The sequence below is a fragment of the Lepus europaeus genome, chromosome 15 (genome assembly GCF_033115175.1).
Source record: "Lepus europaeus isolate LE1 chromosome 15, mLepTim1.pri, whole genome shotgun sequence".
Taxonomy (NCBI): domain Eukaryota; kingdom Metazoa; phylum Chordata; class Mammalia; order Lagomorpha; family Leporidae; genus Lepus; species Lepus europaeus.
In genome coordinates, this window is record NC_084841.1 from 47865619 (window position 1) to 48118059 (window position 252441).

Below are 252441 nucleotides of genomic sequence, written 5' to 3' on the forward strand. Positions count from 1 at the left end.
ATTCCAAGCACATTTGTCAGCCTACATTTTCAAGCCTACTTTTCCCTATAAAGCAACTGTGTCCTCTAAAACTTTGTCATTAGCAGTTCTAAACACAGGCCAGGAAAGGAATGCTTATCTAACTATTGGCTTAATGCTGTATCTAAGTGGAAGGAAAGTTACGGCAGAAACTGAACCAAGAAAATCCGTCCTGTTTGAGGGAAGCAACCATGGCTTAGAACGTTAATCAGACTAACCAATAAAAATGCATCTGATACTTTCCATGTTAGAAATTGATAATTCATAAATCCTTTTTATTGATTTGCTGGCAAGGGTTGCATAAGTAATCTTTGCAATTAGTAAACCTTAGAAGTTTAATAAACACATTTTAACATAGTTCTACATTTACCTGTAGTAAACCTATAGGCATTTTAATAGTCAAGTAAAAGACAAAGGACTGAGACTCCAAAAGCTGCCATAACTTTTCAAGATCAAACACTGAAGGCTTTCTTTGCTTTTTTTTTTTTTTAAAGATTTATTTATTTGTTTGAAAGGCAGAGTTAGAGAGAAGGAGAGTCAGACAGATCTTCCATCCACTGGTTCACTCGCCACAATGGCCAAAGCTAGGCCAGTCCAAACCCAGGAGCCAGGAAATTCCTCAGGGTCTCCCACATAGGTGCAGGGGCCCAGGTACTTGGGTCATTCTCCACTGCTTTCCCAGGTTCATTAGTGGGGAGATGAATCAGAAGTGGAGCAGCCAGGACTCAAACCAGTGCCCATATGAGATGCCGGGATCACAGGCGGCAGCCTTACCTGCTGTGCCATGACACCAGTCCCCTTTCTTTGCCTTAATAGTATTATCCATTACTAGGAATATGCCTTTAGAAATAAAGGATGCTACCCCTGCTGCAGTGAGCTGCTGTAATAATACGGTTGTAAGGTCCACGACAAATTCTTCATTAAAATATTCTCTCACAAGCCCTTCCTCAAAGTGATATTGATATTTGCCAATCTCATAAAGTATTAGAATGCATATCATTATTTTCATTTTCCAGACATGGATTGAAACAAAAAAATTTCAAGAACTGAGCAGGATGCCACTGATGCCAAAATTGGCTAAGACATTCTGCTCCTTGAAATCAGAAATGAATAGAGGAACACAGTTTCAGCTGATAATCAATATGGGGGAAATTTTATCACCTGCTGACACTGTATAATGAACATGGAATAATTTATTTTCTTGGAATTCAATGAAAGTCCCTCCTCCAACTGTGGGTAGTATTTTGCTGCACAAAAGGGGGAAATGATACTCTAAAGCATTTAACTCCTTTGTAGTCTGCTTTTTCTTTGAGAAAGGGGGATATTTGTTTTTGCTCTGCTTTCTTTAAAACATGCCCAAGGTGGGACAACAACTCCTTTGAAAACGTCAGCTAGCCTGGGTCACAGTTCTACAAAAGAATGTACAGATTCCATCCTGTAACACACAGCATCTCAGTGACCACCTGCATGTATGACAGTTGTCACCTAAGATGGAGGTGAAATACTTCTGTCCTCTAGTGATGCTATAGTTGTCATATCATATCATATAATATGTGTCACTCATATGTTTATGGTAATTTTGGTGTACACAGACCTGCACTGCCAGTCATATAAAAGTATATATATAATCATGTAGAGTACAGAATACTTGGTAATGTTAATAAATGCCTATGTCACTGGTTTATGTATTTATTACATTTTTATCATTATTTTAGAGTGCATTCCTATTTTAAAAACCTTTGCTGTAAAAAAGTGTGCCATGTTGTGCTGCCAGCAGCCTCATGTATCTTGTGTTTGCATCAAGAGGACACACCGAGGGGAGAGCGTTTGGTACAGTGGCTAAGATGCCATTTGGGAAGCCACATCCCATCTCAGAGGGCCTGGATTGAGTCCTGGCTCTGCCTCTGATTCCAGCTTCCTGGGAGGCACTGAATGATGGCTCAAGTACTTGAGAGACCTAAACTGAGTTCCAGACTCTTGGCTTTGGCCTTGTCTAGCCCTGGAGTTTGCAGGTATTTGGGGAATGAACCAGTAGATGGAATATCTGTGTGTCTATCTGTCTCTCTGACTTTGAAATAAAATCTAAATAAATTTTTAAAAAAGAAAACATCAGCTAGGAATAATTAAATTCTTGGGCAAGATTAAGCAATCAGATTAGTCCTATATATAACACAAGAAAAATGTCTTGGGGAAGATCAAGTTTTTCCAAAAACAAAATTCTTTTTTATAAAAACTGGAATATGTAATCCAATCACAAAATGATTTTTTTTTTAATTTGGATTTATGTCATTGCTTTAGTAGGTAGTGTTAATAGTTTCCAAATGCCAGTGTGTATTCAAGAACACTTAGCAAGTTCATGATGTAATACATTCCTTTTTGGATACATCTTGTGTCAAACCCATCTGTCTATGGCAGACATGCACAGTGTTACCAAAGCTTATCTGTAAAAGAATTTCCACAGTCTGACAAAAATTGTTTCAGAAAATAGAGAGTAGAGAGAAGATCACTGCCTGCCATTTCAGAGAGATTGTCCTCTGTCCACAGTGGCTCGCTCACAATACACTGCCCACAGAGCACCTGCTGGCCCTGGACTCTGCTTCCTCACGGCCTGTCCTTGCCCAAGAAAGATGCGGCCCTGGCATCTCCAGGAGATCTGAGGAACTGAAAGTCCTGAGGAAGCACCAATACAAAAGTAAACAGTCTATGCATACACCCACCCAGGCACCGCAGCCCTGATTTTAATTTCTCTCTACACTGCATAAGCAGCCCATCACTGATGGCTAACAAGCAGTAGTCACTTTCCTTCAAATACAGTAAATAAAAGCCTAAGCATGGTAATGTGAAGAATGGAGCCAGGACACGATAGGAGGGAGGGAGGGAGTGCTACACCAAGAAGGCTACACCAAGGCTTGAAAACTGGGAGCTGAGTTACAAGTCAAAAGCAAGTTACAATAAGTCAGCTTTCCCCCACTACCATCGCTCCTTACTAGTAGATGGCCCCAAACCACCTTGAGGGTAAGATTATAGTCCTTTTATAGATGTGCTTTCTCCACCACAGTTAGGAATGCATACCAAGAATGAGTCAGCTGTTACTACTAGTGTCTATGGCCATAGAAACTCAATAAATGAACTCGCCATTCTGTCTCAATAAAAGAACCATTGTACCATTTCATCTAAGGTAGGTTTCTAAAAGAATATATTATACTTGCATTTCTTTAGAACTGTTTGACACAGATCTGGTGGGTACAGAAAAGGATTTGATGTTGATTAATTTCCTTTTTTCTTATAGACTTCATCCACTATTATAATCTAAAAGAGACTGTAGTTCAGAAAGTGAAATATTGTTAAGAACAAAACTTTGCATTTCCAGTGCAATCTAAACATAAAACTTTGCCAACCCATAATAAGATCTGTTTCCTGCTGGCTAAATCATGTCAGTCATTTAAATAGGTACAAACAAAAATAAACTGTCTTGAGTCTTTAAATGTTAGTTTTATAGAAATTGGCAACTGATTATTATGGCCATTAGAAGTTTATAATTGCTACAGGAGCTCATCATGACAAAAACTGCTCCACTGATTTATTCTTGAGATATGAACACAGATATTTGTACCTTCCAGTCTGAGAAGGAAAAATTAGACCAAAAGCAACATAAAAAACAATCCCAGATTGTAAGAATGCCCTAGCTTTGTGCCGTACTGAGAAAAAGTACAAGCAGTACTCGGGAGAGAGAAGAAATATTCCTAAGCACTAATTTCATAAGCAAAAGTCTTTTTTATCACAAGCTAGGAGAAATCAATACAGATTTAAAAGTAAAATGTGAACTGGTGACATTTACCCGTCTGTACCCGGCACTCCTTCTGTCCTGCTGTGCATGCTATAGAAGGTAATAAAACAGTCATGTGCTTTACTTTCTCATTTCAATCCACTCCAGCTTTATCTTAAACCTTGTTAGCAACTAATGTCACCCCCAGCGAATACACAAACCTAACCGCGGCTTCCTGGGATAATTTGATCTGCTCCAACCACAAATTCCAACCCACATACTTTCTTCTGTTACGGCTGCGTCTGTGAGTATTTAATGTACTTCTTATAAGGATTTTCAAAACAAGCCTATGGTTTCTCATTCATTGCTGGACCACATAAACAGAACACCAAAGCACATTTTTGTACACACATTCTCTTTTAGCTGTTCATCGTCTACGTCTTAAATCAGCTTCAGGTTACAATAAAATGTTCCTGCCGTCATTTTCTTTTTCTTTTCCTTTCCCAAACACTAACTGCTGTGCACCTGTGTCCCAAAAGGATTAACGTTCATTTGCTGCCCATGCTCGTTTTGCTGGGTGGGGGTGGGAAACCTGGCAACCCACCGAACTCCACGAACTCCACGGCTCTCTGAGCCGTTGCTCTGACACCAGCATCCTGTTTTAAGCTAATCATGTTGGATTTTTATCACTTTACTGACCCCATAAAACAAGCAGGACTAGCAAATGCATCTAACAGCCTCCTCCAATGCAGTGTGACTGTGATTCATAGCACAAAGCTGGGGGGCGGGGGGCAGGAGGACAGAAAACCTGCCAGGTCTCAGAAGCCTTAAGATTCATCGCATTGAACTTGATAACAGACAGCACAGCACCTTGAAAACGAATCATCTGCTAGTTCAGTCTTTTCTCCGAACGATCTCACTCCCTCCCAGGGCGTGTAATTAATTTACTGAGTTAAAAAAAAAAAAAAAAAGTCAGGATTACTCACACAGTCTTGAAGATGCAATGTCAGCTATTTAGGACAGAAACATCCAAGGCCGTGCTAGCACTCAGTTATGACTGCACGTGCATTACGGCAGGAACTGGCAGGCCCCAGACCACGCAACCATAGGCTCGTGCTTCCCGAGCGCGGGGCTATAATCTCTGAAACCGAGCCCCAGACCCAGCCAATCACTTAGCTCCTCATAACAAGTCTAACTGGCTCTGGGAAGCTGGAAGGGCTGCGCTGGAACACATAGATGAGATATTCCACACAATAATCTGCTTATCTGGAATCGCTTTGCCTGAAGAGGCCAGAGGAAAAAGCACGGCTTCATTGTCTCGGGGCAAGAGGTGCAGGTGATCTGGGATAAATGCGGCCGCACCTGGAGCAGGATCTTTTCCTGGCTTGGCAATTCCGACCGTGCCGACAATTAAAGGACCAGAGCCAGCCCAGCCGCCAAAGGGCAACTCCGGCAGCCAAGGCTGAGGTAACGTTCTCCTTTCCCTTTTATTTTTAGTAGGAATAACGCCGAGTGAAAACGAGATGCATTCAAGCGCTTGGGCCAAGAGACAGCCTTCGATTTCATTTACCTCTCTCTATTCTATCCTTTTCAAGGATGGCCCTGTATTAAGTCGGAGCAGACAGAGGCTTGAATGGATCTGAAATAAACTTGGAACTAAAGTGAGAGAATTTTCCAGAACAGTTTGAGAGCGACCTTTCCAGATAGGCAGCCTTTTCATCCACCCCCAGAAACCCAAGTGCTCGGGGCTGCCGCGGGGAGGGGACGGAAGGGGTCCCGGGAGCACAGTTAGACGCCTTTCATGTCTGAAAAGGCAATAACAAGTCCCGAAGAGAAGTTGCTTGCCCAGCTCCCTCGGACCTTGGCACTGGGGCCACGAAAGAATGTTCCATGGAGAAAGGGTTCAGGCAAAGAAGCCTCAGAATCCTAAGAGAGTGGGCAGTGCCTCCATGGCCCAAGTTTTACCTATTTTTTTTAACAAGATTTTCCTAATTTCTCATTACATTTTAAATACTATCAGCTGCTTGGGATAGCACACTGCTAAATTTGCAGTTATTAAAGGATTTGTGGGTAACATTTTTAAGTCGAAATTATCATACAAGTGACTAAAATCAGAAAGCAAAAAAATAAAACCGACATTAGCATAGACAGACCCCACCATCACACCCCTTTGATATTTCCCCTTCAACTAATGACAAGTCCTCCCAAGCCCTCAGCAAAGTGTTTCTTTAACAAGTTTTGTAGCTAGTCTACCATAAAGAACAACAACAAACTCTCTGGAGTAAACGTCTCAAGAACCATATCAATCATGGTGCTGGCAAAGTGACAAGAGAACCTACAGAAAGTTGCGTTTGTGCTGTTGGACTTGGGAGCTCCCAAAGGAAGAAGTGAGGAAGGAAAACTTGCTTTGTTTAGTGCTGAGATACAAACAGCAGCGATAGAGGAGACATTTACCGACTTCTTGCAGGCTGTAGGTAATTGACCAAATTCAACTTGAGATTTGACACCAAGAACAATAGAGCTGTGCACAGATTATAGAAAAAGTAATCCATTGGCAATTTCCTTCCAGCGTTTACTCTTCGGGTTGTCCAATTTGTGGCTAGCCAGGGAAGACTATTTCTGCTCTCTTTCGCTTTTTATTCAATTAACCTTTGTTTATTTGACAGCACTGCTGCCTATGGTGACTATGTGAGAATGGAAACTTCTCAGGGAGCCACTCGTTAGAATCGCTGTCCTCTTTACTCACATTAACATGGATTATTTAGTCTGAAATGGAAAACAATCTCTTAAGGTAATGTTGTCGTTGAATTCTCAACACAGAACTCCTTGCTACTCAGCTTCTTAATCAAATTCCATTAGAATGCCCTTGAATGCCCATGTCCAAATCTCTGTCAACAGCCAAGACCATGAATACTCTGGCACAGAAGTCATTTCACATGTATTCATGCCCAGAAATTTCCCACAGGAGGACCTCACCTCCTACAACTCAAAGAAAACCATTTCACTACCACCCAAGACAATGGCCAATAACCATCTACCAAGTCTTTGAGTTGAAGCTTCCATGGCATTTCTACATTCTCTGTCAGCTACTCACTTAGTTACCACCTGGCCCCCTGGCTCCCTGAGCCTTACAAACACTAAACGGTTGTTTTTGACTGGACTTTAAGCTGTTCATCTGTTGGTAAGTTTCACCCCAGAACACATCCATGAAGAGACCACTCTGAAATACCAGAACTGCTTTCCCCTCTTAATCATAATAGTCATGATACCTTGAGACATTTTATTGTGCCTTGGCATTTGCCAGAGACTTTAATATGTAGTACCTGGAGTCCTCCCATAGCAGGGGAAAGCCCACACTGAAACTAAATAAGCAATGTCTCTTAACCATCCAACATGAGTCCACTATACTGTTTACATTCAGTCTTTAGCCTATTAAAAACAAAGCAATAGAGGAGGAACCTGAAAATGTATACATACCAATACTATCATCCTCTCCTGCCTACAGTTGTGAATGGAATTTGTAGTCTGTTCATAGCAGGCAGGCACCCTTCTCAATTCCCCAGGACTTGTATTAGCAGGTTCTGGCTGGAGAGGCTCCCTCCTGTCAACACCATCAATTACTATTTGTTGGCTGTGTCATCCGGCTCTATCTAAGAAGCTTATGGTATCCAAGGGTCACCCAAACAGCTGAGTTCAGTTCCCGCTCATACTTCCTTGATCTCAGCCCCACAGACAAGAATTAAAATGATCCTGATAAAAGTAGCTGAAGAATACAAATGCTGTGCTGAACCAAGAACTGAATCTCAAGTCTCACAGCAGCTATGGTTGACTAAAAGGTGTCCTAAAACCTGAGCCAAGGATGATTTCTGGGCCCATAAGCTAATTAGCCTGGCCCTGCAGTTTATGGAGCCAACCCTATGAGAAACCATAGGAAGCATCCAAACCCACCACATTAGCGTGTCAAACCAATTAGGACTGGCAGGACCTGAGCTCCATTCCAGGCCACATGGATAAATAGGCCCCTTATTTTCACAATGCAAGACTCTGCCTAAAGAAACCCTAGACCCTGGGACCCGTTCCCTAGTAGGGAACAAATGACGGTTCCAATGGCTATACTTGGAGCCAGCACCTTCTGCTGTAAACTCAAATAAAAATAGTTGCTTGGAAAAATGACAGCAAGAAGGCCTGCCTCGCCTTAACAAAAATGTTTTAATTGAAAATAAAAGGCATGGGACCAGACCTGTGGGTCTGTGGTAGCTGTAAGGATTAAGCTTCTTTCTTGGTTCAGATAAAACATGCTTTATTTGGGCACATGAGCTCAAACTCAGATTTGCTCTTGGTGCATGGGGGGAATTTGGAGTTGATGGGGTTTTGTTATTGTGTAAATTCAGTCTCTTCTAAGAGCACAAACATTTGGAATCACGCTATAATGCATGTGAGAAGATTCTAACACCCATCACAACTTGTTGTACGCAGTATGTAGACAACACTCTTTCTAAGGCATGAGACCTGAACAGACAAATCTAATTTCCTGTGGTCTTGCTTTTGGTCTAAGTTTCTCAAAAGACATTATGACCTGCCATACAGAAAGCTGACAATTACTTATATTTTACATTTAGGAAGAGGAAAAATTGGGTGTGGGGTGAGTTCCTAATATTTGATGCTAAAACTACATCTTTGTTTCAAGCAGTGTGGTAAATAAGGTAACACAGAGGTTGGAAGCATAAATCCTGAATTTAGATCCCAGCTTTGACCCTCAACTGTGGAATCTTGGGCAAGTTACTTAACAGCACTATGCCTGTGTTTCCTCATTTGTAAAATGCTACACACAGTTCACTGCCTCCTAGGACTGGTGTGAACATTATGTGGGCAAATCTATGCCTAGAACTAAGCCTGTTACATACAGAGTATTCCTTAAAAGAAAACTTGGATTTTTTTTATTAAGTTCCTTACAATAAATGCACATGCCATCCAAAATGGAAGTAAATTGCTGAAAAGCCAAATATGGTGAAATTTATCTACCAACATAACATATTGTATTTCAAGTCATTTTTATAAGATTTTGTTAAGACCTCAAAGAAACCAGTGCAGTGAAGTGTGTCAGTTCCTATTTGCTAATTGTCATTGTTTTGCCAGATTATCACTTGATACATAAATCCTGCCCTGTATTTAGTATGTCAGGCAAAGATGCTAACCCGGGATGCAACATGGATGAGTCATTGCAGTAGACATGATACATATGCTGGTTGGAACAAAGTTCAGGCTAGTTTAAAGATTCCTGCATGAAGGAGGAAATATAATGGAAGATGTTCATCTTCAGTCCTGCTATCCTACCCACAGAAGACTTGAAGGAGGGGAAAAGTGGAGGATTACCTGTCATGAACAGCTGTGCTGATTATCCAGCATCAGGAGCCATGTCTGGAATTCAGGCTGAATTCCAAGCTTAAGGATGAGAGCACACTGAAGCTAATGACTTCCTTTCCTTCCACTGAGGAGGGATTTCTCAAAACCAGAGATGATTAGCTGAGACTTAGACATACTGGGAGGGGGCAGAGTAGAAGTCTGCTTGGAGAGGGAAGCAGGCTAGACTTCCACTCTCAGTTGTTCATTCATTCATTCATTCATCCACTTGTGAATGGTCTTCACCCTTATCTCCCTCCACTCCCACAGAAACCACCACCAGGCACATCTAAATGTTTCCAGCTTCTGAGAGTCCATGCTCTCACACAGAGCTGGGCTTCTGCACATGCAGCCCCTCTCTCTGCACAGCCTGCCCAGCACCCCAGTAAGGTCCAAGGAGAATGTTCTCCTTCCCTGGACTCCCCTTATCCTCCTCTCCGTGGAGTAAATGAACGAAGCAGCATAAAGTAGCACTAAAGGACTAACAATCCCTGGGAAAACTGTAGGTTGGGGAGGGGACATTTTCAGTTTAGAAAAAGTAAAAGAAGCCTTTAAAATGAAATATAGGGCACTTTTGCAAGATCAAACTTCTAGTAACATCAAATGTGAAACTTCATCCGCCCACAGACAAGCTCCTGGCTAGAGTGAGAGCGCCGCCTTCTGTCTCAGTCAGCAAGTGTTACAGAAATGCAAGGACCTCATGGTCGGAGCTCGGGGTGGGGGCCCAGCACGGAGATGACTGAGCTGAGCTCCGCGCTTCATGCCCATGATCCTGCCCTGGCAGAAGAAGCATTAGGGGTAGAGAGTGTCCCAGGCTCAGGGGTGGGAGGTTTTCTGCCCCTGCCCCTCTGCCAGTTCACCCACAGAAGGGGTCTTCCTCCCAGAGCCCACTTGTGCCGCTGAGGTCCAGCACCTGCAGTGCGGCTGCAGTCCTGTTCTGTCACCAATGGCACAGTGACTCTGCACTATGTGTCCACTGCAAAGGGGGACGTGGGAGTGGGGGAGAATTTTATGAAACAGGGCGTTCTGGAGAGTGACCCTCATGACTGAGATGTGGGGCCAGTTTATCTTTTTTTTTTTTTTTTTTTTTTTTTTTTGACAGGCAGAGTTAGTGAGAAAGAGACAGAGAGAAAGATCTTCCTTCCGTTGGTTCACCCCTCAAATGGCCACTACGGCCGGCACGCTGTGCTGATCTGAAGCCAGGAGCCAGGTGCTTCCTCCTGGTTTCCCGTGCGGGTGCAGGGCCCAAGCACTTGGGCCATATTCCACTGCCTTCCCGGGCCACAGCAGAGAGCTGGACTGGAAGAGGAATAACCGGGACAGAACCGGCGCCCCAACCGGGACTAGAACCCGGGGTGCCAGCACCGCTGGCAGAGGATTAGCCTAGTGAGCCGCGGCGCCGGCCTGGCCAGTTTATCTTTAACCCTTCTCCCATTTACTTCTGTCCCCCTCCCCAGAAAGACAGCCACCCTGTGTCCCCTGGCTTCCTCCACCAAAGTGGCTACAAAGGGCCTCTCCCCGCCGCCCCTCCCTGCGAAAGAATCGTTTTGTGTGCCTTCCCCAGAGCAGCAGAGTAAAGCAGCAGTCTGTGAATGCAGGATTAAATGTTCCCGCCATCTTTTCAATGGCATTTCATTTTCATAGGGGCTTGCTAGAAAGAAAGCCAAGAACTAAGAAATAACCCACCAGTGAACGTCTCAGGCCCCATGGAGTATGACAGCAACGACATACAGAAGGCAAGCAGGGCTGGGTGCACAGTTCTGTGCCACGTTCTCTGCAGGGGCTGCCACGCATGGCTACACAACCTTTACAACCACCCATGAGACCCAGCACCATGGCTCTGTAAGGCTGCCTGCCCCCATCGAAAGCATAGGCCACCATCGAGCAAGGAAAGATTTCTCACTCCCTCACCCACCCACAAGAGTGGTAAATGCCACACACTGTCCCTCAAAAGCAGTTTAGCCATGGATGCATTTGTAATCGGCAGCAACTACAGCCAGTCGGGTGTCTCTGTGTCGCACGATCCGTAGGACTTTGTTCTTTTTGTTTATTTAGTTTTTGCCATGAGAATGAAAGCACAGAAATCAGAGGAGTGGAAGGAAAGCAGATTACGCGTGAGTCACATGTGCGCCATAAAACACTGTGGCTCTTGAACTTCATGAGCGGAAGGATTTCCCAAGGTGCTTGTTTATGTGGTAGCTCCCAGGCTCTCATTACAGGATACTGATGCCATAGACCCAGCATGAAGACCAGGAATCTGCATTTATATGCCCACCCCCATCCCACCCCCATGCTTGTGAAGTCAGTCACCCTCAGAATACTTCTTGAGAAATATCAAAACAGGGCGTGCAAACTGCTTAACACAAAGTCTGGAAAGTTTCAATTTCTCCACATTTTCTAACTATAATTATAAAGAATCAGAAATGGCCCCACACCCATACATTCTACTCTGACTTGTCTTATTGCTAAGTGAAGCCTGCACACAAGTTTGGTAGTGTGGTCGCAAGCCACATGTTGTAGTGCAGGGAAGAGAAATACAAAGATAGATACAGGTGAGGACAGGGACAGCCTTGCAAGAATTTTCAACCTCTGATGAAAACCACTGAGCTCCAGGTACTCCCTATCCCATAGCATCGGTAGCTCCAAAGAGATGGACTATTTGAGGTAATTACCTACAGACTAGAAAGTCCAAAAGAACAAAAACACTCAAGATGACTGTATTTTTCATTCTTCGCTTCAGACACGGAAAGCAAAGCCAAAGGTTCCTTGTTTATTTTGTAGAGCACAGCAGATCCACGTGAACAAGAAGTTTCACAATGGCAGAGTCTAGCCGTGTTAGCTCCCTCTAGGAGAACCCAACTCCAAACCTGATTGGCTGTTGGGCTCCTCTGAGTCCTGGCTCTTCCCCTTTGCTGAGGATGTGGGTGGGCCCAGCAGGTCTACTCACCTCTTGGAATCACTCCTCCCGCAGATGGGATGCCCTTCAGGAAATCTTCTGTTTGGTTTGCGTGCTCCTGAGGAGAGGACAAAGCTCTGTTGTTTAAGAGCATAAATAACAAAAGCTTTGTTCTTCCAAACCCAGAGGGAAGCCGGAGATCTATCCAAAGTCACTGGGACTTCAACTGCTGAGGGATGACAAGAAGGAGATATTATTTTAGGCTGCCCATCAGCAGCAGTCACTCAATCGCCTCTCTTGGCTTCAGAAAACAATGACTCAATATGGCCTTTTTCTGACAGACTGCAGCCTTAGGAAAACACTGTTCCACATATTTGGAACGATGGCCCTTCCTGCATTAAAATAAATGAAAGCTATTCAAAGCCTACTTAGCTTTGAATCTTGGGCAAAGCAACACAGCTGTTTGTACTCATATAAGAAGAGAAAAATGAAAACTGAATGAAAAAGAGAAAAAAAAAGCTTTGTTTTTTGTTTTTTTTTTTTTTTGGTACTCCTTTCCAGGTGCTTGACATGTGTTTGATTGCTTTATTTTCATAGTAACTTCCAAGAGGTCTGTGTTATTATCCCCATTTTCACCAAAAGCAAGAAAGGTCATGTAAATTACCCTGAGAATACAGAGTTGACAAATGGCAGAGCTGGGAGTTAAGTAAGAAAGGAAATTAAAACAGCCTCAAATTCTTCCTGTTCTGAGTTAAGTGAACAACCCCATATTTTTATTAATACAACTTTATATAAATGGGAATATTCTGTTTCATACCCTGTTGTGTATCACTGAATAATTTCTCATGTCAACATATGAAGCTGTATACCACCATTTTTATTGACTATTCAGGATCTCACAGTAGGTATTTATCATATTTTACTATGCCATTCCCCTAGTGATAAACACCGAAGTTATTCCTAGTTTTCCCCATGAATAGGCTTTTGTGAACAGTTATCTCCTAGGAGAAATCCTACACTGACAATTCTTGAGCAAACAGGGTATATCTGCTATGTTTCAGTAAATATCAGCCACCTGCCCTCCAAAAGGTTGTAACCCGTAGCCGCATAAGTGTTAAACAGACACCCCAGGTTTAACCGTTAGCATTTCTGCCAAATTGACAGGGAGGGAATGAGAGCCGTGTTATTTGTATTTGCATTTATTTTATCATCAACAAGTCTAGACATCTTTTCCTACATATTTGTCACTTGCAATTCTTCCAGAAATAATTACCCTTATCCTCTCTATTTTCTATTAGAGTCCACCTCCAAGAGTCACTGCAAGTATTTTCTTCCACCCCTTGCTGTTTTCTCATTGTCTGGGCTCTGCAGAGCTGCTGGGCTGGGTATGGGAGACTTTGATCCACAGCCAAGAAGTCTTTGATAACATATTGCCAGGATGATTAGTCGAGTTCCATAAAACATGTTCCAAGAAGGAAAACTGGTTAAGTCTAAAGAATAGAAAGCCGTAAACCTCTCCTTGGCTGTCTACTTCAGAAATAGGTCATCCCTAATGTTATCTCAGCAGTTTATCTTATAAGAAACAATGATCTATTTTAACTTAATCTTGTTCTTCTGCACAGAGAAATCTGGAAAACAGTAAAGGAGCCAAGAAGAGTTGGGAGGAATACCCCCGGAAGCAGGGCACACACACTCACCATGTACACATTTCTGGGCCTCTAGCAGAGGTAGATCACAAGGCCTCATAGACTGTGCTGAGACCCAGCTTGGAAATGCCTTCATCTGAAGGCCAACAAGATGATAGATGAAAATTAACATGTCTAAAATCCACTGGCAAATGTTAGTGCCCTGACTCCCTGAGCAGAGTGCATTCCACCGGAGGACAAAGGACAGAGGTAAAACAGAGCCCGAGTTGAGTCTTCAGAGCTATGACATGGGTTCTGCCTCCCAAGGAACCAAGATTATATTGAAAGGCATTGAGACAAGAGTAGTGGCCTCACCCCAGGCCCAGGAACTTGTGCAAAAGGGGTCCTGAGTCACATGATGGTCAACATTTCAGTTTCCAAGGCTGGTGTGGTTCTGGCTGGGGACAGAGGGCTTCAGAGATAATGTCAGGCTGCTCTCCTGCTCATCGACTCAAGAAAGAACCGGGGGACTTTAAAAATTCATGCAAAACTGGAATTAAAAGATAAGTCTTGGGCCAGTGTTGTGGCAAAGCAGGTGAAGCTGCTGCCTGTGACACTGGCATCCCATACGGTTACCAGTTCATGTCCTGCTTGCTCCACTTTTTTTTAAAAAAGATTTATTTATTTACTTGAAAGTCAGAGATACACAGACAGAGAAGGAGAATCAGAGAGAGAGAGAGAGGGTGTCCATCCACTGGTTCACTCCTCAATTGGCTGCAATGACCAGAGCTGTGTCAATCCTAAGCCAGGAGCCAGGAACTTCGAGGTCTCCCACGTGGGTGCAGGGGCCCAAGGACTTAGGCCATCTTCTACTGCTTCCCCACACCATAGCGGAGAGCTGGATTGGAACAGGGCCAGCCAGGACTCGAACCAGCGCCTATATGGGATGTCAGCACTGCAGGTGGCAGCTTTACCAGCTATGGCACAGCGCTGGCCTCACTCCAGTTTCAATCCAGCTCCCTGCTCATGGACTGGAAAAAGCAGCAATGGAAGATGGCCCAGGTGTTTGGGTCCCTGCCACCCACGAGGAAGACCTCCAGACAAAACTCCTGGCTTCTGACTTCAGCTTGGCCCAGCCCTAGCCATTGCAGCCATCTAGGGAGTGAACCATAGATGCAAGATCTCTCTGTCCCTCCCTCTCTCTTTGTCTCTCCCTTTCTCTCTGTAACTCTTTCAAATAAGGGGGAAAAATTGAAATCTGCACATAGTATTTCCATAATACGCATTTTCCATGACGTTTTTGAAGAACCGTCATCTGACCAAATCCAAGAAGAAAAGCAGGGCTGATAGCCAGCTCTGGTGATCTCCAGAGTCTTTGCTCCAAACACCACTTGTAAAATTAGCTTCATTTATTCAATCCTGTCTGTTCGGATTCAGCAATTTCAGACTGTGGCTGAAGAAAACCAAACCTGGCCATGTGGTAGTCCTGGGCTCCCAGATGGGCTTCTACTTCAGCCCAGCAGAACTCCAAATGGAACCAGAATCTCTGACAGGAGACCTTGACAAGCGCTGCCCAATCTCACTTCATTTAGACAAAAGCACAGGAATGAGTGGGCCCATATGACCAAAGATAAGCAGCCAATTAGCCATGCAATGGCATGAATGCCCACTCCATTATATTCATGCAGGTCACATCATGAAGCTCTTGCCAAACCCCAGCAAAGGCAATATTTCACCTAACACCCAAAGGCTGATTGCAATATTAGTGCACCTAGAAAAGCAGCCTTCTCCACCTTTGAAGTTTGAAAGTAGTTTTCTGAACTCTTTAGGTAATCACTTGGGCCAAACAATAAATAGCTCACATTGGACTTGAACACTTGGATAAGCATATTTAGGAAAATGGCCTAGGAGTCATTAGTGGTGGTGGCTTTGTGTCAGGAGGTACACATGCCTTGTGCCATTTGATGCTCAAGATGACTTCTAGAGAGAGTGCTCATTTGTGGGCTCAGTGGATTCCGCTGCAGAATTCTGTCAATTTTCCATTGTGACTTTAGTAGTTCTTTCTTTACATAAAGATTTATTTTATGTATTATTTGAAAGGCAGAGTAACAAAGACAGGAGGAGAGACAGAGAGAAACAGAGATCTTCTATCTACATGTTCACTCCCCATAGGGCTGCAACTGCTAAACCTGGGGCAGAGTGACAGAGAGAGAGGAAGAGACGAAAATCTTCCATCCACTAGTTCACTCCCCAAGTGGCCACAACAGCCAGGTCTGGGCTAAGCTGCAACCAGGAGCCAGGAATTCCATCTGGGTCTTCCACACAGATGGCAGAGACCCAGACACATGTGCCATTATCTGCTACCTTCCCAGGCACATTAGCAGGGAGCTGTCTCTGAAGCAGGGCAGCCGAGACTCTAACTGGCACTCAGATATGAAATGCTAGCGTCGGAGGGGGCGCCCTAACCCACTGCACCACAATACCAACCTCTAGCAGGTCTTGAACATCTGCCTGTCATGGGGGTTAATTCCTAGTTAGTTGAACAACTGACCCCCAATCCCCATCAGCTTCCTCCCTAGGGAAAAAAAAAAAAAAAGCAATCTCATGCTAATACCTGTCTTCGGCAATAAGATGTGTTTCCCAGAAGAGAAAATTCTTTCAACAACTTGGTGAATTATTTTACAAGAGTTTTGTGGATTCCCAGCCATCTTTACAAAGAAAGCCTGTTACCTCTGATTCAAGGATAAGATCTTAAAGTACTCAGAAATTTCAATAACCCTATTACCATTTAAAACTATAAATATAAGTAACCAAGAACCAGGCAGAGATGGTAAACTGTTGACTGTTGGTCCCCAGCACTTGTGACGGATGGCGTGAATTTTCAGCAGAGACATGCTCACGGCATATTTTCTCCCATCGCCTGGTGAGCTTCCTAACAACTTCTTTTTTTATCTCGGTGGTTGACATTTGCTGATTCTGAAGGCTGGATGCCTGCAATTGGGCTTTGTTCCTTGAAATTCATCTTAATCAGCAAATTTGCTTTTTTTTCCTCTAAAAATGACCTAACATTAATTAACACCTGAACCCAAGGGAGGATGAGATTTCCACCTATAAATATTTAAGATTTATTATAACATACTATTTAATACTACATTAGGAAACATACTTCCATAGATTGTCCAAAATAAAATCTGACTCAGTATTAAGTGTCTACATGGAACTCAATAAATATATGTTCACTAATATCTATTCATCAGGATGACAACAATAACATGCTATTTTCAAAATGTTTTCATGCATGTCACTTTAAATGACCTATAAAAATCCCATCGAGGACTGAACAGGGCCTTTGGGAACACACATATGAAGGTTTACATCTAGGCTTTGCCGTTTTGCTGTGTGACCTGGGGCAGCTTACTGAAATAGTCTTGAGCCTCAACTTTCTCTGCTATAAAACATGAAGGACAATCATCACTTCCTGGCCCGAGTGGACAAAAGACTGAAGATAACATATGCGAAAACACCTCAAGTCACTGGTAGGCTTTTAGGAATGGTAATTATTACAGTTCTTGTAATGCAGAACTGATAAAATTATTCTTGTACACTTGAGGCAACGGAGGCAGAAAGAGATTAAGTGATTTGTCCAGTCACTGCAGCCACTAAAATGCCAGACTTGGGACTGGAACAGGTCTGCAGTCTGCCAAAGAGTTCTCCGCACAATTTCAAAACTCCAAGTGTGAAAATTCCACTTACTGCCAAAACAGGATTGTCGATCACTGGATCTCAAAAATAGTTGATCCATGCTTTCAGCAGCAAAAGGCAATTAAATTGAAACTCTGCATTATTATTGTCCACAAGTCAGGATTTAATGCAGAAGAATCTCTCTTCTCATTTGGATACAGCCCCTACTTTTAAGAATTTGGTAAGTTCTATCTTAACTTTCATTCATATGGTTTTTTTTAGATGTATTTTTAAAAATCTATTAATCTTTTGGCAGTGGGTTACCTGTCCCTCACCAAAAAAATTAATATCATTTCTGAGCCAAAAAGATCCAAAAGTCAGAGCACATTCAAATGCTGTTGGAATTCACCAGTTCAAATATGATTCAAAATATGCAGGTCATCCCTCCATGGTAATAATAAAGATTATTATAGGACTTTTGTAGCCTCTGCCATGTGATAGGCATAAATTTCTGTATTTTCTAAGTTCTAGATTTAATAAGTACCAGTTCTAGAACGAAGCTAAGATGCTTCTTCTTGGAACTTCTTTAAGATGTTATATCCAGCATTATTAATAAATTTAGAACTGCCTCTCTTAAAATTAGGAAATGTTCAGAACATGACAACAAGAACAAAATTCAACAGTGCTCCCTATAGCAAGATTCATCAGGCTTTTCTGAAATCACTAAAATAAGCTACTGGGGTGGAGTGGCACTCACACTTTTGTGTCTTTTTGATGACATGGTTAGAATATCTGGAGTAAAGACAGCCATACTAGTATCAATAGTAACCCTAGTAGGTGAAAACTAGACAAGAAAGTCAATGAGAGGACTCAAGACGCTCTCTCCCCTACTTACTTGGTATAAAACAAGTCAAAACACATCATGATCTGGGGATAGGGTATTCTATCTGCTACAGGAACATAAATGTTGTAAATATTTATTTGATATTCTGCCTGGTGTACTATCTAGCCAACACCTGTTCCAACTTGTTATTAAGTTCTCCCTCTATTTCTCATTCTTGGCTATTAAGTTGCCTTTCTTTGGACCTTTTGCTTTTAAAAAAAAGTATTATATTTATTTGAAAGTTAGAGTTACAGAGAGAAGTAGAGACAGAGAGAGAGGTCTTCCATCCACTCCCCAGATGGCTACAATGGCTGGAGCTAAGCCAATCCAAAGCTAGGAGCCCAGAGCTTCTTCCAGGTCTCCCACGTGGGTACAGGGGCCCAAGGACTTGAGCCACCTTCCACTGCTTTTCCCAGGCCATAGCAGAGAGCTGGATGGGAAGAGGAGCAGTGGGGACTAGAACTGGCGCCTACATGGGATGCCAGTGCTTCAGGCCAGGGCTTTAACCCACTGCGCCACGACGCCAGTGGACCTTTTGCTTTTTAATATCTACATTTCTTTGATATTCCTTGCATTTATATCAGTATTTCTGCTTCTTCCCTTATCTCTTATTCTTTATTATATGAGAGTATTTTTAGAAGATTCAAGGATCTTTAGAAATATGAGGTTGTGATATCATTGTTGCTCTTATCTTTATTATTCCGCCAAGGTGTTATTAAATGCCTTTTCTTTTTTTTTTAAACTTTTATTTAATGAATATAAATTTCCAAAGTAATTAAATGCCTTTTCCATCCTTACTATTGTATCTGGAACTTGTTGCTCCTGTCATATCTGGTGCCCTACAGGTTTTAGAGTCTAGCATGCAAATGTCTTTTAAATGTTAATTAATTTTTAACAGATTCAATATGATTTTTAGATGTAAGTCTGAGAACATAATGATATTTCCTTTCTTCCTCCCACCCTTCTTCCTTCTACCTATTTTCTTTTTTTAGTTCTTGAGATAGCATATTTTAAATTAACGTTGCAGTAAAAAGGCTAAATTACTTCACTGAATAGCAAGTTTAACAAGTAAAAAACAAAAATACTCTAGTTTAGCTATAACACATAAATAACAATAGAAGCATGATAGAATATCTTTCTGTTAACTTTTTAAATCTGGAAATATCCAATGAACTAGTCAACATTCAGACATCATCTGCAAATACCATTTTTGTACCAGAACCACAGAGGAAACTCTGAAGATATGAAAGACAGGTTTCCTGGCCTTAATAAGCTTCAAGTCTTGTTATAGTAAAAAGCCACCTACTGAGCAACTGAAGGGGACACCTGTAAGATGTGCACGTAACTAGAGTGCAAAAAGAGAACCAAATTTGAGTCAGCCAGGTAGAGCTGATTGTGTAACGTTTTCTGAAAGTGAAGTTTCAAAGGGAAAAGAGAGATAAGGAATAAGGACATTCTAACTGACCTATCAATGTTATTAAATCATTTTTCACAGCCTTCTGTAGTCTCCTAGGGACTATTCAGCTTTCTGATACCTTTCTCATTTCTGTTTCAGATATATTATCAAAAGCTCCCTTGGCGCTTAAGAAAGTTCTAATCTGTGTTACTTTGTGCATTTTTTTTTTACTCCCATGATATTCTACACTGCTTTTGTATAACTGTAGCCTGCTCCTTCAGTTCTTTCAGGTATTTTTAAGTCCTTTTAGGTATGTATTTTTAGCATGACACGTGAAAGGCAATGTTTTTGAAAGCAGTTTTGCGACATCTGCTGTTTGAAGCAGCCCTTGAGACTTTATTTAATCTCTCACCAATGCTCTTTATTGTCCCTCAGACAGGTTCATTCTCCCTGGGAAAAAAAAATCAGGTTATAAAACAGTGTCCTCCACACTGAAGTGGGGAAGCTAAAGCAAAATGATCCAAATACAACCTGAATCTATTGGCCAGTTGATCGACTTCAGTAAGTTCCAAGCCTGGCATGGAACCATTTACAGCATCTTTTCCAATAGTCTGCGTCTCCTTTATCAAATTTATTTGACATTAAAGTTGATACAATGACTCTTATTTGAAAGTTAAAATTCAAACACCTTTAGAAAGAAGAAGAAAAAAAGAGTCCCATGCTTTCAGACAAAAAGCCAGAATCTCAATACCAGAGGTGTGTCTGTCTCTTTAATTGTTTTCATAATGCAAGAGAGGGCCAAGGGGAGAACTCCCTTAAGCCTGCCCTCCCCACACAAAAGGGCAGAACACCTCACCTGTCTGATTGCAGGAAGCAAGCGTTTTGTTAAAATAAAGGACAAAATGCCAAATTCAAATATCTACACAGAATTAATAGAAATCTTACATTTGCACAATTATGTGCTTGATCATTCCTGAAAACTAGCATTTCTTATGAAAGGACACCTGGGAAAGAACAGGGGAGACTGCAGCAGGAAGAAAGATCACCTTTGTCACCGTGTGTCCAAAGGTAGACCATGGCCAGGGCTGCCATGAGGGCATTCACATTCCTCCTCACTCTCAGTGCACCTGAGGCTCTTTGCCTGCATTTGGTCACATCTAGCAATCTCGTACAATTTGCATGCTCGTTTCCAATCGAATGAATTTAATAAAGTTCCGTTTTCTCCACGTGACTGAGTTTGAAGACAATAACACTGGGATAAAGCATTCATGTCTCTGGTTGTCCTATTCTCTGCTCGCTCTGTCCGCTGTGTGGTGAATGAAGGGCTCTCAGTCCCAGGAACACACAATGCCCATCACTTCTCCATTGCCAGGCAGGGAGCTGAGCACCCTGTAACACAGCATGGGTGTTTGCACAATGCAAGCCACTATCAGATTTGCCTGGTTCTTCTCATCACACATTTGAATTAGTAGGCAAGTTTTCAAGGCTCAATGCTGATGGATATATCCTGGAGCCAACTTCAAAGCCAGATCTTAGAATGATGGGAATAAAATAAGCGTATTACTTCAACTACAAATATCTACATTGAATTCCAAGTTACACATTAAAAAAAAAGCTCATTCTGTGTAAACCCAAGCCTTGAGTTTAGACTCAGAGTCTCTTGATTTGCTATTTATATCTTCTGCAAAATATTATTTTAATTCAGTCTTTATTCATATGGATATATATTGAGTTCCACCATCATATCAAATATAGGTATCTCCTTGTTAATTGGTAGGGTTTTTGGAGAAAATAAAAGTCACTCTGCCTGTCTCTGCTCCAGCAGTCAGCAACTGGAAAACCTACAAAGCCAATCCAATTTGCAATCTGCACCAAAGCTAACTAAGTGTGAGCACCAGCTTGCTGGTTCCAGAGCGGGCTACAGAACCCTCTCCTGTATGTGCAGCCAGGAGCTCAGAGCAAGCTCTGAGAGCTAAACATGCAATTGGGCAGTTGGCACTGCTGGAATGCCTGCTTCTACCGAGCAGGTAGGAAACAGTGCAGGGTCTGATCTGGAAGAACTTAAGCATGTGCTCACACACCTATACACACACACGCACACAAACAGGAGCTCAGACGTACAGGTGAATGCACTCACACTCATGCACACAAGTGGACATACATACACACGTATGTTCCTGGTATAGTGGGGAAATAGTTATGAACTCACCAAAGGAAAAAAAATTTAACATAAATCATCTGACTCTCAAATCAACAATTTTTTTAAAAATACTCAATACAAATATACTCCTAAGGTTCTGAGGCTTAGAAGAGACAGTTCTATAAGTACTTCCTCTACCTTACAAAATTAACAACCCAGATAAAGACACAAGGTAAAAAGGCGTGACTATGTGAAAACTGAATAGGACAAATCACATCCCCAGCAGAGAGAAGAAAAAGGCTAATGGTGTTAAAGAAAGTGAATTTAAATTTTAAAAGAGAAAGAACAAAAAAGAAGTCAGAAAGGAAGAGAAACCACAGCTGCAAAGAATGCACAGGTTTACACCAAAATGACCTTGCAGGAAGAAAACTGAGATTCCATTTCCACCTTCAGCCAAAACAAGTGATGGGACATTTTGAAATATAGAAACTAGAATACAGGGGCCAGCATTGTGGCGCAATGGGTTAAGCCACTGCCTGCAGCACCCACATCCTGTATCAGAAAGCCAGTTCAAATCCCAGCTGCTCTACTTCCTGTCCAGCTCCCTGCTAATGCTCCTGGGAATGCAGGAAAAGGTGACCCAAGCAGCTAGGCCCCGGTCACCCATGTGGGAGGCCCAAATGGGGTTCTAGGCTCCTGGCTTTAGCCTGGCCCAGGCGTGGCTGTTGCATGCATTTGGAAGATTGTGTGTGTGTGTGTATTTCCATATCTTTCTCTCTATCACTGCCTTTCAAATAACTAAACCTCAGGAAGGAGGGAAGGAGGGAAAGAAGGAAAGAAGGGAGGGAGGGAAGAAAGGAGGGAGGGGACAATATACTCTACATAGTCACCAGTAAATGTCTGCAATTTTCAAATTTACACAATTTGACAAATATCGAAAAAAAAAAAAGAAAAAGAAAAACGATCTCTTGTCCCATCACCAAAAGATAACCCCTAGTAATCTATGTTCTCTGACCACACATATGCAGTGATTATGCTGTATCACTGTGATTTTCTTCACATCACATCTTAACATAGAAGCTTTTCATGATAGTAAATGATCTTCTGAAACTATAATTTTTACATTGACTCCTAGTTTTCATATTATGAACAAAAGTTCTGTGGATGCTCATCTTCAAACATAATTTCTAATCACTTCCTTTTTCTAATTACTTATTTAGAATATATTTTAAAAGGAACGTCTGGGTGGTGGGTGGTTAAGTCACTGCCCACAGCACGGCGGCACCCACGTTCTATACCAGAGCTCACAGCACTCCACTTCCAGTCCAGCTTCCTCCTGATGCAAGCCTGGGAGGCAGTGGATGATGATGGTTAGAGTGCTTGGGTCGCTGCTACCCACGTGAGAGACCCAGATTGAACTCTGAGCACCTGGCTTCAGTGTGGCCCAGCCCTGCCTTTTGCAGGCATTTTAAAAGTGAACCAGAAGATGGAAAATCAATCAATCAATCAATCTCTCTTTCAAATTATAGGAAAATAAGTCCATACAACTTTGAAAAAAAGATTTATTTACTTATTTATTTGAAAGGCAGAGTTATAGGAAAAGAGAGAGAGATACAGAGAGAGAGAGAGATCTTCTATCCACTGATTTACTGCTGCAACGACGAGGGCTGGACCAGGCAAAACCAGGAGCCTAGGACTCCATCCAGGTCTACCATGTGGGTGGCAGGGGGTCAAGTACTTGGACCATCCACCACTGCTTTCCCAAGCACCTAAGCAGGGAACTGGATCAGAAGTGGAGCAGCCAGGACTCGAACTGGTGCTCTGATACAGGATGCCAGAGTCACAGGCAGCAGCTTAACCTGCTGCTCCACAATGCTGGGAGTTTTGATGCCTGGTTCAAAGAGTGAAAACGTCTTTTCAGAAACTTTGTACCAATTTATACTGCCACTGACACAATAGGAAGTCTTGTTTCACCACTAGCCAAAAATGAGAATTTTCTTTTTTAAATATCCCCTGTTAGATAGCCAATGGTACAAAAATACAATGTCAAAGTCATCATTAACTTGAATCCAATTCACTGCTTATAATATCTAGTGAACTTCTGAATACACGCAGAAGGTCTACACTTTTTGGAACTGTGAACTCCTTTGAAAATCACTTTAAATCTATGAAAATGCTCACATTCAGCCACATGGACCCCTTGGAAGACATCCTGAAACAACCTCATGTTGACTTCTGAATGTCTGACCTAAGTGAAATTTCTGGAACATCAGCTCATTGGTAAAGCTGGGAGTCTAATAACTAGCACATAATTGGAGCATCTATATGGCTTAGTAGGAAAGGCTTCTGCTTGGGCCAGGAGGCTTGGTATCCACTTATAGCTCTATGACTAAACCTGCTTAGGTCCTTGTTGCATGCTGAGCCTCTAGGGTCTTTACCATCTAAAAATCCCTGGAGCTCTAAAATAAATGTCAACCTTCACTGGCATGCTGTAGATTTCTGCTCTGTGCATAGTCCATGGCTGTTTTCTGTCCCCAAGCTGGGTTCCCTGATGTTCAGGAACAGCTGGAATTTCTCCAAGTCTTTTTGATATTTGCTTCAAGAGTGGAAATTGATGTCAGTATTATTTATTGCACACATCTCCTATGCTCCATGATGAAACAGGAGCTCTTTGGGGACCCAAACTGTGTCTAACTTACTCCACATAGTCACCAGTAAATGCTTGCAAAAATGAACCAGAAGAATCCTAAATGAAAGAGAACTTGGTTTAGGGTTTTCTTGCAGACAAAAGAGAATAGTGCCTTGCAAAGTCAAATAAAGGGCGTTCCATCTTGCTTGGAATTCTACACAATTTAAACATCTATATGCACTGACCATATTTTTCAGCTGAAACAAAAGTGTTACATAGCTGATTATCATTGTTTTTTGGGAGTTATACTCTAGTGAGGCACTGAGAAACCTGAATTTCCACGTATTGAACCAATGTTCATAAGAGAAATACAAGGTCAGATTTCTACAAGTCTCTGGTCACAACTTTTCATCAACAAATCCATATATCACCTCATTATGCAAGACAGCTTATTTATATTGTTAGTTAATGATGTCAACACATCTATACTGCAGGCCTCACTGAAGCTTATTGCTGTTTGGTTATGGTTGGAGTATGTCACCTAAAGCCTCATGTGCTGGAAGCTTCATCCCCAGTGTGACAATTAGAAACGTGGTGGAACCTTTAAGAAGCGGAGTCTCATGGGAGGTAGTCAGGGCAATGGAAATCCAACTCTTGGAAGGGATTAGGTTGATCTTGCAGAGTGAGTGAGTTTTCACAAGGATGGGTTGTTATAAAAGAGCAGCTCTCTGGCTTCCTGTCTTACATGCAGTATCTTCCACCCACAGTCTCCACCATAGCGAGGCCCTTATCAGAGAATGAAGAAATGGAAGTGAATGATCTTGCACTTTGCAGCCTCTAAAACTGCTTTTCTTTATGAGGTTGCCAGCCCCAGCTATTTTATTATAGAAATGAAAAGACCATACACTCACCTAACACATATATTTCTTCCTCAAGGCACATTGTTGCCGTCTGGGGCTGAGAAACACCAGTGCTTCGGCACTATGCTTGGGAGACATTTCACACTGTGAAATCAGCAACAAAAAGCACAAAAATCCAATCAAAAACACAGCAGTAAATGTGCTTGTGGAAAGGACATTTGTTTACGAGGTGAAAACAAGAAAGCAGGGCCTCTCTTTGCACAATCCCAGAGAACAACAGAATTGGCGGCCAATTCAACTTTTCCACTGCTTCGTGGTTCGCCTCGAATGACTGCAATAAAAAAGGGAGAGAAAGATCCAACATGGGAAGCGGGATACACAGCAAACTCATAGAATGGCAGATGTCCTAAACAGCACTCTGGCCTCAGAATCAGCCCTTAAGGCATTCAGATCTGGCTGAAGAGCCCATGAGAGAATTTTAGGCATGGAAAGCCAAGACACTCTGAAAAAAAAAAAAAAAAAAAAAAAAAGAAGAAGAAGACCTAAATGAAAGATCTCTGCGAGTGAGATCCCAGTAGAAAGAACAGGCCATCAAAGAAGGAGGTACCTTTCTCTGAAGGGAAGAGAGAACTTCCACTTTGACTATGACCTTGTCTAAATAAGATTGAAGTCAGCGAACTCAAAAGGCTTCCATAGCCTTGGCAACTCATGACAAGAACCTAGGGAGATTACTGACGCCATAAACAAGAGTGTCAAATTGTTAAGTCAACAACAGGAGTCACTGTGCACTTACTCCTCATGTAGGATCTCTGTCCTTAATGTGTTGTTCAATGTGAATTAATGCTATAACTTGTACTGAAACAGTATTTTACACTTTATGTTCTGTGTGTGTGCAAACTGATGAAATCTTTACTTAATGTATACTAAATCGACCTTCTATATATAAAGATAATTGAAAATGAATCTTGATGTGAATGGAATGGGAGAGGGAGCAGGAGATGGGAGAGGTGTGGGTGGGGGGGAAGTTATGGGGGGGAAAAGCCATTGTATTCCATAAACTGTACTTTGGAAATTTATATTTACTAACTAAAAGTTTAAAAAAAAGAATTAAAAAAATAAGCACCTTTGCAAATACAGCACCTGAGAAAATGCAGAACTGACTCTGCAGGACATCAACTTCCTTTCCTTTATTTGTGGTAGCTTTTTTGTCACCTAGGATTCTCTTCCAAATGCTACAACTCCTAGACATCTCTCTCTCTCTCTTTCTCTCTCTCTCTCTGTCTCTCTGTCTCTCTCTCTCCTAATAAATAAGCCACTTCTTAACCTCTGGGTTTTTTTTTTTTCCCATTAGTTCATCTCCTTTCCCTTAACCTGACTTACATTTTGCTTCTTAGCTACACTCCTGGCCTTAGTCGGCCCATGCCTTTTCCCCTTTCCCCTCCAAACCATTCCTGCCCTACTCCTATGCTCCCCCTTCCACTCTGTACTGCTCTGGCTCCTCATCACTGCTCTATGCTTGTGCAAGTTCTCAGACCCCTAGAGGGCCATATTCTTTGGGGATATTTCTTTTTAAATAGAGCTTAATTTATTCACATTTTTCATGAATATTTGGTCCAGTGAGCTTCACTGGCACAGGACAGGACCTTTGGGTGCAGATGATGACAGGAGCAAGTGCACAGGGCTAAGGCAGGTGTCCGCAGGGCCAGCACGAGGGCTGGAAAACCAATTCCAAGCTGGGGAAGGGAGAAGAGGAACTCAGTCCTAGCTCAATTCAGCACCACAGATCCCATCGTGAACCAACTCAAGAAAGACAAGAAGAGGCCCGGCCTGGCACTGAGAGGACAAAATACAGGAAAAATCCAGGCATTAAATTGCTCTACAGGAGCCCAGGGAATCAAAAGAGAGTCAAGGAGGAGAACCTAAGCTGCAGCTACTCAAAGAACAGGGAGGCATTCTCTGGCCTCCCAGGTGCAATAATTCCTAGTAGCCAGTGAGAGGGAGAGAACAGAAAGGAAGGCCCACTTGCCTCCTGCCAAAGGTTAGGACAGGAAGCCAGCACTGGCAGCATCCTGCAACAGTTTTTCTGTCCTTGGTTTCCATTTCAATGCCTTGCCTCAAGTTGTCATTTTTCCACTTGAATATTGTTTATAGCCCTTGCCTACATTTCCACTAAACTAGGGTCTCTTGCTTTTTACTTATTGAACTCTATTTCCTGGAGCATAGAGCCCTTGACTGCATTGAAAATTAAAGATATGTTATCTCAAAAGTGAAGGGGAGAAAAGGGTAAATGGAGAGGGAAGAAGGGACAAGAGCAGGAGAGAGGAAAGGACGAAGGGAATATCATTATATTCTCAGACTGTATCCCAGCTGGCGCTGTGGTGTAGCGGGTTAAGCCTCCACCTGCAGTGCCAGCATCCCGTATGGGCACCAGTTCAAGTCCTGGCTGTTCCCACTTCCAATCCAGCTCTCCGCTATGGCCTGGGAAAGCAGTAAGAGATGGCCCGAGTCTTTGGGCCCCTGCCCCCATGTGGGAGACCGGAAGAAGTTCCTGGCTCCTGGCTTCAGATGGGCCCAGCTCCAGCCTTTGCAGCCAATTGGGGAGTGAACCAGCAGATGGAAGACCTCTCTGCCTCTCCTTTTCTCTCTGTATAACTCTGACTTTCAAATAAATAAATAAATCTTTAAAAAAAAAAAAAAAGAGTTACAGAGAGAGAGGGAGAGGCCTAGAGAGATAAAGATCTTCTATCTGCAGTTTCACTTCCCAGATGGCCACAACAGCTGGGGCCAAGTCAGGTGGATGCCAGAAGCCAGGAGCTTCATCCAGAGTCCTACATGAGTAAAGGGGCCCATATATTTGCACCATCTTCTACTGCTTTTCCCAGGCCATTAGCAGGAAGCTGGATCAGAGTGGAGCAGCTGGGACAAGAGCCAGTGCCTTATGGAAGCAGGTGTCACAGGCAGTGGCTTAATCTACTGCACCACAATGCGGGCCCCAATTTCATTAATTTTTAGACAACACAGTAAGGTAGCAATTGAACCCCATTTCATAGCTAAGGAAACTGAGGCTCAGAGAACTGGAGTTATTTTCTCAAGGATATCAACTAATAAGTAACAGAGCTATTATTTGAACCCAGGTTTATTTTAATCTAAAACTTGTACTCTTAACTGCTAAAAAGAAAACAAGAATTATATGGTAGTGATTTTAGTATAGTAAAAATATTTTTAAAGTAAAAGCATTTAGTTTATATTTAAAGCACTATTTTAATGCTAAAATAAGTTAATGTTGCAACTAAAATGCTGCTTTTTATGTAAAAAAGTCATCAGTTAAATACACAATTTTAGACCCAATATGCTTAATAGAAAAATATAACATTTAGTCATTTTTCTGACTACTTCAAAGATGAGACTATTCAAAGAAACACAACGAGCAACATCCATGTCAAAGAAAAGTGTAAATTATGTGGGACACTAATATAAGGCAGAATCTTTTGAACTGGCTTAACAAATGGAAAGGATGTGGAATAATATTACTGAGATTCTTAGAGAATCTAGTCTGTAGAAATCAAGTCTGAGTGAGATCTATGCACAAGTACTTTCTGCATTATTTTTTAAAACTTCTAAACATTTATTTTAGCCTATGTTTACATGCATTTTATGCTCTTTCTTTTCAAGAGTTGGAAAAATAAGGAGATGCTTCAAAAAGTTCACTGAAAAGGAAATTTTTAAATAAAGAAAATGAAATTAAAATGTAAGTTATTTGTGCTGCAAAATGTTATGAAACCCATGCATAGCTTTCTGATAATACACATTTTCTATGAACTTTTTAATGTTTTTAATTGACAAAGTACTTTTAAATTTTTTATTAATTATTTTTACTAATTTGAAAGGGGAAGAGAAAGAGACAGAGAGATCTTCCATCTGTGGTTCACTTCTCAAATGCCAGCAAGAGTCAGTGCTAGGCCAGGCCAAAACCAGGAACCTGGAACTGGAAGCAGATCTCCCAAGTGGGTAGCAAGATCACAACCACTTGACCCATCCATCCTTGCTGCTTCCCAGGGTCTGCTTTGGCAGGAAGCAAGCAGGAAGCAGGAGCAGATCTGGGACTCAAACCCGGGCACTCCAGTTTGGAAAGTAAGGGTTCAGAGTGGCATCTTAACCACTGTGCCAAACACTCAGCCCTTCTGTGAACTCTGTGATGAGCTTCACGCTTCCTGGACAACATTTCAATAATCCTGGACTGAATATTAAGCAAAGATATCCATACTGAGTAATCAAATATATGATTCTTTTGATCATCTGTATCAAGGTGAAGATAAGAAAAATAATGTATTTATACTAAATATCCATAAACTTTAAATGTCATAAAAATAGAACTATGTGTCTGTCAATGTATTTTCAGTCATTCTTTGAGTTAAATTAATTTATGCCTAAATATTTTCACCTATCTAAGAAAGACTTACAAGACATGGATGGCAGGGGAAGCAGGGAACAATGGAATGCCTGCAAATGCTGAAAGGGTTTCCAACATGAAATTCCACGCCCAATGAAAATATACTTCAGAAAAGGCAAAAATAGGGGCTGGTGCTGTGGTGCAGCAGATTAACACCCTGGCCTGAAGCGCCAGCATCCCATATGGGCGCCGGTTCGAGACCCGGCTGCTCCACTACCGATCCATCTCTCTGCTGTGGCCTGGGATAGCAGTGGAAGATGGCCCAAGTCCTTGGGCCCCTGAACTCACATGGGAGACCTGGAAGAAGCTCCTGGCTTGGGATAGGTGCAGCTCGGCCATTGCAGTCATCTGGGGAGTGAACCACCAGATGGAAGACCTCTCTCTCTCTCTCTGCCTTTCCTCTCTCTGTGTAACTCTAACTTTCAAATAAACAAATCTTTAAACAATTAAAAAAGAAAAAGCAAAAATAAAGTCACTTTCAGCAAAACAATACCTGAGAGCCTCCTCGGCAACAGACATGTACTCAAGGAAGGTGCACCTCAGACAGAAATAAAATAGTCCCTACTGAAAGACTGGAATACAGAAAAAAATGAAGAGGTAGAAAAGAAGTTAAATATGTGGGGAGTCTAAATGAGAAGTTAGTGTATTCAATCATCCATCTAGCATCCTGATGGATATATAGTTATGAAATCATATTTTTTAACACTGAATTGTCTACTTCATTTATTTTTATTTATAAGGCAGAGAGAGATGTAGAGGTCTCCCATCCATTGGTTCACTCCCAAGATGCCTGCCACAGCCAAGGCCATTCCAGGTCAAAGCCAGGAATTTGGACTCAATCTGAGTCATTCACAAGTGTGGCAGGAACAAAATACTCAAGCCATCACCTGCTTCTTCCCACCATGTACATTAGCAGGAACCAGGGGCTAATGTTATGGCATAGCAGGTTAGGCTGTTGCCAGCAACACCAGCATCCATATGGGCACTGGTTCAAGTACTGACTGTTGCACTTCCAATCCAGCTCCCTGCTAATGTACCTGGGGAAGCAGCAGAGGCCAGCCCAGGTACTTGGGCCCTTGCCACCCATGTGGGAGACCCAGATGAAACTCCCACCTCCTGGCTTCAGTCTGGCCCTGCCCTGTCCATTGTGGCCATTTAGGAAGTGAACCAGCAGATGGGAGATTTCTGTGTGTCTCTCCCTCTCCATAACTCTTCCTTTCAAATAAACAAAATTAATCTTTAAAACAAAAAAAGTGGAGCCAGAGATCAGACCCAAGCATTCTAATATGGGAGGTGAGCATTCCAACCAGCAACTTAACTGCTGTGCTAAACACCTACACCTAGTTGTGAAATTAAAATGCATAAATAAGAGAGAGAAAGTTATTTGTCCTAGCAGTTAGATGCAAGCTAGGATGCCTACTTCCTGTATTGGAGTGCCTGGGTTCAATTCTTAGCTCCAGCTCCTGATTCCAGTTCCCTGCTAATGCAGATCCTGGGAGGCAGGGGTGATGCCTGAAATAATTGGGTTCCTGCCACTCATATGTTCCTATCACCATTAAGTTTCAAGCTCCAGGTTTCAGTCCCCAGCCTGGGGCTGCTGCAGGCTTTTAGGGAATGAACCAGCAGATAGGACTCGCGCCCCCCCCCACACACACACACACATACACATACATGGTCTTTCTCTTTCCATCTCTCTCTCTCTAATACATGAATAAAAAATTTTAAAAATAAACAACAGAGCTGATTTGGAAGTGGTAGAAGCAACAGAGTGAATAAACTGCATGATAATAATATTTTTTTAATCTCAAGCCAAAAAAAGTTAAACAAATAGATAAAAAGGGGAAAAGAAAAGATGGGACAAATGGATAGCAAATAATAAGACATAGACTTAAGTCCTACCCATAACTGCATGAACTGTGAACATTCCAATCAAAACACTAAATTTGCTAGACTGTATAAAAAATTATCTGCTTCTTATATGAAATTGATCCATGTACCTACAACTAACAAATCTTTGACCAAAAAAAAAAAAAAAAAAACTAAAACCAATCCTTGGGGGAAAAAAAAAATCAATCCTTGGAGCAAGGACAGTCTCTTAACAAATGGTGCTGGGAAAACTGGATCTCCACATGCAGAACTATGAAACAAGACCCCTACCTTATGTTTTACAAAAAATCAATTCAAAATGGATCAAGGATCTACATCTATGGCCTGATATCACCAAAGTACTAGAGGAGAACTTTGAGGAGACTCTACAAGACATTGGCATAGGCAAAGAGTTCTTGGAAAAGATACCAGATGCAAAAGCATTCAAAGCCAAAATAGACAAATAGGATTACATTAAGCTGAGAAGCTTCTGCACTGCAAAGGAAACATTCAGCAAAGAAAAGAGGCAACCAATATAAGGGAGAAAATATTTGCAAACTATGCAACTGATAAAGGATTATGTCCAGAATCTATAAAGAGCTCAAGAAATTCAACAACAAAGCAAACAATTCAGTTAAGAAATGGGCAAAGGACTTGACTAGGCATTTTTCAAAAGAGGAAATTCAAATGACCAACAGACACATGAAAAAAATGCTCAGGATCACTAACCATCACAGAAATGCAAATCAAATTCACAATGAGGGAGATTCCAAGATGGCAGATTAGGGAATGACATACTGCACTAGGCTAGGGATAAACAGTAAACAACAACAACAACAAAAAAGTGTAGGACATGCACTGTCAGGGAGAACTGGAGAGAAACCACACTGACCACAATGGAAATCTTACAGGAGGATGAGGAACACACCATGGACCTATGTGGAGGGTGCGGACACACAGCAGCAGCTCAGAGCCAAAGTTGGCAGCAGCTTGGAGGTGGAGTTAAGACCAGACTGCCGCAACCCATGGTGATATAGCCAGAGGGAGAGTGTGGCACGAGTCTGTACTAGAGCCCTGGGGGCTAGCAGTTGTTAGCGGTTGCTCATGGACACAGGGGAAGCAGAGGGGCACATTTATCTAACCCCAGCTTCCCTATAACAGCACCCACTGCCCGACTGAGAAAGTGCAGGTACCAATTTGGGTTTGGGCAGAAACTGCAGAAGACTGTGTGTACACACACAGCAACTGGCTAAGATAGAACATCAGTAAACAATAGGAATATTTATGGAAAAATGGCAGGGCCAAGTCATTACTTATCAATAGTCACCTTGAATATAAATGGCCTCAACTCTCCCGTTAAAAGAAATAAACTGGCTAAACAATTAAGAAACAAGACCCATCTATTTGCTGACTACAAGAAACACATCTCATCAACAAAGATACACACAGACTGAAAGAGATAGGATGAGAAAAGCTATTTCATACTAGCAGAAAGCAAAATAGGGCAGGTGTTGTCATCCTAATATCAGACAAAATAGACTGTAACATAAAAACCATCAAAAGAAACAAAGAAGGGCACTGCATAATGATTAAGGGATCAATTCAACAGGAAGATGCAACTATGGTAAATGTTAGACACCCAATTACAGGACTCCTGGCTATTTAAAAGAAATGTTAAAGAATCTAAAGGGAGGGTCCAGTGCTGTGGCATAGCGGGTAAAGCCACCACCTATAGTGCTGACATCCCATATGGGTGCCAGTTCTAGACCTGGCTGCTCTACTTCCTATCCAGCTCTCTGCTATAGCCTTGGAGAGCAGTAGAAGATGGCCCAAGCCCTTGGGCTCCTGCACCCATGTGGGAGACCCAGAGGAAGCTCCTGGCTCCTGGCTTCGGATTGGTGCAGCTCTGGCCATTGAGGCCAACTGGGGAGCAAACCAGCGGATGGAAGACCTCTCTCTCTCTCTCTCTGCCTCTCCTTCTCTCTCTGTGTAACTCTCTCAAGTGAAATAAATAAATCTTAAAAAAAAAAAAAGAATCTAAAGGGAGACATAGAATCCAATATAATAGTTATAGGGGACTACAACATCCCACTATCATCAATGGACAGATCAACAAGACAGAAAATCAGTAAAGAAACAGAGCTAATTGACACTATGGACCAAATGGACCTAACGGATATCTACAAAACTTTTCACCCCACAGAATACACACTCTTCTCACCAGTGCATGAAACCTTCTCTAAAATATACCACATGCTAGGCCATAAAGCAAATCTCAGCAAATTCAAAAAAATCAAAATCATACCATGTATCTTCTCTGACCACAATGGAATGAAGCTGGAAACCAACAACTCAAGAATCTCTAGATCATATGCAAACACGTGGAGACTGAACAACATGTTCCTGAATGAACAGTGAGTCATAGAAGCAATCAAGAGAGAAATCAAAAACCTCTGGAAACAAATGAAGGTGACATTACATCATATCAAAACTTATGAGATACAGTAAAAGCAGTGTTAAGAGGGAAGTTTATAGCAATGGGTGCCTACATAAAAAAATTGGAAAGGTACCAAATAAATGAGCTAACAATGCATCTCAAGGACTTAGAAAAACAATAGTAAACCAAACCCAAAATTAATAGGAGGAAAGAAATAATTAAAATTAGAGAATAAACAAAATTGAAACTAAAAAAATACAAAATATCAGTGAAATGAAGAGCTGTATTTTTGAAAAAATAAACAAAATTGATATTCCATTGGCCCAACCCCCCCCCCCCAAAAAAAAGGGAGAAGACCCAAGTCAATAAAATCAGCCGTGGAAATGTAACAGATACCACAGAAATAAAAAGAAACATCAGAAATTACAGGAGCTGTATGCCAACAAATTGGGAAACCTAGAAGAAATGGATAGATTCCTGGACACATACAACCTACCTAAATTGAGCCATGAAGACATAGAAAACCTAAGCAGACTAATAACCAAGACGGAAATTGAATTAGTAATAAAGACCCTCCCAGCAAGAGGGAATTTATTTGGGGAGTGAACCAGCAGATGGAAAATATTCCCATTCCCATTCCCTCTCCCTTCCTCTCCCCCTCTTTCTCCCCCTCCCCCCTCTCCACCTTTGCCTTTGCCTATCTTGTAACTATGTCTTTCAAATAAATAAATCTTTTTAAAAAATACAGCATTCTTCATAGATCTAGAAAAATGATGCTAAAATTCATTATGGAAATAGAGGAGACCTTGAACAGCTAAAGGAATCCTATAGAACAACAACAAAAAAAAAACCCAAGGCATCACAATACCTAATTTCAAGACATACTACCAGTTATAATCAAAATAGCCTGGTACTGGCACAAAAACAGACACATAGGCCAATTGAACAGAATAGAAACTCTAGAAATCAATCCATGCATCTACAACTAATTTATCTTTGACAAAGAAGCTAAAATCAATGCCTGAAACAAGGAGTCTCTTCAACAAATGGTGCTAGAAAACTGGATCTCCACATGCAGAAGTATGAAACTAGACACAAACCTTACACCTATTTTTTAAGATATTTTAAAGATTTATTTATTTATTTATTTGAAAATCAGAGTTACACAGAGGCAGGAGAGGCAGAGAGAGAGAGAGGTGTTCCATCTGCTGGCTCACTCCCCAATTTGTCGCAAACAGCCGGAGCTGCACTGATCCAAATCCAGGAGCCAGGAGCTTCTTCTGGTCTCCCACGTGGGAGAAGGGGCCCAAGGACTTGGGCCATCTTCCAGGCCATAGCTGAGAGCTGGATCAGAAGTGGAGCAGTCGAGACTCGAACTGGAACCCATATGGGATGCTGGCACTGCAGGCAGTGGCTTTACCCACTACACCACAGCACTAGTCCCATACCTTACACTTAGTATATACTTAGTATATAGATCTACTCAGTATATACTAAGTAAAGATTTCAACAGTTTGCACCCACACAGACACACAACGTATAGAGTACTGTTTGAAGACTAGTTTTACTGTTAATTCGCATAGTACAACACATTAAGGACAGAGATCCTACGTGGGGAGTAAGTGCACAGTGACTCCCGTTGTTGATTGACACTCTTTATTTATGATGTCAGTGATCATCTGAGGCTCTTGTCATGAGCTGCCAAGGCTATGGAAGCCTCTTGAGTTCACCAACTCCGATCTTATTTAGACAAGGCCATAATCAAAGTGGAAGTTCTCTCCTCCATTCAGAGAAAGGTACCTCCTTCTTTGATGGCCCGTTCAGAGTATAAGGAGGGGTGAAATGATGGGTTTCACAGATAACATGCTAATTCTTGACCTGATTTGTTTTGCTGTTATAGTTGCTGCTGCTGTAGTCAGGACAAGAAGAGAACCCCAGCCCTCAAAATGTAATGGAGATGGCTACAGTCCCTCATGAGTGACGGGAACGGTGTGTGGACAGTGGGTAAGAGCTCCACAGGCAACCACTGCACAGTCCTCGAGATCCATGTTTTTTCCAACTACAGGTGATCTGTTTAAAGTGGTTATGGCCAGCCTTATTTTCAACAAAATAGAATAGAATGGAAAGTATCAAAGTGCATCATGTGCAGTACAAGTGTTACTTCATGACACTTTAGCCTCAGGTGTGCACACACACACAAACACAAATAGATGTATGGATGCAGAGACTGGCACTCGAAATATGTTTCTCATTATTGATTGCAGTCAAAAGTATTTCAGGAGTGGGTGTTGGGCCCATAAGATGTCACTTGGGATGCCCACATCCTGTATCAGAGTGCCTGGGTTTGAGTGCTGGCTCCACTTCTGATTCCAATTTCCTGCTCTTGCACACCCTGGGAGGCTGCCAGTGATGGCTCAACTGGTTGGACCCCTTTTACCCATGTGAAACACCTGGATTGAGTTCTGGGCCCCTGGCTTTGGCCTGACCCAGGCCCAGCTGTTGTGGACATTTGGGGAATAAACTAGCAAATGAAATTAATTCCCCCTCTCCCTCTGTGTGTCTCCCTGACTCTCTGCCTTTCAAATAAATGAGAAAAAATTAAAACTATGCTATCTCAATTTACAAACAGAATCCTAAGTATCATCTTACGTCATAACATGCACAATTTAGCATAAACATGTATTTTGTTAGTTACACCCTTTTGCTGTATTTCAGATGAATGTTGAGTTTGTGAAGAAACAGAGTTGAATAAAAGTTAACAGTGAAAGATTCATAATTAATGAATCAATTTAAAAGAACTGCAGGCTATGAGTCAGTTGAGTAGAGAAGTATATGAGAACAAGGTAATAATGTAATCTGAGTTCAGTGTCTTTAAAAGAGGACACGGAGAACACAGAGCTTCTCTTCAGGAAAGGTACTGGAGGCAGCCCCCTTTCCCTTTAAGGAGGAGCTCCAGAGGTACAGAGAGATGATAGCATTTCCAGGTCTCCTCCTGGCTGCCACCTACTGGTCACTTTCCATAATCCACCCAAGATGCACTCTGCACTGTACAAGCTCTGGTCTTCAGGTTCTCCCTCTCGGGGCTGAACAGCGCCCCCTGCCAGCAGTCCAGGTCTGGCTCTTCATCTCCACCCCTCCAAACCACCTTGGCTTTCCTAGCACTACATGTTTCTGAATCAGACCTACCTTGTTTTTCCCAGCCATCCTCAGCTGGGATTCAAGCAAAAAAGATGAAGACATGGCGAGGTGAGAAGAAGTGCAGCTTTAACCAGGACTCCCGAGTTTGTACAACCTCACCCAGAGGAGAGCCTGTAGTCAAATGTCTCCATTTGGAAAGCAATGAGAGGAACGAGAATTAGAGGGAAAGTGATGATGGAGGTAATGGGAATTGAGATTCAGTGAGCATCTGCTTCGTGCCAGACATCATTCCAGGCACTTAACATGGATTAATTCACAATAACACTGAAGAAGGCAATGCTTTTAAGTGAACAAGGTAAAGGAGGATTTTCAATCAACTAGCACATAGTCTCATAGCATAAAACATTGGGAAATATGGAAAGAAAACAATGATGATTAACTATGCAGTAAGGAAGTAAAGAATCTGGATTCATCACCTTGACAAAGTGAGACTCTGTAGGCTTTTACTTTGCTTTTTCGTTAGAACTACAGGGGTTCGCGTACAAGGGAAGTGGATGCTTAGACCTCTACTGCCTTTACTTGTCAATTTGTGGAAACACCCAATGTCAACCAACGAAAGGTTTTTCCTAAAGAAACATGGGACCTTTGTAGTTTCCAAACTGGTCCCCATAATATGAAAATGCTGAAAAGCATCTAGGGACAACACCAGACACCAATCCAAAACGCAAGAAATTTTACCATCAGACACTACAATTCCCTGTGCTGGTTTGAGCCAGGTCAGTCCCCTACTAACTTAGAGAAACTCTGATGAAAGATGATAGAAAGTATTTTAAAGATTAACAAAACAAACCATTGAACCCAGGCATCCAAACTCATGGCAGGTGGGAGGGAATGTCATCAAAATCCTAAATCCTGATGAAAAATTCACTTCTGGAAACAGAGCAGACACCAAAAAGTTGGGGTGATTATTAACAATTGGATGCTGGTTTCCCTCTCACCATGTCCAAGGAACTGAAAAAGTTGCTCAAAGATCAGAAAGGAAGAGAAGACGCGTCATGACCGACAAAGAGAAGGACTGACGGAAAAGAGAGGACGTTCAGCTCAACACTGAGCCGCTGCTGATGTGCTGTGCAGTCACGTGAGGGCCCTGACCTAAAATCCGAGTGGCTTGAAAAGAACGCAGTCTCCACTCCCTCCCTTTTCCAGATGCCCGCTGAGAACTCACTTCTCAGACCTTTTCATCCCCAGGAAAGCCTGAGAGCTTTACCCAAAAAATTAGGGGTAGAAAGGTCAGAAAGCTAAAGCACAGTATACAGTCTCTCCTCCTTCCAAAAATGGCCATTTGTTTCAAACCCACGCTTCTGAAAGAGTTAAAATTCTGCACAGTTTAAGAACAGCCAGTTGACCTTTAAATGTGCTGGTTTGAATCCAATCACCTTTCAACAAGCATGAAATCTGGCACAAGGCGTACTAACGCACACCAATTATTTTCATAGTGTACATGACTGAGTTCACAGCGTCCTGTTTAGAAAAAAAAAAAGAATAATGTTCATTTTCCACAAGCCAGCCTGAGAGGTGGAGTGTGTCTCTGTGGGTAGGATTGTCCTTTAATAACTGTCTCCAAGAGTACTGGTGCAGGAACCTCTGCCTTGGAAATACACACACCTTAAAGAAAATAACTTTTTAATTTTGTTCAAATTCTGTTATATGAAAAGTTTGCCCTTGACTTTTAGTATGTCAGAAGCAAAAATAGCTGGGAGATAATTGGAATTCATTGGTTAAGAACTTTGCATGCCATATATGTAAGGCGGAGGGGGGACTATACTCCCAGGGGAGGGTAAAATGTTGAAAATGTTGACTCCTACTTTGAACAAACACATGAAAATACAGAAATTTAATATCAATCATTCATAGATTTTTCTACTCTCTAAAATGGTTCTTCGCTTCTCAAAAATAATCTCTGTGAGATTCTTTTAAGTGGTGAGTCTCTCAGATTTTTAAAATATACTTCAGTTTACAAGCATTCCATCACAGGTTTTCTAAGAACACAATGCATGGCTGTTTGGGTGCAACATACAAAGACGGATGGAGAACCAGACCCTGCGACCTTCTAGCCGTTGGCCAATTGCAAGACTCCTACCTCAACTGCCCATGACCTCCATGGTCCATCATATTGCTTGTTGCCACACTGGCCAGGTACATGGAATATTAGACTCACACCTGGACCATGTTTCAGCCTGAGTCTGATTTTTCTTTGTTCAGTCCTTTCCTTTAGAGGTGAGACTTCTGAGACTGCCTCTAATAACCCAGATTCCTTCTCTCTCGGGTGCCTGTTCCAGTGGGAAACTTCTGCTGGCCATGCCCATGTTTGCCAGCTCCTCCTTGCCCCAATATTTAATTTTCCCCCTCATCTACCCTGCCGTCATGCAATTCCAAAAAAGAGAAAGGTCAGGCTCCCATAGCAATGCAGGTGGTGGCCCATGTGTTGTGGCCCTGGGCCAGCACCCAGCTCATCACCACTTCTGCTTTGGGCTGAGGTGGGAGGGGCTTGATGGAGGAAGAACACCTCCTGGGTTGGGAACAGCTCACAGGTTTCTGGGAAATGTCTGCTGTCCCTGCAGCCCAGACACGGAAGGTGCCAGCCTGGAAGGCTTGGAGTTTACCATCTGTCAGGACAACCTGGTGGAGGGTCTTATCCCAAAGAGTCCCCCCTTCCCCAGAGTCAAAGGGTCCTCCCCTGAGCCCTTGGGCAGAGCAGGGCCATTCCACTGACGTGTCGGGCCAGCTGGGCAGTCATGAGTCTCCCTCACTGTGCCTGACCCAATTCTCACTCATTCTCAAAAAGCAGAGCTCTGTCAGCACTTCTTTTTAAACAACTACTAATGCCAATCCCTTTTCCCTTCCTCTGGACTGATTAGATGTTAAGATCCAGGCAATCATTATTAATATCAACTCACAGTGGGTCCTCCACTCCATCTACCTTGCCAAGATTTGGGGAACAGGGGAAATGAAAGTGTGCCTTCGCCAGCATCCTCAGCTCAACCTCCAACAGAAAAACCCACATCACCTGCAGGCAAGGTGTGAAATATGCTTAGGCCAGCACTTGGCTTTTTAGTTACTCTCTTTACAAGCAGTAAATAATTCCCTTAAGTCTCAAGTCTGACACGAAAAGAGAGCCCTGGTCCTATGTGCTTGAAGAATTGCAGAACCATATCTTTAGTTATCATTTGCTGTTTTATTCGACTGCAGATGAGATCTGTTCAGGCTTCCCAGCACAGCCACTACACCGCCTGTTTTCCACCGGTATTCTATACACCACAACTTCCACTGGAACATCAACGTGATACTGAAAAAAGCAAACCCAAGAGACCTGAAGACAGAAGACTAGGGGTTCATGCTCAGCATGGATGGGAACTTAGTGACTTTGGCCAAGTCACTAAAATTCATTGAAACTACAGTTTCATCTTCTTTAAAATGGGGTTGATAATCTCCACCTCACAGGGTGCCATGCAGGAAGCAAAGGCGATAATGAACGTGGACATCCTTTTAAACTTCAAACAGAGAGACAGAGCAAGGAGGGGATGCAGAGGAGTCAAAAACAGGAAAGATCTACCCTGCCTCTCTCCTTTACACTTGCAGGCAAAAAAAAATAGTCAGACAGGAAAACTAAAGGAGATCATCTACATATCACTTTCTTAGGAGCTGTCAAAGGCAGAAGGCACTGAAGTCTCCGAAACATGACCAAGAGCTCAGTCTGGGCAGCACGTTTTGAACCCCAGAGTTCAGGGAAACCTGCACAGAATCTTTGAAACTTAGACCTGCAGGAAACCAAAATGTCTCCCTCAGTTCATTCCCTGTAGGATAAAAACAAGGACAACTAAAGGGCGGACTCTGGGAACCAGAGGGGATGAACCCCCAGACCATGAACTTACTTGATCCCCGTGGCAAATCAGCTCCAGGAGAACCCTCCCGTTTTGTGTGTTCCTCTTGGTCTTTCTCAAATGGGAAGTGCTAGTCAGGGGCTTGAAATAGAAAACAAGAAGTCAACCCAGCTGGTTTTCCCAACTCCTCAAATGCAAGTCGCTCACCACACTGAGGTATGGATGAGAATCCCAGTCAGGTGAAATTTTTCCTTTTATTTAGAGGGGAACCCACACTGATTGCGCTAAAGAAACCTACTCCAGGGAAGAAGGGAAAGAGCCGTCCACTTCCTTCTGAAATAAAGGAAGTTGGACACAGTTGGACTGACAGTGAAGTAAAGGCAGCCAAGGACGCTCCCATCAGAAACAAACTGTCACTAAAAACAATGAAGTGCCCGCTTGAGCCACCGACCCCCCACCTCTGAAGGGAGCAGGCTCTTAAGAGACTCCCCTCACAGTTCTTCACTGTTCCTAGTATCAGCACTTTCTTACAGTCCCACGTCTGAGTGTTCAAATCAACACTCCAAGATGCACCCCCATGCACATCCCGCTAGTCCACTTCTATCGTGTACATCATTTCCACCTTATCTGCACCAGTCAGCCAACTCTCCTCTCCTGGCTCTGCTCCACTTCGCCACACCTTGCCATTTTCTCAGCCATTTTTTGTCTGGCTGCCTAACACCCTACTCCTCCTGCCTGCTCTCACATACTGTTGTTAATTTGTTTTACTTGACAGACAGAGAGCTCTAATCCACTGGCTCACTCCCCAGATGCCCACACCTGCTGCTTGAGCCATTGCCCGTCTGCACCAGCAGGAAGCCTGAGGCAAGCGGAGAACCAGGACTCACACCCAAGCACTCCCATTTGAGATGCAGGTGTCCCAACCACCAGGTCAGACTCCCACCCCTCCTTAACAAAGCTACCAGATGAATCTTCCCATCCTGCTGTGTCCTCATTGTATTCCCTTGCTGTCAGCTCTGCCACAGCTCCCTGGTACCTAGTGAGTGAACCCATGATGCTCAGCAAATGGTCTCATTCTATCCAACCACTTGGGCCATGTGTTAAAGTAGGAAGTGCACGAGCCAGGGGCCCAGGATCACAGAGGACTCTGTCTTGGGGAAGCTTCATCACTTTGTGGCTGAGTGAATCTTGACAGCTTATGAAATGTCTCTATGCTCCAGTCTCCTCTTTTGTGGAATGAAGACAGTAGCACCCACCTACACAACTAGTAAGGATGAAATACGTTTGCACATGCAAGGGAGCCCTAACAGGTTTCAAGAAGAAGAGGAAGAATAAATGCTTGCCATGTTCCAGGCTGATCTGAACACTGTACACACATAATGGGTATGACCATGCATTCATGTTTGCAGAAAAGGGAATTGAGGCGAGAGCTAAAGCATGGAATGAATCAGTTGAAGAGCCAGCCTTTGGACTCCAGTAGTCTGAAGGCTTCACCTTCCCTTCAGCTCTCACCACCTCAGCCCCATCTACCTCAGTCCTTCCAGTTCTCCCAGGCCTTGCTCCACATTCCAGTTGTCCCTGAAGGGTACCAGTTGGTATTTTCTCTCCAATCTCACCTGACCTCCCAAAGGGAGCAGTGACTGCATGCAATTTCTCAACTTTTTCTGTTGCCCTCCTTTATGAATCAGGTTGTAATTGTTTTCCACTTTCTACAATCCATTTCTAGAACATAATTCCCTACAATGTAGACCACATCCCCGAATTCCAGCATGTCCAAAAAGAGACACAATACTTCCACCAAGTGTTCCAGCTGTCACCACCAAGCCAACTCACCTAACTTCCATTCACTTATCCAACAAATATTTACCAGTCATCTACCATGTTCATACTATAGCTGAAGGCTGGATGGGCCCTGTCCTCCAGGAGCTCACAGTCTGACTAGGAGATTAACATCTACATAGAGAGCTTAAGTGGTAAATGGCATTACCATCTAGCTCTTCTCGATCTTGAATCTTCCTTGTTGTATCTCTCAGCAAAGCTGTTACACTGCCTCTTTCTTTTCATCTCTGCTGATACCCTATGATTGATTTGTTCCCTTCCTTGTTCTTGAACTATTACAATCACTTCCCTTCTTATCTCACTATCTCATTCGTCTGCCCCTCAAAAACAGCTCAGCTCCCACTTTCAAATAACTTAATGTTGTCATTCCTGGATTTCAAAGCCATTAAAGATTGGTGAACCAAGTGCAAAGCCCTGAGCTTGAACAGGCAAAGCTGCCGGAGAACTTGACTTTATATCCTTACTTTATTCCATCCCCTTCCACATACACATACTTCATTTCATATACTTCAGCTAAGACTTTTTACAGTTTTCCAAAAATGACTCACACTCCAATTCCCTATTGTTCTCTATGTCCACACTGTCTGCTCTGCAGACAGTGTCTGCAATATTGGTCTTCTAATATTCAAGTCAAAGTCATCTCATCAGCAAAGCTTTCTCTCACTCTCTCACTACAATATGTGACAGCTCCATTCTCTGATCTGCTGTATTCATGCACCTGTATCTCCTTTATGGCACTTAAATTCTACATTGCTCTACAGACATTTGTATATTTAAATTACAATCTCTGAATTCATAGGAGAGGTGCTTTGTCTTAGTCAATACAGGGCCTAGCAGAGTGCTTCAAGCATAATATGTGCTCAGTAGGTAATATGTTTTTCCTTTTGTCACATGTAATATAGTGAAGGCAGTCTCATGAGGTCCCAAAAAGGTAAAAAAATGCAAGGTTTTTTGTTTTTGTTTTGTTACTACCATCTTTGATGGTGAATTTTAATGCAGCAACATGACAGGGCTAAGGGATGCTCAGATAGCTGGCAGAGCATTATTTGTGGGCGTGTCTGTGAGGGTGTTTCCAGAAGAGATTAGCATTTCAATCAATGGACTGAGTAAAGAAGAGCTGCCCCTCCAAGGTGGGCAAGTATCATTCAATCCATTGAGGGCTCAGCACACAAAGGCAAAGGAAGGTGAACTCTCTCTCCCTGACCTGCAGTGTCCGTCTTCTGCCCTCAGACATTGGCTCTCCTTGTTCTTGAGCCTTTGGACTCAAAGACATACACCTAGGGCCTCCCAGTTTCTCAGGCCCCGGACTGGGGCTGGTGCTAGCAACTCCCCTGGTTCTCAGGCTTTTGGATTCAGGCCGAGTGACACCACCAGTTTCCCGCTGGTTCTCTAGGTTTGCAGACAATTTTGTGGGACTTCTCAGCCTCCATCATCACATAGGCTAACTCCCATAATAAATCTCCTCTTATACTCATACATCTATATATTTTCTATTGGCTCTTTTTCTCTGGAGAACCCTAATACATCATCTAATAGTTTGTTGAATATACAATTAGATGATATATCAGGGTTTGTAAATGATATATTGTGTACCTCCAGCACACAACATATCTCCTGGGCATGAAAATATATATTCAACAATCTTTTTCACGTCCAAGAGATACATTGGGTGCTGGGGGTACACAAGGGAAGATATAAATACTCAATAACCCTACATTGCGTGCCAGAGAGCTCAGCCTAGAACACAAATAAAATAAAAAGATGCATGCAAAATAATATGAATTGTAAAATTATGACAACTCAAACTCCAGCTATGGATGTGACTTTGGGCAAATCACTTACACTGTGAGCTAAGTGGTAATAAGCATATGATACAGACTTTTAGACAGTCTTTGAATTTATGGTTCTAATCATTGTGTGGCCTCCTTTGCTCATGGCTGACACTTCCAGGTTAGTAAGTGCCAATACATCTGCAAAACCTATGATTGATGCTAATTGATGCTAGGGAAATCAAGTAAGCAGTCACTAAAGAAAGGTAAAATAGCAGCTGAAATGAATAACAAAACAATATCAGCAATGAATTGTAAGTGCTACAGCAGCACCACTGGATAGATAAATCAGTACCTTCAAGGTCATGAAATACAAAGTTAGCCAGATAGCAGCAATGAGAGATGCTCTCCTCCGTTTGCCCAAGGATGTGGGCAAAGACTTCTTTTTGCTTGTCTCTGTATCTCCCTCACCCAGTACGTGGCCTATAACAAATATTCAATAAGTGCATGCTGTGACTAAAGCAATCTGTCACTCTCACCAAGAATTTAGTGCAGATTTATACGTAATAAATCCAGAACAGCAAACGGCTCCTATCTAATAAAATCAATGCAAAACTGAAAACCTAACTATGAAGAAAGATGACTTGATCTTAGATAGGAGTTGTTATCAAACAACTCAGTCACCAAGAAGTCTTTTCAAAACAACAAATCCTCTTTTTGTGGTTCTCACTATGAAAGGGAACCTTAGTCCACAGCAACAATTCATAAAGCCGCCTTCCCTTCATGTGATTCCGTCACATCACACAAGCCCTTTCATGCGTCTCCCTCCTTCCAACCCTCCCACCAAACCCTCTCTTCCAGGCAGAGTCCTAAACCTTAGTCCTTCTATCCCTCCTCCTTTCCCCTTGATACCGCATCATAAGAGCCCAAAAGAACTTGTCTAGCAAAACCAAACCTTGCTTGAAATGTGGGGAAGAAAAAGAAAATGATTAGGCGAACCCAGAGCCATTCCTCATGGGCAGTGAAGGAAGGACGCCTGAGACTGCCATATGTTACACCTGATTGCACGTAGGTGCAACTCAAAGGTGCCAAATAAAGAGGAGACAGCACAAACAGAAGGAGTGTTCATATTTTCACAGCATATGCAACGTTTGGGAGACTTATGATGTTCTATCTCAAAATACTCTTTGAATACTTACTCTAAGATTGTTTTGGGAAAGATACTTTTAAATTTCAGCGTTACTAGAAAGACTGGCAGGACACATACACAATAGTCCTTACAGCGAAGATTTACTACAGTGATATGGTAAGGATACACTGCCCCAAGCAATGTCTGAAGGACTCCAGGAGCAGATTTCCTTATGCCTCTCCTCGTCACAGAGTACGCTCCCCACAGTAACCTGCAAGTGATGTTTCAGCTCTGGAGATTCGGTACCCAAGGTTTTTGATGACAACTAATCACATAGGGCACCCTCTGCCTAGCATATAAAAAAAAAATTCCAAACTCTCAGAAAGGAAGCAGAAGTTCAAGAATAAACTGATTTCTGCATACAAGTCTAGGCACAGTGATGCGCTGTGATAAAGCACTCCACAGTCCAAGTTCCCAGTCACAGCCCAAGGCTAGCCTTGCAGGCACACCTTTCTAGGAGTAGCAAATCTCAGGCTTGCTGTGTGAACCTTTTTCTGCCTAATTCTTACCTGAAGGCAGTTAACAGCTAGAGAAATTATTTATACATAAAGAGATGCAATGCATACAGTAGATGGAGCATACTCAATAACACAAAGCAAAGTTTTCAAAAGTGTCTTTCAGAATCACCACGTTGGGGGCTTGTCAGTATAGGGGCCACAACCCAAGGGGTCCCTAGAAGTGGAAGAATGGGGCACCAGTCAGAGCTACAAGCTGAAGCAGATAATGGAAGACCTTAAATAACACAATAAAAATTTGAATTTGATTTAATAGTCTTGGGCAGCCATTTAAGGTTTTGTTCTTCTTTCCTAGCTAATAACAAGAAGAAAATAGCATTGTTGGAAGATGAATCTGACCACATTATGTAGAATATATTGGAAAAGGCACAGACCAGAAGCCAAGAAATCAAAAAAGCACAAAAGAAAATAAAATGATCATCACTAATATTTAGGAGTTAGGAATTGATCCTGGTGCTTAATGTTAATCCTTCTGTCAACCCTCCAAGGGAGATGCAATTGTCCCAATTTAGCTAAGCCTTCCCAGTGTCATCCAAGGCAGGACAATGGAAGAAAAAGGGCAGGCATTTGGCCTAGTGGTTAACATGCTGGTTAAGATGCCTACATTTCATATCAGAGTATCTGGGTTTGAGTTTCAGCTCTTGCTCCTGACTCCAAGTGTCTGCTAACACAGAGCCTGGGAGGCAGCAGGTGATAGCAGCAAGTGATTACATTCCTGCCACCCATGTGGGAGACCTGGACTGAGTTCCCAGCTCCCAACTTTGGCCTGGGCCAATCACAGCCACTGCAGGTGTTTGGGGAGTAAAGCAGCAAATGGGGATCTCTCTTTCCCTCCTTCCCACCCACCCAAATAAATAAAAATTTAACAGAGCAGTGGAGAGGTGAGCCAGTGCCTGTAACAAGGGAAAGGAAGTAGCCTTAGATAGCTCCTTCACATATCTTGCCCTTCCCCACCTTGGGATACCTTCATTCAATCATGAGAGGGAATCTGGGGAGTGAACCAGCAGGTACAAGACCTCTCTCTCTCTCTCTCTCTCTCTCTCTCTCTCTCCTCTCTCTCTCTCTCTGTAGCTCTGCCTTTCAAATAAATAAATAAATCTTTAAAAAATAAAGAAATAAAAACAAAAAAGAGAGTGGAAAGTTACCTTCCCAAACACTGGAAGGGGGAAAGAGAGAACTAAAAGCAGAAATTGTAAAAATTCTCTACAGAAGAGAGGAGAGGTGAAGAATAAATAAAATGTCACAGCTTCTTTCTGACCCAGCTAGATTAGTAAGAAACAGCACAACACAGTATCTCCACCTGAAGAAGGGAGAATCTGTTGGCATTCTCTTATCTGTAATATCTCAGAGACATGTACAGTATTAAAAAACAATCTCCCTTCCTGGTTATTTCTCTGACATGCTGCAGCCCAAAAGTCACTCAACAACTTAGTTACTCTGAAGACTATGATTCTTAAGCTGTCTGAAATTGACTCATATTCCAGAAGCTGCCCAGGTGCATCGCCAGTCCACATGCATCGATCACTTGATTGCATGAAAAGTGTCAGTGATGCTAGAGGAATCACTGACCCCAAGGGCTTAAGAGACACAGCACAGTAATTTGCTGGAGTGGTAAATATCTATCTTTGTTCTTTTTTCATAAAACCCAGAATAAAGCAACAAGACATGGCAGGCCACTATTTATGCCAATTCATCTGTTGCCTCCATTGGCATTAAGCAGAAGGCCAAAGGACATTAGAACAAATTGAAATTAGTTAATGTCCCCAGTAACTCATTTCTGGGATGCTGATCTGATCATGTTGGAAATCACTCTAAAATCTCTAATAGCCTTAACGTATGTGCTAAATGAGTTTCCTGTGCCTCTCTCATTCAGAATCCCTGTTAGCCAATTGAAGTACACAAAAATATGTCCAGGAAATAACAGAGAAACAACTTGAACAAAACCTCTAAACCCTCAGCCATTGTCACCCTAGTGGCTGTGGACCATACCCCAGGAGTGGGGTGAATCCCTCCTGATTCTGGAAGCCAGCTCAGTTCCAGCAGTTTGAGAATTCCTTTCCCCCTGGAAGAGGCAGCACCAACAGGAAGTTATTTGAAAGGCTACACTCCTCCTTGGGGGTAATTTGAATATTCCTTTACAAATTCAGCCATGTAGTTCTTACACATTGAACAGAATCATTTTCTGAGCATTGATTGTCACACTGTTATACCCTCTGAGATGGTATAAAGGAATAACCTGTTTTCCAGGGTTCTCATAAGAAGGGAAAGACACAACACAGACAAAAGCAGTACCCACACAGGTATTTATCAACAGTGGTTAAAAGCATGGAGATGGGGGGTCAAAAAGCCTAGGTTTTCGTCTTGGCCTCACTAAGGACTTCTCTGAGTAGCTTACAACTTCTCTAAGCCTGTTTCCCTTTCTGAAAAGCTGCATTAATAATAATACCCACTCACAAGGTCGTTATGCCTAGTAAGAACATACTGGACATAAACAGGAAATGGATATAAAATTTATGTGTGGGTGCAAACTGATGAAATCTTTACTTAGTATATATTGAATCGATCTTCTGTATATAAAGATAATTGAAAATGAAAAAAAAGGTGTTAAATTGGAAATTACATAGAAAATTAATCAATTTTTTTAAAAAATATTATGTAGGATCTGTCATTAATGTACTGTGCACTGTTATTTAATGCTATAACTAGTACTCCAACAGTATTTTTTCACTTTGTGTTGCTATGTGAGGGCAAACTGTTGAAATCTTTATATATACTAAACTGATTTTCTGTATAAAAAGAGAATTGAAAATGAATCTTGATGTGAATGGAAGGGGAGAGCGAAAAATGAATGGAAGGGGAGAGCGAGCGGGAAAGGGGAAGGTTGCGGGTAGGAGGGAAGTTATGGGGGGGGGGGGGAGCCATTGTAATCCATAAGCTGTACTTTGGAAATTTATATTCATTAAATAAAAGATTAAAGAAAATGGTTAGCACATAGAAGTAGCTCAACAAATGTCAGCTACTATTAATATCATGCATGAACAGTATTAGTTTTATGACTATTACTATTACTCCTACCACAGTACTACTCTCATTTGTATTTTGCCCCATACCTTAAAGACAAGGAGGCTCCCAGGCAGCACCCAGGGGTCCAGTCCAGATGGAATAATTCACCTCGGGCAGGGAGGCTGGCAGGTTCAACGTCTGTCAATCGGCAGAGGAGAGGCGTGCAGATAGGAGATGGCTACAGAGGGAAGTAAGCTTAGCCTGGATGGAGCAGATAAGTAAGTGTGCCCTAAATGGCTTCCTGCGCTGAGGAAGGGCACATGCTCAAGGGTCATATGATTTTCAGAGCTGGAAAGTGCCTGAGAGTCCTTAGCTACTTAAAAAAAAAAGAAAAAGAAAAAGAAAAAAGAAAAAAACAGCTTTTGATAGCCACAAAAATCTTACGCCTTCTTCAAACATTATTTAAAATGTTGCAATCAATGCCACCTCAAGGAGAAAAAAAAATGGGTGCAAGGACAACTTTGAGAAAAAGTTATGTTTAGGTCTTGAAAGATGCCGATTTCTTCTTTTGACCATGTGGCTACAATGGGAGCTGTGAATCAGCTGGGCCCCCACTGGCTTTTGCTGGCTAAACAGTGGCGAGGCCAGAGCCCCCTGCAGGTTCCTGTCAATGTCGGGCTTTTCTGCTGCTTTGTTTCCAACTGGCAGAAGACCCTTGCTCCCTGATTCTGCCATTCCCCCATACAGGGCCAGCACCCTGCTCACCCCTAATTTTACCAACAAGGGGACCATGACACCCAAGTGACCTTCTCAGCCATTCAGCTAATTGGCCAAAGAAGAAAATGGGGATCTCGCTGGTGGAGAGAAAGATTCAGAAGCAGCTGGGAAACAGAGAGGACAGCAAAGGCTTGGAATAATCTGCTCTGGGGAATCGAAGTGGGCAGCTACTGAAATTTTAGCAAGAAAGGGTCTTGAGCAAAAAGATTTTGTAGGGAAAGCATTCTGGCTGCTCTATCCAGAACCCAATAAATTAGCCATGTCAGACTCCTTAGCTCTGCACCTTTTGCTCCCAGAATCTAAAATGAACTATCAACAAGATATATTTAAAGGTAAAAATTCAATCGCAATTGTTTTCACTTGAGGAATTTTCTGCTAATGATTGGTGCTTAACCCATTTTAGGAGTGAAGTTGAATGAGGTTTTTCCCAGTTTCATCTATTAAAGGCTCTGTGGGGGGAAAAAAAGAAAAATAAAAGAAAAATCTTTTTTTTTCTGTTTTGACGACAAAAAAGTAGAAAGTGACAAATTGAGCACTTATATGCTTGGGACCTTTTGGATGCTCCCAAGTCAAAGGGCAAGTTTGAGTCCTGCTTCCATGAGGGATGTCTTGTTGCTCTGTAAACTTAAAGGCACCCTGACCTCTCCCCAGCTTAGATTTTTCAATTCGAGGAGCTGACAACCAGGCATTTTACAGGTAGAGCCCCATATTTTAACCCCAGTTCCTTCTCAGTACACCTGTGTGCACAGACCTGTGTCCTTGGTAGATTCTCAGCAAATCTTGGATGATGGCTTTTTTTTTTTTTTTTTTGACAGGCAGAGTGGACAGTTAGAGAGAGAGAGACAGAGAGAAAGGTCTTCCTTTTTTCCGTTGGTTCACCCTCCAGTGGCCGCTGCGGCCGGTGCACCGCGGCTGGCGCACCACGCTGATCCAAAGCCTGGAGCCAGGTGCTTCCTCCTGGTCTCCCATGTGGATGCAGGGCCCAAGGACTTGGGCCATCCTCCACTGCACTCCCGGGCCACAGCAGAGACCTGGCCTGGAAGAGGGGCAACCAGGACAGAATCCGGCGCCCTGACCGGGACTAGAACCCGGTGTGCCGGTGCCGCAAGGCGGAGGATTAGCCTGTTGAGCCACGGCGCCGGCCGACCCTGGTTTTTAAGACCCAGCCATTACTCTTAGCTTTCATAGCCTTTTCCCAAAGCAGACCAGATGAAGAAGAAACTTGATGGGATTTTACTCTGTTTAGCTCCTTCCCCTGTTACTTATCAAAGACTTCGCCAAGGACACTATCAGTAAATGACAACAAAAACAGGTCCATGAAGTCGTTCCTGGAAGCTGACCAGCCCAATACAACCCACAGGGTGACCAGTAAACCACAATGTTTTCTCAGAACACAAAGGACAGCACTCCTTTTGTCGTAAAGACGCAAGAAAAAGCCTGGGTGCCCAGTGTGGGGAAGCTCAGAATTTCTATAGAGGGAGGGGTAGTAGCTGGAATCTACCTAGAAAAGAAGCCTGGGGGACTTTATATTTGTATATAACATGATCTCTTGATATACACACAGCCAGTGTACAATCAGTAACTTTGCCTATCCATCATCTCACATTTCTCTGTGTGTGCGGGGGTGTGTGTGTGTGTGGGGGGGTCAATCCCTGAAGCCTACTCTCTTCCCAAATATCCAGTATACATGTCAGTATTATTGAGGCCTCCATGTTGTACAGAAAATACCCAGAGTCACCCCCAAGTAATGGAAAGTGTATGCCCTTTGACCTCCATCTTCTCGTTTCCCCGGGTCCCTACACCTCTTTCTCCTCTCTGTTGCTATGTATGCAAGTTTTGTTTTGTGCTTTGGGATTTTGGGGGGCATTTGGGGAGGCAGGAGAGTTTTCCTCTGCTGTGTTTTGTTTTTAGGTTTCACATGTAAGTAAGATCGTGTAGTGTTTAAATTCTGTGTCTTGGTTTATTTCTCTTGCATAATGTTTTCTGAGTCCATCCTTGCAGCAGGATCTCTTTTTTTTTTTTAAGCCTAATATTCCATTTTATATATTGAATGAACTTTTTCTTCTGTCCCAATGATGGAGCTATCTATGCAACAGTACCATGGTGCTCTAAAAACTTCACTTTATGTATTTATCATTATGATTTAAATTATAATTTCTTTATCCATTGATGAGCATGTGGGATTTTTGGTTGTTGTAAATAAAGCTACAAAGGACACGTAGGCACAGATATCTTTATGAAGTGGTGATTTCTTCTCCTTGAGGTATATATCCAGAAGAGGGATTGCTCATATGGTAGTTTTATCTTTAATTTGTTTAGGAATCTCCACACGGCTTTTCACAATGGCTGCATCCCACCAACAATACACTCAGGTAGCCCCTACTTCACACCCTCATTGACAAATGTGATCGCTTGTCTTTTTGACAACAGCATTTCTAAGGAGCATAAATGATAGCACATGGTTGATTTGTATTTCCCCGATGACTATAATGGGGAATACTTTTCTTATAACTATTATTAGGGACTTTTCCTGCAGCTGTGAGTACAAAAATCTTGTCTTGATGTGGATTGCATATGCATTGGGCAGCTTCTTGGATTTTATCAGAAAAACAACATCACCTTCAACTGTGTAGAGATGAAGATGATGGAGGTGGTTAGGCCTCTGTACCCAGCCACCCCTTGCCCTCCCCACTGGAGACTAGAAGGACAGATAAAAGATAGAGCAGGAAAAGTCATGGGAAACAATTAAATGCACGTGTCTTTGAGATTACTATGGGTGAATGTCTAGAGTTCACAGGAGCTTCCTAACTGGCATTTAGATAGTTCAGATTCCTTATTTGAGTGATCCAAGTAAATTTTTCCCTTCCAATCCCCAATACTTTTCACTTCATTCATAGTTGATGTTGGGATTGAAGAGAATAATGAGTTGCTTTTTTGAAGATGCAGGAAATAGTGCCAAATTCAAAAAGTTATGTAAGAAAATACAGTGAAATATAACACTGCCTTCAACCTGTCCATCTTCTAGCCACACAACAACTGTCACAATTTCTTGGGCTTGCTTCCAAAGCTATTTTTGCAAATTTAAGAGTATATGTACATGCATTTGATGTAAAACTTACATATGGCATATGCAGGAGAATGGCTTCCAAGATGTTTTTTCATTGTGATCCACACAAAAGCAATACACTTTCTCTTCTGCTCCACAGGTAGTACTGTGCATCAGTACCAGAGTGTTCTGATAATCACTTTAGGGTGTGTGTATCAGAGAACTCAGGCTTTGTGTTACTAATCTGATTCAAGATTTCTCCTGGCTGTTCCTGCTCTATTTTTCCACATGAATTTAGAATCAGCTTCTCAGAGCATGTGGTCCTTTCTTGAACGATATCTTGGCACCAATTGTTGGTTGTATGAATAAAGGCTATTGATTTTTGTATCCAGCCACATTACTCAATTCTCTTATTGTTTATTATTGTTGGCAGTGATTTTCCAATTCAGTTTCTTGAGTTTTCTAGGCACAGAGTCCTATTATTTGCCAATACAATCATCTTATTCCTCCTTTCCCATTTATACATTTCTTCTTTCTTATCTAAAAAGTTACCAATAACTCAAGACCAATGTTTAATAAAGTGATGTCAGTGGCAGACTTCCTAATTTATTTATTTAACAGGTGGAGTGGACAGTGAGAGAAAGAGACAGAGAGAAGGGTCTTCCTTTTCCATTGGTTCAACCCCCAATGGCTGCTGTGGCCGGCGCACCGTGCTGATCTGAAGCCAGGAGCCAGGTGCTTCTCCTGGTCTCCCATGCGGGTGCAGGGCCCAAGCACCTGGGATATCCTCCACTGCACTCCCAGGCCACAGTAGAGAGCTGGACTGGAAGAGGAGCAACTGGGACAGAATCCAGCGCCCCGACCGGGACTAGAACCCGGTGTGCCAGCGCCACAGGTGGAGGATTAGCCTACTGAGCTGCGGCGCCAGCCCAGGCTTCCTAATTTAATGTGAATGTTTTTATTGTTTGTCTATTAAGCATGAGCTGACTTCTGAAATAAAGCAAATATGTTCTGTATTTTATGAGGTGTTTTCCATAATCAATACTTTAGGACATCTTTAGCAACCATGGATATGAGCACACAGTTTTACTTGTTTTGATATATTAGTGAGGGGAACTATATTAGATTTCCTATCACAGAACTATCCTTCCTTTCCTAAAATAAACACTGAGGTCCTGTTTTATTGTCCTTTACTGTCCCATGGACTATTAACTGATATTTTATTGAGGGTTTTTGCACTGTCACGAGACACTGTTCAATCATTTTATTCTAACTTTTTAAAACATTTATTTATTTGAATATCAAAGTTATGCAGAGAGAGGGAGTGAAGGGGAGAGAGAGAGAGAGAGAGAGAGGCCTTCCATCCACTGGTTCACTCTCCAAACAGGCCATCCTCTGCTACTTTCCCAGATGTATTACCAGGAAGCGGGGTTGGGAGTGGAGGAGTCAGGACTGAAACTGGCACCATATGGGATGCCCAGGAAGCAGGCAGTGACAACATGCTGTGCCAAAATTCTAGTCCCGTGCTTAAGATTTCTTGATCAAATAAATAAATAAATAAAATAAAATTTAAAAAAAAGATTTCTTGATCGTCGCTGTTGCTGTTGGCTTGTTTCCTTTCAGAATCAAGATGGATACTTTGCATTCAAACTGTATTTTTAATTCCTTCTCTGGCACTTCTTTGTTTTGCCTAATTATACCTACAGTGGAACCAGCATTCTAAAGTCACCAAGATAAATCCTACTCCAACATCACATGATCTTTCAATTCTATGACTCAACAACAACAAAAAATGGCCAAGGCCAACCATAACGGATCCTAATGAACCGTATAATATTGCATCTCATGCACAAGGAATGTTTTCAACATTTAAAATTCCTAGGAGTTTAAGAGGTCTCCCCTTCCCAGGCTCACTGGCCTCCATCACAGTGCCTATAGGGATGCCTGGGCACCCACAGCACTGCCCTGCTCAGAATCTGCATTTTCAACAAGATCCCCAGATGATCCCCATGTCCACAGGACGGGGAAATACCACTTGCCTTCAGTGGTCCACTCATATCAGTTTCCTCTGTTTCAAAATATCCCCTTCCTTCTGTGCTCTCATTCTGTAATTAGGTGTTTATTATGACTTTTTCTCTGTTCATTAGTATCTCCCCCACTAAAGTAGTGCAGAGCCTCCATGGTTTCCTTACATTCCCACAGCTAACCAATCAATATTTGCTCAATGTTTGCTGAAACAATACTGTGCCTCAGAGCAATTTATTTTCTTCACTCTTGTTTTTTTTTCCCTTGTTGTCATTTGTCACTGCCCACTCTCCCACCAGCAGACTCTTTGCATAAACTCCCCTAGGCCTCCATCAACCTCAACCCATCTCTCTGCCCTAACCTGATCAGCCCTAGGCATGGAGTAGGCCCTGCCAGAAGTGAGCAAGTCAATGACAGACAATGGCATCACCAAAAATCCCAAGAAACAACATTGTTCACACCACAGTTACAGTTCCCCAGCATCTTACATACCTGTAAATAGTACAAAGAGATTGCTTCCTGTTATTTTTGGAAAATGAGATCTCAATTTCTGTATGGGAAGGGACACACTTGGTGTCTCAGGAGGGAAGTTCATGAGAGAAGGAGGGGCCAGAAGCTGCGTGGGAGGAGCTGAAGGTGAACCTCATCTGCCCCTTTGCACTTGCGCTGAATGTAAGCAGTGGGGATTTTGTCAGTTGCCCTCCCCAGGTGTAGCTGGAAGTGCCATTCTCAGCGGCGGGGGGTCTGTGCTGCTGAGCCAGAAACGAGAAAGGTGATGCTTTGCAGCTAGTTTCCCAACTCGGGTAATTAAACCTTCACCAAATATAGATTTTAAATGAGTGTTCACAACATTGAAACAGAATATGCTAATTCTAAAAATGTGACTCCCTTGCTGTGAAAGTCCTCTCTGGAAAAGAAGACGCTGAAGCAAAACTATGATTGCATCCCTCCTACCTGCCACCTCCTACCCTGTGAGCCAATTTGTTCCAAGACCTGAGGTTCACCAGGCACAGAGGGGAAACAGGAGCTGTTACCAGACACTCTAGGGAACTAATCATAGACAATCAAGGGAAGAGAAGTGGAAAGCCGAATTGTTCTCTTTGTGGGATCCTGTCCCACACCAAATCAACCCAAACAGCATGTTTTGTGTTTACTCAACATATGTAAACATCAAGTTAGTGGGGGAATGAATTTTCATAAGGACACTGTGCATTGTAGACAGGATACATTTTATTAGAAACAAGAGACACTCAAATGAGAGAAAGAAACAGAATTCCTTCGAAGAAGCGTTAACTTTCTCAAAAGGAAGACACTTTCCTGAGTGATTGCATTGCCAATTAACCTGCTCTCTGCAGGCTGGGTGTCCCTAACACCAAAACCCAAAATCTGAAATGTGTTATGTGATAATATGATGTCACAAGTGGAAAAGTCCACACGTGAGCTCATGTGAGAGGCTGTATTCAGAACACGGGTACAATAAAGCTACTTTATAAAATTACCTTCATACTATGTGTGTAAGGTATATATGATACGTCAATAAATTTTGTGTTTAGACTTAGGTCCCATTCCCATGATATCTCATTATGTATATGCAAATATTCTCCAAAAAACTCCAATATCAAATTCTTCTAGTTTCAAGCATTTTGAATAAGGGATATGCAAACTGTATAACTTCAAAAGCAGTTACGACCAGTTCTCAAACAAAGTTTTTCCTTGGTCATAGAAGTCCCCTTGCTATTCACTTGATCCAGAAACGAATGGTCAACAGACCTCCTTCAAAGAGTTACCTTCACTTTCCATGGTCTCCCCATTCTCTGTCAAACTCACTCCAATCACAGAAAAAGTTTGCAATGAAGCCTCAATGTCCATGTTGCTCATTAGGGGTCAACAACTCCCATCTTCAAAATCTTCACTTTTCATTCATTTGACTTTCAACCCATCATTCCCTCTTGATTATCCTCTGTCCTCGGTAAAAACAATGTTGCTGGAAAAGAAATTCAGAATTTGCTTATGTATGACTTCATCTCCAGTGCCCACATATGCTCTTTTTGGAAGACTTGAATTTTCAATTATCTTCATAAGAAAACTGCATATACGAATGCGACGGACTAACAGCACCCTCTCTCCAAAGACAATATGAGCATCTTCAATCCTTTCTGCGGGCAAGTTTGCTTTCCCCATGTTTTCTAAACAGAATAATTAGTTGTGAAACATGTGTTGTTAGAAAATATTCTGTGAGGGGCCGCACTGTGGAGTAGTAGGCTAAGCCTCTGCCTGCGGTGCCAGCATCCCATAAGGGTGCTGGTTTGTGTCCTTACTGTTTCTCTTTCAACCCAGCTCTCTGCTATGGCCTGGGAAAGCAGTGGAGGATGGCCCAAGTCCTTGGGCCTCTGCACCCACATGGGAGACCCAGAAGAAGCTCCTGGCTCTTGCTTTGGATGGCCCAGCTCCAGCCATTACATTACTCCATTGGGGAGTGAACCAGCAGATGGAAGACCTTTCTCTCTGTTTCTCCCTCTCTCTGTCTGTAATTCTGCCTCTCAGATAAAAAAATAAAAACTTTAAAATATTTTAAAAATTCTGTGAAGTGTTTTCACTTATTTTCTTTTATTTCACAGAAAGTAATATGGCCCAATTCAAGGCTTTTGAACAACTAGAGGAAGATCATGGCCTCGTGAAGGAAGGGACCATCTTCATGTTTCCAAGGCCGTTGGTTGGTTCAGAAAGTCTAGGAACCACCTTACCTGGTCACCTGGAACAGCCTCTTCTCTCCACCCCTTAGAAGGCCAACACACACTTGGTGGCAGAGTTCTTAGATGAGTTTCCCCATCTTCTGGTTAAGAGTGACCACAGGGCCAGTGCCACAGTTCAATAGGCTAATCCTCCACCTGCGGCGCCGGCACACCAGGTTCTAGTCCCGGTCGGGGCGCCAGATTCTGTCCCGGTTGCCCCTCTTCCAGGCCAGCTCTCTGCTGTGGCCCAGGAAGGCAGTGGAGGATGGCCCAAGTCCTTGGGCCCTGCACCTGCATGGGAGACCAGGAGAAGCACCTGGCTCCTGGCTTCAGATCAGCGTGGTGCACTGGCCGCAGCGCGCCAGGCGCGGTGGCCATTGGAGGGTGAACCAACGGCAAAGGAAGACCTTTCTCTCTGTCTCTCTCTCTCTCTCTCTCTCTCTCACTGTGCACTCTGCCTGTCCAAAAAAAAAAAAAAAAAGTCTACCGACTCTTTAAAAAAGAAAAAAAAAAGAGTGACCACAGGACCAAGAATAGATTCCACAGCTCTGAATCCCTCAAAGCCCCCTTTTTGCCCTTTAACTGACTCTCCCTTAGTGAAGATCAAATCTCTAGGTAGTAGGGAAATATGTATGAAATATACCTACAATCCATGATAGGACAAAGGCTATCTGATACCATATAAATATGTGCTTGCTTTTGTGTGTTAAAAAATAAATCACAGGACTAGAAGAAGAGCCGAACCCAATATCCTCAGTTCTAGATGAATGAAGGCCCAGGACAGCAAGCAATGAGTCTCACAGTGGCCAAGGCAGCAACAGGACTTAGATGATGCACTCATGGCAGTGGTCAGGACCCTTCCAAGTGGCCGTCCTCTCTGGCGTGCTGCTTGCCCTAAGCGTCACGGGTGTCTGCCTTCGGCCGGGGGTGCACTGCACAGAGCTCCTCTGTTCTGCTCTTGGCCTCTTGGTGTCAGAATGACAACTGCAGCTGAGTCCTGTCAACTTTGGCTCCTGTATCACATCTGGTCCATCAGGTGACTGCTGATTCATGGTCTTGCCTGGACTTCTATCAAAAGGAATCCACTCATTAAGAAATCTTGCAGAAAAATGCCTCTGGCGTTTTCAGAAGTTTGTCATTTATATCTAGGAAAGAGTAGAATGTTTGACATAACGGCTTGGAGGAGCAGTCCTTTTTCCCAGCTGAAGATAATCAGAGGGTGATTTCCTACCCTCCTCTTGGGAAAGGCTGACGTTCATTTGTTTCTCTAGCACACAGCATATTAACATTCTCAAACAAGATCGACTGACACCAACCTGGAACTACAGCTCTGATTTTCTTTAAGAGTTTTTTTTTTCCTAAGTAATGATCCTCAAGTTTTTCCTTAAGGAATATTAGCAGGTTTTGTGAGCTTAGGAACATGAATTTCATCATATCTTCACAATGCTAATTTCTTGGCTACTGAATTGCCTCTGTATGAGCTTGATTTATAATGGGTAAACTGACATCACAGATGAAGGGAAATACGATTTCTCCCCATTTCCTTCCAGTTACGTGGGCCTAACCATGCCTCTTTCATCTCCTGAAACATGACTGAAGACCAGTTCCTTACAGTAGACTTCCCAGCCCTCAACCTTGCTCACATCTGTCCTATAGACCTTTAATCGATGTCATTAAATACTTACTTAATTTATAAGTCCTTTAGATTGTTTATGCTTCCTCAAGAGCAGATACCACCTTTCCCCCTAGATATTCACAGCCTAGCATAGTCAATACATATGCTTGTGTTAAATTATTCTTTTCAACATTTTATAAACTAAATTTTCTGGCCCAAGAAACAATGTGGAATGCTCTTACATTGGTCTTAGCATACTATGCAATGCTGTATGTGTACTGTAGACAAACAGAGAAGGCAAGATCTATCCACTGTTTCCAAAATCAATATAATTGATATGGATTTTATCTAGAACGCATGACATTCCAAGTTTCTCCACTTTTCTAAATCTAATTCCAACTGGATGAGCCCTCTCCCACTAGAAATCCAATCTTAGTCATTTTTAGGCCACCATATACCTTGCCCACCAACATATGAACACTGAAGCTTGTGAATCCATTTGGGAAAGAGTCATCTATCTTAGTCGCAGAACCTTGAAATATATTGTCCAACCCAAGTGGTTTACTCCATGGTGGATGACTCAGTTGTTCAATGACCAACAAACTCCACAGGGGTCTTTCCCTCCCAATACACAGTATTTTACATCCAGTCCATAGCACAGGTCCATCAGTGGACTCAGTGCACCAACATCCTCCATGATTCCACTTCTCCCCTCTACTTTACAGTCCTCCTTCAATGTCAATCCTTGCAGTAGCTCCCATAGAAGAGACCTCTGTAACAAAAGCCCCTTCATTCTCTCCTGGGGCAAGGGAAACTCAGATTTCTACACAAAACCCTATGGATATACTCAGCTAGTGGGGATGGGGGGTGAAAACAGGAAAAAATGGAAGAGAGCTGTATTTTCTTTCATGTCATCCTTCCATACAGCAAAGCTAATTTGACTGTTGACCACATACATGCATCCTTAAGGATATGCTAAACACAACTATGATATTATTCCAGAAGAAAATGTAGGAAGGATTTTTTTTTCTTTTGTAAAGAATTGGAGGGAAGTAACAAGGAGATCTAAGGCCAGGAAAACTCTATTGCAGCAGTATGAAAGGCTTATGAGCCTTCCCGCTCCATAATCCTTCAAATAACACAAGAAATCATCTTTTTATAAATGGGGACAAGCCATATTCACAGTAAACCCACTGTATTCCTTCCTGTTTCTGCATGTTACTTTCTTGGCCTGTCCTCCAATTCAATATACTCAAACCAGGTGGACTGAGGGATATTAGAATAATATTGTACCTTCACAAAGTCTTCCTGGGTGACCTTTCAAAATCTTTCGAGTAAATAACTCAGGAAGTTAGACTTGAAATGAAACTAGTTGTTCAACACACTTTCACCTTTGTGTACAAATTCTTTAACCCATCAGTTCCTTTCCTGTTATTTCCAAATGTCCCATAACTCATTTGTAATCTATAAGCTTATATAACTCAAGAATCCTTTTAGCATAAATTACATAAAGCACATTGTTAATCTCTTAAATGTAATGGGTGTTTTATACTGTGTTTACTTTTTCCATGGGAGCCAAAAAAGAAATCTCACATGTCTGACACATTTAAGAGATGTGATTGTTCTGTATTCTGAATCCACTTCAGATGTTCACAGTTCAAGAGAAAATGCTTGAAGGAAGTAGTTACAATGCATATTTATACACAGATAACAAAGTTATGCTATATAATAAATACATAACCTATAATTGCTAGAATTTAATTACATGATAAGCTTTTAAAATAGGCAGCTAATATCACTATTTATTAAAAAGCAGATGGAATTGTGAGATATTGTGTTTTGTTCACTTTTTTTAAATTCAATTCCCTTTGTATAAGCAGAATGTTAGCTCTTGGTTCATTGTCTTAAGGGGGGGAGGTAAATTGAGGCAGAAGCTAGAGCAAGCCTGCGGGATTTCCCAGCATTCATTTCCAAGGGAGGGAGTAGTGAGAACTAAACCCTTAGGCTAAGAAAATCTACCGAGGTCTTTCAAAGTATCTGAGACCAACATGAAAGGAGAGTCATTTTCCAACTCACCCTTCCAGCACTCCAGAAGAGATAAGGCTTCTGTTGAGGTACAGGAGCAGAGAGAGGAGGGGACAAAGTGGCTGCTTCTAGCATGCAGGCAGAGGAGTCCATGTTGGACTCTGGGGACCCCCCCCCCCCCAGCCCTTTGGAGAGGCAGGAAACCATGATACAGCTCCTCTGTAAGTGTGACATGCACACACGGGAAACAGCCACCTTGGCAGCTAGGCTAAGGCCGAGGACTCGCAAACTCTGTGTGACCAGATGGGCCATCTGCAGTGATCACTAGCCCCCGGACCCTGTTCTGCAGGAGTGAATCAAGAGAAAGGCGGGGTCAGGCTTGACTGACATTGTTTCCACTACTCTAGTAGAGTGAGAGTTGCTAATGGAAACTGAGAAGGATCATAGGGCAACACCAGTATCTGTGCACTGTGATTCCTACCCACTAGGAAGGAGACGTTTGATCATCATAGCATGCTTTCCCAGCCAGGCAGTGAGATAGCTGGGGACTTCATTCACTGAGCTTGTCTATTTTTATTGCATCAGGACACCAGTGCATTGTGAGTATGCTTAAAAACTATCAATGTTTATGCAATCACACTACCCACTAGGTCAGAAGGGAAAGTTTGTTATTTTGCAGATGAAAATAAAGACATAAAAATCAAAACATAAGTCTACATAGTACAGCAGGTTGGCAGTAATAGTTTTGTTTCATTTTCTAATGAAACAGTCAGCGTTCTAAATACTCCTGACATATGAGACATCATCAAAGCCAAAATAAGTGTTATTTACCCAAATGGCATTGGAAAGTCCTGAGACCTTTGCTTCCAGACTTAGCCTCATTGCTTCTTAAAGTGTTTCATTTGGGTCCAAGGACTGCTTTCCTAGCAGGAAGAAGTAACATGGCCCGCAGAATCAAGCCAAACACACAGAAGCCATCCTAGAGTGGGTGTAATTGAGAAAACACATTCTCTCATCTGACTTGACCCTCTGCTCTGTAGATCCACCTGCATAGTATGGAAGAGGGCTTTGCTGGCTGATGTGCTTACTAACGTGCTTTCCTTCCGGCTCCTGAGGTGTGGCCACAGGGATGGGTGGGACACCCAGACTTTCCAACACAGCAACAATAGACATCACCCCTTCAGTGGACATCACCCCTCCAGCAGGTGGATTCCTTACCCCCTGTGTGCGCCTATACCTACTGGCCTATCCCTTCAGGTTTTACCAGCACCCTAGTGAGCACTTCTGTAGCCCTGGTCTGCAAAGGTCTGTAAATATCTCTGCCATCCAGTGGCTGAAGTCCAGCTCTTGGCAGAGTTCCATCGGCTTTGGACAGAGAGACCTCTTCCAGGTTAGTTCTGAATCAGTAACTACTGCCTATAAATGCCATTCCTGTACTCTTCAGAGGAGTTCTCCCTTACCCCTTTCTTTTTGTAGTTAATCATTTTTTCTTAGTCAAAATCACTTTGTATGACACTTTCTCTGGTTATATTACAGTTGTGATTTCTAATTCCTAACTGATGAAGAATTAATATCCCTGATACATGGGATTACTCAATTATCTTGGTTGTGTTCTTGGACTTGAGTGGAGTGTTGAGTCCCTTGCCAGAGGAAATGAGATGTGTATCAGTGACTGTTCTCCAGACAGAGGGCATCAATAGGATATATATTTGTGTATGTATGTGTATGCACATATACACATACTCACAGGCATTTCAGTGTTCATGCAAAAATGGAATTGAAAGACAACAACCATTTCTATGAATCTTTTGAAATGGAACTAACATATAATGCACATTTTTCCATGAACTTATATATAGAGAGATTTTTCGAATGTCTTCATTAACAATAATTGTACATATTTCTGGGCTACACTATGGTATTTCAATACATGTATAGAAATTGGCTCACACAATTTTGGGAGCTGATAAGTTTGGAATCTGTAGAGCAGGCCAGGAGGCTGGAAACTTGAACCAAAGTCAAAGTTGCAGCCTTGAGAAGTCCACAGAGCAAGCCAGAAACCAGGCAAGATTTCTGTGAGAGGTTTGAGAAGAACATCTTCTCAGGAAAGCCTCCGGTTGTTCTCTTAAGTGCTTCAAGTTGAAGTATTCCTCCCCACATTGTGGGGGATAATCTCACTTACTCAAGGTCAACTGATTGTAGATGTTAAGCACATCTAAGAAATACCCTTCCATCACAGCAACACCTATATCAGGGTCTGATTGAATCACTAGACACTATAGCCTGACCAGTTAACCCAGGAAACTAATCATCTTGGGATGCTAGTAACCTATGGCATCCATTGGCACCACAGTTAACTATCCTACCACGTGTGGTTGATGAGGACGCATTTCCTGTACAGCTAGTGTCTTGGGAGGCCGAGTGGCTTCTGCATCTGACCATTACAAAAGTAATGAGAACTACAAGGACTCTCAGGAGATGCGTGTGCATGACTTCCTTAGAGCACACACAGGAAAAAAAAAAAGGACAAGTTCATATTTTCTATCGTGGATCTAGTTGTAGTCTGAGAACCAGACCTTTTCCCTGGAAGTCCTCAAGGGATCCCATTTATTGGAGCCACAGGGCTCATATTGCTCAAATCAAACACAACATTTAATAATGTGGGTTGCTACATTTGAAGATCAATTTGATTCAGAATCTCATGATTCTGACTATCCTTACATGAAAGTAAAGGCATTGACTTGAAAGTAGGCGCCATATTGTATGGAATTTTGACATCTGGTTGGTTGTATGAAAATGAGTTGACAATCTTGAAAACCCCAAGCCACTCTGAGGCTTTCTTGCCCCCTCTGAGGACACCAGCCTTTCTTCGCTTGGAAGCCCTGTGAAAACACCACCCAAGGAAGTTGACCTGAGGGGATGCTCACCCTCCTCAGGACCCACCACAACCACAACCATCCCTTGCAGCTGCTTGACCTATAATAGGATTAATTCTTATTATGCTCTGGGGAGTCAAGCATACCCAATCAATATACAAAACATACTCAATATATTTTGCTAAGTATATTGGCAGAAATCTGGCGAACATATATAGAAGTAGATTCTAAGGTTGTTAGATGAGAAGAACAAATACAACATTAGATTGGGTCAAATTCATTGTTCTGGGCATATTTACTACAGATTCTGAATTTAATTGCTAGTTTATGAGTCTAGAAGCAACTCTAATAGTTCATGTGGTCGGCTGACTAAAACTTGGTCTCAATAGTGGCCTAAGCTTAATGAGGTTGACATGCCAAGAAAAACAAATGCTTAGGAAGATGGGAATGCTGGAGAAGATTTATTATGTATGACAAGCACACCTGCTTCATACTCATATCCCCCAAGAAGACCCTTCATTAAGGCATTGATAAGTTCAGTAGTTGGGGGAGCATCGTATCCTTGGTGTCACTCCCTTTGTAGACCAGGCATGACTATGGAAGGTGCTGCCATTGAGATGAGGCCCTTGATTTCAATGGGGCAACAGAATTTCAGAGAGAAAGAAACATGAGGCAACAATCAACCACCATGGGCAAGATGGACACGTTTACCTAAAGGCCTCCAGGGATGTTACAGTAATCCAAAAATTCTATTTCATGGAAAATAATTCTAGATGACCAAATACCTGGCTCCGGTTGCTGCAAAGAATGAGAAAAGGTATGTGGAGGTTTCTCGGCATGAACTTAGGGTAACATATTTCTGTTGCATGTGAATGCTTCCCAAAGGGCAAGCACTACAGAAGAGACTCTTAAAAATCTTTAAAATCAGACTCTTAGCCACTCTGCCCCAGTGATTCCTCATTGGGCCCATGAGCCAAGTAGCTAGGATGTCAGGGATAGAGGTTAACATAAAGGCTGATCTGGCTACCACTACTGCTGATTTCTAATAAGGTAACATCAAAGACCAACACTGAGCATTTACCAGGGAAGCAGCCAGGTCCCTGGTAGCAGTTTGATTACATTGGACTTCTTCCTTTATGGAGGGGAGCAGAGATTTGTCCCTACTGCTCTAGACAAATTCTCTGGAAATACATTAGCCTTTGTGCCAATAATGCTTTCTCAGAACTGCTATCTCTGAACTCAAAGAAGAGCTTATCAATCATCATGATTTCTTAGTCCATTCAAGCTGCTATAACACAATACTATCAACTGAGTGGCTTATAAACAACAAACATTTCTCACAGCTCTGCAGGCTAGAAGTCCAAGAGCAAGACCTGGTTGATTCAGTGCCTGCTGAGGGCTCATGCCCTCTGGTTATATCCTCATGTAGTGGAAGGGGCCAATGAGTTGCATTGGGAAGCCCTCATGACCTAATCTATTCCAGAGGTACTATATCTTACCATCATCACATTAAGAGTGTCAACATATAAATCTGGTGTATTCACAAGCCTTTAGCCCATAGCAATGGTATTACCATACCTAATTGTTTCTGATCAAGGACTTGATTTTCCAGCAAAAAAAGAATTGCAGAGGGCTTATGCCCAACTACTTAACTGCTTTCACCATATTTCCCCTCATCTGAAGTAACTGGACTGAGTGAAGTATTGAAGAGCTTACTGAGGACTCAGCAATGGAGAGACTAAATTCTGAAAGGGCTTGGGATTTTTTAATTTTTTAAATGCTTATACATTGTCTCCATCAACTTGGAAGGCAGATGACAAAGAGAGGGAGTAAGAGAGTAAAAGAGAGAAAGAGAGTCAGAGAGTAAAAGAAAGAGAAAGAAAGAGTTGTCCATCCACTGGTTCACTCCCTAAATGCCTGCAACTGCCAAGTCTCAATCAGCTCAGAACTCAATCTGAGTCTCCCATGTAAGTGGCAGGAACTCAAGTACTTGAGCCATCATCTGCTGCCTTCCAAGGTACATATTATCAGGAGGCTGGATCAGAAGTAAGATAGTCAGGACTCAAACCAGGAACTCCAACACAGGATGTAGGAATCCCGAGCAGCAACTAAACTGATGTGCTAAATGCCTACCCCAAAGGTTATGTTTTAGATGAAGCATAAGCCTTAAATCATAGACTATTGTATTGGTACTATCTTTCCAATAGTCAGAATATATGGGCCTATTGCTATTCGATATAGTTTTGGAAGTTTCAGCCAGAACCATTAGGCAAGAAAAAGAAATCAAAAGGAGACCAATTGGAAAGGAGGAAGTCAAATTATCCCTGCTTGCAAATGACATGATTCTATATGTAGGGAATCCAAAAAACTCCACTAAGAGACTATTGGAACTCATAAGAGAGTTTGGAAAAGTTGCAGGATATTAAATCAGCACACAAAAATCAATAACCTTCATAACACAGACAATGCCATGGCTAAGAAAGAACTTACAAGATAAGTCCCATTCACAACAGTTACAAAAAATTTAAATACCTCGGAATAAATCTAACCAAGGAGGTGAAAGATCTCTAATGAAAATTACAAAGCATTAAGGAAAAAAAAAAATAGAAGAATACAAAAAACGGGAAAATCTTCCATGCTCATGGATCGGAACAATTAATATTATCAAAATGTCCATTCTACAGAAAGTAATTTACAGATTCAATGTTATACCAATCAAAATGCCAATGACATTCATCTAAGATCTAGAAAAAAATGATGTTAAAATTCATTTGGAGGGGCCAGTGCCGCGGCACAGTAGGTTAATCCTCCACTGGCGGTGCCGACATCCCATATGGGCACCGGTTAGAGTCCCGGCTGCTCCTCTTCCAATCCAGCTCTCTGCTGTGGCCTGGGAAAGCAGTAGAAGATTGCCCAAGTCTTTGGGCCCCTGCACCCGGTGGGATACCAGAAGAGGCACCTGGCTCCTGGCTTCAGATTGGCGCAGCTCCGGCCGTTGCGGCCATTTGGGGAATGAACCAACAGATGAAGACCTCTCTCTCTGTCTCTCCCTCTCACTGTCTGTAACTCTACCTTTCAAATAAATAAATAAAAATCTTTTTAAAAATTCATTTGGAAACGCAAGATACTCTTAATAACTAAAGCTAACCTAAACAACAAAAACAAAGCCAGAGACATCACAATACCAGATTTCAAGACATACTTCAGGGCAACTATCATCAAAACAGCCTGGTACTGGCACAAAAATAGACATGCAGAACAATGGAACAGAATTAATACAGAAATCAATCCACACATCTACAACTAACTAACATTTGACAAAGGAACTAAAATCAATTCCTGGAGAAGGGACAGTCTCTTCAACAAATGGTGCTGTAAAATCAGGTCCCCACATGCAGAAGTATGAAACAAGACCCTTACATCTTATACAAAAAAACAACTCAAAATGGGTCAAAGATCTAAATCTATGACCTGATACCATCAAATTGCTAGATGAGAACTTTGGAGATACTCTGCAAGACATTGGCATAAACAAAGACTTCTTGGAGAAGGCCCCAGAAGCAAAATAAATAAAAGCCAAAATAGATAAATGGGATTACATTAAGCTAAAAAGCTTCTGCACTGCAGAGGAAACACAGCATGTGAAGAGATAACTGACAGAATGGGAGAAAGCATTTGCGAACTATGCAACTGATAAAGGATTAATATCCAGAATCTATAAGAACTTAAAAACATCAACAACAAAACAAACAATCCAGTTAAGAAATGGGCAAAGGACTTGAACAGGCATTTTTTAAAAGAGGAAATTCCAATGGCCAACAGACACATGAAAAAATGCTCAGGATCACTAACCATAAGGGAAATGCAAATCAAAACCACAATGATGTTTCACCTACCCCAGTTAGAATGGCTATCATACATAAATCATAAAGCAATAAATGCTGGGGAGGCAGTGGGGGGAAAGGTACCTTAATTCACTGTTGGAGGGAATGCAAACTAATACAGCCATTGTGGAAGATAGTATGGAGCTATCTCAGAAATCTGAAAATAGATATACCCTATGAACCCAGCAATCCCACTCCTGGAAATTTACCCAAACAAAATTAAATTAGTATATGAAAATGTTATCTGTACCCCCACCCATATTGCAGCTCAATTTACAAAAGCTAAGATATGGAATCAACCCAGATGTCCATCAACTGATGACTAAAGAAAATGTTGTATATATACGCTATGGAATACTACTCAGCTGTAAAAAAAAAAAAATGAAATCCTGTCCAGCTAACAATGAAAACATGGAATAGACAGCAGAAGAAAAAGCCCACAGCTATCAACTCTGGCCCCTTGATCAATTAGAGAAATGAGACCTTTAGTTATTTTTCATACTTATACTTTATCATTATATGTTATATGCATGAGCATATTTTTGTATATTAACCATTTTTTCCTCTCCTTCCCATCATTATTTTATATATAAGTTGCTGAATGTAAACTCTACAATTTAGCCTCTAGGTAAAAGAATAATTGGTGTGACTGTAGTTGAATTTAAGGAATAACTAAGATAACTAGCTGAGGGTATACTGATTGTTGAAAATATGCCTTCTCACTTGGGATGTGAGAACTCTGCACTTCTATAAGGATACTTCAAAAAGTTCATGGAAAATGGAAATACAAGATAAGTGTATTCACCATAGGACAGACAGCAAGAGAAGAATACCCATAAGCAACTCTACATCCATATGTCAGCTCTGCAGAACATACAGAAGATGGAACTTCATCTATGTTACCCTTGTAAGATTATAGAGGTTGCATCTCTTGAAGGGGGAATGTTAAGGTAGCTAGGCAGAATGAGCCTGTGTGTGTACAAGGGGCCAAAGAAAATGGAAGTTTTTGTGTAATGGGATGAAGAAGCAAATCAGCATTTGCTTATCAAAAGTCTTGCCACTGTTCAATAACCTGGTTGTGTGGGTCCCAGTTCTCTCTCTGGGGATGGCTTAGGAGAATCTCATCTGCCCTTCACCAAGGAGGATATTGTGAAATTCTGGGATGAATTCTACCACCAGAAAGCCCTTCACCCAGCAACATTCCAGAAAGAAAATGGAGGAGAAATGGAGGACCCACACTCAAATCCATAAAAACTCCTGTCTGAATACAAACTGGGCTCTTATTTCTTTACAGAGATGTCCACCTGGTCTGTCAGGGGTACTCTTTTTACTACTTCTCACTAAACTTGGCTAGCATACTTACTGCTAAACAAACCAAAAAAAAATTATTTTGGTGGAAAAAAATTGAAATCTAAGCATAGCATTTTCATAATATGAATTGTCCATTAATTTTTTGAAGTACCTTCATATGAAGAATAGTTGGCTTCATGCTTTACAGAAGTTCAAAAGTATGTAAAAGGACACATACAGACGCACAGGAGTTGACTGCCAGTTACCAATGTATTGCCTCCCACCTCCAAATCTACCCTTCTCTGCCCTGCTTTGTGATAGTGATCTGCCTCTGTCACCAGCTGGTGCCAGGGATAGCTGAGGAAGAAGCATTCCTTCTCTACTGTTCCAGACTCTTACTCCAGGGTGCATGGCATGGCACGAGGGCACACAGGAGAGCCAGGACATCCGCTCCCCAGTGAACTTCACCAGCACTAGAGGGGCTCCCTGGTGAGTTTCACCACCATCCCGGCAGACAGCACCCTTGCCTGCAATCTGCATGAGACCCAGCGATACATACCTCCACCTGGGTGTTGCCAGAACCCCGGCAAGTACTTTCCTGCTCACAGCCATGGCTCACTGGCACCCTGGCTATTGCCACCCTCCAAGCCTGGCCTGTGTCACCTCAAGTAACTTCTCTAACATTCACTGGATTACAGCTCTTCCTTCTCCAACCAGTTCCGAATTTCAGTGTTGTGAGGACAGTGCCCTTTCCATATTTGTTCCTCTCTTGAGTATTCTCCATAGGCCCAAGATGCAATGGTTCCCTCATATATATGAAATCCCTGTATTCTCTAACATTTAAGTCATATAGTTCATCATGTTTTGCTAATTAATAATTCTTTCTACTAAGTTTCCCCTGTCCAAATTCCTGGTGTGATTTCTGTCTCCTTGCTGGACACTGATTTGCATAGCCTCCTTTTAAAAAAGTTCTCATTTTTTCCACAAATTGACAGTATTAACAAATTACAGCATCTCAAACAAGACCTTCTGCAAGCTAGAGACTCAATGAGCAGTAGTTCCTTGAACTTTTGCCAAATAATTCTGAACATAAAAATTGCCTTTTACAAAGGTCTGGAGAACCTGGTCAAACTGCAGAACGGAGCAGTCAATTTGGAGAACGGACTGGGTGTTCCTCAAAGTATTAGAGAGTCACCCTGTGACCCAGCCATTCTATTTCTAGATATATACTCAAGAGAAATGAAAACATAAACCACACAAAAATTTCACAAAAATATTCAAAGCAGTATTATTCATAATAGCAGAAAAGGGGAAGCCACCCACATCTCCACTGTGTTGAATGGGTAAACAAAATATAACGTGCGTCTACAGTGAAATGTCACTCGGCCATAAAAGGAAGGGATGGATTTACAAGTACATATGCTTCCTCATGGACGAAAGCTGAAAGCATTATGTTGAGTGAAAGAAACCAGAGCCGCTCAAAGGACCACATATTGCCTGATTCCATTTCTAGGAAATGTCTAGTACAGACACATGTCAGTATAGACAGAAGGTGCTTCCTGGTTGCCCAGATCTGAGGGGTGGGGACTGCAGGGAGGGAGAGAAGGAGGAACAAGTGCTAATGGATCCAGGGTTTCTTTGAGGGTGCTGCTCTAGAATTAGATTGTGACGGTGTTTGCACAACTCTAGAAATACATTAAGTCGCGTGAACTGTGTACTTTAAACAAACGTACATGTTTTGTGAATTATATTTCCATAAAGCTGTTTTTTTTAAGTGCCTTTTAAAAGTAGGCCTTGTTCTGCCTCTGTGGTTTATGAAATGTATCAAAGCAATGCTGAAAGAAAGCCAAGATCTCAATCCAAGGAATCACAAAGTCTTTATTTCCAAAAGCTTTTGTAACTATTTCTTTCTGTTCCATTGTATTTGCTTTGAATAAAAACTGTTTTGAGAAATATCTGAGAGGACAGTGGACAGTTGTCCTCAGATGTCTTGGAATAGGCTATTATATCAGGCTGCCTGCAAGGCATGCTTTGTTGAGGTTGACTTGACATGCAAAGGTTCTAAATCCATGTTAGAAACCATCAGCAGGGAAGCGCGGAGCTGCCAAGGGGGTCCTTCCAGTTCTATGCCCACAAACAGGAGCCAGACCTCCAGGAGGTGCCTTCACCCTAATGGGCCCCACTCCTCACTTGTCTCGGGGGCTCTCTGTTCCTCCAACATTTTTGGGAGTCTGAGATTCTGTTACGTAGGCGATAGCAGTGTTTTATCAGCAAAGGGGAGCAAAGGTAAACATGGGAGACAGCTAAGCAAAGTTTGAAAACGATAATGAATTTTCTGACACTGAGTGCTGAAATATCATAGCCTCAATGGCCATCAGATATGGCCAGGAATGCAGGCCCATGGCACTACCAGAGGGACCCTTCAGAGCAAGTCAGAGGCTACCTAGGAATCCAACGAATCTAACTTCAGAGTGAGAACCTCTGATGGATGTTACGAAATTATTTATTACAGATATTAACTATATGTATTATCATTTTTCCCAAGAATAGTAACCATTGCATTTTTAAAAAATAATGACTTTTGTGATTATTCCTGGTTGGGGGAAAAAGAGAAAAACATGCATTTTTGAAATAATTAAATTCGTTATATAGTTTTCTTTCATATTACTCATCTTCTTCCCCCTACGGACCTGGCAAGGCATGGCAACTCAGAAAAATACAGAAAAAGGCAACATTCTTTTCTTTCTTGTATTTCTTTTGGTGTGCAATAAAAGAGTTCCCATAAGAATTTTCCATCATAACTCCAAACATGCAGGATAAATCTAATTCTAATTGCTACTTACATTAGCTAATCTCACATTTAAATCATGTTGATGACATTTTATCCAGGCTTTGAAAGCTCCTTAAACAATTTCTTCTTACTTGAATGAATTGTAAGCTAAATGTTGCTTAAAGATTTTTAAAACTTAATTTTATTCCCTCAACTTTCACCTCATTCATTTTAGTAGGTCTGTACAATGGCATGATATTCAGAGGAAATGGCCTGCAAAATGTAAAGGAAACTAGAGATTTAGCCTTTATCTAGTATAAAATGTAAATTAACATAAAATGAATAAAATTATAAATATAAATATGCTTATGTAAGTATAAAATCAATAAAAATGTCTACATAAGATACGTGATACAGATATAGAATACCAGACACTATTAGATAAATATAGAATATTAGATACAAAGTAAATATGTATTAAAAAATGAAAAATTGCAACAAAACAATCATTTTATTTATTTTTATTTTTTTATTTTGACAGTCAGAGTTAGACAAAGAAAGATCTTCCTTTCCATTGGTTCACCCTCCAAAATGGCTGCTACGCTGGCATGCCGCACCAATCTGAAGCCAGGAGCCAGGTGCTTCCTCTTAGTCTCCCATGTGGGTGCAGGGCCCAAGCACTTGGGCCATCCTCCACTGCCTTCCCTGGCCACATCAGAGAGCTGGACTGGAAGAGGAGCAACCGGGACAGAATCCGGCGCACCAACAGGGACTAGAACCGAGGGTGCCAGCGCCGCAGGTGGAGGATTAGCCTAGTGAGCCGAGGTGCCGGCCCAAAACAATCATTTTAAAAAGTGATAAAGGCCAGGGGCCGGCACTGTGGTGCAGCGGGTTAATGCCCTGGCCTGAGGTGCTGGCATCCCAAGGGGACGCTGGTTCGAGACCCAGCTGCTCCATTTCCAATCTAGCTCTCTGCTATTGCCTGGGAAAGCAGTGGAAGATGGCCCTAGTCCTTGGGCCCCTACACCTGCGTGGGGGACCCGGAGGAAGCTCCTGTCTTCTGGCTCCTGGCTTCAGATCTGAGTAGCTCCAGCCGTTGCAGCCAACTGGGGAGTGAACCAGCAGATGGAAGACCTCTCTCTCTCTCTGCCTCTCCTCTCTCCGTGTAACTCTGACTTTCAAATAAATAAATAAATCTTTTAAAAAAGTGATAAAGGCCACAGATGATATAAAATGCTGAGAAAAAAATTTGTTAATTAGCTGTTGGACATGTTTCTGGACTACTGTATTCTTGCAGATCTAGCTGAATGTCCTTTGGTTGCCTTGTCATATGACAATGATTTTTTTTCTTAAGCAGTTCATAAAGAATCTTCTCGGTGGTCCACTGTATATTTTGTTTGATTCTTGGTAAACATTACTGGGTCATAATTCTTAAAAAGCCACTGAACATTTTGAACAAAATCAAGCTGATCATAATAAGCCATTAAGAAGAAGAGTATAAATCAAAATAAAGGACCCAGCAGAGGTGCAGCCGCTGTTGACTCACGCTCCTGTTGACTGGACAGATGCAGTTTTTCCTGACTCATTTTCATCCTCCTTCTGCTCGCTCACTTCCCACCTGACAGGGTATTGGTTCTCCTGAAAATCTCTGCCTCCTGTCTTCATTTTTATTAACTGTACTTCTTGGTCATCTTGAACTTTTTCTCAATTTTTAGCTTCTGTTTGAGCACAGAAAGAGTTTTGGTATTTTGAAGCTCCTGCTAGCTTCTTTCTCTCCATTTTTACTTTGGATTTTCCCTGGGATACTTCTTTCATATGTATATTTTTGCCTAGTGAATGACTCATTAATAATTTATATAATATGTCAGTAATGTATGTCTTGTACGGTTTATATTCCATAATGAATCAGAAGTCAAGGTTCACACAGGGTCAGCCAGTAAACACTTTGGTATTGGGAAATCCATCCTCTCTTAACTACTCAAGTCATCTTTTATAGCACCAAAACACACCACAGACAACATGGAAGCAAATGAATATGACTGTGATCCATACAACTTATTCATAAAGGAGGCAGAGGGCCGGCATCATGACACAGCAGGTTAAGCTGCCCAATGCCAGCACCCCATATTGGAGTATGGGTTCAAATCCCAGCTGCTCTATTTCCTATCCAGCTTCCTGCTGGTATGCCTGGGAAGGCAGTGGATGATGGTTGAAATACGTGTGTCTGTGGATCCATGTGGGAAGCCAGGATGGAGTTCCTGGCTCCTGGCTTCAGCCTGGCCCAGCTAGCTGTTGTGCGCCTTTGGGGAATGAACTAGCAAACGAAGGATTTCTCTCTCTCTCTCTCTCTGTCTCTCTGTCTCTCTGTCTCTCCTATTCAAATAAATAAATCCTTTTTTTTTTTTTTGATAGGCAGAGTGGATAGTGAGAGAGAGACAGAGAGAAAGGTCTTCCTTTTTGCTGTTGGTTCACCCTCCAATGGCCGTCGCGGCCAGCCGTTGCACCGTGCTGATCTGAAGGCAGGAGCCAGGTGCTTCTCCTGGTCTCCCATGGGGTGCAGGGCCCAAGGACTTGGGCCATCCTCCTCTGCACTCCTGGGCTATAGCAGAGAGCTGGCCTGGAAGAGGGGCAACTGGGATAGAATCCAGCGCCCCGACCGGGACTAGAACCCGGTGTGCCGGCGCTACTAGGCGGAGGATTAGCCTGTTGAGCCACGGCGCCAGCCTCAAATAAATAAATCTTTTTAAAAAATTAAGATAGATCAGATTTGGTCTCCAGGCTGTAGAGTGGTAACCCCTGCCCAAGAACAATTCCAATGCATTTTCAAATGCTGCTATATTGCATTGAGCTGCACCATTCCTCATATTACTCTTAATGATATTGTAGCGACTCCTCCTGTGAGTCCTGTGAGCACTTCCTTCTTCTGACTGTTTCACTGCACTGCTGGCAACAATGCCTGCCATTTCATCTGGACCCGCAGGATTATAGCAGGACAATGTACCTCTGAGATGCTAACAAAATGCACTACACAGGGAAGTGGAAAACGCATAGCCTCACTCCCAACAACACTGTAGTATAGCAACAGGTTTACATCCTACCTGGAAATTCTGATAAATCCCATGTTACAATGTTCCCATTAAACAATGGCATTTTTAATTGCTATTGCTATGAGGCATAACTGAATCGATTGCTGATAGGTGAGAATTTCTAATTTTACTGGAACTCAATACAATGATTTTCTAAGTTTAGAATCCTTTTCCACAGACTGACTGCTAGTTGTCTATGTGTCAAAACTTGTTACACGGCCGGCGCCACGGCTCACTAGGCTAATCCTCCGCCTTGCGGCGCCGGCACACCGGGTTCTAGTCCCGGTCGGGGCACCGATCCTGTCCCGGTTGCCCCTCTTCCAGGCCAGCTCTCTGCTGTGGCCAGGGAGTGCAGAGGAGGATGGCCCAAGTGCTTGGGCCCTGCACCCCATGGGAGACCAGGATAGGCACCTGGCTCCTGCCATTGGATCAGCGCGGTGCACCGGCCGCAGCGCGCCAGCCGCGGCGGCCATTGGAGGGTGAATCAACAGCAAAGGAAGACCTTTCTCTCTGTCTCTCTCTCACTGTCCACTCTGCCTGTCAAAAAAAATAAATAAATAAAAAACTTGTCACACTACCTGCATGCTTCTGAGGCTTGACTGCATGTGCCGCATTCACACCATACAGACGCTCTCTCTCACTTCCCTTATTCTGCTGCTGGACTGACGGAGTGGGCCGTTGAAATATTTCTGGAAGTCATTCCAACACCATTATAGCTCCAAAGAACTTAGCTATCTTGTACTAGTCTCCTACAGTTGCTGTAACGAATGACTCATACTTAAGTGGATTAAAATAATACATATTTGTCTTCTTACAGTTTCGGAGCTCAGAGGTGTGAAATCAGTTTCGCTAGACCAAAATCAAGGTGTCAACAGGTCTGCTTTCCCTTTGGAGGCTTCAGGGAAGCTTCTATTTGCTTGTCTTTCCCAGCATTCCGTGGCCTATAGACCCTTCTTCTATCCTCAAAGCCAGCAGTGTAGCATGTAGCTTTAATGGTCACTTCCCGTTGTGTGTTCTGCCTCCTTTATTTATTATTTATTTACATGCATTTCATAAATACAACTTTAGGAACATGGTAATTCTTCCAATCGTACCAGCTCTCCCACCCACATTCCTATCCCTCTTCCTTCTCCTGTCCCCAGCCTTGTTTTTTACTAAGATCTATTTTCATTTAACTTTATACACAGAAGATTAACTCTATTCTAGATAAACAGTTCAACACTTCATATGAGAAAGAGAAAGAAAAAAACTGTTCCTCCAGACAAGAGCTGTGCAGTCACTGCATCTTGAAAGTAATTTCGCTTTTTTTGTTTTTTTTTTTAGAAATTTAACTATCTTTAAAGAAGAAACCAAGAATGATACATATTTCATGAGCACTCATAACTATACCTTATGAGATATAAGAATATCCTCCACTTAATACACTAAAACAAAGTAATTCTTTGAGATCAAGTTTTACTATTAAGTCTCATAATACAACTTATTGAGGACAGAGGTCTTGCATGTGAAGTTAGTGCAGAATGACTCCTGTTGTTTATTTAACAGTTAACGCTCTTATGTATGACATCAGTGATCACCTAAGGCTCTTGACATGAGCTGCCTAGGCTATGGAAGCCTTTTGGATCCACAAAGTCCTTCAGTATTTCTATAAGGCAATAAGCAAAGAGGAGCTCTCTCCTCCTTTCAGAAGAAAGTACATCCTTCTTTGGTCTGCCTCCTTTTTTCTTTTTTAAAAAGATTTATTTTATTTATTTGAAAGACAGAGTTACAGAGAGAGAGGTAGAGACAGAGAGAGAGGTCTTCCATCTGCTGGTTCACTCCCCAGCTGGCTGCAATGGCCGGAGCTGTGCTAATCTGAAGCCAGGAACTTCTTCCAGTCTCCACACGGGTGCAGGAGCCCAAGGACTTGGGCCATCTTCTACTGCTACCCCAGGCCAGAGCAGAGAGCTGGACCAGAAGAGGAGTAGGCTGGCACTGCAGCTCACTTGGCTAATCCTCCACCTGCAGCGCTGGCACTCTGGGTTCTGGTCCCGGCTGGGGCACCAGATTCTATCCCGGTTGCCCCTATTCCAGTCCAGCTCTCTGCTGTGGCCCGGGAGTGCAGTGAAGGATGGCCCAAGTGCTTGAGTCCTGCACCTGCATGGGAGACCAGGAGGAGTCACCTGGCTCCTGGCTTTGGATCAGCGCAGCATGCCGGCCACAGCACACTGGCCATGGTGGCCATTTGGGGGTGAACCAACAGAAAAAGGAAGACCTTTCTCTCTCTCTCTCTCTAACTCTGCCTGTCCAAAAAAAAAAAAAAAAAAAAGCAGCAGCCAGGACTAGAACCGGCACCTACTGTGCCACAGCGCTGGCCCCTGGTCTGCCTTCTTCTTTTAAGAATATTTGTGGGGCTGGTGCTGTGGCATAGTGTGTTAAGCCTCCATCTGCTGTACCAGCATCCCATATGGGCACCAGTTCACATCCTGGCTGCTCCACTTCTGATCCAGCTCTCTGCTAATGCACCTGGGAAAGCAGCGGAGGATGTCCCAAGTCCTTGGGCCCCTGCACCCATGTGGGAGACCCAGAAGAAGCTCCTGGCTTCTAGTTTTGGCTCAGCTCAGCTCTGGCCATTGCGGCCATTTGGGGAGTGAACCAGTGGATTGAAGATTTCTCTCTCTCTCTGTCTCTCTCTCTCTCTTTCTGTCTCTCTGTAACTCTGCCTTTCAAATAAATAAATCTGAAAGAAAGAAAGAGAGAGAGAGAGAAAGAAAGAGAGAAAGAAAGAAAGAGAGAGAAAGAGAGAGAGAGAAAGAGAAAGAGAGAGAGAGAAAAAGAGAGAAAGAGAGAGAGAGAGAGAGAGAGAGAGAAAAGAGAGAAAGAGAGAAAAGAATACTTGTAACGGCCTTCAGGGCACAGCCAGATAACTGAGGATAACTTTCCCAGCTCAAGATGTCTAACGTAATCACAGGTGCAGTCTCCTTTGTTCTGTCTGATGGCATTCACAAGCTCAGGGGTTAGGATCTGGGTGTCTTCAGAGACCATCATACATATAGTCAATCACACTAAGTTATTGTCACATGAATGTCTCACACACAACCCAGACTAAATGTATGTCCAATCCAACCTCCTAGCAGCTAGATTCCAAAAATACCTGTGATGACTTCATCACCATAACCCACAGAAGTGCAAGGATACTTCAAAAGTTTATGGAAGAAACAGAATCAAGAGAAGCTTAAGAGGTCACATTGTGGTATAGCAGGTTAGGCTGCCACCTATCATGCCAACATCCTATGAGGACTTGTTCAAGGCCCAGCTGCTCCACTTCTAATCCAGCTCCCTGCTATTGCACCTGGGAAAGCAGTGGAAGTTGGCCCTTGTGCCCCTGCACCCACATGGGAGAACTGGACAGAGTTCCAGGCTCCTGGCTTTGGCTGGGCCCAGCCCTGGCCATTGTGGCCATTTGGGGAGTGAACTAGTAGATGGAAAATCAATCTCTCTTCTCTTTCTCTCTCTCTCAACTCTGCTTTACAAATAAATAAAATAAACCTTTTTTAAAAAAGAGAAAAGGGGTATAGGTTAAGCCAATTGCAGCGCCAGCATTCCATGTGGGCACCAGTTCAAGTCCTGGCTGCTCCAGTTCCAATCCAGCTCCCTGCTAATGTGCCTGGGAAAGCAATGGAAGATGGACCAAGTATATGGAACCCTGCACTCACTTGGGAGACCCAGATGAAGTTCCTGGCTCCTATCTTTGGTCTGGCCCAGATCCGGCCATTGTGGATATTTGAGGAGTGAACCAGCAGATGGAAGATCGCTCATTCTCTCTCTCTGTCTGTATGTGTGTTTTGTGTGTGTGTGTGTGTGTTTGTAACTCTTCAAGTAAACAATAAATAAATATTTAAAAGATAGAGAAGCTTACTGGGGTGCAGAAAATTGAAATTATGTATGTGAGGGATCTTCAAAATGTTTATGGGAAAATGTGTATTATGGAAAATCTGCTTGAATTTTAAACTATACCAGAATAAACACAGCTTTTAATTTCATTTTCCATCAATCATCTGAAGTCTCTTCATATGACCTAGGAGTCAGAATAGAGAGGCCGGTGTTGTGGTACAGGAGGTTAAGCCACCATCTACAGTGCCAGCATCTCATATGGGCACCAGTTCATATCCTGGCTACTCCTCTTCTGATCCAGCTCTCTGCTAGTGTACCTGGGAAAGCAGCAGAAGATGGCCCAAGTGCTTGGGCCCTTGCACCTATGTGGGAGACCGGGAAGAAGCTCCTAGCCCCTGGCTTCGGTCTGGCCCAGCTCTGGCCATTGTGGCCGTTTGGGGAGTGAACCAGTGGATAGAAGACTTCTCTTTCTGCCTCTGCCTCTGTCTAACTCTGCCTTTCAAATAAAGAAAGAAAGAAGAAGGGGGGGGGGGGCGGTCAGAAAAGGAGAGAGAAATCTTAACTCATCGCAATTAGAATAAGTTTTACAAAATCTAGGACTTTTATGACATTAACTCTCAGTCTTCACTACTCTAGTAGATGTGTGTAGACCAAGGATTTTAATTCCAAAGGCATCACAAGGGCACCATGCAAGAACCTAAAATAAAGCCCCGCAAATGAACGACGCTGTTACAAAACCTTCAGTAATTTCAGGTAAATATTTCTATAGCCCACAGCTTGTGTCCCCTGGGCTTTGTTGGATTTTGGTTTGGGGAATAAATAAAACAGTTGGTATGTGGTCAAAGGCTTCTTTATGCACATTTCCCATTACATGTATGATGTTATGCAAACATCTCTATCTACTTCCAAAATATTTTCATCACCCCAAAAGAAAACTCCCACTTTCCATGCCCCTAACCTTCATCAGCCACTAATCCACATGCAGCCTCCATGGATTGACCTATTCCGGATATTTCATATAAGTGAAATCACACAATGCATGACTTTTGGGGCCCGGTCTCCTTCACTTAGTGTTTTTTGAGGCACAACCGTGTTGTAGCATATGTCAGTACCATTCCTTTCCCTAGCTGAGAACATCCCCTCATACAGAGAGGCCGCATTATGTTTAGCCATACATTCACTGATGGGCATCTGAGTTGCTTCTACCTTTTGACTATTGTGAATATTGCTGCTATGAGCATTTTGTGTACAAGTTTTTATTTGAACACCTGCTTTCAATGTCTTTGGGTATATAAATAGAATTGCCAGTTTATAGGGTAATTCTGGCTAACGCTTTGAGGAACTCCCAAGGGTTTTGCAATTCAAGCCTTAACTCTACATGGGGAATAAAAAGCAATTTCTGTTACCACGATCATGTTGGGTAGAGTCATTCTGGGAAGAAGAGGATAAAGGAAAAATAAAATATCCTAGATCAACTCTCTGGTGGTCCTTCTCCTTGGCTACACAAAACAATCACTTAGGTAAATTTTTTCCACATAGCAATTAAACATTTATGTAAAACTGATGTAAAAATCAACTTTGGAAAACAGGTTACTCTCCTAAACATCTTCCCCAAAATGTTTGAGTGAAATTATACCAACCAAAGCCCATACAGACATCTGTCCTGGGAAAGATGGAAGTCATACTGTGAGTGACATCTCCTCTGGCTTTGGGAAGACTGTACATGAGAAACATTCAGAAGAAATTGGTTTGAAACTACTCAGAACCACTTGAATTGTTCACCCATGTGAACATGCCATTAAGCTTTTGGATTAAAGCAATGCTATTTCTTCAACAATCTCCTGTTATGGCATTAATGGGACACAACAATGTTAAGATTCAACATTCAACGGGGCAGGCATTATGGTACAGCAGGTTAAACCACTTCCTGTGATGCCTGCATCCCATATGAACACCAGTTTAAGTTCCTGCTGCTCTGCTTCCAACCCAGCTCCCTGCTAATGTAACTGGGAAGGCAGCATAAGATGGCATGGACCCCACCACTCACGTAGGAGACCCAGATAGAGTTCCAGGCTCCTGGCGTTGGTCTGGCCCAGCCCCAGCTGCTGTGGCCATTTGGGGAGTAACCCAGTAGATTGAAGATCAAGCTCTCTGTCCTCTCTCTCTCTAACTCTGCCTTTCAAATAAATTACATCTTAGGCTTTAGGATATAAGGTCACTTAAATGAAAACTAGAATCAGACTTTCACATGGCCTTTGCTATACATCAGGATAGTGAGCCCTAAAAAGGATAGCTAAAACCAAAAGCCAGAAAATTTCCTCAGGTGTAAGATATAAACATCGTGTCTCATATATGTTGTAGAGAGAAACTCAGGTCTTTTTCAACCCAAACTATTATACAGGAAGGTAAACTACATCTTCTGCCATGGATCCTTGGAACAAAGGAAAACAGAACACCGACTTTGCTAGACATCGTGCCAAGCATTCTGGTTGTATTAGTTCACTCAGTCTTCCAGCCAACTCTTAGATTTTAAAGATAAAGAATCCAGGGTGCAAAGAAAGTAAATAACTCCTCTGTTTACAAATAAACATTCTTTTTCTATAACCCATAGGCCCAAGAAATCACAGAATTACAATACATTTCAAACAGAATTATAATTTTAAATGCAAATCAAAACACATCAGAGGCTACCGAAGTTGTGCTAAGAAGAAAATTTATGACTTCATATGCATATATTTAAAAAGACAAAATTCTGATGATTAATGATTTATCTCACAAAGTTCAAAGAAAAACAGCAAATTAAAGTCAAAGAAAACAGAAAGAAGGAAATCAAGAACAGAAATCACTAAATAGAAAACAGGGGTGGGTGTTTGGCCAAGTAGTTAAGACACGGTTATACCATTCTGGAGCGCCTGGGTTTGATATCCAATTCTGGCTCCTGACTACAGCATCCTGCTAATGCAGACTCTGGGACACAGCTGTGCTGGCCCAAGTACTTGGGTCTCTGCAACCCCAGTAGGAGACCTGGATTGAGCACCAGGTTCCTGGCTGCTGGCTTTGGCACAGCAGGCATTTGGGGAGCAACCTAGCATAGAGGAGTTCATTTTGTCTGCCTCTCAAATATTTTTTTAAAAGAAAAAAAAAAATGGAAGAGGAAGAAGAAAGAAATATAAAACAATTATGCAATAGAGATCAACTAAGCCTAAGACTTTCTTCACAGGGGATAAATAATTTGCCTAAATGACAGAGCTGAAATACAAGCCCAGAGCTATCTGGCTCCCTGAAGTTCTTGTCTAAGGGGCGGCTCATAGCCTTCATTTGGTGCTGAGGCCCCCGGAAGTGTATGATCTTAATAAAAACAACTCTGGCCGTTTACTGCAGATAGCACCCAAATGTGAGCCAAGACTGCTTTTACAAATGGATTCACAGTGAAGCCGCCCTTGTTATTGCAATGTTTTGTGAAACCCATGCCCTTTATATTTTAAAAATAACTCTGAAAACCTGAAAAAAAAAGGCACTTGCTGCTTATGTGAAATATTTCATTTTATGTTGAACAAGAAGCTACTAGATTGATATTTTATACATAAGGGAGAAGAATGTTAAGTAACATTCTCTATTGAGATTAAAATTACTCAGAAAACAAAAATGCTGTGATCAATGATTATTAAGATCCTAGGTGGCAAGAGCAGAAATCATTTACCTGAAATATTCTCCAAACCCCTCACTCAATACGGTGCACCCTGTGACGGCTACCAAATAGGATTTCCGTAATTCCCTGCTTTGGTGTCTCCATTTTCCTTCGGGTGTTTATGTACTCTCCTGAGCTATAAATCCCAGGAAAGCTCTCCAAGGCAGAGGACTGTGCATTGTGGCCCCAGGACCAGCAGCCCCTGCGAACTTGTTAGACATGCAAATCCTCTGCTCCACCCCAGAGGGACCAAGCCACAGCCTTGAGGTGCAGCTGGGCGCTGGGCGCTGGAGGAGCGCTCCAGGTGATTCTAATGCATGCTCAAGTTTGAGAAGGGGCAGGAATTTGGCCCAGCTGTTAAGACCTTATTGAATGACTGGGTTCCTCCATATCCAGCTCCAGCTGCCTGCTAATGCAGACCCTGGGAGGCAGCAGGGATGGCCTAAGTGATTGGAGTCCTACCATCCATGTGGGATCACTGGATTGACTCGTGGCTCCAGGTTTCAGCCCCTGACTCCGTGCGCGGGTGTTGCAGGAATTCAGGGATCCACCCAGTGGATGGGAGCATTGTCTCTGTCTCTCTCTCTCTGGCTCCCTAGTAAACAATTGTAAAAGATTTCAGAAGCATCTCAAAACGTCATGTGCAGCAATAACTCTAGGAAGCTCATAGGGCCCTACACACCCATGAGAGCAGAGCTGATGCAGAGTTCTTAATGGTTCCAATGAAAGCGAGGGACTAATTATCCAAGACGCTTCCAAGACTCTCACAGGAGAGAGGTTCCACAGTGCAAAAGCGGGCCATGATCAGCATTTCCTGGCGCAGGGCAAGAAATGACAAGGAATTTAAGGCGCTCCTAACACCGAGAGACACTTGCCTGAACATCTGATTGTTCACCAGCGTCAAGATGTCCGCCCTCTCCCCCCCCACACACAAAGGGTCTGAACGGGAAAAACGGGCAGCCCTGAACTAGCAGGCGCTGGGCCACTGCTTCAAGGACACCCAATTAGGAAACGGCCTGACAGAAGGCAGCTGAGGCGCAGCGGCACTTGATCACCAACTGCCCCCAGGTGACCGTGACTGTATTTACCGCCCAGAGCTTCCCCTGCCTTCCTCCTGCCTCGGTTCTGAAAAGAAAATGAAGAAAAATGTTTCCTCGGGGCGTCCCTTGGCTCAGGATCTCAGCTGTGGAAGCGCGGCCAGCGCAGGTTAGAACATCAGTCTGTTCACAAAGCAGAGCGAACGCTTGCCTGCCAACTTGGCTCTGCTCTTGCTTTTCAGGTGGTTGTTTTTTTAAGGTCCTTTTTCTTCTCCAAATATGAGAAGATGAACTGAGTAACTGAGGGAAAGTGTGCTGGAGGGAGCTGCGTGGATGACCAGAGAGGGAGAGGAGATGTTTGTACGTTTTACTCCTATTTCCCTTTCTTGTTTGATTTCTCCCAACTTATCTGGGTACCCATTGTCGCACCACTCACACTTTCTAAGGGTCACGGCTCTATCCTTCCTGCTGAGAGTCCACAGGACACGGCAGCCCTCTCAGCGGGCAGGCACTGTATGCCTGACACTTGAACGAACATCTTTCCTTTTTGTAATTATTCTGTATTTTACTTTTTTCTTTAAGGTTTGTTTATTTGAAAGGCAGAGCAACAGAGAGAGAGAGAGTCTTCCATCCCCTGGTTCACTCCCCAAATGCCTCTAAAAGCCAGGACTGAGCCAGGCTGAAACCAGGAGCCAGGAATTCCACCTGGGTCCCTCATGTGAGTGGCAGAGGCTCAAATACTTGGCCAACTTCCACTGCCTTCCCAGATGCGTTAGTAAGAAGCTAGATTGGAAGCAGAGGCGCCTGGACTCACACTGGCACTGTGATATGGGAAGTAGCAGGTGATGGCTCAAATGCTTGGATCCCTGGCACCCACATGGGAGACACGGCTCCCGGCTTGGGCCCATCTGCCCTGGAAGATGCAGGCATTTCAGGAGTGAACCAGTGAGTGGGAGAGCTCTCTCAGTCACTCTGCCTTTCAATAAATAAATCTCTTTTAAAAATCAAATAAAAAATGTTTAACTTAAAAATAGAGAATTAACCTGAATGTTCATTCATGTATTTATAAATTCAGCCTCATTACTGCCCATCTCCTGGGTGGTTTATGTGAGCCCAAGAATAACAGGACCTATAGATAAGAAAAAATTTTGTCTTCTACCTCCATAGCTTAATTACTTTAAACCTGAAAACTACAACTCTGATTTGTTCTGCCTAAAATTATATTCTCTACACTTTAATAAAAATAACAAAATGGTTTTGTCTTGGTGGCACACCTGTACAAAAAGATATCTTGAAAAACATGGTCTGAAACATTTTCATAATCTTTAAAAGAAGCCAATGTTTGAATTATTCTAGGTAGCTGTGCACTTTTTAATTACTCATATCTACCCGTTTTTATGTTTCTGGCACACGGTAGGCAATGAACATACACTTTTCTTTTTAGTTCTATACCACGACTGGGCACTAATTTTCTTTTTCCTCCTATTATTTTTTTTATCAGCTTTATTGAGATATATTTCTTGTACCATACAATTCATCCAATTAAATGAACAAATCAGTGGGTTTTAGTATATTCTGAGTTGTTCAACTATGCAGTGGTCTATGATTTGGCCCCCAGATCCACACAGGATCTAAGTTCATGGTATTAAGAGGGTGGATATCTAACCCAGTTACAGTGCTTAGGCCATGGGCCTACGGGGAGGCTGCTGAGTCACTGGGAGCATGCCTGCCCTCAGGACGTAGTGCTTGAGAAAGGGTTGTTGTTGCAAAAGCCCCAGTGTGGGCCTGGCTCACCACTGGCTGTCCCCACATACTCGGCCATTGCCACCTGCCACCCTCACCAGGTACCAAAGCCTGCGTCATGCAATTTGGACACTACCCCCCAAAAACTGGGAGCTAAAGAAACTTGTCTCTCCTTCATGAGTAGATCACCTCAGGTATTGTTGTAGGAAGGAATAGCCAACTAATACAAATGATGGCAACTGGGACTTCAGGGGCATTCTGAACTCCCCAGATGGCTGCAACAGCTGAGGCTGGGCCAGACTGAAGCCAGGAGCCAGGAGCTTCTTTTGGGCCTCCTATGTGAGTGCAGGGGCCTTGGGCCATCTTCTGCTGCTTTCCCAGACCCATTAGCAGGGAGCTGGATCGGAAGTGGAGCAGCTGGGACTCCAACCAGTGCCCATATGGGATGCCAGCGCTGCAGGCAGAGGATTAACCTGCTATGCCACAGTGCAGGCACCCATGTTTTCCTCTTTCCCAAACTAAGATCAGTCAGAGTATACACGATGTTTGCATTCTTCATCATTTTCCTATAAATTGTCAAATTAAATATTCTATTTTTATGTCTTCATATAAATCATTAATTGGTACCTTCAAATGTTCAAGATTCATAAACTCTGTTCATGATTCATGATTCATTTTAAAAGTCATGATTTCAGGCTGGCGCTGTAGCATAGCAGGTAAAGGCACTGCTTGGGACACTGACATCCCATATGGGCAACTGGCGCAAGTCCAGGCTGCTCCACTTCTGATCCAGCTTTCTGCTAACAGCTTGGGAAAAACAGTAGAGAATGGCCCAAGTGCTTGGGCCGCTGCCACCCACATGGGAGGCCCAGAAGAAGCTCGTGGCTTCTGGCTTTGGCCTGGTCCAGCCATGGCCATTGTGGCCATCTGGAGAATGAGACCAGTGAATGAAAGATTTCTTTCTCTCTCTCTCTGAGTGTCTCTCCCTCTCTCTCTGTAACTCTGACTTTCAAATAAATAAGTAAATCTTTAGCAAAAAAAGTCACAATGTCATATAGCAAAATTCAGCAACATTTTTCTGTAACGGTCCAGTCACTAAATATTTTAGGTCTTGTGGGCCATATGACCATAGTCACAACTATTGAATTCTGCTACTGTAGTGCAAAAGCAGCTGCAGACAAGCCATAATCGATGAGCATTTCTGTGTTCTAATAAATTAAAAGTGGATTTGGCCCATGGGCCATAGTTTGCCAACTCTTATTTTATAGTATTATCAGCCCCAAGCCATCATTTTCTTCAAATGTTAGCTCACGGTCACTTAGAACATTAATTTGTCATGGTATAATTTTAAAAAGTTAAAATGCTCTCATAAAAAATATAAAGTAAGCAAGTGTTGAAGATTTATTTAACTCATTAAGGTGGGAACCAGTAAGGTGGTAAAAAGGTGAGACAAAGAAATAGAGGAGAAGGCCGGTGCCATGGCTCACTAGGCTAATCCTCCGCCTGCAGCGCTGGCACACCAAGTTCTAGTCCCGGTCGGGGTGCCGGATTCTGTCCCAGTTGCCCCTCTTCCAGGCCAGCTCTCTGCTGTGGCCCAGGAGTGCAGTGGAGGATGGCCCAAGTTCTTGGGCCCTGCACCCACATGGGAGACCAGGAGGAAGCACCTGGCTCCTGCCTTCGGATCAGCGCAGTGCGCCGGCCGCAGCACACCGGCCACGGCAGCCATTGGGGAGTGAACCAATGGCAAAGGAAGACCTTTCTCTCTGTCTCTCTCTCACTGTCCACTCTGCCTATCAAAAAAAGAAAAGAAAAGAAATAGAGGAGAGGCAGATGTATTTACAGTCATTGAAAAAAAAGGTTGCTGGATAGGCTGCTAAAACATACATAATGCAGCTTACAGGCCTATAGTGACTGTAAGCACGGGCGTTTTCTTTTCTGCTGCACAGAATTTACTTGCATTACTGTCAGTTTTCTCTAAGTCACCATCCACTTGTTACACAGTTTTGCAGATCCTTAATCAGGACGGGGTTAGCCTAGTGGTTAGGATGCCCATGTCCCACCTCAGAGTGCCTGGTTTGATACCCAGCTCCAGCACCTGACTTCAGCTTTCTGCTGGTGCAGACCCCAGGAGGCAATGGTAGTAGCTCAAGGAGTTGGATTCCTGCCACCCACATGGGAGACATGGACAGAGTTCCTGGTTCCCAGATTCAGCTGGCCCTACTATCCTCCCCATTGCTAGTGAACCAAAAGATAGAGGAGTATTTTTTTTCTCTTTCTCTGTACCTCCACCTGTCAAATATTTTTAAAAACCAAAACACCAATCAGTAGTATCTAATGAGTTAAACAATAGTAATCGTCCTAAAGAATGAAATAATTCATAGGTGTATCTTTTACACCTTTCTGCAATATGGCTATTTCCAAGTATGGGAATCTCTTAATACATTTCCCTTCAGTGCTGCACTGTAACAGTGCCATTTTTACTGGGAAATTTCATCAGTTCTGTAAGATATATATTCTTATATCCCATCTTTCCAACATGGAAATCAGATGTTTCTCATTATCCTCTGTGGTAAAACTCTGCCCTTCACAGGTCTCCATACTTAAGAGTCCCGAGTGTGGAAGTAGGACTGTTCTGCGTGTGTGTGTCTGGGCCGAGCGCATTTTCCAGGGTGACCACAGTATGCCTTCCCATCCTGCATGGCTTTCTTACAATGTGACTCGGATACCCCTCCCATGAAGAGGTGGGGCATGTGATTCCCCCCACTGAAATCCCAGCAAGCCTGTGCCTAAGAGGAAGTAAAGCTGTGTCACTTCTGAAGCTTTGCTCCTCACCAGCAATGCAGACTCTCCCCGACTTACAATGGAGTTACAGCCCATGAATCCATCAAGATTTTTACAAAATTTTAGGTTCTTCTAATACAACAGATTTTTCACATTCATTCTTAGCAAGTTTTTTCAAAGCATGAACTTAGCTTTCAAATAAAAGAGATTTTTCCATTCCCATTTCATTGATCTTTTAACAATATTTAATTTGATTTTCTTATAAAAACATGTATAATTAGTGTGCTGGCCTCCAGTGACTCTGTCCTCATGTTATTAACACCATCATAAGGTCCTTTTCCACACTGAATAAGGTTGACTTGTAGAACCAACAGAATATTGTGAAAATGACAGTGTGTGACTTCTGAGACTACTATAAAGACATTGTAGCTTCTGTCTTGCTCTAAGATCACTCACTTTGGGGTAAGCCAACTGTTATGAGGCCCCTCAGCCAGTTTATGGGCATGTCTCCATGCTGCTGGCCGACAGCCGCCATCAGCTTTATCAACTGCGTGAGTGAGCCACTTCTTCAGCCCCCAAGACAAGGCTTCAGCCCCAGCCAGGGACTTCACTGCACTCTCTGAGAGACCTCAAGTCAGAACTACCCAGACCAAGCTGACAAGCATTCCTGATGCCCCCAAACCTGATGGTAATCCATGCTCAGTGTTATCTCATTGGTGCTCAAAATGTTTTCAACTTTGTATGAAATAGAAAATTAATACAAAGGGTATAATAGGTTTAGGATTAGACACCTAATGCAATTAGCATAAACAGATTCAGGGATAAGTAAACTCCCAAATGGCAGGATGCACAAGTACACTTGGACACTAGAGCACAGCCAAGTAGGCACCAATAGCAGGCATGGCCATGGATCTGTGTACGGTTTTGTGGAAGATGCAGAATGCGTTGGATCATCCCACAGCTTTGTTAATTGGAGGTCCACTGCAAGAGGGTCAACTTCAGGGTCTTTTAGACAGTCTAGTCTCTTTAGTAAAGACTTGTACCTGTCATCAACTCCCCACCTCTCAGCTCCAAATCCATCCTTCGGTGCACGCTGTGAGATTACAGATGGAATTCCCTGGCGCATTTCTCCCTTGTGGTGTGTGTGTTAAACTCTCCCAACAGAAAGTGCTGGAAGGGCCCTGCAGGAGAATAGCACTCTCCTGCTGTCTGTGGTTGCTGCGTGGTGGGTCAGCAGTGAGGGTGGGAACCCTGGTGGTGTCCTGCCTGTCACTGGTCCGGAAAGTTCAATCGCTTGGCCACCGGACAGCCTAGGCGGGGCCTGCTGACCACCTTCCCACACTCTCACAATTTGGACACTGGCATTCCAGCTCTCTTGCCTGCACTAGCACCCCCATTCCCTCTGCTCACTCCACTTGTGCAGTCACTACCTGGGGTTCCCCTGCCAAGTTTCACTCCCCAGGGGAAGCCACCAGCATCCCCACTCTGCAGGACTGATCACCCAGGCACATGCTGCAGCTCACCTGAACCCTCACCTGCACCCCAGCATCGCTTCCTGCTTGCCCAGCAACTGCAGACTAGCCCCAGCGTCGCCAGACCATGGAACTCCTCTAAGACATACATTCTCCAGTGAGTGAGCAACACCAACCCAAGAAGGGGCGCTCCTTCCAAGTTTCTCTCCTGGGGAACCCTCCCTCAGTCTTCATATATCCTATCTTTATTCTAGTCCTCATTTAATAATTCTGCATCTCAAGTTTTAGCTGTTTAAACAGCTGTGTGGTTTCTTTGTCCTGAATGGACCCAAATGGATATAATCATGTTTCCATCCCTAACCCCTTCTCCTCCCAAAGGTGACATTTAGTATATGAAGCTTACTTTGAACTCTATGGAAGGGGAGGGAGGGAGGGAGGGAGACCCTCTGGAGCTCCACTGCCTTCTATTCAAGTGGGGAGTGTGGTCAGCCCTAACTGGTCACACTTGGTCTGGGTGGAAAATACTAGCAGACTAGTAAAGCTGAGATCCTGGCCTCTGCTCTTAAAGGTTCCTCGCAATCCAATCTCTTTGCTCTAATCAGGCCTTTTTGGATTCATTGGACCTCACAGCATCTCTCAGGCTGTGGGGAAACTCCAGGCCTGCAAACACGAGGAGCACAACCAGAGTCTCAGCCCCTCTCATTTCCTCCAGGGTCACCTCCATGCCATCGCTCTCTCCCTATTCTGGTCACAGCTCAGAGCTAAGGGCTGAAGTTGACTGAGAACTAGGGATGTTGGCCTCCCTTTAGCTCAGGTGTTCTCAGACTCCTCCATGCCTTTCCTGAGGTTTCCATGTTTGAGGGACACAGCTTTAAGGAGGAGGAAGGCAAGGACCTTAAGAAAAAAGCAGGACGGCCAAAACTGTAGCATCGCAGGTAAAGCCACTGCCTGCAGTGCCAGTATCCCATATGGGCAACAGTTCAAGCCCCGGCTGCTCCACTTCTGATCCAGCTCTCTGCTATGGCCTGGGAAAGCAGTAGAAGATGGCCCAAGTCCTTGGGCCCCTGCAACCACGTGGGAGACCCGGAAGAAGCTCCTGGCTCCTGGCTTTGGATTTACGCAGCTCTGGCCGTTGCAGCCAACTGGGGAGTGAACCAGCAGATGGAAGACCTTTCTCTCTGCCTCGCTGTAACTCTGCCTTAGACAGAAAGAAAAAACGAAGGACGGACGGAAGGAAGGAAGGAAGGGAAAAAAGCAGGGGCCCTTATACCTTGGCACCCACAGGGTGGGGCTTCCACTTGTTCTAATCCAGATCTTTCTTCCTAGAGAGACCTAACCCTTGACTTTGAAAAATTCTATGTATTTTTCTTTTACTACATTTCTGAGCTTTAAAGAAATTTAGGAACACCTTCTTCCTCTTGACAAAATCGAGCTTTCCACACTGCTGGCACTGTTGAAAACAGCCCTTGGTAACTACACACCGAACACTGAGCCTTTCTTTGCATTCTTGCGCTCCTATTCCCCTATCCCTTGCGACAGAAATACGCCTTGGCCTGACCAGGTATAAAGTCACATACACAGAAGTCCCAGAGAGGAGAGCGCCTATATAAAACCCTTTACTCAAAGTGAAAAAATACTGTTGAACTCTTTACTTAATATACACTAAACTGATCTTCTGTATATAAAGAGAATTGAAAATGAATCTTGATGTGAATGGAAGGGGAGAGAGAGCGGGAAAGGGGAGGGTTGCGGGTGGGAGGGAAGTTATAGGGGGGGAAGCCATTGTAATCCATAAGCTGTACTTTGGAAATTTATATTCATTAAATAAAAGGTTTTTTTTAAAAAAAACCTTTACTCTTCATTAAATATTTGATTTACACTCACTGAAGACAATGAATAAATAAATGAACAAGTTAAAAGATAAATTTGCACACAAAAGATTGGGCAGAAACAAAAGAAATTTAGGGAACACACAGGAATGAATACTAAGGCATAAACCAAGTCTCTGCCGCCATGAATCACCTTCCAATGTCTGTCCTTAGAAAACAAAACGAACTGCTGCATTTTATAAAGTCCAGGACATTGTTCATTTTTGTACCATTAAAAGAAGGAATGCTGCCAATTAAATGGTGATACATCCTAAATCAAAAAATGAATCCTCATTTTATAGATGTTCAAATATGGAGGGAACAAAGGGATGGCCTAGAAATAATGAAATACAGTAGTGGAAATGCTTAAATCCAAATTAATTGGCTCCTCTAAATTATATGGGAGATACCAAAAAACAGAGTTACAAAAGTAAAAGATCAAAACAGGAGTTTCTGGGATAATGAAAAAGAAATACTTTCAGCATTTCAAAAATCTAGAAGTTATTATAGAAAACTGTCATGAAGATTTTGAGTTTTGAAGCAAATATTCAAGTGCTCCCAAAATGTCACAACAGTCAAGTGGCACTGTTAAGCAATGAAAAAAATATTACAATTGGACTCCCGGAAGAATCACTAATATCCACAAAGGCTGCTGAGCCATCAAAATGGCCAGTAATTGGAAAGCAGAAGATTCTGCCTTGCAACAGAACGACTGGTTCTGGGGCTTCTGAGAAACACCCAAAGCTACTTCCGAAAGTTGCTTTCAGAGAATCCTCTCACAGCCCATAGTTTGATGATCTCTAGACCTAGTTTGCTTTTTCCTAAAGCACAGCAACACAAGTCCTGCCAATCCCACCATTAACTACTACTGCAAACCAACAAGATGCAGAGAGATAAAAATTAACATATTAAAATATAAATGAAGCATAAAGATATGAACTGAAATCGACAGCATTGTAAACTGAGTTAAAATAAACTGTGCCATCTTTTCTCTTTTTATTTTTAAAATTTATTTATTTGAGCCGGCGCCATGGCTCAATAGGCTAATCCTCTGCCTTGCAGCGCCGGCACTCCGGGTTCTAGTCCTGGTCGGGGTGCCGGATTCTGTCCCAGTTGCCCCTTTTCCAGGCCAGCTCTCTGCTGTGGCCCAGGAGTGCAGTGGAGGATGGCCCAAGTGCTTGGGTCCTGCACCCCATGGGAGACCAGGAGAAGCACCTGGCTCCTGGCTTCGGATCAGCACAATGCGCCGGCCGCAGTGCGCCAGCTGCTGCGGCCATTGGAGGGTGAACCAACAGCAAAAAGGAAGACCTTTCTTTCTGCCTGTCAAAAAAAAAAAATTTATTTATTTGAAAGTCAGAGAGAGGGAGAGCGAGAACGAGAGAACGAGAGTGAAAGAATCTTCCAACCACTGGTTCACTTCGCAGACAGGTTGAAGCCAGGAGCCAGGAGCTTCTTCCAGGTCTCTCAGGTGGGCTGCAGGGGCCTAAGATTTAACCTATCTTACACTGCTTTTCCAGGCCATTAGCAGGGAGCGGGATTGGAAGCAGAGCGGCCAGAATATGACCCAGTGCCCTTCTGGCATGCTGGCATCGCAGGTGGCAGCTTTACCCACTATGCTGTAACACCAGGCCCCCAGATTGAGCTATCAGAATGCAACAGCATCTAATTATGACCAACATCAACTGTTAATAACTCAGTCTCCTATCTACTAGGGGTCATACAAGCTTATAACATTAGACTTCTCATTATGAAAGTATTCAACATTTGTAATGGGAATATTTTACATCTTTCATTGCATAAAAGGGCTACCAAATCAAGAACATTTTAAAGAAATGGAGAATAATTTAGAGATGCTTATGGAAGATTCTCACTTCATATCAAGTCAGTTAAAGGGGGAAGAAACATAACCTTGGTCTTGACTTAATGAGAAAACATGAAACCAGACATCAAGACAACCTTAAGCTCAGTGCTAGGTCTCATTCCCAGCTTCCCAAGCTACTGAAAATCACCATGAAGACTCAGAATGATATAAAAAGGGAGTCTGCTTTACATAAATGCAAGTCAATACGAACCGGGAAAGGACCATTTATTGTGATGGATGTATTCACTGAACACAAAAAAGCAAGTTATTGAAAAGAAAGGATGCAAGGGGAAAATCTATAAATACCCGGGCTCCCTACAGTAGTAGGGGATTAACCACACAGAAATCAAAGAAAAGCTAAAGGAAAACACTGAGTTCACATATGGAGACAATATTAAGAGCATCTCACTGCAGGCAACAAGATTAAGGCAATGCATTTGCAAAGCCAATTCTAACATTCATTAAATGTTATAAAATGGAACAGTTTGGACCCAGAGGCATGGAATATCAGGCTGGTGATGGAAAAAATAGAAGCCGGCAATAAAAGGACCACCCTTTCAAATAAAACACAAGGAAGGTTCATCGACACCAACAATGTATTGCAGCCATTGTAAAAGCGTCCGTAGGAAAGAATGCAGCGTGCCCTGTGACAACTCAGAAAGCAAAACCATGATGTAGCAGCGAGCTGAACAAGACCCGGAAGTTAATTCCAATGAGCACTGGGATCAGGATGGTCTGGGATGGAATATGTAGAAGAGGAAGCCACCCTGGAGATGTTGAGAAATGCAGAAAGACGCCCTGCTACCGCTAGGGAAATATCCTTACCGTCTCTTAAATGAGACAGGTAGGACGTGCAAGCACTGGTGCTGCCTGGATGAAGTGGAACGGTAAATCACCTCCAGCTGTCACCAGAGGCTTATTTTATGCTGTTCCCTCGGAGAAAGCACCTTTGCCTTTCTCACTGGTAGACACATTCTGCAGGGCTCTGCTGCAATGTTTTCAACTCCCGGGTGACAACCTCTGTTATCTTCCAACTGGCCCAGGAAAATAGGAAAATCGCTTTTCTTCTCCCCCACCCCACCCCCCAACACTACTGAGGCCCGAGGCACTGGGGCCATCATTTACAGCCAGGTGTTTGCCTACTTCAGGGCGCTGAGGCCCCCCTGGAGTTAAAGCCAGTTCTCTTCCTCCACCATGCGTCAGCCTAGGGCCTGACACACTATGGCTCTACAACAAACTAAATGGAGTGAAAGGGCTCTATTTGGACAGTTAACCCAGCCTCCTGCAGAAATGTGGCATTGGCTAAGTTCTGCTGAGGATCAAGGTCAGCATCACAGCGGTGAAGGTGCAGCGAGAGGCTATACCAGGTGGGGTCTGACTGTTTCGCCAGCTCCTAAAATGCGGCTTAGAAGTGATGTTCAGAAACACATGGACCCGCCTGAGAAGGCAGGGGGTGGAAAGGAAAAGAGCACGAACACGCAGAACACAGGCCTCCTCCTTCACTCGCCCGCACCCACTGGTGACTGCTGGGCTTAGTGTGGGGACTGGGGCAAGGCTTAGGTCACCAGAGGGAAGACAGGAGCTGAAGCTCCGTATCTGTCACTGGAAGCTCTCTGAAGCTGTTTGCTCATCTCCCTGAGTGTGCCCAACTCTGCGTCTAGGCTAAGTCTGCCCAGCACAGGACAGTCAACGTTGTCTGTTAGCAAACAATGGGCTGGAAGGCAGCCCCACATACCCATGTCTGCACCGGTCTCTCCACTCTCAACTCTCAGCAGCTTCTATCTTCCTGGCGCTGAGAAACACTGGAGTCTGTGACCTCGACCTCTAATCCCTCCCCTCAGCTGAGGAAAGAACCAGAGCCCAGAGGCCACACTCGCTGCCGCCGGCTGTTTCCGGGCAGTGCCACAGGGTAAGACCCAAATATTCAGTTCTGGCCAATGACTGGGGCTACAGATTCTCCCAGGAAGGACTCTTGGGTAGCGATTTAGTTGGAAGAGAGAACAAGGAGTTTTACCTTGAGACTGCATTTGCCTAGCAAACATACTGTTTACTTCCATTTAGCTAAGGTGTGGCAGGCTGAGGCCTCCTCCAGCACTCCTAGGTGGCATAGCCGCTGTTGCTAACACACTGCTCCTTCTACTACCCGGGCCACCTCCAGCGAAGCCATCTCAGGAACCTTGAAGGTGTTTTCTGGGTTATGCTACTTACACTGCTTATCAAATTCACTGGCATCAATTCCCAAGGCATTATTTGTACACACACATTATTCCAGATCACCCCCTCTGCATTTATTATAAAATGCTTGGTGTAGAGGCCAAAACAGCAGTTTGGTCTGAGGAACGAAGCAAGACTTGTCTTAAGGAAAGACAGCAGGCCTAGTTATTCTAAGGTGCAGAGAGAACAGCTAAGGCAAGGGGCTCACTACAAAATGATTATACTTGTGGGTTTTTCTTCTCAAACTGAATTCTGCAATGCTTTTTCACATTAAAATCCAATAATCTGACATCTACCCCAAATTATCTGCTGCTGCATTTAGATAATTGCTCATTTCAATCATTTATAGCCCAGTTTTAGAGAGATTTAATAAGCAATAGAGCTTCTTGGGTTTCCAAGGGGAAAATACAGTCACAGAGGCAAGCACACATTACCCACAAGTACTTTTATTACAATAAAGATGACTGATTTTGAAGTCTTTCCTTTCCGAAACTCATGGTTTACTAAATGTAGAAAATATACTGGCCTTTTAAAGAAAATCCCTAGTTTTTCCTTTCTGGTACAACTACCAACACAAGACTGACCTCTGCTGGAATGTTTGTCCTAGTTAGGTGGAAGAGTCAAAGATACTAAAGCACATACCACATAGGGCCTTCACAGATCATCAGACTGTTCTCTCTGAAAGCACTAAAGAAGAAATTTTCTGAAATCAAAACCTTCATCTCTTTAAGTAGTAATTGTGTCTAATTCTACCTGGCATTTTGGCTAAGTGGAAACTTTAAAGAAATCTAGATATGACATCAGTGTGTGTTTTAAATGTTAACTATGCTTTAGATGACTATTGAGTTAGAACACTGGAGCAATATTATCCAACCAGATTTGACCATCCTATAAATTCAATTTAGGAAAGCCTTGAAATGTTTCTAAGTATCACAGAGCTTTCAAAAGATTGGAATCATTAGGACAGTTTTGCATACAGACAAAAGCCCAGATTAAATTTCTCAAAAGCTATGCACAATCAGCAGGCTGATTTCATTTGCTGTATTTCCTCTGTGTCTCCCATCACTGTTTAAGAGCTCACATAAAGTCACTCTCAGTCACATAATACTAATTTTCAAGACATCTCTCCCATGGCTTGCTTTTGATTTTTTAATAACTCTGAGTCTAAAACACACCTGATTAAGAAGTATAGATACAGATATAAACATCAGTAGCTGGAGCAAAACTGGAATCATGAGCACTCAGAAAATCAGAGGTTGTATTTCATCCTGCATAACTATTTCTGGCAGCAAACAGTTCTGTTATCGTGGTAAATGATCACTGCAATGTTTGCTGCCAGGACTCTGCAAAGGTCAGGAGTTCTTAGTGGAAACAGTGAGCAAAAGGCCTCCCTGTTCCCATGTTGGGTTGGTCTGCAATGATCGGGAGAAAAGCACTTTAATGTTAAATATCAATTACAGTTTGCTTACTTCTCATGAAAGTCAAATAGTCTTTAGACATTTTTTAAAATAAGGTTTTATTTATTTTACCAGAGAGAGCAATCTACTACATACCAAAGAAGACTCTCTCGTGTTCACTTTAAAGAACTGCTGGCCACAATATGTACAATTTGTGGCAGCTGAGAGAGTACAGAAAAGCTTCTGTTAAAGTCTCCAGAAAAGGCTCTGGACACTGTGTTCTGAGTTACGACAGAACCCAACAGAGGGATTACAAAGTGAGTAGACCTAGCCAGACACAGCTATTATTGTTCATTTTGAAATAGGCATAAAGTTGGTGACATTTCATGGAAAACCTAAGATATTCTGTAGCTTCAAATGAAACAAGCAATTTACTCAACAATTTGTAAGAAACTGTTAGTAGATTTTAAATCAAATTTTAGATTTACTAGGAAATTATGGAACATTATTGTAGCAACACAAATACCCACTAAGTTGAAAGAGGCATTTTTTTCCTGGGTTAGCACTCTCTTGGTCCATTACGGCTCCCATTTTGCTTCTTTAAATTGAATATTTGAATGTTAAAGTTAATAAGGCTCTCAAAAACACATACAACTCATCAGAAGGTACTAATTATACTGTTAAGTTAGTGGATATTTCCTCTACCTATCACGGGCAGCAATTTGTTCTAAAAAATTAACAAATGCATTTCCAAGTTGATATAATATTAGCAAATTCTGTTTATTCAAATGGTCCTAGATCCCAAACTTCGAATCAAATGGGTACTTGAGTACTTATGAGCAAATAATTCAAGACCAAATAATCACATTTTATGTTTCATAGTAATACATTTGCCTGGAAGACTCAACATCGAATGGAGCCAAGGCATTATACTTTTCCAGGTTAAGCTGTCTTAGGCAAAGAAAGGCAAAAATGATAGCAAACGCCAAAATTAGAATGTTCTGTGTCTCATTCTTAAGTGCTTCAAAATTTTACGATGATGGATATAAACAGAACTCTCACTCTTACTGGTTTTAGTAGGCAATGACATTCCCACTGCACTGCAGGTCTTTAACATCTGTACGATCTGTTCTTCGGGGTAAAAGAAAACATGATTTACTACGAGCCCCACCCATATAAAAAAGAACCACTTTAGTTGATTCCTCTTTAAATCATGGCAAAAGACTTTTGTGACATTCCTCTTCTGGAATACAAGCAGCTCACATGGACAGGGTCCTTCTAAGTTACACTTCCTACAAAAACATGCAGAAACTCTCTTTTAGATGTGGGAATCGGAAATAAGCTCTGGATAGCTTTAGTGTTAAGTCGTGATCCACATATCTATTAAGTTTGCTAACTCCCTGGTCAGACTTCCCTGAAGGCAGATACAGGGACACAAAGATGTGTGAGAAAGCAACAACAAATGGTTGTGTTCTATCACTTTGCTCATACACAGAGCGCCAACCTGGAAAACTTACTAGAACCATCTTTTAAACTTTTCAATATGGAACATTCTTTTGATAAATTCCTGATCAGAATCTCTCAGAGCAATAATCCTTATGATGTTGTCTATTACTCATACCTAGAAGGAAAAAAAAATTATATATAAAAATTAAAAATATTTTTAAACCATACCTCTAAATAAAGCAAATCCACGTCTATGCCAGTAGAACTGCAAAGTCCATTTTCATCACCACTGCAGTGGTTTTGGTGGAAGTTTGTAGAAAACTCAATGGCAACTCTTCAGCACACATTTGTGGAAAGTGACTAGAAGATGGCCGGTGCTGTGGCTCACTAGGCTAATCCTCCACCTGCGGCACCGGCACACGGGGTTCTGGTCCCAGTTGGGGCGCCGGATTCTGTCCCAGTTGCCCCTCTTCCAGGCCAGCTCTCTGCTGTGGCCTGGGAAGGCAGTGGAGGATGGCCCAAGTCCTTGGGCCCTGCACCCACATGGGAGACCAGGAGGAAGCACCTGGCTCCAGGCTTCGGATCAGCGCTATGTGCCGGCTGCAGCGGCCATTGGAGGGTGAACCAACGGCAAAAAGGAAGACCTTTCTCTCTGCCTCTCTCTCTCTCACTGTCCACTCTGCCTGTCAAAAAAAAAAAAAAAAGTGACTAGAAGAAACTGCAAATGAAGTTGGCAATGCTAGTCAGACCAATGAAAACACTGCAAAAGAAATTTAAGAACTTAAGTTTTAAGAAGCGTAGGCTGATTGGAAAACAACATGGTAGTTCCTCAAAAAATAGAAATAAAATTACCATATATCATATATAATCCAGACACCCACCTACAGGGGTTATATATCCAAAGGAAAGGAAATCAACATGTCAAAGAGATACCATGCTCACAATAAGCCAAGATCTGGAATCAACTTGCTTATCCATCAATAGATGAAAGGACAAAGAAAATGTGGTGTAAGTCAATCATGGGACACAACAAAGGAAATCCTGTCTTTTGCAACATCATCAATCAACCTAGAGGACACTGTATTAACTGAAATAAGCCAGGCACAGAAAGACAAAAACCACATCTTCTCGCTTATATGTGGATGCTAAAACAGTTGATCTTGAAATAGAGTTGCCTGAGGATGGGAAAGGTAGAAGGAAAGGAAGATAGAGGTTAGATAATGGACACCAAAATACACTTCGAAAGGAGGAGTAAGTTCTAGTGTTGCATATAGCACAGCAGGTGAATGTAGTTTACAACAATGTATAATTCAAAACACTTAGAATTTTCAATGTTCCCAATCCTCAAAAAAGATACATGTTTGAGATGATGTCAATACTAATTATCCTGATTTGATCATTACATGTTGTATAGATGTATTGAAATACTTACCACACACTTTACCTATTGTGTATCAATTAAAAAATTGTAGGCCAGCATCCCCTATAGAAACTGGTTTGAATCCCAGCTGCTCCACTTCCAATCCAGCTCCCTCTTCATGGGCTGGGAAAACAGAAGATGGCCCAAGTACTTGGTTGCCTGCCACCTACATGGGAGACCTGGAAGAAGCTCCTGACTCCTCGATTCTGCCTGGCCCAGCTATGGCCGTTGCTGCCATCTGGGGAGTGAACCAGCAGATGGAAGATCTCTCTCATTCTCTGTCTCTCCCTCTCTCTGTAACTCTGCCTTTCAAGTAAATAAATAAATCTTAAAAAACAAATCTGTATAAAAGTCCAAATACATAGGGGGAAAGTGTTCAGCCATATTAATAATCATGGAAATGGAAAGTAAACTGTAAACAGGTACTATAACATCACACACTGAAAACAATGTAAGCTAAGAATTGCCAGTTTGGGTGAGGATGTTGAGCCAAGGGGACTCTGAGAACTGTTACCAGAAGTGTACACTGGTGTACTTTGGAAAACTGTGATCAGTCATCAAGTCCACACTTACGTGGTCCCTAGTGTTAGGACCTCTCCATAAGAATGTAAGTGCCCAAATCTCAACTGTCATCTTCTTATAGAAATAAATGACCGATAAAGAACACTGGCACAGAATGCTAGCTGTTCTAAATGAACCCCAAAAAGCAACTACTAAGTATGGTACAAAACAAAAAACGCAACAAACACGAAAACCCCTGCATTTATTTACATTCCATTTCATTTACTTTCAAAGGGATAAGGAAGTTGGAAAAACTATATTTATAAAGAAATAGTTTCATTTTACTTAGCTCCTTTGTATCTCTTTTTTCCTTTTTTCTTTTTTTTTACAAAAACAACCCAAATTTGACTTATAAAATCACAAGACTATGAGGATCAAAAAATTTTTACAAATCAGTCTTCCATCTTTAGTGAAGAGTGAAATTATACCATCCTGGGTAGATAAAAATCTACTTCACTTACAGGTAAACAGTAACTCATGGATATATCCTAAAAGAACCAGCTTTTAGTAAAATCTGTAATAGCATCCAACAGAACCATCACAATGTAAGACACAGAAATTTTCTGTATAACAATGAAAACCATACGGTACACAGGAGAAATCACAGTTGGCTATTAAGTCGATAGCATCACAATAACAGTACCCAGTGTCTTTCCTCTTCAAGAATATACACTATGTCTAAGACTTGTTGACAACAGACATAAGTAACCAGGATATACACACAATCCTTTTAAAAACACCATGGAAAACAACAAATAAAAAGATGAAAATACCCAGATTTTGTAACAATTACAAACATGTTCATTATACACCTACATATTGACTCGCATTTTTTAATTGATTTGTACATTTTAAAAACAGCATTGACTTTTACAAAAATACTGATAACGGCTCAATTTTTCAAAAGTCAGATAATCTTTCTGCTTCAGTAGTCTGTATTTTCCTTTCGTGCTCCACCACAGTCCTCCCCCTAAAGCACCCATTCGCTCCAAACAGCAGTGGTCAGGGGCCTCTGCTGCCACAGAAGCATCACATCCGGAAGCTTCTCGTTCTTTGAAACGGCTGGAAAGGCTTTTTCAGCGCCCACATTAGCAGCTGCGGTTTGGGTCTGGATTTTTCAGGAAACAGAAGTGCTTCACTTTCTGGTGTAGGAAATCGTTCTTGGTAGACTTCAGGATAGGATTTCTGAAACTAACAAAAAAAGGCCCAGGAAGTGTCAAAGACACAAGAAATAAGATTGGGCAGCCAGTTTTGACCTCATGCTTTCTGGTTTTGTTTTATTTTTATTCAATCATTTGTCTCCAGTTTCTATATATTTAATTCATCTGTGCCTTGATCCAACCTTCAAATAAAATTCTTTTAGTCATATTTCTGAAAATTTTCCCCACTGCCCAAGTATAAATAGACTGCTTTAAAAATATTCACAAGTAACTCTGACTTGAAAATATCTTATGTTCTAAGGAGAATTTTGGCCCAGTTACATCTCAGCATCTTCTGCTTCTCCAACTTGGCCCCACCAGCTTCTGCCCAAGTAGAAGAGAAAAGAGAACATTCTGGTATATATTACTTTATGAAAAGCTTAAAGAGAGGCAATATATTTTTGCTTTGATACTCACCATTGAAATCTCCAACACGACTGTGAGAAAAATATGAGTAAGAGCCCAGAATTCTAGTGCTTTATATAAACGGTTTGACCTGAAATCCAGCGACATAGGATTTAGTCTTTAAAACAAACCACAGGAGCGGGTATTTCACCCAGCAGTGAAGACACCCACGTCACACGGCACAGCATTGCAGCTGGAGGCTTGCTCTGGCTCCTGACTCCAGCTTCCTGCGAATGAAAACCCTGGGAGGTGGCAGTGATGACTCAAGTAATTGGGTCCCTGCCACCCTCTTGGGAGAGCTGGATTGAGCTCTCAGCTCCCAGGTCTGGTTGGCCCAGCCCTAGCTGTTCCAGGCATCTAGGGCGTGAACCAGCAGTTAGGAGCTCCAGTTACCTCTCAAATTAAAATGTATCTGACTGTGGGTCAACCTTTAAGAATGGGCAAAGTAAGACTGTTTTGAGCTGAAGACTATTCTTTGAACCCCTAAGTGGTATTGCCTAACACAACTGGAACTGAACACTTTTAGTGATGACTGAGGAAGAGGCTGACTCGACACTGGTGATCTACAACCCTGGGCTTTTAAACTCCGCACCCCTACACTTGTGAATGGGCTCTGAGCTGCCTTTCAAAATAATCACAAGAAATCTGGCCTCACTGATAGCCTCACTGCATTAAAAGTAATTGCTCCACAAATTCACATCAAGCCACGTAGCAAACCAGAGGACAAATACCAGAGAACAGCCTGACAAACCAAGAATTCAACAATGGCAAAAGATCCCTATTGGAGAATACAAATCTGGGAAACTGACAACAAGCATGTCAGTAATGAGCCTCCCGGAACCATGGAACCTATTAAAATACAGAATGAAAAAACCATCAAAACAGGAGGAGGGGAAAAATGACATCTACAGAACATCCGGCCTACCTGCTTCAGCTTTTTCTTCTTCTCTTTGGTGGAGAGTTTGGCATCCATTATGACTTCCTCCAGCAAGGCTGCCAGTGGTTCCTGAGAGCCGTATGCCCTTTGGTATTCAAATTCCTCTGGACTAATTTGACGGCAAAATGATGGCGCAGATAAAGTGATATCCATATCAGCTCCTGGGTATTTTATCTGAAGCAGAAGGATTCAAAGTAACAGAAAAAGGTGTGTTGTAAGGTAAAGTATGAAAATCAATTCAGATCAAATTAATTCAGACCATTCGCCAACTTGGGGAAAAGTCTATATTGAAAATAAAAGTATTTCTTCAATTTCAAACTAATATCATCTAAAGTCACAGTTTCTAATATAAGATTTTTGCCTTTTTAAACCCAAAGATCCATCTTAATCAACACTCTTGTTCCCCTTTTAACAAGATCTGAAATTTAAACATTAAAATCAAACAATTCAAAGCAGTTACAAGGATGGGCATTTAGCCTAACAGTCAAGAAGCTCCTGAGTGCACTCATCTGAGCGCCTAATTTCAAGTTCCAGCTGAAACTTCTGACCCCATTGATAGCCTCACTGAATTTAAAAGAGACTATCACTTAAAGTGAGTGTGCATCAGCAGGATGATGAAAAAGGAGGAAACAGGTGATGGGAACAGGTGATGATGGCTCTGGTGGTTGAGTCCCTGCTATCACATGCAAGACGTGGAATGAGTTCCTGGCTCCCAACTACAGTCTGGTCCAGCCTGACTATTTAGGCATTTGGGGAATAAACAAGCAGTTGGGAGATCGATCTCTCTCAATCTCATTCTCATTCTCAATCTCAATCTCCCTCCATGTCTCTCTCCCTCCCTTTCTCTCGCACTCTGCATCTCCTCACCCCATCTTTCAAGAAAATAAGTAAAAACTTAAATAATTTTTTTTTTAAATTCAAAGCAGTTTCGATGCTGAACACACAGGAGTGAACTCTCCAGGCCCCTCCCCACTTGTGCAGCACCTGCTTCTGCCAGCTCTGGGGTTAGGCAGAGACTCGCACTTAGCTAAGATGTTTTGTAGACAGAGGAACCACGATCACCTCCATCTTTCACTTGAGAACCAAGTGAGAACAGCAGCCGTGCAGCCACTGCATGAGCAAACGGGATAAGGGAGAAATAAGCGGCAAAAGGAAAACAAGGCCTAGGAAGAAACAAGCATCCACTAGAAATATTTCATTTCAGAGACCAGAGCCTTTTCACAAATATGGCACCCTACTATTCTCCAGCAGTGAAAAAAATCCACTATTACATTTATTTCTTTCGTCCGCGAATTTTTTTTTTTTTTCAGAAGCAACACCTGAAAATAAATATGTTGCCAAGAGGGGTTACTACATTAAGCACATTCCATGCCTCAATGTCAGTTTATCAGATCAGCTAGAGATAATCTCAGACAGACCACAGCCACAAGGGAAAGGGGCCTACGTAGGATCCTTTTTTATCTGAAGTAAGAAAGCTAGAAACTAATAGACAGGGCCAGACCAAAAGGCGAGGGCCAGGGAGAGTGTGACAGGGAGGTCCTACACCAGCAGGAAAACACGAGGTACCCAGGACTGACGGATGCAATGAGAGGGCGCAGACAGGCCCGTGGAAGGCTCATATCCAAAACACTGCCTACACCTCACAATAAATCCCAGGGTCGGCCCTGGCCTGCCACAAGCTGATTCACTGGAACAGTACAAGCAACACTGCATTGTCCAAGAAGCACAATTCTAAGTGGCACGAGAGCTGGTGCTGTGGCATAGTGGATAAAACTGCTGCCTGTGATGCTGAAATCCAATATGAGTCCTGGCTGCTCCTCTTCTGATCCAGCTCTCTGCTAAGGCCTGGGAAAGCAGCAGAAGATGGCCCACGTCCTTGAGTCCGAGTACCTGCATGGGAGATCTAGAAGAAGCTCCTGGCTCCTGACTCCTGATAGGCTCAGCTCCAACTATTGTGACCTTTGGGGGAGTGAACCAGCAGATGGAAGACCTTTCTCTCTGTCTCCCCCTCTCTCTATAGCTCTGCCTCTCAAATGAATAAATAAAATCTTCAAAAATAATAAAATAAAAAATACAAGTTGCATGAGGCAGGGGCTTGGTAGCCTAGCCAATAAAATAGATCTATAGGCCATGAATGCTAAAATGGACAATTTCTCAGCAATTCTGCAGAGTACTTTCAAGACAGAAAAAGTAATTGGACAACTGAGTGGAAACTGACATTTTTCAGTGCATATCACAATGCCTCTTCACAAGATCATGTTCAACTGCAGTTACATTAATCATAGCGATCATGGCTCGGCCTTGACCCTCGGCTGTCAAGGGTTCCCAGGCTCAGCTGCTGCAACTCATACCTGCACTATGCTTCTGAATACATAAAACTGCAAGTATCCAGAGCAGCACAATTACAGCCTTAACATCTCCTCCCACAAACTCAATCCAAGTTGGTTTTTTTTTTCATTTTTACTTTAAGTGTAGATCATAAAAATACTGAGAAAAAAGATTAAACTGAATCATCACCAAGACCACAATTTTCACCCATAAAAGTTACGACAGCAAAGGTATGTATGTGTGTTAATAATAATATGCAGAGTAGGCAACAATGCAAAGAAATGGAATGCTTACTTTCTTAAACCACTGACACCAATGTAAATCAAACCAATCAACCTAAAAGGAAACTTGGCAACATGCTATCAATAGGTAAAATAGGTTCATGGCCTCTGACCAAGCAATGCTGCTCTTAGGAATTTATTCTCAGAAAATAATCATGGATCAGCCAAAAAGTATTGAGCTATAAAAGTATTTACTGCCATACTGCTTGCAAAGTGGTTTCAAAAAATGAAGACAATCTAAACATCAGCCAGAAAGGATCATCTAATAAAACTAACTACCCAACAGTGGTAGCCACTAGTTGAAGATTTACTATGTGATAAACATTATTGCATTTATGTGTATTAAACCACTCAGTCCCCAAAACAATTCTATGAGGTAGGTATTAACTATTGTTATTCCTGTTTTACAGAAGAGAAAAGTGAAAGAATGGAAAGATGTGGAGATCAGAGTTGTTACATAATCTGCCTGGGTCACACAGCTAAAACAGGGCATGCCATGAATTCATACATTGTTTAGCTCAAGAGGCTGTGTTCTTGGACATTCCTTTGTCACTTCAGAATATTTCCTGATGTGAAAAATTTTTGTCTTTGTATTAGTAAGAGAAAGAAAGTTACAAAAAAGAAAAAGATGAAAAAATTTAATGCTATGAACACATTAGTGCAACTCTGATATTTCTTAGTGAGTATTTTCTACATTTCCAGAATGTCTTGGATGTATTAGGTTCAAAATTATATAGAACTGACGGACATAACAAAACCAAGTATGAAATCCACACATTTTTCAGTAAGAGCAATACATGCAGCACTTACTATGTTCCAAGACCTGTTGTAAGCACTTTGTACATATTAATTCCCTTAAAGTCTTAACAAGATGTCCCCCAGGGGTCTGACATGCATACATGATTTTCCACTGCTAACTTTACAGGACTGGTAATATCATCTTCTTTACCTGCACTCTTCGTAGATGAGCCACACGCTCCTCTATAGAGGTCTGCAAAGCCAAGGGGACTTTCAGAATCTCCTGGTAATTGTCCATTAGAAAAGTTACCAACCTAGCGGCTAGTAACTCATCCAGGTCCACTTCGTCCTTGGAACACAAGATGCAACGGGAAAATGTCTGGACCATCTGAAAAAAGGGAGGCAGATTGGTGAAGACACACAAGGGAGTCTTTCCCCTACCCTGAACTGGGCAACATCTAATTCTAATTTGCAAAGGGCAAACATGAATAGTCAATGAGAAATGACTCAAGGCACAGGGTGCACACTCTGAAAGCACCTGGCCACACATGTTCATCTGATATGTTGATTTTCTCATCAACTGGAATGAACACAACATGATTCTTCTCGTTAAGAAACTTAGTAGACGATGGTAAGCGATTTTTAAAGACACCCATCCCCCCCCCCCCGAACACTTTTATTTAAGGTATACAAACTTTATGAATTTCATAAATACAACTTTAGGAACACAGTGATTCTTCTCACTGTATTTGCCCTCCTACCCTTCTTCCTCCTTCCTCTCCTATTCCCATTGTTATTTTTTACTAAGATCTATTTTCAATTAACTTTATACACATAAAATTAACTCTATACTAAGTAAAAAGTTCAACAAATAGTATGAAACAAAAACTGTTCCTCAACAGTTGAGACAAGGGCTGTTCCAAGTCAGCGCATCTCAAAGGGTCAATTTCACTTCTACCTTTTAGGTATTCTGTTAATTACCATAGATCAGAGAGAACATATGCTATTTATCTTTTGGGACTGGCTTATTTCACTAAGTATAATATTTTCTAGGTACATCCATTCTGTTGCAAATGACAGGAGAAAGTCCTTCGCCCACTTCTTTACTGGATTGTTTTGTTGTTGTTGAGTTTCTTGAGCTCTTTATATATTCTGGATATTAATCCTTTATCAGTTGCATAGTTTCTCCCATTCTGTCAGTGTCTCTTCACTTTGCTGAGTGTTTCTTTTGCAGTGCAGAAGCTTTTTAATTGTATGTAATCCCATTTGTCAATTTTGACTTTGACTACCTGAATCTCTCTGGGGCTTTTGTGAAAAACTCTTTGCCTATGCCAATGTCTTGCAGAGTTTCTACAATGTTCTCTAAAAACATGATGATATCGGGTTGTGGATTTAGGTTTTTGATCCATTTTGAGTGGATTTTTGTGTAAGGTACAAGTCTTGCTTGATATTTCTGCATGTAGAGATCCAATTTTCCTAGCGTCTTTGTTAAAGAGGCTGATCTTGTTTTAGGAATTGATTTTACCTCCTTTGTCAAATTAAGTTGGTATAGATGCGTGGTTGATTTCTGGAGTTCCTAATCTGTACAACTGGTCTATCCATCTGATCCATCTGTTTTTGTACCAGTACCAGGCTGTTTTGATTATAACTTCCCTGTAGTATATCTTCAAATCTGGTATTGTAATCCTCTGGCTTTGCTTGTGTTATATAGGATTCCTTTAGCTATTCCAGGTATCCTTTATTTCCATATGAATTTCAGCATCACTTTTTTCTATATCTGAGAAGAATGTCCTGGGTAATTTGACTGGTATCACACTGAAAATGTAAATTGCTTTTGGTAGTATGGACATTTGGATGATACTGATTCTTCCAATCCATGAACATGGAAAATTTTTCCATTCTTTTTTGTATCTTCTTCTATTTCTTTCTTTAATGTTTTATAATTATCATAGAGATCTTTGACATCCTTGGTTAAATTTGTTCCAAGGTTTTTAATTTTTTTTGTAGCTTCTGTGAATGGACTAATCTTAGAAGTTCTTTCTCAGCCATGACATTGTGTATACAAAGGCTGTTGATTTTTGTGTGTTGATTTTATAACCTGCTACTTCACCAAACTCTTCTATGAGTTCCAATGGTCTTTTACTGGAGTCTTTTGGATCCCCTATATATAGAATTATGTCATCTGCAAATAGGGATAGGTTGACTTCCTGCTTCCCAATTTGTATCCCTTTGATTTCTTTTTCTTGCCTAATGGCTCTGGCTAAAACTTCTAGGACTATATTGAATAGAGATGGTGATAGCAGGCATTCTTGTCTGGTTCCAGATCTCAGTGGGAATGCTTCCAACTTTTCCCCATCCAATAGGACGCTGGTCGTGGGTTTGTCATAAATTGCTTGATTGTGTTGAGAAATGTTCCTTTTATACCCAATTTGCTTAAGGTTTTTATCATGAAAGGATGCTGTATTTTATCAAATGCTTTCTCTGCATCTGTTGAAATCATATGGCTTTTGTTCTTCAATGTGTTAATGTGATGTACCACTTTGATTTGTGAATGTTGAACCATCCCTGCATACCAGGGAAAAATCCCACTTGGTCCAGATGAATGATCTTTCTGATGTATTGTCGACTGGCTAGTATTTTATTGAGAATTTTTGCGTCTATGTTCATCAGGGAAACTGATCTTTAGTTCCCTTTCTCTACTTTATCTTTTTCAGGTTTAGGAATTAAGGCGATGCTGGCTTCAAAGCAGGAGTTTGGGAAGATTCCTTCCAATTGTTTTCAATAGCTTGAGAAGAATTGTAGTTCTTTAAGTGTCCAGTAGAATTCAGCAGTGAAGCCATCTGGTCCTCGACTTTTCTTTCCTGAGACAGTTCTTATTACTGATTCAATTTCTGTCCTGGTTATTGGTCTGGTTACATTTTCTGTGCCTTCATGGCTCAACTTAGGTAGGTTGTATGTGTCCAGGAATCTATCTATTTCTTCTAGGTTTCCAGATTTGTTGGCATATAGCTTTTTGTAATAATTTCTGATGATTCTTTTTATTTCTGGGGTATCTTCTGTTATATTTCCCTTTTTATCTCTAACATTATTGATTTGGTTCTTCTCCCTCTATTTTTTGGCATTTGGGTCAATGTTGTATCAATTTTATTTTTTTAAAAAAACTGCTCTTCAATTCACTGATCTTTTGTAATTTTTTGTTTCAATTTTATTTTTTCTCTAATTTTAATTATTTCTTTTCTCCTACTAGTTTTGGGTTTCATTTGCTATTCTTTTCTTAGGTTGTTGAGATGCATTGATATCTCATCTATTTGGTGCCTTTCCAATTTCTTTTTGTTGTTGTTTTTTTTTGACAGGCAGAGTGGACAGTGAGAGAGAGAGGCAGAGAGAAAGGTCTTCCTTTGCCGTTGGTTCACCCTCCAATGGCTGCTGCAGCCAGCGTGCTATGGCTGGCACACTGCACTGATCCAAAGCTAGGAGCCAGGTGCTTCTCCTGTTCTCCCGTGTGGGTGCAGGGCCCAAGCACCTGGGCCATCCTCCACTGAACTCCCGGGCCACAGCAGAGGGCTGGACTGGAAGGGGAGCAACCGGGACAGAATCTGGTGCCCCAACCAGGACTGGAACCCAGTGTGCTGGCACCGCAGGCAGAGGATTAGCCTATTGAGCTACGGCGGCACCAGCTCCAATTTCTTGATGTAGGCACCAATCACTATAAACTTACTTCTTAACAATGCTTTTGCTATATCCCATAAGTTTTGATATACTGTATTGTCATTTTCATTCATTGCCAGAAATTTTTTGACTTCTCTTGATTTCTTCTATGAACCATGGTTCATTCACAAGCATATTGTTTAGTCTCCATGTGTTTAAAAAGGATTCAGAGACTCCTGATTTCTGGATATCCAACTTCATTCCATTGTGGTCAGTAAAAGTGCACAATATGATTTTGATTTTGTTTTTAATTATGAGACATGTTTTATGCCTTACCATGTAGTCTATCCTAGAGAAAGTTCTATGCACTGGTGAGAACAATGTGTATTCTGCAACTGTAGGATAAAAAGTTCTGTAAATATTTGCAAGGTCCATTTGGGTTATAGTGTTGATTTACTCTGTTGTTTCATTGCTGATTTTCTGTCTGGTTGATCTTTCCTTTCCTGAGAGTGCAGTATTGAAGTCCCCCTTACTGTTGTAATACTGTTTTATTACTGCATTAATTTAGATCCATTAACATTTTTTTCAAATAGCCAGGTGCCCTGTAATTTGGTGCATATGTTTATTATAGTCACATCTTCCTGTGGAATTGATCCTTTAATCATTACATAGTGCCCTTCTTTGTCTCTTTTAACTGTGTCTGTGTTAAAGTCTATTTTGTCTGATATTAGAATGGCTACACCAGCTCTTTTTGGTTTCTGTTAGCATGGATTATCTTTTTCCATCCTTTCACTTTCAGTCTATGTGTATCTTTGTTGTTGCAATGTGTTTCTTGTAGGCAGTAAATAGATGAGTTTTGTTTTTTTAATCCATTCAGCCAGTCTGTATCTTTTAACTGGAGAGTTGAGGCCATTTACATTCAAGGTAACTATTGCTAAGTAAGGACTTGTTCTTGCCATTTTTCCACAAATATTCCTATTGTTTACATTGGATTTCTTTTGTACTTTTACTGGGAGAGTTTCTTCTTTAACCTTCTTTCATAGTGATGACCATGTTTCTGTGTTTCTGTGTGCAGCACACCCTTAAGCATCTTTTGTAAGGCTGGGTGAGTGGTGACAAATTCTTTCAATATGTTTGTTATGGAAGATCTTCATTCACAAATGAGAGCTTTGCAGAGTACAGTATTCTGGGTTGACAGTTTTTGTCTCTTAATACTTGGAATATATCTCACCATTATCTTCTAGCCTGTAGAGCTTCTGATGAGACAAGTCAGCTATGCGTCAATTTGGAGAGACTCTGAAAGTAATCTCTCGTGCACATTTTATCATCTTTTATGTTTTAGTGTACAGAGTTGACTACAATGTGTCATGGTAAAGTTCTTTTCTGGTCATGTCTATTAGTTCTATGTGCTTCCTTTACTTGGACGTCCCCTTCTTCAGATTAGGGAAGTTTTCTGAAATTATTTCACTAAAAAAGCCTTCTGACTCATTCTCTTTCCATGCCTTCAGGAACTCCTAAGACCTGTATGTTGAGTCGTTTAACAGAATCCCATAAATCTCCAACACTTTATCAGACTGTAAAATTTCCAGAAATTTGTCTTCTAACTCTGATATTATTTCTTCGGCCTCACAGATTCTGTTGTTAAGGCTTTCCATTGCATTTTTTTATTTGATCTACTGAATTCTTCATTTCTAATATTTCATTTTGATTTCTCTTTAAAATCTCAATTTCATGGGGAAAATGTTCATTCATGTCATGTATGGATTTCTTTAATTCATGGATTTGTTTCTGATTACTTTTAAGTAACCCTGATCAACTTTTTGAATTCCATTTCTGGCATTTCTTTAATCCCTTCATTTTCTCATTCTAGTATTGAAGTGCTGTTGTATTCTTTTGGGGGTGTCACGTTGTTGTCCTTATTCTTGTTTCTTGAATTTCTGCATTTATTTTTAGGCATTTGTGGGGATACTTTTTTTTCCTTCTGATGATCTTTATCTTTTAAGTATGCTTCTGTGGCTTAGTGGAGGGTCTACTCTTTTAGTGAATACCCAGAGGCATGTACTGGGTATGGCCAGGAAGCACTATTCAGTGTTCCAGGGTGAGGGCAGTTTTCCAAGATAGCACCCAAATTAGGCGTGGTACATCTCTCTCTCTCTCTTTTTATCAGAGGGGAAGGTTTGATCAGCTCTGTTGGCATAGTCTCATGCTCACCTCCTCTCCTCTAAGGAGACCAATGCCCTAATGCATGCAATATTCATCTGTGCTGCCCCAAGAACCACACAAAAGATCCACACAGTCCTCATTGTGAGCATGGATCCTGCAGCAATGACTCTCACCATTCAGTTAGGGAACCCTGAGCATGTGGAGCTGCTCACAGTGACTGCCCAGAGTTCTAGCCAAACCCTGTGCCCTGCCACACAGCCACAGTGTTTTCACAGTCCCAGCACACAAGGCTCAATGTCACAAACACCCAGCCCTCTGTCAATTCTCCTAGCCAGATTCAGGCATGTCCTTTCAGCTGGTTGCTGGGTACATGGACACAATCTGGTGCAGCTGTTACATGGGTACATGGACACAAGCTGGTGCAGCTGTTACATATGTACAAATGGCAGTCGCCTCTCAGCTGGCTATCGGACACCAGTGCCGGGTGGTAAGGGAGAGGGAAAACAACCCTTTTGTTTCCTCTAGGTTGGTATGTATACTGTCCCTCACAGGGCTCCAAGCAAGACTTACACCAGGCTCTTCCTGCAGCTTTATCACAAGTGGCTCCAGCTGCTGCAGTCTGGTCTCACCCTACTCTCTAAAGCTGGTGCTGAGGCTCTCGGCTGCTGGGGTCCTGAGTTGCGTGCATCCACACCCTCCACATAGATTCATAGTGTCCCTCTAATTTGCATAGAGTTCCTCTGCAGTTTTCTCCCTAACTGTTCTCTGAGATTGTACTCTCTCCACTTCTCCACTATCTTCTCCAAGGCTAGAACAGTAAGCTCCCTCCCTATTCTGCCATCTTGGATTCTGGTACCCTTTTTTATATATGGTAAAACACACACACACACACACACACACTGAAGATAATCATCACCATGACTTGGACCATGTAGCATTCTTAAGTTCAAAGTTCTTCAAAACCACTTAGTGAAATAACATCTTTATTTCGTCATTGATTTAAAAAGAAATACCTGCTAACATTTGTGGTACCTCAATCATTACATCTTTTCCTAGTTAACTTGTTTTCTCTGGACTTACAAATTTATATTTGACAAACATATTTGAACAAAGCCAGGGAACTTTGGGAAAAAGTCGAGCGATGAGACTCTATTTATAGTAACCAGAAATACAAAATATACTATGTAACATGATTTCCAAGGATGCATCTTAAGTACTCCAATACTGTACATTTCAAAACTGCTTGAAGAGTACATTTTAACTATTTCACCACCAAAAGTAATCATATCAGGTGAGATGACGGGCACATTAACTTGATTTAATCTTCCTACAAAATATTCATGTCAAAATACCACATTACAGACAATAAATATAATTATTTTTCAATCAAAAAATAAGTGTTAAAAAACAAACATGCTGGTGTTACAAGGTACAATTCAAAAACAGCATGTGTTTATAAAGTGAAACTGAGAACATCTGAAGAAACCTCCTCTCCCATGGAGCTTTAGCCCTTACCAGGGGATACACGTTCTCTCACCTCCCAGCCTGTGTCATCCACCTATGGATGTCACTTCTGCTCTTTAATCCATTACGTAAGCTGCCATCTCTCTTAACTGGTATAATAACAAAGGCTTTGCAATGCTTTCTTTCCTGGCATTGGAGAGACTGGTGCTTTCATAATAAACCACTTAACCTTGCTATCCATCATCTGTTCTTGTTGTGTTGACAGTGGGTTATCAAGTTAAAAAGTAGTAAAACCAGAGGCAGCACAGATGACTACACTTTTTCGGTCTATACTTTTCCTTGTGCTCCATAAGAAAACAGCAGTCTGGTGGATACACAGCCACGGCTCTTGAAGCAAGCCTGCCTTGCACCTCCCTCTGGCCTCCCAAACTAGTGAACTTCATGCAGCTGCAATCTCATTGCAAAAACTCAAGCCACATTAGATGTGGAGATTCAACCTACCAGCGTTCTTGTGCCAAAGCCGTCACACAGGGGTGGCATCTCTTTGTTGAGACAGATCCTGGCCATCATCCTCATCAACAGCTGTAACTTCCTCCTGTTCTCAGGAGGCAGAAGGAGGCAGCAAATCTGAAACGCTTCAACTGCCAGCTGCTCTCTCTGCAGCAAGCCTGATGAAGACAAAAAGTTTGATCTTTTAAGACCTATAGACATTTTAACTCTGTTCACATTTTTATGAAATTACTAAAATCACATAAAATATTTTCACATCTGACTACAGATGCACTGTCGCTCACAAATCAGCACAGGAAACAAAACCATCCCACCCACAAGGCAGACACAACCACATTTTCACTGTCCTCTTTCCCACTGAGCCAGAGGCAGCAGGCGAACACTGACCTCACCCTCAGCACTCACATTGCTGACTGGTTCAGGACAGTCTGAGCAAGAACTTCCCACAGTCCCTGCCCTGAATCCTTGCCATGTCTTATCCCCTATCCCACCCTCACCCCACCCGCAGACCAGCAGGGCCACCCTCTTGAGTGACTCACAAATCAAGTAATAGGACCAACACTCCCATAGTCAGCCCTCTGCCAAACGGCTCCACTTATTTCTAAATAACGCCTGTCAAATAACCCTTCATTCCACCTGGGCTTTTTCTGGCAGTTAAGTGTGCTGATCTAACCAGGCGACATGGCAACACCCGTACCTCAGGTATGGTTTTGCTCCAGTTAGTGTATTCTAATATTTTGCTCTTTGCAACCATTTTTGTCCCTGGACACACTCACGTGGTGAAACTGCTTCCACCATTCATTTGTTCTATACCCAACCTTTTCAAGTTCCCACTAGTCTTGGAGTTGGAGGCAAACTATCCTCAACATTGAGAAACGAGACAGGTGCTGCAAGACACATCTACAAAAGGCAGCTCAGAGGAACTCCACGTCACTCGGTGACTGCAGCCTAGGCTGTGAGGGTGAGGGCTTGGTAAAAGTGACACCCAGCAGGCCAGCACAGAAGTAGCCTGAGATGGCCTTGAAAGCCGGCCTCAGGAGCTTCGGTTTGATTGCAAAGGGAATGAATCTATGTGGGAGGGAAAGGGAGAGTTTATACACAAGTCCCCTACTCAGGAAATGCTGCTAATGATCCCCATCACCACCACCATCATCATCGATGTAGACAGCTTTCAATTTTCCATAGTCAAGTCCATGGAAAGAAAAGCAGCTCATGGCCATATTTTAATTCATTATTTTATTTACTCAACAAGTAAGTATTAAGGCCTGCCTACTGCAAGAACTATTTTAGGAAGGAACTAAAGTGGGGAATAAAACAAAATCCCTGGGGGGCCAGTGTCCTGGTGTAGCAGGTAAAGCTATCACCTGTAATTCAAGTTTCCCATAGGGGTGCTGGTCTGTGTCGTGGTGTTCCACTTCCAATCCAGCTCCCTGATAATTGTCTGGGAAAAGCAGCAGAGGATGGCCCAAGTACTTGAGCTCTTGTACTCATGTGGGAGACCCAGATGAAGCTCCTCACTCCTGGCTTCTGCCATCTGGGAAGTGAACCAGTGGATGGAAGATATTCCTATCTCTCTGTCACTCCCCCTCACTGTAATTCTGCTTTTCAAATAAATAAATGAATACGTCTTTAAAAAAATTTGATCTCATCTGCCTTCCAGTAGATAATATTCATAAAAAATACAGAAATGAGATATCAGAAAGAAAGATGCTTCTGAGAAAAATAAGGCAGAAAGGAGCTGAGAAATGAGTGGGTGTACTCAGAACATGCTTCTAACATTTCAGGAAAGACTTCTCTCAAAGGAGGTGACATCGAGCTGAAATCTGAAGGAAGGGTAAGGCAAGGAAACACGGGAGAGACCAACTTTCAAGATAAAGGGAACATCAGGAACAAAGATGTGGAAGACATGGGAGCACACCTGGAGTGTTTAAGAAACAGTGGTGAGAAGAGAGAAGAGCGAGCATGCAAAAGACAGGAATGAGGAGAAGGAGCAGAGAATATTTTGTATTTCAGATTTAGCATGCAAAATCGGAAAAATCTATTTTGTTTTGTTTTATTTGAAGAAAGAGAGAAAGAGAACCAGAGAAAGAGATCTTCTACCTGCTAGGTTCAATCCCCCAATACCTGTAACAGTGGAAGCTGGCCTGGAGCCAGCCTCTCCCACATGCGTGGCAGAGACCCAGGAAGTTGAGCCATCCTCTGTTACCTCCCAGGGTGCACAAGAGCAGACGGCTGGATAGGAGGCAGAGCAGCCAGCACTCAAAGCAGGCTTGCGGATATGGGATGCAGACATCCCGAGCAGCAACTCTGCTAAAACTGTACCACTCCACAACTGGTAAAACATATGTAAAAATCCCCAAATCTAAAACATACCAAGTCTGAATCCTTCGGATCCCAAGTATTTCAGATAAGAGATATTCAACCTATGCTATGTTAAAACTATCATCAAAGAAGAAACAATATAAATTAGAGACAAATTTGGCTAGATTGTCCTTAAAATCTTGTTAAGGAAACTATTCACTGATACACAGAAGCAAATTTGGCTCTGGGCCTCCATAAAGAGAGAACAAGTAAAATCTCACAATGCTCCAACATAGCTGAATTATTGGGTAATAAATTATTTGTCTTCCCTCTTACGTGCTAATTGTCTATAAACAGTTACATAACCACATTAGAGCATGAAAGAAAAGACCAACACATGTAAATATCCACATAATACTTTAGTAACTTCACTAAACATAATGTAGAAAGCTTCTATCGTGATTATTACCCCGTGGGTCACTGGAAGATTTTCATGCCTGCAATATTATTATGTGGAAAAAGGTGGTCTGGCGTCCAGGCACCAGGAAGTTCTGTAACAAGTCACACATGTCAGGACTTTTCAGCTGAAAGAATGGGGATGACTTTGTCAGCATCAATGAGAGAAGTATCACAGCAGTTGTCAGCCATTCAATAGTCTGCCCTTGTAGGCCTAAAGATTACAGACATCAGCACAATTCCCTAAAATACATACATGTGTCATGTATCTACATACAAAGGGTCATTGTTTTGTTTCACTTGTTTCACTCTTTATTAAGTATAGCATTAAGCCCTTGACTATAATGTAAATTAAAAATGTTATCTCAAGAACTGAAAAAAAAAAGTTTCTTTGCCTTGTTCATCAATCATGTCACTCATTGAGAATCCACTGTGGCAAAAATGTTGCCAAGTTCAGTTAGGATTCAGAATCTGAGACATCTGCTCTGGTCTGTGAGTATGTGGAAGACTCTTGGGCAGGCTGGCACAGCAGCTAAGATTCTCTGCAGCCAGAAACCTCTGGGTTCCTATACAAACTCTATAACTTAACCAACCTTCTGACCTTTAAGCTCTAACCTCAGCTTCTGTATAAGGAGAAAATTAGAATCATAAGAATTAAATGAGATGGGCTGGCACCAAGGCTTACTAGGCTAAACCTCTGCCTGCAGCGCCAGCACCCCAGGTTCTAGTCCCGGTTGCTCCTCTTCCAGTCCAACTCTCCGCTGTGGCCTGGGAGGGCAGCGGAGGATGGCCCAAGTGCTTGGGTCCTGCACCTGCATGAGAGACCAGGAAGAAGCACCCGGCTGCTGGCTTTGGATCGGTGCAGCGCCGGCTGTAGCAGCCATTAGAGGAGTGAACCAATGGAAGGAAGACCTTTCTCTCTGCCTCTCTCTCACTGTCTATAACTCTACCAGTCAAATAAAAATAATAATAATTTAAAATTTTTTTAAAAAGAATTAAATGAGATGGCACACCATAACGCTTACAACAGAGTAAAGTACTAAATAACAGATATCAGTGCTTTTAGAGTTATACTAATAAAAAGCATTACTCAGGCAGTTTTCATTTTAGGCAAAAGCACTACACCTAATAAGCTTTCACCTACTAACTCATAAGGTAACTGCTTGGCTGAACACAAGATTTCAAGTACAACACATAATTGCTGGCTTATTTTTACTTCTTAAATACAATGAATCCAAACAGATTAGAAGTCCACTAGGGAAAATAGAAAAGAAGTTATGCAATGTCCATAAACTGCAAACTAAGAAACAGGAACTTATTCTATTTGATATCAAGATTTGTTATAAAGCTATAGTAATTAAACAGTACAATGCTACCACAGGCATAAACAAAGTCAATGGGACAAAGCACACAGACTAGAAACAGGCCGAAGCCTGAATGTCACCAAAATTCAGTAAGAAATTTTTTTTAATTTCCGGAATAATTTGGTAACATGTCAGAAAAATTAAATGAAAATTTATTACCTTATTAAAAATTCTGTTTTTAATCAAATGGAATAATATGGACCAGATTAAATCTCCCTTCAAAAGCAACTAGAAAACTGGAAAAATTTTATCCAACAGATATGGGACAACAGCATAGGACTATAACCCATGAGAAAGACCACAAAACAATGAGCACGGAGATCAAATTTTGACTGGAGACACATTCCAACGGACAGAACAGAGTGAGGGCCTCCAGTAGAGCATGGACGTCTGTCTGAGTGGGAGACAAAGACCAGAGTTCAGGGAGGCTGACGAGGCTAAACATTGCAAAGCAGAGTTCTAGGAGGAGGGAACCACGCAAAATCTCAGTTCCACAAATAAACCTGCACAGGATGCCTCTTTGACTCTGAGAAATACTGAAATATGTAAACCCATGGATAAGGCAAAAATGACTTACACAGACAACCACCAGTGAGTTCCTCGCTGAGTAGATCCCGAGCTCACGTACAGACAGGAGAATCCTGCTGATGGCTGAGTGCCTTCAGGAGAAAGCCCAGAGGGGCTATGCTTCAGTACAGAACTAACCTATCCCCTCAATAAAAGCTAATCTAGGGGCCAACGCTGGCGAGTAGAGGCTGAGGCCACCACCATGTAGTGCCAGCATCCTATATGGGCGCCAGTTCGAGCCTCAGCTACTCCACTTCCAATCCAGCTCCCTGCTATGGCCTGGAAAAGCAGTAGAAGATGGCCAAAGTCCTTGGGCCCCTGCACCCACATGGGAGACTTGGAAGAAGCTCCAGGTTTCTGGCTTCAGATTGGCACAGCTCCAGCCATTGCAGCCATTTGGGAAGTGAGCCAGTAGATGGAAGACCTCTCTCTTTCTCTCTGCCTCTGCCCCTGATAACTCTGCCTTTCAAATAAATAAATGAATTTTTAAGAAAAAATATAAATCTAATCCTCCCCAAGAAATGCTTTAAAAATAAGACAAACAGGCAAACAGAAACTCAAATAAATTAATTGCCACTCAGAACACAGTTCAATTCTTTAAAGGAAGAAAATAAAATCCAGGCACTTGACAATGGAAAATTCAGTATTCAATATACAAGCCAAAAAGCTGTAAAATGTGACCAATATACCCCAGAAAATTCAATACAACATCAATAGAAACATTCCAGAAATCACAAAGATAAAGAAATCAGCACAATGGGATATACTGCAAAAATATATTCTAAGTATGTTCACATCTTCAAAAGAAACACGAACAGAGTGAGGAGAGAAATGGAAGCCATAAGAGAACCAAAATTCTAATGTTAAATCTGGATGAAGCATTCATCATGTAAGAACCACAGTAGACTAAACATCATAACAAAAAAAGGTCAGAAAACTTGACCACACAGTAAAAAGAGAAAAAATGAACACAGCTGCAACCAACAGAGGGAAATCTTCCAGAGATCTAACATACATGTAATTATAAATGGGTAAAAAGGAACAGAACAAAAAAATCTGAAAAAAGGGGGAGCCAAAAAGTTCCTGGACTTGATCAACCTATAAAGCAACAGATCTTAAAAAGCCAATGAATCTAAGCACAACACAAAGAAAACTACATAAGAACACATTAGAATCAAATTCCTAAAAATCAGTGATAGAGAAAGTCTCAAATGTAATAAAACATTAAATGACATGTATATAGGGGTGGTGTAGTGGCACATCAGTTAAGATGTGACTTGGGATGTCCACGTTCCATATTTGAGTGCCTACTCACAGCCCTGGCTCGATTCTAATTCCAGCTCCTCCTAATGGACAGCATGGGTGGCAGCAGGTGATGGCTCAAGTCCCTGGGTTCCTGCCACCCATGTGGAAGACACTGGCTCAGTTCCATGCTCCTGGCTTTGGGCTGGCCCAGTTTCAGTTGTTGCAAGCATTTGAAAAATAAACCAGTAGATGGAAGATATCTCTCTGTATCTTTCTGCCTCTCTTCTCTCTCACTGCCTTTCAAATATACAAAAATAAACACTTTTAAAAGACACTGAGGAACAAAAATTAAAATTAATACAGACTTCATCAGAAATTATTCAAGCCAAGAGAATGACATCTTTAAAACACTGATAGAAGAAAAGCTACTGTCAATTTGGAATTCTATACAAAGAGTTGTATGCCAAGAAACTGGAAAATCGAGCAGAAATGGATAGATTCCTGAACACATACAACCTACCTAAATTGAACCATGAAGATATAGAAAACCTAAACAGACCCATAATGAAGAAAGAAATTGAATCAGTAAAAAAGATCCTCTCATCAAAGAAAAAGCCAGGACCAGATAGCTTCACTGCTGAATTTCACCAGACATTTAAAGAAGAATTCCAATTCTTCTCAAATTATTCAAAGCAATTGAAAGGGAAGGAATCCTCCCAAATTCTTTCTATGAAACCAGCATCAACTTAATTCCTAAACCCGGAAAATATGCAACTGAGAAAGAGGCTACACATAATTGTATGTCAATTATAACTTAAAAGTTAGTTTTTAAAATAAATGAATTAAATTAGAAACTTAAGAGTGAGTGCTGTGGTACCTCCTATGACTAACATCCCATATGGTGCTCAACCTTCAGTCCAGCTCACCGTTAATGTGCCTAGGAAGACAATTGAAGATGGCCCAAGTGCTTGGGCACCTGCCAACCACATGGGAGGCCAGGTGGAGTTCCAGACTCCTGGCTTCAGCCTGGCACAGCCATAGCCATTGTGGCCATTTGGGGAGTGAAACAATGGATGAACAATCTCTTTCTGTCTCTTTTTTACTCTGCCACTCAAATAAAAATTTTAAAAAATATATTAGAAACCTAAACATGAAAAAGTTTTTAAAATTTGAAAGTATATTTTCTTTGTGACAGAAAGATATAAAAAATTTTAATGTTAATTTTACTAAAATAAAACATAAGTCCTTATCTTCTGATGAAAATCAAAACAAAAGCTACGGACTAGGAAATGATATTTTCAAGATATAAGGTACAAAGGATTAATAGCCAGAATGTATAATTTTTAAAGATGTATTCATTTACTTGAAAGAATTACAGAGAAGGACAGACAGAGAGAGTGAGATATATTCCACCTGCTGGTTCGCTCCCAAAATGGCTGCAATGGCCAGGGCTGGGCCAGGCCAAAATCAGGAGCCAGGAGTTCCATCTGGGTCTCCCACGTGGATGGCAAGGGTCTAAACTCTTGGGTCTTCTTCTGTTACTCTCCCAGGCCATTGGCAGGGAGCTGGCTCAGAAGTGGAGCAGCCAGGTCCCAAACCAGCACCTATAAGGGATGCTGGTGTCCACTGCACCACAACACCAGCCCCCTTGAATCCTATTTTTAAAATGACAAAAAGGAGCAAAAAAAAAAAAAAAAAGAAAAAAAAAAGAAAAAGAAGAAGGGGGTAAATCATAGAAAAAAAGGATTTCATCCAAGAGGTAACCCACATGACCAATAAACAGCAGTAACATGTCCTTTTCACACCTATTCAATTAGAAAAATGTAAAAGCCTGCTGAAACCAAGTGTTGGTAAAGAAATGGTCATTACAGGAATATATTCCTAATGGCTGTAGAAATTGCTGCAACTGTTCTGGAAGGCAATTTGCTGGAACTAGTAAAGATGTGAAAAGTCAACAACCTAACAGTTCTGCTTCTAGATAAAGAGAAACACGTGGCTGTCCCTGCAACAGGGTAGAAAATGTGCTATACCAGGACAGTAGGCACAAGGAGGTCTCACACATGACTCCCTGTTCTGCCAGTTTAATCACAATTCAAATAGTTCTTAGGGTGGAAGTCTGGAAATCCAATTGCAGGGTTACTTTTTTACAGTATTGTTTGAGAATTTCATTTTCTTTCCATGAGCAACACCCCAATGATGAGCACATCAAGCACCATGATCATGGCTTGTAAATATCACACTCTGCTAAAGGAATTTTTTAAAAAAACCTTCAAGAAATGCGCAGTTCCAGGGATGGGGAGAGAAAGTACAAGATGACCCTAAAGTCCCTGAAAGCAAGAAAATGCTCCAAGGACGATGATGTGGTGGCAAAAGGATAGAGGGGCCAGGTTCTGGGCCTCTGAATGGGTGAATCTGGGACAATTTGAGCATCAGATAAAGAATTAAAATGCAATATATGAAATATGAAAGCATGAGCCCATCCTGATAAAAACAAATAAATTCAAAGTTTGATGTGAGAAAGGTGACATACAAATTTTTCAATCTTTTTTTTTTTTTTTTCTGGACAGGCAGAGTGGATAGTGAGAGAGAGAGAGAGAAAAAAAAGTCTTCCTTTTTGCCGTTGGTTCACCCTCAAATGACCACTGCGGCCAGCGCATCGTGCTGATCCGAAGCCAGGAGCCAGGTGCTTCTCCTGGTCTCCCATGCGGGTGCAGGGCCCAAGCACTTGGGCCATCCTCCACTGCCTTCCCGGGCCATAGCAGAGAGCTGGTCTGGAAGAGGGACAACCGGGATAGAATCCGGTGCCCCAACCGGGACTAGAACCCGGTGTGCCGGCGCCACAAGGCTGGAGGATTAGCCTGTTAAGCCACGGCGCCGGCCGAAATTTTTCAATCTTATCACTCCACAAAAATATTGCTAGTTACAAAAAGAAAGAGTAGCAGTAAGTGGAGAAGCCTGAGCGAGCAAGCAGGTGATCGAAAAGTGCATCAGCAGTAATAATGGGGTAAACTCAGCTCAGGCACCACTGAGGGATAAGACGAGAAGCTGCCAAAGATGCTTCTCCTGAATCTAACCCTGAAGACACATCAGACAAACCAAGTCCAAAGAATTCTGAGATGACTGCCAAGCTTGGAGGGGATTTAATACTAACCAATCAGTATGATTTCTCTGATTTTTATGCATGTGTTTTTGTACTGTAAGAGGCTGACCTATATTATAAGAAAAACACAAAAGTATTTAGGGCAAAAAGGACATCACCTCAGTGACTTACTCTCAATATACCAAAAAAAAAAAAAAAAAAAAAAAAAAGTTCTTTAGACTGCACCTCTAAGTGTTCTGTAAATCTGAGTTTGTTAGAAAAGTCTAGGGGCCAGCATTGTGGTGCAGTGAGTTAAACCTATGAGGCCGGCATCCGACATGGGAGCCAGTTGGAGTCCTGGCTGCTCCACTTCCAATCCAGCTCCCTGCTAATGTGCCTGGGAAAGCAGTGGAGGATGGCCCAAGTCCTTCAGCCCCTGGACCCATATGGGAGACATGAAATAAGCTCCTAGCTCCTGGCTTCGGATTGGCCCAGCTCTGCCCATTGCAGGACTGCTGATCTGCGGAGTGAACCAATGGATGGAAGATCTCTGCCTTTCAAATAATAAAAAAACTTTTTAAAAAATTCAAAACTTTGCTTAAAAAGAGAATTGGTGAAACGTATAAAGGAACAAAAGGCCATGAGGGCTAAGAATGGTGTTATGAATAATCTATGATATCACTTATAAAATTATGATTTCTGTTATTGCCAAAAATAACTCACAGATAAAAAACTGTGACATAGCCACACCCTGCTAGGCCTCTAGTTCCCCAGCAAGCCACCTCTTACACTATATACTCTGTGTGCTAGCTTTCCAACGCATTTCTGTTTCTCTTCTCTTGAGACACTGTTTAATTTCAATTTCCTTAAATTAGTGTGAAACTATGATCTGGCCCTTATAAAATCTGCTAATAAAAACACATTTTAAAACAGGATGCCAAGACTGTGTAATTACAAACAAAGATGCTTGTGAAACTTCAACATTAAGGGGCATTTTCAAAAACACCAGAGCCTCTAGGGACTGCTGATTTAACATGGGAGGTAAGCAGTTTGGGTTTTCAAAAGAGAGAAGATACTTACAGAAATTCCTCATGGGCAGCTACAGATAACAGAACTGGAATTTAGGGGGAGCATCAACATTGAAAATGCATACTTGGAAATCAATGCGTTCATTCAACCAACATTTACAAACAGCACACAATGTGCTAGGAGTCAAGAATTCAAAACTTAATATGACAAAGAGGTTGCTCTCAAGAAGGTCACAGGTTTGGGGGACAGACCTAAGCTATCACAAGCCAACATGGAAAACGACAGAGATCTGACCTGGAAATAGTACAGAGGCACCACAGAGAGCCACAAAGAGTGACTGACAGTGATCTGTTCCAGGAAGATCAATGTTAAGATCCCTAAGAGGAAGTCATTTTTCTCTGAAAGTCCAAATATGAATATTTAATACAATATCACAAAAATAGGAAGGCATTTACCAACTATTTTCTCAAAACAAGATGAACTAAGTCTGCATAAAAGAACTGGTATGGATGGACGGATGTTACAGATGTTAAAGATGTTTTGGCATAGAGCAGCAAGATGGCGGAATAGGAAGGGAGCACACTGATAGTCCAGGAAGAGACAGTTTAATAAAAGTGGAGATACTGCAGGTTCAAGGAAGAGTAGGGGAAAAAACAGCAGAGGAAACTCTTCCGGAACTAGTGATTCACGGTGGACCTAAGTGGAGAGTGTGGGAGCCCAAGTTCGGGACACCAGCGGCGGAATCAACACACCAGCGCTGGAACGCGAGGTGAGCCGAACCTCAATAGCCCAAGACACCAGCAAGAAAGCGGAGAGAGGAGACTAGAGGGAACGAGGCTTGAAACTCCATGGGGGAGAGTTCACCAGGCTAACTAGAAGAGAGAGGGGAAAAAAAAAAGTGACCATACGGACACGAGTTTCTCTCTCTCCGCTCACCCCTCAAAGGTGAGCAAGACAAAGAGCAGGCACCATTTTGGACATACGTCAAAAGCAGGGCGACCTCAGGTCTGCACCGGCCCTGAGCCTAGCAGAAAAACCTGACTCTGGGGGGAGGGCTGAAATAACAGAAGATTAGGATCTAACTTGGCAACCCAGTGGGAGACAGCAGGAGAATTGGAGCCCACACTGAGGGCAGCACAGATTCCCTGTGTGGTCCTTGGGAAAGAGCCAATCTCTGGCTCCTGTGGGTATATCATTCGCCTGCTAACTACCTCCAATTATGTTCAGCTGTGCGTTCAGCTGTGCGGAATTACTTCCCTTTTGAATCAAAAAAAAAAAAAAAAAAGAATGAAAGAAAGAGAGATTTACCATGCCTAACCTGGGAGTGTCACCTTTGACACACCCTCAACCCTGAGGAACCAAACAGAGCTCTCAGGCCACACTCATCTCAAGCCTCTAAGGCTCCACCGAAAGCAGACAGTACACTTAATACAGAGCCATAGTATAACAAGAAAAAACACCACAGTGAAGAAACCAAATATCTCCAACATGCCAAACAACAAATGCAAAAACCGAGGTAACAAGAGCAAGGAAGACACTATGATGCCCCCAAATGAAAAAGACACCCCAATTCAAGATTATGAAGATGATGAGATCGAAGAAATGCAAGAAGCGGATCTCAAAAAATTGATAAGAACATTAAGAAGTTCTCAAAAACAAATTCTTGAACTACAGAAATCCTTAATGGACAAGATAGAAAATCTCGTGAAAATGAATTAAGGAGGAATCAAAATGAAATGAAACAACTAGTAGAACAAGAAACTGTGATAGTGACGAGAAATCATAATGAAATGAAGAACTCAATAGATCAAATGACAAACACATTAGAGAGCCTTAAAAACAGAATGGGTGAAGCAGAAGAGAGAATATCAGACTTAGAAGACAGAGAACAGGAAAGGAAACAGGCAAACCAAAGAAAAGAAGAGGAAATTAGAAATCTAAAAAATATTGTCAGGAATCTACAGGATACTATTAAAAAACCTAACATTCGGGTTCTAGGAGTTCCTGAAGGCATGGAGAGGGAGAAAGGATTAGAAAGCATTTTCAGTGAGATACTAGCAGAAAATTTCCCAGGTTTGGAGAAGGACAGAGGCATCTTAGTACAGGAAGCTTATAGAACCCCTAATAAACATGACCAAAAGAGATCCTCACCACGACATGTTGTAATTAAACTCACCACAGTGAAACAGAAAGAAAAGACGCTAAAATGTGCAAGAGAGAAACGTCAGATTACTCTCAGAGGATCTCCAATTAGACTCACAGCAGACTTCTCATCAGAAACCCTACAAGCTAGAAGGGAATGGCGAGACATAGCCCAGGTACTAAGAGAGAAAAACTGCCAGCCCAGAATATTCTATCCTGCAAAGCTCTCATTTGTGAATGAAGGTGAAATTAAGACTTTTCATAGCAAACAGAAACTGAAAGAATTTGTTGCCACTCATCCTGCCCTGCAAAAGATGCTTAAAGATGTGTTACACACAGAAACACAGAAACATGGTCATCAATATGAAAGAAGGTAAAGGAAGGAAACCTCACAGCAAAAGATCACAGGAAGCTCAATTTCTCTTTGACATAGAATTAAACTCTGATGCTTTGTTAAAGCAATGTGTTAAAGTAATCTATTATGTTCTCTTGATGTCTGTTAAATTCTAATTGTTCAAAAACAGCTGAATTTTTATTAAGAGCTATGGGTTATTTAAATATGTGCTTTTTTCAAAGATTGGAATAATCACCTTGTAACAATGATCAGATTTGGTCTATATTATGTCATGATTTTAAGGAATCTTATTTCAACCAGATATTTTGGATTCTGAGCCTTCTTGGCATTCTTACAGGCATTCAAAAAATCAAAGTTTCAAACAATCTGGACTCTAAAATTTCCAGTAAATCTTGGACTTTGGTTTTTCCAGCTTGGGCCCAACTGAAAAAATCGAAGGACCAATGTCTCTCATCTTATAGAGACACCAACTAATCAGGCTATTTGGATTATATTAGAAGTACTGTCAAGATGTGACGTGGTACCAAATTTTAAGTTTCTATAATGGAAAATGCTATTAATACAAATGTTTGAGAATTAAAAAGTCTAATGATCTTGTGTTACTAGACATGATAGTTATCTTAATGAGAAAGCCCCAGAGGCCTAAAGGGTTAAATACATGTAAAAGCCTACAGGTGCTTTCAAAAATACTGTGAAGTAAGCAAGTGCCTCTTGTTGGCTAATGAGTTTATAATTTTAAACATGGCAACTTAAAGTCTTTTGTCATCCACAGTTATATATGATTTGCTGCTCATAAAACTAAAGCGTTGTTGGTTCTGTGTTTAGCTGTCCTCCTATAGGTTCCTATGGACTTTTTCTAGCCACTTCTATTGTATTCAATACTTTGGGATGGCTCTGTAAACAAATGAAGCCAATAATGTATTAACAGTACCAACTGAGAGAAAGTATGGTTAACTGAGGTTACTAAAAACAAAAAGCAATTCAAATCAATTGGCAATCTACAAAAAGAGTTAAAGATTTTAAAAGCTATTATTAAAATTGCTATATTGGTCTATTATGTTATGTTATATGTGTGTACATATGGTATGTCCACATGGGAAAATTTTATTAAGAATTTTATTTTAATTGGCTTATAGATAAGATTGTCCATAAATTTAAGCTGCTAAAATTAATCAAAGATACATTTTAATTCGTGTGACCTGAATTTCTGCATCATATGTTTTATACTTGTTGGTAGAAAGAAACTAAAAACATTTTATATGGTTGTGCTTAAGTTTACTGGTTAAACAAACTACACCATGTTAGATATTTAAGAGGTGTTTTCAAATACATGATTCTTAAAATTTAGAGAAGGCATTGGACCTTCTGGTAAATGTTTTCTTAAGTTGTTATCTAATGGTTGAAACTGTTTGCTAAGTATTCATGTAATATTGCTATTGTCAGCAAGCGATCTAGGACTTGCTCCCTCATTTCTCTATTCTAAGCCCAACTTGTTCTTTCATTTCTCTATTCTCCTCAAGGTAGGAAACTAATTCTATTATGAAGGAATCTGTAGGACGCACAATTTAATCTTTAGACCTTATAAAAGAGATGGCTAACATTTTTCTGTAATAGCATAGCCAAAATAAGAGTTTAAATAATAATCTCATAGCTAGATTTACTTCGCCATCAGCAAAGTATACAGTAAGTAGAAAAAACCTCCCTTTCAGACCAAAGGGAAAGAAAGTTTTAAAGTGAGAATATAATTTTCTTCATGGGCATTGTCTACCTTAGAAAAACTACTACAGAACATGCCTGTGACTATAGACTTGTAGTTCAGGCCACAGAAGATTAGAGATGGGGCTTGGGCACTCCCTTGACTTGCATCCTCTGGTCTGCTTTAACACAAACCAGGAGGAAAAGAAAGCTCGGCATCAGAAGCAATGGGTGGCAGGCCTATTAAAGGCTGATCTGTACAGTGATCTGCCCTCAAGGAGACCCAACAGGCCAGTCCACTGCAGTGGCTTTCAATGTGGTAAGCCTGGGCTTCAGCAGAAGTCAACTTGTGAAGAGCCCTAGCAGCTCTGCCAAGAGTTGGATCACTGGAAATAGACCTGCCCTGGAGTCGAAGGATGCCCAGGTCAGAGCCACAGATCTTATTGGCTCTAAGCTAAAAAGCCCTTCACTCAGCCCAACTTCCAAAGTGACCACTGCAGCTGAGGGGATGGCCAAGTAGGGTCAGCAACATTGCAGGCAGAACTGTAAATTTCTTGTTAGAGATGCCACCTGCCTTGACCTGGCCAGCTCTCCTCCCAGGCCAGCTAAGTAATGAAAGTCAACAGAGTGTCTTCCCCTAGGAGGTTCACACCTCCCTTAGGATGTACCCCATGTGAAGAGATAGATACGTCTGGGCCTCTTAACTTACAAGGCCTAAAGCCCACCAGATTATTATCAAGCCCCTTCTGTCAGGTTCTATTTGCCTCTCAATCAGAAAACTTAATTGTAGCTTAGCACCTTTCTTAGCTCCTCTAATAATGACTCTGTCCTTTGTTCTAGACCCTGTCTAGCGCACTTGGGCCTCATTCCCTTGTAAGCATAACCTCTACTCTACCACCAATGGCCCTACTCCCAACCTGTGTGTACTGATGGCCCTGTTCCCCACTTAATGCTGTATAACTGTTCAGACCTGATTAATGCCACTCTTATTGGTTACTATCCTCACCCTGTCTTTTATGACCTTGTGTAAATATGATCAGAGTCGGCGATCTTGGAAGGCTTCCATAGCCTTGGCAACTCATGACGACAGCCTAGGGTGGTTACTGGCGCCATAAACTAGAGTGTCAATTTGTTGGGTCAACAACAGGAGTCACTGTGCACTTGCCCCTCATGTGGGATCTCTGTCCTTAATGTGCTGTACATTTTGATTTAATGCTATAACTAGTACTCAAACAGTATGTTTCACTTTGTGTTTCTATGTGGGTGCAAACTGTTGAAATCTTTACTTAATGTATACTAAATTGATCTTCTTTATATAAAGAGAATTGAAAATGAATCTTGATGTGAATGGAAGGAGAGAGGGAGCGGGAGAGGGGAGGGTTGTGGGTGGGAGAGAAGTTACGGGAGGGGGAAGCCATTGTAATCCTTAAGCTGTACATTGGAAATTTATATTCATTAAATAAATGTTTTTTTTAAAAGAAGATGTTTTGCCATTTGAGTGGCTCCATGAGGTCTAAAGGATCCCTACATAACCACTAGAGAGATCACTTCTTGACAGATTTTAATCAGTTAAGTAAGTCCTTTGATCAGTAATACTTAATCAAAAATTGCAGCTATTCTGCATTTTCATTTTTTAAGTCTTACAGGAATGGTTCTCTGCTATACTTCTGTGGTCCAGAGAAGTAAGGGGTTTAAAACCTTTATAAATTTTGCCTTTCTTTCTCTTTTACTCTTATAAAAGTGTGCAATAGAAATATGAGCTCTGTGTTCGTTTTTTTTTTAGGATTTATTTATTTATTTTTAAAGTCAGTGTTACAGAGAGGGAGAAACAGATAGAGGGAGAGACGAAGGGAGGGGAGAGAGCAAAAGAGAGAGAGAGATAGAGAAGTATCTTCCATCTGATCCAAATATCTAGATCACTCTCCAGATGGCTGCAACAATGTTGGGTCAGGTTGAAACAGGGAGCTAGGAACTTTACCTAGGTCTTCCACATGGGTGACAAGGGCCCAAACACTTGGGCCATCTTCCACTGCTTTCCCAGGTGCATTAGCAGGGAGCAGGATCAGAAGCGGAACAGCTATGTATTTGTAAACCACAGCAGCCTCTTCTGTTTTTTAACTAGCCATGTAAAATGGGAATTCATTTAGACTTATTACATATATTAAGCAATGTTGTACTCCCTTTCAATTGCATAGAAGTATTGCTCTTTATTTGTCCAAGTCTGAAAGATTGAACTCTTCAAACTATTAGTTTTATTAGCAAATTAGCAATGCTACAATGAACAAAGTACCCTTGCAGCTAATTCTTCATGCATACTAATGATTTTTTTTCAAAGATTTATTTATTTGACAGGCAGTTACAAAGAGGCAGTGTCAGAGAGACACAGGTATTCCATCCTCTAGTTCACTCCCCAAGTGGTTGCAATGGCCAGAGTTGAGCCAATCCAAAGCCAGGAGCCAGGAGTTTCTTCTGGGTCTCCCAAGCAGGTACAGGGACCCAAGAACTTGAGCCATTCTACTGCTTTCCCAGGCCACAGCAGAGAGCTGGATCAGAAGTGGAGCAGCCAGCCCATATGGGATGCCGGCACTACTGGCAGATACTTCATCCACTATGCTACAGCGCCGGCTCCTATTCATGACTATTAATTTGAGTACAATGTCCCAGCCAAAGGTATTCCAGGTTGAAATCTCAAAAGTGGATAAACAGTTTTTCGTTCAATGTGATTTATATCCAGCATACTACAAAAAAGCACCCATTGTCTTAATAAGTTTCAAATTCAGTGGGTTTTGACAAATATATACTCACCTGTACTCAACATAAAGACCAAAATAGAAAAATACTTCCATCACCCCGAAGACTCCACTGAAAACATTTTTGCAGTTAATCCTCTCAACTCCCTAGACCTAGCCAGCCTCTGACCTGCTTTCCATCCCCATAAAGTAGGTGTTCCTTTGTTAAAATGTCACAAATTGCACATATCCTTGAGTTTAGCTTTTGTCACTCTCTATATCTTTGAGAATCATTTATATTGTTTTGTATGCCAGTATTTTGTTGTTTTTATTACTAAGTAATATTTCATTGTATGACATACTACAATTAACTATTTTGTCAGATCTATAATAAAAATGTATCTTCCACTTTGTCTTTTCACTCTTTTGATGATGAATTTGTTGTTGTTATTTCTTGTTTCCTTGTGTCTATTTAAGCAGTAGAGAGAGACAGAGTTCCCTTCTGCTGGTTCATTCCCCAAATAACTGCAATGCCTAGGACTTAGCTTGGATCAAAGCCATAAACCTGAAACTCAAACCACATCTGACAGACCCAACCATTTGAGCCACCACCCAGCTGCCTTCCAGGCAGTCCAGAACTGGAATCAAACCCAGGAACTCTGAAATGGGCTACAGGCATCTCAACCACTAACTCAAACACCCAACACAATGGCTTATCTTAAAGAGCTGGAATTTCTAATTTTGGTGGTCTGTTTGCTTGAACTTTTATTTTATGGTTTATGCTTTCTGTATACTAAAATATCTTTGCCTCCCCAGAATTATAAAAAATTTTCTCCTATATTTTCTTCTAGAAGGTTTTTGGTTTTATCTACTATCTTTGGGTTTATGATCCATTCCAAAACAAAGTACGTGGATGGAATAAAAGTCTAAAGGTTCATTTTTTTTCCAAATGGAAATCCAGTTGTTTCAATATCACTTTTTGCAAAGATTATCATTTCTCTTGGCTTCTTTGTTGAAAATCCCTTGACTATAGATCGATATATGAATCTATTCCTGGAATTTATTCCATTCCAAGATCTAAATATATATCCCGACACCAAAATCACACTAACTTCTAATATACTTTACATCAAATCTTTACAGTAAAGCACTAGCAGAACACCTGATGGTAAGGTTATGTAAGTATTGACAACAAACAATGTAAGTTCTCTAAATTTTCCTGCTTTTCCAAAATTGCTTTGGAAATTTCATTTTCTAAGTAAATTTTATAACATTGAAAATTTGACCAGAGGTCCTAAATTTTTATCAAGATTGCAATAAACCTACAGATCAATTCTTAGAGACCTGGTATCTTATCAGTATTGCATCTCTCAGTCCACACATGTATGGAACTCTCCACTTAATTAAGCCATTTTTAGTTTCAGCACTATGTAATAGTTTTCATTGTCAGGTCACAACCAAAAGAATTTCTAAAAGTCACAGTTTCATTTTCACCAAAAATTTGTCTGAAAAGGAAAAGGTTTATAATAAGCCAAAAAGATTCAGACTATACATTAAATGTCAAGGACAGAGGTATAACAAGAGGGGCCATTTCTCTGGAGACTTTGGGGGTAAGGCCAACAGGTCACCTTTGGGCATGGTTTAAAGGAAGGTATAGATTCACACGGGCATACACGATGCCCTTTCCTGCAAGGAGAATTTTAAATTGCTTGTAGCATTTTTATGACTTTTGTTGCTTTTATGTCTACAAAGTCCTTTGTCCACCTAAGCATCAGATAAATTTCAACTGTAACCTATATTCATATTTTTTACATTTAATTCTCTTGTCCTGCTGAAATGGCATGGGAAAGGTTTTAAACTGTTTTTCCAAAAGTTTAGTAATCACTGTTTTATGTATAGCTTTTAGGTATACCTAGGCATCTCCCTCAGTTTCCACACTTAAGTTCTCTTTATTCCAACAGTCTTGGTAGAACAGTAATCATTATATTTGGGGATAAATCAATCTCCTTACCTTGGCCCATCTGTATCTTCAAAAATGTTTAGAATGAAAAAAAAAGAAATCTTTACTTAGTATAGAGTTGATCTTCTGTATATAAAGATAATTAAAAATGAATCTTAATGAAGAATGGGATGGGAGAGGGAGTAGGAGGTGGGATGGTTTGGGGTTGGGAGGGTGGGTAAGGGGGGAAGAACCACTATAATCTGAAAGTTGTACCTATGAAATTTATATTTATTAAATAAAAGCTTTCTATTAAAACAAAAACAGAAAACAAATAAACAAAAAAAAAGCTTTGGCAGTAAGTCTGGGCCCTGAGAGCAGATAGCATCACCAGCAAGCATTTTTGGACTAACATGGGCAAGAGCCCTCTGTCTGGTCAAACATACCAACTAGGCACCCTCTGAAAAGAACTGTTTTCCCTGAAGAATTACCAGAGGATAAGGACCCTGAGGTAACCTGAACATAAGGGCCAGGGAGGTAACAAGCCAAAGAAGGCACACAGGTCCAGGGAGCCTCCTAAAAGTCACTAGGCAAAAGAACCAATGAAGGGAAAACCCAACCACCTGTGCATTTCTAGGTTAAAAAACACAGGAAAAGATCTCAACCTACTGAGTGAGTTAGAAGACACAGTGCACAACCTGTCTTGTAAATGCCAATGGCATTTTCTAGATTTAACATTAAGGAGGGGAACAACAAAGAGCTCAATGTTCCAGCCTACTAGCAAACAAACCAACAGTTCCAAGTTCAACTGCCAAGAGAAGAATGGAATTTTAAGTGAAGGAGGCCAGGTAAAATTGCCTAAGAAACAATGAGAAATCTCGAAGACTTAGTATATCGGAGCTGAAGTGTCTGGAACACCTGCTCCTGCAGCAGTCTGTGCTACCAAAAATTTCCTGCCCAGAGATGCTAGATCTTCCAATTTTCTAAACAAGACATTAATATTCTTTTAAAAAATTTTTTATTCATTTATCTTACTTGAAAGGGAAAGAACTTCTACCTGTTGGTTCACTCCCCAAATGTCCACAACAGCCAGGGCCAGGCCAAACTCAGGAGACTGAAACTCAATCGGTCTCCCACACAGGTGGCAGGAACCCAAGACCTTGAACCATCACCTGCTGCCACCCAGGCTGCGCATCAGCAGAAAGCTAGAATCAGAAGAGCCAGGACTCAAGCCAGGCACTCTGATAGGGAATGCAGGCATCTCAAATGGCATCTTAACTATTGCTTCCAACACTTGCCATATAAATATGAATTCTCACATGAGTTTCCTGTTCCTTAAAATTTGGAAATTAATTAAATTTCCCTTTTAAAACACACAAGTTGAAGACGATGTATTTATTGTTTATTTACTTGAGTCATGTTTGGCCCCACAGATCAACCATGGCTGGTCCTCAATTCCCAAAACACCCTTTTCCACTCCCATGCCCTTCTGTGCTTCCTTTCTTCTTCTTTCCCTCAAAATGCAAATTTATTACACACTACCCAGCTCACTGAGCTCTGGGGCAGATGTGGAGCGAGAGTAAAGGATGCTCCTCTATTTCATTCACCCCACTGGAGAGAAAGCCAAGCTCTGATCTTACCACAGGGAACTGCCATTCTGGAAATTAACATCAAGTACATTTATGGACAGCCATGCTATTAGGTCATGCAGCTGAGTCAAACCAAATTTTAAGTAAAAGAACAAATCTCAGGGCCGGCGCTGTAGCACAGCGGGTTAACGCCCTGGCCTGAAGCTTCGGCATCCCGCATGGGCACCTGTTCTAGTCCCGCTGCTCCACTTTCGATCCAGCTCTCTGCTATGGCCTGGGAAAGCAGAAGATGGCCCAAGTCCTTGGGCCCCTGCACCTGTGTGGGGAGACCTGGAAGAAGCTCCTGGCTCCTGGCTTCAGATCGGCACAGCTCCGGCCATTGTGGCCAACTGGGGAGTGAACCAGCGGATGGAAGACCTCTCTCTCTGCCTGCCTTTCCTTCTCTCTCTGTGTAACTCTTTCAAATAAATAAACCTTAAAAAAAAAAAAAAAAAAAAAAAAACACAAGTCTCACATCTTCAAAAATGTCGATTTTCTTTCCTAGGAATTTCCAGATGTTCTATTTCATGTATCAATAATGATTAGCTGCTCCTGGGGTCACAGATTTGGTATCATGCCCAAGCACATTAAAAGCAAAGGAATAGACTTCTCAACAAGTTCATAAACTAAACCAAAAATTACTTCAAAGAAAATGCTGTAGAACTTTTAGCTTCTATAAAAATATATTCATTACTTTAAAATGCTTTATCTAATGACATCCTAATTCTAATCAAAGTCAAAAGGTTAAAGGGTTAAGTCAACCTTGCTGGGATTCAATTTATGTATCTAGACATTTACCTTTTCCTAGACACTAAGAAGACTGCTACATGACACAACCTTTGTTAATCATATAAACAAAGTATGGTCTTTTATAATCTAGAAGGCTTTCTTCATTCAGTACCCAAAGGTCTTAAAAAATGGTTTCAATGGAGTGTATGTCACACATATTCTCTCGAGACGGACTGGGCTGGCACAATTAACATAGGTTGAATATCCCTTATTCAAAATGCTTGGGACCAGAAGTGTTGCCAACTTCAGACTTCAGATTTTGGGATATTTACAAATACATAATGAAATCTCTTAGGGAGAGGGCCTAAGGCTAAACATGAAATTCATTTATGTTTCCTATATACCTTATACCCACAGCCTAAACTATATACAATATTTTTAATAATGGTGTGCATAAAACCAAAGTTTATGTACCCTGCACCATCAGAAAGCAAAGGTGGCGCTATGTCAGGCACCCACACGGATGATCCGGGGTTGTCTGGCATCACCACCATTCCTGACTCTGAAGTTCCATACTGCCAACAATCACTTCCTTACACACATTCACTCACACATAAGTATTTCACAGTATGAACTATGATACACCACTGACCCAGGAGGAAAAACAACATGTTGAGGGCCACTAAGCAGCCCAGTAGCATCACCAACAGAACACCTCTATCCAGTGTTAAAACAACAGCAACAATCAACAACAGCAGGCCTATCACACTGCGTTTTGAGTAAAAGGTAATGTTTAATACATTATACATGCATTGTATTTTCAGTTGAGAAGGAACATCAGAAGTAACTGAGGGGCCAGCAATGGGTTCTCCGGTGGTAAGGAGGCATTCTGTGGAGAGTGCTTTAAAATATTTCCTCCATAATCAGTGGTGAAGCTGCCACTTGGGAAGCCTGCATCCCACCTCAGGGTGCCTGGAGCTCCAGACCTGGCTTCTTTTTTTTTTTTTTTTTTTTTTTTTTTTTTTTTTTTTTTTTTTTTTTAAGATTTATTTATTTATTTGAAAGTCAGAGTTACACAGAAAGAGAGAGGAGAGGCAGAAACAGAGAGGTCTTCCATCCAGTGGTTCACTCCCAAGATGGCCGCAACAGCCAGAGCTGAGCCGATCCAAAGCCAGGAGCCAGGAGCTTCCTCTGGGTCTCCCACACAGGTACAGGGGCCCAAGGACTTGGGCCGTCTTCTGCTGCTTTCCCAGGCCATAGCAGAGAGCTGGATTGGAAAAGCAGCAGCCAGGACTCGAACCGGCGCCCATATGGGACGCCGGTGCTTCAGGCAAGGGCGTTAATCCGCTGTGCCACAGCGCCGGCCCCCTGGCTTCTTTCAATGCAGCTTCCTGCTAAAGCCCACCCTGGAAGGCAGCAGGTAATGACTCAAGTACTTGAGTCGTTGCCACTGACTTGAGGGACTCAGATTGAGTTTGGGGCTGCTGGCTTTGACTTGACCCAGCCCTGGCTGTTGACGGCATTTAGGGTGTGAAACACAGGACAGAAGATCTCTTTCTGCCTTTTAAATAAAATTAAATTTAAAAAATTTAAATGGATATTTTTAAGGATAAATAACATCTCCTCCAGTGTCATTCGCCACATTAACAACAGTTTTGTCTTACAAGTCTTTGACTTATAAACCAATGCAAGCGGCCAGTGCCGCAGCTCACTAGTCTAATCCTCCACCCGCGGCGCCAACACACTGGGTTCTAGTCCCAGTTGGGGCGCCGGATTCCATCCCAGTTGCTCCTCTTCCAGCCCAGCTCTCTGCTGTGGCCCGGAAAGGCAGTGGAGAATGGCCCAAGTCCTTGGGCCCTGCACCTGCATGGGAGACCAGGAGGAAGCACCTGGCTCCTGGCTTCGGATCAGCGCAGTACCGGCCATAGCAGCCATTAGGGGAGTGAACCAACGGAAGGAAGACCTTTCTCTCTGTCTCTCTCTTACTGCTATAACTCTCTCTCTCTCACTGTGTAACTCTGCCTGGCAAAAATAAAGAAATAAACCAATGCAACTGCTTGCTCTGTTACAAATGCATGTGGCTCTAGTCCTTCAACAAGGCCGTCACACATTTTCACCACATTGTCTACAGGCATGTTTTCTGCAGTGCTAACAACATCATCTTTACCATCAATAGCACCACAGTCAGCTTGATTCAGAACATTTTCAACTATTTCCTACTTGTGATAGAACAGACCAGTGACATCACAATTAATATTAAAAGTGTTTTCAACATCCACTTCTTCAATGAAATTCTCTGCTGCATTGCAACTGACAGACGCTTTAGACCTTGCCTTTTGTTAAGTTTCTCAACCAGTCTGTCGAATATTCACAGTTCCCTTCAATTTCCAGTTTGTGACAGATCTTCATTTCATCATCAGCCTACCATTAAGTGGCATGTGCTCCCTGCAACACTGATGGATCCACTCTTTCAAAACACAATTGGGATCTTCATTTTTGGTTGTATGCCGAGACACACTTTTTCAATATACAATCAACATATTCATTTTAAGCCTTATGCAGTGTTTTTCTATTTTTTACTAATTTCTGTTCCATCACTTTTAACATAGCACTTAACTATTTATCCTTCTGTTTCTTCAGGTCCTAGATAGTGGTCGTTCCAATATCAAACTCTTCAGCTGTTTCACACTTTAACCAATGTCCAGTTTCTCTAAGACCTTGACTTTCTGTGCTAAAAACATAAAGGCTGCTTCTTTTTCTTTTCACTGTTACCCATGAGGGTATCTATAGGCTTTTTCATTTTATAAAAATATTTTCAGTCATAACTTTATACCAATAAGCGTTTTTAAAAAATCACTCAGTAATGTATGTAGGTCTTAGCTCCATGGACCATCACAGGGAACCTGCACCATGCAGTCTGCGCATGTGACATTTTACTGCCCTTCACTGACGTACTTCTGTAGGGGAATCCAGGTGTACACTAAAAGATCGCTCACATCTGAGAGAGCAGGGAAGGATGTTTATGCTTTGGGGATGCTGCATAAACTGCATTGTGCACCTGCACTTTTAACTGGGATCCATCACATGAAGTCAGGTGCACAATTTTCTCCTTGGGGAATCACGGCAGCACTCAAAAATCATCAGATTTGGGAACATTTCAAATTTTGGGTTTTTAGATCAGGAATGCCCAACTGTGTGTCATTACCATCCGCATGCATTAATTTATTCTTGCTAAAACTAAGGCAATAAATTCCCCACTCTGCCCATCCTTCTCCACTCCAAACCCTCTATGGATATTTATAGGGCAACTAACTCTGATATCCATTGTGCAATAGGCAGCTTTAATTCCTACTTGTGATAGAACAGACCAGTGACATCACAAATATAACTGACTCAAACTGGAATTTGCTTTGTAAAAAACGTCCCAAACCAAGTAATTTTACTCCAGAAAATATGAAAATGGAAAATGAGGGGAAAAAAAACAAATTATTTTTCATCAGTCCTTAAAAGTCTTCTTTAACTAATGGCATTAATGGTAGTAAGTGGCTATAATGGGATCATACTCAGTCTACAAATCGACTAAATAAGAGCAAAGATTCACCATAGGCATATGTTCAGAAGTGCACACACCCCAAGTCCTCCTTGGTTGGAAACAAAATAACCAGTGTCCCAAAACCCAGTAATAGGCCTAATCTTTTCCCTGATTCCCCACACTGGTCTGTCTGAAAACACTCTTATGTTCAAAACTGACAACTGCTGCATCTTCCTTATTATCATCAGAGAACCTACAAAACCTTAAAATCCAAAGAACTTGGCTATGAGATCACGTAACTTATCCACATATTGCTTAATTTTTGTTACCAAACTATGGCAGCATACATACTTTGCAAAACAAACACAGAAAGGAGGAAAATGAGAGGATTAAGAAGACAAGGAGGAACACTTGTTAAACCCCACAATACTCAAAAAACAACAGTATGCTAATTCCCACAGATTCATATAACAGAGTATGAAACCCACATAGTAACTTGGCCTTCAAAGCAAACCATTTGCTAAGAAAACAATAATACTTAATAAACACCAAATGAAAATTTGATTTCCAAGAAGAAAGGAACAGTATCAGAAACATCTATAACAATAACTATTTTTTTTCCTTTCTCCCAGGTTTCTTTCACAGTGTAAATTCTAAAGCACAAACTCATTTGAGAAATAGCAACAGGTTTTAGGGAATGGCAAAGTTATTATATTTATTTTAAATGTCTCAACTAACAAATAATCCTCCATAAACCTCTTTGTTTAAAAAGAAATTAGATTTCTAAATGAAAATACATCTCCTACACTTGACTATTCATAAAGTCATACCCAGAGTAACAGCTTCAGTCAAGAACAGCAAATATCACATTTATATTCTTCCTTACCTATAATGTTATATTCTTTTATATAAATTTGGCATGCTATGTATTATTGTTTCTTAAGAAAAAGCCTACAATCCTTACTTTGAGCTTCCTAATAGAGCTTAACCATTTTCTTTTACTCTACAGAGCAGAGCTCCGGCTATGTCAAGCACCCTATCCATTTTTATTCTTAAAATGCTATGAGCTTCAGCTAAGAAGAGCCTCAAGATAATGAAAAATGCAATTATTCAACATCAATAACATAGATCCTTGTTCACTACGTCTCAACTTACCTAATACGCTGACAAACGCATCAAACAGATGAAATGTGAGCAAAGGCTCTTTCAAGTGACCGTAGTAATCCGCTATAGTTTTAAATACATCCTTTTCAAAACCCAAGTACATGGGCTGCTTCAAATCGGAACAGTTGGGCCCTATTTTAAAAAGAGAAAGAGAAGAGAAACATTAGTGGAAGAACCACCTCGAAATATCAGTCTCTGTGCATATGTGTGGTATGTACAGGTATTCAAGATATTCTGACATTCAAGATACACAGAAAAATTGTCATGGGAAAATTGTCAGTCTACATTTTGCGTACACAAATATGTTGTATATCTGAATTGAGATTGCTTATAAAACAGTGATGAAAATAACTGGCTTCCATTTTAAAAGCAACCCATTTTTTGTCCTTTCAACAGATATTGTTATTAAAGTTAATAGTTTTCTTAGAAATAATCAATGTTTTCCTAGTCTTGATAAAGGTGGCCAAGAGGTGAGCCTTTGGCCTGATGGTTAAGATAATGGTTAGGACAGTTATTGTCACGTATGAAAGTGCCTGGGTTAAATACCTAGCTCCAGGTTCTGACTCCAGCCTCCTGCTAATGCAGACCCTGGGAGGGAGCAGGGATGACTCAAGTAGTTGGGTGCCTCCCACCTAACTCAATCACAGAGACCCGGGTTGAATTCTGGGAAGCTACAGCCCAGTTCAGTTGCAGCCATTGCAGGCATTGCTTTCTCCTCTCTCCTTCTCTGTCTTCTCCCTCTCCCTCACTCTGTGTCTCAAATAAAATCTTTGAAAGAACTTTTTAAAGTTGAATAAGTTAACAACATATTTAATAGATAAGTTATAAAGTTATAATGCTTTCCTTTATGTCTTCATTGCTATGTTACAAAATCCCAGTCATAGAGTTAAAGGAAATAATCAGTTCCTATCTCCAAATGAACTATTTCAGATCTATAAAAATTCAAACATTTTTTAAAGATATTCTGAGAGTATTTTTACATTTTGTCTTGTTAATTCATTCTGACGTGGACTTCCTATTTGATCCCCAATAAAACATCAAAAGCTTATCAAACATAACCATACTGGAAAGTTGGAGAAAACTTGGAAGCTCTGAAACAGACTAGTCTCAGGTCTAAACTATGCCTGCAGCAAGGCAAAGATCCACTCATATCTGGGAACAAAGAGGAACAAGAAATGCTTGATGGCACTAGCGCTGTGGTGCAGTGGCTTAAGCTGCCACCTGTATTGCAGGCATCTGAGTACCAGTTTGAGTCCCAACTACTCTGATTCCCATCCATTTCCCTGCTAATGCACTTGGGAAGATAGCAAAAGATGGCCCAAGTGCTTGAGACACTGCCACCAAGTGGGAGACTTGGGTGGAGTTCCAGGCTCCTGGCTATAGCCTGTCCCAGACCTGGCTGTGACAGCCATTTGAGGAGTGAACCAGTGGATGGTTCACTATCTCTCTCCTTCTCTCTTTCTCTCTCTCTCTCTGTCTCTGTAACTCTGCCTTTCAAATAAATAAATCTTAAAAAGAAAAAATAGAGCATGAAAGAAATGCTTGGTACAGATCTGACAACAAATGCCTCCAACAATCCATACACAGACCCCATATTTACACTGCCAAGTTCATAGACTGAGCTACCCCATGCAAACAGTGCAGCCACACTGGCAGTTCTGACCAGCAGTAGACTAAACAATGGGTACCCAAATAGACCTCTACTCACGGGAGACCAAAAGAAGCAGCCTAGACACACTGCAAGAAAATTCTTCCTACACAATCACTGTAACTGAAGAAAGAGAATAAAGACTGAGTGACTGACTGGCTGATTTTAAAGACAGAGGGACAGAGAGACAGAGATAGAGGGAAAAAGACTTCCCATCCAGGCTCACTCGCCAAATGGCTGTGACAGTCAGGTCTGGGCCAGTGAGAAGCCAGGAGTTAGGAACTCTGAGTCTCCCACATAAGTGATAAGACCCCAAGCACTTGAGGGATTTTCCACTGTGCCCCCAGGTACATTAGCAGGAAGGTAGATTGGAACCAGAACAGCTGGGACTCAAATGGATGCTCCAATATGGGATGCTGGTGTCATGAGTGGCAGCTAAATCTACTGTGACACAAAACTGACCACAATAATAAAATATAAAAGGACAATATAGCACTCTGGGCCTTTACATTTCAATCCATTGAACATCATGAAATGGCTTTTTTCCCCTCTTGTCTTTCAATATTATATCCTTGTCTCATAAAATAATTAGATCAGCTAAAATAATGAAATGCCCATTTGTGTAATTAATAGCTATACCTAAGCTATCATGTAAACCTAGCAGCAAGCAACCATTTTAACTTGCTTCTTCCTTAGAAATCCCAAATTTAGTCAACTGAAATAATTAGTTTGCTATGTCTCAGCAAGCAATGTACATTCCCTAAAATTACTCCCTGCAATAAGCATGTGGTTCATTCCAAGCAATTGTATTCCTTTGTGAATAGTTTATCATTCTTGTTAAAAATATGCAAAATCAAAATTTTCCCTTTAAAAAAAAGTATGTGTTTAGACCTATAAGAAGAGACCATATTTTTAAGATCTTTTCTTTTTTTGTTTGTTTGTTTGTTTAAGATTTCTTTATTTAAAAGTTAGAGTTATAAAGAGAGAGAAGGAGAGAGGTCTTCTATTTTCTGGTTCACTCTTCAATTGGCCGCAACAGCTAGAGCTGTGCCAATCCAAAGTCAGGAGATTCTTCTCGGTCTCCCACATGGGTACAGGGGCCCAAGGACTTGGGCCATCTTGTACTGCTTTTTCAGGCTATGGCAGAGAGCTGGATCGGAAGTGGAGCAGACGGGACTCAAACTGGCACCCATATGGGGTGCTGGCACTGCAAGCAACAGTTTTACCTACTACACCACAGTGCCAGCCCCCAAGATCTTTTCTTTATTGATCACCTTAAATTTTAAGAGTATTTTTCTTTATTCTAATATTTTTTAAATATTTATTTACTTTTTGAAAGGCAAAATTAGAGAAAAAGAGGAGAAACAGAAAGAGATCTTCCACCTGCTGGTTCACTTCCCAAATGGTTGCAATGGCCAGGGCTTGGCCAGGATGAAGCCAGGAACTTCTTCCAGGTCTCCCATGCAGATGCAGGGGCCTAAGGACTTGGGCCATCTTCCACTGCTTTCCCAGCCTATTAGCAGAGACCTAAATGGGAGGTGAAGCAGCTGGGACGCCAACCAGCACCCATAAGGGATGGCAGAACTGCAAACAGCACCTTAACCCACTGCGCCACATTCCACAGTGCCAGCATTTGTTCTAATTTTTTTTTTTTTTTTTTTTTTTTTTTTTTTTTTTTTTTTTTTTTTTTACAGGCAGAGTGGACAGTGAGAGAGAGAGAGAAAGAGAGAAAGGTCTTCCTTTACCATTGGTTCACTCCCCAAATGGCTGCTGCAGCCAGCGCACTGCACTGATCCGAAGCCAGGAGCCAGGTGCTTCCTCCTGGTCTCCCATGCGGGGTGCAGGGCCCAAGCACTTGGGCCATCCTCCACTGCACTCCCAGGCCACAGCAGAGAGCTGGCCTGGAAGAGGGGCAACTGGGACAGAATCCGGCACCCCAACCGGGACTAGAACCTGGTGTGCCGGCGCCACAGGCGGAGGATTAGCCTATTGAGCCGCAGCACTGGCCTCTAATTTTTTATACATGTTATTCTTGACAGACTCTGAAAAAGAAATGCTTTGACTTCTTTGTACCCATTTTTGATGGAATCCTGTGACCTATATGCTGGGAGAAAATCCCAGCTCATTTGATTTTGTTATTATTTAGCATCAATCCCTCCCTGTGTGACCAGCCCTGAGCCTGGTCTGCAATGAAAGCATCAGGGCCCAAATGCAGATGGGCCTAAAGAGAAAATCTTGGGGAAAACTTGGCAGAAAAGGAACAGACAAGCCTCTAAAAGATCATCTCATCAGTCTATCCTTTCTTTCCCTGGTAGGCTACCTTAACGGGAATCTGGTCAGATTAAGGGTAAGGGCAAGAAAAGGTCATGACCATGATGGACTACAAGTAAATTCCAAGAGTCAACAAGAATTTTGGAAAAATTAGTGATTTTATAAAACTATCCAGGAGCCAGCGCCATGGCGCAGGTTAATCCTCCACCTGTGGCGCCAGCATCCCATATGGGCGCCAGTTCTAGTCCCAGTTGCTCCACTTCCAATTCAGCTCTCTGCTGTGGCCTGGGAAACCAGTGGAAGGTGGCCCAGGTCCTTGGGGCCCTGCACCTGTGTGGGAGACCCAGAGAAAGCTCCAGGCTCCTAGCTCCTGGCTCCTGGCTCCTGGCTTTGGATCAGTGCAGCTCTGGCCGTTGCGGCCATTTGGAGAGTGAGCCAATGGACAGAAGATCTTTCTGTTTCTCCCCCTCACTGTCTGTAACTCTACCTCTCAAATAAATAAATAAAATTTTTTAAAAATTAATAAATAAATAAAACTATCTGAAAAATGTGCTTGGCCTTTGCCTACCTTTCTTCCTTTGGACCATAAACACCTTTAAGGCTATGCCAGTCATTCATAAAGCATTTCATTTGGTCCATGTGAGACGCATTCCCAATTCCAATAACACAACACCATCTCCCACATGTGACAATCACTAAGTCACACTTCACATCTTGCTCTATATTAATAAATAAATAAATCAGAAGATGTGTGGCTTTACATCTAGCTTGAGGGAAGATCATACTCTTCATTTCTGTCATCAAAGTTCCATATCATAAACACATCATAGTATACATTTTGCAACATATTGTACCCTAGATTTACTATTCCACTTTCCTATGTTCATTCATTTCCAGCCAATTATCTTCCAAATCCTTGGTTTGCTAGGAGTTCAGAAATGGGTAATTTAAATTCCTATTTATACCTTCTATCTCATCAATGCCAGCTCTGGCCAAAGATATCATTTAGATTTAATTTACTTCAAATGGGTGAGCATGAGAATAAAAAGCTATTCCCCAAGCTGCACCACAGGATCTACATCTCAAGCATTCCAGAATTTCTGCCAAAAACTAATGAAAATTTTAATAGTTTAAATCCAGAGATCTTTGGGCTTCACAGAAGTTAATGCTGCTATTCATATTCAGAATGAATTTACAACCATTTTCCTTCTGTGACTACTAAGATGACAAGATGACTCACATTAAGCTGAATAGTTATTTCAGTTTCATTCTATAATCTAAAAAACTAACTCCAATGAAGTCATTAATTCAGGGTCTATGCATTCAAGAATTTATACCCCTCCCTGCGTACATGCTAACTCTACTCAAAAGCAAAGAAACCACTCACTGAGGTATCTCTGGGACTCAAAATCCTCTCCAGACCAAAAATGGTCATCAGCCAGAGTACCTGGAAGTCTTTCTTAGGAAAATACATATTTTTTTTTGTTTTGTTTTTGTTTTTTGACAGGCAGAGTGGACAGTGAGAGAGACAAAGAGAAAGGTCTTCCTTTGCCGTTGGTTCACCCTCCAATGGCCGCTGAGGCCGGCGCACCGTGCTGATCCGAAGCCAGGAGCCAGGTGCTTCTCCTGGTTTCCCATGGGGTGCAGGGCCCAAGCACTTGGGCCATCCTCCACTGCACTCCCTGGCCACAGCAGAGAGCTGGCCTGGAAGAGGGGCAACTGGGACAGAATCCGGCACCCCGACCAGGACTAGAACCCAATGTGCCAGTGACGCAAGGCGGAGGATTAGCCTATTGAGCCACAGCGCCAGCCGGAAAATACTTATTAACCACTAGAATCCTTTCTTTGAGTTACACCTTCTGAAAATCCCCAGAAAATGATAGTATTAGTGAATCATTGTAGCAACTCATTCCTTTATTGTGTTCATGAATGAAATGGATATTATGTGCCCAGGATGGATGTCACAGGCCCATGAAAATCCTCACAGGGACTGTGCTGATCTAGTCCCCTCCTCTTAGCTCCAAATTACTAAAACAGCCTTTCTTGTTTCCATGCATATAGTTTCTTCTCATTCCAAACTATCCTGCATTATCAGTCAGATCAGTCTCCTAAAACAATTCTCTTCCATTTAAAACACTGACTTTGGGGGATTAAGGCATCCACGTTCCATGTTGAGAGTACCCAGCTCCAGCTGCTGACTCCAGCTTCCTGCCAATGCATACCCTGGAAGGCAGCAGTGATGTTTCAAGTAGTTGGGTTCCTAAACCAACACGGGAGACCAGGGTTGAATTCCTGACTCACAGCTTCAGTTCAGTCCAGTCTCAGTCACTGTGGACACTTGGGGAATGAACCAATAGGTTAGAGCTCATTTTCTCTGTCTATAAGGAAACTTATACACACACACACACACACACATATATATGTATATGTATATATATGTGTGTGTATATATATATATATAAAACAATTATATCTATGTATGGAAAGCCATTTATAAATAAGATTTGCTCAATAAACTGATTATGTAAATACCCTGGATTCTTTTTTTTTTTTTTTTTTTTTTGGACAGGCAGAGTGGATAGTGAGAGAGAGAGAGAGAGAGACAGAGAGAAAGGTCTTCCTTTTTGCCGTTGGTTCACCCTCCAACGGCCGCTGCGGCCAGCGCATCTCGCTGATCCGAAGCCAGGAGCCAGGTGCTTCTCCTGGTCTCCCATGAGGGTGCAGGGCCCAAGGACTTGGGCCATCCTCCGCTGCCTTCCCGGGCCATAGCAGAGAGCTGGCCTGGAAGAGGGGCAACCGGGATAGAACCCGGTGTGCCGGAGCCGCAAGGCAGAGGATTAGCCTGTTAAGCCACGGCGCCGGCCAATACCCTGGATTTTTAATAATGCAACAAACAGTACTTCAAAACATTTGTGAAAAGTAGAAATTATGGAATTAAAAGATGAGTTTATTTTCATATAAAAAATTGAAATACATGCATAAAAAAGATGTTCAAATTGTTCATGGAAGTGTTTATTATGAAAAAAATCTATGGGGTCAGCGCCATGGCTCATTTGGTTAATCCTCCGCCTGCGGTGCTGGCATCCCACATGGGCACCGGGTTCTAGTCCCAGTTATTCCTCTTCCCGTCCAGCTCTCTGCTGTGGCCCGGGGAAGGCAGTGGAGGATGGCTCAAGTACTTGGGCCCCTGCACCCAGGTGGGAGACTAGGAGGAAGCACTTGGCCTCTGGCTTCGGATCAGTGCAGCGCCGGCCATGGCGGCCACTTGGGGAGTTAACCAACGGAAGGAAGACCTTTCTCTCTGTCTCTCTCTCTCTCATTGTCTAACTCTATCTGTCAAATAAAAAAATAAAAAATCTGTGAATGGAACTCAAAATATTTTTCACACCAAAGTAATCATTATTGTCATTATTATTTGAGAGGCAGACAGAGAGGAGAGAAAGAGAGCCAGAGATTGAGAGAGATTGAGAAAGAGAGAAAGAGAGAGAGAGAGAACAAACTTTTACTCCCAAACACCCCCAACAGCTAGGGCTGAGCTGGTCCAAAGCTAAGCTAGGTCAGAACCAGCTGGGCTGAAGCTAGAAGCAAGCAACTCCATCTGGCTCTTTTATGTGCATAGCAGCAACCCAACTATGTGAGCAATCATCTGCTGCCTCTCAAAGTACACACTAGCAGGAAGCTGGAATTGGGAGCTAGAGCTGGGACATGAACCCTGGCACTCCAATATGGGATGCAAGCACCTGCATCAGTGTGTTAACTGCTAGACCCAACACCGGCCCACTGATCTTTTAATTCCATTTTTCCAAGAACTTTTTGAAGTAATCTCACTTGTACATATTTTAGGAATACAAACCTACACTTTAACCAGACAGCTGATGCATTATTACATGCAATATTATCAGTCTCTCCTGTAATGAAGCAATTAGAAACAATGTAGACTTAATCTGTGGTATGATTATCTCTACTGGACATCGGAAGCACTAAATCCCATTAAAACTGTTCTGTAACTCAGTCTTTTCACTGTCATAAATTTATCACTAAAAGCACAATAGTGCCAAACAATTAACTGCTACCCTCACAGGTGTCAAATCAATGTTCAGGCTATTGAGCAGAAATATTTTCTAATTCAAGGCACTGAATTCTTTTGAGTTCATAAAATAGGCAGATAAGTAGTACTCACAATTTGCCAAACACTTCATAGCTGACAGTACCCAGTGAGGAAGTTCTTCTGCAGAAAAATGAGATAAAAAGAAGATATTTAACTCCATAAAAAAATAAGAAATTATAGTCATGTAGATACTTGATATCATAAGAATGTAATATTTGCCCAAGTAACATAAACCATATCTGTTAATCACAAATCAACCACTTAATTTATCTTTGCTTACCGTAAACCTATTTTGTTTCCCATTGTCCTCTACTCCAGATTCAGGGGCAATAAAAAGGAAGGGTTTCAGGTTTCAGGTTTCAAAAACAGGTTCTGCTCCAATCAGAGAACATGTCCTAGAAAAACCTCTTCCCCTCTCATGACTGCTCAGGCTCCTTCTGGTACACTATGTACACTGACTCAGGAACTGCAGATATTATATTTAATAATATTTTATAAAAAACAAACAAACCAAGGAGTCAGTGCTGTGGCATGAGTAGGCTGAGCCTCCACCTGTGATGCTGGCGTCCCATATGGGCACTAGTTTGAGTCCTGGCTGTTCCACTTCCAATCCAGCTCACTGATATGACATGGGAAAGCAGTGGAAGATGGCCCAAGCACTTGGGCCCCTGCACTCGCATGAGAGACCCAGAGGAAGCTCCTGGCTCCTGCTTTGGATTGGTTCAGCTCTGGCCATTATGGCCATTTGGAGAGTGAACCAGCAGATGGAAGACATCTCTCCCCTTCTCTGTAGCTCTGCCTCTCAATCATTAAAAAAAATACTTCCAACAAAAAAAAAAGCCCAGGAATAGGTGGCTTCATTGCTGAATCCTACGAACTTTAAAAGAAGACTTAATTCCAGTTCTTCTCAAGTTATTCAAAACAATTGAAAGAGAGGAATCCTTAACATGTCTAAGAGGGCAACATCACCTTAATTCCAAAACCAGAAAAAGATACAACAAAGAAAGAACTACAGACCAATATCTGTGATGAAAATAGATGCAAAAATCCTCAACAAAATGCTAGCTAATCAAATCCAATGACATATCAGAAAGAATATTTACCTGGACCAAGTGGGATTTATTCCTGGTATATATAAATGGATGGTTCAACATATGCAAATCAATCAATGTAACACATCACATTAACTAACTAAAGAATAAAAACTATATGATTATATCAATAGATACAGAGAAAGCATTTGATAAAATACAACATCATTTCATAATAAAAACCTTAAGCGAACTGGGTATTAAAGGAACATTGCTTAACACAATCAAGGCAATATATGACAAACACACAGCCAGCATCATTTTGAATGGAGAAAAGTTGAAAGCACTTCCAGAAAGATCTGGACTCAAACAAGGATGCCCACTTTCACCACTGCTACTCAACATAGCTCTGGAAGCTTTAGCCAGAGCCATTAGGCAAGAAAAAGAAATTAAAGGGAGAGAAATGGAAAGAAGGAAATCAAATTATCCCTGTTTGCAGATAACATGATTCTAAACATATGGTGGGGCCAAAAGACTCTACTAAGAGAATATTAGAGGGGCTGGCACCGCGGCATAACGGGTAAAGCGGCCCACTGCAGTGCCAGCATCCCAAAGGGCACTGGTTCAAGTCCCAGCCGTTCCACTTCCAATCCAATTCTCTGCTTTGGCCAGGGAAAGCAGTAGAGGATGGCCAAAGTCGTTGGGCCCCTGCACCCATGTGGGAGACCACAAACTCCTGGCTTCAGATCGTCTCAGTTCCAGCCATTGTAACCATTTGGAGAATGAACCAGCAGATGCAAGACCTCTGTCTGTCCGTCTGTCTGTCTCTCTCTCTCTCTCTGCCTATGCCTCTCTGTGACTATGCCTTTCAAGTAAATAAATAAATATTTTTTAAAAGAAGAAAGACTATTAGCACTCATAAGGTATGAGTTTGGTAAAGTTGCATGATATAAAATCAACACACAAAAATCAATAGCCTTTGTATTCACAGACAATGCCATACTGAAAAAGAACTTGTAGGATCAGTCCCATTCACAATAGCAATGAAAAAAATTTACTTTGCAATAAAGTTAACCAAGGAGGTGAAAGAGCTCTACAATGAAAATTACAAAATATTAAAAAATAGAAGACACAGAAAAATGGAAAAATCTTCCATGTTCATGGATTGGAAGAATTAGTATGATCATACTACTGAAAGCAATTTACAGATTCAATGTGATCCCAACTTACCAATAACAATCTTCTCAGAGCTAGAAAAAATTATTCTAAAATTCAAGAGACTCTGAATAGCTAAAGCAATCGTAAACAACAAAAACAAGGCCAGAGGCATCACAATACCAGATTTCAAAACATACTACAGGGCAGTTATAAGCAAAATAGCCCTGGTACTGGCACGAAAATAGACATGTAAACCAACGAAACAGAATCAATATAGAAATCAATCCACATATCTACAACCAACTAATCTTTGGCAAAGGAGCTAAAATCAATCCCTGAGGAAAGGACAGTCTCTTCAACAAACAGTGCTGGGAAAGTTGTATCTCAGTGGGCAGAAGTGAAACAAAACCCTGCCTTGCACCTTATAAAAAATGAACTCAAAATGGACCAAGGATCTCAATCTACAACCTGATAGCATCAAATTACTGGAGAACACTGGGAAACTCTGCAAGACATTGTCATAGGAAAAAACTTCTTGGAAAAGACCCTAGAAGCACAGACAATTAAAGCAAAAATAGACAAATGGAATTACATCACTCTAAAAAGCTTCTGCACTGCAAAGGAAACACAACAAAATGAAGAGGCAACTGACAGAATGGGAGAAAATATTTGCAAAGTATGCAACTGAAAAGGGAGTAATAGCTCAAGAAACTCAACAACAAAATAAGCAATCTAATTAAGAAATGGGCAAATGTCATGAACATTTTTCAAAAGATGAAATACAAATGGCCAACAAACACATGAAGAAATGCTCAGGATCTCTAACCATCAGAGAAATTCAAATCAAAACCACAATGAGGTTTCACCTCACACCAGTTAGAATGGCTCTCACAGAGGAATCAAAAAACGATGCTGGCGAGCACGTGGAGAAAAAGGTACCCTATTGGTGGGAATGTAAATTAGCACAGCCACTATGGAAGACAGTATGGAGATTCCTCAGAAATCTGAAAACAGATCTCCCATATGACCTAGCCATCCCACTCCTGGGAATTTACCAAAAAGAAATGTAATCAGCACATGAAAGAGTTATCTGTACCCTTACGTTTATTGCAGCTCCATTCACAATATCTAAGATATGGAATCAACCCAGATGCCCATCAACTGATGACTCAATAAATAAAATATGATATATACACTATAGAATACTACTCAGCTAAAAAAAGGAGTGAAACCCTGTCTTTTCCAACAAAATTGATGCAACTAGAACCTATTACACTTAATGAAATAAGCCAGTCCCAAAAAGAAAAACACCATGTTTTCCTTGATCTGTGGTAATTAATAGAGTGAAGAAAAATATAATATATATGCGCAAAGTCGACATTTTGAGATGTGATTACTGTTTAAAGCCCTTGTCTCCTCTGTTAAGGAATAGTAGTTTGGCTTTCTTACTGTTCGTTGAATTCTTTAACAAGGGTTAAGCTTATGATTATAAAATAAACTAGAAGTATGTCACTGTAAAAATTTTTAAAAAGAGTGAGAAAGGAAGGAGGAGTAAGGGTGAGAGTGTGGGAAGGAGGATAGGGTGGGAAGCACCACTATGCTCTAAAATCTATATATATGAAATAAATTCATTCAGGTTATATAAATTTTAAAACCTATTAAAAAAAATGAAATTTTAGAACCAGCAAGGGGATTGTGGACCTGTGAAAGTACCTAAACAATATTTCTCTAAATCAAAAACCATGTTAATACAACATGCACCTGTAATGTAATATTACATAGTACTCCATAAACATGCACAATTTTTTAAAAAGATTTATTTTTATTTGAAAGTCAGAATTACACAGAGAGAGGAGAGGCAGAGAGAGAGAGTAAGGTCCTCCATCTGACAGTTCACTCCCCAATTGGCCTCACCGGCTGGAGCTGTGCCGATCCAAAGCCAGGAAACAGGAGCTTCCTCCAGGTCTCCCACATGGATGCAGGGGCCCAAGCACTTGGGCCATCCTCTACTGCTTTCCCAGGCCATAGCAGAGAGCTGGATTGGAAGTGGAGCAGCTAAGTCTCAAACCGGCGCCCATAAGGGATGCTGGTGCTTTAGGTCCAGGTGTTAACCCACTGCACCACAGCGCAGGCCCCAGCATGCACAATTTTTTATGCCTGTTAAAAATCATTATAGGGCCAGTTTTGTGCTACAGGAAGTTAAGCCACCACCTGCTAAACTCGCAACCCATATGATCACTGGTTTGAATCTCAGCTGCTCCACTTCCAAACCAGCTCCCAGCTAATGTACCTGTAAAATCAGTGGCAATGCCCCAAGTACTTGGGTTCCTGCCACCCATCTAAGAAACCTGGATGAAGCTCATGGCTCCTGGCTTCAGTTTGACCCAAAAATACACACAATTTTTTATGTCTGTTAAAAACAAATGATTGGGGGCAGCGCTGTGGCCCAGTTCTAGGAGTTTGGGCCACTTGGAGAGTGAACCAATCGATGAGTTCTCCTATTTCTGTGTCTCTCTCCCTCTCCATAACACTGTGTTTCAAGTAAATAAATAAATCTTTTTTAAAAAATTGTTTTAATAAAAACCTAGATTAGGTGACTGTTAAATGTCTTTCCTCCTAATCTGTAAACAGCCTTCGAAGAAAAGACACACAAAATTAAAGGGCCTTCAAGATTTAAAGAGCAATGTTACCAAAAACCAAAATGGAACAGGAAAAACCAAGACCATCTCAGAAAACATGATGTAAACACCATAACAAAAAGATAAACGCAGTAGGAACCTGGCAGCCACCTAAAAATTTACTCAAGTCTCAGTCAGGTCTAAAAATATACCCACTTTTCAATCATTTTCCTGGAAACAATAGGAATCACTCAGTGCCCATGGTGGCTAAAACTGAACTAATCTATGGGAGAATTTTATTAAGGCTTTCAATTCTGATCACTCACCTTTCCATGACATTTTGTTAATACAAAGAACTAGCTATAAAGGTTAATCAGAAAGGGAAAGAAGGATTTTTTTCCTTAAAAATTTATTTATTGATTTGAAAGAGTTAGAGAGAGAGAGAGAGAGACAGAGAGAGATAGATCTTCCAACCGCTCCCCAAATGGCTCCAACAGCTGGAGCTGGGCCAATCCAAAGACAGGAGACAGGAACTTCCTCCAGGTTTCTCCCTTGGGTGCAAGGTCCCAAGGACTTGGGCCAACCTCTGCTGTTTTCCCAGGTGCACTAGCAGGGAGCTGGATTGAAGTGGATAAGCTGGGACTTGAACCAGCACCCACATGGGATGCCAAGACTGCAGGAGGAGGCTTAACCTTCTATGCCAGAGCACCGGGTCTGGAAAGAAAGATTTATTTAAAGATGAAGTAACTTTCTCAGGGTTAAGGGAAGGGTCAAATAGGAGTTGATACAGCAGTGCAGCCGATGGATGGGGTCAGCCAAGAGCTAAGTGGTTCTCAGGCACTTACTTGACTTGTCATCGAGGACAACAACTCCCTGCTTGCTGACACTGTACACGTTATGGATGATGAACTTAGCGTTGACAAGCTTGATGTCTAAAACTTCTTCTAAAGAATCCAGACCAAGGATTTTCTGTAAACTGAAAAAGTAATAAATCAACCCTACGTTAAAAATCACCATTCACCTAAAAATCAACAACTGCAAAAGATCAATATTTATGGAAAAAAGCTATAAATGAAGAAAATATCCCTTTATCACTTATATATTGCTTCACTGAGATCATAACACAATGAAAAACAATAATTTTTGCTTAATGTTTATTTTTTGAGGTAGCTTTTTTATTTTTTTTTTTAAATCTTATTTATTTGAGAGGTAGTTATAGACAGTGAGAGGGAGAGAGAGAAAGATCTTCCTTCCGTTGGTTCACTCCCCAGATGGCTGCAAGGGCCGTAGCTGCGCCAATCTAAAGCCAGGAGCCAGGTGCTTCTTCCTGGTCTCCCATGTGGCTGCAGGGGCCCAAGCACTTGGGCCATCTTCTATTGCTTTCCCAGGCCATAGCAGAGAGCTGGATTGGAAGAGGGGCAGTCGGGACTAGAACCAGCACCCATATGGGATGCCAGTGAAACAGGCAGAGGATTAACCTACTGCACTATGTGCTGGCCCCTGAGCTTTCTTTTTTAAAATGTTTATTTGTTTGAAAGGCAGAGCTACAGAGAGAGGGAGGGAGAGAAAGAGAAAGAAAACTTCCATCCCCTGGTTCACTCCCCAAATGGTCGCAATGTCCAGGGCTAGGCCAGACCGAAACCAGGAGCCAAGAGCTTCCTCTGGGTCTCCCACTTGTTTGCAATGGCGCACAGACTTGGGCCATCCCCCACTGCCCCTCCCAGGCGATCAGCAAGATAATGGATTGGAAATAGTGGAGGATGGAATTAAGATGGCAGTGTAGGGAGGGAAATTGCTGCTCTAGTCTAGCAGAAGATAGTTTTAAAAAAGTGAAAAGAGTGCAGTCTCAAAAAAGAGTTAGGGAGGAAACAACAGAGGAAACTCTTTGCAAACAGTAGGGACACAGTGGACCTACATGGAGGGTGTGGATGTCCACAACTCAGAGCCCTAGCAGCTGAGAGCCTCCACACCAGCAATGGAGAGTGAGGTGAGACCAGACTGCAGCAGCCCAAGCTACTGGGGAAAAAGTTGTAGGAAGAGCCTAGAGGGAATCCGGAGCCTCATAGGGGATAGTATACCTGCCAACCTAAGGAGAAAAAACAAAGTGGGGGTGGGGGTACATATTCTCTCTACTCAATCACCCTGCAAAGGCGTCTTGTAACAAACTGACAGAAAGCAGGCACAATTTTGGACATACGTAAGAGCTGCACAGGCTCATGTCCACACATCCAGCAACCAGCCAAGCAGAAACTCCTGAATCTGGTGAGAAGAACAGACAAGGGGGCTGGGAACTCATGACTGTGGGATGCTTGTGTGCGGGGGCTGTGAAAACACTGAGGCTGTGTGGGAGGACTCAGTATGTGGCTGGGACTTTGGACGGTCACTTTGGGAGGCTCCACATGCTCAGGGCTTCCTGGTTACCTGGTGAGACATTGCTGGGGAATCTGAGCTTACAATGAGGACTGCAGAGAACCTTTGTGTGGTCCTGTGGTAGAGCAGACAAATAATATACCCACTGGGTCTAGGGCACAGGCACTGGTCTTTGAGGAGAGGAGCTCCGCTGAGTCTACACCAACAGACAAGAACAAATGTCCCCTCTGATTGAAAAAAAAAAAAAAAGAAGAAGAAGAGATTTACCACACCAAATATGGGTGTGTCACCTCAAATGTGCCCTTCACCCTGGAGCGCTGAACAGAGCTCCTTGGCCACACCCACCACAAGCTTCTAGGTATTCCCTGAAAGCACAGACTACACTAATCCACACAGCCATGGTCCAAAGATAAATGCCACAGTGAAAAAACAAAGAAGAAACCAACAAGTATCTCCACAAATGCCAAATAAAAAAAACACACTCAATTCAAGAAATAAGAATAAGGAAGACAACATGAGACCCCCAAAAGAACTCAACATTTTAATACTGGGTTGTGAAGATGATGAGAGTGAAGCAATGCCATGCCAGAAGTGGAATTTAAAACATTGATCAGAGGATAACTTAGAAATGATCAGAAGCAAATGCAGGAACTAATGAAATCCATACATGAAAAAAAATTTCTCCCACAAAATTGAGATCTTAAAGAAAAATGAAAAGGAAATCTTGGAAATAAAGAATTCAAAATAATATATTAAAAATTCAGTGGAAAGCCTTAACAAAAGAATTGGTGAAGCAGAATAAAGAATATTTGGCTTAGAAGACAAATCACAGGAAATTAAACAGTCAGACAAAACACAGCAATAAGAAATTAAAAAACAAACAAAAAAAGAAAACCTGTTGGTAATCTACAGAATACTATCAAACAACCCAACAAACAGGTTCTAGAAGTTCTTGATGGTATGGAAAGAAAGAAAGGATTAGAAGGTCTTTTAGTGAAATAATAACAGAAAATTTCCCTAATTTCAAGAAAGAGAGGGACATCCAAGTACAGGAAGCACAAAGAACTCCTAACAGACATGACCAAAAAAGATCTTGACCATGACACACTGTAGTCAAATTCTCCACAGTAAACATAAAGAAAAGATTCTAAAATGTGTATGAGAGAAATGACAGAGGATCTCCAGTTAGACTCACACTGGACTTATCAGAAAACCTACAGACTAGGAGAGAATGGCGAGATACATTCTTAAGAGACTATATAGCCTTAAGAGAAGATATAGTCTTAAGAGAAAATAACTCTCAACCCAGAATACTATACCCGGCAAAGCTCTCATTTTTGAATGAGGGTGGAATAAAGACCTCCCATGACAAACAGAAATTAAAGGAATTTGTCACCACCAGTCCAGCCCTGCAGAAGATATTTAAAGATGTGCTACACACAGAAACACAGAAACATGGTCATCAATGAAAGAAGGTGAAATCAGAAAACCTCTCAGGAAAAGTAAAAAGGAAATCCAAAGTAAAAAACCGGAATATTTATGGAAAAATGGCAGGGCAAAATTGTTACTTATCTTTTTTTTTTTTTTTTTTTTTTTTGACAGGCAGAGTGGACAGTGAGAGAGAGAGACAGAGATAAAGGTCTTCCTTTTGCCATTGGTTCACCCTCCAATGGCTGCCGCAGCCAGCGCACTGCAGCCGGCACACCACGCTGATCCGAAGCCAGGAGCCAGGTGCTTCTCCTGGTATCCCATGCGGGTGCAGGGCCCAAGCACTTGGGCCATCCTCCACTGCACTCCCTGGCCACAGCAGAGAGCTGGCCTGGAAGAGGGGCAACCGGGACAGAATCCGGCGCCCCAACCGGGACTAGAACCCGGTGTGCCAGTTCCGCAAGGTGGAGGATTAGCCTATTGAGTCGCGGCGCTGGCAGTTGTTACTTATCAATAATCACCTTGAATGTAAATGGGCCTCAACTCCCCAGTTAAAAGACAGACTGGCTGAATGGATTAAAAAACAAAATGCTTCTATTTGCTACTACCTACAGAAAACACACATCACCAACAAAGATGGACACAGATGGAAAGTGAAAGGATGGAAAAAGATATTCAATGCTAACAGAATCCAAAAAAGAGCTGGTGTAGCCATCTTAATACCAGACAAAATAGACATTAACACAAAAAGTGTTAAAAGAGACAAAGAAGAACACTATGTAATGATTAAGGGATCAATTCAAAAGAAGATGTAATGATTGTAAATATATATGCACCTAATTGCAGGGCAGTGGCTATTCAAAAGAAATGTTAAGGGATATAAAGGGAGACATAGACTCCAGAACAATAGCAATGGCAGATTTCAATACCCCATTTTCAGCATTGGGCAGATCAACCAGACAGAAAATCAGCATGGAAATGACAGAGTTAATCGACATGATAGATCAAATGGACCTAACAGATATCTACAGAACTTTTTATCCTACAGTTGCTGAATACACATTCTTCTAAGCAGTGCACAGAAATTTCTTAATCCCATTCATAATAGCTATGAAAAAAAATCAAATACCTTGGAATAAATTTAACCAAGGATGTCAAAGATCTCTACAATGAGAATTACAAAACATTAAAGAAAGAAATAGAAGAAGATACAAAAAAATGGGAAAATCTTCCATGTTCATGGATTGGAAGAATTTATATCATCTAAATTTCCATTCTTCCAAAAGCAATGTACATATTCAATGCAATACCAATCAAAACACCAAAGATATTCGTCTCAGATCTAGGAAAAATTATGTTGAAATTCATATGGAAACACAGGAGACCCCAAATAGCTAAAGCAATCTTATACAACAAAAACAAAGCCAGAGGGATCACAATACCAGATTTTAAGACATAACTACAGGGCAGTTATAATCAAAACAGCCTGGTACTGGTACAAAAACAAATGGATAGACAAATGGAACAGAATAGAAATGCCAAGAATCAACCCAAGTATCTACAACCAACTTATATTTGACCAAGGAGTTGGGGAATGTACTCAAGGGAAATGAAATCAGCAAATAAAAGAGTTAACTGCACCCCCATGTTCACTGCAGTTTAATTCACATTAGCTAAGACATGGAATCAACCTAAATGCCCATCAATTGAAGACTGGATAAAAATTATGGGATACGTACTCTATGGAATACTACAGAGCAATAGAAAAAAAAAAATGAAATCTGGTCACCTGCAACAAACTGGATTAATCTAGAGAACATCATACTTAATGAAATAAGCCAGTTACATAGGAACAAATACCATGTGTTCTCCCTGATCTGTGATAATAGAGCACCTAAAAGGAAATCTGTAGAAGTGAAATTAACACTTTGAGAAACAATGACTTGAACAGCTGTTGTCTGAAGTTCTTTTTTTTCCCCCTCTTCTTCATACTATTTGCTGGACTCTTTATTTAACATAAAGTTAATCTGATGTGTATAAAGTCAACTGAAAATAGACCTCAGTAAAAAATAAGAATGGGAATAAGAGAGGGAGGAAGAAGTTTGTTACTGTTAAGCTGTACAGTTCTGCATACATTCCTACAGACTTACTTCTAAGGTTAGAGTTTAAAAATTTGCCATGGGACCCCAGATTCCATTAAGCTAGGTGATAAAAATGCCATCCTAAGTGTTTAAGTGACAATATTAAGTGTTAAATTGATCATATAGATAGGATTAAGTGTTAATGGATCATATAAATAAGATCAACTGTCTGGTAATAATAATAGATAGAATTAAAAAGGAAAGAATGTTCAAATATGGGAAGCAGTCCATGTAGCAGACTCATAGAATGACAATCACTTTAAATAGCACTCTGACCTTAGAATCAGCCCTTAAGGCATTCTAGTCTGGCTGAAAAGCCCATGAGAGCATTTCAGGCATGGAAAGCCAAGACACTGTGGCAAAAAATAAATAAATAAATGAATAAATAAATAAATAAATAAAATCCTACATGAAGGATCTCTGTTAGTGAGACGCCTGTGGAAAGAAGGGGCCATCAAAAAAGGATTTACTTTTCTCTGAAGAAAGGAGAGAACTTCCACTTTGCTTATGGCCTTGTCTAAATACTGACAGAGACTGTGGATTCAAAAGGCTTCCATAGCTTTGGCATCTCATATCAAGAGCCTCGGATGATCACTGGTGTCATACATAAGAGTGGTGATTGTTAAATTAACAACAGGAGTCACTGTGCACTTCCCATGCATGACCTCTATCCTCAATGAGTTGTACTAGGAGAATTAACTGTAAAACTTGTTCTCAGTTTGTGTGTGTGTGTGTGCAAATTGTTGAAATCTTTACTTAAGTATAGAGTTGGTCTTCTGTGTATAAAGTTAATAGAAAAAGAATCTTAATGGAGTAAGGGACTGAGAATGGGAGAGGGAAAAGGAGGTGGGGTGGGAGTATGGGTATGGTGGGAAGAATCACTATATTCCTAGAGCTGTACTTACAAAATCTGTGCTTATTAAATAAAAGGTTTATTTGGGGAAAAATAAAATAAAAATTAAAAAAAGGAAGTGGTGCAGCTGTGACTTGAATCAGCTCCCTCATGGGAAGGTGGCACTGCAGGAGGCAGTCTAACCCACTACAGCACAGAGCCAGGCCAGAGATAACATATTTTTAATTTATATTATAGTCATGGGCCTAATGACTAATATATTATATAAGTAAAAATATTATAAAAACAAACAGTAGCTTATCCAAAAGTGAGAAACTGCTACCAGTATATTCTAGTGATAAAAATTGCTTTTATTCTAACACTGTTAATTTTTATTATACCTATGTTATATCAAATTATCTAGGAGATCAAATTTTCCATTTTGAGTTTTATGAGGTTTGAGTATTACTAGAAGGTTTAAGAACTTTTAAGTTCCTATTTTTAACTACTATATAAACAGTAATAAAAACAACCCTCAGAACTCAGTAAAATTATGTTTTCTAAGCAACACAGCTGCAAATAAGGCAAAGTTCAGATTCTTATAATTTCACAAAATTAAATATGCAGAGTAATGAGCAAGCAAAATAGAAAAAAAAATCACTAAAATTCCTCATTAATATTGAATGTACATACTATGATAATGTCATAGACTTCCAAATCTCTTCCACATTGGCCTCAGTCAGCTGTCTGCGGTGGACGAGTCGGCAAGCTGGCACCTCTCCAATAGCAATGCTGTGACGTTTGTACCACATCTCAGAATTCTAATGGGAAGTGGGCATTGGGGAGTAAAAAAGAGGGAGGGAAAGAGAAAGGACAGGAAGAAAAAACAAATGTTTCAATATAAAATGGTATCATTTTCTGAGCAATATCTTTGTCTATGTATAATTTGGTTTAAAATAAGTAGAAATACAACTAATTTTATTTGCATAGACCTCAGAAAAGTAAAGAATGGCTCTTAAAGTTTGGGTCACACTATAAAACAATATTCATGAGTTGCAAAACAGCTGTGGCAATATGCATGACACTAACTGGGATTTTTCTTGTAGGAGTTCACTAATCAGTGAAGTGGCGGTAAAACAAAATTGTGTTAATCAAAATTAACTGAAGGAATAACCAAACTGACTGTCCAAATTGAGTGACTGTTTAAAATGCAGTATTTTCAAGAATTCTTTTTTACAAGGATATATCAAATAAGAACAGTGTTGGAAAGGAAGCCCCGCCCCAAGGACTGCTACAGAGGGCAGAGATGCCCTATACAGAAAACAATGAAAGGTCAGAGAGGCTACTCATTTGCCCCAGTTCACACCACGTTACCCCTTAATACTCTTAGAACCTCTTTTCTCACACTTAAGCTACTAAACATAAATCGTAAAACATCCTTTTGGAAATCACTGAGAATTTTGAGCATAAAACACAAAAAACAGGTGCCCATATTGTGGCATGGGGGTAAAGCTGTCTCCAAGACACTAGTATCTCATATGATCCCAGCTGCTCCACTTCTGATCCTGCTCCCTGCTAATGCACCTCAGAAAGCAGCAGAAAATGGCTCAAGTGCCTGAGCCACAGCTACCTACATGGGAGACCTGGAAGAAGTGCTTGACTCCTGTCTGGCCTAGCCCAGTCCTGGCCACTGTGGCCATCTAGGGGAGTGAACCAGTGGATGGAAGACCTCTCTTTGTCACTCCCTCACTCTCTGACACTCTTTCAAATAAATAAATAAGTCTTTTTTTAAAAAAAAAAGACAAGAACACATAAGAAGTCATTTGCAAAGAGTTACTTTAGTAGTTTTTGGCAAAAGTAGTATTGGAGGAAAACCTTAATATTTGGAAATGAGTAAGAAAGTTCTTTTTAATCTGTTATCTGTTTTTCTTTTGTTTTTTTGCTTAATTACTGAATTACAAAAGAAATCCAGGGGCTGGCACTGTGGTGGTGAAGGGTAAGCCTACACCTGCAGTGCTGGCATCCCATATGGGCACCCACCCATTCGAGTCCCAGCTGCTCCACTTGTGATCCAGCTCCCTGCTGATGACCTGGGAAAGCATCAGAAGATGGCCCAAATACTTGGGCCCCTGCATCCATGTGGGAGACCCAGAAGAAGCTCCTAGCTCCTGGCTCTTGACTTTGGCCTGGCCAGGCCACTGCTGCCATTTGGGGAGTGAACCAGTAGATGGAAAATATTGATCCTGAGGTTCCAAGATGGCGGAGTAGGGAGGGAACTTACTGCTCTAGCCCAGGAGAAGACAGTTTTAAAAAAGTGGAGATAGTGTAGTCTCAGGGAAGTGTTAGGGAAAAAACGGGAGAGGAAACTCTACCTATTTAAATAGGAGGGACACGGTGGACCTACATGGAGTGTGTGGGCGCCCGCTGCTCAGAACTCCACAGCCAAGAGCCTACACACCAGCGCTGGAAAGTGAGGTGAGACGAGACTGCAGTAGCCTGAGACACTGGCAAAAAAGCAGCATCAAGAGCCTAGAGGGAACAAGGCTTGAAGCCCAGGGGTGGGGGGTAGGGGGTAGGGACTGAGGGTGCAGCCAAACTAGAGGAGGAAAAAAAAAAAAAAGAATGGGATGGACACGTTTCTCTCTCTCCAATCACTTTACAAAGGTGTACTGTGACAAGCCGATAGAGCGGGCACCATTTTGGACATACATAACAGCTGCACCACCTCGTCTTGGTACCCAGCAATCAGCCGAGCAGAGACTCCTGACTCTGGTGGGGAGAAATAACAGGGGACTAGGAGCTTGTGACTGTGTGAAGTTTCTGAACTGGGACTGTGAAAAAAACTGAGGGTGTGTAGGAGCACTCACAGTGTGGCTGGGACTTTGAGCAGTCTCACTGGGAGATGCCACAATCTCGGGGGTTCCTGGTTTACAGATGAGATACATTGCTGGGAAAGCTGAACTTACACTAAGGACTGCACAGATCCTTTGTGTGGTCCTTGGGACAGAGCGGACAAAAATTATACCTACTGGAGCTAGCACTGAGGCACTGGTCTCCATTGAGAAGAGCTCAACTGCGCAGAATACACTTCCCTTCTGGTTAGAGAGAGAGAGAGAGAGATTTACCATGACAAACCTGGGTGTGTCACCTTAGGCAAGCCACTAACCCTGGAGATCTGAACAGAGCTCTCTGTCCACACCCACTACAAGCCTCTAGAGATTCACTGAAAGGAGAAATGGAGAAATTCCACTTATCTACAGAGGCATAGTACAATGATAAAAGCTGCCACAGAGAGAGGAAGGGAGCCAGGGAGGGAGGGAGGAAGGAAATTTATGATAAGAACATTTAGAAGTTATCAAAAACAAATGTATGAACTACAGAAATCCATACAGGACAGGACAGAAAACCTCTCTCATGAAAACGAAATCTTAAAGAGGAACCAAAATGAAATGAGGAATTTAGCAGAACATGAAATTGAGATATTGAAGACAAACAAAAATGAAATGGAGAGTTCAACAGAACAAATTAAAAACACATTTGAGAGCCTTAAAAACAGAATCAGTGAGGTAGAAGAGAGAGTATCGGACTTAGAAGACAGAGCACAGGAAAGTATTCAGTCAAACCAAAAAAAAGAAAAGGAAATTAGAAATGTAAAAAATATTGTCGGGAATCTACAGGATGCTATGAAAAAACCCAACATTCAGGTTCTAGGAGTTCCTGAAGGCATGGCGAGAGAGAAAGGATTAGAAGGCCTTTTTAGTGAGATACTAGCAGAAAACTTCCCAGGTTTGGAGAAAGAAAAAGACATCCAAGCACATAGAACCCCCAATAAACATGACCAAAAGAGATCCTCACCACGACACATTGTAATCAAACTTACCACGGTACAACATAAAGAAAAGAATCTAAAATGTGAAAGAGAGAAATGCCAGATTACTTTCAGAGGATATCTGATTAGACTCACAGCAGACTTCTCATCAGAAACCCCACAGGCTAGGAAAGAATGGTGAGATATAGTCCAAGTCCTAAGAGCAAAACACTGTCATCCCAGAATATTATATCCTGCAAAGCTCTCATTTGTGAATGAAGGTGAAATAAAGATGTTCCACAACAAACAGAAATTGAAAGAATTTGTCAGCACCCATCGAGCCCTGCAAAAGATGCTTAAGGATATGTTAGACACAGAAACATCATCATCAACATGAAAGAAGGTAAAGGAAGAAACTCTCAGTAAAAGATCAAAGGAAGTTCAAAGTATGAATTAGGAATATCTTTGGGAAAATGGCAGGGCAAAGTCATTACTTATCATTACTTATCACATTATTATGTGACTTATAATCACATTGAATGTAAATAGCCTCAACTCCCTAGTTAAAAAGCAGACTGGATGAATGGATTAAAAAGCAAAACTCATCTATTTTGTGCCTACAAGAAACACATCTTTCCAACAAAGATGCACACAGACTGAAAGTGAAAGGATGGAAAAAGATAATCCATGCTAACAGAAACCAAAAAAAGCTGGTGTAGCCATCTTAATATTAAACAAAATAGACTTTAATACAAAAACTGCTAAATGAGATAAAGAAGGGCACTATATAATGATTAAAGGATCAATTAAACAGGAAGATGTAACTACTATAAACATATATGCACCTAATTATAGGGCACCTGGCTATTTAAAAGAATTGTTAAGGGATTTAAAGGGAGACTTAGACTCCAATACAATAATAGTATTGGGGGACTTCAATACTCTACTTTCAGCAATAAATAGATCAACCAGACAGAAAATCAACAAGGAAATAGCAGATTTAATCGACACTATAGACCCAATGGATCTAACAGATATCTACAGAACTTTTCATCCTACAGTTGCAGAATACACATTCATCTCAGCAGTACATGGAACTTTCTCCAGGATTGACCACATACTAGGCCATAAAGCAAGTCTCATCAAATTTAAATAAATCAAAATCATACCATGCATCTTCTCAGACCACAATGGAATGAAGCTGGAAATTAGCAACTCTGGAATCTCTAGAGCATATGCAAACACATGGAGACTTAACAACATACTCCTAAATGAACAATGGGTCACAGAAGAAATCAAAAGAGAAATCAAAAACTTTCCTGAAATGAAGATGACAACACAACATATCAAAACTTATAGGATACAGCAAAAGCACTGATAAGAGGAAAGTTTATAATAGTAGGTCCCTACATCAAGAAATTGGAAAGGCATCAAATAAATGAGCTATCAATGCATCTCAAGGATCTAGAAAAACTCAGCAAACCAAACCCAAAACTAGTAGGAGAAAAGAAATAATTAAAATCAGAGAAGAAATCAACAAAATTGAATGCAAAAAAACTTACAAATGATCAGCAAAATGTAGAGCTAGTTTTTTGAATAAACAAAATTGACACACCATTGGCCCAACTAACCAAAAGAAGGAGAGAAAAGACCCAAATCAATAAAATTAAAGAAGAAAAAGAAAATGTAACAACAGACATCACAGAAATAAAAAAGAATTGTATGGCAAAGAACTGGGAAATCTAGCAGAAATGGATAGATTCCTGGACACATACAACCTACCTAAATTAAGCCAGGAAGACATAGAAAACCTAAACAGACCCATAACTGAGATAGAAATTGAAACACTGATAAAGGCCTTCCCAACAAAGAAAAGCCCATAACTGGATGGATTCAATGCTGAATTCTACCAGACATTTAAAGAAGAACTAAATCCAATTCTTCTCAAGCTATTCAAAACAATTGAAAGAGAGGGAATACTCCCAGATTCTTTACAAAGCCAGCATCACCTTAATTCCTAAGCCTGAAAAAGATGCAACAGAGAAAGAGAATTACAGATCAATTTCCCTGATGAACATAGATATAAAAATCCTCAACAAAATTCTTGCCAATAGAATGCAACAACACATCAGAAAGATCATCCACCCAGACCAAGTGGGATTTATCCCTGGTATGCAGGGATGGGTCAACATTTGTAAATCAATCAATGGGATACAACATATTAACAAACTGCTGAACAAAAACCATATGATTATCTCAATAGATGCAGAGAAAGCATTTGATAAAATACAACACACTTTCATGATGAAAACTCTAAGCAAATTGGGTATAGAAGGAACATTCCTCAATACAATGAAGGCAATTTTTGGAAAACCCACAGCCAGCATCATATTGAATGGGGAAAAGTTGGAAGCATTCCCATTAAGATCCAGTTCCACACAATTATTCTCAGGTGTTTAAATTTTAACTGAAAAGTGATCCCTGTTAAAGAGAGGGAGGAGATGAACAATTAGGAACATGCTCAATCGGACTGGCCGCAAATGGTGGAGTTAGAAATGTGCAGGGGATTCCAACACAATCCCATCAAGATGGCATGTACCAATGCCATCGCACTAGTCCAAATGATCAATTTCAGCTCACAATTGATAGCTCTGATAGGTCTAAGAGTCAAAGAGATCACACAAACAAGACAAGTATCTGCTAATACTAACTGATAGAATCAAAAAGGGAGAGAAAGATCCAACATGGGAAGTGGGATACACAGCAGACTCATAGGATGGCAGATGTCCTAAACAACACTCCGGCCTCAGAATCAGCCCTCAAGGCATTCAGACCTGGCTGAAGAGCCCATGAGAGTATAGCAGGCATGGAAAGCCAAGATATCATGGGAAAAAAAAAAAACACCTAAATGAATGATCTCTGTGAGTGAGATCCCAGTGGAAAGAACGGGGCCATCAAAGAAGGAGGTACCCTTCTCCGAAGGGAGGAGAGAACCTCCACTTTGACTATGACCCTATCAGAATAAGATCAAAGTCAGCGAACTCTAAAGGCTTCCATAGCCCTGGCAACTCATGACTAGAGCCTAGGGAGATTACTGACGCCATGAACAGGAGTGTCAAATTGTTAAGTCAGCAACAGGAGTCACTGTGTACTTACACCCCATGCGGGATCTGTCCCTAATGTGTCGTCTAAAGCCAAGTGATGCTATGACTGGTACTGAAACAGTATTTTTATACTTTGCGTTTCTGTGTGGGCGCAGACTGATGAGGTCTTTGCTAATTATATACTGAAGTGATCTTCTGTATATAAAGAGAATTGGAAATGAAAAAAAAAAAAAAACAAAACAACCTGGTGTTAAAATGGAAATGGCATAGAAAATTAATTATTTTGAAAAAAAAAATTATGTAGGATCTCTGTCTTTAATGTGCTGTACATTGCTATTTAATGCTATAATTAGTAATCCAATGGTAGTTTTTTCACTTGATGTTGCTATATGGGCAAAATGTTGAAATCTTTACCTAATATATACTAAACTGATCTTCTGTATACAAAGAGAATTGAAAATGAATCTTTACATGAATGGAAGGGGAAAGGGAGCGGGAGGGGGGAGGGTTGCGGGCGGGAGGGAAGTTATGGGAGGGGGGAAGCCATTGTAACCCATAAGCTATACTTTGGAAATTTATATTCATTAAATAAAAGTTTAATAAAAAAAAAAAAGATCCAGTTCCAGACAGGGATGCCCATTCTCATTACTGCTATTCAATACAGTACTGGAAGTTTTAGCTACAGCCATTAGGCAAGAAAAAGAACTCAAAGGGATACAAACTGGGAAGGAAGAAGACAAACTATCCCTATTTGCAGATGACATAATTCTTTACTTAGGGGAGCCAAGGAACTCCACATGCTCCCCATGTAGGACCTCTGTCCTTAATGAGTTGTACTATGAGAATTAACAGTAAAACTAGTCTTCAAAGAGTACTTTACACTTTGCATGTCTGTGTGGGTGGATAATGTGGAAATCTTTACTTAGTATAGAGTTGATCTTCTGTATATAAAGATAATTAAAAATGAATCTTAATGAAGAATGGGATGGGAGAGGGAGTAGGGGGTGGGATGGTTTGGGGTTGGGAGGGAGGGTATGTGGGGGAGAACTGCTATAATCCAAAAGTTGTACCTATGAAATTTATATTTATTAAATAAAAGTTTTCTTTAAAATCTCTCTATCACTGACTTTCAAATAAAAATTTTTTTCAGAAAAGAAAAGAAAGAAATGTAAATACCACCACATGGATGTATGAAAATGAAGTACCTAAAGAAGGTATTTGTTTTTGAAGGCAGGTATATAAATCAGTGCATTTGACTAGCAAATCCACTTCCAAAATTTATCCTAAGATATTCATGTTTATTTTCAAGTATTTATATGTAAGGCTTTAACTTACTACATTGCTTATATATTGAAAACTGGAAACACTACATATATATAATAGCAAAGGACTAGATGAAAAAAAATCACATTTGCATTACACATGACACAGATACTAAAGATGATGTAAATGTTTATTAACATCAAAAAATGGGCACAGCACACTGTGCTACCAAACAGTTCAACATGAGCTCATTTTGTGTTAAAAATACACTTGGAAGAAATATACAAAAGAAACAAAATATTAGTAATAGTAACTATCTCTATATTATATAATGAATGATTCATTTTCTTCTTTGTTTTTCCATAAATGGTTCTATGAAATAAATTAATAACAACAATAATCCTTAATAGTTGGTGAGCACTTGCGTACCAGGCACTATTCTAAGCCTTTCATAGGGATGAAATCACTGGATTCTCACAGCAATCCTACCTCAAATGGTACAGTGATTGTCCTAGTTTCCCCAATATGAAAATTCAGACACAAATACAATAAGCAAAACAGAGAAACAAGTTCATATGGCAAATAACTGGAGAAACCAAGATTCAAATCTAACAATCTGGATCCAGAGCCCAGACTAACACCCACCACATTACACTGGCTCATCAGCAAACACAAAGAACTGTAATTGTCTATTTGAAGTTATTTTTGCTTTATATAATGGCTAGACAAGAGAGAAGATAGGAGAAAAGAAAACAAAAACAACAAGCAAAATGGAAGCCAGGAAAGAAGCAAAATCACGTATAAGAAAAAAATGTCAAGCTCAAGGTCTGTTAGAAGGATGATCTGTTTGTTTAATCAGCTGTTAACCTCATCACTGTAAAAACAGCATCAAATTCTCACTGGAGAAACAGATCCTGGTCAGCCATTGTTCCTTGGGATGATCCCCAAGAAGCAGGAGCCCATGCTTTGGAGAAAATACACACAGTAAGCAAGGAACTCAAACCCCTACTATTAAGGTAAAGTAAATAAATATGGCCAGGGAAGAAACCTAATAAGAAGATTTTGGAGAGGGAAAATAAAAAAGGTTAATGGATCTGAGCCCCTCGTATATTCCTCTAGGGCTCTTAACAAAGGAGAAACTGAAAACAGAAGCTGTCATTGCAAGGCCCTAAAGAGTAGACTGAAATGTGCTAATGAACACCTGGTGACACCAGGAACATTACAACCTTAGGAATCAGAAGGGACAGAAAAGGTAAGTTATTCTACCAATGATATAAAAGCACATTATTACATGATTTTATTTTCTGTAGAAAAGCTGGATGACCTTCTAAAGGAGAAATGACTATTAAATACTCCAAAAACTCATATTAGGTGTTTAAATACCAAAATAAAAAATAACAAAGAGAAAGATGGTGAAGTAGGGAGGGCACTTACTGCTCTAGTCTAGGGTAGGATAATTTAAAAAAAAAAAAAAGTGGAGAGAATGCAATCACAGGGAAAACTTAAGGAGAAAACAGCAGAGGAAATTCCACACAAATGGGGGGACACTGTGGGGACACTACATGGAGGGTGTGGACAAACAAGACTTGAAAACCAGCAGCCGAGAGCCTCAGCACCAGCTCTGGAGTGAAGTGAGTCCAAACTGTAGCAGTCCAAGACAGTGGCGATAAAACTGTAGGAAGAGCCTAGCATGGGCCCAGCTTGGAGCCCTGTAAGGGAGAGTGTGCCTGACAACCTAGAGGGAAAAAGAAGGGGCATATTTCTCTCTCCCCAACCACCTGGCACCAATGTCCTATAACTAGGTGAGAGAGGGAGGGCACCATTTTGGACATAAGCTAACAGCTGCCACAACTCATGTCTGAGTGCCTAGCAACCAGCAGAGAGAAAACATCTGAGTCTGGCTGGAAGACTTGATAAGGGGCTGCATGCTCATTACTGTAGGAGGCTTGTGTGCCAGGACTGTAAAAACACTGTGGCTGAATGGGAGGGTGCTGGTTGTGTCTGGGACTTTGGGCAGTCACTCTGAGAAGCTCCACATGTTTGGGGCTCCCTCATTCCCTGGTGAGGGTCATTGCTGTGGGATCCATGCTCACAGGGAAGGCTGCACAGATCCTTTGTGTGGTTCTTGTGGCAGAACAGATGAAAACTGCACCCACTGAGGCTAGGCCCCAGGCATGGTCTCCTTTGAGATGAGCTGAGCAAGCAAATACGCCAACAGATCAGGCCAAATTTCCCCTCTGATAAAAAAAAAAAAAAAGTTTACCACACCCAACTTTAGAGACACCTTGGACACTCCCCTCAGCCTGGAGCATTGAATAGAGCTCCCTAACCACACCTAGCACACGCCTTTGGATATTCACTGAAAGAGTGGACACTCCACTAAGCCACAGAGATATAGTACAAAGATAAAAGTCATCACAGGGCAGGCACCACGGCTCAATAGGCTAATCCTCTGCCTGCGGCGCCGGTACACCGGGTTCTAGTCCCGGTCGGGGCACCGGATTCTGTCCCGGTTGCTCCTCTTCCAGGCCAGCTCTCTGCTGTGGCCCGGGAGTGCAGTGGAGGATGGCCCAAGTCCTTGGGCCCAGCACCCGCATGGGAGACCAGGAGTAGCACCTGGCTCCTGGCTTTGGATCAGCGCAGTGCGCCGGCTGCAGTACACCAGCTGCAGCAGCCATTGGAGAGTGAACCAACAGTAAAGGAAGACCTTCCTCTCTGTCTCTCTCTCTCACTGTCCACTCTGCCTGTCCAAAAAAAAAAAAAAAAAAAAAAAAAGTCATCACAGGGGAAAAAAAACAAGTATCACCATAAATGCCTAACAATAACCACAGCAAACCAAGAAACAAGAATAAGGAAGACAATATGATGCCTTCAAAGGAACATAACACTTCAATAGTAGAATGTGAAGATGAAGAGATTGACAAAAAGCCAAAAATATAATTCAAAAAATTGATCAAAGGATTACTTAGAAGTAATCAGAAGCAAATTCATGAACTAAAGTAATCCATACAAGACTTCAATGAAAATTCCCCACGAAATTGAGATTTTAAAAATAAATCAAAACAAAATATTGGAAATGAAGAATTCAGTAGAACAAATGAAAAATACAGTGGAAAACCTTAAGAACACACTCAATGAGGCATAAGAAAGAACATCCAAGTTAGAAGATAAATCTTTGGAAATTTTGTACTCACATCAAGAAAAAGAATTAGAATACTAAAAAACAGTGTTGAAGATTTATGGGATACTATCAAACAACCGAACATATGGGTCTTAGGAGTTCCTAAAGGTTGGAGAGAATGGATTAGAAGGCATTTTTAGTGAAATAATTACACAAAACATCCCCAATTTGGAGAAAGAGAGACATCCAACTACAGGAAGTTCACTGAAGTCCCAATAGATAAGACTAGAAAAGATCTTCACCACGACACACTGTAGGCAAACTCACCACAGTAAAACATAAAAAAGATTCTGAAATGTGCACGAGAGAAACGACAGATTATTTTCAGAAATCTTCAATTAGACTCACAGATGACTTCACATCAGAAACCCTACAGAACAGAAGAGAATGATGAATCAGAGAGATGCAAATCAAAACCACAATGAGGGGCCAGCGCTGCGGTGCAGCAGGTTAACGCCCTGGCCTGCAGTGCCGGCATCCCATATGGGCGCCAGTTCAAGACCCAGCTGCTCCACTTCCAATCCAGCTATGGCCTGGGAAAGCAGTAGAAGATGGCCCAAGTCCTTGGGCCCCTGCGCCCACGTGGGAGACCTTGAAGAAGCTCCTGGCTCCTGGCTCCTGGCTTCAGATCAGCACAGCTCCAGCCCTTGTGGCCAACTGGGGAGTGAGCCATCAGACAAAAGACCCTCCCCCATCTCTCTCTATCTTTCTCTCTGCCTCTTCTCTCTCTGTGTAATTTGACTTTCAAATAAATAAAAATAAATCTTAAAAAAAAAAAAACCACAATGAGTTTTCACATCACCCAGTTCTTGAATGGCTCTGATACAGAAATCAACAAACAAAAAAATGCTGGCGAGGATATGGGGGGAAAAGGTACCTTAATCCACTGTTGGTGGGAATGCAAATTGGTCAAACCACTATGGAAGACAGTTTAAAGATACCCCAGAAATCTGAAGACAGCCCTACCATATGACCCAGCCATCCAACTCCTCAGAATTTACCCAAAGGAAATGAAATCAGCAAATAAAAAGTCATCTGCACCTCCATGTTTACTGCAGCTCAATTCACAACAGCCAAGACATGGAATCAACCTAAATGCTCATCAATGGAAGACTGGATAAAGAAAGTATGGGATATGTTCTCTATGGAATATTACACAGCAGTTAAAAAAAATGAAATCTGGTCATGTACAGCTAAATGGATGAATCTGGAAAATATCATATTTAGTGAAATAAGCCAGTCCCAAAGGGGCAAATATCGAATGTTCTCTCTGATCTGTGACAACTAACAGAGCACCTAAAAGGAAACCTGTAAAAGTGAAACTGACACTATGAGAAGCAATTATTTGAACAGCCCACGTAGGAGACCTGGAAGAAGCTCCTGGCTCCTGGCTTTGGATTGGCACAGCTCTGGCCCTTGTGGCCATCTGGGAAGTGAACTAGCAGACAGAAGACATCTCTCTCTCTGCCTCTGCCCGTTTGTAACTCTGCCTTTCAAACAAATAAATAAATATTTTAAAAATAATAAAAAATAAAAGGTTTCTGGGAAAAAATTTTTAAAATAAATGAAAACTTCAAAATTAAATTAAAAAGTACCTGATTTCATGGGATGTGTGATTTAATTTTCCCCAGAAGAGGAACTATCAGATGGTAACTAATACTCCCTAGTAGAAATAAATCCAAAGGTCCTCAAATATCTTTTGTATTTCTATTTCTTTAACAGTCTATTTCATATTACATGCTTCAATCGATTATAAGTGCTTTTAGAATATAGACCAAGTCACACATTACTGCATCTGCAGAACTCAGCACAATGCATAGCAAACAAGTGACATGAAATATTATCTTTATTGAATGAATAAATTATTATACCCAATATGACCTCTCCTCCAAGTTCCAAGGCCATGATCTCCTTTTGCGTGTTAGATAATTCCATTTACTGTAACCCAGCTTTATCTCCCACATAATTAAAACCAAATTTATCACCATCTTGACAAATCTACAAGCTTTCATGAAGTCCCCACTTCTAATACTGGTGTCATTCCTTTCCTTGAATTATTTGTGATAAAATCTAAACTCCTTAACTAGTCTCTCCAAACTGAGATATAACACAACCCTTTCAGAAAAAAAAATGAATTAATGGGGTCAGCACTGTCATGTAGCTAGCTGTATGAAGCTGCCACTGACATCCCATTTGGGTACTGGTTCAAGACATGTATGCTCCATTTCCGATCCAGTTCCCTGATAATGCACCTGGGAAAGCAGAGGAGGACGCCCGACTGCTTGGGCCCCTGCACCCAGAGGAAGACCCAGAAGAAGCTCTGGGCTGCTGGCTTCCCCATGGCATAGCCCTGGCTGTTACAGCCATTTGTAGAGTGGATCAGCAGATGAATATTCTGTATGTCTCCCTCTCCCTTCCTCTCTATAACTCTTTGAAATAAATAAAAAATAAATGTAAAAAAAGGAAAAAATTATTGTTTTATTTATGCTGCCTAAAAACAGTTACATTACATCTTTGCAAACAAAACTATGCTTTGGACATCTAGTCTTAGAAATCCAGATTCAGTTAGAGCATCAGTGTTATTGCAATTCTTTAAAATTGCCTTATAAAGTTTTTCTCTGCATTTTTATTTTTCTGCATTATCTCAATTGCAGTAGTCTTCTACTGGAGTTTTTTTTTTAGACTTATTTATTTATTTGAAATGCAGACTTACAGAGAGAGAAGGAGACACATACAGACAGAGAAAGAGAGATATCTTCCATCTGCTAGTTCACTCCCCAAATGGCCACAACCAGTGGGGCTGGCCCAGGCCAAAGCAAGGAGCCAGGAGCTTCTTCCTGGTCTCCCACATAGGTACAAGGGCCCAAGGACCTGGAACGTCCTCCGTTCCTTCCCAGGTACGTTAGCAGGGAGCTGAATTGGAGGTGGAGCGCTGGATTTTAACCAGAGTCCATATGGAATGCTGGCTCTGCAGTCCACACTTTAACCTGCTACGCTCACAGCACAGGCCCCATACTGAGGATATTTTAAGGAAAGGTATACAGAAAAGAGGTAGTCCATTCTACCATGAACTGAGGTTTTCCCAGGACTGGAAAAATCTACATTTGTTCATACGTTGTATCAGAAGTCATTCCATAATACTCCATGGCCTAACCTAACCTTCTCATTTTCAACTGTCAATGATTAATAACAAAGTTTAGGAGAAGACAAAGTGGGAAAGAATAAATTACAGGACAAGAAAAGGGAGTTTGGACAGAAATCTGTTCATTCTGAACCTATGAAAGCAGTTACCATGTATTCAATCAAGATGGCGACAGGCAAGAGAGAAAACCCGTGAGGGCCAATCTTGCCTGGTCACTGGGCCCTCAGTGGGGACAATCACCATACTGTTTTACAGTGCTTCCACACCACTGTTCATAAGGGACAGAAGGTCGCAGCCGTGGGCCACCCCCTCCACCCGTGAATCACGGCACTCACCATCACAATCGGCCTCACTGGGATGTTCTCCTGCGAAGTGCCCGGTGGGGGATCATTCCACGCTGGGAACTTAATAACATCCTTTTGGGATGAGGGCTTTTTTGGATATGGCTTCAGAGGTGAGGAAGGAGGAAACCTAAAAACCAAGAACCATTTGTTATTGCAGCAGTGGCAGACACTGATATTTTAACAACAATATCCAGGTCTTGTGCCCTTGCGAGTTTATACAGTAATTCCACACTTAATGAACCCACACTTAACCAAATTATTACACATGGCTGGTTGCATCTAATTGTATCTTTTGTTTTATTTCGTGTATATATATACTCACTCATGGGGCCAGCACTGTGGTAGGGCAGGGGTTAGGCTGCCCACTGTGACACCAGCATCCCATTGGAGCACCGGTTCAAGTGCCAGTTGCTTCACTTCTGATCCCTGCTAATATGCCTGGTAAAGCAATGGGAAATGGCCCAAGTGCTTGGGCCCCTGCCAACGACATGGAAGACCTGAGTGGAGCCAGGCTCCTGGCTTTGGCCTGGCCTAGCCTAGCCTTGGCAGGTGCAGCCATTTGGGGAAGTGAATCAGTGAAGAGAAGATCGATCTCTGTCTCACCCTCTCTCTATATAACTTTGCTTTTCAAATAAATAAATCCTTAAAAAATAAATATTCGGATTGGCACAGCTCCAGCCATTGCGGACTTCTGGGGAGTGAACTGACGGATGGAAGACCTTTCTATCTCTCCCTCTCACTCTAACTCTCAAATAAAATCTTTTAAAAATAAATAAATAAATAAATATTCATTCACTAGGCCCAACAAAAAGCATTTATGGGGAAAAACAGGAAGCAACTACATGATACACGCTGTAGATAAATAAAATCCATTCTCTTATCATTTTATTTTCATGATCAAAGATGTTTTTAGTAGGATGCTAGGGTAAGCTGTTTCTTTCACCCAACTCAAAATCCTTTCTGTCTCATAACTCCAAAATTTATAGGTGGTATGTTATAAATGAGAGTCATCAATAGAAAAATCTGAGTAATACTTGCTAAGGAAGAGTATATTAACATAAAAACCATTTGGCCTCACACTTTTTCCCTCAAGTAACCAACACTTGGCTCAGAGACTGAAACTTCAGTCTAAGAAATCTATTGGGAAAGGAGCCTAGAAAGGCCCCCAGTGAGAGAGTGGCTCTCAGAAGGAAAGCCAAGGGCACTCTCGGAGCAAAGGAAACCTGAGGGCCCTCCCAGAACAACAAAAAGAACAACGTGGCATAATTCATACCGGCATGGGAATGTGTAACCTACAGCAACCCTGTAGCCTTAAAATATCCAATTGAAATGTATGCAAACATATAAGGGAGACAAAGAAACTAAGACTGTACATAAGGCAATGCCCCTCTTGGTTTGGGGCTCAGCCTTGAACATTAATTCCCTGGACCCACATCCACATGAGTAGCACTACTGCTTCCTGCCATGAGCCTTGGTGCCACGTCTCTCGGGCCAAGAACCACACAACACCAGTGTCCTTATCCATCTCTGGACACCTCCACACTGCTCCAAGCCTTCCTGGGTATCAGTGGCACCACTCTGTGGAATAATACCATGAAGCCTACATAAATTCTGGCTTGAGTTAAACTGGACTACACCGTACCTCATTTAAAGAAAAAATAGAAAGGCAACTAAATACATATTTTTCTCAGACATATTTGTTCTGGAAGGTAGTTAGAAAAGGATGTATTGCATTAGACAGCAAAAGCAAGGTCAGAACTCTTGTTCCTAACACTGACATACAAGACAGTAGGGTGCTCTTATTTTGACTTCTTATTTGAGGCAAAATAAAGCTTTAAAATCTAATCCATGATATTCATAGGAAAAATAAACCAAGTAACTAAGATCTAATTCTCACAAAAAAAAAAAAATTAAAAGGGGTCAGCACTGTGGCATAGTGGGTAAAGACACTGCCTGTGATGCTGGTATCCTATATAAGCATGGTTTCATGTCCGATGTCCTGGCTTCTGCCTTTGTTTTTTAAGATTTATTTATTTACTTGGAAATCAGAGTTACAGAGGGGGGTGGGTGGATGGGGGTGCGGTACGGGTGGAGACAAAGAGAGTGAGAGATCTTCCATGGCTGACTCATTCCCTAAATGGCTGCAATGGAAACCAGGAGCCAGGAGCTTCTTCTTGGTCTCCCACGTGCATGCAGAGGCCTAAGCAGTTGGGCCATCCTCCACTGCTTTCCTAGGTGCACTAAAAGGGAGCTGGATTGGAAGTAGAGCAGACAGGCCTGGAACCAGCCCCCATGTAGGATGCCAGTGTGGCAGGTAGCATTAGCTACTACGCCACAACACCGCCCTCCTCCACCCTCTACACAGCTTCTGTACTTCAGATCCACTCCCTGGGAAAACAGCAAAAGATAGCCCAAATGCACAGGACCCTGCCACCCACGTGGGAGACCCAGAAGAAGCTCCTGGTTCCTGGCTTTGGCCTAGCCCAGTCGCAGCCATCTTGGAAGTGAACTAGCAGATAGGCAGATGAAAGGTATCTCTCTCTCTCTCTCTCTCTCTCTCTCCCCCCTCTCCATCTCTCTGTGATTCTTTCAAATAAATAAATAAATCTTTATTTTAAAATAATCAAATTCGTAAGGCAAATGTAGAAAGGAAGAATTTTTTAATGTCTATAGTTTATTTTTTTCTTTTCTTAAAGATTTATTTATTTGAAAGAGCTACAGAGAGGGAGAGACACAGAGAGACAGAGACAGAGACAGAGAGAGAGAGAGAGAGAGAGATCTTCCATCTGCTGGTTCACATCCCAGACATCCCAGATTCAGCATTGCAGGCAGTGGCTTTACTCCGTACATCACACACTGGCCCATGTCTATAGTTTTCAAGGAAAGTTTATATCAAAGTGAATCAGGAGACAGAAAGAGGGAGAGACAGAGAGAAAGGTCTTCCATCCACTCGTTCACTCCCAAAATGGCCACAACAGCCAGAGCTCGGGCAATCCAAAGCCATGGGCTTCCTCTGGGTCTTCCACATGGGTGCATGGGCTCAAGTACTTGGACCATCATCTGCTGCTTTCCCATCCATTAGCAGAGAGCTGGATCAGAAGATGAGCACCCAGGACACGAACTGGTGCCCATATGGGATGCCAGCACTGCAGGTAGAGGCTTAGCCTACTACGCCACAGCACTAGCCCCGATGTAAACATGTTTGGACCTGAGTTCCTAAGCTTGACTTTGCCATGAACTGTATGTTTCCTTTGGAATGTAAAAGTCTCTCTAAATCACAATTTATTTTTAAAACAAAGAAATTAAATTGAATGATATATAAATTTCCTTCTAGGTTCAAATATGTTTATCCGGTATTCTCAAACTCAGAAATAAGGAATACCTCCCAAACAGCAGAGTAGAATCTCTTTTATTTTTTTATTTAAATTTTTATTTATTAAAAAGTCAGAGAGACAGAGATCTTCTATTCACTGGTCCACTCCCCAAATACCTACAACTGTTAGGGCTGGGCCAGGCTGAAGCCAAGAGCCTGGAACCCAACGTGAGCCTCCCTCATGGGTGGCAGGGACCCAAGCACTGGAGCTATCACCTGCTGCCTCCAGGGTGTGTGTTAGCAAGAAGCTGGATCAGAAGCAGAGCCATGCCTCACACCAGGGACTCTGAGCACCCCATAGCATCAGTAACTGCTACACCAAACTCCCAGCCCCAAAGCAGAATTTCTCATTGCAGAACAGTGATGGAAGACATGCCAGGGAGTCACTTCTTCCCTCCACACTGAGAAGATGAGCTCTCTGCTCAGAGTAACATCCACAGCCATCAGAAGAAGGCCTGCTACCTCTTTTCCCAGAAGTCTGGCTACTTTGTTGAGATAAAAGGCAGAGGAGCTCCCTCCAGTGGACTGCTTTTATTTTGTGCATTGGAAGTCATCAATTTAATCCTAGTATCTTAATCTTGTAACGTTGGACTTGACAACCCTTTAGAGATGAAATGGTTAAAAGGCCACATTTTTCACCTAGGAAAATTAGGGCCCATGAGAGAAAAGCACCTGGACAAAAAAAAAAAAAATCTATCTTCTACAAAAGATCTGCAAAACCTTTAACAAGAAAACTACAAAACTTTATTGAAAGATATTAAAAACTAAACTGATAGAGAAACATACTTTAGTGAATAAGAAGACTCAGTATCATAAAATATCACTTTTCCCTATCAAGATACAGTTACAATGAAATCCAATAAAACATTTTTCATGAAATACGATTATAAAACTTAGATGAAAATGTGAAGTGCTAAAAATAATCAAGACATTGTTTTCAAGACTTTTTTTTTTTGGCCAGCGCCGTGGCTTAAACAGGCTAATCCTCCGCCTTGCGGCGCCGGCACACCGGGTTCTAGTCCCGGTTGGGGCGCAGGATTCTATCCCGGTTGCCCCTCTTCCAGGCCAGCTCTCTGCTATGGCCCGGGACGGGAGTGGAGGATGGCCCAAGTGCTTGGGCCCTGCACCCGCATGGGAGACCAGGAGAAGCACCTGGCTCCTGGCTTCGGATCAGCGTGATGCACCAGCCGCAGTGCGCCGGCCGCAGTGGCCATTGGAGGGTGAACCAACGGCAAAAAAGAAGACCTTTCTCTGTCTCTCTCTCTCTCACTATCCACTCTGCCTGTCAAAAAAAGACTTTGTTTTTTAAGATTTATTTATTTACTTGAAAGTCAGAGTTACACAGAGAGGGGAGGCAGAGACTGAGGTCTTCCATCTGCTGGTTCACTCCCCAGTTGGCCTCAACAGCCAGAGCTGTGCCAATCTGAAGCCAGGAGCCAGGAGCTTCTTCTGAGTCTCCCATGCGGGTGCAGGGGCCCAGGGACTTGGGCCATCTTCTACTGCTTTCCCAGGCCATGGCAGAGAGCTGGATTGGAAATGGAGCAGCCGGGTCTTGAACTGGCGCCCACATAGGATGCTGGTGCCACATGGGATGCATCTGTGCCACAGCGCCAGCTCCAAGATATTGGTTTTAAAATAAACTTATATTGGCACCAGCATTGTGATGTAGTGGGTAAAGCCGCTGCCTGCAATGCCTGCATCCCCTATGGGCACTGGTTCGAGTCCTAGCTGCTCCACTTCTGATCCAACTCCGTGCTAACACACCTAGGAAAGCAGTGGAAGGTGGCCCAAGTACTTGGATCTCCTCAGGGGAGACCCCGAGGAAGCTACTGGCTCCTGGCTTCAGCCTGGCCCAGCCCTGGTCATTGCAGCCATTTGGGGAGTGAACCAGCAGGTGAAGATCTTTCTCTCTGCATCTGTCTATCTCTGTCACTCTCTAACTCTGCCTTTCAAATAAATTAAAAAAAAAAAAACCACTCCCTGCACAATATCTAATAAAATAATACATAAATAAGTAAACTTAGCTTTTAATTCCATTTTCCATGAACTTTTTAAGATTTATTTACTTGAAGGGCAGAGTTAGAGAGAGAGAGAGAGACAGAGAGAGAGAGAGATCTTCCAGTAGCTAGTTCACTCCCCAGATGGCTGTAACAGCCAGGGCTGGGCCAGGCCAAAGCCAGGAGCCAAGAACTTCATCTCAGTCTCCCACATGGGTGCAGGGCCCAAAGACTTGGGCCTTCTTCTACTGCTTTTCCCAAGCACATTAGCAGATAACTGGATTGGAAGTGGAACACCAAGGACTCAAATGGGTGCCCGTAGGAGATGCTGGTGTTGCAGGCAGTGGCTTAACCAGCTATACCACAATGCCTGCCTCTAGACATTCTTAAAGAAGAAAAACAAATTGCAGTGGCTTGCCTTACAAAAAATCAAAGCCAATGAAGACAATGTGGTGGAGCGATACTGATGGATGACACGAACCATAGCTACTCAATCTCAGCAGAACGCTTAGCCACAGCTCTGGCCTCTACCCACTAGAGTACTGGTGGCACCTTCCAACACACCTGCTGTGACTAGCAAAATTTTCTCCAGATTCTGCCAAATGGCCCCTGTAAAATGGCCATACCTAGGAAAAGAGAATTTAAGATGAACACACTCATGTTTAAAAACATGGCTCGTAACAGAGTAGACATTGCAAATCAGTGGAAAAACAAGATAAGTACTCTGCCAGTTGGTTATCCATTTTTTTAAAAGATTTATTTATTTTATTTGAAAGGCAGAGTTACAGAGAGGCAGAGGCAGAGAAAGAGAGATTTTCCATCTGTTAGTTCATTCCTCAGATGGCTGCAATGGCCAGAGCTACACCAATCGAAAGCCAGGAGCCAGGAGCTTCTTACAGGTCTCCCACACAGGTGCAGGGGCCCAAGGACTTGAGCCATCTTCTACTGCTTTCCCAGGCCATAGCAGAGAGCTGGATTGGATGTGGAGCAGCCAGGACTCGAATCAGTGCCCATATGGGATGCTGGCACTGCAGACAGCAGCTTTACCCACTAAGCCACAGCACAAGCCCTTGGTCACTTGTGAAAAGTGAAAATGCACTCCTACGGCAGACTGTCGCATTTCCAAGGATCTTCACATTCCCAAAGTCGTTTACTATGCACCCCAGACCACGCGACCTTTTACAATGTGAGCTTGCCACTGCTGTGTCAAGAGGCAGAGTGCATTTCCCCACTGAGTCTGAGTGAGCTCTTGCTAATTGTTTCTATAAACAAAGCATGGCAGAAGTACTCACCCTTAACTAGCTAGCTTCTCTTCCTGCCTCTTGAACTCTTGCTCTCATATCATGCACTCTTGTAAAGCTCCCTCTTAGAAACCAGTCACCAAGAAGAAGTGTGACTACCCTAGGGCCACCGTGTTGTGACACTCCCAAATGACAGGACAAGTCCCCAGAAGATGTGAAATGGCATGGAAAGAAACTGAAGTCAAGGAGCACCAAAGCTCCAGATTTGCACAAAAATCAAATCATTCTAGGGGTGAACTTCCCAGCCTCCCTTCTCCTGAGTCTAACAACTTGCTAGGATGGTTCACAATACTTTGTTTACCTGTTTATTATAAAAGAGATCATAAAGGATGGGGATGAACACCCGGGGAAGACGATGAGGGTGACATGAAGCAGGGAGCCCACATAGAGCTTGGACGCCCCCTTTGGGCATGCGCCTTCCCTCGCCTCCAGGTGCTGAAGATTCCACAACCCAGACACAGGTTTACGGCGAGACCCTTTCTCATCACTTCCCCAGGAGTGATGGGTGGGGCTTGCAGTTCCAACTCTAATCCTCTCATCATTCCTTCTTTCTGAAAAATCTCTAATCACTGACTTCTTCTGAAGATAGGACCCTCCCTCAGGCTACATGGGGAACCTACTCTAAGTAGTTTCATTGGCATAAACTCAGGAGGCTCCCAAAGGTACTCCAGTCACTCAGGGAAGGGTTTTAGGAACTCTATGGTAGGAACCAGGGACAAACATCAAGCTTTCACATTATACCACAGGTTCCTAAAATTTGAAGGGCGTTGCACTGTAACAGACTTGTAAGTGGCCCAATACAGAGGTGAGTCTGTCTCAAAGGGATCTGTTATGTGTAATTTTGCCTAATGCAATAAACCACAATAAGATTAACAGGAAAATTCAACATTCTTTTTTTTTTTTTTTTTTTTTTTTGACAGGCAGAGTGGACAGTGAGAGAGAGACAGAGAGAAAGGTCTTCCTTTTGCCGTTGGTTCACCCTCCAATGGCCACCGCGGTAGCGCGCTGCGGCCGGCGCACTGCGCTGATCCAATGGCAGGAGCCAGGTGCTTCTCCTGGTCTCCCATGGGGTGCAGGGCCCAAGCACTTGGGCCATCCTCCACTGCACTCCCTGGCCACAGCAGAGAGCTGGCCTGGAAGAGGGGCAACCGGGACAGGATCGGTGCCCCGACCGGGACTAGAACCCGGTGTGCCGGCGCCGCGAGGCGGAGGATTAGCCTAGTGAGCCGCGGCGCCAGCCTCAACATTCTTTTTTCTTTTTTTTTTTTTTTTTTCAGATTTATTTATTTATTTGAAAGTCAGAGTTACACAGAGAGAGGAGAAGGAGAGAGAGGGAGAGAGAGAGAGAGAGAGAAAGAAAATAGAGAGGTCTTCCCTCTGCTATTACTCCCCAGTTGGCCGTATCGGCTGGAACTTTGCCAATCCAAAGTCAGGAGCCAGGAGCTTCTTCTAGATTTCCCACGTGGGTGCAGGAGCCCAAGCACTTGGGCCATCTTCTACTGCTTTCCCAGGCCATAGCATAGAGCTGAACTGGAAGTGGAGCAGCCAGATCTCGAACCGGTGCCCATATGGGATGCTGGCACTGCAGGCAGTGGCTTTACCCACTACACCACAGCACCAGCCCCAAAACTCAACATTCTTAAGATAACAGTACTAGCAGAATCACTATCCTGGTACAGTTCAATTGGAACTTGCAAATCACATCCACTTGAACATTTCAAAATGAAAAGACCAGCCAACACTCTCAAGTGTCTATAAGGAAGAAGTATCTGAGAAAGTTACTCCACTGGAAATATGGGTCATTTATTATGGAAAAGGAAGAATGACTCAGAATGCAGAGCCAGAAGTCCAGGAGGTAGAGCCAGGATTCACAGAAAATCACTCCTAAGAAGCAGATCTGAGCCCTAATCAAGGAATGGGAGCTAGGCACCTAATGCTTGCTATATGTAATGTCATAATAGTATGAAACTTAAAGTCTTGATGGGGAGGGTGAATGTAGCTTGAACATGAAAGCAATGTTGTTATGGCTGCAGGCAAAGTATGACAGCTTGTATTTTCTAAGGATGGCAAAAGTAATATCTGCCATCCCTGAGGTGACTACACGCCCCCATCAGCAGCCCTGTGAGAGAGCTGACAAGTAAAACACAGAACTTTCAGCATAGACCTTAGCTGACAGACAGTTTCCTTTCCTGATGGAAATACTTGCTCCTGGGAGCTTCATTCTTGGGAGCTAGCCGCCAGGTTAAGCATGGCAACTACCCTAAGACCATCATCACCCACATGCAGATGCTCTAACGCATGGTGGTGAACGTTCACCCTGTGGGCCTTCTAAGGCCAAAGACATCATTTGGTCTAGCCCTGCCAAGGTAACCACAGATGGGATGCAAAATTCAATTCATCTATAGCAGGCTAATTTTTAAGTTGATAACTGGGGCTGGCAGTGTGGCGTAATGCATAAAGTTACCACCTGCAAGTTACCACATGCAATGGGCATGGCTTTGAGTCCTGACTGCTCCACTTCCGATCCAACTACCCGTTACTGCACCTGGGAAAGCAGCAGAGGGTGGCCCGAGTGCTTGGGCCCCTGCACACATGTGGAAAAGCCAGAAGAAGTTCCTGGCTCCTGGCTTCAGCCTGGCCCAGCCTTGGCCATTAAGGCCAACTGAGAAGTAAACCAGCAGATGGAAGGTTCTCTCTCTCGGTCTCTCCTTCTCTTTGTCTGTCTGTCTCTCTCTCTCTCTCTGTAACTCTGCCTTTCAAATAAATCAAACAAATCTACACACTCTGGCGTAGCAGGTAAAGTTGCCACCTGCAGTGCCAGCATCCCATATGGGCATAGGTTCGAGACCCAGCTGCTCCGCTTCCAGTCCAGCTCTCTGCTATGGCCTGGGAAAGCAGTAAAAAATGGCCCAAGTCCTTGGGCCCCTGCACCCGCATGGGAGACCCGGAGGAAGCTCCTGGCCCCTGGCTTCGGATTGGCACAGCTTCAGCAGTTGTGGCCAATTGGATGGAAGACTTTTCTCTCTCTCTCTGCCTCTCTTCTCTGTAACTCTTTCAAGTAAATAAATAAATCTTTAAAAAAAACTAAAAATGCCTTTAAAAAAATAAAATTAAAAAAAATTTTTTAAATGTTGATATGCCCTGCGAATGATGTTATAAATACCCAAATGGTCCTTGGCAGAAAAAGGTTTCCCCACCCCTGACCACGTAAATAGAGGGAGAGACCAAGACGCACAAAGGCACCACGATTGTAAGAGGAAAAAGGCTATCTTATGAGTGAATTTTCTAGCCCAATTGATGAACTGCGGATAAAGGGCAAACAGCCAGCAGAGCTCTTTGACACAAATCCCATGAGCAAAATAAAATTAATTTAAGCCTCCCAAGTTTAGAGCAGATTGTTTCTCAGCAATAGAAAACCAGAGCAATCCCCAACCTTAAATAAGAATCATGAGCAAAACCATTAACCTTAAGGCACAGGATAAGAAACTCTCTTTGCTCTTGGGTAACGAAGAGATTCTTAAGCAAGATATTAAAACCATGCAGCATAACAAAAAGGACTGAAACATTTAATTTCATGAAACTGAAGAACTTTTTTGTTCATCAAGTTGCCATAAATAAAATGAAAAAAAGTGAGCTAAAGGGGTAAGAGATTTGGCACAGCAATCAAGACACTGATTGGAATGCCATCAGCTCATATCAGAGTAACTGGTTCAAGTCCAGGCTTCTCCATTTCCAATCCAGCTTCTCACTAATGTATACCCTGGGAGGCAGAAGATGATGGCTCAAGTACTACAGTCCCTGCCAACCATGTGGGAGACCTGCACTGAACACTGGGCTCCTGCTCCAGCTCTGGCTGTTGCAAGTATGTGGGAAGCAAACCAGCAGATAGAAGATCTCTCTGTCTCTGACTTTCAAATAAAATTAAATTTAAAAAAGAGAGTTCTTTATTGCCCATACAACTGAAAAATATTAATATCTAGCATATTTTCTAAAAATGTCAAATATCTATAAGAAAAAAAATTCTTCAGAAAAAGATAAAAAGATATGAACCAGGCATTTCTGGATGTGGAACCAGGAAAAATGAATAAACATATAAATAGATATTCAATCCCATCATTGATCAACGAAATTCAAAACAGCATCACAATGAGGCCATAATTCAGACATTAGATTTGCAAAAGCTTAAGTTAGTTAATATCAAATATCTTGTAGTAATATATAAAAAAATTAGTATACCCATTATGGAAAACAGCTTTTATATAATAAAGTTGAATGTGCACTGAACAAATTCCACTCCTAGGCAACTCCAAGTATCCTAGAGAGACTCGTGCCATGTGTACAGAAGGAAGTAGGTCTATAAATGTTCATGGCAGTGTTGTTTATAATACCAAAAACCTGGAAGCAACCCAAATTTCCAAGCGCAGGACATTAAGTAGATGGCCGTGTATTGATAGAAAACAATATAACTATGAGAATTTAAGGGACTATAATTATATACATCAATATGGATAAATATCAAAAATACCGGGAAACAGAAGAAGAAGCCAGATGATAGCTTTTATATAAAAGATAGCTTTTATATAAAAGTCAGAAACAGGGAAAATATTTCAGAAACAAAAACCATATTATTCAGGGATACATGCATGAGTGACAAACAGAAGCAATGGAATAATTAACACAGAAATCAGAATACTGATGACCTCTCAGGAGAAGATACAAATTACAAATTTTGTAAATAGGTGTCTGCTTTGTTATTAAATTGTTCAGATACAGTTTATACACTCTCATATGAAAGCTACATTTCTCAATAAAACCAAGTACATTTAAAAAGAGCAGAGTTCCCTCTAGTGGGCTACATTAGTTTTGCTTTAAAACTTGCAAACTTAATACTAATCATACGATCATAGATTCTAGAGTTACAAGATCCCCATCCAAGAAATTGTCCTAAACAAAGTCTACATTTATATACAGAAAACTAATCCACCATAGCTAATCTTCCAACAAAAAAACCCACATCTCCTAGTACCAACTGTATTGCCAACTACTGGTAGGAGAAATGTAATTTTTAAGATAATTTACCAGGGGGCCAACACTGTGGTATAGTGGGTAAAGTTGCCGCCTGCAGTGCCAGCATCCCATATGGGAATGGGTTCAAGTCCCAACTGCTACACTTCTGATTCAGCTCCCTTTTGATACTACTGAAAAGCAGCAGCAGATGGCCCAACTGTGGGAAGCACAGAAGAAACTCCTGGCTTCAGATTGGCCCAGCTCCTGCCATTGCGGCCATTTAGGGAATGAACCAGCAGATGGAAGAGCTCGCTCATTCTCTTTTTCTAACTCTGCCTTTCAAATAAATCTCAAAAGTAATAATAATAATCTATCAGAACTACCATCCTTTAGTGAATTGACATAAATCAGAACCACTAATCTAATCAAACATAGAAATATTCTAGGGCATCCAAAGCATAAGGGAAACACAGTTTATAATAAACTTGGCTGAAGAATGACAGATCTTTAAGATGACTTAAAGTGCTTCCCACAATATGCAAATTCTAAAACCCTGTTTAATAGAAACAGAAATTTGCAGCTCTACAACTTTTCCCAATCTGACAAACAAATAACAACAAAAATTAGCCAGATATTGATCATTATAAGGGCCAGTCTCTGTGAGACAATTTCCCAGAATCCCATGATTTAGGCAAACCAATAGTAATGTCCTGAGCTTCACTATGCTCCAAAAAACCATTCAACATCTTTTCTAAGCCCAGTAGCGGCATACGCTAATAATGACATCTCACAATACTGCCTAAAGGTGTACCAAGAACGCAAAATGTCTAAGGACAGGAGAATGGGAAATGACAACAAAAACAGGTGTCAGACTAAGGGAGGCTTTGAACTCCAGCCTTTGAAATCTTTATTCCACATGAATAAAGATTCTATTATCAGTAAAGGATCAAATGAGTATTTTTTTTTAAGATTGATTTCTGATTAATTGATTTGAAAGGCAAAATGACAGAGAGAAGGAGAATCAGAAAAAAAAAAGAGATCTTCCATTCACTGGTTCACTCACCAAATGGCCAAAACAGCCAGGGCTAGGCCAGGCTAAAACCAGGAGCTAGAAACTGTCTGGGTCTTCCACATGGCTGGCATGGGCCCAAGGACATGTGCCATCTTCCGCTGCCTCCCCAGGTGCATTAGCAGGGAGCTGGATCAGAAACGGACCAGCTGAGACTTTACCCAGCATTCCAGTAACAGATGCCCGCCTTACATGCAACAGCTTAAACCTCTGTACCTCAATGCTAACCCCTCAAATGAGTATTTTTAAGAGGAGGAGATGCGAGGTAATCGGAAAGGTACTCCTATTTTAGATTAACATATTTAGAAAATAAATCCCATTTGCAACACAAGAAAAATATAAACTACCTGTGACTTAAAAAATTACAACCATTTACAATAGCACAAAATAAAATGAACTACTCAGACCTAAATCTAATTTAAAAATATTCAGGATCTACATTTTCAAGCTTCAAAACTCTGCTGAAAAACTAAACACTAAATAATTGAAGAAATACACCATGTATTCAATTTTGTTAAGACAGTAAATCTTCCCAAACTTATCTATTTCACACAATTTCACTCAAAATTCCAGCAGGAAGTTTCAGATAAACAAGCTTATTCTACAACATATACAGCAAGACGAACTAGAATAACCAACACAATTTTGAAAAGGAACCAAGTTGGAGGTCTCACATTACCCAGTTTCAGGATTTAATAGAAACCTACAGTAATCAAGACAATGCTATTGGATAATGCTAGACCCAGAATGGAGGGACAGTGTGAGAGGAGAAACAGAGGTGGCCTGAGCTACCCTCCCGTCCAGGGTCCCCCCACTAGACCCTGTGCCTCCCAGTCCCACAGTGTAGTACTCTGAAGACCCTGGTCCTGTCTCCACATGGGATGTTCTGATGACAGGGACACAGCCAAGAGGCTATGGGCTCCTGGTGGCCAGGGAGCAGCAGGAGAGAGAACTCACTGCCATGGCAGGGGCGACCGACCCCGATCAGGAGGGGAGGGCTGTGCTTACACGCGGGGACAGGGGAGAATACCTGGGGCGACCAGAAGATCTCCATGACGAGCTAGCTGCAGCCTTGTCTGACCACAGCTGTGGACAGGTCTGTACAGAAACATCGGCCTGGGAAGGGCAGGGTTACCAGGGGTCCAGACCTTCAGAAACAAACTTTTGGGTCCTGTTAACAGGAAAGCCACTGAAAGCCGGCCCAAGTGGTGGCTGAGTGTAAGGGGGGAAGGGGTACGTGCACTAGGTATAGCCATGTGGCCTGCTGCAGCCACAGAGCCTGTAGTCTTTCTAGTGATATCCACCTTCTAGGTTTCCCTCAGGAAGAAAGCCTCATGAACGTATCTGAGGAAGCAGATCTGTGCAGCACAAGAAACAGACCGAGCCACCAGGACCCCGGCCACTGCCCGGCGCTGCTCGCAGCCTCGCAGGAGCAGGGTATGGGAGCTGAGCCAAGCCTACCAGAAGACGCGGGATTCCTGTCGCAGCAACTTCACTTGGGGACTCATCACCCCAACCAAGCCTTCCCCGAACTGCACCCTGTGGTCCTGACTCCTCCTGCCCAACTCATCTCTCCCTCTCCGCTTTCGCCACAAGCCTCCCTCCATGGACTCCTGTACCCTACTCCTGGATCCCCTCCAGGTGCCACCCCTTCCCGCCCCTGACATTCACTCTCCCATACATCTAACCCCACCTCAGCGTCTCCTTCACTTCTCCAAGGACCTGGACTGGGAACCGTCTATGAAGTTGCACTCATCCAGGGGTGAAGACTTCTGCTCAAGGCAAACACCCAAGCACCAGCTTGTGACACTGGACTGTCCTATCCCGGGACTTCCCTTTGTGCTACAAACAGAAAGCCCATTATTTTTGCTTCTCCATTCTTTATCTGAAAGCTTCCAGATTTTATGCTTTAACAGGGGTTTTGTCATATGTTTTAAGTTCTTAAAAAAAGGGGGCAGTGGGGGGCCAGCATCATAGCGCAGCAGGTTAAACTGCCACCTGTGATACTGGCATCCCACATGGGCGCTAGTTTGAGTCTCACTTACTCCACTTCCAATCCATCTCCCTGCTAACGAGTCTGGGAAAACAGCCGAGGCTGGCCCAAGTACTTGAGCCCCTGAATCCATGTGGAAGACTTGGATGAAGCACCCAGCTCCTGACTTCAGCCTGACCCAGGCCCAGCCATGATGGCCATCTGGGGAGTTAACCATTAGATGGAAGATCTCTCAGTTTCTCCCTCTCTCTCTGAAACACTTTCAAATAAGTAGCATTTTTAAAAAATCGCCACAGACATACAGAGGGAAACCAGAACGGAGTATTGCCTGGGCATGCGTAAAAGGGAGGCTTCCACACTGCACAGGTAAGATCTGCCTGCAGGCATCCAGCCCTCTAGCCTGTCCTCTTACCCAGCTGCAAAGCTCTCACCCTCTCAATCTGGAAAGCACATTTCAGGCATATTCCTCCTATGTCCTTATTTGTGAATAATAATGAAGCCTTTCTCTCCCCTCAAGACTGTTTCACAGAACATGACTGGTCAGTGGGCAAAAAAGCCCAATATCGCCAGGGATCACACAGAACCCGGTGACAGATAGAAAATTAGGCTTAGCAGCGTGGCCCGCAGGCCAGACCTCACCACTGCCTTAGTCAGTCCAGTTTTACTGGAACACAGCCATGCCTGGGCGCCTGCATGTTGTCTCTAGCCGCTTTCATTCTGGGATGGCAGAAGTTCGCTAAGCCCCAGCCCAGCAGAGATGGGAGCATCCTGCCGTGCCTGTGGCTGTGCTCCACCAGGCTAGACGCTTCCACTGTATCTCCAATAACTGGCACATGCCCGTAGAACACGGTAAGTCGCAAGCCCTGTGGTAAACACCTACACTGGATCCTGGTGGCGAATAAGTACATCCTCCAGACAGAGAAGTTAGCACTGCTACTTTGTGAATGAGGGCACAGAGATTCAGGGCGCAGAAACAAGCTGCTGACGATCTCCTGGGTGGCAGTGACTGAGTGCTGGGACGAGAACTCAGTCCCGCCTCACCGCGCACTCGGTGTCTGTTGCAGCCCTTCCGATGTGGATGAGGCAGGGAGTCAGAGAGCTACGGGACAAGGAGCTGAGGGCTGCCGACACCCCAGCCATGTGCACCACTCAAATCCTATCCACTCCCACGCCATTTCACCGTGGTGGGAGACCTGCACACCCTCACTTCCCATCAGGCACCAGATGCCATGCCACACATCCCTATCCTTATCCCAGCCTGGGTGGGACAGCTCCCCTCATGTCTTGCGTGTGCACTATCCCTTTGCCTTTCAATACATGCTGCTTTTCTGTTCACCTTTGTCTACATCTCCCAGTTGCATTCTTACACATGGGAAGACAAGAACACAGACTAGGTCTAGCTAGACGTCTCTCCAAGCCTGGCTGGATAATTTGGGGGTCCCAACCCCCAAAACGCTTCCATTACTGAGCTCCCACTACACGTACACACACACACAGCTCATTTTCTGTGGGAAGGACTGAGCCACCTTAACCACAGAACAGACATGGGGTGACCATTGCTTAACTCCTCCACACAAAGAACTCAGGGACTAACCTTTGAACTTGGTTCTCAGGCACTGTGCTGGGTGTTGCAGACACAGAGACAAAAAGCAAAGCCTTCTACCACTCCCTGGGTAATGACACCCAACTTGCTGGCCGGATTCTCGCCGCGCGGGTCACCCTGATCTTCCTCTCCACCTTCCTGGCCACGCAGACACTCGTTGGTGCATCCGGACTCCAGTGTTACCTCTGCAGCAACCGACCCTCTGACTGATTCAGGCAGAGCTAATTCCTCCGTCCTCCTGCAGCACCAAATCCACGTCCTTGAAAGCATTTGGAGCATTAATTCAAACGTAGCTCTCTGTCTTCCTAACTAAACTGTAACTCCCTGAAGACATGGCCATGCCTCTCGGGTATTTAGCACCAGGCCTGGTATATAGTAGGCACTCCATAATGCATGAGAAAGAAAGGAGAAAAGGGAGAACTGGAGAGGAAAGCAACATAGGAGAGGATCTAATTAAGAGTCCCCAAAACACAGGAAATAGTGCTGAGGAGAGACCAAAACGTCATTGTGAAGCAACTGGTGACATACTGACAGGACACTGTTGCAAAAAATGATGAAATAGATTCTGCTGCTTAGCTCACGGGAAACATTCGTCTGGCCCCTCCCAATCCTCGTTTGTGAGTTTATCAACTCCACAACTTCATAGTGAGTGATATGCCCCACCTTTGAAACTTCTAGATGTCTACTTTCAACCTGTGTCTCAACGTTAAATTCAGGTTTAGAACAACTGGGGAAAAAAAAAAAAACTGATTAATGTCTGTATGAGTCTTATTATTTTATTTCTAGGTCAATGATGCCTGAGAAAGATTTTAGTCAATCCTTCTCTGGCCACCTTCTCTGGCCCATACAGCCTGCTTTTCCGTCTAAAATAGGAACATGCAGGGAGCCATGCGCCCTTGTCCCTAATTCCACTGCATCCTTCCCTGTTTCATGAAGCTAGTGAATAAGAACGAGGCATCATGAATTCACATTCAAGAAACCTAGGAAGGATCCAAGACAAGAGAATTTCAAAGGCATATTGGGAAAGGCCAAGTGGATAAAAATCAAATACAAAAGGAAGGGCTATGGAAGCCTGACAGAGAGTATGGAATACAGACACTGTGACCACAAATGAAGGACCAGAATAAAAAGAGAAATAAATCACAGGTCTGATATTATCATAAGCAAATTTTAAAAAAGCCTAAAAACAAAAGTGTTATCAAGAAGCAGCATCTGCCTGGTATGACTGAGTATATTTAACACCCCTACATGTACAGGCAGCTTTACATGCAAAGAGGGCAGTGATGAGAATGAGATGTCAGTTAGAAATTAGTTTGACTGACAAGCTCACTATGTAACTCTCAACCCTGGGACCCCTTGTAGCCAGCCTAATACTCACTGATATTGCTAGACTCCGTGCCTGTCCCTGAGGCCTACAAGGATCCTGAGCTTGAATCCATCCTCTGCATCTGGCTGCTACAGGCCAGTGTGAGCCTCGCTTTGCTTTGGGACAGTCCACACATAATAATCACTGCACTATGTCCTAGACCCAAAAAGTTGCCCTGGTTTGCCCCACTCTAGAGGCATTGCTTGTTGTATCAAGCTGGGTTCTTCGTTGCAGCTGTTAAGCAACAGAAACCAATCCTAGCCAATTTCATCAGAAAGGAATCTGGAGATATAAAGTAGGCCACAGAATCAGAGAGCAGGAGAAGGTGGGGCTTAGACAGTGGGAGAGGAGGCCTGGCAGCACACACCGCAGGAACAGTCTGTTCCCAGAGCCACTGACAGGACCACAGCGTCTGGATGCCTCTGCACCTACATACACCTGTCCTTGCTCTCAAACAGGCCATCACTTCGGTCATAAATTCTAAGTTTCCCATTGGCATCTCTCACTCAAGATTCAGAGTCTGAGGTAGGAGCAGACAATCCTCCCAGGGCAGGCGCCTGCACCCTTCCTGCTAGGGGTAGGAAGAAAAGTGTCTCACCCACCTGGGGCCAGGACCTGCCTCCCACCAAGGCTCACACCAAAAGCGACTCCCACAAAATAGAAAAGGAACTGAGAATGAGTGGCAGCAAAAATAAGTTAAATGTCCTCCACAGATTTTTTTTCATCATAACTCCCCAGCTGCCACTTGGGCATTGCCGCGCGCATGTGTGTGTATATGTGCGTGTGTGCACATGCGCATGCACAGGTGCGTGTGGGGGCAGGGAGAGGGACAGAGGGACAGAGATTCTGATATGCACCCAGCTCCGGAGGCACCAAACGCCAAGTCATCATAAAGACTGAGATGCCCAGGAGACACTGCAGGTGCCTCTGCAGAGCTGTAAGATCTGATTGTTAACTGGCTTAGAAAAGACTGCAGTCAGATTCCAGGCCTTAGTAAGGAAATACTAAGCACAATAAAAATTAATAAACGTTATTAAGAGAAAAATAGCCAATTGTGGATTAGTTAATAATATACTTTAAACAATTTTTTTTTCCAGTCAGACTTCAGACAAAGCTTAAGAACGAGGTCGGTGCTCTGGCATAGCGGGTAAAGCCACCACCTGCAGTGCCAGCATCCCATATGGGCGCCAGTTTGAGTCCCAGCTGCTCTACTTCCAATCCAGCTCTCTGCTATGGCCTGGGAAAGCAGTAGAAGAAGGCCCAAGTCCTTGGGACCCTGCACCCACATGGGATACCCAGAAGAAAGCTCCTGGCTCCTGGCTTCAGATCAGCGCAGCTCCAGCTGTTGTGGTCATCTGGGAAGTGAACCAGTGGATATAAGACCTCTCTCTCTGCCTCTCCTTCTCTCTCTGTAACTCTGACTTTCAAATAAATAAATAAATCTTTAAAAACAACAACAACAACAAAAAGCTTAAAGACTACACACAAAGCAGTTACGGGGTCTAGCCTGGAATTTGGACATAAAACATCGGCCCTTCACTCCTTCCCTTTCAGTCCCATGATCAGCATTTCAACTGGGTAACCTCTCACCCCTCACCAGTTACATTAAACACCTCCTCGGTCCCTCTGCCTTACCAACTGTTACTATTATTCAGCCAACTTTCTAGAACAGACTCTATCCTACTCAAAATGCTAGCTTCAGCTGTCTTCTTTCAAAATCACAGTCCATGCCACAGTCAGAAACTGAGAGACCCCACCCGAGTCATCTGCTTCTGCTGGCCTAGGATTTCCGCTCTGGCCCAGCAAAGCTTCCTGACAGGCTTCTCACTGACAGCTTGGCTCTGGCCCCACTGGTCACCTGCCCCACCCCGCAGTCCTCCCCGTCCTCCTCCTGTCTCTTGCTCCATGAGATCCCAAAGCACTCCAAGCCATGCCAACTGGGTCAGAGCCACAACTGCTACCGGCCAGGCTGATAACATGACCCTGAGCCAGTCTGGTCTAACATGGGAAGAAAACAGTGGGGCTGCAGCCAACTGAGAGGGAGCACCTCTCTTTCTCATTTCTCAGGACACCGTGCTAGAAGTTACTGACATCAGTGGTGGCCTGGAAAGTAGGCCAGGAGAGAAGAGAATAAACCTCTATGTTATATATGCCCACGTGTACTTTGCAAATTTTGAACCACATGAAAGCATTATGTTCACAAAACATACAAAGTTTACTCTTCTTAAAATATTTGTTTACTTGAAATGTAGAGTTAGAGGCAGAGAGAGAGAGAGAGAGAGAAAGGTCTTCCATCTGCTGGTTCACTCTCCAAATGGCCACAATGACCAGAAATGGGCCAATCTGAAGCCAGGAGCCAGGATTTTCTTCCAGGTCTCCCACGCAGGTACAGGGGCAAAAAGACTTAGGCCATCTCCCACTGCCTTCCCAGGCCACAGCAGAGAGCTGCATTGGAAGTGGAGCAGCTGGGATTCAAACCAGCGCCCATATGGATGCTGGCACTGCAGGCAGCAGCTGTACTTGCTGTGCCACAGCATCAGCCCCAACATACAAAGTTTAAAATAAAAACAAACATTGTGACACAGCAGGTTAAGCAGACTCCCATATCGGAGCAGTGGATCACTGCCTCCATCCAGCACGCTGTTAATGTGCCAGCGAAAGCAGCAGAAGATGGCCCAAGTGCTTAGGTCCCTGCCATCTATGAAGGAAACTTGGATGAAGCTCCTACCTTTGGCCTGGCCCAGCCCTGGCCATTGTTGCCATTCGGCGAGTGAACCAGCCACTGGAAGATGAATCAATATCTCTCTCTCTGTCTTTCCCACTCCATGTCACTCTGCCTTTCAAATAAATAAATAAATAAATATTTTTAAAAATAAATGAGAGAAAAAACGTTAATGACTAAAACCACTAACTATACTGGTCAATCAAAAGGGATGGGTCAGCTGTCACTGCAGCACCTCCAGCTCACTGCCACGGTTCTTTTAGGTAATTAGTTAAATCTTGATTCTGCTACTTATCTTTTTAATATATAAACTTCATCTCAAAAGAGATAAGCAAAGTCAAGCAGATAAAAAATCATATCATAGCTCCTTTTGAGTTCCTTCACTGTCTCAGACTGGGAGATACATGACAGCTGCTCAGTGTTCAGAAACGGGGCTGGCGTTGTGGCTCAACAGGTTAAGATGCTCCCAGCATCCCCTATGAGAACCGATCCAAGTCTCAGCTGCTCCACTTATTTTTGTTTGCTTGTTTGTTTTTAATAGAAAACTTTTATTTAATACATATAAATTTAAAAAGTACAACTTTTGGATTATAGTGGTTCTTCCCCCCATAACCACCCTCTCACCCACAAACAATCCCATCTCCCACTCCCTCTCCCATCCCATTCTTCATTAAGATTCCTTTTTAATTATCTTTATATACAGAAGATCAACTCTATACTAAGCAAAGATTTCAACAGTTTGCACCCACACAGACACACAAAGTATGAAGTACTGTTTGAAGACTAGTTTTACCATTAATTTTCATAGTTCAACACATTAAGGACAGAAGTCCTACACGGGGAGCAAGTGCACAGTGAATCCTGTTGTTGATTTAACAATTGACACTCTTATTTATGACATCAGTAATTACCGTGGCTCTTGTCATGAGCTGCCAAGGCTATGGAAGCCTCTTGAGTTCACCAGCTCTGATCTTATTTAGACAAGGCCATAATCAAAGTGGAAGTTCTCTCCTCCCTTCAGAGAAAGGGACCTCCTTCTTTGATGGTCCCTTCTTTCCACTGAGATCTCACTCACACAGATCTTTCATTTAGGTCCTTTTTTGCCACAGTGTCTTGGCTTTCCATGCCTGAGATACTCTCATGGGCTTTTTAGCCAGATCCGAATGCCTTAGGGGCTGATTCTGAGGCCAGAGTGCTATTTAGAGCATTTGTCATTCTATGAGTCTGCTGTGTATCCCGCTTCCCATGTTGGATCCTTTTAGGTAATTAGTTAAATCTTGATTCTGCTACTTATCTTTTTAATATATAAACTTCATCTCAAAAGAGATAAGCAAAGTCTTATCATGTTATTATCCCATGTTCCCTCCTTTTAAATTCTATCAATTATTATTAGCAGACACTGGTCTTATTTACGTGACTCCTTTGACACTGAATCCTATCTTTATGATCAGTTATAAATTTAAACTGATCACTTTAACTAGTAAAGTGGCATTGGTACCTGCCAACTTAATGGGATTTGGAATCCCATGGCAAGTTTTTAGCTTTACCCTTAGGGGTAAGACTTACCCCTAAGGTAATGTTCCATTACCTAAGGGTAATGTTCCATTTCTGATACAACTCCCTGCTAATGCACCTGGAAAAGCTGTGGAGGACGGCCCAAGGTCTTGGGTTCCTGCCACGCAGGAGACCCAGACAGAGTTCCAGGCTCCTGGCTTCAACTGGGCCTCGGCCTGGCCATTGTGATCATTTGGGGAATAAAATAACAGATGGACGATATCTCTCTCTATTCTCTCTCTCTCTCTTTCTCTCTCCCCTCTCCTTCTCCCTCTTTCTCTGTAACTCTGCATTTCAAGTAATAAATAAATCTTTAAAAAGTATATGTATATAAAACTTAGTTTTAGGATTAAAAAGGACCTTGAAGATCTAGTTTATCCCCGTCACTTTATATTACTGGGAAAACTTACATCCAGGAATGCGAAGAACTTATGCAGTGAATCATAGAACAAGAACCTGGACTGTTGAAATGAGTAAAAATAGAAAAAGCATACTCACACATTTTATGCTTTCCTACAGAAACAAAAACTGTCCGCTAGAGGGAGCAAGTAGTCCATTAATTTGAAGATGAGGTACCTAAAATAGGTTCTTTGAAAGGACAGGGAAGGGAATTTTTCCAGGGGCCACAGGAAATAACTAAAGGTTCATATTACCACCATGTAAATTGGTTTTTTTTTTTCAATAGAAGTACAAATAGACACTTTTCAAATCTTCAGCTTAACAAAAAGTTATGAGCATTTAATAAAATTGATCTTTGTTTTGGGTTTTATTGTTTTTGTTTTTGTTTGTGAGCACAGTCCTGTCAAGGGAACACGTGTACACATGTTTATACTTGTGCAACCACCCAGTGAAGAAACAGAACAATGCCTTTCCTCCTCAAGCGCTCCTCCAGACTCCGTCTCGGCCCTTGCATGTCCATTCACCCATTCAATGATGTGCAGGTTGCATTACTGGCTGTTACTCGTGAAGTCACTCTCAACACTCTTTTACAAACCTCTGTGTAAACATTAGGTTTTCATTCTTCAAAAAATTTATCTATAAGGCAGAGACAGAATCTCCCATCAGTTGGTTCAACTCTATAAATGGCCTGGAGCCAGGAAGCAGGAACTCTCATCAGCTCCCCAACATGGGTGGCAGGGACCCAAGTACTTGGGCCATCTTCTACTGCCTTCCCAGGCATATAACAGGAATCTGGATCAGAAGTAAAACAGCCAAGACTCAAACCAGCACATCAACATGGGATGCCCTTAACCCACTATATCACAGCTCCAGGCCAACTTTCCACTGCTTTGAGGCAAATGCCGAGAAGTAGGAATGCTGAGTAATGTAGTCAGTGCACTTCTCAACTTTGTAAGCAACTGTCAAAACTGTTTTCCAAAGCGACTAGCAATCTAGGCCTCCCACCAGCAACGTATGAGATTTCCCATTGCTCGGCATCCTCACCAGCACTCGACACTGCTGGTACTTTGTGTTAGCCATCCTAAGAGATATATGCAGTGGCATCTCATCATTATTTTAATTTGCATTTCCCTGATCATCTACTATGTTAAACAACTCTGCAAGTGCGCCTTTGTTGTCTGTACATCTTCAGAGAAGTGTCTGTTAAAGTCTCTTACTTGTTTTTAACGAGGTTTATTTTTACTGAATTTATGCTTTCTTTATATACTCTTGGACAATCCACTGTCACAAATGTGGTTTGTAAACACCTTTCTCCCTGGAACTTGTTATCTCATCCTGTTAATAGTGTCTTTCACAGAGCAAAAGTATTTCATTTTGATGAACTACAATTCGTCATGTTTCTTCTGTGAATGGTGCTTTGGTGTCATGTCTAAAACTCCGCCTAACTCCTGTTTTTTCTAACAGACATACTTTTACATTTAACTCTATTATCTACTTTTTTTGTTTTGTTTTTTGACAAGCAGAGTGGACAGTGATAGAGAGAGACAGAGAAAAAGGTCTTCCTTTGCCGTTGGTTCACCCTCCAATGGCCGCTACAGCCGGCGCGCTGCGGCCAGCACACTGCGCTGATCCAAAGCCAGGAGCCAGGTGCTTCTCCTGGTCTTCCATATGGGCACAGAGCTCAAAGGCTTGAGCCATCCTCCACTGCACTCCCGAGCCACAGCAGAGAGCTGGCCTGGAAGAGTGGCAACCGGGACAGAATCCGGTACCCCGACCAGGACTAGAACCCAGGGTGCCGGCGCCGCAGGCGGAGGATTAGCATATTGAGCCACGGCGCCCGCCAATTATCTACTTTGAGTTACTTCTTACAGAAAGCATGAAGCTGAGGTTGAGATTCGCAAGTGGGAACATCAGAGTGATACCCCAGAAGAGAGGCAGAAACAAAGGAGAAGAGGAAGGGGAGAAAGGGAACAAGGAGAAAAGGCAGGACAGGAAAAGGAAAATGGTAGACCTCAACCACCAGCACCTGAGCCAGCAGTCCCACTGTGTAAACCACAGGCACAGTGACAGCAAGGCACCGGCCAGGTACAGGCTGCACACCAGGGGACCCTCCTGCTCAAGATCTACAACAGCCAGTCTTTTCTCATTTAGTAGTCCAACACAAGAACTCATCACAACGCACACTTTCATGGTAATCATTAAATTGGGTTTAAATGATACTACAGGGGCCAGTGTCATGGTGAAGCAGGTTGAGCTATCATTTTCAACACCTGCATCCCAGTTAAGGGAGACAAGTTTGCGATCTGGCTGCTCCACTTTCAATCCAACTCCCTGGCTCGAGCACTTGCTTCCCTGTTATTCATGTGGGAGTCCCAGGTGTTCCTGGCTCCTGGCTTCAGGCCAGCCTAACCCTAGGCTGTTGCAAGCAATTGGGAAGAGAACCAAGAGACAGAAGATAGAACTTTCTCTCCCTGATCTTTCTCTGCCTTTTGAATATATAAATAAATAAATATTTTAAAATATGAATGTGTTACATAACTGTCTATTCATTTGTATAGATGTGCAAACACAACAATTTGTATGGAATTTCTTTAACTTGAACATTCTATCCAGGTGTTTTGTTCAGAGGTTTCAAAGAGAAACGTATCTGGTTGTCTGAGGATGAACTACCCACCCTACCTCCTAGGGTTGTTATAAAAATCTAATGAGATCAGGGAAGTGGAACCGCTTCAAAACTGGAAATCTCTTACAAAAACACAAGGTGCTATAACTGGTCCTCTCTCTCCATCAAAAGTCCATAGTTATGAAGTTTTGCTAGACACATACAACAGCATCAGGCTCAACTATGAGCACCTTCTGAAGAAATCTAAAATTGTTCTCACCAGCATTAAATCCAGAATTCATTCTAGTTGCCAGCATGGGTAAAAAGGGATAGTTCAATAAATATTGCTGGGCCCTTCACCGCAGCACCCCTTATTATGGACATTTGGACAGTAGGATCTTGCTCTCCCTTCTTACACACTAAACTTCACTCTTACCTTCTATTTTCCATACATAAGTCTTTGCTTCTTAAAAAACAATCATGGGGGTGCCAGCGCAGTGGCGCAGCAGGTTAAAACCCTGGCCTGAAGCACCGGCATCCCATGTGGGCACCAGTTCGAGTCCCGGCTGCTCCTCTTCCAGTCCAGCTCTCTGCTATGGCCTATGATAGCAGTGGAAGATGGCCAAAGTCCTTGGGCCTCTGAGCCCATGTGGAAGACCTGGGAGAAGCTCTTGGCTCCTGGCTTTGGATGGGCACAGCTCCGGCCATTGCGGCCATCTAGAAAGTAAACCACCAGATGGAAGACCTCTCTTTGTCTCTACCTCTCTCTGTAACTCTTTCAAAAAAATAAAATAAATCTTTAAAAAAAAAAATCATGGCTAATAAGCTTAAATGCATTCACATAACAAATATGACACACGTTTTTCAAAATCTAGAAATATTTGATACATTCCAAAATAAGGGCTTTACTTTTATTTATGCATTTAGTTCATTTGAGAGACGGAGAAGAGACAGACAGCTTCCATCTGCTTGTTCACCCTCCAAATGCCCATGACAGCCAGGGCTGGCTCAGGCTGAGGCTGGATCCCAATCTGCATCCACCATGTGGGTTGCAGGAACTCCACCACTTGACCCTCACCTGCTGTCTCGCAGGGCACACATCAGCAGGAAGCTGGAATGGGCAGAGGGGAATTGAATGGGGAAAGCTGAATAAGGAATGCAACTTGAACCCAAGCTCTCTGACAGAGGAGGCAGGTGCCCCAAGTGGTGTCTTAACTGCTAGAACAAATGCTTGTTTTTTCTGTAAAATTCTCCAACATATATATTCTCTTTTGAAAATATAAAGGTCTACATATTTCATGTAGCTTTCTCTAACTCACAGATCCAAAAGACCATCTCTCCGTTGCTATATTTATGGAAGAACTTGGGTTGATTATGTTACCGTTGCCATCTTTATTTGAGAACTTCTTAACTGACCATCCAGCGTGTATCATGTACCACTCAATGCATTACAGGAACTCTGTGAACTCAAACACGTATTGACTACACCAAATGTTTTCTATTTATTATCCTGTGTGTTTACTCGTTCACTTACTAGTTTATCTGATAAGCTAAGTCAGCCTCTTGTGGAAAGGAAGGCAGCATGGCAGACTCCAGCGATAAGAGACTGCAAGTCAAATCCTGACTCTTTCACTACTAGCTGGCTGACCCTGGACCATTCAGTAACTTTGACCCTATTAATTTCCTGATATTAAAAGTAGTATACCCCCTGCCTCCTTCTATAGGTGTTGCATCTGAAACATCACAGGTGCTCTAGGATGTTAGTTCCTGTCTTTCCAGCAAAAACTCCTCTCCACAGTCCTTTCAGGCACTCTCCAAAGGCTCCTCTTCTACAAAGCCTGATGCTTAGAAAACATACCTAAACTCTGCCACCTCATTGACTTGCCCATCTCCTTTCAAATCGAACATGTCTCTAGCTCACGATCTCTCTCCCCAGCTTTCATGATAACCCATCAGCAGGACTCTCCATGTAATGGGTGCAGCCGGAGATGCAGCAGTGGGATGGCACAGGGCTCTTTCCAAGAGCACTGGCACACAACATTCACCATCCTGAGCGTCCATGACCAAAGCCTGTGCAGGGGAAATAGCTAGCTGCCTGCTCATTAGCTCTCTCTCAATTCAAGGCACAGGCACCTTGACAAATGATTTACATGTCTAAAGAGATCTCATCCCAGATTAATCTAGCTAATAGACAAAAGTCAGTGGTTAACTTATGGAATTTTCACTTGGGAAAACAGAAGCTAATTTTCAGGTGGTAAATAATGAAAAGAAAACACTGCTCCCTTTATTCACAAGTATTCCACTAGAAAAAAGGGGTGGGGGTCACTTAATGGATGACTTTTGTCCTGTGTATTTTTTTCTTTTTTTGGCCAGGCAGAGTTAGACAGTGAGAGAGAGAAACACAGAGAGAGTTATAGACAGTGAGAGAGAGACAGAGACAGAGAGATCGATCTCCACAGCCCCTGGGGTTATCAGGAAGTGAGTGTCCATATTAATAAATACCACTGAATCATCAAAATGTCCATTCTCCCAAAAGCAATTTATAGATTCAATGCAATACCAATCAAAATACCAAAGACATACTTCTCAGATCTCGAAAAAATGATGCTGAAATTCATATGGAGGCACAGGAGACCTCAAATAGCTAAAGCAATTTTGTACAGCAAAAACAAAGCTGGAGATATCACAAGACCAGATTTCTGGACATACTACAGGGTAGTTGTAATCAAAACAGCATGGTACTGGTACAGCAACAGATGGATAGACCAATGGAACAGAATAGAAACACCAGAAATCAATCCAAACATCTACAGCCAACTTATATTTCATCAAGGATCTAAAACCAATTCCTGGAGCAAGGACAGTCTATTCAATAAATGGTGCTGGGAAAACTGGATTTCCACGTGCAGAAGCATGAAGCAAGACCCCTACCTTTCACCTTACACAAAAATCCACTCAACATGGATTAAAGATCTAAATCTATGACCCAACATCATCAAATAATTAGAGAACACTGGAGAAACCCTGCAAGATATTGGCATAGGCAAAGACTTCTTGGAAAAGACCCTAGAGGCACAGGCAGTCAAAGCCAAAATTAACTATTAAGATTGCATCAAATTGAGAAGTTTCTGTACTGCAAAAGAAACAGTCAGGAAAGTGAAGAGGCAACCGACAGAACGGGAAAAAATATTTGCAAACTATGCAACAGATAAAGGATTAATAACCAGAATCAAGCGGCGCCACGGCTTAATAGGCTAATCCTCCGCCTGTGGCGCCGGCACCCCAGGTTCTAGTCCTGGTCGGGGTGCCGGATTCTGTCCCAGTTGCCCCTCTTCCAGGCCACCTCTCTGCTGTGGCCTGGGAGTGCAGTAGAGGATGGCCCAAGTGCTTGGGCCCTGCACCCACATGGGAGACCAGGATAAGCACCTGGCTCCTGGCTTTGGATCAGCGTGGTGCGCTGGCCGCAGTACGCTGGCCATAGTGGCCATTGGAGGGTGAACCAATGGTAAAGGAAGACCTTTCTCTCTGTCTCTCTCTCTCACTGTCAGCTCTGCCTGTCAAAAAAAAGAAAGAAACAAACTCCACAACAACAAAACAAACAACCCACTAAAAAGATGGGCCAAGGACCTCAATAGACATTTTTCAAAAGAGGAAATCCAAATGGCCAACAGGCACATGAAAAAATGTTCAGGATCACTAGCAATCAGGGAAATGCAAATCAAAACCACAATGAGGTTTCACCTCATCCTGATTAGAATGGCTCACATACAGAAATCTACCAATAACAGATGCTGGCGAGGATGTAGGGAAAAAGGGATACTAACCCACCATTGGTGGGAATGCAAACTGGTAAAGCCACTATGGAAGTCAGTTTGGAGATTCCTCAGAAACCTGAATATAACCCTACCATACAACCCAGCCATCCCACTCCTTGGAATTTACCCAAAGGAAATTAAATTGGCAAATAAAAAAGCTGTCTGCACCTTAATGTTTATTGCAGCTCAATTCACAATAGCTAAGACATGGAATCAACCTAAATTCCCATCAACAGTAGACTGGATAAAGAAATTATGGGATATGTACTCTATATAATACTATACAGCAGTAAAACAATGAAATCCGGTTATTTGCAACAAGATGGAGGAATCTGGAAAACATCATGCTGAGTGAAATAAGCCAGTCCCAAAGGGGCAAATATCGTATGTTCTCCCTGATCGGTAACGACTAACTGAGCATCAAAAAGGAAAACTGTTGAAGTGAAATGGACACTATGAGAAACAGTGACTTGATCAGCCCTTGTCCTGACTGTCGATGAACAACTTAATACTTTATCCCTTTTAGTATTTTTTTTTTTGTTCTACTTAACTATTGGTTGAACTCTGTAATTAATACATAGTTATTCTTAGGTGTATAAATTTAACTAAAAAGTGATCTCTGTTAAATATAAGAATGGGAATAAGAAAGGGAGGAGATGTACAGTTTGGCACATGCTCAATCGGACTTGCCCCAAATGGTAGAGTTAGAAACGTGCCTGGGGATTCCAATTCAATCCCATCAAGGTGGCATGTACCAATGCCATATCACTAGTCAAAGTGACCAGTTTCAGTTCATAATTGATCATAATGATAGGATTAAGAGTCAAAGGGATCACATAAACAAGACTAGTGCCTGCTAATACTAACTGATAGAATTAAAAAGGAGAGAATGATCCAACACGGGAAGAGGGATACACAGCAGACTCATAGAATGGCAGATGTCCTAAACAGCACTCTGGCCTCAGAATCAGCCCTTAAGGCATTTGGATCTGGCTAAAAAGGCCATGAGAATATTTCAGGCATGGAAAGCCAAGACACTGGGGGGGGGGGGGGGGGGGAGGACAAACAACCTAAATGAAAGATCTCTGCGTGTGAGATCCCAGTAGAAAAAACGGGCCATCAAAGAAGGAAGGGAGGAGAGAACTTCCACTTTGACTATGACCTTGTCTAAATAAGTTCGGAGTTGGCAAACTTAAAAGGCTTCCATAGCCTTGGCAACTCATGACAAGAGCCTAGGGTTATTACTGACGCCATAAACAAGAGTGTCAATTGTTAAGTTAACAAAAGGATTCACTGTGCACTTACTCCCCATGTGATCTCTGTCCTTAATGTGTTGTACTATATGAATCAATGGTATAACTAGTAATCAAATAGTACTTTACACTTTGTGTTTCTGTGTGGATGCAAACTGTTGAAATCTTTACTTAATATATATTAAATTGATCTTCTGTATATAAAGACAGTTGAAAATGAATCTTGATGTGAATGGGATGGGAGAGGGAGCAGGAGATGGGAGGGTTGCAGGTGGGAGGGAAGTTAATGGGGGGGGGGAGCCACTGTAATCCAAAAGCTGTACTTTGGAAATTTATATTTATTAAATAAAAGTTAAAAAAATAAATAAATAAATACCATTGAAATGTGAACAAAAATGTGGAAAAGCAAACTGGATAGTCAGGCTTAATCTGAGACTCCAGGGAATTCTAGCACAGTTCTTCATCTGGGGCTGAGTGGTTAAAAGACGGGGTGTGCTCAGCCACGAAGCCCCCGACACGACAGTCCCTGCTACTTGGGAATGCCTCATGCATTCTGATTCCCTAGAAGGACAAAGTTACTGCTGTCATCCTCCCGGGTGAACCAAGGGCATGAACAGAGGTCCTGATGGAAACAGCTCAGCAATGACACTGCCCTGAGAGCCCAGGGAAAATTGCAATCAATTTTTATTTTGGCAACACAATCAGTTCTACCTTCAACCAATGCCCAACGGAGCCTATGGTGCAGTGGACAAGGTAAGTTCTCTCCTAGCAGAAAGTCTCAAGAGACCCTGACTTGGGGCCAGCACTGAGGTATAGCGGGTAAAGCTGCTGCCTGCGGTTCCAACATCCCCTATGGGAGCCTGCTCAGGCCCTGGCTGCTCCACTTCTGATCCAGCTCCCTGCTAATGTACCTGGGCAAGCAGCACTCATGCAGGATACCTGGAAGAAGCTCCTGGCTCCTGGCTTCAGATCTGCTCAGCTCTGGCCATTGCAGTCATTTGGGGAGTGAACCACCAGATGGAAGATCTCTCTTGCTCTCTTTCTCTCTCTCTCTCCTTTCTTTTTTTTTTTTTTTCTTTTTGTTTTGTTTTGTTTGTTTGTTTTTTGACAGGCAGAGTGGATAGTGAGAGAGACAGAGAGAAAGGTCTTCCTTTTTGCCATTGGTTCACTCTCCAATGGCCGCTGCGGCCGGCGCACCACGCTGATCCCAAGGCAGAAGCCAGGTGCTTCTCCTGGTCTCCCATGCGGGTGCAGGGCCCAAGGACTGGGCCATCCTCCACTGCCTTCCCGGGCCATAGCAGAGAGCTGGCCTGGAAGAGGGGCAACCGGGACAGAATCCGGTGTGCTGGCGCCACAAGGCGGAGGATTAGCCTGTTAAGCCACTGCGCCACCACTCTCTCTCTCTCCTTTCAAATAAAATAAAATAAATCTTAAAAAAAGAGAGAGAGAAAGAGAGAGAGACCTTGACCAGCTGCATTTCATTCTACCTGTTTCCTCCCTCTGGGGCTCACCCCATCACCATGGTTACCTGTAGAGGTGCCGATTGTCTTCAAAGTCTTCCTGGCCCCATCTCCCCTTGATGTCTTCAATGACGTGATTCTTCAGAAATTTTTTGAGCAGCTGCACCGTTTGTTTCCGAGTCACTTCCGGGCCAAAGTTCTGACTGCACCTCAGCAACTCGTGGAGCCAGTCCACAGCTTCGGCTGCTGTGAAGCAACGCTCATAGCTCTTGAAGCGACAGCGATGCTTCCGGACCGGCATCCTGGTGCGGAACAGCTCCACGGTTTCATTCCACTAGCAGATGAAAGGGAAAGGCATTTAGTCTGCCAGTGAGTCTGTTAAAAGGTATTGTATCCCAAATATGGAAACAAATGAGTGCAATTTTCCCATTGAAAAAAAATGCCTGGAGTTCAAGTCCCAGCTCCACACCCACCTCTAGCTTCCTGCTCACGTGCACCTTGGTAGGCATCAGGTGACAGTTCTAGTTGGATCCCTGCCACTTACATGGGCGACCTGGACTGAGTTCCTGGCTTCCGGCTTAGGACTGGCCCAGTCCCAGCCATTGAAGGCATTGGAAGTGGGAGGGGAGAACAGATGGAGTCATGAAAATCTTTTATTTACAGCCTGCAAACTCTAAAACTTCTGGGGAAAAGACAGTGATGGTTGCAAAATAATGTGAAGGTACTGAATGCCATTGCACCATACAATTAAAGACAGTAAAAACAGTTTTATGTGATAGACATATGCTTTTTTACAGTTTAAAAAAAATAATCTACTGATGGAGTCTGTGGTCACAAAAGGCTTCCATAGCCTTGGCAGCCATGGCAAGAGCCTCGGGTGATCACTGACGTCATAAATAAGAGTGTTAATTGTTAAAGGAACAGAAGTCACTGTGCACTTACTCTCCATGTAAGACTTCCACCCTTAATGAGTTGTACTTGAGAATCCACAGCAGATCTTGTTCTCAAACTGTATTCTATATGTTGTGGGGGGGGGGGGGGGGGACAAACTGTTGAAATCTGTGCTGAACATGGAGTCAGTCCTCTGTATATAAAATCAAACTAAAAATGAACCATAATCAAGAAGGGGATGGGAGAGGGAGAAGGAGGTGGGATGGGAGTTGGGGTGGGAGGATGGGTATGGGGGAAAGACCCACTATATTCCTAAAGTTGTATCTATTAAAAAATGCATTCATTAAATAAAAACTTTTAAAAATCTACTGAAAGAAAAGAATGAAAGAAAATGCAACTTTTGAAGGGTAATTCATTGTTCATTCATTCAAGAAATATTTACCTAGGATGTTGCCATTAAGTGGTCCTCTTAATGGATTTTTACAAGAATGAAAACATACAGTAATAAATACTGAAGAAAATTAAGCCCATTATGCATAATTCACTTTTGGAGCCCCATGTTTTAATACGACTTTACTTCATTCTGCAAACATTTATGGATTGTTTATTATGTAAAAAGTCACTGTATGAGGAGAGAAGAGAAATTCATCAGATAAATCAGGGTTACTTCCAAAAATAAGTGGAAAAATGCAAGTTTACTTTGATGAAAAAAAATTTTGGGGCCAGCGCTGTGGCATAGCGGGTAAAGCCGCCATCTGTGGTGCCAGCATCCTATATGGACCCTGGTTGAAGTTCCAGTTGTGCCACTTCCAATCCAGCTCTCTGCCAATGTGCCATGGAAAGCAGCTCCACAGGGACTCTACACCCATGTGGGAGAACTGGAAAAAGCTCCTGGCTTTGGACTGGCCCAGCTCTGCCCATTGTGACCATTTGGGGAGTGAACCAGCAGATGGAAGATCTGTTTCTCTGTCTCTGCCTCTCTCTCTTTTTCTCTCTCTCTGTAACTCTGCCTTTTAAGTAATAAATCTTTAAAATAAAAAATTTGAGGGACCGGCACTGTGGCACAGCGGATAAAGCTGCCGCCTGCAGTGCCGGAATCCCAATTGGGTGCCAGTTAGAGACCCAGTGGCTCCACTTCTGATCCAGCTCTCTGCTATGGCCTGGGAAAGCAGTAGAAGATGGCCCAAGTCCTTGGGCCCCTGCACCCACATGGGAGATCCAGAAGAAGCTCCTGGCTCCTGACTTTGGATCGGTGCAGCTCCAGCTGTTGCAGCCATCTGGGGAGTGAACCACCGGATGGAAGACCCCTCCCCACCCCCACCTCTCCTCCTCTCTCTGTGTAACTGACTTTCAAATAAATAAACAAATCTTTAAAAATAGATAAATAAATATTAAATTCATGCATAGCCTTTTTCCATCAACTCTTTGAGAAGTTTATTTATCAGGGCCAGCACTGTGGTGTAAACGGTCGCCTGCGATGCTGATATCCCACATGGGCACCAGTTTGATTACCAGCTGCTTCACTTCCAATCCAGCCCACTGCTAATGTGCTTGGGAAAGCAGCAGAGTATGGCCCAAGTGCTTGCATCCATGAGGAAGATCTCAAAGAAGCTCCTGGCTATTGGCTTCAGATTGGCCCAACTCCAGCAGTTGCAGCCATTTGTGAAGAAAACCAGCAGATATAAGATTCTCTCTCCCTCTCCCTCCTTCTCTCCCTCTGTCATTCTTTTACTTTAAATAAAAGATTTATTTATTTATTTGAAAGTTTATTTATTTCTATATGCTTGAAAGGCAAAGTGCCAGAGAGAGAGAGAGAGAGAGAGATCTCCATCCACCTCCCCAGATGCCTGCAAGAACCGGGCTGGGCCAGGCTGAACACAGGAGCCAGGAACTCTCTCATGGTCTAACATGTTGGAGGTATGGGCTCAGTACTTGACCTATCACCTGCTGCTGCCGAAGTGTACTAGCAGGGAGCACAGTCAGACACAGAGGCAGTGGCAGGACTTGATCCCAGGCACTCCATTATGGGATAGAGGTGTCCCAAGTTGCCGCTTAACCCACTGCTCCACAATACCCATCCCTCCATCAACTTCTTGAAGACCCTTCATATGTATGGATTTCAACGATTTTTGTACTAAAACAAACTTATCTTTTCATTCTGTTTGCCAAGACCTTTTTGCAGTACTCGTATAATGTAATATCTGTTAATGAAGAACTCAAGACCATAAAGATAAACCTTTTAAAAGAAAATACAGGGACAGGCCAGAGCCGTGGAGTAATAGGTTAAGCCTCCACCTGCAGCACCAGCATCCCATATGGGAGCTGGTTCATGTCTCAGCTGTTCCACTTCCAATCCAGCTCCCTGATAATGTGCCTAGGAAAGCAGTAGAAGATGTCTCGGGTACTTGGGCCCTTGCACCCATGTGGGAAACCCAGAGGAAGCTCCTGGCTCCTAGTTTTGGTCTGGCCCAGCCTTGGCCATTGCAGTCATTTGGGGAGTGAACTAATGGATGGAAGATATCTGTCTCTCTCTCTTCCCCTCTCTCTCTATCTGCCCCCTTTCTCTGTAACTCACTCTCTCTCTCTCTCTCTTCCCCTCCAACAACATAAACATTAAAGAAAAAAGAAAAGCCTGCTCACAGTCCTCTGCAGGAGACTCCCAAGGCACGTCAGCAATGCTCCTGACATCACTCAGAATTATCCTATCAGAAGGCTCTCGCCTGAAGTCTTTGCTTCTAAAACATAAATGTGAACAAGCAGCTGTCCTTTTTGCTCTTTAAACAAGAAATAAGCTCTAAACTTTTTCCACTTTGTCCTCATAATAACCTTTCAGAAGTTACAGTGTACTCCCAACCAAACAGCTAAGTAGCAGAACCAATCTGAGTGTATACTGAATAGAAGCATATATTCCCCCAAAGACACGTGTTTTTCAGAGAACTATTCACAATAATCAAATATAAATGTCCATCAACATAAGAACAGATAAGTAATATGGTATACAATGAAAATGAATGAACTCCTGCTAAATGTAATAAGAGTCAAATCTCAGAAATGTAATATTGAAATAGAGGCCAGGTAAGAAAGGTAAATACTAAGATTCTGTTTGTAAAACGTTCCAAAAGCAGGCTAAGTTAATTGGTGGTATTAAAAACTATGATAATAGTTACCTAGGTCAGGAGGCAGAGACTGAGGGAAGCCTGGGGGATTCTGGGTGCTGGTAATGCTGTTTGTTGAGTTGGGTGTTAGTTACATGGGGTGCTCACTTTGTCAAACTCCATGGAGCTGAATACCCATGATCTGTACACTTTCCTGTTCGTGTTTTTGCTGAACTAAAAGCTAACTGAAAATGTACACACACACACACACACACCCTTGTTCACACAGTGAAGGACTCCATTAGAACAAACCATACTGTAGATTACCAATCCAAGTCGGTAAACATGAATTGGTTGGCTGTAGTGGTAAAACTGGATATGGAGGACAGGGAGGAGGTTGGAGGAGAAGACAAGTAAATGGATGGAGGGAATGTACGGAAACAGAGAAACAGCAGGACAACGTGGCTGGAACTAAATGAGCAGTCCAAAGAGAACCATGTACAGTCCATGACCTCTGATTTAACTTCTTCATGCACCCATTCACCTCACAAAGTTATTACGAGGGCAATGAGAACATATGATGATCTTTGTAAAAGATAAAGTATTCCTGAAACACAAAGATACTAACATGAAGACAAAACTTTCAGGTTAATCTCTTGAAACAAATTATATGGATCAAACCATTCCAGGCCTGGGAAGAATCTCTAGGGTACAGTCAAGATACTAGCAGGGCACACAACTTGGCAAATGCCACATAGCTGCTTGGACTCAGAATAAGGTCTGGAATCCTGTTCTGTAGGCTGCTCTTCAAGTGGTCATTTCACTGAACCCAGTGTCTATGAATAGTAACATGGCTTTAAGTAATTTTCACATACATTTAGTCATCAATTTTTAAGTGTCCTGCTGACACCTAGCTTTAACTAATTATTAGAATTCTCACACTAAGAATGATGGAAATGGGAAATTATCAAAAGAATTTGCATTTCTTTTCTGATGGTTAAATTTTCATAATCTTCCCCAACAAACATAATGAAGACATGGCTCTCTGGGACCCAGTATTTCCAACATCTACTAATTGACTCAGACTAGGTAGCAGTTCTTCTACTTGTTATTTTAATTAAAGATATAATAATGGCCATGATAACAAATTAAATAGAGAAATATACACAAATGTGTCTGCATGTCTCTCTCCAACCCATATATCTGTAAAACATACAGGAATATTTTTAAAAGTTTGTAGAAAAATGAAATGATAAATGTATTTGGTATAAAAAACTTAAATCCATGCATAGTTTTTTTTAAATTTAAATTTTCTTTTTTTTGGGGGTGGGGGGACAGGCAGAGTGGATAGTGAGAGAGAGAGAGACAGAGAGAAAGGTCTTCCTTTTTGCCGTTGGTTCACCCTCCAATGGCCGCTGCGGCCGGCGCATCTCGCTGATCCGAAGCCAGGAGCCAGGTGCTTCTCCTGGTCTCCCATGCAGGTGCAGGGCCCAAGGACTTGGGCCATCCTCCACTGCCTTCCAGGGCCATAGCAGAGAGCTGGCCTGGAAGAGGGGCAACTGGGATAGAATCCGGCGCCCCAACCGGGACTAGAACCCGGTGTGCTGGTGCCGCAAGGTGGAGGATTAGCCTGTTAAGCCACGACGCCAGCCCATAATTTAAATTTTCTATTGACTTTTTGAAGACCCCTAGTATATGTATGTGTATACATAGAATTGTTCATCTGTATGTATATGTATTGCTTCTTGTTTGCTTTGATTTTTAAAAATCAGATCAATCATATGGTACACACTACCCTACAATTTGATTTCGCACTTAACAATGTCACAGACACCTTTCTGTGCCAATGCTTACAGATCTAACCCACTATCATGATCTCTTCAACTGAATGGTGGACATAAAGGTAATTTCCAGTTTGTTTTTAACAAATGTGACAAGTTTATTCTTACTTATATAACCTAAAAGTATCAACGCTTTTACTTATTTTTGATAGACTTCTAACAAGTACTAGCCTATTTAGAGTCAGCTGTAGCAACCATGTATGAGTTCACTGCCTCAAGCTCTGGCCAACACTCGATGTTATTCTTCACTGCCAATCTATGGACAAGAAATGTTTTGTTTGTATTTTCTTATCCTCATCGTTAGTCATTTTCATCTCTTCTGAGATTTGTCATTTTCCTATTGGGCTGTTTGTGTTTTGGGGTTCTTAAAATTAACTTTAATAACTGTTGGGGCCGGCGCTGTGGCATAATGGGTAAAGCCACCGCCTGCAGCGACAGCATCCCATATGGGGGCTGGTTCGCGTCCTGGTTGCTCCACTTCTGATCCAGCTCTCTGCAATGGCCTGGGAAAGCAGAAGAAGATGGCCCAAGTCCTTGGGCCCCTGCATTCACGTGGGAGACCCTGAAGAAGCTTCAGGCTCCTGGCTTCGGATCAGCGCAGCTCCAGCCGTTGCGGCCAACTGGGAAGTGAACCAGCAGATGGGAGACCTCTCTCTCTCTGCCTCTTCTTCTCTCTGTGTAACTCTTTCAAATAAATAAATAAATCTAAAAAAAACAAAAAAAAAAAAAACACTTTAAAAAAAAAGAACTGTTTAAATCTACGATTTTAACTGCACAGATGTCAGGAAAGTTAATCAATTTTGTTCAGTATCCATACAACTGAGAACAGTGCCTGACATCTTATACACATTTTTAGTACATATCAAATAAATATGGAATACTAACCCTTTTTCGTGTACTAGAAATATCTTTCTCTTGACCTATCAATTTGTTTCTGTGGCCTCCAGCTATAATATGACATTAATACTGATGATGCTGTTTTAAGATAATATATATCATCTATCTTTAAAGTTTACTCTCATAATTAAAAAAATTTCCCCATCCTGAAATATTCAAAAATCTTCATCAAAATTTTCTTTTAGCATTTTAGAAGGTTGGTGTTTTTTTGTTTTTTTGGAAGATTTATTTATTTATTTATTTGAAAGGAAGAGTGACACAGAGAGAGAGAGAACCAGCCCAAATTTCTGCAACAGCCAGGCAGGGCCAGGCCAAAACCAGGAGCAAGGAACTCTATCCAGATCTCCCACATGGATCACAGGGGCCCAAGTATTTTGGCCATCTTCTGTTGCTATCCTTAGTACATTCGCAGGGAGCTGGATCAGAAGTGGAGCAGCCAGTACACAAACAAACACGTGGCTTAACTCACTGTGCCATAACATTGGGCCCCTGAAGGTTTCTATTTTTAATATTTGAATCTTTAATTGGAATTTTTTGCTGGTAGGAGGATGGGGTCTCTAACTTGCTCTATTCTGGAGAACCAATTATGCCATCCTTTTCTGAGTTGAAAAACTATTAAAGCTACTTCACATATTAGCTGTCTTAATTCTGTTTTTGAACTTTTTCTATCCATTGAGCTATTTCTCTGTGTAACACTAAACTGTTGTGATTAAAATTAACACTAAACTTAAATCTCTACTAGGGCAAGACCCCTGTGACTTCTTTTTTAAAACTTTAGTCCAATTCTTACACTTTTACTCTTCTATATGAGCTTTCAACTTATTGTATACTCCCCATTTAAAAAAATAATGGGATTCTTATTAGATTTTAACAATCTAATGTCGATGGCTGGCTTTCATTTCTTACTAGAAATTTTGTGTTAAGACATTTTTATCAAAGGCAAATATCTTTTTTAAAAAAGAAATGTATACACAGAATTTAAAATCATTTGTTTAAATTTTAAATGGAAGTTCTCATTATGGATTATATTTACCTAGTCCATGAAACACTTTAGATATTCAAAGTCTAACAAGGATCTTGGTCTCTGCTCCCACTTATTCCCAAACATAATTAAGTGGCTATTTGGAATACGTGCTCAGAAACATAAAAAATTACGTTATCTTTAAATAATCTAGCAATACACCATTCTTAGGCATGTTTAGAAAGAAAATGCCCTATGTCACCAAAGAATAAGACAGAATTTGAAAATGTGGGCTTTTTTTTCCATGACATTACATTTGAAGAAATAATCTTTGCAGGGAGGGAACAAAACAGATTTGTGTTGTAATTAGCAAACATTTTTTCTCACCTACTTATTTCAGGCCATTAATTTAAAGGATAAAGAATCACACAAGTGTTTTTGCTTAACTTTATGAGCCAAACTACAAGATACAACACTTAGGGTTGAAATGTGCTTCCTGTTCTCTTGGACATTGATTCCATTTCCTTCCTTCTTAGTGCCAAAAATATCCAACAGTGGTGCTATAAAGAAGACTTGCCTAGGAGCTGACAAATAACCAAATTATATACCCAGTTGTACCTACCCCATTTTAGCTGTGTGGCCTTGCCATTCCAGCTCACAAGTGCAATGTGAATGTTAAAGTCCACCAATGCACCAGACCTCGTGGATGGAAGAAGTTCAACGAATGGATCAGTAAGCAGACTAAAGCAGTTTTCAGAAAAAGAATTGTCCTTCTCTCATTTTAAAATGCTAACCTATTTATTTTTGGAGTCCAACAATTAAAGCTATTCCAGTGGAAAAAAAAAAGTAAGAGGCTAATGAGCTTCCATACTCGCCATGAACTGAGTCTGTCATTTGACTTTTGCTGTAAAAATTGACCTAATTCACAAAACGTTATTTTCAAAGAATTTGGTGCCTTGGAAAATAGAGCTGTGCGTGCTTTGAAAAAGCACAGTGAGCCAAGGAGGGAGGAAGTAAAGGTCTGCCCTTCCTACACCAAGGGTGCTCTCCAAGCTTTGCCTGAAGAGAGATTAGCTTCAGAGGGAAGTTGGGAAAAGGCATGCTGGGGCCAGCTCCAGTGGGTAAGTCAGGGGAAGACCAGTCCCAAGCGCTATGATCTCCCCGGAAAGAACTGGAGGCAAACTGGATTATGCCAGGGAAATATTTACAGATTTGCAATGATCTAAAGCACTTTGTAATGACAGCTGCTATCACTGAGATCAGGAATCCTCTTTCCAAAAAACTGGCATTTATTGTTCTGTGCTTTCCAAATCTTCGTTTAACACTACATTTTTCTTTCTTTTTTGTTTTTTTGTTTGTTTGTTTGTTTGTTTTTTGACAGGCAGAGTTAGACAGTGAGAGAGAGAAAGAGACAGAGAGAAAGGTCTTCCTTCCATTGGTTCACCCCCTAAATGGCCGCCACAGCCGGCATGCTGCGCTGATCTGAAGCCAGGAGCCAGGTGCTTCCTCCTGGTCTCCCATGCAGGTGCAGGGTCAAGCACTTGGGCCATGCTCCACTGCCTTTCCAGGCCACAGCAGAGAGCTGGACTGGAAGAGGGGCAACCGGGACAGAATCCAGCGCCCCAACCGGGACTAGAACCCGGGGTGCCAGCGCCGCAGGTGGAAGATTAGCCAAGCTGGCCTACATTTTTCAAATAAAATAAAGTTGAGTGCTCAACTGATTGCCTGTGAAATTGATGAAATTGAGGTGTTTCCAGTAATTGCTGACATAATTTTTCTTTTTAATCATTTTTAAACTTGGCTTACAAATCACTTCTTTTTTTAAAAAACAGAAGTTTTTTTGTTTTGTTTTTTGGGTTTTTTTTATTTAAAAGGCAGAGTTACAGACAGTGAATGATCTTCCATCCACTGGTTCACTCCCCAAATGGCCACAATGGCCAAGGCTGGGTCAGACCGAAGCCAGGAACCAAGAGTTTCTTCCAGGTCTCAAGACCCACATGGGTGGCAGGGGCTCAAGTGCTTGGGCCATCTTTCGCTGCTTTCCCAGGCACATCAGCAGGGAGCTGGATCAGAAATGGATCAGCTGGGACTCGAATCAGCAAACCCATATGGAATGCCAGCATTAAAGGCAGCAACTTAACTCACTATACTACAACACCAGCTCCTTAAATATCTTTTCTTGAGGACTAAAGAATTCTAGAGAGCACAGAGCATTCTTCCTTAAAAATTCCTTTAATAATATTTATTTTGTGTAATTTTATGTATGTATTTGAAAGGCAGAGAAACAGAGAGCAAGCTTCGCATTCACTGGCTCACTTTCCAAATGCTCCCAACAGTCTCATATAGGAGGCTGAAGCTGAGAATCAGGAATTCAATCCAGATCTCCCATGTGGGTGGCAGCATCCTAACTACTAGAGCCATCATCTGTTGCCTTACAGGGTGCATTTAGCAAAAGATGGAATTGGAAACAGAGCTGGGACTCAAATCCAGGCATTCCAATAAGGGATGCACATGTCTCAAGTGTCTGGCCAAACACCTATTGTGATACTGTTTTAATGTGACTTAGAATCCAGCAATATCAGGGCCTGTGTTGTGGCATAACAGGTAAAGTTCCTGCCTCTGATGACAGCATCCCTTATGGGTGCCAGTTCAAGTCTCAGCAGTTCCACTTCCAATCCAGCTCCCTGCTAATGGCCTGGGAAAGCAGTGGAGGATGGCCCAAGTGCTTGGGCCCCTGCACCCACGTGGGAGAGCCAGAAGAAGCTTGGGGCTCCTGGCTTCAGATCAGCCCAGTCCCGGTCGTTGCAGCCATTTGGGGAGTGCCCCAGGAGGTGGAAGACCTCTCTGTGTGTCTTCCCCCGCCCCCTGTTAACTCTGCTTCTCAAATAAATAAATAAATCTTAAAAAAAAAAAAAAAAAAAAAACTGTTCCCAGCCACCATCAACTATACTTCTTAGAAGCTAGCCCAAAAGAAACTTTATATTTGTGGGATTTCTTTTAAATCAGGGGTGGGGAACCTTCTTTCTGTCGAGGGTCATTTAGATATTTACAACATCACTCAAGGACCACATAAAATTATCCTCACCCACTTTAAACACATGAATCCCCTGAGCATCTATAGAAGACTGTTGCACAGACAGATGCAATGACTCCTCCCATCCTATTCACAGGCATTTATGCAACCCGGCCCTCCCACACCACCATCAAGAAGTGGGGCTGAATTCCTAGAATCTTCCAGACTTGGCTGTTTGACTTACTTTGACCAATGTGATATGAACAAAAAGACACAAGCTGAAACTTTGCTTTAGCTACACTGGAAGCGGGAGACCACCAGGTGAAGATGGCTGGCCTGACTTATTAGAGACACAGGGCATCTTACACCACCTGGTTCTGGTCAAGTCAGACGGCCGTGGCACATCAGTCACCCCAACGGCAAATCACTAAACCCAAGTCCAGCCCTGACCACCGACCCAGAGAAGGATCAGCAAATAATGCAGTCATTTTAAATCAAACAAGACAATATCACAGAACCCTTCCCCAAGTGCCCGGAAATCCTATGCAAAATTTCAAGAGTGGCACGTGTGCTTTCCTGAGACCAGGATCTGTAGTCTTTATCGGATTCTCAAAGGGATCTGTGAGCCAAGTAAAAACCCATCAGTCCCAAGCATGATTTCTCCTTGCAGAAGCTCGCTGCCTTAACGTGAGCCTGACCCCACCAAACCTCGGAAAAGGAAACCTTAACTACACTGCTCACTTCCCAGCGTCCCCACCTCTTCCACACACAGGAGACTCGCAGGAGTCCAGTGCGGTGACAATGTGGAGGTCAAATTTCCTTCCCTCTCCTGCATATCCAATCGGGTGCATAATAAAGCAGTAAGATTCATTCCCAAGCAAGAGGCGGCCAAAAGCGGTTGACAGACCAAGATGTGAGTTACCTGAAGTCCTCTAGGAAAATTACGAGGCCATTACCAAGTTGTCACCGTTACTCCAAGGATGGTACTCCTTGGGGGCAGAAATCACTAGGATCGCGAGCTCCAGGTCATCCAGCAGGTCGTGTACACACCTCTGAATGCCAAAGCTTCTCTCCCTGGAGCAAAGGCCGGCCCCGGGGATCATCCATAGGGCCAGGTCCTCGCCCGGGGAGGTGCTGACACAAACAGAAACCCCCAGGGGCCGGAAACCAAGCCAGGGCGATGAGCCCCGATGCTGGTACCGTTAGAAAGAGCTCTCGGCCAGGTGTCCCCAGGGCGTCCCTCAGGAAGGAGCCACGCCCCGCCTGGACCGCAAACGGGGAGCATTACCGGGGGCGGGGTGGCCCTCGGGTCCCCGGCTGTGCGCGCCGTTACACCGCGGAGGACAAAGGCGGACAGCGCCCGCCTGGTCTTCCCGGCGCTTTGGAGGCGCATGGAGCGCCGGGATCCAGCCAGCGAGTCGGGAAAGCTGCACCCACCCCCGCCGGCTGGGCTCCGGGCCCGGTCAGTCCTTGTTGGAGCCTGCACACCCCGCGCAGCCTGCGCGGCTCTGGCGAGACCGGCCGGCCGGGGAGGGGGGCGCGGAGCCCGCGGCTCTGCCCAGGCCCCCGCACACTCACCAGTCTGGTGGCCCGGTACGGCCCTGGCCCCACAATGCGGTGCTCCATGGCCCGCACGCAGATGCGGCCTCGGCCGCGCCAGCGCCGATCTTCACGAGCCGGCGGCTCCGCAGTTTGAATCTCGAGCCCGCGGGCCCCGGGCGCTGATTGGGCGGCGGCGGCGGTGGCACGTGACCGGAACTGTGCGGGGTGGGCGGGGCGTCCGGCGTCTCCGCGGAGACGTCCCGCAGCCGAGGGCGCTGTGGCTGCGGCGGTGCGCCGGGGGAAGAGTGCGCTGCCCACCCTAGCGGCCCGGCGGGGAGTCAGTACCCCGCACAGAGCCCAAAGCGCACTGACGCTCTATGCGGAAAGGTCAAGGTATGCGGTGCCGGGAGCCCAGCTCTGGCCTGCAGAAAGAAAGCCGTGTCCGCCCGGCCAGTGTGCCGCGGACTCGGGCTCGGGTGCTGCTCGAAGGTTGCGGGAAGCGGGTAGTGAAACGGGGAGAGTTAGCCTGCATCCAGGCGGAAGGACCTTCGGAAACCCGCTGAAGAGCACGCGGCCCCGAGCCGGGTGGATGGAGTGTGAGAGCACTAGGAATCTGGAAAAGAACCCTGATTCGGCTTCCTTCTGTCCTGAGGAAGTCTGTCTGCCTCGCATCTGAGCTCTTTGCTTTGATCAGACACTTTCAAGTCCTTGGCTGTGGGGCTGTGAGCCCTTTTATGCAGCCCGGAATATCTCCTCCACACGCCTCCCTCCCTCCAGGGAGTTGAAGTCCAGTTTGTTCAAAGGGACAAATGAGGTCGCCCCTCTATATACCCGCATCCAGAGTTCAAAAGTTCAGGTCTAGTCATCCCAGTGAGTGCCCTGGGTAAGACTTCCTAGACAGAGTTGAGTGATGCATCAGACTCCCACCTTGACTCACCTGTTTCCCCCGTCCACTTTAGGTATGTGCTAAGCTGCACGAAAACTTTTGGGTTGTAGAACCCCAAACCCTGGGTACACGGGCCCGGTGACAGACAGCGAGCCAACCACTCAGGCCAGGGTAGTGGAAGAAGGCAGGTTGTGATTTTATGGTGCACAGACGGAGGAGCGCGGATTCCCAGACTCCACGGGATTCTGTGCTGGGTTTTGAGGCTGGAGGTGAGCATCGAGTGATGAGCTCCTGGGCGGGTGTCTGGTTGGTGCACACCGCTCAGGACCTGCCTCTGACTGTCGTAGCTAAGCAGGCTCACAGGCTGCCTGGCTTCCACAAGTAGATGGCTGTTACTTGGTTTGATCAGGACCTCAGGTCCCTGTGAAGCATCTCAGAATGGGGTCTGATATTAGCATATTAGCCACAGAGGTGATCATTGAGTCCTGACGTTTCCCTTACTTTAGGGAGTTAATCTTTACTAAGGAGTTGTAATCATCAAAGTTGAGAGAGAGACTGCAAGTTCAGGGAGAGAGAGGGACTGAGGCCTGATAAAATGATGGGGCCACCCTTGTGGCATAGACAAAGATGCTGCCTGCAGTACCAGCACCCCATACAGGCTTGGGTTTGTGACTTCCCATCGAGCTCCCTGCTAATGGCTTGAAAAAGCAGCAGAGGATGACCAATGTGCTTGGGCTCCTGCACCCACGTAGGAGACCTAAAAGAAACTTCTGGCTCCTGGCTTCAGCCTGATCCAGCCCTGGCTGTTGCAACTATCTGAGGAGAGAACCAGCAGATGAGCAGATGGAAGATTTTGTGTGTGTGTGTGTGTGTGTGTTTCAAATAAATAAGTAAATCTTAAAAAAAAAAAAAAAGACCTGATAACATTTACATGAAAAGTATTAGGGGGACCAGTGTTTGAAGCAGTGGTCAAGATGCCAACATCTCATGTTCGAGTCTCTGGGTTCAAGTCTCTTTTCTGCTCCCCACTCCCAGCTTCCTGCTGAGGCATACCTGCTCCCAGCTTCCTGCTTGAGGCATCAGGAGCATCACCTGATGGCTCAAGTGAATAAGTCTTTGCCACCTGTATGGGATTCCAGAATTGAATCCCTGCTTCTGCATTGGCCTGATCCAGCCCTAGCTACAGTGAACATTTGGGGAATGAACCAACAGATATAAGATCTTTCTGTCTGTCACTCTTTCTGCCTTTGAAATCAAATTTTTTGAGATAGTAAAAAAAAAAAAGATATTGGGGGCTGGCTCTGTGGTGTAGCGGGTAAAGCCACCGCCTGCAGTGTCAGCATCCCATATGGGCACCAGATTGCATCCCAGCTGCTCCACTTCCAATCCAGCTCTCTGCTATGGCCTTGGAAAGCAATATAAGGTGGCCCAAGTCCTTGGGCCCCTGCACCCGCGTGGCAGACCTGGAAAGAGCTCCTGGCTCCTGGCTTCAGATCGGTGCAGTTCCAGCCATTGCAGCCAATTGGGGAGTGAACCAGTGGATGAAAGACCTCTCTCTCTCTCTGTAACTCTGAGTTTCAAATAAATAAATAAATCTTCAAAAAAATGATGTTGGGGTAGGGGTTTAGTTTCCCTAGGATGATGCGTATGTATTTTTTTTGAAAGGCAGAGCTACAGAGAGACAGAGGCTGCAACAACCGGAGCTGAGCTGATCTGAAGCCAGGAGCCAGAAGTGTCCTTTGGGTCTCCCACGTGGGTGCAGGAGCCCAAGAACCTGGGCCATTCTCTGCTGCCCTCCCCTGCCATAGCAGAGAGCTGGGTGGGAAGTAGAGCAACCAGGTCTCAAAACGGCGCCCATGCGGGATGCTGGCACCACAGGCGGCAGCCTTACCTGCTACGCCACAGCACCGGCTCCTATGTATTACTTTTGTAATCAGAAAATTCAATAAATGTAGTTTTTTTTTTTTACTTGCAGTGAGTGAATCTTTATCACAACTTTTTTTTTCTTTCTTTCTTTTTTTTTTTTTTTTTTTGTTAAAAAAAACCTCCAGTCTCTGGAGAGATCTGCTTGTCCTTGGCAGGGACTACCAAGGGATATGTGTGCCTTTGGCACAAGAAATTGAAGAGAACAAATCAGAGCCTTGTGCATCTGAGCTGTGCCACCACCTACCATGGTGGCAGAACTGGAGTCTAATATCAAAACATGGCCATCCTTGAGTTATGCAGATTTCCTCTTTTATAACATCACAGACACTGACTTGGGCAGGTTGGATTTCAATGACTGGTATTACTTATGAGCCAAGGGACAGGACTTCAGGCTAATTAATGCCCACTGACTCGCTGGGAAGAGGGAATATTGATGATTGTCTTGCAGCGTTGTAGGGATTTAGATGATGCATATAGCAGCAGCTGAAAAAACTCCTTTAAGAAAATTGTGCCACCTCCTGGAACATTTGTTCCACAGTCCACTGTGAGCTATAGATACGATCCTGTCTTCAAAGGACCTACACATCAGAGGCCACAAAGACAGCCCTTGTGAATTTAGTTTCAATGGGGCTGGGACCGTCTGTTAGGCTTTCAGTGTCACATAAGAATAGTTGATAAATTTCTCACTCTCTCTATGCCCAAAAGATTGGTGGTTTCTAGCTACCTTTTTTTTTTAAGATTTATTTTATTTATTTGAAAGGCAGGGTTACAGAGAGAGAATTAGAGACAGAGAAGGAGATCTTCATCACTCAAATGGCCAAAAAAGACTGGGCTAGGCCAGGCCATAGCCTGAAATTCCATCTAAGTCTTCCATGCAGGTGGCAGGGGCCCAAGAACTGGGCCATCTTCTGCTACCTTCTAAGGTGCCTTAACGGGGAGTTGAATCAGAAGCAGAGCAGCAGGGACTTGAACTAATGCTCTGATACGGGATGCCCATTTTGCAGGCATCGACTTAACCCACTACAAAACACTGTAGTTTTTTTTAAGATTTTTTAAAAATTTATTTGAGAGGTATAGTAACAGGCAGAGAAAGGTCTTCAATCTACTGGTTCACTCCCCAAATGACAGCAATGGCTACAACTGGGCCAATCTGAAGCTAGGAGCCAGAAGCTTCTTCCAGGTCTCTCATGTGGGTGCATGGGCCCAAACACTTGGACCATCTTCTACTGCTTTCCCAGGCACATTAGCAGGAAGCTGGATGGGAACTGGAGCAGCCAGGACTCAAACCAGTGCACACACTGGATGCTGGCACCACAGGTGGAGGTTTAACCTGCTACACTCCGGCGCCAGCCCCCACTGTAGTTTTCTGACCTCTATTCCAGCCAAGCTGATCTTTAAGCATGCTGTGTTTCCACCTCTTAGCCTTTGCACTGTTACCCTGCCAAGAATGGTCTTGCCCCAGCTCCTGGCACAGTCACCTCCAGGTCACCGTCAAGACTCAGTTCTCACCTACAATCCACCTACAGAAGTTTTCCCCTCACCTCCCTGTGTAGACAAGTCTCACTCGCTCACCCCTGGCTTGGACTGTTTATTTTCTTCACAGCACTTACATGTACTTAGAATTGTTTATTTTTCTTATCACCTACCTAAGGGTTATCCAATACATAGGTTTTACCTTCTGGGAGTATTTTGGACATTTGTGGGCATATGTGCTGGTTTCCAAAAATATGGGAGAGTCCTACTGGTGTTTTCTGGCTGGAAGTCAGTGGAGCTGGATGTCGTTTGACGCCTTAAGTCAGGCTGCGCATCCAATAGTTCCCCCTAGTTCTGCGTGGCCTTTTAGGGTCCCACTGGGCATCCAGGGAAGTGAAAACCACTTGCAATTAGCTGAGCCTAGAACCTAACTCTATTTTGCATATGATTTAAACAGATTTTAGATTGTTTAGTACACACTGAAGTTTCCAGGAATATGACCCTCTGCTTTAAGACAGTACCAAAGTTACCGCATCAGAAAATCATGTTGGTATTGTGGTGTTTGAGACACGTACGGGTCCGCCTGTAACTGTTGAATTCCTGGGAACTGTACATTAAGATGCAATAGACATGGCCTGCACCATGGCTCACTAGGCTAATCCTCCACCTGCGGCGCCAGTACACCAGGTTCTAGTCCCAGTTGAGGCACCCAGTACTAGTCCGGGTTGCTCCTCTTCCAGTCCAGCTCTCCACTGTGGCCCGGGAGTGCAGTGGAGGATGGCCCAAGTGCTTGGGCCCTGCACCCGCATGGGAGACCAGGAGGAAGCACCTGGCTCCTGGCTTCAGATCTGCGCAACGTACCGGCCGTGGCAACCATTTTGGGGGGTGAACCAACGGAAGGAAGACCTTTCTCTCTGTCTCTGTCTCTGTCTAACTCTGCCTGTCAAAAAAAAAAAAAAAAAAAAAAAGATGCAATAGACATATTTAGCTCTTATTTCAGATTGCCAAAGAGAAAAAAATGGCAGTTACATTCAGTTTCTTTTTATAATCAGATGCAAGTACTTGCCTGTTTTATGATAGCCTTCTGGCATAATTGTGCTTAGGCATTTATTTACATTTTTTTAAATGAATTTTGCTTTATTACCTTTGACTTCCCTTTATTTTTCCTTATGAAAGAATATTAACTTTTAATTATGTGGAGGAAGACTCTGGAAATTTCATTTTGGCACTAATCCAGTTGAAAGTCCTTGCTCTGACCTGGAATATAAACTTCCTGAGACTAAGAACCTCTCAGGAGGAGACACCTGGCTCCTGGCTTCGGATCGGCACAGCTCCAGCCATCGCGGCCATCTGGGGAGTGAACCAACGGAAGAAAGACCTTTCTCTCTGTCTCTCTCTCTCACTGTCTATAACTCTACCCGTCAAATAAAAAAAAAAAAAAAACCTCTCATTTCCCACAGTGCCCCAGTTCTAGAACCATGGTCTGCTACATAGAAGATACTCAACACTTTTTTAAAAAAATAAATGATATATCTGTTTCAATGTTAAAATGTTTTAACTTACTGTTGAGTAAAAACCAAATGCAGGGAACTTCTGTAGTTTATCCTGTGACTTTCAACTTGAGCGTACTACAATCTCGTCACATCTCTCCCCTTCCCAAGCTCCTTCTTCTCTCCCCCAACCCCTGATTAGTTGTTCCCTATTAAACAAACACAAATAGAAGCTAGGCTTTTGTCTGATAAACTCATGTCTGTTTTAATTGTATACTTAGGTCTATGACTTATCTACTAAAAATTTAGAATTAGTCAAACTTATAGCTAATTCCTAACAACTATAAAAATCATATATATAATGGTGGAGCTGGCATGGTGTTGCAATGAGTTAAGCTGCTGCCTGCAATGCTTGGTGTCCTGTTTTGGAGCAGAACGCTATTTCAAGTTCCAGCTGCTCCACTTCCCATCCACCTCCCTGTTAATGCATCTGGGAAAGCAGAAGAAGATGGCCCAAGTGAGAGACCTGGATAGAGTTCGAGCATCTGGCCATTTGGGGAATGAACTAGCAGATAGTAGATATCTCTCTCTCTTTTTCTCTCTCTTCCTCTCTCTTTTTAAATGAATAAATAAATCTTATATATATACAAATGGTGAGAATTTCATTTACCTTTATTTTATACTTCACTCTGTGGTATTTTGTAAATATATTGTAAGCTGCCTCAGATCCTTTTAGGAAAGGGGCACTCATTTCTTAAAAGAAAGATTAGGGGCCAGTGCTGGGACACAGTAGGTTAATCCTCTGCCTGCAGCACCAGAATCCCATATGGGTGCCAGATCTAGTCCCAGCTACTCCTCTCTGATCCAGCTCCCTGCTAACGGCCTGGGAAAACAGTAGAAGATGGCCCAAGTACTTGGGGCCCTGTACCAACGTGGGAGACCCAGAAGAAGCTCCTGGCTCCTGGCTTCAGATCAGCCCAGCCATGGCCATCGCTGAGATTTGGGGAGTGAACCAGCAAGATGGAAGACCTCTCTCTGTCCATCCCACTCTCTATGTCTGTAACTCTGCCTCTTGAATAAATAAATAAATCTTTTTAAATAAAGAATAATTTTTCAAGTATAAAATAGAATTTCACATATATTTATGCCAAGACTCTTTTCAAGAGGTAGGAAAGGAAAACATAGAAACCTTTCATAAATTTATTCTAATAATCCTCGCCAGGAAGGAGACATAAAACTTGTATATTTGACTTCTTTTTCAGCCCTCTGATTGTGGTTTGGTTTGTTGTTATGACTGCTTTTGTACCAACTGAAGTATGTGTTTAATTGGATTACTATCCCTCCAAGAAAGTTTAACTCCCAGCTATATCTCAGATCACAAAATTCATTTTTACACTCTGAGTATGGCAATTTAACTAACTACCGGGCATACTCTTCCCTGGCATGTTTAGGTTTGAGGCCATCACGGTCCTGTAGCAACACTGACTCAGCCTCCTGACACCTTCACAAGGTGAGTATTAGTACATTCAACACTGGGTGTTTCACCCTCACCCACTTATTTGTCACTAATATTAGGAAATTTTTAAACTACAGAGCAGAAAGCAGTTGGCCTCACGTACACTATTGTGTTGGAAGTTGGGTTTCTCAATCACATCCAGCAGGGAGTGGCTGGGAGCTGGGCCTTCACTCCCCAGAGGGTTCCTGGCTGCCAAGTTCAGTCTTTCTGCTCCCCAGCTCTTTGGGTGGGTCATTTTGAAAGAACTCCTCGGCAGAAAAACAAGCCACTCACAGCTTCCATTAGACGTCACCCTTTCAGATTGTAGTGCAATTTCAGCCAGTTGTGTTTATGGCATTTAAGCCATCAAGAATGTTTGTTTGTGGAAGTCCTTACAGTTCTTTAGACTGTGAGCTGACTCCCACTGCTAGGCATCTGCTGTCACCACTTTCTTGGGAAATGCTCCCCCAGAGCTTGTATTAATACTGTTCACCAACAGGAGTGTCATATTTTGGGGAAGTATGCATGAAAGAGAAGGGATAAAGAACTATAGAAAATATAAAATGGTACTGTTGATTAATACTTTTATTTCAGAATTTAAAAAATAAATGCCAAGGCCAGTGTCATGGCACAGCAGGCTAAGCTGCCACCTGTGATGCTCAGCATCCCATATCAGAATGCAGGCTCCAGGCCTGGCAGCTCAGCTTCCAATCCCTGCTATTGTTCCTAGGACAGCATCAGAAGATGGCCCAAGTGCTTGGGCCCTGTCACACGTGTGGGAGACCCTGTTGGAGTCTAGGCTCCTGGCTTCAGCCAGGCTCAGACCTGACTATTGTGGCCTCTAGGGGAGTGAACCAGTAAAAGGAAGATCAATTCTCTCTCTCTTTCAAGTAAGTAAATAAATCTTTTTTTAAAATTTAAATATCACAAGAAATAGAGGATTTACATTTATTCATTCATGCATTCAGCAAATATGTATGAGTACCTACTATGTGCCTGGTACTATTCCAGTCACTGAAATATCATTAGAGGTAAAACAACATCACTCTTTCCACAGCTGACATCCACAAAAAAAATGTACGTAATCCAGGATATGACTGTTGAGTGCTGGGAAGAAAAACAGAAGAGTGAAACAGAGAAGGTGCTAGAAGGCAAATGCAAGTTTGTTCAGGTGGGCAAGGACGGCATCTCAGGAAAAATGAATTTTGCGGAGATAATCGGAGTGAAGTAGGGACTGCTGTCTAGAGCAGGGGCTTCTAAGATGAGTGAATGAACAGCCCCCGTGGAGGCTTGAGGTGGACACACGCCTGCCATACCCAGGAGACACACAAGGAGGCTGCTGCTGGTGGGAATGAGTGCATGAAGTGGGGAGTGGTTGCATACAGAGGGCTGGGGGCTCTGCAGGCCACCCGATGAACAGGGGATTTATATTTTATCTTGAATTTGTTGAAAATATTTAGAAAGTTTTGAGCAATAGCATCAAGGTCAGAAATAGGTTTTTTCAACCTGCTGCCTGGGTATTGGCTTAGGATGGTGTAGGGATGTAGGGCAAGAGTGGAAGCAGGAAAACAAGATAGGAAGCTGTTGCAACATTCCTGCAGGAAAAATAAATAAACAAATATGTTTGCTTTACTGATTGGCACATAATAAACTTCAACAAATATGTGTTGAATGAATAAATTAATGAGCAAATGAAACTTAAATATCTATTTGATTCATTCAGTCTATACTTGATATTCTTATATGAATATAGTCTACAAAATAGTAGATGGCTTTTATATTTTTATTTTATCTATCACATTTGTTTCTGAACCTATACCTCTGTTACTTTTTATCCTTGCTTTTCCCTTTTGAGTTTAAGAAAATACAATCCACACATGCCCCATCCCTGGTGTTGTAATTGCCTTTCCACCTCCTGCCACCTCACACGTATACCACTGCAGTTCAAAGTTATCATAATAAAACCTTTGCTAAGGATGATAGCTAAACTGATTTTCACATTTGGGTAAAAGCTGAATTTCTGGCCTATCATAGCCATGCCATTTAGGAAATATAGCAAAGTATATATCTGTATACCTAGAGAAGTGACATGATGAAAAAAAATTTTCAGACTAACTTTGGTGTTGACATGAAATATAGGATGTATAGAAGGAAGAGCTCAGGGGCCAGCATCGTGGCATAGCAAGTTAAACCTCCACCTGAGATGCTAGCATCCCAAATGGGCACAGGTATGGGTTCTGGCTGCTCTACTTCCAATCCAGATTCCTGCTAATGCACCTGGGAAAGCAGCGGAAGATGGCCCAAGTGCTTGGGCCCCTGTTCCCACACAGGAGACCCAGAAAAAGCTCCTGGCTCCTGGCGTCGGTGTGGCCCAGCCCTGGCCATTGCAGCCATTTGGGGAGTGAACCAGCAGATGGAAGATTTTTTTCTCTCTCTCTGTCTCTCCTCCTCTCTTGTAACTCTGCCTTATAAATAAATTTTTTAAAAAATCTTAAAACAAAGGAAGAGCAGCCTGAAGACAGGAAAACAATCCTAAAGATAGTTGTGAAATTACAAGAACAGCAGAGCATCATGTAAGAACAGCTGTGTTATGTTGAGCAAGACTCAACTTGTCTCAGTATCAGTTTCCCCATCAATTATATGGAAATAATAATACCTGTTTTATAGGGTTGTTGAAATATTCAAATGAGGAAATAGATGCAGAGAGAACCTTTAGAAACCTCCTTTGTACGGCAGACAGAATTCTAAGTTAGACAGATAGATAATCATATCATAGAGACAGAGAGATTTGTTATAAATAATTGACTTAAGTGATGATGAAGCTGACTAGTCCCAAGATCTGTAGCTGGGGCTGTGGCTCACTTGGTTAGTCCTCCACCTGCAGTGTCAGCATCCCATGTGGGCGCCAGGTTCTAGACCCAGTTGCTCCTCTTCCAGTCCAGCTCTCTGCTGTGGCCCAAAAGGGCAATGGAGGATGGTCCAGGTGCTTGGGCCCCTGCACCCGCATTGGGGACCAGGAAGAAGCACCTGGCTCCTGGCTTCGGATCGGCGCAGCGCCAGCTATAGCAGCCATTTGGGGAGTGAACTAACAGAAGGAAGACCTCTCTCTCTCTCTCTCTCTCACTGTCTGTAACTCTACCTGTCAAATAAATTAAAAAATAAAAAAAAAGATCTGTAGCTGTCAAGTTGGAAACCCAGCCAAGCCAGTGCTGTATCTGCAGTCCAAGTCTGAAGGCCTGAGAACCATAATCAATGGTGTAGTTCCAACCTAAAGGCTGGCAGGCTAAAGACCAGGAAGAGGCAATGTTTCAGACCAAGTTCCAAAGAAAAGAAAAAAGCCTCATGTTCCAGCTTGAAGACAATCAGGTAGGAGGAATTCCTATTTATTTTATATAAAAGAGCAATAGAGAGGGGGAGGAAGAGAGAGAGAGAGAGATCAATCTTCCATCCACAGATTTATTCCCCAAATGGCTGTAATACCTGGGGTTGGGCCAGGCCACAGCAAGGAATCTGGAACTTCATCCAAGTCTCCCACTTGGGTGGCAGGGGCCCAGGTTCAGGCCATCATCTGCTGCCTTTCCAAGTGAATTGGCAGGGAGATGCATCAGGAGCAGAGCAGCTGGGACTCTAACTGGTGTTCTGATATGGGATACCAGCATCATAATCAATGGCTTAACATACTGTGCTACAATGCCAGCCCTGAGAAATCCCCTATTATTCAAAAGAGGTCAGCCTTGTATTTTATTCATGCTTTCAACTGATAGGATGAGACCCACCTACAGTAGGGAATGCAATCCGCTTCACTCGTCTATCCATTTAAATGTTAAACTCATCAAAAGCACCCTTACAGAAACACCGAGAATAATGTTTGGCCAGATATATGGACATTCTGTGGCCCAATGAAGTTGCCACCAAAAATAAAGCATAACAACTCTGAAGATTCCAGTCCCTGATGTATACAGACCTCCTTCGGTTATTCAACCAAGCACTAATCTCGATAGTGCCATGAAGAAATTTTGCACACGTAACTCAGGTCCCAATCAATTATGTTGAAAAGAACATTTGCCTACCTGGTCCTGCCGTAATCATTTGAACCCTTTAAAAGGGGCAGGCTGTCTCTACCTGATGGTTGAGGAGAAGTCAGAAATTAGAAGCAGAACTGAATTCCACCAATCCGAATGAGCTTGCAAGCAGATTTTTCCCCAAGAACTGTCACAGGAGAATTCAGCCTGGCTTGTGCCCTGATTTCAACTTTCTGATACCTGATGAACTGAGCAAGGAGGCAGCCTCACCATGCCAAATTTCTCACCTACTGCACTGTGCACTAATAAAAGAAAGGGTGTTTAAAATTGACTGAATTTGTTGTAATTTCTTATAGAACAATAGAAAACCAATCCACATTTTATACAGAAAACTGTCCAGTATTTTTCCAACTATTGTCTGACAGTAGTAAGAATAGAAGAAATGTCAATATTTAATAAGCTATTAGCGCTGGCGCCACGGCTAAATAGGCTAATCCTTGCCTAGCGGCGCCTGCACACCGGGTTCTAGTCCCGGTCGAGGCGCCGGATCCTGTCCCGGTTGCCCCTCTTCCAGGCCAGCTCTCTGCTGTGGCCCAGGAGTGCAGTGGAGGATGGCCCAAGTGCTTGGGCCCTGCACCCCATGGGAGACCAGGAGAAGCACCTGGCTCCTGCCTTCAGATCAGCGCGGTGCACTGGCCGCAGCACGCCGGCCGTGGCGGCCATTGGAGGGTGAACCAACGGTAAAGGAAGACCTTTCTCCCTGTCTCTCTCTCTCTCACTGTCCACTCTGCCTATCAAAAAAATTTAAAAAAAAATAAGCTATTAGCTTAAGGGATGAGGAAGAAGGAAAGATCAAAGGCCACTCCAAATGACAACTGGGATTAGCACAAAGATTGCACCATTAACCACTGCAATGGGAAGTGTCTGCGTAAGCACGAAGGAGCACGGAGAAGGGATCTCAGACTTCGCTATGTAAGTAAAGGAAGCCTCTTTACAATTCAAGTTTATGGACTTCACCTGCAGAGGTCCTTGGGCGTAATTAGATTTCACACTGATTTATGGTTTTGACTATTTGCAAGTAACTCCGAAGATTGCTGACATTTACAGAGTCCTAATACTGATGAAATCAAACTTCAAACTCCCACCTTAGAGGCTGGTGTGTAAGAGAATGACACCTAGTCTGTAGGTGAGCCAGGCAAGCCACTTAGGGTGCCCACGTCAACATGACTGTGCTGCTCTCTGCTTGTCATGCCTGGTGAATGATGATTTGAGAATGCCACGTTGTTGTTGGACTGTCCTGATTGGTGTCAATGGTCAAAAGCAACAGGGAGAGCAGTGAAGGATGGCCCAAGTCCTTGGGCCCCTGCACCCATGTGGGAGACCAGGATGAAGGTCCTGGCTCTTGGCTTTGGATCGGCGCAGCTCCAGCCGTTGCAGTCATCTGGGGAGTGAACCTTCGGATGGAAGACCTCTCTCTCAGTCTCTACCTCTCTCTGTGACTCTGTCTTTCAAATAAATAAAATAAATCTTAAAAAAAAAAAAAAGCAACAGGGTTTGGACGTGTACTGTTTGACTGACAGTGACACATCCAAATAGAGATGATCCATTGCTGAATTATACACTTATGACTGAACTTTCCAGTTGCCAACCAATAAACATAGTCAAATGATTAAGCCCAGGCACCTAAGCTCAGTATTAAGAGGAATCTCAAAATTTGCATAACATTATCTGCATTGTTAAAAATATTCATTACAAGTGGTCCTTGAAATAGGAAATGTACTTAATAAAGCTGGAAAAAAATTTTAATGCAAAAAAAAAGGAAGCCAGGTTTGGGGTGTGAGGAACACCCAGGGCTTTTGGAAAACACAACCGCCAGGCCTCACAGGCAGACCCTTGTGAGTAGCAAGGTGCCCAGGACAGGGATGGCTTCCCGTGGGGCAAGATGTTGAACAGGGAATTTCCTACTCCAGGTGGCAATGGCAGAGGATCCTGGGAGTTGAGGCCCATGGACGACAAGCACACAGATAGCCCAGAATCAGCAGTGTAATAGTGGCCAGAAACAGGATGAAATTGAGGTTGTGAGGCCAAAGCAGCTGGGGAACAAGGAAGGTCTGTGAGCTGGGGCTGGGGCAGGCTGCCTGTATGTAAGCGCTCACAAAGTCAACAATGGCCATTGTGTCCAAATGCAACACTGCTGCTCTTATTTCTGTTCAGAGCCAAGTCACTGAAACTCCCTTAGATATATTCAACAGAATCCTACTAAGCCTTTGCCCTTACTGGGGATGATAACTTTATACTTTATATTCTTCTTTCTGTTTATGCCTCATGATATAATCTTTCTTTCTTTCACTTTTCAAAGGTTTTCATGATGGCTGCACTATTTGCTTCTCGTTTAATCATATTAAATACTTTGAATCTAATACATTGCAATAGAAACCATAATTTTTAAAAGACTTTTGTTCTGGGGCCAGCGCCATGGCGCAGGTTAATCCTCTGCATATGGTGCCAGCATCCCATATGGGTGCCGGTTCGAGTCCCGGCCGCTCCTCTTCCAATCCAACTCTCTGCTGTGTCCTGGGAAATCATTAGAAGATGGCCCCCCAAGTCCTTGGGCCCCTGCACCCACATGGGAAACCGGGAAGAAGCACCCGGCTCCTGGCTTCAGATCAGCGCAACTCCGGCCGTTGCAACCATTTGGAGAGTGAATCAATGGAAGGAAGACCTTTCTCTCTGTGTCTCTCTCCCTCTCACTGTCTGTAACTCTACCTCTCAGATAAATAAATAAAAATATTTTTAAAAAGCTAAAGGAACAACAACAACAACAAAAAAAAACCAAAGCATTTGACAAAATGTAACATCCATTCTGAATTTAAACAACAAAATGCTTCAGTCAAAAATCTCATCAGGCTTCTGCCACACAGGACATCCTGGCTTCCAGCTTTGGCCTTGGCCTTGGCCTTGGCCTTGGACCAGCCCCATAAATGATGGGCATTTAGGAAGTTAACCAGAAGATGGCAGTTCTCTGTTCTCTCAAATGAAAAATACAAAAAATAAAATTCATAAGGAAATGCAAAGGACATAGAGAAGCCAAAAACAACTTTGAAAAGGAAGAACAAAGTTGGAAGATAAACACTATCTGATTTCAAGATTTAAAAAACAGAGTAATCTAGTGTGTACAATTGGTATAGAAACAGACTAATGAGGGGCTGGCACTGTGGCACAGCAGGTAGGGCCACCGTCTGCAGTCCAGTTCGAGTCCTGGCTGCTGCACTTCTCATCCAGCTCTCTGCTATGTCCTGGGAAGGCAGTAGAAGATGGCCCAAGTCCTTGGGCCCCTGCAACTGTGTGGATACTCAAAAGAAACTCCTGACTCCTGGTTTCGGATCAGCACAGCTCTGGCCTTTGCAGCCATCTGGGGAATGAACCAGTGGATGGAAGACCTCTCTCTCTGCCTCTGCTTCTCTGTAACTCTGCCTTTCAAATAAATAAATAAATCTTTAAAAAAAAAAAAAGAAAGAAAGAAAGAAAGAAACAGACTAATGAAATGGAGAAAGGGCCAGGTATCAATGTGTTTTATTCCCAACATTCATTTGTAAATAAGATTTTGAACCCAGAACACATGCTTTCCATACAAATGGAAATCTTATTGGTTGTAGAAAGATGGCCAACACCCTCAGCCAAAGCCTACTGTACTGAATACACTGTGGATTTTCTGTTCTCTAGGGTGACCGCCAAATGGCACCACTGCACCCAAATATGGAAATGCATTCTCTCACTCTTGGGCCTTTCCCAATTCCACCTTCTGGAACATGGGAGGAGTCCTCCCCAGCATGTAGCACTGGGGACCATAGAACCAAGGACAGACTCTAGCAGGGTAGGGCCTGGATGGCTGCACAGGTAAGTGCTTTCTACGGCATGAGTCCCTAGGGACATTTTTATTCTGACTCTGCATCCTATGGCAAGTTGGGGCCTCAGGTGGGCCTCTTTTCTATGTTGATGGTGAGAACGAATGCTTCTTCCACTCTTTATCATGTATCACATGGAGAGACTTCCTTAGAACAGCAGTTCCCAAACGTCTCTGCACCTTGGAATCACCCGACTGCTGACGCCCATGTTCTACCTCCACGGATTGTGATTTAATTGTTCTGGTGCGGTCTGGGCACCGGATTCCCAAGTGATTCTAATATGCAATCTAGTTTGAAAGCCATTCACCCAGAGAAATATTTCTGGCCTTGTTAACTTCTCTGAATAGGGAGTTTAGGAGATCAAACTGGGCAAGCATAGCTCAGACCCTCCTGGGTTCTCTGTGGGATCTGCTTGCCTGCAAAGTCTAGCAATTCTGTTCTGCAATTCTGAGACATGTATTTTATACGCACAGGCCTCAGGCAAGGGGGGAGGAGGAATCTATGGTTGTCTGGCAGTGACTAAGACAAGGTAAGCATGTCTAATTTGGGCAAGAAGAAATACCAGGAAGCCCACTTAGTTAATAGTGCCATTTTCTCCTAACCACTTACCTACCCAATCTTTTAGTTGAAAAAAAAAATTCTAAACCAACAGAAAAGATTGAGTTTGAAGAATAATCCAATGGGACCTATTTGCTCTCCATCTACATTCATCAGTTATTAAGGTTTTATGCTTTCATACACATGGGTGTGTAGGGGCACACTGAATCTATTTATCTCAATAAGTGTCTCCTAAGAACAATACCATTTATATTTGTAATTTAACATTGATATAATAATATTATCTAATGTATGGTCCCTATTCACAGTTTTCCAATTTATCCCAACATTTTATTTACACCTATTTTAAGAGCCACATGTTGCATGGGTTGTTTTTTCTTTAATCTGAATAATCTAGAACCATCATCTCTTCTTACTAGACACTGACAAATTTGAAAAGTCCAGACTATGTGTATCTTATAATGGCCCATGAGGATGGTGCCTTATAACTGGACTTGTTCAATTTTTAGCAAGAGTACTATGTTGATGATGTTATGTACTTCCAGTATCAGGAAGAAGATAATACCAGTTTGTCACATTATCTCTGACCCTAAATTCAATACCTTGGTCAGGATGGTGCCCATCAAATCTATAAATCGTAAAGATATCTTTTCACTTTATAAAAAGAAGTCTGTGGGTTGATATTGCAAGACCACACAAATATCCTAATCCCTAACAAATTGCCAACTGATAAACCCATGCAAAATTTTGATAACCCTTACATGTATCAACTATTGCATGAATGGTTGCAAACAGTGATTTCTCAATTCACTCATTCCTTCTACATTTCTTAACAGACATTCTTCTGTTAAGAGGAGCTTTCATCCCCTCCCCTCCACTTGCCTTTTTAGAAAAATTATATGTTTATTTATTTGAGAGGCAGAGAGAAAACTGCCATCAAGTGGTTCCACTCCCCAGTAACTGTAACAGCTGGAGTTGGGAAGGGTGAAAGCCAAGAGCCAGGAATTCAGTCCAGGTCTTTCATGTGAATGGCAGGAACCCAACTACTTATGTAGTCACCACTGCTTGCTGGGGTCTGCATTATAGGAAGCCAGAGTCAGAAGTCAGGTACTGAGCCCAGGCACTCCAATATAGGATACAGATAGCCTAACCATCATCTTAAAACTAGACCAAACACCCTCTCCTACATGCTTTCTTGAGTTCCGTTATGGACTCATGAATTCTTTAACTATGATCTATTAATGTTACTTTTTGAGACAACTTCTTATATCCTTTGCTATATCCCCATTAATTTTGAATAGCACTTTTAGAAGGTTTTATTTATTTATTTGAGAGGTAGAGTTACAGACAGAGAGAGGGAGAGACAGAGAGAAAGGTCTTCCATCTGCTGGCTGACTTCCCTGATGGCTGCAATGGCAGGAACTGCACCGATCTGAAGCCAGGAGCCAGGAGCTTCTTCTGGGTCTCCTCCACAGGTGCAGGGGCCCACAGACTTGGGCCATCTTCTACTGCTTTCCCAGGCCACGGCAGAGAGCTGGATCGAAAGTGGAGCTGCTAGGACTCGAACCAGCGCCCATATGGGATGCTGGCACTGCAGGAGGCGGATTTACCCACTATGCCACAGCGCTGGACTTGAAAGAAGTATTTCTAAAGGACTAGCCTGCCTTCTGTGGTTCAAAGGCTGGCAGCTGCTGCCAGGGCATCTAGGACAGGTTCAGGGTTGAAGTCTTCATTCTCAGTGTAAGGGGAAGCCATGAAGGGGCTTAAGCAGCAAAGAGGCATAATTAGATGCAAAGCTTTAAAAGGCTATTGGCTGATACAAAAAGATTAGTTGGGGCAAGAGTGCATGTGAGCATTCCAGCTAAAAGGCTCTGAGCTGCAGTGCAGAGAGCTGCCAAGTAGCCGTTCTAGGGTGGTGGCTGTGAAATGTCACTGTCACTTCCTGTCTCACTGAGCAAGCACACACCCAATCTGCAGCCATAGACAATGGGAACCTAGTGAAGGGGCTCTGCCCTGAGCACGCTTTCCCAGCCCCTGCCCTCTGTTCCCCTCTTTACTTTGAGATTGGACTTGTTGGTGAAATTTTAGGAGCACCAAGCCAAGTGAACAGGTTTCAGAGAGGTCCCTAGGGGAGGGGAAAGGATGGGTGAGCGGAGAGTGTGCACAGGACAAAACTTCACTTCCCCTTGTCCCAAACCGTTTGCTTTTTTGCCACCAGAAGGTACAGCACCACCTACAGCCGGGTCTGTCCCAGCCCTGGAAGTGTTTTGAAATAGAGATCCGGGGCCTTGGGTACAGAAGGAAGGATTGGGCACCAGAGAACGGTAATGTGTGATACATGGAGGACTTCGCAGTGCTGGCTGGGAAGAAGGGGGCACAGAGAGTAACCTGATGATTCCTTAGAAGTCTGCACAGCCCTCATGTGAGATGAAAGCATCCTGAAAGACGTCTTCAACTCAAAGCTTTCCAACACCTTTTACAGCACTAGCATAACTCTGACACCAAATCTGATAGAGTAAATGCCAAGGGAATGGCTGGCATAAAAGCTTTCATCCTAACCGTTTAAGCATATGGTTCTGTAGCATTCAGTGCATGGTTGTGCAATCTCCAGAACTCTTTTCATCTTGCAAAACTGAAACTCTGTCCCCATGAAACAACAAATCCCCACCCCACCCTCACCCCAGTCCCTCACAACCACAATCCTATTTTCGGTCTCTATGAATTTGACTATGCTTGATACTTCATGTAAGTGAAAGCATACAACATTTGTCTTCTTGGCTTATTTCACTTAGCATAATGTCCTCACAGTTCATCCATGTTGTAGCAGGCGTCAGAGTGCTGCACCTTTTGAAGGCTGAATTGCATTCTATTGCATGTAGATAGCCACTGTTTATTTAACTGTTGATGGATGTTTGGCTGCTTCTGTTATGTAGGAAGATAGAAATTAGCCTATGTGTGTGAAAGGGGTTTACAGAAAGCACCCGCTGAAAGGGATGTAGCAGCCTCTGCCTGGGAAGCAGCCCAGTGTTTGGACTACAAAGTCCTGCCCATATCCAGATAACATTGCAGGTGGTTCCAGCCTCCCACCCAAGAAAAGCACCCCAGGAGAATCCTCTTTGCCTAGAGCCAAGAGGGCTAACCAGTCTGATAACATGGGCAATTAAATCTTGGGAGTAATTTCATCAATTTTCCACCTGAGAAACCTTTCGTCCAGGTTAAGAAGGGGGAGTTTGGCCGGCGCCGCGGCTCAATAGGCTAATCCTCTGCCTGTGGTGCCGGTACACCAGGTTCTAGTCCCGGTCGGGGCGCCGGATTCTGTCCTGGTTGTTCCTCTTCCAGTGCAGCTCTCTGCTGTGGCCCAGGAGTGCAGTGGAGGATGGCCCAAGTGCTTGGGCCCTGCACCCCATGGGAGACCAGGAGAAACACCTGGTTCCTGCCTTCGGATCAGCGCAGTGCACCAGCCACAGCGGCCATTGAGGGGTGAATCAATGGAAAAGGAAGACCTTTGTCTCTCTCACTGTCCACTCTGTCAAAAAAAAAAAAAAAGAAGAAGAAGAAGAAGAAGAAGGGGGAGTTTGTGGAGGAAAAACGGTGGGAAAAAGCAGACCCCCATACCCTTATAAATCCCAGTCTGAATCTACTTTGGGCTCTCTCTCTCTCATCTTTCTGGAGAGGTGCCCATAAGTCTGAAAGATACACTGCCTCGTTAAACTGTGCTACCTCCTCTAGCACTTCTGTCTCACATCTGAAAACTCTTCTCTTATGGGAAGAACCTCGACTCCAGCCAACTCCGCTAACCCTTCCACCTTTGGCCTATTGTGAATAACAATACTATGAATGTGGGTGTTGAGCTATATCTTTAAGAAGCTGCCTTCAGTTCTTCCGATATATACCCAAAAGTGGAATTGCTAGATCATATACATGGTCACTTTACTTTTCATTGTTTGGTGCACCACAGTACTGTTTCCCATAGAGGCTGCAACTTTTTACAATCCCATCAGCAATGCTCAGGGGCTCCAATTTCTTCATGACCTCTCCAAAGCTTGTTATTTTCTGTTTTTCTAGTAGTCATCCTAATGGGTATGTGTTTATGTCTTTTAACTAGAAAAGATGTTTATTTTGTGTGGAAATTAGATATGTAAAAGATAAAAATGAAAGGAAATAAGAACCAAATTGTTTTTAGGGGCAGATGTTTGTGCAGGGGCAGTGTTAAGACATAGTTAAGACACTGCTTGAGGGGCTGGTGCTGTGGTGTAGCAGGTAAAGCTGCTGGCACTCCATATGGGTGCTGGTTCAAGTCCCAGCTGCTCCACTTTCCATCCAGCTCTCTGCTATGGCCTGGGAAAGCAGTGGAAGATGGCCCGAGTCCTTAGGCCCCTCAACCCACATGGGAGACCTGGAGGAAGCTCCTGGCTTTGGATCAGCTCTGCTCTGGCCATTGTAGTCATTTGGGGAGTGAACCAGCGGAATGGAAGACTTATCTCTCTTTCTCTGGATCTACCTCTCTCTTTAACTCTGTCCTTCAAATAAATAAAATAATTTTTTTTTAAAAAAAAAAAAGCACTCTGCATTCCGACTGTAATGCTGGAAAGGTGGTTCCTGCACACATGTGTGTGATCAGGTGGATTGTGCAGGACCTCACCTGGGGAGTTCTGCAGGTGCTGTAGCTCCCATTGAAAGCTGAAACTATGCAATGGTTTGAAACTATGGCCCCCAGAACACTCTGAAACCCCTCCCAGTAGGAGGTGGGCTCTGTCTCCTGTGAATCCAGCTGGGCTCGTAATTAGCCAGTAGAAATATGTGGAAGTGATGTCATGTGACTTCCAGGGCTAGATCCTACAAGGCGGTTGCAGCTTCCCATGATTTTTTTGGACCACTCACTCTGCAGAAGTTCCTTCCCTGGGTATTTCCTTTGGAAACCCAGCCATCATGCTGTGAAAAGCCAATGAGGGAAAAGGCCAAATATTGTTGCTCTGTCCACAGTCCTAGGTGAGCCCATTCTTTAAGTCATCTCAGCCCGGGTGCCTGACATGTGCATAAAGAAACCTTTAGGAGTGTGCATTTGCCCTAGTGTAGAAGCTGGTTAAGATGCTTATGCCTTACCTTGGAGTACCAGGGTTCAATGCCGGACTCAAGTTCCTACCTCGGGAAGGCAGAGTAAGATGGCCCAATTACTTGGGACTCTGCCACCTATGTGGGAGACCCAGATGGAGTTCCTGGCTTTGGCCTAGCCTAGCCCTGGCTGTTGTAGCCATTTGGGGAGTGAACCAGCAGATGAAATATCTCCCCCAGTTCCACCTCCACCCCCACCACTCTGCCTTCTAAATAAATATATTTTAAAAACATAGAATTGCTTTGATATGCACAGTGTTTGCCACCAAGCAATAATAATAATAACAAACAGTGTACAGATATTAAAGAATTGGTATTAAGGAATGTTTCAATAGTAGCAGCAGTATTCTGGATAAAAATTTAATCCTTCATTATGTAAAATGTTGATCATATAAAGGGGTTGTTAGATTGTGCTTCTATAATAGAAACACTCATGATGAGTAATCCATGAAGCACATGAATCCATTTCTTACAGTTCTGGAAGCTGGGTTGTCTGGCGAGGACCACTCTCTGCTCCCCAGATTCCCTCGTATGCTGCATCCTCCCTAGGTGCAAGGTGGAAGTGGGAATGAGCTGACCACTGTGCGAGGCCTCTTTCATAAGGGCCTTAATCACATTCATGGGGGAGGAGTCCTCATAGCCTAATCACCCCTTAAAGGCCCCGCCTCTTAAGACTATCATACTGGCCATTCAGTTTTCACACTTAACAAATGTTAAAGGGGACACTTCCAAACCATAGCAGGTATAGAGAGAGCAGCAGAACAAGCCAGTTTTAGTAATTATTAGCTTCTGGCCAATGCTGTTTTATCTACAGCCTCACCCCAGCTTGTATGCCCATTAAATCATTTTATTTCAATGGAAAATTGGAATGCTTTCTCTTCCGCTGGTTGGTTCAGACTTGCTGCTTGGAGCCAAACCCAACAGAATCCAGCCCAAATCAGCCCACATAATCTACAGGCCCAAGAGGAGAAAAATAAATATCTGTTATGGTTAACTACTAAAGTTTTGAGGCTGTCTTTTTTTATGGAGCATATTCTGACAACAGTTAAATGAAACACAGCAAAACATATTTTCTTTTTGACAGGCAGAGTTAGACAGTGAGAGAGAGAGAGACAGAGAGAAAGGTTTTCCTTTTTCTATTGGTTCACCCCCCAAGTGGCCCCTACGGCCGGTGTGTTGCAGCCAGTGCACCGCGCTGTTCCATCCAAAGCCAGGAGCCAGGTGCTTCTCCTGGTCTCCCATGCAGGTGCAGGGCCCAAGGACCTCGGCCATCCTCCACTGCACTCCCAGGCCACACAAAACATATTAACAGTGGGTATCTTTATATGGAGGGAATGTGGCAGACATTTTGTTTTCCATCTTTTACTCTGTGTTCTCCACATTTTCTACTTTTTTTTTAAGATTTTACTTATTTATTTGAGAGGTAGAGTTACAGATGGTGAGAGGAAGAGACAGAGAGAAAGGTCTTTCGTCCATTGGTTCACTCCTCAAATGGCCACAATTGTCAGAGCTGCGTCGATCCTAAGCCAGGAGCCAGGAGCTTCTTCCAGGTCCCCTACATGGGTGCAGAGGCCTAAGGACTTGGGTCATCTTCTACTGCTTTCCCAGGCCACAGCAGAGAGCTGGACTGGAAGAGGAGCAGCCAGGACTAGAACTGCCGCCCATATGGGATGCCTGCACGGCACAGGTGGAGGATTAACCTACTGTGCCACGCATCAGCCCCCACATTTTCTACTTTTAACCTTTAAAATTGAGCTGGAGGGGTGGGAGCCTGACAAAGTCATAAAGATGCCGCTTGGGACATCTGCACATCGAGCGCTTGCGTTCAAGTCCCTCCTGGTTCTCCTGCTTCAGCTTCTTGCTAATGTGCACTCTGGGAGATAGCAGGTGATGGCTGCCACCCCTGTGGGAGACCCAGACTGAATTCCAGGCTCCTGGCTTCAGTCCCAGGCACATTAGCAGGGAGCTGTATCAGAAGTGGAGTAACTGGGACTCAAACCAGTGTTCTGAACTGGGATGCATGTGTCTTAGGTGGGGGCTTAAACTGCAGTGCCACAACACTGGCCCTGATACATTACTAATCACCATCTAATTAGAGGGAAAGACTTGAAATGCAGCACTCACAATATTGAAGAAAATCCCACCTGTCTGCTCATAAGCCATGGTAATGCTCTGCAGAGAGACAGAGAGACAGAGAGAGAAAGAGACAGCAACAGACAGGCATCTTTCATCTACTGATTCACTCTCCAAATGCCAACAATAACTGGGATTGGGCCAGGTGGAAGTGAGGAGCCTGAAATTCAATCTGAGCCTACCAGGTGAGTGTCAGGAACCCAACCACTTGAGCCATTACTGCTGCCTCTCCTCTCCAGGTGCGCGTTATCAGGAACACTGGAATCAGGAGCAGAGCCAGGACACAAGCCAGGCACTCTGATATGGAATGTGGGTGTTCTAAGAGGCATCTTAACCGCTGTGCCAAATGCCCATCGCAGGCCCATCAGCATGAGTACAGGCTTAGCCTAGTCTACTGGGGCTTAGTTCAGGAGGCTAATCCAAAACAGTGGCCTCTAATAATTTTTTTTTTTGACAGGCAGAGTGGACAGTGAGAGAGAGAGACAGAGAGAAAGGTCTTCCTTTGCCGTTGGTTCACCCTCTAATGGCCGCCACGGTAGTGCGCTGCGGCCGGCGCACCGCGCTGTTCCGATGGCAGGAGCCAGGTGCTTATCCTGGTCTCCCATGGGGTGCAGAGCCCAAACACTTGGGCCATCCTCCACTGCACTCCCTGGCCACAGCAGAGAGCTGGCCTGGAAAAGGGGCAACCGGGACAGGATCGGTGCCCCGACCGGGACTAGAACCTGGTGTGCCGGCGCCGCAAGGCGGAGGATTAGCCTGTTGAGCCACGGCGCAGGCCAATAATTTTTATTGAATAATTATTAGTCCACAAGCTTATCTATCTAAGAAGAACATCTTCTCTTTTCTGTGGCCCACCCCAGTGTTTGACCTTTACCCTGCTGACTTGGCCCTATTTATCTTGACAGGTAAAAATACACTCTCAATTCCTTCTGTAGCTTCCTCCAGGTTTGGTGAGAGAAGAGGGTAGACTTCTGGTTTACCCTTAGCAGTACCCTTAAGCTATCCATTGACCACCCCTATGCCTTCCACCTCCCGTGGAGTCAGCAGCTCTTTTCCACACTGGGACCAGCCTCAAGGCCCAGAAATCCTCACGAGGCTCCTTTGTCCTGTCTGGCTACATGCCCCATGTTTGGGGCAGTGCCATCTCTCTGGAGATGCTACCAGGGCAGGTGAAGGCCCCTTCTGCTCTCAGGAGCTACAGGTATCTCTTGGCCTCTGCAGGTGCCACTCCTCGCCTATCACAAGAAAATCAAGGTACCTCCATGCTCGGAGGGTTACCAAATGTGGTGGAGGACCTCTCTGATGGGACTGTGTCATACACCTGCCAAGTGTTATTTAATATCACAACAGAGTTTCAGGGAGCATCCCATAATCAAATGCTTTCATATGGATGTGGGCAATATGTGAGTGTCCACCTTGTGTGAATGAATAAAGAGATAAACAGCCTCTTGGTCCCAAGGCAAGTTGGGCCAGCAAATACATCTGCTCTAAGAAACTTGCTTTCAAGGCCTTTTGGATTTCCTAAGCGGAAGAGACTGTGGGGGCCGGCGCCGTGGCTCACTTGGTTAATCCTCCACCTGTGGCGCCAGCATCCCATATGGGCACTGGGTTCTAGTCCTGGTTGCTCCTCTTCCAGTCCAGCTCTCTGCTGTGGCCCGGGAGGGCAGTGGAGGATGGCCCAAGTGGGAGAACAGGAAGAAGCACCTGGCTCCTGGCTTTGGATCAGCGCAGCTCTGGCCGTTGCGGCCACTTGGGGAGTGAACCAATGGAAGGAAGACCTTCCTCTCTGTCTCTCTCTCTCTCAGTTTGTAACTCTGCCTGTCAAATAAATAAACAAACAAATAAATAAATAAATAAGAAGAGACTGGATCAGTGGCTGAAGTTGAGTAGGATATTCATTTGATGTAACTCCACTAAACAGAGTGTAAAAGAAATTCAGAAAATGTAGGTGTTGCTGAGGGCTAACAGAAATTGTAAAGATTCCATGGAGGAGCAAGCATTTGAACAAAAACTGCAGAATGTGAGAAAGTTGCAAAGATCATGCAATAAAAAATATCCCCTATGAGGAATAAAAACTCAGTTATATTCAACATCATTTGTCATGAGGAAAACACAAATGGAAACAATGAGATAATGCCATGTACCTACTAGAAAACCTCAAATTGAGAGACCTGAAAATAGAGAAGTCCCTCCTTAGAGGGAGAGGGATGACTTCCAAGATCCCCTGGAACACGTGATGCTGCAGATATCACCACAACCTACATATTCCATTTTCTAGCAATGGTGGCACACGGGACCACAGTTCATCCCCTCTTCTGTGTTTTAGGCCCTGAGGCCTCCTTGACATCATCACTCTTGTGCTTTGGTGCCAGTAAGTAAAATAAGCATAACTTAAACGCAAGCCCAGTGATATTTTCACCACTGATCTGATAACCAAGAAGGATACTAATGGGTGGGCACAGAGATTATATCCACGGGGTCTGAAAACCTACGATGCCTTTTTCTTGAAATTTCCATTTAATATTTCCAGACCACAGCTGAACATAGCTAACTGGAGCTATGCAAAGCAAAACTGTAGGTAAGGAGGCACTGATACACTGTAACAAACTTTGTTAGGATTGTGCAGCCACGGAGCTCTCATTCATTGGTGGTGGTAATGCACACTGGTATAACCACTTTGGAAGACATTTTGACAGTGTGTTGAAAAGCTAATACAATCTAGCAATTATGCTCCTAGATATTTACCCACCTGGTCTGAAAATCTACATCCACACAAAAACAAAAAACCAGCACACAGTTGTTTATGGCAGCCTTATCCATAATCCCCCAAACTAGAAGCAACCAAGGTATCCTTTAATAGATGAATGGATAATCAGCGGTGCTAGGTTCATACAATGGAACACTACTGAGTAATCAAGAGCCATGAATTATCGAGCCACAGGAAGATGTGGCTGAGTCTTTTTTTAAATCTATTTATTTATTTGAAAGGCAGAGCAACAGAGAGCAAAAGATAGAGCAAGATCAAGAGAGAGAGCAAATCAATCTTGCATTCACTGGTTCACTCCCCAGATGGTCACAACAGCCAGACGTGGGCCAGGGAAAACAATGGCCCCACAGGTGAATCTTAAATGAAAGTTTGTAAGTGAAAATATCCAACCTAAACAGGCCATGTCTTGTGTGATTCCTATTTCCAAGACATCCTGGAAACAGCAAAACCATAGAAAGGGTAAAGAGATCAGTGGGTACCAGGAGTCCAGGGTGGGGTCAGGTTGAATCAGTGAAGCACAGAGGATTTTATGGCAATGAAACTTTTCTGTATGACACCATAATGGAGGACATATGACACCAGGCCTTTGTCAAAACACAAGAACTTTACAGCTCAAAAAGTCAACATCATCTATGAGGTGAGAGGTTCAAAGGATGAAATACAGAATGTGACAAGTGAATCAAACTGTATTACACATGGCTGTACAGCAACAGGACAATCCGAGTCACATGGGGCAAAATAGATAGTTAAAAAGGAGAGAAGATACACACCAGGGATAGAGCCTTGGGAAATTTGTGACCAGAGAGGCCCAGGAGACCAACAGAGACTGGGCAAGTCCACACTTAAAAAGCAAGTAAGAAAGAGAAGTGGCAGAGGTGAGGCAGAGGCAAAGACCCCAGCAGACCAGGAAATCGCAGGTCCACAGAGCTACATATAGTTGGACGGAGAGCTTGGTGAACTGCTTTTGAAGTTCCATAGGGGGAAAAAAGGGAAGGTATAGAGGAGCAAATAGAGAGGTTGGGAATCCCCCTGCCCATCTCCCTTTCCCCCCCTCCCCACCCAGACCCACAGCCAGCTGGGAAAAGCCATCTTATTTGTTTACATTTTTTAATGTAAGCAGGGACTGCTGCCTTTGCCTCCTGAGTTCACACCCATCAATTGCAGGGGCCACCTCACCACAACCCCGACCCAGGAACAAGGCCCACAACATTTCAGAATTTCTTCCCCACCATGCAAGCTGTACAACAAGGAGAAGTCCTGAATGTCGAAAACTTGAGCCTGTTCCATCCACCATGGAGAAGTGTTCTGGGCTCCAGTAGGCAGGGCTCTGTGCTTCCAATTGCAATGCACAGACACATAGCAGCTCGTAACAGGGACATCTCACCACAAGAAAATCTCCACAGATTAGAGGGGCAGTTTGTTAAGCAAAGTGATATAACCCTGAACACACCGGAGACTAACACCAGGGCATCCCACAACTGTGAGGAAAAGCATGGGTTACATCAACAGAAGTGAACAAACCCCTTTAACCAAAAAACCAGAGGAAAGATACAAAGTCCCATGGGGGCCTTACATTGGATACCTCCTCCACTTTGGAATACTGAACAGAGCACCCAGGCCACATCCAACACAAACCTCTTAGAACTCACAAAAATATAAGTGTTCCATCAAATCACAAAGCCACAAATTAAAGAGAAAAGCAAACAGGCAAAAAAAGAAAAAATACACAAATGCCAAAAAACAAAGGAAAAACCCTAAGCAAGAATAAGAAAGACACTATGAACCCCCTCAAAGGAACACTACAACTCTTCAATAACAGAAGGTGAAGAGGAAGAGATCAAAGATATGTCAGAAACAGAATTCAGAAAATTAATTGTCAGATTACTTAGAAGCAATCAGAAGCAAATTCATGATCTAAATGAAAAGTTCTCCCAAGAAAATGAGATATAAAAAAGATAAAAAAGAGACGTCAGAATGAAACACTAGATATGAAGAATAGATCAAATGAAAAATGCAGTGGAAATCCTTAACAGAATAGATGAGACAGAAGAAAGAATATCAGAACTTCAAGACAAATTTGTGGAAATATTACAGACCAAAAAATGGAAGAAATTAGAAAACTAAAAAACACAGTTGGATATCTAAAAGATACTATCAAACGAACCAACATATGGATCCTAGGAGTTCCAAAAGGTGTGGAAAGAGAGAAAGGATTAGAAGAGCCTTCTTAATAAGATAACAACAGAAAACTTCCCTAATCTGGAGAAAGAGACATCCAACTACAAGAAGTACACAGAACTCCCAAAAGAAATGAACAGAAAAGATCTTCACCACAACACATTGTAGTAAAATTCTCCACAGTAAGATATAAAGAAAAGATCTTAAAATGTGCACAAGAGAAACGAAAAATTACATTCAGAAGAAACCCAATGAGAATCACTGTAGACTTCTCATCAGAAACCCTGCTGGCAAGGAGAGAATGGCGAGATATATTCTGAGTCTTAAAACGAAAAAACTGTCAACTCAGAATACGATACCCTGCAAGCTCTCATTTATCAATGAAGGAGAAATAAAGATCTTCCACAACAAATAAAAATTGAAAGAATTTGTAACTACTCACCTAGCCCTATAAAGGATGCTCAAGGATGTGTTACACACAGAAACACAGAAACAAAAACATCACTATGAAGAAGATGAATGCAGAAAATGATCCAGCAAAAGTACAAAGGAAACCCAAAGTACAAAATTAGCACTGTTTATGGAAACATGGAAGGACAAAATCAGTTACTACCAATAGTCACCCTGAATGTAAATGGTCTCAACTCCCCAGTTAAAAGGCACAGACTGACTGAATGGATTAAAAAAAAAAGCCCACAAGAAACACATCTTTCCAACAAAGATGCATGCAGACTGAAAGTGAAAGGATGGAAAGAGATAATCCATGCTAACAGAAACTGAAAAAGAGCTGGTGCAGCCATCCTAATATCAGACAAAATAGACTTTAACACAAAAACTATTAAAAGAGACAAAGGATACTATATAATGATTAAGAGATCAATTTAACAGGAAGATATTACTATTATAAATGTATTTGCACCTAATTACAGGCCACCTGGCTAGCCAAAAGAAATGTTAATGGATTTAAAGGAAGATATAAACTCAAATACAACAGTAATGGGGGACTTCAATACCCCACTTTGAGCAATGGACAGATCAATCAGAAAGAAAATCGACAAGGAAACAACAGAGTTAATTGACATTATAGACTAGTAGACCTAGAAGATATCCACAGAGTCTTCCACCCTACAGAAACAGAATACACATTTTTCTCAACAGTGCATGGAACTTTTACTAGGGTTAATCACATACTAGGCCATAAAGCAAGTCTCAGCAAATTCAAAAAAATCGAAATCATACCATGTATCTTACCAGACCACAATGCAACGAAGCTGGAAATCAGCAACTCAGGAATCTCTAGAACATATGCAAATACATGGAGACTGAACAACATGCTCCTGAATGAACAGTGGGCCATAGAAGAAATCAAAAGATAAATCAAAACACTTCTGGAAACAAATGAAGACAATACAACATATCAAAACTTATGGGATTCAGCAACAGCAGTGTTAAAGGAAAGGTTATAGCAATTGGTGCCTACATCAAGAAATTGGAAAGGCACCAAATAAATGAACTACCTATGTATCTCAAGCATCCAGAAAAAAAATAGCAAACGAAACCCAAAACTAGTAGGAGAAAAGAAATAATTAAAATTAGAGAAGAAATCAACAAAATCGAAACAAAAAATACAAAAATCAGCAAAACGAAGAGCTAGTTTTTTGAAAAAAATAAACAAAATCGACACACCACTGGCCCAACTAACCAAAAAAGAGAAAGAGGACCTAAATCATTAAAATTAGAGATGAAAAAAGAAATGTAACAACTGACACAACAGAAATAAAAATAATCATCAGAAACTACTAAAAGAGCTATAATGTCAACAAAATGGGAAACCTAGAAGAAATGTATAGATCCCTGGACACATACAACTTATCTAAATTGAGCCATGAAGACATAGAAAATGTAAACAGACCCATTACCAAGAAGAAAACTGAATCAGTTATAAAGACCCTCCTGGCTGGTGAAGCAGCTCAATAGGCTAATCCTTCTACAGGTTTCCTTTTAGGTGCTCAGTTAGTTGTCACAGTTTAAGTTCATAATTCATCATATAGATAGGATTAAGTGTCAAAGGGATCACATAAATAAGACCAGTGTCTGCTAATACTAACTGATAGAATTAAAAAGGAGAGAACGACCCAAACATGGGAAACAGGATACACAGCAGACTCATAGAATGGCAAATGCCCTAAACAGCACTCTGGCCTAAGAATCAGCCCCTAAGGCATTCGGATCTGGCTAAAAAGCCCATGAGAGTATCTCAGGCATGGAAAGCCAAGACACTGTGGCAAAAAATGACCTAAATGAAAGATCTGTGTGAGTGAGATCTCAGTGGAAAGAAGGGGCCATTAAACAAGGAGGTACCTTTCTCTGAAGGGAGGAGAGAACTTCTGCTTTGATTATGGCCTTGTCTAAATAAGATCAGAGCTGGCGAACTCAAGAGGCTTCCATAGCCTTGGCAGCTCATGACAAGAGCCTCGGGTGATTACTGATGGCATAAATAAGAGTGTCAATTGTTGAATCAACAACAGGAGTCACTGTGTACTTGCTCCCCAGATAGGATCTCTGTCCTTAATGTGTTATACTATGAGAATTAACAGTAAAACTAGGCTTCAAACAGTACTTTATACTTTGTGTGTCTGTGTGGGTGCAAACTGTAGAAATCTTTACTTAGTATGGAGTTGATCTGTATATAAAGATAATTAATTAAAAATAAATCTTAATGAATAATGGGATGGGAGAGGGAGTAGGAGGTAGGGTGGTTTGGGGGTGGGAGAGTGGGTATGGGAGAGAAAACTGCTATAATCCAAGAGTTTTACTTTCAAAATTTATATTTAGTAAATAAAAGTTTTCTAAGAAAAGAGAGAGAAAAAGAAGCTGGAATGGAGAGAACCTGCTTTGGGATTTTGAGTTACGTGGATATAGGTTTTAGGCTGCCAGCAACCAGCTTTCTTTCTTTCTTTTTTTTTTAAGATCTATTTTATTTATTTGAAAGGCAGAGTTACAGAGAGAAGTATCTTCCATCTGTGGTTCACTCTCCAGATGGCTACAATGGCCAGGGTTGTGCCAAGCCAAAGCCAGGGACCAGGAGCTTCTTTCAGGTCTCCTACTTGGATGCAAGGACCCAAACACTTGAGCCATCCTCTGCTGCTTTCCTAGGAGATTAGCAGGGAGCTGGATCAAAAGTGGAGCTGCCAGGACAAGAATTTGTGCCCATACGCGATGCTGGCATTACAGGTAGCTGGTTTACCCACGATTCAATGCTAGCCCTCAAATCTTAGAAAAGAAATCCAACCGGCTTCACCCTAAGGTAGAGCCAGATTCTCACCCCTTCTGGTTCCTTATCTCACGCCTGGGTTTCTGGAGTAGCGGCTTTTCTCACTCAGTGCCCCTGCCCTCGTTTTCTGCAGTGTGTTGCCACTCAGCTGCCAAAGTCATTCCAGAGCTGTCATATCCTGTCACTCTTTCACTCAAAACCCTGCAAAGGCCTCACCAAGCCGGTTCAGAGGGTTCTACAGGGCTCCGTGATGCACCCCCACATCACCCCCTCTGCCCTCACCCCCTACTGCTCCCCTCTGTGCTGCCTCCCCTCCAGCCGTGCTGGGTCCCCGCTGCTCAAGGGCCCATGCTAAGTGCATTTCTATCATAGCACCCAACAGGTCACTTCCTAAATAACCGATTGGCTAAGCCCTTCAGTTCCTCTTTGTGCTTGGCTCCATCCCTGGCTAGCCACCAAAGCCAGAGCTTCCTGGCTCTCTCTAGGCAGCCCCGGGTAACAAGATTGCTATGTGGCCTGTTCCATTGTGGTTGCATCTCCTGGAAATATCTAAGGAACTTCTGTTCCCATCCTATTCCTAACTTACCCTGCCCAAAGTGGAAAGAATCATACCTTTGCTTTGTTTGGGGCTAGAGTTCCAATTTTTCCCCCTCCTCCCTCACATCTGGTAAGTCCATATTCTCTGTGCAAGGGTCCACTTTATTGGAAAACAAACAAAAAATTGCACTCAACTTCATCTATAGAACTGGTAAATTCAAACCGGAGCCATTTTTTTTAAAGATCTATTTATTTAGGGCCGGCGCCATGGTATAGCAGGTAAAGCTACCGCCTGCAGTACAGGCATCCCATACAGGCGCCAGTTCAAGACCTGGCTACTCCACTTCTGATCCAGCTTTCTGCTATGGCCTGGGAAAGCAGAAGAAGATAGCCCAAGTCCTTGGGCCCCTGCACCCACATGGGAGATGCGGAAGAAGCTCCTGGCTCCTGGCTTCAGATCAGCCCAGCTCTGCCTTTTTAAAAAAAATAAAAAATAAAAAAAGATTTGTTTGTTTATTTGAAAGGCAGAGTTACAGAGAAGCAAAGCAGAGAGAGAGAAAGAGAAGTATTCCATCTGCTGGTTCACTCCCCAAATGATCTCAACGGCCAGAGCTGTGCCAATCTGAAGCCAGGAGCCAGGAGCTTCTTCTGGATCTTCCACGTGGGTGCAGGGACCCAAGGAATTGGGCCATCTTCTGCTGCTTTCCCAGGCCATAAGTAGACAGCTGGATTAGAAGTGAAGCAGCCGGGACTCAAACCGGCACCCATATGGGATGCTGGCACTGCAGGTGGCAGCTTTACCTGCTAAGCCACAGTGCCAGCCCCACCAGAGCAATTTGGATTAAAGGTAGCACTAAACTATTATACAGAAAAATAAATTTTTTATATATTTTAGGCAACAGTTGCTGTGTTAGTTGTATTTTCCAAAGACGTTACAATTGTTCCCTGTGCCACATGCTCTTACAATGAGACAATTACATTCCTCCTATTGAGGAGTGGACTGTGCAGAGGAAGTGATCTCTGACTTCTGAGGCCACTGATGAAAGTGGCCTTTCTATGCTCACTGGAATGCTCACTCCTGAAGCTTCAGTCTGATGCCCCCCTAGACTGCCATGTTGTGAGGAACATATGAGGAACATGTGAGGAAGCTCAAGCTAGTCCAAGTGGAAGTGCCACATGGAGGGGACCTGGCGCAACCTGGGGGAGAGGCCCAGATAGCCCCCAGGTGCCTCTGCCTCCCCTGTTTCAGTGAAGCCACACCTTGACTACAACAGCCAGAACCACTCAGCTTCCCAAACTGTTGATCATCCAGAATGGTAAGAGACAATGCAGTCCTGCAGCTTTGCCACAGCTTTAAGTCACTCAATTTTGGGGCAATGTATTAGGTAATAACAAGCTATAAAAGCTTGATGAATAATATTATTTATATAATGATTACAAAGGATACATAAATAGTATGCTGAATGGAAAAATATATAATTCATAAAAGTTATATATATATAGAATTACAATATACAATTTTTTTAAAAAAATTATTTAATGTATTTGATATATTTAGATTCAGGAACATAGTGATACATCCCACCCTGCCCTCCCTCCACCCATGCCCCCAACCTTCTTCTTAGTCCCTCTCCTATTCCCACTCTTATTTTTTACAAAGATCTATTTTCAGTTAACTTTATACTCATAAGATTAACCCTACACTAAGTGTTCAACAAATAGTATGAAGAAAAAAAAAAGTTCCTCTACAGCTAAGACAAGGGCTGTTAAAAATTCACATCTCAAAGTGTCAATTTCACTCCTATAGATTACCCTTTAAGTGTTCTATTAGTTACCACAGATTGGCGAGAACATATGGTATTTGTCTTTTTGAGGTTGGCTTATTTCATTAAGTGTAATGGTTTCTAGTTGCATCCATTTTGCACAAGTGACAGAATTTCATTTTTTATTTTACCACTGTGTAGTATTCCACAGTGTTTATACACAGCA

General features: G+C 42.6%; 1 protein-coding gene across 1 annotated transcript; it reads right to left on the reverse strand.

Annotated features, from left to right (window-relative positions):
- Nucleotides 1-100677: 100677 nt before the first annotated feature.
- Nucleotides 100678-218830, reverse strand: DEPDC1B (DEP domain containing 1B). Its single transcript, XM_062211738.1, has 11 exons — nt 218733-218830; nt 206525-206790; nt 174934-175069; nt 160794-160921; nt 154175-154305; nt 148595-148642; nt 140487-140627; nt 114533-114699; nt 106968-107144; nt 103398-103583; nt 100678-102059 (listed from the first exon to the last, which is right to left on the reverse strand). Exons 1-11 carry the CDS (start codon nt 218778-218780, stop codon nt 101898-101900), a joined length of 1590 nt encoding a protein of 529 aa, XP_062067722.1. The 5' UTR covers nt 218781-218830; the 3' UTR covers nt 100678-101897.
- Between the last annotated feature and the right edge of the window lie 33611 nt (nt 218831-252441).

What these genes read in the sequence shown, in the direction of transcription:
- DEPDC1B (XM_062211738.1), bottom strand. Translation starts at nt 218,780, where the DNA reads ATGGAGCACCGCATTGTGGGGCCAGGGCCGTACCGGGCCACCAGACTG. An exon ending in GACAATCGGCACCTCTACAG is followed by an intron (nt 175,070 to 206,524) that starts GTAACCATGGTG and finishes CTTGGTTTTTAG; the next exon opens with GTTTCCTCCTTCCTCACCTC. An exon ending in CAGTGAGGCCGATTGTGATG is followed by an intron (nt 160,922 to 174,933) that starts GTGAGTGCCGTG and finishes ACTTCCCATTAG; the next exon opens with AATTCTGAGATGTGGTACAA.